This window comes from Nycticebus coucang, chromosome 5, assembly GCF_027406575.1.
Source record: "Nycticebus coucang isolate mNycCou1 chromosome 5, mNycCou1.pri, whole genome shotgun sequence".
Taxonomy (NCBI): domain Eukaryota; kingdom Metazoa; phylum Chordata; class Mammalia; order Primates; family Lorisidae; genus Nycticebus; species Nycticebus coucang.
The window spans coordinates 60,919,321-61,207,678 of record NC_069784.1 but is presented as its reverse complement, the minus strand read 5'-3'; the positions used below and the strand labels follow the sequence as shown (position 1 = coordinate 61,207,678).

General features: G+C 41.3%; 4 protein-coding genes and 1 non-coding gene across 5 annotated transcripts; 3 read left to right on the top strand and 2 right to left on the bottom strand.

Annotated features, from left to right (window-relative positions):
* Window positions 1–2,734: 2,734 nt before the first annotated feature.
* Window positions 2,735–5,357, bottom strand: LOC128585733 (TRAF-type zinc finger domain-containing protein 1-like). Its single transcript, XM_053590934.1, is given in 3 exon segments — window positions 2,735–4,007; window positions 4,010–5,089; window positions 5,092–5,357. Coding segments are annotated over 3 exon segments (1,737 nt in total). The 5' UTR covers window positions 5,267–5,357; the 3' UTR covers window positions 2,735–3,525.
* A 24,086-nt stretch (window positions 5,358–29,443) lies between these two features.
* On the top strand, window positions 29,444–30,374 carry GJB7 (gap junction protein beta 7). Its single transcript, XM_053590593.1, is given in 4 exon segments — window positions 29,444–29,720; window positions 29,723–29,807; window positions 29,809–30,007; window positions 30,009–30,374. Coding segments are annotated over 4 exon segments (927 nt in total).
* A 19,904-nt stretch (window positions 30,375–50,278) lies between these two features.
* ZNF292 (zinc finger protein 292) lies at window positions 50,279–153,153 on the bottom strand. Its single transcript, XM_053590933.1, has 9 exons — window positions 153,123–153,153; window positions 152,488–152,687; window positions 100,641–100,795; window positions 100,369–100,447; window positions 97,750–97,885; window positions 76,785–76,987; window positions 68,837–68,973; window positions 65,751–65,892; window positions 50,279–59,308 (listed from the first exon to the last, which is right to left on the bottom strand). Exons 2-9 carry the CDS (start codon window positions 152,656–152,658, stop codon window positions 52,181–52,183), a joined length of 8,151 nt encoding a protein of 2,716 aa, XP_053446908.1. The 5' UTR covers window positions 152,659–152,687; window positions 153,123–153,153; the 3' UTR covers window positions 50,279–52,180.
* LOC128586898 (U6 spliceosomal RNA) lies at window positions 73,467–73,573 on the top strand. The gene has a single exon (XR_008380355.1). It is a non-coding gene; the product is annotated as a U6 spliceosomal RNA (small nuclear RNA).
* Window positions 153,154–197,451: 44,298 nt separating the features above from the next.
* On the top strand, window positions 197,452–207,098 carry CGA (glycoprotein hormones, alpha polypeptide). The gene is made up of 4 exons (XM_053591612.1): window positions 197,452–197,539; window positions 205,073–205,179; window positions 206,186–206,370; window positions 206,771–207,098. The coding sequence occupies exons 2-4, from the start codon at window positions 205,080–205,082 to the stop codon at window positions 206,846–206,848; spliced, it is 363 nt and encodes a 120-aa protein (XP_053447587.1). The 5' UTR covers window positions 197,452–197,539; window positions 205,073–205,079; the 3' UTR covers window positions 206,849–207,098.
* Window positions 207,099–288,358: the final 81,260 nt, after the last annotated feature.

Here is a 288,358-nt window from a genome sequence, read left to right as displayed (position 1 = left end):
TTGATCCTGCAATCCCATTACTGGGCATCTACCCAGAAGGAAAGAAATCCTTTTATCATAAGGATACTTGTACTAGACTGTTTATTGCAGCTCAATTTACAATCGCCAAAATGTGGAAACAGCCTAAATGCCCACCAACCCAGGAATGGATTAACAAGCTATGGTATATGTATACCATGGAATACTATTCAGCCATTAAAAAAAATGGAGACTTTGCATCCTTCGTATTAACCTGGATGGAAGTGGAAGACATTATTCTTAGTAAAGCATCACAAGAATGGAGAAGCATGAATCCTATGTACTCAATCTTGATATGAGGATAATTAATGACAATTAAGGTTATGGGGGGGGAAGCAGAAAGAGGGACGGAGGGAGGGGGGTGGGGCCTTAGTGTGTGTCACTCTTTATGGGGGCAAGACATGATTGCAAGAGGGACTTTACCTAACAATTGTAATCAGTGTGACTGGCTTATTGTACCCTCAATGAATCCCCAACAATAAAAAAAAAAAAAAAAAAGAAATGTATCTGGGGTAGCACTCGTAGCTCAGTGGGTAGGGCACCGGCCACCGGACACATACATCAAGGCTAATGGGTTTGAACTTGGCCTGGGCCAGCTAAAACAACAATAACAACTGCAACAAACAAAAAAATAGCCAGGCATTGCAGCAGGTGCCTGTGGTCCCAGCTACTGGGAGGCTGAGGCAAGAGAATAGCATTAGCCCAAGAGTTAGAGGTTGCTGTGAGCCATGATGTGATGCCACGGCACTCTACCCAGGTTGACAGCTTGATACTGTCTCAAAAAAAAGAAAAAAGAAAGAAAGAAAGAAAGAAAGAATGAGAAAGGAAAGAAAAGAAAAAAGAAATGTACCTGGCAATTTTTTTTGCAGTTTTTGGCCAGGGCTGGGTTTGAACCCGCTACCTCCAGCCAGTGCCCTACTCCTTTGAGCCATAGGCACCACCCTGCACCTGGTAATTTTTTATTAAATGCCTGAAATTATGCATTTAACACTGTAGAAGTTCTAGATAATGCTGTTCTCCTCTTGAGAAATTTCTTTCTTCCTTCCTTTCTTTTTTCTTTTTCTTTCTTTTTTTTTTTTTTCAGACGGAGTCTCACTTTGTAGCCCTTGGTAGAGTGCCATAGTGTCACAGCTCACAGCAACCTGTATCTCTTGGGCTTAAGAGATTTTTTTTTGCCTCAGCCTCCCAAGTAGCTGGGACTACAGGCTCCTGCCATAATGCCCGGCTACTTTTAGAGATGAGGTCTTACTCTGGCTCAGACTGCTCTCCAACCTGTGGGCTCAGACAATCCACCCACCTTGGCCTCCCAAGTGCTGGGATTACAGGCATGAGACACTGCGCCTGGCCTCTCTTGAGAAATGTCTTAAGCTTCTCAGACAAACTGTAGGAGCATATTTTCTTCATCTTTTAAAGAATTCATCTGATTTAGGGCTGGATTTCAGCCTTTTTAAAGCCTGGTTTATTTTTTCTTTGTCTTCCTGAAATTCACAGCAGGACTTCTATGCCTTGGCAAACTCTGAGGACCAACTTTAACTCCCTAGCACCAAGAGGGGTCAGTGGCTGTCCTGAGACCCTCAGCCCGACAGTATCTGCTCTGCTCTCAGTTCTCCTCCTTTTGGCCTGGGCTGCTGCCAGTCAGTGGACATCTAAAGGAGATGGAGGAATTGATGGAATCACCTCAGTGAGCCTTTTTTCTCTTAGTGACCTTGGATCCACAATCTTGATTATGTCGGTGCCTCTCTGATGCCTTCAAAACTTTTCATTTGGGCGGCGCCTGTGGCTCAGTGAGTAGGGTGCCGGTCCCATATGCCAGAGGTGGCGGGTTCAAACCCAGCTCTGGCCAAAAACCACAAAAAACAAACAAAAAAAAAAAACTTTTCATTTTGTTTTGCTTTTATATTAGATTCACCTTTTCTAGTTCTCAGCTAGAGGACTGGTTTTCTATAAACTCAATCATAGCTGATAGGAGGAGTTCCCCTCCACACCCTTTGATTCTGTCTCTGACTGTAGCCAAAGATCACAATAGTTTCACTTACTTCCTATTGATCACAACCTCTTAAATTCTGGCAACAAAGTTGTGTGAATGTCCTTTATCTCCTTCTCTCTCTAAGACCATCCATTCTCTGGAGGATCTTCATAGGATAACTAAACAAAGAGGAAAAAACAGTCCCTCATTTAGTCAACTGAACTATCTCCATAAAATACTGAAGTCCTTAACGGAACGCAGTCTCCCCACCTCCCCCGCCTTTTCCCAGCCAGGAGCAGCAGGGACCAGTCCCTCTCAGTGCTTGTGCCTTGTCTCACTGCAGTCCCCTGTAGGAGCCTGGAAATGCCGCTGCTTCCTGCTAGACCAGGCTCTCTGTGGAGTCTTTCTCGTTTGCATATTCTTCAATTGCCTCTTTATATGGCAATAACATTGTTAAGTTTTCCCTAAAGAATAAACACAGATAACTTAGTCATTTCACTAGCATAGTTGTTTTTAATTTGCTTTTTATTATTAATAATTTGACATTTTTGTTTGCTTTCTGGTAATCAAATTTTTTCTGATTACTTTCTGCTAATACTATATAAATTGGGAAGTATCATTTAGGGAAAGCTTCCATTAAATTTTTCCATATTTGGAAGAATTTTTGTCAGACTGAAATCTGCCTCAATATGTTTCTCCTCCAAACACACTCCTTTCTTTTTTTTTATTTATTTTTATTTTTTTTTGAACTCCAAGTACAAACTTTATTTCCATTACAAGGAAGTTTAATAATAATTATTATAATAGTAAAATAAAAAGAAGGGGAAGGGGCTCTGATATTTGGTTTTCAGAGCAAGCATGGAACTGGGGCAGAGCCCAGCCCAGCCCTCAGCTTTCCTCGGTACCCAGTAAAGGGCAGCAAGCACAAAGGACCCATGCTCCCCACCAAGAACAGAAGGCAGTGATGCCAAATGCAGAGGAAGCAGGTTAAAACAGCCCCTAATCCACTCCAGCTCAACTCATTTCCAAAAACTTCATTCCTAACACTGTTGGCCTGAGTACTTTCCCAGAGCTCTTCCACACACAACTGAGGCCCAGCCTAGAGTGAGTGGGGCAGTACCCTGGAGAAGGTACCCCAAATCCCCAAATTTAGGCCCCACAGGGCATAGAATCACTTCACTAGGGGTACCAGGTTTCTAGAACCCCCGCTCCCCCCACCAGGACCACATAGCACCAAGAAGCAGTGGTGACAGTATGTCAAAGGATGGAGCCCTGGTGGCCATGAGGCTGTAACTTGTATTTCGCTGCTGTTCAAAGGCAGCTACTAAGGGTGAAACATTTCTCAACAGCCTCCCTGCTAACCCTCCCTCAAACCCTCAAACTCCCACAGCACAATCTCAAAAGACACAAAATGGCCATAACTTAGAAAAAAAGTTAAAATCCAGAAAAATCTCCCCTGCCCAAAGAGCTACAGAGGCAGGGCCTGCACTGTAGCTGTGCATAAAAGGTAGAAACCATGTGAAGGGTCTCTGAAGATAACATCACTCCTCTTCCTCTTCCTCTTCTGCATCCCCAGCTCCCTGCTGCTTGGGGGGCTTTGCCTTTGGAGTTCTGCTGCGGTAGCTGGCAGCTGTGGGGGTGACTCGGGAGTTCCTGCCACTTTCACTCCTACCACTAGCTCCATATCTTCCTGCAGGCCCATGTGGGAAAGAGGGCACAAGGTTTTCTGGGTAGAGGTTTCGAACCGATTGAATCACTGGAACATGCCCAGCAGCCCCATTCTGACTGTTTCGATTCTGCCCCTGGATGTCCTGGCTGTCTGGGTTGTTGAGCTTCAGTACACAAGGAGGACTGGGTGGGCACCCAGGTCTGGGGCCCGATGTTGATTTTGACAGTCGGTTATAGGTAGCTTTCATACTGTTGATGGGTCTGCTGGGGGGCAGAGGGTAGGTGGGCCCATTAGCTGTTTCCTGCTTGATATCATCCATGTAACCAGAAGACAGGTCTCCCTGGTGTCTGACACCCTCCTGGGCAGCTCTGGTGAGGTCTCTCCAGGCTGAGAATCCTGTCTAGGAATCCCCTCTGTCACGTGGTTGTTTGCTGTGGCTGGGCGTTGGTCCCACTGGTCCTGATGATGAAACAGAACTTCCTCTTCAAGCTGTACCCCACAGAATTCACATGGGATAATGATGGTGTCCTCCACAGAGGGAGAATTGTTAAGGCCCATCAAAGAGGCTAACTGGTTACTTGCAGCCTGCTGCAGAAAGTTCTGGAAGATGACATCAGGTTCCTCCACCCTTCTGGGTGAAGAGCTGACAGTATGGAATGAAGGTAAGGCACGTGAAGGGTTACAGCTTGTCTGATGGTCAATCAGCAATTCCTCTGGATAGAGCTCCTCACAAAATTCACAAGGCAACATGGTCTCGTCAGCTGCACCCTTTATGTCACTCAGAGAACTGGGACCACCATGAGATTGGTCTGCCTCACATATAGACCTCCAGAAGTCCTGCTCTGCCATAGTGGAGGCCTGACCTTCCTTTTGCAGACTCAGGGCCAACATGAAGTCCAAATTTGCACTATCTTCACCACTCTCTTTGGGGGGCTGTTGGCTTCTATTCCTTTCCTGCCTTTCTTGTTCTTCAAATAGATTATTCTGAATCGGAAACGGAGCTGTCATATTCCTTTGGCTGGTAGTTCTATTATGGAAAAGATCTGATTCAAAGGCTCTCAGGGGCCTTCCAGGTAGCCTCATGGGTGGGTCCAGTGCCTCAATTTGTCTCAGGAGTTGGGATGCGATCCAGATTCCATCTTGACCCCAAGACTCATCATATTCATTAGGAGGTATGGCAACCTCATTTCTCTTTTCCCCTCCCTCTTGCCCACAAACTTCCGGGTGAGTCTTCAGGTCTTTAACAAGAACATTGCGCCCACAGGTGCCACACAACTCTGTCCGGGCACCACAGTAATCTTCGTGTTCCTTCAACTTGACAATGGAAAGTTCCAAATCACAGTGTTGGCAGACAGCAAGCCGCAGAGGGCACTCAGTCTCCTCATGCTTCTTTAACTGTCTCTTCTCCAACTTCTTGTTACATTTGCAGGTCACCAGTGTTCCGTAGCCATGTGAGTTTCCATGTCAGATTTGGGAAATGGTTCCTTGCAGAGAGGACACATACCAATGTTCCTTTGACAGTGGATCTCGTGGATGGTAAAATTAAACACAGGAATTTCTTTCTTACAGTTGTCACACAATCGAGTATCCTGGTCATCTAGAAATTCAGCCATTTTTAGCTCTTCCTAGAAACTGGAACAAGAAGGACGCCAACCCCAGCAGCCAGCCACAGCCTTAGATCCTCCTCCTGCAACCCCTGTACCGAACAACGCCCCCCCCCCCCAGCTGCCTCACCACTTCCGACCATCGCGGAGGAGCGTGCCCATTGGCCGCCCAAACACACTCCTTTCAATGTTGGGTATCACTGGACACATTCACATCCCAATGAGGCCGTGACCTCTTATGCCTCTACCTATAACAGCTCTGGGTGAGTCATTGCAGTGGGAGGTAGGTCGCTACGCCATCACACCTAGTGATATCTTAACTATAAACATGGGTGAATGTGAACCACACAAAGACATCACACTAAACCAAAACTAATCTCAAATCAGCTTGCCCAACCTTTAGGGGAATGCTGTGTCCACGCCAGCTAAGTGACAGGAGGGTATGCAATGAAGGAGGAACTGTAGTGTAGAGACAGGGATCTTAACTGGTTATGCTTAAAATACATTTTCAGATTTTACAGAAACATGTTACTATGAGAAGATTCAGCTAGAGCTCATTCCAGGGGCCCCTCCCTTTGGACTAATCATAGACCAAGAAGGCTCCGGCTGCGGTGGCTCACGTCTGTGATCCTAGCACCTGAGATGGGAAGTTCCCTTGAGCTCAGGAATTCAAGACCAGCCTGAGTAAAAGTGAGACACCCATCTCTACTAAAAAATATTAGCTAGGTGATAAACCCAAAAGTCTGAAGTTGCTGTGAGCTGGGCTGATGCACAGCACTCTAGCTGAGTGAGACTCTGCTTCAAAAAGAAAGGAGAGCTCAGTCTTTGCCCTTTATGTAAACTTGCACACATGATCATGAAGAGATTCAGTCCTACATCAGGCCCTTTTCCCTGATAGCCTCATTTTAGCAGGACTTCCTGAGAAGAGGCCAAAGTGCAATAGTTATTCCCCAAATTCCTTTCCTCTTTCTCTCCAAGTCTTCAGTATGACAACTGCATTAGTTTACTATACTGCCATAGCAAAATACTGCAGATTGGGTGGCTTAGTACAAATTTCTTTTGTTAAGGTGCTGGTGGCTAGAATTCCAAGATGGAGGTCCCAGCAGCATTGGTTTCTGGTGACCAGCCCCCCTTGCTTGCAGGTGAGGCCCTGCCCCTTGGCTTGCAGATACCTGCCTTCTTAGAGTCCTTCTGTTCACCACAGCCTTGGTATCTCTTTGTGTGCCCAAAATTCTTCTGCCTGTAAGGACAACAGTCAGATACAATTAATATTCTCCCGAAAGGGCCTTGCTTTAATTTAATCATCTCTTTAAAGGCTTTATTTCCAAATACAGTCATGTTCTGAGGTACTGAGGGTTTGGCTTTCAACATATGAAGTTTGGGGAAGGAAGACACTATGCATCCCATAATATAACGCTCCCTGCTGTCTCCTTTCTCACTTTCGCTGTTCTTAGAGAACAAAATGGGGTAAGGTATCCTGAAATGCATTATCCTTATAGGGCTGGAATGAATATGGCCTTGCCTCTCTCCATTTCCCATTCCCCACAAAGCCCACTGGAATAGTCTTTAACCCCTCTTCTTTCTCTCAAATGCCTGACAGAAGGCTATTACGCACTCTGTGTTTACTTCTCAGCTTTCCCAACAGTCTCCATGATCCGGGGTGTGGCCGACTCTAGAGACACAACTTTGTGCATGCTGTGCATACAGTTAACCATGTTCCATATAGTACAGGAGCAAAATGTAAACACACCCGTGCATCAAAACTTAGAAGAATGAATAGCTATTTCATGTCTGTTTACCTTACAGAATACTGCCTGCCGAGTTGTCATGGCAACACTAGGAGTGGCAGAGTCCACAGACCTCAAGCCCTGAACCAGGTTTTAAGTGTGTGCTTTTTATCAGATCCACTAAAAAAGATGTTTTAGGTATTTTTTTAATTTTTTTTTTTTAGTTTAGTTAAGTACTGTAGGAACTAACAATAGTAGCTGATCTAATTATTTCTTTTTCTATGAATTGTGCATTGATATTTTCACTCATCTGTTCCACTAGAATAAAACATTGCCTGAATGAATAACACTCCCACTTTAGAATCTTTGAGATCCCCATTTTATATGATAATCTTAAATTGCTCCATCAATGATTATTCACTACTTTGCCTTTCAACTTTAAATTGAGCTAACATTCATCAAATACCTATTACTTGTCAGACATTGTTACCCAATACTTTCTTCCACGTAACTGCCACATAATCGGAGCTAACAATTTCTGAGGCTACAATGAAGTTATAGCTGCAATGAATCTATTCAGACTTCTCTGGAGTGGGAGATCCTTACGTGCACATGTGTTTATTGTGTTTTTATATTATTAATCTCCAGGTTATGGTTAAAGTATAAGAATTTATGTAGATTTCTATAAGAAATAGGACTTGTTTGGGCTGTGTTTATTTCCCCATAAAATGTAACTATCAAAATAGTACTGGGGCGTGTGTGTAAAAGTGATTACACATTAAGAACTGTTTATGTGGGGAGGCACCTGTGGCTCAGTGAGTAGGGTGCCAGCCCCATATACTGAGGGTGGCAGGTTTGAACCCGGTCCTGGCCAAACTGCAACAAAAAAATAGCCAGGCATTGTGGTGGGTGCCTGTAGTCCCAGCTACTCGGGAGGCTGAGACAAAGGAATCGCCTAAGCCTAAGAGCTGGAGGTTGCTGTGAGCTGTGATGCCACAGCACTGTACTGAGGGCCACAAAGTGAGACTCTGTCTCTAAAAAAAAAAGAACTGTTTATGTGACAACAGTTGGTGAGAAAAGATCAATTTGTTTTGGTACCTACATTAACATCTATGCACACACACAAGGCTGTTCTATTACTTGGAATGAGATAAAAAGCCTAGGCTTATCTGTCACATAAGTATAATAATTGTTCTACTGAATATATGATGGATGTAACAGTGAGCTCTAAATGTTTTCTGATACTATGCACTTGTTTTCTTAAAGAAAGATTCACAAAATGCTGAAGAATAAAATATGGTCCTTCATTTTTTTGACTTAACAACAACAAAACTAATTAGAGACATGCATCCATCAACTTAGCCCTGCCAAACCCTGACAGTTCTGAGACACCGATAGCTAAATTTGTCTTATGTAATACCTGAGTTCTCCTTTCTTAGGAAAAGTAAAACATTTCTTGGACCTTAAAATTGCTTAGAAAATATCTCACACTTTAAGTGCAAATGCTGACAATGTGAGTCCTTTCATTTTTTTTTTTTTTTTTTGGCCGGGGCTGGGTTTGAACCCGCCACCTCCAGCATATGGGACCGGCACCCTACTCCTTGAGCCACAGGTGCCACCCAATGTGAGTCCTTTCAATTCTTGGGAAGAGACACGGTATATAGCTGAGTGCGAGCTGGGCTCTGCGGACAGTCAGCTGTGGTGCAGGGCAGGCCTCCTCCAACCACTGGGAACCAAAAGGGCTCAAATGGTGATTAAAGTCAAGAAGACAGGGCTCACATTTTCATTAGAAAAAAGCTGAAAATTCATTTTAGTTACAGGAATGGTGCTAAATGTGACCTTTTCTATGCCCCTTAGATGTTCTTTACCCAGGGAATATTTTTCCTCAGTCCTTTCCTATGTCAGTCAGAAAGACGAATGACTTCTATGGCACAGATGAGGCAGCAGCTCAAGGCTCAGAGCCCTTCAACCCATTCCTTCCAGAAGAGGAAGAAGAAGCACTTGTCATTTGACAGACTTATCACATGTGTCAGTCATTATTAAGTAATGATTATTCTATTCCTTGAGTTGCTCTAGTTGCTACAAACCTATAAGCTATAAGTTTCTGGTGTACCTGCGAGTTTCTGTTAGAGTTAGAAAGAGACAGGTACATTTGTCTTCTTGTTGGTATCTTACATATCAGAAAGCAGTCGTGCTGAGATGTGAAGGCAAGCCCTCCCCATAAGTATTTTGCTGTCCAGAAAAACAAGTAGTGTTTTGGGTGTTTTTTTGTTGTTTTTTGTTTGTTTTTTAAATGTATTTATTTTTATTGTTAAATCATAGCTGTGTACATTAGTGCAATCAAGGGGTACAATGTACAGGTTTCATATACAATCTGAAATATTCTCATCAAACTGTTCAACGTAGCCTTCATGGCATTTTCTTAGTTACTGTATGTAGGCATTTGTATTCTGCATTTAGTAAGTTTCGCCTGTACCCATTCTAAGATGCACCATAGATGTGGCCCCACCAATTCCCCTTCTTCCACCAAAACCTCCCCCTTCCCTTCCCCTTCCTTGGCCCTTTCCCCATAGTCTTGTGCTATAGTTGGGTTATAGCCTTCATGTGAAAGCTATAATTTAGCTTCATAGTAGAGCTGAGTACATTGGATACTTTTTCTTCCACTCCTGAGATACTTTGCTAAGAAGAATATGTTCCAGCTCCATCCATGTAAACATGAAAGAGATAAAGTCTCCATCTTTCTTTAAGGCTGCATAATATTCCATGGTATACATGTACCACAATTTACTAGTCCATTCGTGGGTCGATGGACACTTGGGCTTCTTCCATGACTTAGTGATTATGAATTGGGCTGCAATAAACATTCTGGTATAGATGTCTTTGTTACATTGTGACTTTTGGTCTTCTGGGTATAAACCTAGTAAAGGAATTATAGGATCCAATGGCAGGTCTATTTTTAGGTCTCTAAGTATTCTCCAAACATCCTTCTAGAAAGAACGTATTAGTGTGCATTCCCACCAGCAGTGTAGAAGTGTGCCCTTTTCTCCACATCTACGCCAACATCTCTGGTTTTGGAATTTTGTTATGTGGTCTACTCTTACTGGGGTTAGGTGATATCTCAAAGTAGTTTTGATTTGCATTTCTCTGATGATTAAAGATGATGAGCTTTTTTTCATGTGTTTGTAGATTGTGTGTCTGTCTTCTTTAGAGATGTTTCTCTTCAAGTCCCTTGCCTACCCTGAGATGGGGTCATGTGTTCTTTTCTTGCTAATACATTTGAGTTCTCTATGGATTCTGGTTATTAGACCTTTATCGGAGGTATAACCTGCAAATATTTTCTCCCATTCTGAGGGCTGTCTGCTTGCTTTACTTACTACGTTCTTGGCTGTGCAGAAGGTTTTTAGTTTGATCAGGTCCCAGTAGTGTATTTTTGACACTGCTTCAATTGCCTGAGGAGTTCTCCTCATAAAATATTCACCCAGGCTGATTCCTTCAAGAGTTTTCCCTGCACTTTCTTCAAGTATTTTTATAGTTTCATGTCTTAAGTTTAAATCTTTTATCCAGTGAGAGTCTATCTTAGTTAATGGTGAAAGGTGTGGGTCCAGTTTCAGTCTTCTATAGGTTACCAGCCAGTTAACCCAGCACCATTTATTAAATAGGGAATCTTTTCCCCACTGAATGTTTTTAATTGGCTTGTCAAAGATCAAATAACGGTAAGTAGCTGGATTCATCTCTTGGTTCTCTATTCTGTTCCAGACATCTACTTCTCTGCTTTTGTGCCAGTACCATGCTGTTTTGGCACTATTGATTTATAATATAGTCTCAGGTCTGGTAGCGTGATTCCTCCTGCTTTGTTTTTATTGCTGAGTAATGTCTTGGCTATTCGAGGTTTTTTCTGATTCTATATAAAACGAAGTATTATATTTTCAAGATCTTTAAAATATAACAACGGAGCTTTAATAGGAATTGCGTTAAAATTATATATTGCTTTGGGTAGTATGGACATTTGAACAATGTTGATTCTTCCCAGCCATGAGCATGGTATGTTTTTCCATCTGTTAACACCTTCAGCTATTTCTTTTCTTAAGGTTTCATAGTTCTCTTTGTATGGATCTTTCACATCCTTTGTTAGGTATACTCCCAAATATTTCATCTTCTTTGGCACTACTGTGAAAGGAATAGAGTCCTTGACTGTTTTTTCAGCTTGGTTATTGTTGGTATATATAAAGGCTACAGATTTATGGGTGTTGATTTTGTAGCCTGAGACATTGCTATATTCCTTGATCACTTCTAAAAGTTTTGTAGTAGAATCCCTAGTGTTTTCCAGATATACGATCATATCATCTGTGAAGAGTGAAAGTTTGATCTCTTCTGACCCTATGTGGATAATACCCTTGATTGCCTTTTCTTCCCTAATTGCAATGGCTAAAACTTCCATTACAATGTTAAAGAGCAATGGAGACAATGGGCAACCTTGCCTGGTTCCTGATCTAAGTGAAAATGATTTCAATTTAACTCCATTCAATACTATATTGGCTGTGGGTTTGCTGTAGATGGCCTCTATTAGTTTAAGAAATGTCCCTTCTATACCAATTTTCTTAAGTGTTCTGATTATGAAGGGAAGCTTTTTCTGCATCAATTGAAAGAATCATATGGTCCTTATGTTTTAGTTTGTTTATGTGTTTAATTACATTGATAGATTTACGTATATTGAACCAGCCTTGAGACCCTGGGATAAATCCTACTTGGTCATGGTGTATAATTCTTTTGATGTGTTGCTGGATTCTGTTTGTTAGGATCTTATTGAGTATTTTAGCATCTATATTCATTAGTGATATTGGTCTATAGTTTTCTTTTCTTGTTGGGTCTTTCCATGGTTTGGGGATCAAAGTGATGTTTGCTTCTTGGAATGTGTTGGGTAATATTCCTTCTTTTTCTATATTTTGGAAGAGGTTTAGTAGTATAGGTACTAGTTCTTTAACGGTTTGGTAGAATTCTGACGTAAAGCCATCTGGTCCTGGGCTTTTCTTTTTAGGGAGATTGTGTATAGTTGATGCTATTTCAGAACTTGATATAGGCTAGGCCTGTTCAACATTTCTACTTCGTTCTGGCTAAGTCTTGGTAGGTGGCGTACTTCCAGGTATTGGTCGATTTCTTTCAGATTTTCATATTTCTGAGAGTAGAGTTTCTTGTAGTATTCATTAAGAATTTTTTGAATTTCTGAGGGGTCTGTTGTTATTTCATCTTTACCATCTCTGATTGATGAAATTAGAGATTTTACTCTTTTTTTCCTGGTTAGGTTGGCCAAAGGTTTATCTATTTTATTGATCTTTTCAAAAAACCAACTTTTGGATTTATTAATCTGTTGTATAATTCTTTTGTTTTCAATTTCATTTAGTTCTGCTCTGATTTTGGTTATTTATTTTCTTCTGCTGGGTTTGGGGTTGGAGTGTTCTTCCTTTTCCAGTTGCTTGAGATGTCCTATTAAGTTATTAACTTCCTCTCTTTCTGTTTTCTTAAGGAAGGCTTGCAGTGCTATAAATTTCCCTCTTAGGACTGCCTTTGCAGTATCCCAGAGGTTCTGGTAATTTGTGCCTTGATTGTCATTTTGTTCCAAAAATTTGGTGATTTCATTCTTAATCTTGTCTATAACCCATCTATCCTTCAGCATAAGGTTGTTTAGCTTCCATGTTTTTGTATGGATATGCAGGTTCCTGTTGTTATTGAGTTCAACTTTTATTCCATGACGGTCTGAGAAGATGCAAGAAGTAATTTCTATTTTTTTAAATTTGCTGAGGTTAGATTTGTGGCTTAGGATGTGGTCGATTTTGGAGTATGTTCCATGGGCTGATGAAAAGAATGTGTATTCAGTTTTGTTGGGATGAAATGTTCTGTAGATGTTTGTTAAGTCCTGATGTTGAATGGTTGAGTTTAAGTCTAAAATTTCTTTGCTTAGCTTCTTTTTGGAGGATCTATCCAGCACTGCTAAAGGGGTGTTAAAATTTCCAACTATTATGGAAGTGGAGGAAATCGAGTTGCTCATGTCTGTTAGAATTTCTCTTATAAATTGAGGTGTGTTGTGGTTGGGTGCATAAATATTAATAATAGAGAGCTCATCATATTGAGTATTACCTTTAACAAATATGAAGTGTCCATCCTTATCCTTAATTATTTTGGTTAGTTTAAAGCCTATTGTATCTGCGAACAGGATCGCAATGCCTGCTTTTTTCTGCTTTCCATTTGCCTGGAATATAGATGACCATCCTTTCACCTTGAGTCTATATTTGTCTTGTAAGATGCGATTCTTGTATGCAGCAGATATCTGGCTTGAGTTTTTGTATTCAGTCAGCCAACCTGTGCCTCTTTAGAGGACAGTTTAAACCATTCACATTAATTGAGAATATTGATAAGCCTTTTGAGAATCCTGTGGACATTGTTAATCCTTTTACGACTGTGGAAGTTGGAATTTGATCAAGATTTTCTGGGTGAGTTTACTTTTGTGGTGGAGGATTACATTTGTCTTTATGGAGGACAGGTCTGAGAATATCCTGGAGAGCTGGTTTATTTATGGCAAATTTCTTCAACATGTGAATGTCATTGAAGTATTTAATTTCTCCATCATAAATGAAACTCACTTTAGCTGGGTACAGGATCCTGGGTTGAAAGTTATTTTGTTTTAGGAGATTAAAGACCATCCTCTTCTGGCTTGAAAGGTTTCAGCAGAGAGATCTGCAGTTATTCTAATATTCTTCCCCTTGTAGGTAATGGTTTTCTTTCGTCTGGCAGCTTTCAGAATTTTCTCCTTCATATTAACTTTAGTGAAATTGATTATGATGTGTCTGGGGGATGTCTTATTTGGGTTGAGTTGTGCTGGAGTTCTGAAACTGTCTGCTATCTGAATTTCAGAATCTCTTGGTATGTCTGGAAAGTTCTCCTTCATAATCTCATGGAGAAGAGACTCTGATCCTTGTGAAGCCACTTCGTCACTTTCGGGGATCCCTATAAGACGAATATTAGTTTTCTTCGAATTATTCCAGAGCTCTCTGAGAGAGTGATCTGTTTTTGCCCTCCATTTCTCATCCTCTTTGAGAGTTTGGGAGCATTCGAAAACTTTGTCTTCAATGTCAGAAATCCTTTCTTCTGCTTGCTCCATTCTGTTACTGAGGGATTCTACTGTGTTTCTCAGATCTTTGAGGGATGCAACTTCTTGTCTCAATGTGTCAAAATCTTTGGTCATTTGGTCTTTGAATTTGTTGAATTCTTGAGATATCGTTTGGGTTACTGCTTGGAGTTCTAATTCAATCTTATTTGCTATCCTGATGCTGAATTTGATTTCTGACATCTCAGCTATTTGTTTTGTGCATGGGATCTTGTGCTGTGTCTGCCCCATTGATCCTTGGCGGAGTTGATCTACTCTGATTATTCATATTGCCAGAGTTTTTCTGTTGATTTCACCTCATGATTGTTTTTCACCATTGCCTCTGGCCGTCCTCAGAGTTGGGGAGGTGTGTCTCCCAGATTAGACCCCAGCGGGATCACTCTATTGTTGCTTGATCTTTGTAGGGTGTGACCCTGTGTAGTTCTTCTGGGGTTGCCCCAGCTAGGGAGTTCTGGTTGTGGAAGCAGCTCCGGTGTGTGACACACCCGGATCCAGCAACAGGGTGGGAGGTGGTGTGCACGGTTCTGGGAGTGCCTGGCACCCAGTGACTTTGGCACAGAGAGCCCAATGCTCCAGCAGTTTCTGGCCAGGAGAAGGGCTCTACGTAGAGGCAGGGAGCACTCCAGAGGGCCCACGGCAACCAGTATCCCTGGCCAGATGAGCGGGCCAGTGTAGAGGGTGGGAGGACACAGGAGGGAGGAGGCAGTGTTGCACAGCTCCTGCAATTCCTGGTCAGGGCATGTGGAGGCCTGGTTAGTGCGGGGTCTCGGCACAGATCTCATGGAGGTCCAGGCATTGCCAACTCCAGGAATTTGAGGTTGCTATGATCTGTGACACCACGGCACTCTACCCAGGGCAACAGCCTGAGCATCCAGTGTGCCAAAACCATTTCTTACTCTGTCCCTAAGGGTTAAGGCTGTAAGGCAGCTCAGTCCCTGCCTTTAGGCTGCTCAGTTGATAGGTTAATAGGTCCCACCCAATCCTTGTTCTGGGACCCTGAGGGTGGAGCTTGCTGGGGCAATTCTCTCACACAATGGCTCCCTGCAGCCCACCTCAGTGGCTCTGTCTGGGGTCCCAGACAATGTCCAAAGTTCTCTGCACTCCTGTTCAAACTCTGCCCAAGGCAGTTCAACTGAGTGCCAAGTCCAAAAAACACTGAAACAGTTTACAGGTAAGGCCTTTCCGGTTTGCAGTCTCACTGCTGCTTGTACTTACGGTTGCTGGTGTGATTAGGTCGATCGACCACACACAACCACTTGCCAGTTTTCCATTGTTTTTGTCCTCCTCTTGGGGTCCAGAAGTCCCTTGCTGACTCCCTGTATCCTCAAAGAGATGATTATAGGCAGATCCCACCAGCCAGAGATGTCTGGAGTCTTATCTCCCCAGACTCATGGTACCCAGTTGCAGGGAAGCTGTTACTCGGCCGCCATCTTTAATCCAATCCCTTTTTTTTTTTTTTTGGTCACATTCACATTTGTGCGTACTTCTCTTGTTTCTCGTGCCAATTTTCTGCCAGTAAATGGCTCAACCCAAGGTCAGTGTTGCTTTAAAAAATAATGATAGCTACCATTTATTGAGCAGCTTCCATTTCATTTAACCATCATAAGTAAAAACTCTGCAAAGCAGGGAATGCCTTTCCCATTTTGCAGACGTGGAAATAGAGATTCAAGAGAAGTCAAGCATTTTGAACAAGGCCAGAAAATTAAGAAATGGGTCCAAGGTTCTAAGTCCAGTTTGCTTGAACTTAAGTCTATGTGATCCCAATTGCACAAACAATTTTGAAGTTGATATACCAGAATATTCTGGTAATTAACTTCCTCTCCAGTTGCTGCAATCTTTATTTTATTATTATTATTTTTTGAGACAAAATCTCATTTTGTCACCCTCGATAGAGTGCCATGCCATCACAGCTCACAGCAACCCCAAACTCTTGGGTTCAAGTGATTCTCTTGCCTCAACCTCCTGAGTACCTGGGACTACAGGTGCCTACCACAACACCCAGCTATTTTTAGAGATGGAGTCTCACTCTGGCTCAGGCTGGTCTTGAACTCATGAGCTCAGGCAATCCAGCTGCCTCAGCCTTCCAGAGTGCTAGGATTATAGGTATGAGCCACTGAGCCTGGCCTCCAATCCTTGTTTTTATGACCTGGTTAGACATGTCCCATAACCCTGGTCACTGTCTTCTATCCCTACTTGAGTTTGTCAAAGGCCCTATTAAGACCAGAAGAAAACATAGTGCCCCAACTGCCTCCATCCAGAGCAGAAAAGACCAGAGCCCTAACCTCTCTATGCTGAGGAATAATATAAGTCAAGTTCTGAGCCCAGCACCATGTGCCTGATGGTCCCCAGTGCACAATGGCACTGGTGTGGCCATCACTGCAGCCAGCAGTGGTGCTGACACTTAGAGCCTTGGCTGTGTTCTTCTCATATGGTGTCTTCTTTCAACACAACTCTGTGGTCTTTCTTAACAGAATCATCACTAAGCCGGGTCTTTCTGCAGCCCACTCTTGTGTAGTTCACACAGGAGGACACACTGGGCCTGTGAAGGCTCTGGCTTATGCTGTCTTGGTCTGCTCCAGGCTGTGCTTTTGCTCACCATCTTGCACGATCACATTCTCACACCGAATATCTGTCAAAACTGAAATCCAAAAGGAGCAGAGGAGAATGAGGTTTAGCCATCTGTCCCATTCTTTCTCCAGAACTCTTATTTTGCTTTACCATTAGCTTTCTGACTTCAAGATAATGATATTTCTATTACAGTATTCCACTCTTTTTTTCATCTTTATTATACATTGGAACCTCTGGATGTTGACCACCTAAGGGACTATAACAAGCTGGTCAGCATACAGAAGTGGTGCTGGACTGATGTGTCCAGTCTATGAAAATTAGGTCAACTTAAGGAGGTTGTCAGTGCAGGGATTGGGTCAACTATGGAGACTGTATTTGTTTTTCCCAACCAAAAATGGAGGTGGAAGAATTAAATTTCTTTGTCAAAAGTGTAGCAGAGGCACTATGTCCAGAACACACCCATGGTCATGCCCCTCATTCTATATGGATCCAACTTCCACCCTGCCTCTTAGAGCCTCCCTGATTGCCTCCTGTGTAACCATCTTGTCTGGGATGCTGCAAGACCCTTGAGGAATCCTTGTCTAAAAAATTATACCTCTGCCATACTGGATCATTGCATCCTACCTTTGTCAGGGTTAGTGCTGACATTATTGGGAGACTGGAATCCCCTGAATCCTGGTGTGGTCACCTTCAAGACTGTTCCAGTGACAAACGATGTCAACCCCACTGTTCAAAGCACCAGGTGTCTGTACAAATAGGTAATGTTTTAAGATCATGGACAAAGTCTAGGGGGTGCTAATCATAAACAAAGCCATGGCAGCAGAAAGGGAGGAGCTGCTCCAGAGACAAGGCTTGGGAATCTCACCGAGATTGCAACCCTCGGGAACTGGGTCCACATCATGGGATTCTGGGATCCTGGTAACAACAAAACAAAGAAAAAACAAGGTATCTAGCAATATGCTGAATAACACAAATTGGATGGTTAGAAATTATACTACAGTATTCTTTGAAGTTTGGATCGAATATACAGATATATGGAATAATTTCAAAGGTCTCAAACATTAAGAGCAGCCCCAGAGAACCACGCTGGACTGACTAGGTCTGCAGATGTGGCACCACAATGTGGAGAACTGAGGTCTGAGGCCAGACTCAGCTTCAGCTGGCCTCTGTGCTCACTGTGCTGGCTCTGAGCCCTGAGGCCGGCCCCTCTCCTTGCAGTTCTGTTTTCTCATTTCTAATATGAAAGTATTTAATTTCATGGCATCTAATATCATTAAAAACTGTAAAATTCTAAGACATTTTTATTCTAAGAAGGAAGTACTTTTGTTTTCATTTCTATATATCTTTAATTTTAGACACTGTCAAGCTTAGAAATAGAAAAAGTTCCATAAAAAGATACAATACTTTAAGCTTCTCTCACTCTCATAGACAATGTTTTCTATACTCCTGAATTGTTTGATTTTTTTCATAATAGTACACACGTATAAAAAATGTTAACACAAAAACTAGACTTTTTTACTTTCTGAATTTCTAAAAATAAAAGTATGAAGTTAAATTCATCTAATCAAAGATAAATGACTTAAATTGTTCTTCTGCCTATCAAATTTTTGTGGATCACTTTGAAAAAACCTTGGAAAAATCATTTTAAGAGACATTGTTCCAGCGACTTTATGTGAGCAACAGCAAGGCTTTATCAAAGGAATACTTGATGAACTGTGTGCACGCGAGTGACTTTGGACTCTTTTTTCCTAACTTTAGTTCTCTTTCAATGTATACTGTAGACAGCGGAGACCTAAGAATATCTCATCTGAGTATGAGATTGTCAGGTTGCATGTGCTTGGTGGACACTACGTTGGAAATGACTAAACTCCATTTTGCCCTAGTTCACTCCCGGAAATTGTATAAGCAACTCATGCTCTTCTAAGTCACGGGAGTGACCAACTGGATCTCTTCTAAACATCCACATCTGTGTCAAGAGGTGAGTTCAGCTTATTTCTCTCATAATAGGATTTGACTATTTAATGGTATTGTAATTGAAATTTCAGTGAGAGAAGTGATCTATAAACGTGGACAGACCCCCGTCTATCAGGGTTGAGTCAGAGATGTCATTTCTGAGGAAGCTCCTTCGAGGTAAAGTTGCACATTTGAAGTATGTGATTGACTGGAGGGCTTTTGAAGGCTGTGGCCAAGCTTGCCGGCTGCTTAGAGCAGACAGCGTGAGGTGAGGGGAGCAGCACCAGACTCTCTCAGGCCCGGTATGGGTTGAGAGCACCGTCAGCACTACTTTAGCCAGGGGAACCTCTAAAAACTGGCAACCTCCTGTTCAGGAATCAAGATGGCTGGCAGGTGGCATGAGCTGTGTCGGGGATGGGTGGGTACAGCACTTTCTACTTAAGGTTCCTCAGGGAATCCTAGTATTAAAATCCTATTTCTTTAGCATATTATTATTTACGTGTATAAAACCTAAAACTAGACATAAAATTCTTAGACTTGTAACTCTTATATTTACAAGAGAAAAATAAAATAAAAAATAAAATAATTAAAATTAAAGTTTAGCAAAGAAAAGATATCATTTTTGTCAAAAGGAAATTACTCTTCATTTAGAGCACTGGCCCTGCAGTCCAGCAGCAGGTGAGGGCGGGCTGTGCTTCCCTCTCGTCCCTGTTCAGCACAAGCTTCACGGACGCTGCTCACAAAGGCACCCAGCCTTCCTCAGCATCTGCTGAGCACAACCCATCAAATGGTGTTTGTCATAGGCCGGGATAGTTCAAGAACAGATTTAAGCACAATGTAAACATTTTAGGTAGAGGGCCAGATAATAAATATCTGGGCTTTCAGAGCCATCCTGTCTCTGCCACAACTGTGTGCCTGTGCAGCCACAATGTGAAGGAGGCCATAGGAAACAGTGAATGTACTGGCAGGGCCTGTCTTGAGATAGGGGCAAGGAAAAGTAAGGAAGGGGTGAGGAATGGGAGCCCCAACTCCCTGTTACTAATAACCTCCTGACCACCCTCCCCTCCCAAAGCAACAAAGATGTGGAAATGGGGAAAAGGAGAAGTCTCACTGGCACCCTGGGGCCTTGTAAAAACTGGACAAGTGACTCCGTTGTTTTAAAAATATTTTTTGCTTAGCTAGTTGACTAGTAACTGCTAGTGCCATAAAACTGCTTCTGTACATACTGGCTGTGAAATCTGGTGGTGGTTTGCTTGCTGCTTCTTTGCCTGCATCATTAACCCTATAAAAACTCTGTTTCCAAACTGATCAGGACTGCACTTCTGACTTAAGAAGGCAGTCAGCTAGCCAATCTTAATAAAGGTGCCCATTGGCATCTTATAACTGATTTGTTTTATGGTCCTTTTTGCTCACTCCATAACAGTCTCAGAGAACAGTGAACATGCTGTAAAGTGGGGTGGACCGGACCTGGCCTGAGAGCTAAATAGTTTGCTGAACCCACACACACAGAAGTGTGGAAATGTCGGAATCCTGTAGCAGACTTTGGTTATGAGCTAGTCACTTGGTATTCTTGTTTTTATGTACTTTTTTTAAGTCATAGAAACAATAATACACACATAAACTTCCTGTAGAACCTTAAGAATATAACAAAAAACTCTTAGGGGGCCACAGATTCTGGGCTTGAGAAACACTGTTTTAGGGATTCTCCAAATGGCTCTCTCTTAATGAAAACGCTGTATTTACATAGGGAGTTAGAGAGTCCAAAGTGCCAGCTGGCACAGTGGGTTGCAGAGTGGGAAAAGGAGCCTGTGAGAGGAAACTCTTCCTTAGGGGTTGAAAGATCTTTGCTGGGCAGGACAGAGTTATGAACTGACTGTGGAACCCAGCACCAGTGGAGGAGGACCAAGTCCTGGTTCTGCTGCTGGATCTCCTATTGACTTATGGGCGTCTTAGCGAGTCTCCCACTGGGGTTCTGGTTTCTCCATCAGAAAATTGGGTTGTACACATGCTGCTTACCGCTGAGGAGAAATGCTTCAGAAACCGTGGGGTGCTGTCCGGGACAGGTGTTGTCATTACGAAGGAGAGGCAAAAGGAGCTGAGTGTGAAGGCTTTTCAGAAACTGCCACTGGCCATCTGCAAGTCAGCTGGAAATCCAGTGTCCCTTAAACACAAGTTTCAAAACAGCATGTTTGCTAATCACAAAGTGAGGGGCTTGTTGGGCAGTGCCTGTGCCCAATCAGAGTGCAGAGAGGGCACTCAGTAGGGCAGCCTCGCCTCTCTTCTCTCCTGCAATAGAAGGTCAGGTGGGTTGTTCAGCAGGGGTCTCAAGAGCATCACCAGTCAGTACCACTCATCAACAAAAGCCCAGAAGGAAGTTCAGGTGTGTAGTTTTCACAGAGTTGAGCCTGCTCTAAGGGATTCTTCCATGTTAGCCAGGTCCAGGGGCCTCTGGTTTCTGAAGTGCATCTTCAGTAAATGGGACTCTGTATCTAATTTCAGGAGAATGTTCTTATACAGTTTAAGGAATCTCAGCAAGAAATGATTTCTTAGATGGTTGCTTGGTAAATTGGAGCAATGAGAAACAAATAATTGTTACAGGAGTTTTGTCCAGCATGTAGAAAAGCCAGATCAATTAGCTATCACTGCCCCAAGTGTGTGGTTGTTGTGATTCATTTCTGAACCTAGAGATGGGCACAAGTCTCCCCAGCTCTGACAATAGCTTAGCATGTTTGCAGTGGAACTCATCCCAGAAAATCAAGGATCCTTGGTTGCACAAGAGAGAGCAATTGAATATTGTTGCCTGTACATCACAGCCTTCCCCTGTGGACAGAACTATGCCAGCAGTGAGGGGCCTGTGTGTGGTCTCTGTTCACCTGTCCCCTAGATTGCCACTCTTTCTAACTCTACCCTTTGCTCTGGTTCATGATGCTGGTCACAGGGACACAGACCTGTCTCTTTGTTTACTGCCCATTTTGCTTAGGGGTCACCTTTCATTGCTATGATTAGATCCAGCACTTGCCAGGTCATCCTAGGAATACATGACAGATGGCTTCTTTTCAATGGCTAATAATCTGATTGTGCCCTCACTCCAGAATGTCATATGTATTCTTAGTTTCCCTTCATCAGTTATAGAACTTTTGAGACTTTTCGGCTGAGTTTTGGCAATCCTTTAGATTTTTCTGGATTGGTAATGATGATGTTGGAGTCATGGCACTGGCTGCAGGTGCTGTCTTAAGCACCTCTGAGGAACTTACTAATGCTGTGGGTTCCTTCTAGAGAACAGAATTTGGCATGCATACGTTTATGTCCCTTAGATTTTCTTTCTTCCTTTTTTAAAATTTCCCTTAGATTTTCATTTGGTTTGACTCCTACTTATTTTAAACTTTTAATTTACATGATTCTTTGACTCCAATTTCCCATTCTAAAGATTAGCTACTGGGAAGAGGAGATTTAGAGCAGTTGCTCAGTGATTACGACTGGGGAGGCTCACCGGCTCGACAGTGCACAGACGTTCACACATCCCAGCCCACATTCCCCAGACATTCCATTTGGGATTTTTAATAAAGTCATGAAATATTTGATTTAGTTTTGATGCCAATAATGGAAACCACACATTGCTGAAAGTTCACAGTTTACATTATTTGAGTAAATAGGAATGAATGGATATTTTCTAACTAACCATAAGTATTATCAGCTATGTAAATGTATCAGTAAAGAAATGTAAAAATTACTTTAATTTCTAACATAAATTTAGCTGAAATTTATTAGTGTGATCAATAGGGAAAGGTAAGACCCTTGAAGAGCATATGAGTGCTTTATTCTTTGGCAAAGAGCAAAGAAAGTAGAGACAACAGTTCACCTGAGGATCAAACTTTCTACTTATTTAGCTAAATTTAGTTAGTAAATATTTACTAAACACCTTCTTTATTCTAAGCACTTTTAAAGATACAAAACAGACAGAAAACATGGTATTCAACCATCATATAAGCTTCCTTGGGAAGTAAATAATACTTGAGACTGGATAAGATGTTATTTAACAAGTGGTAAAATATATGCTAAGGTTCAGGGGGTTACAGAACCTGAACAGAGAAAAATCACAATTGGGAAGACTGGGAGGAGGTGGTAGGGTTTGAGGGCAGGGAGGATTAACCAGCTGACCCAGATGGGCGCTGATGTCTATGGGTAGACAGGTGGAGGATCAGGCCCAACCTTGAATGTCAAGATGGGAATTTGACATGCATTTCATGAACAGAGGAATAGCTGGACAAAAACAGCATTTTAATCTAGCTGTTGAGTGCAGAGTGGCTGCCGAGAGGGCACAGGAGAGCCTTCCACTTGGTTTTCTTGCAGAGATGAGGCAAGATGGTCTGTGCCTTAGATCCAGGAGGGGTGGGATGAAGAGGGGCCCTCAGAACAGGGGTGCTGGTTTTAACCAAGGGCGGAGCAGCACTTTATTCTGGCCAGGAGCGTGGAGACCCAGCAAAGGCGAGGCGGCTGAGGCCGCGGAGGGCTCTGCAGAGTCGCTGCGTCCCTGAGGGTCGGTCCCGCGTGCGCGGCTCAATTTCTGCTCTGCTATTTGGCACCAGCAGGGCAATAGTAAACTGTCAACATACTTGCAGTGGGGTGTCAAGTTAAATATACGGTGCAGTGAATAATTCTTTAGCGTAAGTAATCAGGAAGAGGATGGCTCACTTACATGAGAACATGATTTGCTATTTATCCGAAATACAAATTTTGCTGGGCATCCTACATTTTGCTCAATCTGGCAAATCAAGCACAGTCTCTTCTGTTAAAGAACGTGCAGTCTGCACAGTTGCCAATCATGTAAATAAGTGTGCGATTACAACTTACCAGTGGCATGAAGGGAACAAGAGCAGCAGGGACGACCTAGTGTGGGTGGGGGAAGGAGCTCCAGGAGTGGAGAGAAGGACGCGGACCCAGCTTGGAGCCCAGTGTCCCCGGGACACGTGCACACGAGGCGGACACAGCTGAGGAGCCGCTGCAGACCTTGCTGTCCGCTTAAGTACAGGGGGAGTCCTTTTTTTCTACCCCCAATTCAGTGAAAGCCACGGTAGGGTATTAAGTAGAGAAATGAGACTATGTGTCTCCATTTTAAAGTCAGTCTGGTTATGGGATGGATCGTGGATTGAGGGGCCAAGAATGAGGACAGGAGTGACAGACAGGAGCCATCATGGCATTCTGGGCAGGAGCTGGACAGGAGTGACAGAAGCCATCATGGCATTCTGGGCAGGAGCTGGACAGGAGTTACAGGAGCCATCATGGCATTCTGGGCGGGAGCTGGATGGGCTTGAACCAGGCAGAGCAGCACAGGCGAAAAGATAAAATATTTTGCAAAGTACATAAAAGGTAAAATCTTTGGCCGTGAATGTAGTTTTAGTGTGTGGTTTAGGGCAGAGGATGACAAATGACCTCCTAGTTTTGGCTTTAACAGTTGGGTGGGTGATGGTGCAATTTTCTGAGGCAGAGAGCACTGGAGAAGATCCCAGCTTCAGTAGGGAGCAGAAGGTTCCTAAGTGTCAGCACAGCTTACTTTCAGATATTTCAAGTTTATGAGGCTGGGCGTGTGACAGGCACCTGTGAGTCCTGGATACTCACTTGGGAGGCTAAGGCAGCACAACCACAGCACCTGGGTGAGAGTGAGATGGCATCGTAGTGGCCATGACAAGGAGGCAGCTGGAGGTCAAAGACTGGAGACACACAACGTGGGAGTCAATGGAAGGCAAGTCAGGGCAAGACAGACTGAAGGATTCACTTGAGGGTCTCCCTGAATGGCGACCTTCCAGACAGGTACTGAGGTGTGCTCTGTGAACATTATTCTATGAAGAGCTTTATTCAATTGTTTAAAAAAAAACAAAAAACCCACACATATGAAAAAGCGATGGCTCTCTGATTTCTTAGTATTTCTGTTTTATTAGGTGAATTTTTTTCAGATTTAATTTTGTACATTCTTATAACAAATATGAGTAGTGCAGAAAAGCATTCATATTTTGTTCTTCCTTTTGTCCCTATTTCTACTCCCTAAATGAACAGTTTTCTTTAAATATTCAGGTTATACATGCCATTGTTTTCTCCCATTTTAAGTGGTCTTTCTCCCACATAGTGTTTTGGAAATTTTTTATTGCAATGAACTATATATAACATAAAACTTGCCATTTTAATTTTTTTTGGAGACAGTTGTCCTGTGTCCTGCCACACACAGTTCATAGCAACCTCAAATTCCTGGGCTCAAGCAGTCCTCCTGCCTCAGCCTCCCAAGTAAATCATCCTCCTGCCTCAGCCTTCCAAGTAGCTGGGACTACAGGTGCCCAGCGTAGCATCCAATTATTTTTTAAAGATGGGGTCCTGTTCTTGCTCAAGCTGGTCTTGAACTCCTGAGCTCAGGGCAATCCCCCACCTCGGCCTCCTAGAGTGCTGGGGTTACAGGCGTGAGCTGCCGTGCCTGGCCCTGGTTGTCTGCTTGTTGTTGAGCTTCAGTAGTTTTTATATTATTTCGGATATTAAACCCTTATTAGATATATGATTTACAAATATTTTCTCTCAGTTTATAAATTGTCTTTTCACTTTCTTGATGATGTTCTTTAATGCACAAAAGTCTTTAATTTTGATGGACTCCAATTTTTTTATTTTTTAGTTGCTGCCCATGCTTTTGGTGTCATATCTGAGAATCTATTACTGAACCCTAAGTTATGAAAAGTTACCCCTGCATTTTCTTCTTAAGTTCTTTTTTTTTAGAAACCAAGTCTCACTCAGTTGCCCAATCTGGACTGTGGTGGAATCATCATAGCTCACTGTAACCTCAAATTTCTCAGCTCAAGTGATCCTTCAGCCTTAGCCTCCTGAGTAGCTGGAACTACAGGTGTGTGCCACCACACCCAGCTAGTTTTTATTTTTTGAATTTTTTTATAGAGATGGGGTCTCACTATGTTGCCCAAGCTGTACTTAAACTCCTGGCCTAAAGTGATCCTTCCACCTTGGCCAATCAAAGTGCTAGGATTATAGGCATGAGCTACTACACTCACGTGCTTTAGCTCCTATATTTAGGTCACAGGTTCATTTTCTTTCTTTTTTTTAATTTTTTTATTGTTGGGGATTCATTGAGGGTACAATAAGCCAGGTTACACTGATTGCAATTGTTAGGTAAAGTCCCTCTTGCAATCATGTCTTGCCCCCATAAAGTGTGACACACACCAAGGCCACAGGTTCATTTTCAATAATTTTTGTAAATGGTCTGAGGTTGGTGTTCAATGTTATCCTTTTGTATGTGGCAATTTAGTTGTTCCAGAACCTTCTCCTTACAACTAGGGTTTTTTTTGTTTTGTTTTGTTTTGAAACAGAATCTCACTTTGTCACCCCTGGTAGAGTGCTGTAGGGTCACAGCTCACAGCTACCTAAAACTTTGGGGCTCAAGTGATTCTCTTGCCTCAGCCTGCCAAATAGCTGGGACTACAGGTGCTTACCACAATGTCCAGCTATTTTTAGAGACTAGATCTCACTCTTGCTCAGGCTGGTCTCAAACTTGTGAGCTCAAGTGATCCACCAGCCTCAGCCTCCCAGAGTGCTGGGATTACAGGCATGAGCTACTGTTCCCAACCCCTATACCTACTTTTAATTTAGATCAAATGTTTGGGGAAATTTGGAACTTTTCAAAAGTATTCCTGATGTTAAGAATATTGAATATTTTACTTTATGAAAATGTTTGATTAGTTGACTTTTCCAAATTAAATTCCTGTGAATTAACTGTTACTTCATAAGAGAAGGAGAAAGTCACAGGAGAACTGGCACATTCAAATTGGCAAGTAGAGCTTTTAAAAAACCAGAAATGATCCTTGGAAATTTAAGAGAAGGGAAAAATTAAGAATCATTATTAAAAATAAGGAGAAAATCTAGAATTATTATTAAAAGATTAAAAATCTGGGACTAATGACCTCACTGATTTCAAATGCTTACAGATCTAGTATATGGAGATTCTTAACTATTGACCACCTTTGTAGGAAAAGAACTAGAGAAAAAAATGAATTTAACTTGCATTAAATAATTTAATATGTAATAAATTATGTGAAATAAAATTAAATAATATGTATTAAATTTATAAAGACTTCACTGACACCAAGAAAAAGTTTTCAATAGCAAAATAAGAAATTATACTAATACTAATGTTGCTGAGCACCTACCATTTGTCAGAACCTGTCTTGAGGGCTCTGCGCATACACATGTTAACTCGTAAAAACATCACAAATCCCATGAGGTATTTGGGATGCTTTTTTTTTTTTTTTTTTTAGACAGAGTCGCACTATGTTGCCCTCAGTAGAGTGCTGTGGCATCACAACTCACAGCAACCTCAAACTCTTGGCTTGAGAGATTCTCTTGCCTCAGCCTCCCAGTTAGCTGGCACTACAGGTGCCCACCACAACGGCTGGTTATTTTGTTGTGGTTGTCGTTGTTGTTTAGCATTTCCAGGTTTGAACCCACCAGCCTCAGAGCATGTGGTCAGCGCCCTAACCCCTGAGCTAGGGGCTCCAAGCTGTAGGAGAGGCTTTTACCTTCACAGATGAGCTTGGACTTGAACCCAGAGTCCACCATGGCGCCTTGGCTCTTACCTACTATTGCTGAACCATTTTGATTAAAAGGGAATTAACATTTTATTTATTTTTTTCTTTCTTTTTTTTTTTTATTAAATCATAGCTGTGTACATTGATATATTCATGGGGCATCATTCACTAGCTTCACAGACCGTTTACCAAGTTTCACATATACCCTTGTAAGATGCACCGCTGGTGTAATCCCACCAATCCCCTTCCCTCTACCCACCGGGAATTAACATTTTAATGGGAACTGATATCTCCCAGACCAGAAAATCCATTGTCTTTACATCATCAAAAAAACTGAAAACAGGATGGGCATTTATCAGTGAAATGTAAGTCTCACACTTCCTGATGTGTGATGACATTAGTCATCTGATCCTATTCAAATATCAGTCACTTTCTTACCTTCCTCCTTTCTCTAAGGATACTTCCAAATGTTTTATAAATCACATAAATATCTTGTTGATTAACATGGTCAACATTTGGAGAGCCTGTGGGACACAGGGGTGACAATCGGGGCAGTGAGAGATGGAGGTCTGGGGTCTGAGGTGAGGTTCTGAGAGTCAGGATCCCAAGAGAAGGAAATGAATCTCTGAGGATGAGTAATATTTTACAGGGAGAGCATGGAGAGCAAGAAAAGAGCTCCCTTTGTCTGAGAGCTGGACAAAGACAACTGAAATGAAACAATCACAAGAAGCAGACCAGGAAGGGAAAGTAGGGCCATTTGGGAGTCAAAGCTGAACAAGCTTTGGGAACACAGGGCAGCAAACAGTGTCAAATGTCAAAGGAAAGCTAAATGAGATCCAAAGTGTCCATAATATCTGGTAGTTGGTGGCAGTGCTAACTGTAGCATGGAAAGTTGAGTACAATGATGAACAGAAAAACTAGACTGAGTTGAAGAGTACATAAGAGTGGAAGTAGAAATAAGGATAGGGAGATTGTCAGAAAGATGGGCTATGAAGAATCTCCTCTCTGCAATACTTAACTGTGTTTATATGCTGACAGGAAGGGGACAGTGGAGGCTGACAATACAGACTATAGAACAGGGAAAATGGATAGATCAAGAATAGGATATGGGCGGTGCCTGTGGCTCAAAGGAGTAGGGTGCTGGCCCCATATACCGGAGGTGGTGGGTTCAAACCTGGCCCCAGCAAAAAACTGCAAACAAAACAAAACAAAACAAACAAACAAACAAAAAACCCAGGATATGGGGCTGGAATGATTATTTTGAGGCAAGAAGAAAACTTTCCCTCCAAACTGGATAAAGAAGGTAAATCATTGGGATCATGCCTGTAATCCCAGCACTTTGGGAGGCAGAGGTGGGAGGATTGCTTAAGGCCAAAAGTTTGAGACCAGACTGGGCAAGAGCAAGACCCATCTCTACAAAAAATAGAAAAATTAGTCAGTGTGGTGTGGGGACCTGTTGTCCCAGCTACTCAGGAGGCTAAGGTGGGAGGATCACTTGAGCCCAGGAGTTTAAGGCTGCTGTGAGCTGTGATGCCACAGCACTCTAGCTGGGGCAAAAGAGTGAGACTGTTTGAAAAAGATAATAAGTTGGGTGCAAACATCAGCCACTCTGGAGGGGGAGGCAGTATGAGTTGAAGGAAGTTTGTATATGGAGGGCTTCATTTTTCACTGTCAAATTATAGGCAAGCTCAGCTGCGGACGTGGAAATAAGGGGGTGGTTAGGGCAGTAACTTGTAAGGATTGGGAAGGGGTGTCAATAAACAAGAGAGTGAGTAGCAACAACTTGCTACTGAGTAGCATCTCACGGCCCCAGGATCTCTCAGGCATCCTCCTCTGCTGCTTTCCAGATCAGTCACGCAGCCTGCTCACCTGCAGAAGGGAGCGGTGAACTAGAACTAGAAAGCCCTTGCCAATCACAGAATTGTTTGAAAGTAAGGTAGTGTGTGGGGAACGATCAACCAAGTTTTAAACTGAAGTTGGTGTGGGATCTGTTACCTCCATGGACCAGTCCACCACATAACAAAGTGAGGATGGCCTGCGGGGTTCTCAGAGTGCCTTCAGCATTCAGAGTTGTTACAGTGCAGACATCAGAGTTTATAAACCCGCCAATAAAACAGTAGAAATGATCAATAGAATAGAAACAAATGAATCATGAAAAATTTTTTTTCTTTTGCAGAGTCTTGCGTTTTTTGTTTTTTGAGCCTGAGTCATGAGTTGGAAGTTCCTCAGAGATCTCCTGAGTGGAGTAAACAAATACTCCACTGGGTTTGGGTAGATATGGCTGGCTGTTATGTTCATCTTTCATTTGCTTTTCTACATGGTGGCAGCAGAGCACATATGGAAAGATGAGCAGAAAGAGTTTGAGTGTAGCATCAGATGGCCTGGCTGTGAAAATGTGTGTTTTGACTACTTCTTCCTTGTGTCCAGGGCTTTTCAGCCCATCACGGTCTCCACGCCTTCACTTCTGGTTGTGCTGCACCTCACCTATGTGAGGGGAGAGAGAAAAGGCACAGAAGGGAACTCTGAGTCAGCCCTGGGCAAGACGGGGCCTATAGTGAACTTACCTTACCAGCCTGTCAGAACTGGTTTTAAGATTGGCTTCCTTGTTTTATTTTACAAGCTGTATGATGGCTTTCATGTTCCCTACTTTGTGAAGTGTGATCTGCGGCCTTTTCCCAACTGCTTCATCTCCAAACTCACTGAGAAAACCATCTTCATCCTCTTCTTGGTCAGCATTTCACGCCTGTGCATTGTGCTGAATTTCATTGAACTGTGGTTTTTTGGTTCTCAAGTGCTTTATTAAGTGCTGTCTCCAAAAATATTCTAAAAAACCTAAGTCCTCAGTTTGTGAGTGCTACCACCTCAGATACTTTGAGTGTGGTGACACAGGGGCTCCTCCCAGCTTCAGAATTGCCAGTGGCCATAAGCACATCCCAGCAACCTGGAGCCAGGTTGCTTTGTGGTACAGAAGAAAGAGGGGTAAACAGAGCCCACCCTCATACACAGGCCCCACTGAGCTGGGAGACAAGGGGTGTCAGCCTTGGCATCAGTGGGAGGGATCTCTAAGTTGTGGGCATGCTCTCAGCTGTGAGCACTACATGCTGCTTCCTTGCAGGGCTTTCCATTCTGTGAACACCTGAGTTGTTTCTGAACATTAATGGCAAATTAGTCTGAAGAAATCCAAGTAAGTGTTCTTTTAAGAACTTAGATCTGTCAGAAAGGAAAGAAAAACTATGTCAGTTTTCTAGTTTTTATAACTGTCTCATTACAATTCATGCACATGAGCTGGAAAATATAGAAGTGACAATTGTGTCAAATATGATCACCTCAAAGCTGAACTGGAAGCTCCAGCAGTCTTTCCAAAGTGGCATCCAAGGCTCCATTCTCAGTCCCACTCACCCTCCATAGAGAAGAACTATGTTGCAGGGCAGGGCTGCAGCTGACCAGGCACACAGCCCCACACTCAGCAGGGAGACCCAGCCTAGGGGAGAGGCCACCTCAGCCCAGGCCTGCCAGGTTAGGTACCATTGGCTATAGGGGCTAGGGAGGGAAGAAAGTCAGCAGGTAAGTGGTCTCCACATTGAGTACAAGCACTACCAGGAGGTTCCCACTCAAGTCTGAACAAGCAGACAAGTGAAAGGGTCAACGGCAAGCAGGTCCCACAGAAAATATTTCACAGACAGGGAACAGAGGAGGTCACAGAAAAAGAATGTGCTCACTTTGTAACTACTTAGCATGTCCCTTTAACTATAAGAACACTGTACTATTCTTAAAATTTTTGTATTGTTGAATCTTTTATATTCAGGAATTTACAATGTGCTCTATGTAACAGTTTGCCTACATTTTACCTGTTTCTTTCTAGGACAGATAATGAAATGTGCGCTATGTTGTTACAGTTGTGCAAACAATGGTAAAAAGAATGTCACTACTGATTTGAAGACTAGAACTTTCTTCTTTTTCTATTTTTTTAAATTCACAGATATAGCCTCTTTGAATTAACACTATCATATGTGCCTTTCTCCAGAATAAAAATGAAAGTGTTTTGTATTGCTTTTTAGCTGTCATTGACATCTTTACTTGACTTCACAGGGTATGATTATTCTGTGAAATAAAACTTGTCTGACACTTTTAGAGCAGGATTTGCAACACTGCTTGGTAAAGATAGCTTAGAAATCATTTTTTTCCCCTGGGAATTTCTTAACAAAAAAGTGCACAAAAATATAATTTTAACTAAAACCAATTATTTTACGTCTTCCATGCCCTTCCCTCTTAAGAACAAAATGTCTCATTATAATTAATGCACAATAAATGTTATGTGGGTGATTATGTAGTCCCCAGACCCTGTAACCAAGAGTTGTCACAAACTCTGTCTTAAAACTGGCCCACACAACAGAAAGATGAACTTTGTGGTTTTTTTCTTTGTTTAACTTGTACCACAGATCACTGCTGGACTTACAGGCTTATAACCAAGTGCTTCACCATAACACCTAGATTTCATGAGTGCAAGTAACCATAACTTTATTTTTTTGACAGTGAAAGGCAGTTAAAGCAGCTTAAAGTTTTTGAGTCCTTGATACGGCATGGAATTTAGGAAACAGATTTCAGTGTGCAGAACTGGAATGAAGATAAGGGACTTTTTCAGTCTTAGGATAAGTTTGATACCAAAAGTGTTTAGGGGTGGGGGAGCTCAGCCTCTTGCAGATTACAACAAGCGCTGTCCTACTATAGAGGTTAGGTTGCTTGAGCATGTGCATTCTTTGCATTTGCACTTTCCACAGAGAAGAAACTACAAGGTAATGTGAGAAAAGGCAATGGAAATACAGATGTTTACAATAGGAAGGTAAACAATTTTTATGTCTCTAAGTTTTTTTGGTAGTATCTTAATTTGCAAAATGATTTTCCTGTAAGTCTTCATTCTGAAGGCTTTCTTGATGTCAGTGAAGACTCAAAGCATTTGGAGAGAAATTGGCAGTTAATTTGTCTCATTGTTATTGTTTCTCATATCAATAAGTACTTAGTACTGGGAGCAAGACCCTGTGCCCTGCACCTGCTGGGATGTAATGCATAGTTCCTGCTCGAGAAAGTGCCTACTTCCTGTAAGGACCATGGGGGAAAGGAAGAGTATCTTACGCCTGTGTCCTGCTCTCACTGCATCACCTCACCTTTTCCACACTGAACTACCCAGCAGACAGCAACCTCAGAGGGAGGAGAGGCAGCTACTTTTGTCAGGTCCATGCAGCTAGTAGAGGTCACTGACCTTATATCACTTTCTCAGCACAACAGCCTTTCCAGATCACTGAACAGAGGTCTCCTTAATTCTCCTCTTCTCTCCTGACTGTAGTGATCATTCTGACCACTGGACAGCTGGCCCTACAGTCCTTCTGGTCACAGACCTTACTTCTGGCCACAGGCTTTCTTCTCATTGGAGCTGGCAGATAGTTTTTTGAAGTGCTGTTATGAAAGAATGCCCATAGCTGCAAGAGACCATGGTTCCAGTCTTCTCTGGGGAACAAAGCCCGTGCAGAAACACTATGAAGATGAGAGAGAGGGAAAAGGCAAAGACTTGGATTCTTCAATCCCATTGTCCCCAAGCTCCACCTCTGCCCTTTCTTAGTTATGTGAAAGATAAATTTCTTTTTGTGTAAGCTGGTTCAAGTTGAACTTCTGTCTTGCAACTGAGAATCCTGGTAAAGCCACCTTCTTCATAAACTTCTTTCCTGTAACTCGCAGAGAAAGGCAGGCCATTTTTCTTGTGCCCACTGTAAGTATCGAGGCTCCTAACTGTTGTGCGTGCACCTGTTTGTGTAATTGGGGGATGGGGTGGGGGTGTGGAACAGTGGTTCTCAACCTTCCTAATGCTGTGACCCTTTGATACAGTTCCTCATGTTGTGGTGACCCCAACCATAAAATTATTTTTGTTGCTACTTCATAAGTGTTATCTTGCTACTGTTATGAATCGTAATGTAAATATCTGACATGCAGGATGGTCTTAGGTACCCCTGTGAAAGGGTTGTTCCACCCCCAAAGGGGTTGTGACCCACAGGTTGAGAACCACTGTGGAAGGATCTCAACACTTGTTACCATACAGTGAGAGTGAATGATCTTTTCTCTGTAAGTCTTTCCTTTGGCATTACTTTTGTTAAAATTTTAATAAAATAAAATAATGTGAAAGCCCATAGAGCCCTCTTTGTCCTAGCTCACATTCCCTCACATACATACAATGTTTTCCTTAAATATCCATGCAGTGTAATTTACTTTGTTTGGCTACTTAATATGGAGTACAAAAGAGAGAGGCATGTCACAGCTCTTTAAAAAACTGATTAGAAAAGCAAGTAGCAGCAGAGGAGCCCACAGGGGCAAAAGAAGTGTCAGCATCCAGCTGGACCTGATGAGACCTGATGGGATCTTCTGGGAGAGGCCTACCACAAGTTCTTTCTCTAATATAAAATTGGGCTTTTTTTTTTTTTTTTACAAATCTTCTTTGAGCTTTAAAAAATACTGGTGTTTGTGAGAGTTCTGCAAATTTTCCATACACCATCTTGTTTCTGCTTTTCTATCCTGAGATGATTATCTTGTATAATACTGTAGAGTGCCCAGATACTGTTTCAGAGCAAAGTGAAATGAGTTCTGGACTTTACCCACATGTCAGCATGGGTGAAGGTAAAAAATCAGGCTCTGGCAGTATCAGCCTGACTAGTTTCATAGCGCATGGCTGGACACTTTCTGGACAGCCCTGCTTATGGTTACACAGGAGTAAGAGGCCACCAGCTGGCACTAGAGCTATGTGGTTACAATCTGGAAATGGAACCAGAAAATACCATACCATTATTTTGTATTTATACTTTATAAGTACATGGGCTAATATGTGGTATTCGTTAATATTCTTAATACATTAAAGTACAGCTTTTAAAAATTGGGAATGACTATGACACATTAGTTATGGGTCCCTTTTAGGATAAACAGACCAGCCTTTATAATAGAGACAGACTAATCCACCTGGCATTGACTCTACACTTTTTACCTTATCTGATAAGGTTTAAAAAAAAGCCTAATACAGTTGATCATTACACACATATGCCAGTGTTCCAAGGACTTTTGAAACAATTTTGTACAGGACATTTCTGGAAGACTGAATTTGATGTTTAAAACTGAATTATAGCTGTTATTTCATTTAACATTAGGTAAGTCAGTGTTTTTCAACTTTTTATTTCATGGCACACTTGAACCTATCGTTAAACTGCCTCAGCATGCTTCAATTTTGATTTAAAAAAAAGAGTAGAAAAAAGAATATACTTACTATGCTTTAAACTTCTTTCAAAAATAATTTAGTTAATGATCTTTAAAAATTTTCTTGGCACACCTAAGATCCTCTCTTGGGCATACAAGTTGAAAATCACTATTCTAGGTTGTAGTTGTCTCATTTCTAAGTATTTTAAAAGATTTCTTCCATTTCAGAATATTGTGATTTTTTTAGTTTTTTCAACATACTCATGTTGTAGTGTTCAGGAATATATATTCTGTTAGGAGGTACAATGGGGGGGGGACACAAGCAAAACTGTGTGGGGCAGAGGTACAGGGGTGTGAAGCACTGTGCAGGGGAGGCGTGGAGGGGTGTGAAGCACTGTGCAGGGGAGTGAAGCACTGTGCAGGGGAGGGGTGAAGGGCCGTGAAGCACTGTGCAGAGGAGGGGTGGAGGGGTGTGAAGCACTGTGCAGAGGAGTGGTGCAGTGGTGTGAAGCACTGTGCAGGGGAGGGTGGAGGGCCGTGAAGCACTGTGCAGAGGAGGGGTGGAGGGGTGTGAAGCACTGTGCAGAGGAGTGGTGCAGGGGTGTGAAGCACTGTGCAGGGGAGGGTGGAGGGCCGTGAAGTGAAGCACTGTTCAGAGGAGTAGTGTAGTGGTGTGAAGCACTGTGCAGGGAAGGGTGGAGGGCCATGAAGCACTGTGCAGAGGAGGGGTGGAGGGGTGTGAAGCACTGTGCAGGGGAGTGGTGCAGGGTGTGAAGCACTGTGCAGGGGAGGGGTAGAGGCGATTAAGTGAAGCACTGTGCAGAGGAGTGGTGCAGTGGGGTGAAGCACTGTGCAGGGGAGGAGTGGAAGGGCCGTGAAGCACTGTGCAGAGGAAGGGTGCAGTGGTGTGAAGCACTGTGCAAGGGAGGGGTGGAAGGCCATTAAGTGAAGCACTGTGCAGGGGAGGGTGCAGAGGCATGAAGCATGTGCAGGGGAGGAGTGGAAGGGTGTGAAGCACTGTGCAGAGGAAGGGTGCAGCGGCGTAAAGCACTGTGCAGGGGACGGGTGGAGGGCTATGAAGCACTGTGCAGGGGAGTGGTGCAGTGGTGTGAAGCTCTGTGCAGAGGAGGGGTGGAGGGCTGTGAAGCACTTTGCAGAGGAGGGGTGGAGGGTCGTGAAGCACTGTGCAGGGGAGATGTGGAGGGCTGTGAAGCACTATGCAGGGGAGGCCTGGAGGGCCATGCAGGGGACAAGTCGAAGGGTGTGAAGCACTGTGCAGGGGAGTGGTGCAGTGGTGTGAAGCACTGTGCAGAGGAGGGGTGGAGGGTCGTGAAGCACTGTGCAGGGGAGATGTGGAGGGATATGAAGCACTGTGCAGAGGAGGGGTGGAGGGCCATGCAGGGGATGAGTCAAAGGGTGTGAAGCACTGTGCAGGGGAGGGGTGGAGGGCTATGAAGCACTGTGCGGGAGAAGGGTGCAGCAGCATGAAGCACTGTGCAGGGGAGGGGTGGAGGGCTGTGAAGCACTTTGCAGAGGAGGGGTGGAAGGTCATGAAGCACTGTGCAGGGGAGGTGTGGCACTGGGCAGGGGAGAGGTGGAGGGCCGTGAAGCACTGTGCAGAGGAGGGGTGGAAGGCCGTACAGGGGACGAGTGGATGGGTGTGAAGCACTATGCAGGGGAGTGGTGCGGCGGTGTGAAGCACTGTGCAGGGGAGGGGTGGAGGGCCGTGAAGCACTGTGCAGAGGATGGGTGGAGGGCCGTGAAGCACTGGGCAGGGGAGGGGTGGAGGGCCGTGAAGCACTGTGCAGGGGACAAGTAGAGGGGTGTGAAGCACTGTGCAGGGGAGGGCACGGGTGCAGGGGTGTGAAACACTGTGTAGGGGTGTGATGCTTCTGACCAGCCCTCTAGTCAGTGTGGATGGGGAGGGCTGACTGCAATGTGTAGGTGCCAGCTCAGCAGAGGAACATTCACTATACAAGGTGCTGTTACCAGCACCAGTGCTGCCATCCCCAGGTCTCCTACATCCCTAGACCTCCCTGGGGTGGGTTGGAAAAGAGAAATGAGACACCTCACTGAGAGGACAATGGTAACTGCTCTCATGTGCCAAAGTCCCTTGTAGCAATGAAATGTTCAAGAAATCACTAGGCTTTTGACACAGGGTGGGTTTGGAACTTCAGGAGATCATGCTGGGAAATTACTCATTGGAAACACGTGTCTGTGAGTCATCCTCACAAGAGGAATGTCTCCCTCTTGTCAAGTCAAATTGGTTTCCTTTTATATGGAGGCTTTAAGATCTTTACCAACATCTTGACACAATTTTGGTGAAGGTGTATACAATGTATTGTGTTTATGTTCTTCTTATACACTTTGACAAATCATACAACCCAAATGTTCAAACAATTCATTCTAGGCAATCCCTGAAAGTGGATAAGCTCATTATACTTGTTTGAAAATTTCAAAACCACCCTTGAAAATTAATGTCTTCACTAAACCTACTCATGACTACTTGAATCCATCTCAGCAGCAGCAATGCAGAACCTTCTCTCAGACATTATTTCTCAAAGGGGATTTTCTAATTCTATTGTAGTTGGGTATTTATTTACGCAGTTTACTTTTTTTTTTTTTTTTTAATTTTTAGACAGAATCTTACCATATTGCCCAGGCTAGAGTATCCTAGTCTCAGCCTAGCTCACAGCAACCTTAAACTCTTGGGCTCAAGTGATCCTTCTGCCTCAACCTCTGGAGTAGCTGGGACTACAGGTGCCCACCACAATGCCTGGCTTGTTTTTTGTAGAGACAGGTCTCACTCTTGCTCAGTCTGGTCTCCAACTCACTTCCATTTCTCCTGCTTGGCCTCTTTGGTCTAAGAGCCACACCTGCAGGCTGGTCTCCAGCAGACAGCCTCCTTTGTTCTGCTCTGTTCCCTAGCTTCAACACAACCACCTCCTTCATGGCTCCAGATTGGGTTCCAGAAGTTTATTCTTTTGTTTGGAATCACAATTATTAGCAATTAAAGCATAAGCAAAGAACTACATAAATGTTGGTCTTGAATGTCACTTAGAAATCAGATCCTAACACTATTTCCTAATCACCTATGCAGAATTCTTTTCAGGTATGTAGGACCAGGATAATTTTTATGGCATCTTCCAGCTCAAACATTAAACAGCCTATTTGGCTACTATGTGGGTCATTATCAAAGTTCCGAGATACACAAAAATCAAGAAATGTAAAATCTGTGCAAGCAGAAACAAAATGAAGCCCTCATAGCAACATCATGCAGCTTGCTGAAACTTGCAGTGGGGAATCACAAAGGATGCTGTTAACTGTGTTTCTTGGAAATAAAATGGACCGCAACATAGTCTGTCTCAAAACTTCTGTTGAGACTCACATATAACCTGTTATCTTATTCTCCAAATCAAGGCACAGATATGTGTAAGTGCCAGAATCTGCTTGCCTAGTTTTCACTCTCAGCTCTGCCACATGCTATCTACATAACTAACCCTTAGGAAAAACAGGTCTGAAAGCTTTTCTTATCTTACTCAATTTCCTTATCTTGAAATAGGAATAAGAGCACCTTGCTCTTAGGAGTTGGTATAAAAACAAATAAAATACAAGGAAAGTTCCTAGCACAGTGCCTACAACATATTAGCAGCCAGTAAGGGCTAATTGTCGCTAACTCAGCAGATCTGATACATGGGCTCTAGGCCTGGGAAGGCCAGATTTAGTGGATTCCTACTAGGCTGTGACCTTGGACTTAATTCAGGTATAAAGATTAACCTCTCTTGGCCACTACAAAAAAAAAAAAAAAAAAAAAATCCCATCATATTTCCACTCTTACTATTTGGGACTGACTTCCTCCATTCACCTCATAATGCCACTCACTGTGCCCCGCGGGAAGGGCTCCCTCTGGGCTCCTGCTGCTCCACGGGAAGGGCTCCCTCTGGGCTCCCGCTCCCGGCTGCTCCCCACTGCTCCGCAGGTCTACACACTACAGCTTTATCTCCAAGACCACGCTCTGAAGCAGCTGCTGTGGTGTGGAGGCCTCACACAGCCACAGGTGCTCTCCCTGCTGGCCTCACTCTGCACCAGTCAGCCTTCCACTACAGTAGGGCATCTGTGCAGTCCCTCCAATGAATCAAGCCCAACACCTCTTACATGTCTCAGCTCCAACAATCTTCATCTATTCAGTGGTTCTCAACCTTCCTAAGGCCACGACCCTTAAAACAGTTCATGATATGGTGACCCCCAACCATAAAATTATTTTTGTTGCTACTTTGTAACTGTAATTTTTGCTACTGTTATGAATTGTAAATATCTGATATTAGGCAACCCCTGTGAAAGGGTTGTTCGACCCCCAAAGGAGTCACAACCCATAGGTTGAGAACTGCTGATCTATATTCTAATCTAGCACATAACTTCTATGGTCACTTCCGGACACTGCAAACTGCATCACTTCTAAAACCATCAATTTCAATGTCTCAGTCTGTCACCCCTAACTCTTGGTCTTATTCCCACTATATCTTCTCTGATCCCGTAAGACCTTCAGTTTCTTCACCATTCCCTTTCCATCTATCTTCTTGACAGTTTCGTGCCCTATCCAGGCTCAATTCAATTGTCCTGTCTTGTATCAGGACAATGTAACCACTTCCCTCTTTCTCTTCCATCCAAACTGAGGAACACTCTCAGGAACACCACACAAGCACCCAGATGTATGCTACAGCATGTGTCAGCTCATCAGTAACTAGTTAGCGTACCCTACTCAGCTGCTCCTCCCCTTCATCTCAAGTTCTCACCAGTCAAACCTGCGTTTTCTACATCTTGTTGAGCAGAAATGTTGTTTCTTTCCTTCCTCACAAAGAGTTCAACACTTGTACCTAACAGACTTAGTCTTAAGAGGTACACCTCCTACTCTGTAATGCTAATACTTCCTCCTGTGGTTTGGGGCCCAGGTTCAATCCACACATCGAACTCAACCTCTTTAACAGGCACCTCCCCAGAGCCCACAGACAGGCCAGGCCAATCTGCAGTCTTCAAATATGGTCAGGTACTAATTTCCTTTTATTAAAAGATACCCATTTACCTACTTACATATATAACAACTCACTGCCTCTTTAGTTAGCTCATTCATTATTCAATTGTACTAGAAAATAAACATAACTTGGCACTCACTAAGCCTTCTCTAAAGATCAATGACCACTAACAATTCTTTTTTTTTTTTTTTGTAGAGACAGAGTCTCATTTATGGCCCTCGGTAGAGTGCCGTGGCCTCACACAGCTCACAGCAACCTCCAACTCCTGGGCTTAAGTGATTCTCTTGCCTCAGCCTCCCGAGTAGCTGGGACTACAGGTGCCCGCCACAACGCCTGGCTATTTTTTGGTTGCAGTTTGGCCGGGGCCGGGTTTGAACCCGCCACCCTCGGTATATGGGGCTGGCGCCTTACCGACTGGGCCACAGGCGCCGCCCACCACTAACAATTCTAATAGACTACTTTCTTAACCGATCTCCCTCTGGCTTCGGCAGCTCTCTGTACCTCGATTCCCTTTCTTGGTTCGTAACTGACTCTTCCGCCCCAAATTTCTTGGCTGGTCTCCTTTGCTCACTATATGTTGCTGTTCTTTAGGGTCTGACCTGGGCTGTCTACCTTTTTCTACATGCTTTCTAAGCATGGCTCCCTCTGTCTTCTTCAAACTAGGGTTAAAAATTGCTCGCTCCCAAACTTCTAGCTCACCTCTAAAGGCTGACTTTGTGTCTTCAATTTCAATAGAATGTATAAAGTGTTTACTATACACCAGAGTCTGGGCTAAATAAATGTCTAGGAGATATGTCCAGTATGACAGCTGCAAGACTCCCTTCATCAACTGTCCACTATACTTGTCTGCTTAGATGACCACAAGGAACCTCAAACTCCAATCTTTCCTACAACTCTATTCCTTCTATTTATCCAGGTGGACAGCAACACGAGTCACAAATACCCAACGCAGGAAGTGAATGCTTTCACAATACAAGCTCCTTCTGATACGTTTACCAAGTCTCTCCTGCTGGCACTACCACATGCTGTTTTGTCAGTAATTTTAAGGACTTGGATTACGACTCCATGGCACCTTCCAACCACCATTCTGTCTTCTCTCCTTCAGGAATGTTCCAAAAAACGTGTGTGTGCATGTTGTCAACACTCCTCAACCCACTTCCAACTCCCATTAAACCTGAAGAACTGCGAAGGTCAGCGATTACTTTACCACTAAACCGAAAGGATTTCCTTTTTTGAGACAGAGTCTCCCTTTGTCACCCTGGGTAGAGTGCCATAGCATCACAGCTCACAGTAACCTCAAACTCTTAGGCTTTAGCGATTCTCTTGCCTCAGTCTCCCGAGTAGCTGAGACTACAGGCCCCCGCCACAATGCCCAGGTATTTTTAGAGGCAGGGTCTTGCTCTGGGTCAGGCTGGTCTGGAACCTGTGAGCTCAGGTAATCCACCTGCCTTTGTCTCCCAGAGTGCTGGGATTACAGGCATGAGCCACTGTGCCCATTTTAATCCACTTTTAAACACTGAGTTCCTCAGCATTGAGTCCAGGCCCTTGTCTATATATCCCATAAAACGTTTCTCTTTCAGTCTCACTTGAAACATACTTTACTCATTTAAACCATAACCTTTTTCTCTCGCTCCTTCCCCTAGTGTATAATGATCAAGCTCTGTCAAATGCTGCAGCTCTCTCAAGTCAACCCACTTTTCTCCCTCTCTGCCAGGACCACTCTGGCAGATGGTGCTACCTTTCCTTCTGGGAGATGTGGATGGCCTTTTTATCTGGGCTTGACATCACCACTGGAGTGCTTCTTTACCAGACTGAACTTTTAAAACTCTAAGAATCTCATTCCGCTGCTTAAAACCCAAATGTGAACTGATAAAATCCAAACTAGGTCTAAGACACTAAATAATCTACCCCTTGCTTACTTTTACTCATTCACTTTAAGCCCTCTCAACAATTTTCCAGCTTTTTACATATGCTTTCCCAAGAAGTTTGAGTTTTCTGTCTTCCCTCTCCCAGTTTCTACCTCTTTAGGGACTAAGTCTTAATTGCTTTTCCTCACCGGACTATACAATATCATATTCTCACTCTATTATATATTCTCACAACACTCTGTATTATTCCTTCATAGCACTGATAACTATGTAATTAGCCCCTGAACCCCTTATGAGTTAGAATCCCATGTTTTCTTTATCACGCAATTAGGCATCCTATAAATATTTACTATGCTAACTGCCAACTGCATGCAGGGCACTGCACCATATGTGGGCAGAGTGGCAGATGGCCTAACCGGCAAGGATCATCTTGTGCAGCCTGTAGTTTAGCAGGAAGAGGGAAGAGACAAAAACACAGAAAAAAAGCGATTACAACTTGTGGTGCACAACATCAGTGAAACTGACTGCTTTGGAGGAAAACCATCAGTCAGTCAGTGGGCTAGAGACTGACCCTGAAGAGTAATTAGAACATAGTAAGAATAGCATTCCATCCCAGCACTGTGAGAGGCTAATGGGGCGGGGGGGGGAGGAGAGTAATCAGGACACAGTAAGAACAGCATTCCTGGCTTAGTGCACGTAGCTCAGTGGTTAGGATGCCAGCCACATACACTGGGGCTGGTTGGTTGGAACCCAGTCCAGGCCTGCTAAACAATAACAAAAAAAATAGCCAGGCGTTGTGGTGGGGGCCTGTAGTCTCCGCTACTCAGGAGGCTGAGGGAGGAGAATCACTTAAGCCCAAGAGTTCGGGCTTGCTGTGAGCTGTGAGTACCATACCAAGGGCAACATAGCAAGACTGTCTCACAAAAAAAACAAACAAAAAAACCCCATTCTATCCCACCACTGTAAGAGGCTGAGGTGGGAGAGTAGCTTGAGCTCAGGAGTTCCAGACTTCTCTGAGCAAGAGTGAGACACCCCCCGCCCCCCATTAGAAAAATGAAAAAACCCAGCCAGGCAATGCACCTGTATTCCCAGCGGCTTCCAGAGTGATGCCCACAGCCTGAGTCTGAGGTTGCAGTGAACTATGATGCTACTGCACTCTGCTCAGGGTACAGGGTGGGACTCTCCTGTCTCAGCAACAAAAAATAGCATGCTAAGCAGCAGGCACAGGTTCTGCAAGGTCTTGAGATGTCACAGTTGGCTGATTTGAGGAGCTCAAAGGAAACCAATGCAGCTAGAACACCATGGGCAAAGCAGCACCAGATGCACTCAGAGGCAGACACGAACCACAGTGAAAACAAGCTCGGAACATGGTGAGGAGGCCAGGTGCAGGGCTCCTGCCTAATAACTCCAGCACTCTGGGAGGCTGAGGCAGGAGAATCCCTTAGCTCAGGAGTTGGAAAACAGCTTGAACAAGAGTGAAGACCCTGTCTCTACTAAAAATAGGTGGGCAATGTGGCGAACACCTATAGTTCCAGCTATTGGGGAAGCTGAGGCAGGAGGATTGCTTGAGCCCAGGAGTTTGTTGCTGCTGTGAACTAGGCTGATGGCATGACACTCTACCTTGGGGGACAGAGTGAGACTGTCTCAAAAAAGAAAAAAACAAAAACAGGCTCCCCCCATCAAAAAAAAAAAACTATAGTGTGAAGGTGATTTTTTTCTCCTTCAAATTTCCTTCAGAAAAAAATCTAGCTGCCTTATAGCTATATTCTGGAAGCCAGCAGAGAGAACATTAAGATAGTTTAGGCAAGAGATGGTGGTGATTTGGATCAGTTACAATATGTAAAACTGACCATAATTCTGACTAAACAGATGGAAAGAACATAATGACATCAAAAAGCAGGCCTTCAGAAATCTGGGTAGTAACTTCACTTCTGTGAAGAAAACACATTAAATTTAAAGTGAGGATTTTCCAGGCTTGACCATGAAAACATTTTTTCCTAATGTTGGCATATTCCACTGAATTACCATTCTAAAGAACTGATGCTGGGAAATGCTGTTGGGAAATGACATTTATTCAGCCAGGTGTGACAGTCAACACTAATCAAGATGAAAGGGTAAGAATCGGCAGACCAGGAAGCAAGTGAAAGGATGAGGCAGATGTATTTGTTCAGTGGAGATGTCTTGAGTAGGCGAGCTAGCAGTTTGGGACTGGAGAAAGGGAACTGGAAATCAAGATTTGGAAGTGATACCTGTGTTTTGATTATGGTGAGGTATAAGGCTCCCACTTAGGGAGGAAGGGATCACTCAAGTGAGAGGCACCTCTAATGAATGAGCAAGGTTATTGGAGAAAACAAGTATGTGCTTCACTCAGTAGTGTTGGAAGGCACAATTATAAAAATTAATAGTGTTGTAAAGAATGAGCCTGGGTGCCTCTCAGATAAGGTGACATTTAAGGTGTGAAATGATAGATAAGGAATCAGTCACAGAAATGAGAGGAATAAGCATTCCAGACAGACAATATAGTAAAAGCTTTGAGTTGGGAAAAGAATTATAGTAAGTGTTCGATAAAATAGAAACTGTGGAAAAACGGGAGGAGAATGTTTAGAGAGGTTAGCTTGGAGGAAGTAAGACAATTGGATTTTAATCCAAGTGCACTCACATGGCTTGGTGCCCACAGCCCAGTGGTTACGGCACCAGCTACATACAAGGCTGGTGGGTTTGAACCTGGCCAAGGTCAGGTAAAACAACAATGACAACTGTAACAAAAAGATAGCCAGGTATTGTGTTGGGCACCTGTAGTTCCAGCTATGGGGGAGGCTGAGGCAAGAGAATTGCTTAACCCCAAGAGTTTGAGGTTGCTGTGAGCTGTGACGCCATGGCAATAGACCAAGGGCGACAAAGATTCTGTCTCAAAATAACATTTTTTCATGAAAAAATGCTCATTAGAGAAATGCAAATCAAAACTACTTTGAAATATCATTTAACTCCAGTAAGATTAGCCCACATCATAAAATCCCAAAACCAGAGATGTTGGCGTGGATGTGGAGAAAAGGAACACTTCTACACTGCTGGTGTGAATGCAAACTAATACTAAGGCAAACTAATCTTTTGGAAACATGTCTGGAGAACACTTAGAGATCTAAAAATAGACCTGCCATTCGATTCTACAATTCCTCTACTAGGTATGTATTCAGAAAACCAAAAATCACATTGTAACAAAGATACATGTACCAGAATGTTTATTGCAGCCCAATTCATAATTGATAAGTCATGGAAGAAGCCCAAGTGCCCATCAACCCATAAATGGATCAATAAATTGTGGTATATGTATACCATGGAACATTATGCAGCCTTAAAGATGGAGACTTTATCTCTTACATGTTTACATGGATGGAGCTGGAACAAATTCTTCTTAGCAAAGTATCTCAAGAATGGAAGAAAAAGTATCCAATGTACTCAGTCTTACTATGAAAGCTATAACCCAATTACAGCCCAAGAAGAAAGGGAAAGGGGAGAATGAGGGGAGGGGATAGGATGGGTGGAGGGACAGTAGTTGGTGGGACCACACCTATGGTGCATCTTACAAGGGTACATGTGAAATTTACTAGGTGTAGAATATGTCTTAACACAAAAACTAAGAAAATGCCATGAAAGCTATGTTAACCAGTTTGATGAAAACATTTCAATTGTATAAGACCAGCACATTGTACCCCATGATTGCATTAATGTACACAGCTATGATTTAATAAAAACAAACAAACAACCCCCCAAAAACCAAAGTGAGCTCACTGTTCCACAAATATTATAGGATATATTCAAAACACTAACCACCAATACAATTCCTTTTTCCATCAAGTAGGATGGAGAAATCGACCAATAAGAATAGTCAACCATTTGTAAACAGACTGTACAGTTGGATTGGGGCATGCATGTTGATTATCAGTCTCAGCTGAATAAATGCCCTTTTAGATCACTTACCCAAAGTAAGTTCTTTAAATGCGAACTCAATTAGGGCAGAATTAAATAAAATTGGAAAACCTTTGGCTAACCTAACTAGAAACAGAAAAGTAAAATCTCTAATATTGTCAATCAGAAATGATAAAGGAGAAATAACAGACACCTCAGAAATAAAAAAAAAAATCCTCAATGATTACTACAAAAAACTCTATTCTCAGAAATATGAAAATCTGAAGGAAACGGGTCAATATCTGAAAGCACACCATCTTCCTAGACTCAACCAGGAGGAATTAGAAACGTTGAATAGACCTACATCAATCACTGAAATAACATCAACTATACAAAATCTCCCCCAAAAGAAAAGTCCTGGACCAGATGCCTTCACATATGAATTCTTTTCTTTTTTTCTTTCTTTTTTTGAGATAAGAGTCTATGTTGCCCTGGGTAGAGTGCTATGGCTTCACAGCTCACAGCCACCTCCAATTTTTGGGCTTAAGCGATTCTCTTGCCTCTGCCTCTCAAGTAGCTGGGACTACAGGCAACTGCCATAATGTCTGGCTTTTTTTTTTTTTGGTTGTAGTTGTCATTGTTGTTTGGCAGGCCCAGGCTGGATACAAACGCAACAGCCTTGGTGTATGTGAGCTACAGGCGCTTACCTTTCACATCTGAATTCTATCAAACTTTTAAAGAGGAACTAGTACCTATATTATACAACCTTTTCCAAGGCATAGAAAAAGAAGGAATACTTCCCAACACATTCTATGAAACAAATACCACACTGATCCCCAAACCAGGAAAGGATCCAACAAAGAAGGGAAATTATAGACCAATGTCATTAATATCTATGCAAAAATATTCAGTAAGATCTTAGCAAACAGAATTCAATAACACATCAAAAAAATTATACACCATGATCAATTTGGTTTTATTCCAGGGTTACAAGGTTGGTTCGACATATGCAAATCTATAAATATAATACATCACATCAATAAAAAAGATAGTATGATTTTCTCAATTGATGAAAAAGCTTCTGATGATATCCACACCCTTTTGTGATCAGAACACTAAAGAAAACAGGCATAGATGGGACATTTTTTAAACTGATAGAGGCCATCTACAGCAAACCCACAGCCAATAATATCATGTTGACTGGAGTAGAATTGAAAACATTTCCACTCAGATCTGGAACTAGGCAAGGATGCCCATTGTCTCTGCATTCAACATAGTAATGGAAATCTTAGCCATCGCAATCAAGCAAGAGAAGTGATCAAGGGTATCCAAATAGGGTCAGAGAGCAAATTCTCACTCTTCACAGATATGATCCTATACCTGGAAAATCCTAGGTACTCAACTACAAAACTCTTAGAAGTGATCGAGGAACACGGCAGGGTCTCAGGATACAAAATCAATACTTATAAATCAGTAGTTTTTATATATGCCAACACTAGCCAAGCTGTAAAAATAGCCAAGGACTCTATAGTGCCAAAGATGATGAAATATTTTGGCAAAGGTCGTGAAAGATTTCTATAAGGAGAACTATGAAACTCTGAGAAAAGAAATAGCTGAAGATGTTAACAAATAGGAAAACATGCCATGCTCATGGCTGGGAATAATCAACATTGTTAAAATGTTCATACTACCCAAAGCAATCCATACATTTAATGGATTTAATCCATACATTTATTAAAGCACCACTGTCATACTTTAAAGAGCCTGCAAAAATAGGGCTTCGTTTTATATGGAATCAGAAAAAACCTTGAATAGCCAAGACATTACTCAGAATTAAAAACAAAGCAAAAGGTATCACGTTATCAGACTTCAGGCTATACTATAAATCTATAGTGATCAAAACAGCATGGTACTGGCACAAAAACAGAGAGGTAGATGTATGGAATAGAACCAAGAGATGAACCCAGCCACTTATTGTCATTTGATCTTTGATAAGCATATCAAAAACGTTCAGTGGGGGTAAGACTCCCTATTAAACAAATGGTGCTGAGAGAACTGGCTGGTGACCTGCAGAAGACTGAAACTGGACCTCCACCTTTCACCATTAACAAAAATTGATTCTCACTGGATAAAAGATTTAAACTTAAGACATGAAACTATAAAAATATAAAGTGCAGAGAAAACACTTGAAGAAATTGGCCTGGGAGAATATTTTCTGAGGACAACCACCCGGGCAATTGAAGCAACACCAAAAATGCATTACTGGGATCTGATCAAACTAAAAAGCTTCTGCACAGCCAAGAGCACAGTGAGTAAAGGAAACAGACAACCTTCAGAATGGGAGATTTTTGTAGGTTATGCTTCCAAAAAGGTCTGATAACTAGGATCCACAGAGAATTCAAACTAATCAATAAGAACAAATAACATCATTTCTATGTGGGCAAGAGACTTGAACAGAAACTTCTCTGAAGACAGGCACGTGGCCTACAAACACACTCATCTTTAATCATCAGAGAAATGCAAATCAAAACCACTTTGAGATATCATCTAACTCCAGTAAGATTAGCCCATGTCACAAAATCCCAAAACTATGGATGTTGGTGTGGAGAGAAGGGAACACTTCTGCACTGCTGGTTGGAATGCAAGTTAATACAACCTTTTTGGAAAGTAGTTTGGAGACTACTCAAGGAAGTAAAAGTAGATCTACTGTTTGATCTTGCAATTCCTCTACTAAGTATATACCCAGATGATCAGAAATCATTTTATAAGAAAGACATCTGCACCAGAATGTTTATTGCAGTGCAATTCATAATTGCCAAGACATGGAAACAGTCCAAGTGCCCATCAACCCATAAATGGATTAACAAATTGCGGTATATGTACACCATGGAACACTATGCAGCCACAAAAATATGGAGACTTCACAACTTTTATGTTTACCTGGATGGAGATGGAACATATTGTTCTTAGTATCTCAAGAATGGAAAAAAAAAGTATCCAATGTACTCGATATGACTATGAAATCAACATATATAATCACCTACACATTCAAAGGAATGGTAAAACGTAACTAGAGTCCAAAAAGTAGAAGGGAAGAGGAGAGGTAGGAGATGGGATGTGAGGGGGGAGCCCCGAGGAGGGAGGGTAAATGGAGGGACCTCATCTAATATGCACAATACAATGGTACATTTCAAAACTATTAAGAAAATAGTATAATTGTCTTACCACAACAAGTGAGGTGATGGATGTGTTACTCAGTTCGATGTAAGCATTTCGCATATCAAATCAGTACACTGAACCCCATAAATGCATCAATGTACATAGTTATGATTTAATAAAAAAATAAAATGTGAATTCAGTGGGAGATAATTATGAAAAACATTTAAGTTCTAACATTAAACAAGAAAAATATTTTCATGGTCAAGCTTGGAAAATCCCCACTTTAACAGTTAACATGTTTTCTTTACAGGACTTTTCATCCTTTAGATACTAAGGCTATGCAATGGATTCTTTCAGGGGGAGCTCACATACGCAATTTAGAAAACATGTTTGATCAAAGAACTCACCTTCCATCCCCTTGGTATTTCACTACAATATTCTGATAAAGGCTGCCTTCTGCATTTCTTGTCAGTTCTTCTCATGTCCGTTAGTCTCTTTCTGGACTCCACTAACTTACCCTTATTCTTGCTCCCATCATTTTTTTTGTTTGTACTATTTTCAAGTCTATGAATTGCCAACATACCCAGTCTACCCTCTATACCATGCTAATTATCTTTCTAAAATTGCTACTTGCATTCAGTAACCACTTAGAAAGATAAAGACTAAACCTGGCATACAACCACCTTTGTGATCTGACCCATGTGCTTCTTCAGCTTCTCCAATAATATCCCAACCTTTTCATTCTGCAATGATTGACACTAATGCCTCTTGATACCTCTGCACCTGGGACACCCTTGTCCCTCCTGACCATCCGATATGCAAGCATTTATCTTTTAAAACTCATTGTCTCCACAAAGACTTTCACAACTACCTACCTACTTTTCAGGGCCTCCTCTCTGATGCCTCTAGCTGCAGTAATTGTGTACTTTCATCTTAATACCTATGGCAACTGCTATTGCTTAAACGATGATCAAACTTGCTTTATGAAAAGCTTTGGCCCTCCACAAAGATGTAATCCTACAGACACTCTGATTTTAGCCCTGTAAAACCTGTGTTGCACTTCTGACCTCCAGAACTATCAGGTAATAAATCTGTGTTGATACAAAAAAAAAAAAAAAAAAAAAAAAAAGAAAAGCTTTGGCCCTTTAAAATAATAAACTATGCTAAATCCAACAGTTCTAAAAATTTCTAAAATGTGTTTCATTTAAGACAATGATGTATTATGAATACCATTAACCTGTAATATATAAATTCTTTGGGTCTAAAAAAGGAAAACGATACTCCTTAATGATGAAACTTTGGGCAAATTTAGGTTGGAGGAAGAAAATATCTCAAAGACAGTAGGTGGAGGAAAAGTATACTATGAAAAAAATGATTCTTTTTTTTTTTTTAATATGTAGGCATTACATTCCATATAAAATTTTACCAACATGCTGTTCTACACATTCATATTTATTTTAGATCTTAATTTTTCTGTACCATGCTATAAAGCCCACTTCCCCATAATTACTTTCAGCATATATTACCTGGGATATAAAAAATTTCATTAAATGTTGGCAAACTCTTTCCTTGACATGTTGGAGAACAATTACAGAAATGTTTAGTGGTAAAATTTTAAGCCGATGAGCAAAAGAAAACCCTTAACACATTGGCATTTTTGCTTTCCCTCAACAGTGGTTCATCACTGTGAAGACGAGAGTAAACCACTTCTACTGCACTGTACTGGGCAGTGCTGCCAAAGAGCGAGGTCAGGTTCTAAGAAAGTTGTACAGAAACGTTCAATTGTTAACAAAAATTTAATATTAAAATTATTCAAAGATATTTTAATTATTGTTAATTTAGGAAAAAAACATGTTATTAATCACCCATAAAACAACTTTTATTTTAAATAAATAACAATGGGCTTACCAAAGGGCAGAAATTTTAATATGTCAAGTTTTGTGCATATTGGTAAATAAACCTTAAGGAGGTAAAGCCAACTATTCAATAAAACCCAAAGGCCCTAAAAATAAAACTATAATACTTTAATAAAACTTAAAAAAATATTTTCCAAAAGAAAATAGTTCACTCCTTGACCATGCTCATTTATTCAGAGTACCAGCGATTTCAGTTAAGGATAAGTGCTTCATTTTTCCTGCAAATCTGATGTTGCATGGGGAACAGATACATTTTCATATCATCACAATATCATCAGTGTCTCAGGCCAATAATATTGTGAATGCAACTATTTTATAACAAACACAAAGTAAAAAAATCAATGCTATTATTTATGGGAAACAGAAACAAAAGTAAATATTGAAAGGATGCTTCCTTTTGTTTCCAGCACTGATTTTAGCTGGACTTTAAATGAAGGTCATCAAAACTCTCCTGAAATAACCTCTATCTCTGGCTGTGAATCCACAGTATAAATAGACAAACTCTAAACTATAAGAGCTAACCATATATGAAATAATCAAAATAATCAATTGTAACAACTAATACTGCTCTTAAAGACCAATCTAATGAAAAAAGTATCATTAGATATGGTGAGAAAATACAGACAAATCTGTACAATCTAACATCTATAAACAGTAAAATCAAAATTTCCAACTTCCTTATAGAAAGTGTTTCATCTGTGTAATTATAAATGTTAAGGACTCTTGTATTTTATAAACACAAGATGGGCTCACTTTGATGGTATCAATTTTAAGATTTATAAAAATGTTTAAAAAAATCTTTCCACAAAACTTTATACAGTTTAAAGCTATACACCAATCTATAAATCTCAGAAACTGGAGGAGAGGGGGAACCTTTATAAGATCACATGTATAAAACAAGAAATGAAATGTGATTTTATTTAAGGCAATACTGGGCTACTTCACAAATCACCACCTCAAATATTTATACTGCTCCACACAACTAGTTTCTATCACATTCACAAAGGATTTTTTTAATACCAAATGTTTAAAATCTTCAATGTAGTAAATTCTTTATTCACATTTCCATTATATTTCATGGACTCATAGTAACTATATTCAATGAGAAGCAATGTGGAAAAACCGTAGCTATAGGAAACTGCTAGGGAATCTGCTTTAATTTCTCATGAATACCACCCAAGAACCCTGGATGGCAAATTTACAAAGCAGAAGTGTTTGATATTATGTGCCTACTTTGTGAAAAGTAATCTTGAGATTATCTTGTAAATAAACGTTTCATGTAAAAATCAATGAACTATGGCAGAGCTTCTAGTTTTAGTTCAAAAAATTCTTAATTTAAAATAACAAAAGAAGTTTTAAAAACTTGATCACTTAGTTAAAAATTAAAATTTCAAATATAAATGTGTCATTTAATACTTTAGACTTACAGACTGCTGGTGGCAGCAAAATGATTTACAGTTAATAAATATATACAAAAAAGGTATCTACAAACAAAGAGTACTGTTATACACGAGCAGTGACCTGGTGACACAGACCAATCACACAGATAACTCAGTTAAGTTCATGAGAAGGGCAACTGGGTGATAGAAATTTGAGGTTTACCTCAATATTTACAATAAATGAAGTACTGATTCTGTTCCTCAAGTCCCATAGGGATAAAAAATGTTTTACATGACACATGTCATGGTTTTTCTTTTCTTTTCTTTTTTTTTTTTTGGGCCAGGCTAATTCAGGTCAGCAACAGTAAAAAAAAAAAAAAAGTTCACAATTCTAGCATGCTTGATGGCTTCCTATTTAAAGTAAACCTATAAATGATGTATTTATAGTACATTAATTATCACTACTGTCCTCTGCCTATGGCTTTCCCTACACTGACTTCTTTCATAACAGACATATCTGGATCATTTGAATGTACTTCAAGTTTTTTCAGACTGACGGTAGGTTTCATTTCCTGAAGTTGCTTTAAGACAAGCTCAGTGCAATCTTTAAGATTCTTGTCTAAAACAATTTTTACATTATCACTGAACTGAAGCTGAGATGGGTTGGCAAACTGTACAAACATTTCACTTTCTTTACAAGGACATATATGATTTCCACTAGTCACAGCAGTCTTGTCGATATTTCTCCTTGAATTTGAATGGGATCCTTTTCTGGTTCCACTATTTGGATGGTCTTTGTCAGTATTTTTCTTCTGCTTCACTGCAGACTCTTCAAGAAACTTCAGAAATGATACTTCAAATCCCATTGGTTTAAATGAGCTCCAGTCAAAAGATGCAGGGTGCTCCTCAGTGGTCTGAATCGCCACTGCGGTTTCTTCCTCCTTATGTACAGTGCTTAACTCAACCACTGGTGTGGGCTCAGCCTTTTCCACTTTCCTTTTTTTATTTTGTGGGACATTTTTTTCTTTATTAACTCTCTTCAGATTGTTTGCTTTCTGCCTTTCTGGCTGGCAGGGGTTCTTTTCCTGAAAATCATTACTTACATTTGAAGAGGTATTAGCTTGGGCCTCCACACTTGTGCTATCTTCATTTATTAATTTTGTAATAAATAATTCCGTTAGCTCATCCATTTCATCTTTTTCATTTTTTTCAACTTCCTTCTGTGGAACTGTAGTTGCTCTTGAGTCACCACTGTTCTCTGATACAAATGTGTCAGAATCTTTCACATCAATCTTATCGTCTTCTTGCTCAGTTTCCTTTACTTGAGAGTTGCAACACTGTTTGAAGACAATAAGAAGATTTCGGTGTTGTGATGTAAATGCCTTAGATAATTTATGGCACTTATAATGTCTAATTATATTGCTTTCGCTTGTAACAACTGAAGCACATCCCTTTATCATACATGGATACTGGGTTACAAATCTACTTGTACACTCAGACAAGGCATCATTTCTAGCCTTTATAGAATATACATGCTTTCCACGTTTCAGGGAATAAGGCTTATTTTCTTCAATCTGCACAATCTTTGCATTCTTGTTTTCTAAATTACTTTTTTTCTTTCGTTTGGTCTTAGGCATTTTTATTCCTTCCTTCCCACATCTGCTGTGTTTTGTCCCCCGATGTCTACACTTAGATTTTTCTTGGTTTGCCTTGCTTGATATATTTTCCTGGCCAGGTGTTAACCTTCTTGGCCGAATCAAATGAGCTTTATGTTTATCATTATGCTTATTAAAAATGTGTCGGAGGAGATTAGAGCGAGTTGCATATACCCGGTCACAGCCTTCGCAATCACACTTGTATATGCCGTCGTCTTCTGTCTTACTTGCCCTTATCCCAATTCCATGGTCTGCCTCTAGATGAACAACATAGTTCAAATATGTAGTAAATGAAGATTTGCACTCTAACTGGTCACATGGAAATTTACCAACATCTACTGAAGCCGTCATACTTTCTATTTCCTCAGGAGTCATTTCATGAAGTTTCATGTAGTGTTGTATTAGGCCAGTAATTGCTTGGAAAATTCGAGAACAGTCACTTACCTGACATCGAAATTCTTTCATAGTTTGTTTAGTTTCAGTTTCCTCATTTTCTTTACCTTCATTTTCCTCTTCAACCTCTGCAGAAAATGCAGGTAGATCTGATTTGTGTACAGCCTGGTAATGAAGAATCAAGTTTTGCTGTATCGTGAAAGCAGCAAAGCATCCCTGGTGAACACATCGATACGGTCTGTAAGGGCTGTATCTTGTTGGAAACTCAGGGGATTGGGAAACCGGCTTCTTTCGTTTCTGCTCCTCTTTTTCTTTTTTAAGTCTCCTGATTTTGTGTTCTTTGGTTTGTGTGTTTGTAAGAGAATTTGTATTATGTTGTTCTGAAGTAACTGTAATCACTTGTGGAGAACTTGCTGTTTTTTCAGGACTTTTTTTTTCTATAAGTTGTTTTTCTGGGATCACTGCTGCGTTACGGACAGCATTTTCTGTCTCTGCTCCAAGTTGTAAAGCAGGCTGGGATTCCCTTTTATTTTCCTCTGTCACAACTAGCTGTTTTTTCACTTGTATGATTCGTGGTGCTGACAAATTTTCACTGTGAGATTTTCTTCCATATGGCCTTTTTATTTTTAACTTTACCATTTCTTCAGTTGTAAAATGATGCACTAACTGACAGTGTGCCCGGAGGTTTGAATTTCGTGTGAATGTTTTTGTACATGTAGGTACCACACACTTAAATGGAGCAAATTTCAACTGATTCTTCTTAATTTCAAGAATCATCTCCGGAGTATACTGATGAATTTTACCATAGTGCTTAAATAATGCATCTTTTGTCATAGCACTGTAGTTACAGCCTTGGTCTTGACATACAAAGGGTTTATTAACTTTGTCACTAAACCGAATGTTTATCATTTCAGAAACTGGTTGAACAACTGTGACATTTGGAATTGGCTTAACAGGAGCAGGAGTCAGTGTTACAGATGTATTTATCAGAACACACTGGGATGTGGGAGAAGATAGGTCATTTTCCAGTTTTAGTCTCCGTAAACCTTCTAAAATCTCCTGTACTTGATCCTCCCTAGGCAACGGTCCACACTGAGGAATGTTGCCTTTTGCAGGCGTGATGCTACTAAAGGAGGCCAACTGAGAAGACTCAGACGGTGTGCTGTTTTGTATGGTGCTAACTGAAGGAAGATGGAGGTCACAGCTGGCTTGTGCGTTCTGTGACGCTTCACCAGCAGCATGAGACCCACTTTTTACCTCAAGTATTTGAGAATTCATAGCAGTTTTAATAATTTCAAGAGTCTTTTCAAAGTTTTGTATAACATTGTCTTCAGAAATCTGCAAATCAGAATTTATTGAGGTTGTGCATGAATTTAAAGCCATCATTTGAGAATCACCATTTTCAGTTTTTAATGTTAAAGGAGCTAACACTGTATGGGCCTCAAGGTGGGTTCTAAAGTTTCCTTTTACATCAGTCATAAATAGCTGATTGTCAACACTATTTAATTTCTGTGTTAGATTTTCCACCAAATCCCGAGATTCACAACTTGGAATTACAGCTGAATGAAAGTTAGTAGTTGGGATCTCAATATTCTTTGTCAAGAGTCCCACTGCTGTTAAGTCACCTGTCACCAAGTTTTGGGAAACATTAGGTGCAATCAGCGAAGGTGTCACTTTCTTTCTTCTCTTAGAAGCACTATTTCCCTTTTTATTTAAGTGACTGGATCTTGTGTTCTGAGGACCACTAATAACTGAAACACGTGAACTGTTAGTGGTAAAGTTTTGTGATGATCCTCTAGAATCAGGGAATGAACTAGAGCACAGGCCGTTTTCAACAGTCTTCAGGAGTGAATCACTTGCTGGGAAAACGGGCAAGTTGCTGCATTCCTCAACAGAAGTTTTAGAGTTTGATGTCCTGCTCTGGTTTGTCAATAGGGCATTTGAGTGGCATACAGTCTGCAACAGGGACGGCACAGCTGGGTCTGGCTTCACTGTGGCATTTACTTGAGATGTATCTGAGACACAACTTCTTGGAACATGAGAAAGAATTTCACTGCCCTCAAATGTACTGGGAATGCCAGCAGTTTCCAACGCCTGCTTAATAATTTCACTTCCTTCTTGACTAATGCTGGTATTAAAGTTAGTCACACCAGGTTGAGGAAATGTATTTGGTAAAAATGTTGATGAGCGATTTTCAGCAAGAAGCTGTAGGAATGATGGATCTTTGAAACATGCTTCTGGATTAAAGGCAGATTGGTGTGGCTGCTGCAGGTTTACTGCACTGGTGGAGAGAATCATGCTGGCAAGAAGGGAAGGCTGCCCACTACTCTGCAGGAGCTCCTGAGCGATTTCTGCTCCATCCAGGGGCTTACAGTAAGACCGTTTGGATAAGTGTCCACCCAGCGATCTGGGGTTAGTGAAAGCCCTGTAACACCTGCTACAGATAAACTTCCCATCTCTGATAATTGCAGGCCATTTAGCCCTTTTGTTGTGCTTGGGTTTTCTCTCCTTCCCATTTGGACCCCGCCCACGGTCTTTTTTGATCTTTTCAAGTGCAGACTGTTGGGCATTTGTGCTATTAAAGTCATTTGCAACATTCACTTGGGAAGGAAAAACTGCATTCTCACCATTACCCCCCTTTAGAAAGGAGGAAGTAGTGTTTCCTTCAATCTGTGAGGAATAATGATTGGTATTATTTTCCAATTGGGAAAAAACAGAATTAGTTCCACTATCGGCTGGTGAAGGGAAAAGAGACATTGAACTGCTCTCAGCAGGTAAAGGAAGGAAAGGATCTGAGCCACTGTCAATGTTCAAAGGCAAAACCGTTTTGGTTAGATCTTCCATTTGTGCCGGCAAGGTAGCATTGGACAAATTTTCCATTTGGGAACACAACATACTACTTTGTTCATTTTTATCCTGAGAAGATGTATTTGGATTTATGACACTTTCCATTGAGGACAACAATGGAGCTGCTACACTTGCTAAATGAGGTGAGAAAATGGGAGGTGAGACATGCTGCAAAGCGGCTGCACTGGTGGGGCTCCCACTGGCTTTGGTCTGTGGTGTGAAAAATGCATTAGAACTGGTCATCTGTGGTGGCAAAAAATAAACAAACTTTCCATTATTTGGAGTAGTCAAGTTGTTAGATTTCTGACTTTTACTTTTGCGCTGCATTTTAAATGCAGCATACTGATCAGGGTGTGCTGTTTTCATGTGTTTCCCAATACTCTGTGAAGAATTATAGGTTCGAGTACATCCCGCAATCTGGCAGCTGAATTTCTGAACTGAAGCTTTTGGAGGCACTGATGGAGTTCCTAAAGAACTACTTAGGTTGGGCTGTGCTGGAATAAATGTGATACTTTCCAAAGTCGTAAGAGGTAAATTATAAAGACCAGATGATGCTTTGATATTACTTCCACATTCAAACTTAGATATTGGTAAATTGTTTTGAAATGCTGCCTGACTTTGCACAGAAAAGGTCATCAGGTTGTTTACTTGTCTTTCTAAGTTTTGTGGGGTAAGGTCACCTATTTTGAAGGTTTCTGAATTTACTAAGGAATTCTGAGTAATCTGGGCTTCATTAAAACAATCCTGTTCTTTCCTCTCTTGGAAAGCTGGATGATGCAAACCATTACATGAGTCTTTAACTGGTGCATGTAAGTTCGTGACCAGTGGTTCACCACTGGCTTGTGCAGTTGAACTTTCTTGCTTTCCAAAGTTACCCTTAATCTCCTGATTCAGAGACACCTTAATGGACACAGCTACTTCACTGGCCTGAAGCAGAGGGGTAGCAGGGTTTTCCAAGCCATTTAACAAGGGTCCATTAGCAGGTGTAAGCTCAGAGGCAGAAATCTGGTCTCGTTTGGTCACAGCTGCCTCCACTTTGCTTTCATCCCAAGCATCACTTCTCTCTGCTGGTGAGCTGTTTTCAACGTTATTTTCTGAAGGAAGCACAGTTCTTTCTTTCTCAGTATTCTTGGCTGTGTTCTGACTCACTTTGGAAGGCTGAACAGAATCTACAGATGAATTAAGTTGGTCTTCAGGGGGCAGCACGTTTTCAGGAGTGTTGTGATCATCCAGATGTTTCTCCAGCTCACTCTGAGAACGATAAACTTTACCACAGCCTGTGAATTTACAAGTGTAGGTATTATAATGTTGTGCTTCATGATCATATAGTAAATAAGCTTCTGAAAAAATTCTGCCACATTTAGGAAACATGCATTTTGCTCTGAAGACTTGATGCTCTTTTCGGTGGGTCAAAAGCTCTGCGTAACTATTAAAGCCAGCCTTACATTTCATCTGTATACAGATATACGGTTTACTTCCACAGTGCATTTGCAAGTGATCATTGAGATGAGTAACACTCACAAAGTGCCGTCTACAGTACTGGCAAATGACTTTTTTGCTCTGCATTTCAAGGAAGCGCTTGGCATCTTCATTATCTTTATGCCCCTTTACATGAGCAATTAAATTTTTAAAGTACTTAAAGCCCTTTTTACAAAAACTGACAGGGCAATTAAACTCATTAATAGGTACTGGTTTCTGAACTGGGACCACTTCTGGCTCATAAGATTTATCTTTGTCATCGTTCTCATCATCTGAACCATCATTATCATTAAACACTATGAAGTCTGTTGAATAGAGACTATTCTTTTTTATCGGCCGCTGTTCCTGCTTAGCCACAGTGCTGGTCTTCTGATTCTCACAGGCGGTTGTGATCTTAGGTGGTCTTCCTAATCTTCTTAATGGTTTCATAGCTGCTAGTCTCTCTTTACTAGATTGTTTGACATGCAATGTGACATGGGGGACAAAAGTTTCTTTAGAATTAAAGTTCTTTGCACATATGGGACAGCTGTAAATTCCATCTGTGTAATGTTTTTGAGCGTGTCGTACTATTCTGTGCCCAAGGAATTCTTTGTCACACAGCACACAATACTGCATGTAGGCTTGCCAATTTCTAAACCTGGCAGATATAAATCCTCTTTCTCGCAACTGTTTTATCTCTCTCTTCTTCTGCTTTTCATCACCAATGTCTTTAAGAAGACTAGAGCTAGCACCAACTGCCCCAGAAAGGCCATTCAGAGAAGGCTCTTTGCCCCCTTCCTGGTAATCTGCTACTTTCTCATACACTTCACTGTCATTCAGCTCATCTATAGAAGACACAATGGATGCTTCTTCTCCCATTAATGCAAGGCATTGTCGCTTTAAGGTTTTCCAATCCCAGAATTCTGGATCAAAGGGCCATTGAGTTTTCAATACAAGTAAGAGCTCACAGCGTAAAGAATTTGGTATTGGAAGACTTTCTTCATCATATTTCTGGTCTGGCTGGTTATACAGCATTTCTACAGCATAATATGCATCGACGGTGGGCTCGATAAGAAATTCACTCAGTTGACAAGCACGTTTAACTTCCAGATCATCAGGCAACAGACATGAAATGGTCTTGCAAATAGAAATTTTCACTTCAGTATTTTCTGTAGATTCCAAGCGAAGGGCTTTTACACACAGTTCTATACAGGTAGCAAGTCCAGCTCCTTCAGTCTGTGAAAAAGCAAATAGGAAATGTTAAAGTCATCTACACTAATTGTGAATTTATGGATTTTAAGTCTGAGGTTTTCTAAAATCTTGCAATTACAACACATGAAAAGATTCCCCTTCTAATGTGTGTGGATATGCACACGCAGGTGTGTGTGTGTGTGTGTGTAAGTGACTCTGGGAGGTCAAGCCAGGACAATCACTTGAGCTCAGGAGTTGGAGACCAGTCAGAACAAAAGCAAGACCCTGTCTCTACTAAAAACAGAAAAACTAGCTGGGCCTGTGGCAGGTGCCTGTAGTCCTAGCTACTCAGGAGACTGAGGCAAAAGGATTGCTTGAGCCCAGGAGTTTGAGGTTGCTGTGAACTGTGATGATGCTTAAAACTGAATACAAAATCTCCTGCCTCATCACTGGACAAGTTTAAAATGAGGAGGAAATGGAGCCTAATATTTTCTTTTGAATTAGCATCTTAACTATTATTAGAGAGCAGTAATGAAGGTTAAGAGTCAGTTCAAAGATATAAGAAGAGATAAGAGATAAAAATAGGCTTTAAAGGCTAGAATAAAGAACAATGATATATGAGAAATGTGGCCACGTTCATTTGAATAGAATATAGGATCAAAAGGAAAGAAACAAAATAAGTAAAAGGAACTGACAGGGTTTGCCTTTTTATAGGTATAGAAGTAAAATATTTAACAAAACAGTAGCTTAAATTTATGGAGTACAAGGAGAGTAAGGAAAGGAGGCACAGAAACTGAAGTTGGCTTTGATTTAGGACACAGACTAAGAAGAAGAGGAAGAGGAAGAGGAAAATAGATAAAAAGAAACCCACTTTTAATATGGCAGGGAAGGAGGACAGGACAACTGGGAAAGAGGCAGAGCCACATGGGCAGTTTCCAGTTTTCACATAAACTTGGGTATCTGAAGAGATCAATGTGAACCATAAAACTTTTATAGTGAAACATTTACAACTTTGCTACATGTCTTAGGGGCTGCTGATATTGAACAATTAGGCTACTCCTCTACTACACAGTATTATGCAAGAAAGCAAAAGACACATGGTTGTGAAGCTGCATACTCAATAGAAGAGGACACACATTAAGTTTCCAAGGAATCAAAGGCCAAGTCAACCATAAAGGTATTAAACATAAAACAGTGCCAGAATGTTGTGGAGGGAGAAAATTCTGAACAGGGCTGATCATGTAGAAAATTCAGGAAATAATAGAGAAAAATAAATTTAAAAAGGAATTCAGAGTTGGATACAGGATATGTCTTAGGGAAGATGAGTACTTTATGTCACATGAACATCAAGCCCTTTCACCAGAAATGACAAAAGTCGCTTCAAAAATTCTACTTATTGCTTATAAAACACAACTAAAATTATTTAAAAAGGGGAACTCCACTAACATTCTAATGCAGTCAGTGAATGAATTCGAAGTTTCATTTCAACTCAGTTTTTTTTTTTTTTTTTTTTTTTTAAGACAGAGTCTCACTTGGTTACCTTCGGTAGAGGCCCGTGGCATCACAGCTCATAGCAACGTCAGACTCTTGGGCTTACATGATTCTCTTGCCTCAGCCTCCCAAGTAGCTGGGACTACAGCTACCTACCACAATGCCTGGCTATTTTTGTTGTTGTTGTTGTTGCAGTTATTACTGTTGTTTTAGCTGGGCAGGTCAGGTTCGAACCCACAGCCATGGTTTATATGGCCGGTGCCCTACCCACTCAGCTACAGGTACCACCCATCATTTCAACTCATTAAGGGCAAATACCTTTAATAAATTTGTTTTAAAACATCTTAATGGGCAGTTTGAATGTGGCCCAGTCCAGAAGCAGCTGTGTCTGATAAGAGATGAAGAACTGGACTCACTCATCCAGGCTACGAGTGCTGGTGGTGGTGTCACTCCACACATCCACAGGGAAGAAAGGACAACTAAGACGGTCTACACTCTAGACAACCTCAGATCCTAAATATTCTAACAGCTGTCCAGTGCTGATTCCAGCGGATTGTATCTTTGTGAAAAACACCGTTTTGCCTTTTTGTAATTCTATTTGAGAAGCTGGAAGCTAATTAGCTTTCTAACCAACCATATTTTTACATTCTAGGCTTAGCCATATCTAACCATTACTATTGCTTCAAAGATACTATGGATTCTAAAGTAGCGAGTTTTGATCAAGTTGACTGTTAAAAAAAAAACTGTCTTGATTTTAACTGTGGTACATAAGTTATAGTAACAAACATGTGATTTGTACAGACATTTTTTTTCCACTGTGGTGGGTAAGCTCAACAAAGGTCATATTCCCTTCCCCAAATTAAAAAAAATTAAAGCTGAGACCTTAAAAAATGACAACAAAAGAAACTATGTAGGAATGTTTATTCTTCTGCGTTTTCGTGTGTTTGTGTGTGTCTTGAAAATTAACAGGCAATGCTCAAGTCATAAACTGGCTATGTAACAAGTATGTTTTAAAGCTGAGTTTGAATAGGTACAGGTGAAACCTATTAAATGCAGAATACAAATGTCTACATACAATAACTAAGAAAATGCCATGAAGGCTACAATGAACAGTTTGATGAGAATATTTCAGATTGTATATGAAACCAGCACATTGTACCCCTTGACTGCACAAATGTACAGAGCTTTGATTTAACAATAAAAAAATAAATTAAAGCTGAGTTTGAATTCACAACAGTTTTCCAGAAATACAAATGTGATTAAACAAGTGATTAGCCCATTAAAATCTACTTAATTCATGACACCAGTTAATAATAAGTACTGACAACACGAGCTTGAACTTACGAGTCACCAGAGTAGAAAGCTAAGTGACATGGATTCAGAGCAGGAAGAGGCTCAGCCCCTTTCTGGCACTAGGAGGAAGGCAAAGTGTGCATCTGGTGCCTCTTCTCGTAGCCTTTCCTGCTCATTTCCTCAAGCTGTCCAGTGCCCTTGACCTACAGCTGTCCAAGGCTTTCATGTTGACTTTAGGGCCCGATATGACCTCCCATTCCTCGTTCCTATACCCACACACATCATGCCTTATCCTGCTGTAAAATAATTTAAATAACTACCTACGTATTTCAGAATTAATTGTAAACTTCTTTGTATGGAATCAAATGGCCTTCACAGTCTGCCTCATCTGTTCTAGTCTCTTCATCTTTCTCTGTACCCAAACAGAAAACTGACCTACTTAAAGTCTCCCTAATATTCTATTCTAGTCTCTCATTGTCTTGCTCCTATTTTATACTCTTTTTCTATCCCTTCTTTAGCCATTACTAACTGAGTAACAGAACAGCCAAATAAGTTAGATGGCCCACTTTTTTAACCACTCAGCACGGACTTACGCCAGGCACTGTGCTCTCATAGGAGTGCAACATTCCATTCTAACAGAAAGGCCCATGATAATACTGCAATTGTTTGTGTGTCTGCATTAACAGACAATAAAATCCTTAATGGCTGGGCTATCTTTCTCAACAATTTTGATGCACCAAGCTATTTGCTCCAATTCAATTGCAGTTCTCAAAACAAACTTAAGAAGGAAACAATTACAGTTGCCCCTAGGAATGTGGGGAATTGCTGGTTCCAGGACCCTGCAGACACCAAAATTTGCTCAAATTCCCTTAGATAAAAGGGCAGAATATTTCCATATATCCTATGCACATTCTCTCCATTACTTCTAACACCTAGTACAATGCCTCCATATTACTTCATTTGAGCAGATTCAATGTAATACTCTGCTTGTAACAAATTCAAGTTCTGCTTTTTGGAACTTTGTGGAATTTCCCCCACCCCTGCAATATTTCTGGCAGACAGTTTGGTGAATCCATGGGTTCCATGGATATGAAGAGCCAACTATATTTTAAATTAATGTAAGTGGCTGGCTAGTAGTCTTCAACTGCTAGAATTTTGAAAAAAGAGGGTTACCAGTTAATGCAAAGCACTAACTTTCACCTGGAAAATGAAGAGAGTTACCCTGGAACCTAGTCACTATAGCTTCACGTTAAGGTCTCCTCCTAAAACAATAATGAACTATGATTCTAGATATAAGGCAAAACATTCTCTGCTTGGTCAGATTTCAGAAAGTAAAAAACAAGGGAATAAAATTTCATGCAATGAGAAAAAAAGAATTTGGAGGCACAGAGCAACCACCAGGACACACACTATTCCTGCTGAGAAACCTGCTGACCTGGACGACCTCCCCAAGCTATTCACACTATCAAACTGCTTTTTTATGTGCTGTACTTCTGAGCCCAAAGCCAGAGAATGGTAGCCAAGACAACTATCTGTGCTAATGGGACAGCCACTAGCCATAGGAAGTTGCTGAGCACTTAAGCACCTACTGCAGCCAGGACAGCTTCTGTCCAAGTTTTTCTCTGCCCTTCTCCTATATGGCCTCTTTATGTGTGGGCAGTGAGACTGAAAGAGGATGGTCACTGTCACCTGACTTCCTTAATGCATTTGATTAAGCAGTGAAGCCCAGATGGGTGAGGCCAGCAGTGAGTTAACGTCACACCCAGCGTGTCTGTCTTTTGGTTCTAGGTTCTGCCCACTCCACCATGCTGCTCTTTAAGTTAGAATTCAGCAATGGCACAACCTATATTTTAAAACTGCACAGTAGTTTTCTAAAAAACTTATTGTTGCTTTTCAGTTTATTTTTTAACTGTGACACTACGATATACAAAATGTAAAATCAAATGACTTAACAAAGTTGACAGAGGAAAAATTGGAGAGCTGAAGGATTCACTCCTGTTCCTTACTCCTGAAAATGAAGAGAGATTATTTCAGGAGAGAAAAATGAATACACATCTCAGACTTATTAACCAACTACAGATTTTAAGAGGTGGGGTGGGGAAGTGTCTTTGAATCCTTCCTTTCAAAAAATTATACATTAGTTAAAAAATATTTGTCACTATGCTGCACCCCAATCTTAGATGTTACATAGTGGCAGTACCTTTGGGAGTCTTTTTTCTGTGTGCATTTGAATGAAACCATCTGCACTCCTACATTGGTTACTGTGAGAAAAATCAGTGACTTTGTGAATCTGACTGGGGTGGCAGCGGAAGTGCATGTGCGCCTGTCTCGCCACCTCCTCCTTAGTCCTGTTTAAGGAGCATAATCCACTTCAAAAACTTTCAGAAGTTCTTTTCACTCTTTAAATCTGCTTGATCGTTTTGACAGTATCTTTCTTTCATAAGCTTTAACTTCTAATGTTATGCCTTTAAATATATGTATTTTATAGAATTATCCATAATTACATTATTTAAAGTATTAGGTAAAAAATTTTACAAGTCTTTGCTGAACTTCATTCACTTCAGATTGTTTCATATCTTCATAAATTTGTAAGTCTTGATGGTTAACTCACTTATGCCTTTACATATACTTAACTTGTACTTTCTATGTTGCATATTTAACCCTATGTTCTTCCTACATACTAAGGCCCACCCTGTGGCAGATGGCTTCATGTAGTGAGCACTGAGGTATGTGCACATGAAGCCTCACTTTGAGCTGTGTTGACAGCATGGCCCTCCAAGAGTAGTTCTCTGCTTCTGCAGGTGTCCCAGGATTATCAACCCAGGACTCCACCCTGTCCTTCTCACATGTTACTTACTTTACATGAGGATTCCTGGACTCTACCGTTAGGATAAATGTGGCCCCTAAATCTGTGTGAAGGTGGACCTATAGTCACAACTTCTTAAAAGGAAAGGTTTTCCTCCTTGACCCAGCATTCAGCTGAGCAGCCCTCAGGATCCCTGTTGTCCATCCATATTAGAGTGCTTTGTTTTTCTAATAAAATCACAGCTCTTCACAGTGTACGCATGTATGTGTATGCGCTAAGGGGAGTGTTTTGATCTAACTCCTCAAATGAGACAACCCAAGACCTTATCACCCATTCCCGTATAACTCTCTCTCACATAGTATCATAGGGATACTTTGTGGATATAAAACTTGAACCACTTCTGTTAAGGACAAGTAGCAACGTATCTCAATCTCTACTAAGCTGGTTAAACTTAAACTCCCGACATCAGTTTAAGCTTTCTGCTCCAAATTTTAGGTTCAACTTTTTAGGTCCTGTTATTCTTGAACTCTTAGTCGCTATACGTTTTTTAAAATCAAGTTTTGTGGCTGTTTTGTAGTAGAAGAGTTTTTAGATAATGTCATCTGCCCTATTGCTAGCAAAAGAATCTACCTCTACATTCCCCTCTACCTCTACATCTACCTCTACATTCTCAAAATTAACATAGCAGTATAACCCCCAAGAGCTGGGCCATGGACCAGCACCAGTCCATGGCCCAGAGGGTATGGACTATAATTGTAAAGTACTGGAAGGAAAATGTACAAAGCACTAAATGAAATTTAAAAAAAACACTGAAAGAGGGGGCCAAAATAAGAAAAGTTAAAAATCTCTTTAAAGATAACTATATACTTTAAAATCAAAAAAACCTTTTATTCTTACCTCTGAATTAATAACTTTAATCAAGAAGAAAATATGATATACCGTCTTTGTTAACAAAGACAGTTGACGACACCTCTCAAGGTATACTTGTATAGATGGTTCTATTCTTTGCTGTAATTTACTCCAAAATAGAGTGAGTTCCCTAAAAAAAAGAAAAGGTTTAAAAGATAAGTTGAAGTACTAATAACGTAACTTGTAATTTCATAATCATAAACTATGTAAACCTTGTCATTACATTTGAGGTTAAAAATAATTTTAGACTGCAATTCTACATGTGCAATTAAGTTTTAAATGCAAGAAAACAGACCCGGATTTTCTAAAGATCAAATAAAATCAGGATATTATTTATCATTTTATTAATTTTTTTTCCATCCCAGACAGAAAAACACTACCTTTTACCAGGAAAGCACCTGACATGTAAGCCGATTTGTACGAGTGGTAGCTGCAGGGCACATCCACAGTTCATGTAGTAAGAAAGTCAAGATAGTTAAGATGTGTATGACTAAACACACAGACACATGCACACGTACCTATAGGGACAGGCATCAACGGCACGGCAAATTCCTAAAGGCATTTACCTTTTAGTTTTTAACAAATTTAAAACAGACCAATAAGATTCTAAGATAAATATAAGAATCAATGACAACAGAACCGAGAAGAAACTAAAGTGCCACAGAGTGAAACAATGAAAACAGTTCTGAGAAATAAAATCAACTCAAATATTTCAAATGCAGTTACACTATGTTTTTCATTAAACAATCCTACTGAAATGATGAATCTTCCCCTTTTACTTCCTATTTCTACTGTCCTCCATGAACAATTGCCCCTAAATTTTCTTGTTTCAATTTTTCTGACCACATGTCTTTCTCTCAGCAGAGCCCTTCCCTATTAATACTTGTTCAGCTTCCACCATCTACTTGAACAACTTACTCATTCTCCAGATTTCCATCTATGTATGGAAGACTTCAAAGTCTGTTTTTTCCAGTCTTAACAACTTAATCACCTCTCAAGTTCTTACTGAGATTTCTTCACTTTAATCTCTTTTGAAGCCAAAAACCCAGTATATGAACAAAGATAACCTCCCTTTTCCCCAGTTCACCATTTTCCTAATTTAATGCATTGTCACGGCCCCCATCAGGCTCTACTTTTTCCCATCTTCATGACTGATAAGTCTTTGAGACTTCTTTCGCTTCATCTACACCCATGAGACAGCCTTTGCAGGACATACGCTGAGTTTCTAGTTGATTTTATATCTCGACCTGGTTCCAGCACTTTCCTGTCCAACTCCACCCACCACTGACTCCCCAGTCAATTCTCAACTGCTCATCTGAAACACTGTTTCTTAGACACAAACTTCTATTTTTAGTTTGCCCTCCCTCTTTCAAGAGCTTGCACTACACTGCTTTTACTTATATAAAATTTAGACTTTAGAGCCTTTTTTGTTTTTGTTTTTGAGACACAGACTCACTCTGTTGCCCAGGCTGGAGTGTGGCAGCTTTGGCCAAACTCAGCAACCCCAAACTTCTGGGTTCAACGATCCTCCAGCCTCAGCCTCTCACAAGTAACTGGGATGACAGATGCTCGCCACAATATCTGGCTAGTTTTTCTATTTTTAGTAGAGATGGGGCTGTGGTGTTGCTCAGGCTGGTCTCAAACTCCTGAGCTCAAGCAATCTACTCGCCTCAGCCTCCCAGAGTGCTGGGATCATAGGCGTGAGCCACTGCACATAGCCTTTCAGTGCCTTTTTAAAAAATTAACACATGAATTTTTTTTTTAAAACATGCAATATGTTTATTATTGTTTAAAAAATTAACAAATAATTGTAAAATGTTTCCATTTCAATTTCTAATACAGCAAATATCAATATAGTCCACATGAACAAAAATCTCTGCAGTCTTCAGTACTTTAAAAAGTTTTAATTTGGGGTCATTGTAGAATCACATGCAGTTGTAAGAAATAATGAAGAGAGAATGTGTGTACCCTTTATCCAGCTCCCCCCAACCTTGCATAACTTCAGTACACTGTCACAACAAGGAAATAGGCACTGATACAATCCACTCACCTTCCCCAGATTTCATGTTTTGCATACACTCGTGTGTGTTTGTGCATCTAAACACATGAATTTCTTAGTCATCACTGATTTCCGTGCCATATCATACCAAGAAATTCTACTTCTCCCATCTAGTATCTTTCTAACTACCTTTCGTGCCAATGTTTTCTGTCATGCATATAATTCTTCCTTCATAAGAAAACTCAACTGCTTGGAAAATCTTTATAACTATGAACTTCAGTCTTCTTTTACATAATATTTATCTGACTTGCCTAATCTATATTCATCTGTATGCTATGTGTCACTTGGTAAATATTTGTAAATGTCAGAATGTGATGAACCAAATTTTTGTTTGTGTTCACATAATAGCAACACAACACTGAAGGCTGACAATGCTGCTGGCTAACCACACTGTCAGTCTGAGCTAGTGCTGACTGAAGACAGCAATCTTTAGCTTTTGAGTAACTGAAACCAGGATCTGCTACCTATAGCCTCCCAAAGGGTCATACATTACAAGCTTTGGCCACTTGGAAATGTGTCACACAAAGAAACGTGCACTGAAAAAGAACATCGGAAAAGTAGAGTGAAATGATTTCTCACAGGTGAAAAATGAAGTAAATTGCCATAGATAAATGACTAGTAGATAAAATAGCTGAAAGTGTATAATATGCAGAAGAAAAAAATACACATATTGAATCATAGGTTGTTTATATATCTGAAATTATTTTTATGGTGGCATTAGATAAAATGAAACTTTCTTTTATCTTCTAACATTTAAACAGTTCCTGACTAAATGATCATTACTGGTATGCTTGCTCAGGAATTGTGTGTTAATACAAAAAGTTTTTAAAGTCGTAACAACTACTTAATAATCAGTTTGCGCGGCATGTACTGTAGTATCTGAAAACATGTCTTTTGTCTTGGTAAGACTTTAAGAAATGTTCCCATCTATATGAATTCACACAACCTATTTTTTCCCCCACTATTTTGTATTCTTATTTAATACATTTTTCCTTAAAAAACAAACTCAACTCACCAAGCACAATACATATCTCCTCGCTGGAGCTGGCGAGACAGAAATGCAGCACACAGAACAAGAGCGCTTTTCTCGTCACCCTCAGACTCTAAGTTACAGATCATTTCTAGTGCATCTTTGCAATCCACTTCTGAAATCTGCAGGAAAAGAAAAAACATGCCATAAGATGGTCTTACATCATGACACATACAACTATAGTTTAACGCATGCACTATCAAAGCCATAATCTGTCATTCCTGGGACAAAGACTGGCTACAATTTAAAACAGCGTTTCTTCAGAGCCAGTAGAAATTAACATAATAATTCTGAGAAAACTAAGAAACATGGGAGAATCAATTGTGTATTTTCAAGAATTTACAAGTGCTGACATGTAAATAACTGATAATTATAACCACTGTCTACCCAATAAATTAGCTCTATGATACTGAAAAAAGAAAGCTGTAATATTTTTATTTTTTCTTTTTAGCCACTAATTTAAACACGCAATAGAATCGAGAGAGAGAGAGGTTTATTATATATAAACTTGTAAACTAAACACCTATTCATAAGGGGAAATCTAATGTGAAACATTTTGTGCAACTATACCACCTTAAGCTCATCTCAATTTTCTATAAACCTCCACTATTTTGGCTGCCAACAGTCATGTATGTGCACCTATGACCTAGATGAAGGTGACTTGTTTCATTTAATGATGTACTCACATCTATTACTTACTTTTTAAATTAAAATTTACTCCCTCATTACAATGACAAAATATAGAAAACAAAAAGAATTTACCTAGGATTTCTACAAGCATGTGCTGGACAGGGATGTAACAAACAGCAGAATCATGAATCAGTGTTCCAAAACAGGACAGAGAGGTTACCTACAACATGGCACAGCTGACAGACGGCAAGAGCACCAACACCCAGCACAGAACAGACATTACACCTGCATCACAGAGGTGGCTATGGTGGCCTCTCTTTCAACAATGCTGAGTGTGCAGAGGTGTGAAATGTAAAGTGTTTAGGGTTGAACAAATGTCTAAATGAGGAACAGGGGTCATCTTGAGGTCAGTCTTTGAAAAAGGCTGTGCGGGAATAGATTCACAGCTTCCATTTTATACATTAAATTGGGCTTTCTGGGTGGTACCTGTGTCTCAGTGGGTAGGACACCAGCCCCATATATGAGGGTGGCAGGTTCGAACCTGGCCCTGGACAGACTGCAACAAAAAATAGCCGGGAGTTGTGGCGGGCGACCGTAGTCCCAGCTACTCGGGAGGCTGAGGCAAGAGAATTGCTTAAGCCCAAGAGTTTGAGGTTGCTGTGAGCTGTGATGTCACAGCACTCTACTGAGAGTGACAGAGTGAGACTGTCTCAAAAAAAAAAAAAATAATAGTAAATAAAATAAATTGGGTTTTCTTCAAAAACTCTAAGACAAGAAAAGACCAAAATCTCCGTGTTCAACATCAGTGATTTCTTAAAGGAATTATGAATTAGTGGCAGAATTAAGACTGAAACTTAAGTCTTGGTACTAGGAGTATAATCGTTCTCTGGTTGCCTATTTCTAACAAATCTGTCTATGCAACTTCATTTAAGCAAATAAAAAAAGGGCTGAAAGAGATATTTTTTTTTTTTTTTTGTAGAGACAGAGTCTCACTTTATGGCCCTCGGTAGAGTGCCGTGGCCTCACACAGCTCACAGCAACCTCCAACTCCTGGGCTTAAGCGATTCTCTTGCCTCAGCCTCCAGAGCAGCTGGGACTACAGGCGCCCGCCACAACGCCCGGCTATTTTTTGGTTGCAGTTTGGCAGGGGCCGGGTTTGAACCCGCCACCCTCGGTATATGGGGCCGGCGCCTTACCGACTGAGCCACAGGCGCCGCCCTGAAAGAGATATATTTATAAAATATTTTAAAATATCTACAGTATGTTAACTGTCAGACATTTTATGTATATTACTATTTAAACACAATTCTCCCACTAGCTAGGATTACTAACATTTATATACAGATGCTCTTGACTTTCAGTAGGGTGGTATTCCTATCTGTGTTTCAGGACATACCCCATTTTTTTTTTTTTTTGTAGAGACAGAGTCTCACTTTATGGCCCCCGGTACAGTGCTGTGGCCTCACACAGCTCACAGCAACCTCCAACTCCTGGGCTTAAGCGATTCTCTTGCCTCAGCCTCCCGAGTAGCTGGGACTACAGGCGCCCACCACAACGCCCGGCTATTTTTTGGTTGCAGTTTGGCCGGGGCCGGGTTTGAACCCGCCACCCTCGGTATATGGGACCGGCGCCCCACCGACTGAGCCACAGGCGCCACCCAGACATACCCCATTTTTAAGTGGAGAAGCAGAACACATATCACTTTCACAGCATTGTAATGTTAAAAAAAAGTAAGTTGAACCATCTGAGGTCAGGGAACACGTGTGTAATTGATGTGGGACTTGAAGATGTTACCAAGTTACAACATTTCGTTAAGTGGTGGAGCCACAAATCAAACTATGTCTGGCTTCAAAGATTTAAGCTTTTTCCATTTCTTTACATTATGTTTTATTAAAAGCTGTGTTAACTTAAAAAAAAAAGTTATGTTAACTTTAAAAAATTACATGGCACACTCATGCAGACAAATGTTAATATGTCAAACCATGAGGCTTTAAAAAATTTTTTTTCTAAGCTGTTAACAATGAGATGAACAATAGCTACCATTTATTTATTAGTGCCAGCTTCTTCAGAAATAGCAATGCTAATCCACACAGTATCCTGTCTGGTAAATATCTGTATTTCTTCTTCTTTCCTTTTTTTTTTTTTGCTAGGATTATGTAACACTACACAAAAAAGGCAAAAATCCCCACCCCTATGGATCTTAAATTTTAGTGTGGAAAGGCACAATACTAACAAAGCAAAATACAGTATTACATCATACATGTAACAGAGCAGGGAAGTGGGGAGTGGGATGTGGGGTGGTGAGTGAAGGAGCAATTTTAAATAGGATCCTTAGAAAAACCTTCCTAATAAGAACGTAACAGCTGAGTAAAGATCTGAAGGAAGGGAGAGAAAAAGGATTGTGTAGCTGAATATGGGGATGGGGTCCAGGCAGAGGGAAGAGAAGGTTCAAAAGCTCTGAAGGTGGAGCATCCTGGCAGGTTTGGGGACCAGCCAGGAGGTGTGTGGATGGAGGGAGGGAGTGAGCAGGCAGTGGAGTGAAGGGCAGATTTCTCTTTAAAAAAGAAGACTCAGAGAAGTTAAGTGACTTGCTCGAAGTCACATATTTAGTGGCAGAGTCAAGGTTTTGACCCAGACTTAGCTTTACATTCTTGCTCTCTCCCTCCAGAACCTTATAAGCACAGGCACACAGGATTTTTTACTAACTCAGGTTGAATAAAAATCTTAATATGATTTGTTTTGAATCTCATCATGCTCAGATGGTACCGAATGTGTATATTACGTATAGGAAAGAAATGCATTTGTCCAGTGCTATTACTGTCAATAGCTCCCTCTTTAATTATTTATTTATTTTTGAGACAGAGTCTCATTTTGTCACCCTTGGTAGAGCTGTGGCATCATAGCTCACAGCAACCTCAAACTCTTAGGCTCAAGGGATTCTCTTGCTTCAGTCTCCCAAGTAGCTGGGACTTTAGGTGCCCGCCAAATGCCTGGCTATTTTTAGAGACAGGGTCTCATTCTTGCTCAGGCTGGTCTGGAATCCATGAGCTCAGGCAATCCACCCACCTCAGCCTCCCAGAGTGCTGGGATTACAGGTATGAGCCACCGTGTCTGGCCTTACTCTTAATATTTAAAAATTATTTATTTGTATGTATGATCACCTACATGTATTTATTCAAATAAACACAATATATCAACTGAAACATTTGCTATATTCAAAAATACTGAAAACTTCATTTTTACAGACATACTAATGAAACGATTTTTCCTGTGTACTTGAAATTGAGAGCCTTCATTTCCCTGATTTGCCACTAGATGGTCCTCTTGGAAAAATGTAATATTAAAGACAATGGTAGGAATAATGAAGCCATGTTTGAATAAATGATCGTACTGAAACTGAGAAAAATAAAACACATTCATCAATGAACAAGATTTAAAAAATTCAAAGCAGCATAATTCAGACATTATCAGTATATTACATATATAGAGACTATTCTGTGCTTTGACAGTGAGCAAAAATTTAAATGCTATAAAATATAGAACTCAATAAAATTTTTAAGAACAATTAGAATGTTCTATTTGTTTAAAAATATTGTGCTGAATCCCTTCATAAAGTGGAAAAATCACTTAAACATGTAAATAATTTTTATTTTAATATGGCTCCTTATGCTTACATACATCTATGAATCATACTTTAAAAATGTACTGGCTCTAGTCATATTTTTCAAGAACTGATTTGTTTATCAAAATAATATTGCTTTCCATATAGAAAGGAATTAAATGTTAAACCTGTCATAATTAAAAAGTATAAAATCAAACAATGAACTATTTTTTAACTCTCTGACTAGAAAATACTTAAAAGCTGAATAACCTCTAGTGTTAGGAAAGAAGACATTTCATATACTGTTTTTGGGAGCATAGAAGTTGCCACCACATTTTCAGGATGGTAATTTGGGCATATCAATTTAAGATGTGCGCAGATTCTGTGCTCGCTTTGGCAGCACATATACTAAAATTGAAACGATACAGAGAAGATTAGCATGGCCCCTGCGCAAGGCTGACATGCAAATTCGTGAAACGTTCCATATTAAAAAAAAAAATAATAATGTACGCAGATTCTTTGATCTAAGAATTTTCCTTCCAGAAACTTAGCCTACTAGGATACTTTCAACAAGGATGCAAGGGTGTATGTGTAAGGCAACAACACGTGACAAACCCATATGCAGCCAGAAGAATGAATGAGAGTGACCTACAGGAGAGATTTCCACAGTAAGGGAGGGAAAGTGTCTAGCAGCCAGCGTATGCTTGCATGTGGTTTTAAGTATATAAATATATATGTATAGATAGATAAAAAAATGTCAGAAAGGTTATATGTAAGATTTAATAATGATTACCTAGAGAAGCGTTAAATGGGGATATAAGATAAAGGCAAGACAGCAGATTTTACTTTTTAAGTTTCTGTATTTAACAATAAAGCCAACAGAATTACTGGATCTAAACTAAACACTGCTCACTTTGTTTTTACTGCTATATCAAGAATCCAGGCCTAAGTTCATCCCTTCCAGAGAAGCCAGACAAACACTCATGCCTCGCAGCCCACCCCACCCTCTGCCACCCAGCAGGGCTACACTGAAGAGGTTCTGGGAAGTTGTCATCCCGGGCCTACGGGCTCATGTGCACAGAGATCTCCTCACACAGACCATCAATAAAGGCTACGACTGAGTCCTAACAGACTATTCTTTTCATCCTCCTAAGAAACGTGTTTTTTTTTTTCTTATTAAAAAAACACTTCAAATACTGACAAGATAGAGACAACATAAGTGAATGAGGGGAAGAGCTTGCATACCCCTCCTGAAGGGAACAGTCTCTGGCAACTGTTCCAAAGGGACAGGTGAGGTGATCACCTTCCCTGGGGTCAGAAATAATTAGCCTTGGTGACAGCCAATCTGAACTTACCTCATACCAAACAACAAACAAACTTCTGATGTGTTTGTGACAGAAACACAAAAGAGCGATCAAACCTAATCTCTGAGCAGAAAGGGACTTTGAACAAGAGCTGTGCAGACTGACAGAAACGGACTGTTCCGCATTATGTGAGCTTGTTTTTTCCCTGGGATGCAGTATACAAACATTAAGCCCATCTTAAGAGCATGAAAAGGCTTAATTCTACTTATTTAAGGTAGGGAGGGGGAAGAGAAATCATTTCATTTCAGAGGTACCCAGTGCTCTCATAAAGAGTTTTTCCAATCATCTCCCAGAAAAGGGGACTGCTGCTACTCACCTCTGAATATTTAAACCAAGAGGAAATTTAGGCTCATCATTGCAAGACTGATCATTCAGAGAGCTAGAAATACAGATTTTTACTTGAAACTACAAATTCAGTCTAATCCAACTTCAACTTCAAAACTAATTCAACAACTCTCTGCTCAGACATGCACTTCCTACTAGAAGGTGGGCTTCTCTGAGGAAGGGTCCATACTCACTCACCTTTAACCCCCAAGACTAGCTGCATAGCACACACCATTCACTTAATAAAAATGTGTGAAATGAAGGAAGGACAGATGAACTTAAGGGCAGGGACTGAACTGATAATAAAAAAACTTTACTGAAACTGAAAAATATATCTAACATGTAGCAGCACAGTACTTTATTTAAAGATTTTAAAAATGTTAACACATCAAAAGCTATTTCAATAAATTTTATATACCTGCTAATTAACTTTTCTAGTTAATCTGAACTAATAAGAAAATGTCAATCTTCTATTTTACTTTCATATACATCAATCAAAAAGCCAACTATCTGTCATAAAAGAGAAGTAATAAAAAAATCTATATTTCAGCTAACATCCAAGCTAACAGTGTAATAACCTAGGCCACATACAGACTAGAAAGTGCCTGACATCACTCTTACCAGTACCCTCAATACCTTTTTCGTAATAAGATGACAGATTTAATCCTAATCTTGGTTCAAGCCCACTATCTGCCTTCTCACTTTCTATTTTCAAGAAAAATCACAAAATCTCCATCCTACAGCTTCTAACCTCGTATGTCAGCCAGCTTTCTGTCTCAGGCTACTCCTACTTCTCACTCAGATCATAATACTTCTCTGTCTACTCAGGGACCATGCATGTTCTTCTGATTGTCTCCTCTATCTTGTGATCTCAACCTGTCATGAAGTCTGTCCCACAGCCTTCATGTTCTCCCTCCTCTATTGCTCTGGAGTTGGAGGATACATACACATTTAGTGCCCACAAAACACTCATCAATATACTATAGTTGGGTTTATCGAAATTCTTTAAATACATATTCCCTTTTCTTGATCAAAAACTTTTTTTGTTTTTGAGACAGAATCTCACTTTGTCACCCTCGGTAGAGTGCCGTAGTGTCATAGCTCACAGCAACCTCAAACTCTTGGGCTCAAGTGATTCTCTTGCCTCAGCCTCCCAAATAGCTGGGACTACAGGCGCCCGCCACAGTGCCTGGCTATTTTTAGAGATGGGGTCTCATTCTTACTCAGGCTGGTCTCAAACTCCTGAGCTCAAGCAATCCACCCACTTGGCCTCCCAGAGTGCTGGGATTAAAGGCATGAGCCACTGCACCTGGCCTTCATCAATAACTTTTAATTCTCCTACCCTATATCCCACTTCCTTTTGGAATAATGAGGCCTTTAAAACACAAAATTCCTGTTTGGACCATGATTCTGCTCTCAGAATTTTGTAGTCATAAAACATAAAAATACATGACAATTATGCTTTATGCCAACTAGAGTAAAAATAAAATGTCTCATAAATAAAATGCAAATAAAAACTCAAAAACTTATAACCTATATAAAATAACATATAGTGTGTATCTATACGCACACACACGTATTCTATGGAGAGTATATATCACTTCCCTCTAAGAATAACAAAGAAAGTTTCCTATAAAGTTTCTTAAATTGGCCGGTTAAAAAGATCTGTAACTATCTTGGTATCAGGTAAAACTGTAAGTTAAAGTCTCAATCCTGACAAATTATAAATATCTTACCAAACTATTAAGTTACCACCATCTTCCCCATAATTCAGTCAAAGCATTTAAAAGATCCATAGTATTTAAAATAGAAGCTGGGTGAAATCAGTTCATATATAATTATGGAAGGTGTTTAGAATCAAGTTGCCACTACCTAAGATTATACCAAAAGTGTAAGACTGACAGCAATGGTCCCTTCACTTTCCATGACCAAACAAACAAAAAAAAACATTTTAATCTAATTAAAAATTCCTCCACTTTAAAAAATAACTACTAATGAAAGAAAACATACTCACCTCTTCGATTAACTTTTCATTTGGTGATGATGTACAAAGACAGACAAGGTAAGTTTGCTTAAAGCTGCCCTTTGTACCAATCTCGGGGTGGTCAGAGCACAGCTTTGCTAGGGCAGTTGCTTGGCTTAACTGATTTGTTTTGATTAGATGTTTAATTCTCATATCCAACAAGATGGGACCCTCAAAAGCTAAAAATTCATTCACTTTAAAAAACAAGACATAATAAATTATTAACATTTGGTAATAATTCATTTGCAATACAAATACTTATAAGGAATTTTTTTAAACAAAGAGACTAAAACTTTTTTTTTTTTTTTGGTAATTTTCTATTACTGCCAGTAAGGCTATCATGAAATAATTTGACCTTGTAAGAAAAAAGTTATATTGCTATCTTTTTGCCCCTTAGAATACCATTTAGAATGAATTGAATAAACTTCTTGGTGATTAAAAATAACTGCATTAAATTCTAACAGTGCTACTAAAATTATAAAAAATTCTTTTTCCCACAGCAAGTATTTTTTAATACGCGGGGTTAAAACTTCAAAAACTATTAATGACAAAAACAATGTTTAGACATTCTAGAAGAAAACACTGAACTAACACTTTGTTCAGTACTGATGAATTTTTCATTTTGCAAAAATTAAGTTAATCTTTTGTGAATAGATGTTTTAGAATGAATCAAAGTATCTACAGAAAAATAAATAAGAGGGCAAAAGAGTCTGTCAAAGATAAATCCCATAAAACGTCTGTGGACTTGTAGTATTTTTAAAACATCAATCTATAAGTCTCAAAATATATTTAGGACCCATTTATGTATAATAAATTTTCTATTTTGTTCAAACCTTTGAATTTCCTAATACTTGTTTGGTCATCTACAAATAAGAAAGCATTTTTAACTTCCTGTATTTATGAAGGAGAATTTAAATTTTCACAACTGTAAACAAATTTAAGCTTTTCCCTACGCCTTCTTTACCAGGTTAAAGCCTATGAAAAACTTTTAGTACTAAAATGTCCTGTAAATAAAACACGTTATTTTCTCCACTTGTAAACAGACTGGCAGATATGCCTAGTAAGTGGATTAGAAAATGGAAAAGGAAAGAGGTTCTTTCCTTCTTTAGATATCCTTTGCTTCCCTCTAGAACTTTTCTTGTTTAGATCCAAATGTACTCCACTATAAAAAGATTCTTCTATAACACACTACTATCAAGGCTACTCAATATTAAATCCATAAACATGTAAGCAATATAACATAGGATCCCAAATTTCATTCTTTTCTTAAAGCAGACCTTTGTACCCTCTACCTTTTAATTCTTCATATTAGACTAAACCAAAAAGTATTAGGAGCAAACACACATAAATGAAACTAAATCCATGGTTTCTGGTGACATAGGTCTAATTGAGATAAAGGGCATTACTTTTCTTTTTTTAATATGCTATGATCCTATTATAATAATTATATTGCAAATATATTTCATGGTTAACTGCCAAAGCAAAATCTGCAAAAATTTCGAATAAAAAATTTCAGAGAAACAAAGATAAAATAAAGTGACTGTGGCTACAAACAGCTTTAATTCAACAATTCCTTTAAAAGAAATTTCTAAAAATACAATCTTGGGGAATTACTCCAAATAATCTCCAAAAATTTATGATTAACAGATAGGAAAATACCTGAGCAAAGAAATAATATAAATGTGGCAAGTATCCAGCAAAACCAATGGCGCTCTTAGTAGGTCAGTCTCATACACAGCCCTAGACCTGTGGTTCTCAACCTTCCTAATGCCACGTCCCTTTGATACAGTTCTTAAGAACCGCTGCCCTAGACTCTCCCAGCAGCATGTGAGTTAGCATGGCAAATTATGTGAAATAACTTCTGTGCTAAATCAATGTATGAGAAAATATATATTAATTTTATAAATCTCAAAACCACAGGTTTTTGTTGATTTTTAATGATGAAAAATTACTGCTACACTCAGGGAAAAGTGGACTTCAAAGAAATACAGAAACCTAGAGCAGAAGGAACTTTATAGATCATTTTGTCCAGTACCGTAATTTGGCAGATGAGTAAACTGAGGCTCACAAAAGGTAACAACCTCGTAGGGTCATAAAGCCAGTTAATGACAGAATAATAGAATAATATCTATTATTATTCTATTATTATCTAGAATAATATCTTCTGACTTCAAGCTTTATAAAGAGTGATATAAGAAAAAATGGTTCTCCTGTTTGACTACTGTGTCTATATCTAATTACAATAACACTTTATAGCAGTAAAGAGATGAGGTAGCATTGGACTTTAAAAGAAAATAATTACATACTCTGGAACTCATGTTTCAAATAAACCAAAAGCAGATTACATTCAATTCAGTCCTACTGAAAGCTTACTTTTCTCTCTCCCTCTGCCTCCTTTCTCTTCCTTTCTCCTTCATGCTCCTTTTCCCCTACTCTCCACTATTCTCTACTCTCTCAGATCTAGGACATTTCTGCCTCATAGTTATAATAATGCAACGAAGACTACCTCTTTTACTGCTTGCCAGACTTACCAAAAAAGCTTCGTGATCTTTATCTTTGAGTAGCTAGACATATCAAATTTCACTCCCTACCCTGCTATTCCCCACAAAAGTATAAAATGTTTTTTAATTTTATGTATGTTAGCCTTTTAATCTGTCTTCTCTGTATTTATGGATTTCAATGGAACAACAGGTTTCACATTTGTGCCCATGAAGAGAGGTGAGTGATACAAAATGGCAAGATAAGTGAATACTGCCCCGCCAGCTCCACCAAGAGAGTAAAAAGAGCCTTCTTCCCATAAAATGCCACTTTCATAATATTCGCCAGCTCCACTGAGAGAGTAAAGAGTCTTCTTCCCATAAAATGCCACTTTCACAATATTAAGGAAACTATTAATTCACGCTAAAAATTATTAACTTTAAACATATCACAATATATAAGTTGATGTTTTGTGATAAATAAATCATTACAAGCATTAACTATGTACTCACCACAACTTATACTAGGTCTTAAGTTTCCCCTAAGCGGAACCAATTTCTTTATTGGATGAATTTTCTCATGCCCAGATTTACACATGATTTCCTTTGCAGCTTCTCCAACTAGCTGTTACCCACACATCTCAAATTCAGCATACAAACCCTCTACACTGTAGTTATGTGTTATCTCGCCACCTCCATCCAGTCCTGTGTGCTCAAGCCAAAGCCCTAATGCCTTTAAAAAGCTCTCTCCTGCTTCCTGCTCACTCACACATCCAACCTGTCATCTAATTCTGTCACTTCTGATAACTACTCAGTTTCACTCACTTTCCCCATCTCCATTCCCACCTCTACCGCACTGCAGCTGAAATCACTAACCAGACCACCTTGCTAGTGATCTGCTTACCTAATCTGCCTCTATTCTCCCCCTACTCCCTGCCATCACTTCTCCACTAGGAACTATGGTTGCTTTTTGTTTCATTTTTGAAGCACACACTTAATTGTACTTCCTTGTTTCAAACCTCCCAGTGACTCTCTTTTGCCTTCAAAATGCAAATTCCAAAATTCTCATCATAGCATACATGACACTGTATTGCTTGTTCCTTTTAAAAACATAATTTGTATTTCCTCTTGGAAATAATTCAGCAATTGGGCAAATAAAGTAAGTAAATAAATAAATGCCGGCGGCACCTGTGGCTCAAAGGAGTGGGGCGCCAGCCCCATAAGCTGGAGGTGGCAGGTTCATACCCAGCCCCGGCCAAAAACTGCAAAAAAAAAAAAATAAATAATAAAATAAATAAATAAATAAATGCCATGCAAATTGGAAAGGAAGAAGGAAAATCATCTCTATTAGCAGATATGTGACAGTGGTTCTCAACCTTCCTAATGTGGCAATGTATTTTCATTGTTAAAAAAGGGTCGCGACCCACAGGTTGCGAACCACTGTACTACGATCTTGTATGTACTAAACCATGAAGATTCCATTAAAAAGTAACTGGGACTACTAATAAATTTGTAGGATATAAAAACATGCAATAATCAGTAGCATGTCTACTCATTAACAATGAACAATGCAAAAAGGAAATTAAGAAAACAATTCTATTTACAACAGCATTAAAAAGAATAAAATACTTAGGAGCAAAGCCAACGAAGGGAGTGGAAGACATGTGGCCTAGAGATCACAAAATATTGCTACAGAAAATTAAAGAAGACACAAATAGTTGGAAAGAAATCCTGTGTGTTCATGGATTGGAAGACTGAACATTTTATTAGGACAACCACACTACCCAAAGCAATCTACAGATTCAACACAATCTGTACAGATCAACACAACACAACAAAGAGCTCAGAAATAAGCTCCAGCAGGTGCTGTCAAATGACCTCTGACAAGGCATAAGATGACCCAGCAGGTAGAAGACAGTTTCAATAAATAGTGATGAAAAAAACTAGATAACCACATGCAGAAGAATGAAGGTGAACCCTTATCTTGCATCGTATACAAACATTAACTCAAAATTGCCTAGAGACCTAAAAGAGACCCCAAACTATAAAACTCCTAGAAGAAATCATAGAGAAAAAGCTTCCTTACATTGGAGGGGCAATGATTTCTTGGCTATGACATCAAAGGCACAGGCAAGAAAAGCAAAAACAGACAACTGGGACTGCATCAAACTCAAAAATGCTTGTACATCAAAGACTACAATCAAGAAAACTCAACCTATGGAATGAGAGAAAATATTTGCAAATCATTAACCTGAAAAGGGACTAATAATACAGAATATAGAAAAAACTCTCACAACAAAACAATGAAATATTAAATAACCAATTAAAATATGAATTTTAAGAATTTGAACCCTTTTCAAAAGATGACATACAAATGGCCAAAAAACATATGAAACAAAGCAAATCATGAGAATTAATTGCAAATGAAAACAATATGAATTATCACCTTACATCCCTTATAATGACAACTATGGAAAAAACCCAGAAGATAAGTGTTGGTAAGGACATGGAGACATGGGAACCTCTATGTAGTGATTGCCACTACAAAAATGGTGCAAGCTCTGTGGAAAACAGCATAGTGCTTCCTCAAAAAATTAAAAATAGGGCTGCCATGTGATCCAGTTAGCCCACTGCTGAGTATATACCTAAGAGAATTGAAAGGGGGAATCAAGAGTATTTGTGCTCTCAAGTTTATAGCAGCTCACAATAGCTTAGAGGTAAAAGTCAACAAAGTGTCCACTTAGGAGGGAAAAATAAACAAAATGCAGCATACACATACAATAAAATAAACACAATGCAGTATACACATACAATGGGATATTATTCAGCCTTAAAAAGAAATGAAATTCGGCTCGGCGCCTGTGGCTCAAGTGGCTAAGGCGCCAGCCACATACCCCTGAGCTGGCAGGTTGGAATCCAGCCCGGGCCCGCCAAGCAACAATGACGGCTGCAACCAAAAAAAAAAAAAAAAAAAAAAAAATAGCAGGGCGTTGTGGCAGGCGCTTGTAGTCCCAGTTACTTGGGAGACAGAGGCAGGAGAATCACTTGAGCCAGGAGTTGGAGGTTGCTGTGAGCTATGATGCCCCAGAACTCTACCCACGGCAACAGCTTGAGGCTCTATCTCAAAAAAAAAAAAAAAAAGAAAGAAAGGAAATCCTTTTACACAGATAAACCCTGAGGACTTTGTGCTAAATGAAATAAGTCAATCACAAAAAGACAAGCATGTTATGATCCCATTCATACACATCTAAGGTGCCTAAAGTAGTCAAAGTTATAGAAACAAAAAGTAGAAAACAGGGGCTGGGGGAAGGGGGGAAGTTGCTGCTATTTAGGGTACAAAGTTCCAGACTTTAAAGATGAAAAAAATTGTGAAGATCTGTTTTACAACAATGTAAATGAAAATATATTTAACACAGCTGAGCTGTACACTTTAAAATGGTTAAGATGGTAAATTTTGTCTTGTGTGATTTTTATAATAAAAAAATGCAGTGAAAAAACCAATTCAGTATTGTTAGTTAAAAAAAATCCAAATTAGGGTGATGCCTGTGGCTCAAAGGGCCCATATGCTGGAGATGGCGGGTTCAAACCCAGTCCCGGCCAAAAACTGCAAACAAACAAACAAACGAACAACAACAACAAAAAAAAACCAATAAAAAAATCCGAATTAAGAAATTTAATAAAAACACACCACTTCAAGCTCTAGAACACTAGTTGTTCTAGCTACATAATTGTAGAACTTCTAAAAAGTATTTCATATTCAGAGATATTCATTTAATTGCTCTGAGATAGGATAACTCTAAAAATTCACCAGGTATTTTAAGCACAGCCAGGATTGAGACTACTGCTTTATGTATCTGCATTTCAGCTTCCAAAGTAACTAATTAGGGATAATCTTAACCTTTAACCCCTTTACCCTTTCCTAAGGGAAGAAGATATCACATTTTAAAGAAATAGAATTTTAATGTAAAAGATTTCAGAATTTATTAAAATGCTGGGTTGCTTTTTCATTAAGTATGATGATAAAACTTTATGGTAATTGATTTCTGACATGATTGATATAAAAATAATCTTTAAAGATTAAAAAGTGTTCCATGTCATAGACGAACCTTTTTGTGTGAAATAAGAATTATGAGTGTTAGAATTAAATTTTGACAGATTTATACATGTAACATTATAATACAAAATATATCCATTAAAAATAAATAAAGTACTTTTCTAGGACGTTTCTTTTCTTTCTTTTTTTTTTTTGAGACAGGGTCTCAATATGTTGCCCTCTGTAGAGTGCCATGGCTTTACAGCTCATAGCAACCTCAAATTCTTGGGCTTAAGCGATTCTCTTGCCTCAGCCTCCCCAGTAGATGGGACTACAAGTGCCTGCCACAATACCCAGTTACTTTTAGAAATGGGGTCTCACTCTAGCTCAGAGCTGGTCTCAAACTCATGAGCTCAGGCAATCCACCCACCTCGGCCTCCTAGAGTGCTGGGATTACAGGCAAGAGCCACTGCGCCCAGCCTTTTCTAGGATGTTTCAAGCTGTAATGAGTGTGTTTTAAAATTATTTTTAGGGCAGTGCCTGTGGCTAGAGGAGAAGGGCGCTGGCCCCATATACCAGAGGTGGTGGGTTCAAACCTGGCCCCAGCCAAAAACTGCAAAAAACAAACAAACAAACAAACAAAAAATCATTTTTAGTCAAAATGAAAAATTTGGGGGGGGTGTCACTATATTTGTATTTGATTATAAAATAGTCAGGTATAATTACTGTTAAGCCCAAGATATATAATTAAATATATCATAATTTTGGTATAATTACAACAGAAGACAAAATATATAATAGTTGGGTATAATTACTATTAATGAATATAAAACACATCATGCAATTAATTTATATCAGTTTATTTTTACCTAGGGTCACTGACCCAGAAGGATTTCTAAGGGTTACACAGAAGTAAAACACAATTTAATGGTGATTTTTAAAAATAAAATCTAAGCCAAGGTCAGTTAAGGGCAAAGGAGAAGAAGTGAGACAAGGTAAAGTAAGAAAACTTTTTTAAAATGTTAAAAATAAGAACCCCAAAGAAAATCAGGTTAAGAAAACTATAATCCTATGAGTCTCCAATATAATCTGTGAGGTGCTCTTTTTAGTGACTTCTCATCCTAACACAAAAACATTGTCACTAGATTTAAGTCCAGGCCCCAGAGTCACCCTTCTTGGTATTCTCTAGTTAGGTAAAGATAAACACACAGGAAAAAATATATATACCGAGAGGGCTGGGCGAGGTGGCTTATGCCTATAATCTCAGCACTCTGGGAGGCAAAGGTGTAAGGATTGCCTGAGCTCATGGGTTTCAGACCAGTCTGAGCCAGAGTGAGACCCCATTTCTAAAAATAGCTGGGCATTGTGGCAGGCGGCTGTAGTCCCAGCTACTTGGGAGGCTGAGGCAAGAGAATCGCTTAAGCCCAAGAGTTTGAGGTTGCTGTGAGCTATAACACCACAGCACTCCACCAAAGGTGACCAAGTGAGACTCTGTCTCAAAAAAAAAAAAAAAAAAAAAAAAAGAAAAGAAAAGAAAAGAACTATGTAACAACAGTATCAAAGAGCAAAAGACCTGGATATTTACTGCCTGAAAAGTAAACACAGCTGCATGTTATCAGAGGGGACTGTTCTACTCACCTGGGCAGTGTGAGTTATTACTTGCTCTCTCTGTCCCTTCTCCCTCTAAAATACTGTTATATCTTATCTATACTAATATCCAGCAAACTAAGACAGTAATTTTTTCATGTTCATTTTAAAATTTAAGGTTTATTGCTAAAATAAAGGCTATTTTCCACAAAACTCTGAATAATTTATAAGTACCATGGAAAAACTTAAGCTTTAGAAAATTTTCTTTGAAAACAAAGGGGTTCTGCAAAAAGAAAGAGAACTATAGTGCTCAATATTCAAGAGAGAATTGGCAAGCAGACAAAAACCCAATGTATGCAATTTCAAATTCAACTAATACAGAAGCAGAGGGGAAACTGGCTAAAGAATTCAGCATGGTTATAATAGGGAGTTCTCTGAGTTCAGATTTTAAAAAGATATGTATGAAAGAAGAAAAGCAGGTTCAGGACTAAGGATGCACCTTGATGTCAGACATAGGTCTGCATTTAACCAGTGCAGAATGTGAGCAAAGCTGAAATCCAAGATGACCCCGAATCAACAACATGACTGAGGACAGTGAAATCGGAGGCATGGTAAAGCTGCTTCTTGAGTTTGACCAGGCACTATTTGTAATAGTAGAGAAAGGCAGAATTCTTCTATTCTCACAATGGCCTGGATAAGCTTTAGATTTAAAAGCATAGAACATGCAACAGAATAACCAGAAACAGATAGGAAAATGTAATTTTCAAAATGGGGCTGATAGTAGGTTTTGCAAAACTGAAAAAACAGAATCAGATAAAATCTGGGTTTGGGTTTAAAAATCAATCGTATTAAAAGATGCTTCTGATTGTTCATAAAAAGCGTGACTAGTAAGAGCCAAGACAGATTCACAAAATAAAAGTTAGATTACACTTTTTACAAAAATTATCTCAAAATGGGTAACAGACCCACATGAAAAATGCAAAACTATAAAACCTCTACAAAAAAACAGGAGATAAATCTATCTGATGTTGGATTTGGTAATGAGTTTTTAGATAAAACACCAGAAGCATGATCCATGAAAGAAAAAGTTGGTAAGGTACACATTATTAAAATGTGAAACTTGTGGTTTATCAGTCACCCCTGACAGAAAGGACAAGACACAGAAGCCTCTTTCACATGAGGAAAGAGTAGATTCACACAGAACATTTCTGATAAAGGTCTTGTATCCAAAAATATACAAAGAACTGTTAAAACTAAACAATAAGAAAACAAACAACCCAACTAAAATGTAAGCATAAGATCTGAACAGATGCTTCATAAAAGATACACAGATGGCAAATATGAATGTGAAAACATGGCCAATATCATTTGTCATTACAGAAATGCAAATTAAAACAAGGATGTGATGCCACTGCATGCGTATTAGTATAGCAAAAATTACAAAAACAGACAATTCTTATTGTTAGTGAGGGTCTGGAGCAACAGGAATTATTCACTGCTTAGAAGAATACAAAGTGGTACAGGTATTTCAGATGGCAGTTTGGTGGATTCTTACAAAGCTAAACACAGTCTTACCATATGATAAAGCCATCACATTCCTAGGTATTTTCACTCAACTGATTTGAAAACTTAGGTCCACAAAAAAACTTGCATGCAATATTTATAAGTTTTATGCAAATCAAAAATGGATATCAAACAAGATGTCCTTTAATAGGCTGAAGAATAAACAAACTGCCTCCATTCATACAATGAAATGGTACTAAGTGATTAAAAAGGAGTGACCTATTGAGATACAGAAAAACAAGGGTGAGTGTTCAGTGTGCACTGCTTTAATCAACCACACAGCATTCTGGAAAAGGCAAACCACACAGGTGTTTGGGAGAGAGGTGGACAGATGAGGCACAGGTACCTGCCTGGCAGATTCGTGCATCTGTCAAAAAACCATGAAACGTCACAGCACAGAGATGGATCTCAGGGTCTACAAACTTAAAACATTATTTAGAAGGTTGGGGGAGCCCAGAATGGAATGCAGAATGTGACACAAGAATCTAACTGTATTACAAATGTACCTGGGTAGAACAGCCTCGTGGAAAGGGTGGGGAAGTAAGGCGACAACCTAATTTTGGAAATGGACAGTGTAAGAATAAAGGCACATGGAGGTAAAGCAATGCACTCTAATGAATAAAACTACTTCCAACAAGTCATCAATTCTGAACCTCTATCTATCTATCTACACACACACACCAGGATTAAGTAAACGGATGGCCAGTGGTGGGGGAAGCCATTCTGAAAGACTACATACAGTGTGATTCCAATTATAGGACATTTTGTTGAGGTGAGAGGTTAAAGATGAGCAAACGGAAGAGGCTAGAATGACCCTTGTTAATGAAAACAGAGTATGAACTCTTATTAGGTTTAGCACAGACACAGCTCATTATATATAGAAATATTTATGGAAAAGTATTCCTACACAGTATTTACACATCTGTATTTCCTTGCTCTGTCTACTGAGAAGGTCTAGAAGAAATGATACCTCAGTAGCACAAACATGTCCAGTGACCAGGCCCTGGTTTCTTTTTTTCTCTTTGGGACAGAGTCTCACTATGTCACTCTTGGTAGAGTGCTGTGGTGTCACAGCTCACAGCAACCTCAAACTCTTGGGCTCAAGAGATTCTCTTGCCTCAGCCTTCCACGTAGCTGGCACTACAGGTACCCATCACAATGCCTATTTTTTTCTGTTGTTGCTGCTGTTGTTGTAGTTGTCATTGTTGTTTACCAGGCTTGGGTGGGCTTGAACCTGCCAGCCCCAGTGTATGTGGCTGGCACCCTACCCACTGAGCTATGGGCATCCAGTCAGGTCCTGGTTTCTAACACCGTCTTCCAATAAAATGAACCAGGGCTCCCTGGAGAAATGGTTACATCTAGGACTGGGGCAAGAAATAACACAGGATGAGCCTGGAACATCTTGTTGCATCAGAAAGCAAGGAAGTACTCAAACAAAAGACACACAGGCATGCACACACGCGCACACAACACATGCAGACATACCCAAACACAGTATGACAGGGTCACATCAAAGGGACATAGAAACTGATAGAGCTCCCTCCCAATGGCCAAAGCTGAGCAGTCTGAGCAGCAAAAAGTAGTACCAGATGATGACCAAATTATAAAAGCAGTGTCCATGAGGCCATACTAATGCAATTACATGACAAGGAAATGAGCAGTGAACAGGGAAGAGACAAAACTCCTGTGGAGAATTCCAAATAACTGATACATACACAGGTCCCTCAACAAAGCAGAACATAACTTCCCATGTGTTTATTATTTTTTCTTTATTGTTAAATCATAGCTGTGTACATTAGTGCTATCAAGGGGTACAATGTGCTGGTTTCATATACAATCTGAAATATTCTCATCAAACTGTTCAATGTAGCCTTCATGGCATTTTCTTAGTTATTGTATGTAGACATTTGTATTCTGCATTTAGTAGGCTTTGCTTGTACCCATTCCAAGATGCACTGTAGGTGTGGCCCCACCCATTACCCCCCTCTACCCTAACCTCCCCCTCCCTTGGCTCTTTCCCCCATATTCTTGTGCTATAGTTGGGTTATAGCCTTCATATGAAAGCTATAAATTAGCTTCATAGTAGGGCTGAGTACATTGGATACTTTTTCTTCCATTCTTGAGATACTTTGCTAAGAAGAGTATGTTTCAGCTCCATCCATGTAAACATGAAAGAGGTAAAGTCTCTATCTTTCCTTAAGACTGCATAATATTCTACGGTATACATGTACCACAATTTGCTAGTCCATTCGTGGGTCGATGGGCACTTGGGCTTCTTCCATGACTCAGCAATTATGAATTGGGCTGCAATAAACATTCTGGTACAGATGTCTTTGTTACATTGTGACTTTTGGTCTTCTGGGTATAAACCTAGTAAAGGAATTAATTATAGGATGGAATGGCAGGTCTATTTTTAGGTCTCTAAGTATTCTCCAAACATCCTTCCAAAAGGAACATATTAGTGTGCATTACCACCAGCAGTGTAGAAGTGTGCCCCTTTCTCCACGTCCACGCCAACATCTCTGATTTTGGGATTTTGTTATGTGGGCTAGTCTTACTGGGGTTAGGTGATATCTCAAAGGAGTTTTGATTTGCATTTCTCTGATGATTAAGGATGATGAGCTTTTTTTCATGTGTTTGCAGATCAGGCCTCTGTCTTCTTTAGAGAAGTTTCTCTTCTAGTCCCTTGCCCACCCTGAGATGGGATCACTTGTTCTTTTCTTGCTAATACGTTTGAGTTCTCTATGGATTCTGGTCATTAAACCTTTATCGGAAGTATAACCTGCAAATATTTTCTGTCATTCTGAGGGCTGCTTGCTTTACTCACTATGTTCTTGACTGTCCAGAAGCTTTTTAGTTTGATCAGGTTCCAGTAATATATTTTTGATACTGGTTCAATTGCCTGGGGAGTCCTCCTCATAAAATATTCACCCAGGCCGATTCTTCAAGAGTTTTCCCTGCACTTTCTTCAAATATTTTATAGTTTTATGTCTTATGTTTAAATCTTTTATCCAGTGAGAGTCTATCTGAGTTAATGTGAAAGGTGTGGGTCCAGTTTCAGTCTTCTACAGGTCGCCAGCCAGTTCAGCCAGCACCATTTGTTAAATAGGGAATCTTTTTCCCACTGAATGTTTTTAATTGCCTTGTCAAAGATCAGATAATGGTATAGTAGCTGGATTCATCTCGATTCTCTATTCTGTTCCAGACATCTACTTCTCTGTTTTTGTACCAGTACCATGCTGTTTTGATCACTATCGATTTATAGTACAGTCTCAGGTCTGGTAGTATGATTCCTCCCGCTTTGTTTTTATTTCTGAGTAATGTCTTGGCTATTCGAGGTTTTTTCTGATTCCATGTAAAACGAAGTATTATTTTTTTGAGATCTTGAAAATATGACAATGGAGCTTTAATAGGAATTGCATTAAAATTATATATTGCTTTGGGTAGTACAGACATTTTAACAATGTTGATTCTTCCCAGCCATAAGCATGGTATGTTTTTCCATCTGTTACCATCTTCAGCTCTTTTCTTAAAGTTTCATAGTTCTCTTTTATAGAGGTCTTTCACATCGTTTGTTGGGTATACTCCCAAATATTTCATCTTCTCTGGCACTACTGTGAAAGGGATAGAGTCCTTGACTGTTATCTCGGCTTGGCTATTGTTGGTATATTTAAAGGCTACAGATTTATGGGTGTTGATTTTGTAGCCTGAGACATTGCTGTATTCCTTGATCACTTCTACAAGTTTTGTAGTAGAATCCCTAGTGTTTTCCAGGTATACGATCATGTCATCTGCGAAGAGTGAAAGTTTGATCTCTTCTGACCCTATGTGGATACCCTTGATCACCTTTTCTTCCCTAATTGCAATGGCTAAAACTTCCATTACAATGTTAAAGAGCAATGGAGACAATGGGCAACCTTGCCTGGTTCCTGATCTAAGTGTAAAGGATTTCAATTTAACTCCATTCAATATGACATTGGCTGTGGGTTTGCTGTAGATGGCCTCAATTAGTTTAAGAAATGTCCCTTCTATACCAATTTTCTTAAGTGTTCTAATCATGAAGGGATGCTAGATATTATCAAAAGCTTTTTCTGCATCAATTGAGAGAATCATATGGTCTTTATTCTTTAGTTTGTATATGTGCTGAATTACATTTATAGATTTACATATATTGAACCAGCCTTGAGACCCTGGGATAAATTGCACATGGTCATGGTGTATAATTTTTTTCATGTGTTGTTGGATTCTGTTCGTTAGGATCTTATTATTTCTGCATTAATATTCATTAGTGATATTGGTCTATAATTTTCTTTTCTTGGTGGGTCTTTCCCTGGTTTGGGGATCAAGGTGATGTTTGCTTCGTAGACTGTGTTGGGTAATATTCCTTCTTTTTCTATATTTTGGAAGAGGTTTAGTAATATCGGTACTAGTTGTTCCTTAATGGTTTGGTAGAATTCTGGCGTAAACCCATCTGGTCCTGGGCTTTTCCTTTTAGGGTGATTTTGTAAAGTTGATGCTATTTCAGAACTTGATATAGGGTAGGCCTGTTCAACATTTCCACTTCGTTCTGGCTAAGTCTTGGTAGGTGGTATACTTCCAGGTATTAGTCGATTTCTTTCAGATTTTCGTATTTCTGAGTTTCTTGTAGTATTTGTTAAGGATTTTTTGAATTTCTGAGGAGTCTGTTGTTATTTCATCGTTACCATTTCTGACTGATGAAATTAGAGATTTTACTCTTTTTTTCCTGGTTAGGTTGGCCAAAGGTTGATCTATTTTATTGATCTTTTCAAAAAACCAACTTTTGGATTTATTGATCTGTTGTATAATTCTTTTGTTTTCAATTCCATTTAATTCTGCTCTGATTTTGGTTATTTATTTTCTTCTGCTGGGTTTGGGTTGGAGTGTTTTTCCTTCTCCAGTTGCTTGAGATGTCCTATTAAGTTATTAACTTCCTCTCTTTCCGTTTTCTTGAGGAAGGCTTGCAGTGCTATAAATTTCTCTCTTAGGTCTGCCTTTGCAGTATCCCAGAGGTTCTGATAATTCGTGTCTTGATTGTTTTTTTCCAAACATTTGGTGATTTCATTCTTAATCTCGTCTATAACCCATCTATCCTTCAGCATAAGGTCGTTTAGCTTCCATGTTTTTGTATGGGTGTGCAGGTTCCTGTTGTTATTGAGTTCAACTTTTATTCCATGATGGTCTGAGAAGATGCAAGGAATAATTTCTATTTTTTAAAATTTGGTGATGTTAGATTTGTGGCGTAGCATGTGGTCGATTTTGGAGTATGTTCTGTGGGCTGATGAGAAGAATGTGTATTCAGTTTTGTTGGGATGAAATGTTCTATAGATGTCTGTTAAGTCCAGATGTTGAATGATTAAGTTTAAATCTAAAATTTCTTTGCTTAGATTCTTTTTGGAGGATCTATCCAGCACTGCTAAAGGGGTGTTAAAATCTCCGACTACTGTGGAACCGGAGGAAATCAAGTTGCTCATGTCTGTTAGAGTTTCTCTTATAAATTGAAGCGCATTCTCGTTGGGTGCATAAATATTAATCATTGAAATCTCATCATATTGAGTATTAACCTTTAACAAATATGAAGTGTCCATCCTTATCCTTCCTTATTTTGTTTGGTTTAAAGCCTATTGTATCTGCGAATAGGATTGGAATGCCTGATTTTTTTCTGCTTTCCATTTGCCTGGAATATAGATAACTATCCCTTCACCTTGAGTCTATATTTATCTTTTAAGTTGAGATGAGATTCTTGTATGCAGCAGATATCTGGCCTGAGAGTTTGTATCCAGTCAGCCAACCTGTGCCTCTTTACAGCACAATTTAAACCATTCACATTAATTGAGAATATTGATAAGCCTTTCGAGAGTGCAGTGAACATTTTTAATCCTTTTGTGACTGTGGAAGTTGGAATTTGATCAAAATTTTCTGGGTGGGTTTACTTTTGTGGTGGAGGATTACGCTGGTCTTTATGGAGGATAGGTCTGAGAATATCCTGGAGAGCTGGTTTAGTTATGGAAAATTTCTTCGACATGTGAATGTCATTGAAGTATTAAATTCTCCATCATAAATGAAACTCAGTTTAGCTGGGTACAGGATCCTGGGTTGAAAGTCATTTTGTTTTAAGAGATTAAAAGTCAATGAAAAGTCCTCTTCTAGGTTAGAAGGTTTCAGCAGAGAGATCTGCAGTTACTCTAATATTCTTGCCCTTGTAGGTGATGGTTTTCTTTCATGTGGCTGCTTTCAGAATTTTCTCCTTCATATTAACTTTAGTGAAATTGATTATGATGTGTCTGGGGGATGTCTTATTTGGGTTGAGTCGTGCTGGAGTTCTGAAACCATTTGCTATCTGAATTTCAGAATCTCTTGGCATGTCTGGAAAGTTCTCCTTCATAATCTCATGGAGAAGAGACTCTGTGCCTTGTGAATCCACTTCGTCACTTTTGGGGATCCCTATTAAGATGAGTATTGATTTTCTTCGAATTATCCCAGAGCTCTCTGAGAGAGTGATCTGTTTTTGCCCTTCATTTCTTTATGTGTAGGCCACATATAGTAACTTCATTCCAATGGATACAGCATGGAAATGGGAAAGTTAACTTCACAGTGAAAACTTAACACATACCACCCCAGCTAGGTGGCTAGGGTTCACATCAACAGTGGTGTGTCAAGTTGACAATATGTCCCCTGATGACAATGATACTCACCTCTGTGGTTTTCCTCCCCATACCCATGACCCCAGTCTAATCATAAGAACATTATCAGAAAAATCCCAATTGAGGGGCCTTCTACAAAATACCTGACCAGCACTCCTCAAAACTGTCAAGGTCATCAAAAACAAGGGAAGTCTGAGAAAATGTCACAGACAAGAGGAGCCTAGGGAGACATGGCAACTAAGTGTAATGTGGTGTCCTGGAAGGGATCCTGGAACAGAGAAAGGACATTAGTAAAACTAAGGAGATCTGAATAAAGGATGGACTTCAGTTATAACAAAGTATAAATAAATACTGGTTTTATTAATTGTGATAAATATACCGTACTAAGTAAGATGTCAATAATAGTGAACACTGGTGTGGCTTATATGATAACTCTACATAAATCTAAAACTATTCTGAAGTTAAAAGTTTATTGTGAAAAATAATAAATTAGGTCAGACTAACTTGAACATTTAAAAATATTACAAGAAGTTTAGCCACACTCTTGTTATGATACCTTATCAAATCCTTACAGACAGAAAAGGAGAACCATGGTCCAGACACAGTAAAAAATAAGTATATTTGATAAAATGATAACAATTAAAGGGTATTAATATAAGGCCCAAAGGCAAGCAGAAAGATTCTGGACAGAACATTTTTATGGTTATGATCGAGAATGTAGGGTGGGGCTTGGAGCCCATAGCACAGTGGTTATGGCACCAGCCACATATGGTAAGGGTGGCGGGTTTGAAACCAGCCCAGGCCAGCTGCAACAACAACAAAAAATAGCCGGGCACTGTGGCGGGTACCTGTAGTCCCAGCTACCTGGGAGGCCGAGGCAAGAGAATCACTTAAGCCAAAAGTTGGAGGTTGCTATGAACAGTGATGCCATGGTACTCTACTGAGGGTGACAAAGTGAAAGTCTTGTCTCTACAAAAAAAATGTGGCTTGGCACAGTGGCTCAGACCTGTAATCCCAGCACTCTGGGAGGTGGAGGTAGGACGATCACCTGAGCTCAGGAGGTCCAGAGCACCCTGAGCAAGTTTGAGACCCCAGGCTCTATTAATAGGAAAACTAGGTGGGTATGGTAGTGGGTGCCTATCGTCCCAGTTACATGGGAGGCTGAGAGAGGAGGATTGTTTGAGGTCAGGAGTTTGAGGTTCCTTGTGAAATAGGGCACCACAGCACTCTACCCAAGGCACAGAGTGAGACTGCCTCTCTCTTCACCAAAAAAAAAAAAAAAAATCTGGATGTCAGTAGGATATGTGCAAATGAATTCTGCTACTGAGAAGAAATAGGGAAGGATAAAAAATCTTGAATAACAAAATCATTAAAAGAGATCTTGACAAGTTGGGGAGACAAAAATGGATCTAACACAATGAAATTAAGCAGAAAAAAGTAATAAATTTGCATACAAAAATGTAGATTGGGGAGATATAATGAAAAGTAGCATTTATTTAAAAATTTTTGTTGTGATTTTAGTAACCTCACTGAATTATGACAATAATGTAGCTTTCCAAAAAGGTAATGTCCTCTTAGGGCACACAGTATTAGTTGTTACAATGGAGGGGGTGAGGTTAAATTTAGGGTAGAGATTACTGTTGAGATTTATACATTAAAGAAAACAATAAAAAACATAAATGCACTCAAAGATGAGAAATCATGATTGTAGACTTAAAATCATACCACACTACAAAGGTTTTAGTCTACAAAAGAAAAGAAGACTAGATGCGGGCATGATGGTTATCTTCAACAAATCTTAGTTGTGGCCAGGAGTGGTGGCTCACACCTGTGATCCCAGCTGGGAGGCTGAGATGGAAGGATCCCTGAAGCTCAGATCAGGCTGAGCAAGAGTGCAACATGGTCTCTACTAAAAAATAGGTAAATTAGCTGGGAAAGTGCTTGTAGTCCCAACTTCTCAGGAGGCTGAGGCCAGAGGACCGATTGAGCCTAGGAGTTTGAGGTTGCTGAGAGCTAGGCTGAGATCACAGCACTCTAGCCTGGGAGACAGAGTGAGACTCTGTCTCAAAAAATCCCCCCAAAACCCACACAGTTCTCACTGAGTGAAAGAGCGTTTATACTGTGGTATGGGTTTAGGCGTAGCACTAGATACAAAAGACGGAAACTCTTAAGAATACGGTTTTCACAATGAAGGTTTTCTAACAGCAGGCTATGAATAGACTGAACTACATAGTTCACACTCTAGAAGTATTCAAGCAAAGGCTAATTTTATTTATCAGTATAGAGAGAAACTAAAATTAAGTAGCAAATATTTGAGCATCAAGTACATTTTTGATCTAAAATTACGACTAAAGAAAGGCACAACTATTATGTAAATATGCCTAAAGTTCCTTTGATATTCAAAACCATTACCTGACTCATATTGGTTTAGTCATAAGAGTTACCTCACTCTAAGAAGCTAAAACTTTATAGGGAAACCAGCATCTTTAATTTTGAGTCCTGTTCATCCTCACTTCCCCAAATCAAAGAGCATTTTATTCTTGGTTTAGCTAGGCTTTAGTAGGTCCAACATTAACCAATTAAATAATAAACTAAAGCGATTCAGAATTAAGTAGATTATACATTGTACAAATAACACATCAAAACTTCAAAGGCTTCACAATGAACAAACCAATGGCTACGCCACAGAGGTTATGCTTGTGATAACCTGAGCTTGTGCCCTTCAAACGTGCTGCGGGATACATTTATGGCTGTAAAATCATCCAGTCTTGTAACAGCCTCCCGCTGTTTCCTAAACTGTACTAAAGGCTAGCTACCTACAATCCATTCGCTTTGTAGAAACACCTCAGGGCTATGCAGTCCAAATTATTCAGTGGCTATGACAGGAGAAGACCAAGAAATAAAGCAACACACAGATGGGCAGAGACAACAGATACAAGGTTAAGCATGTTCAAACAAGTAGGGATATTGAGCACAGTATCTTTTAAAATAAAGTGTAAATCTCTGCTAAGGTAAAGATTCCTTTTTCCCGCATTACTGAAATACGTGAGTTTGGCAAAATGCTATTTAGAAACTGACAATGGAAAAAAGGAGTTAATCCTTTCTTTAAACTAACTGCAGTTTTATTTTACTAGGCTAGGTTCCATAGGACAAAATATTAAAAGGGACAGGTTGAGGACTTGACTTTAATTTCCGGGTCTGCTTCTCATCACTGGTAAAGGGATATGGAAAAGATAACTCATCTTTCTGAGCCTCCATTTTCTCACCTGTAAAACAGGGACAATAAAGATCCTACCCTTTTCACAGGATCACTGTGAAGGCTAAATGAAATTGTGAATGTAAAAAGCACTTTCCAAACTGTTAGAAACCACACAAAGTAATTTGATATTATGAATATGTCACATTCAATATTTCCATAAGATCAGAAAGTATAGTTTGATGCTAGAAAGCATATGGTGTTAAACTCTTGGGAACAAAGCTCAGATAGCAAAAACTCTACGATTTACATTTTTAAAATTTATTATTATTATTTTAAATAATCGGGCCTACTTTCCATTTCTCCAAGGCCCCGAGAACACTGCAGCTAATCTCTGGCTATCCAGGAAGGCATGGGACACCAAAAATAAACTTCCTGTGAAAACTAACAAATAGGTAACACTCTTAGAACTACCCGGAAAGCCTGGAGAAATGGAAGAGAGGGAAGTCGGGTAGAAACAATCAGCCTAAAGAGAAAGCTGAAGACTGGCTGGGAAACCTTGTGGCAAATATCAAAAAACCAGAACAGTCCACAGGCAATGGGCTTGACTAACACTCACACTCCCTTCTATGGCCTTCCTAACTTGTTACCACGTAGCAAGTGACCCAGAGTTTGCCATCAATCAAAAAGAAACATAGCAATGAATGATACAAGCTTATAGTGGTAAATGTATGCTCTTTCCATTAGACATATTACAAAATATTTTTTTCTTATTGACTTCTTCAGTAAATACATTGGGAAAGGATTAAGTGAAATATGAACACACACTCCAAAATAATCTCAAGAAAAGAACCTAGAAGATAACTGTACTTTTTCTTCAAGGAATATTCAGTTTTTAAACTCTGAACATTGTTATACGTATTAGTGATTTAGCAATCTACTTCCAATAGGATACCTACCAGTTTCAATGTATTGCCAGAGCTCATATTAAAAAATGCAGGATAAAATAAGACTGAGCAATTAACTGACCAAGAGCACTAATCTAAATGCAGAAGACTTGGGAGTCCTAGCACCGGTTTCTCTTTTGAAGAAAACCCTTTAACTACCCTATTTCTACTTCTCCAACTATCGAGTTAATTGTCAAATATAAGCTTGATGGCCACCTGTCAGGATGTTACAGAGGGAACTCCTCTGTTGAAATGATGTTGAGAAAAAATTCTAGTTTCTCTGTTACTCTAAAATTCTATAATCCTAGAAATACATCTTCCCTGAAAAAAAAAAAAAAAAAAAAAAGATGAAGGGCTTCAAGCACCTCAGAAGAAATCTAATTAAATGGTCCCTTTTTAGGATATCTTGAGATGAATTATATCAAAAACAACTTTAGTATTTATTTTTTTCTAGTCTAATGTTCTTTTCTTCTCTCTCTCTAGAAATTTACCTTTATCCTTATCCAATGGTTCCTGGGAAAGAACAGTGCACAGCACCGGGTTTTTCCACACCCCAGTCTCTTGAGCTAGAGTAGCTAAAAAATGCAATTCACAGCTGCCATTCTCCATCAGCTTTTCATGAGCTACCTATAAATATTAAATAAACATCCAAATAATTACAACAGATTTTTTAAAGCAAGCTTATCAGGCTTTAAATATAACACTAAACTTTCAAAAATTAAGACTTTTATCTTAAAAATTTCACATTATATTTACAAATTCATTTACTTCTGATATTTAAAGATGAATTTCAAGGATAAGAAACAAATCAATTATAAATCTTAAGTAAGTATATTTAGAGAAGTCCATATTTTTTCCCAATGTCTAAACCCAAGTAAAGTTACTTCTCAAAGATGTTATCAGAATACTCATTAGTATAAAAGACCTTCCACATTTTAAATCCTGTGTTAGTAAAAAAAAACAAACCCCAATCTACATTAATAAAAAGATCTACATCACAACGTAAGTGACAACTTACACATATTCCAATAAAAGGGACTCACGAAAAGAAAACAACTAAATGTATGATTTTCATTTATTCATTACATAGCCTTGGAAATTTCATATTAGAGCTGACAATGAACCTTGCTTACTAGTTGTTTCCAAGTGTTCACAAACTTGGCATATTCTTCAGTCCAAAAAAATATTAATAGTTTTTATTCAAGTCACAAAATATTTATTGAGAATTTTGATGAACAAAATTCTGGGGAACAGAGCAATTTAACCCCTTATGGGGCTTATTCTCTAGTGGGATAAAGAAATGTTTAGACAATTAAAACACAGGGAAAATAAAACATACGCTGTTAGGTAGGTACAAACTAGCCTTGAGGAAGCTCTGAAATACATGTAGCAGCAAAGTGTCATGGAAACTCTTAAAACTTCATGCTACATTCAAACAAAAGTCTATTCTTCAAAGCCATAAAGCCAATCTTCCCATTGCAACAAAGTTCAAGTACTTTAAGAAATTTTCTTTGAGAAGTGAATGCAGAGGGATTCAAAGAATTACTTCCTTCAGAATCCACATAAAAAGGTACCAACTAGTGGTTCTGTTTCAAAAAGGAACATTTACAAATTTATCTTATATTGGCAAACAAAGTAAGAAATGAATGTCTGGAAGTTTATCTTACGTTGACGAAATATACTGAACATGAGTTTAGTGTATTTGTACATAAACAACACATTTAATTAATACTGTGGTAGGGTTTAATCTGTTTGCTAAACAATAGAAAGTTCTGAAACAATTATTTACCTAAAAAGAAATACTTGGGGCCAGGCACAGTGGCTAATGCCTGTAATCCTAGCACTCTGGGAGGCCCAGGTGGGTGAGTCACTTAAGCTCACAGGTTCAAGACCAGTCTGAGCAAAACATAAGACCCCTCTACTAAAAATAGAAAAACTGAGGCAAGAGGATCTCTTGAGTCCAAGAGTTAGAGGTTGCTGGGAGCTATGACACAACAGCACTGTATCCAGCACGACAGCTTGAGACTCTGTATCAAAAAAAAAAAAAAAGAAAGAAAGAAAGAAAAGGAATACTTTGTAGAAAAAACCCAAGACACAAGTAACTGCGAAACTGCATGTTCAAAACAAGTTACTGCAATGTGACAGACAAGACGAGACTGTCTCATTTCAACAAAGTCTGTTAGGCCTTGATTGGGTTTTAAGAGCCTATGTGGAACCTTGGAGTATTAAGTAAGATGTAAGGTCTGCCTTTAAGGACTTAGTACTTGATGTAGATTTTCGTGCTGTTATATATTAAAATAGAAACGTTCATTTATCTGCCTATTGTTTGTATTTCATATACTTCTAAAATTTAAGACTAAACTTCTTAATGTACTTCTTATAGAAAACCCTAAAGCCAAAAGATATTTTAAAAAACTCTGATAAGAGAAACAGAGAAAAAGAACTGTATTTTTTGAAACTAGCTAGCAGGAATATTCTTTTTAACAAAACAATTAATCAAAATTTACCTGAAGCTATACTATAACCAGCACAATCTAGTGCTTGAAACAAAATTTAACTTTCTTGAAAACACTCCAAACCAGCTAAGTGATAAACTGTGTAGTACCATGTGTTAAGTAGAATGACAGCACCAAATGAGAGACAAAGCACGTGTTTTTAGATAGAGGCAGAAAAGCATGGGCTTTAGAATAAAGAATCGTGGTTCAAGTATTAGCTGTGTAAGTTTGGCAGATAAATATCTGAAAGCATGAGCCTCAGTTTCCTCACCTTTAAAATGGGGAAAATATCCCTACCCATAGAAAGTTTTCACAAGGATTAAATGATGTATATTACATTCCTACAAAGCATATTGGAGATTTCTAGCAATCAGTTAAACTTTTTAAATCCAAATGAGGACATTTTCTTTTGTGTTCCCTTAGTGCTCTGACAAAGTCCTAATTATCTGATTTTAAGAAATGCGTGGTATTAATATATCCCAGTGCACATACACAGTGGCAACTGATGTGTGTTATCATTTAGATGTTTTAAAGTTTAACCAAATAATTCTTTAAGAATACAGAAAACTTATGCAAGATATACCTATGTTAAATCTAATGGGTTAAGATTCTTACCTGCACCAGTGACTGAAATTGTTGCCACTGTTTATCTGATAACTCAACAGGTAGACACAGTAAAAGTTCCACACAGCTTCTAAAAAACAAAAAAATGGATAGATACACATAATTATTAAAATTCAAAGTAAAATAAAACTGGTAATTCACCAGTACAGTCTCCATAACTAATCCATTTAAAATTAAACTATCATATGACATGAGATAATAAAGAGCATTTTGTTTCTTTACAGACATATCTAGTTTTTTTATTTACTCAAAGGTATACTCACAATGCCAAGCGTTCCAGAACCAAGGCTACATTTTCACATTCAGAGGTAAGATAAGGTCGGGCTTTAACATAACTTTGGATAGCCACTGTGTATACCTCCAATAAAGGCAAGGGATCTTCTGAAGTTTTCCATTTCTCTGCATATTCTAGAAGTGTCTGTTTTGGAAGAAGTAATAAAAAGTATTCAAAATGTAAATCAAAATACATGTTGACCAATCAGTTGTGTTTTTCTTTTCTCCCTGAGAAATTTTAGAAAAATAATATTTTTATTTATAGAAACAAAACATAGCTTATACTAATTAAAATATTAAAAGAAATAAAGCCAGAGCCTTGTTTTTGGCAGCTCTCTGGAAGAAAAAGTAAATTCATTCACCAACAGTATCATTTCATCAAAGCCAGTGTAAAAGAGTACAGGTGTCAGCTCCTCTCCCAGGTCAAAATGCCGCCTTTCACCCAATAATTTCTAGTTATAAACATTATTTTAAAAAGAAGACACCTGGGCAAGTAATCCTTGACCAGATACACAGTAAAGAATTTCAAATGATATTTTTTCTAGCTTTCGTATAAGGAGCAGAAAGTTCAATATCTAACAAAAAATGAATCACATATAGTTAGCAAAAACATATGATTTTTTGATAAGCTTTATCATTTAAAAAGTCATTTAAAGACCTTCAATACATAAAATTAATATTGAAGTTATTAAAGAATGATTATAAGATCAAGTAATTTTGTAATAGAGTATTTTTTAATTAAAAACATTTCTCATCCTTCTATGAAGTAAATACTTTAAATTCATCTCATCAGAATTTTTTTTTTTTTTTTTGCAGTTTTTGACCTGGCCTGGGTTTGAACTTGCCACCTCTGACATATGGGGCTGGCGCCCCCCTCCTTAAGCCACAGGCGCTGCCCAGAATTTTTTTTTTTTTTTGAGACAAGAGTCTCAAGCTGTGCTGTCAGTAGGGTGCTGTGGCATCACAGTTCACAGCAACCTCAAACTCTGGAGCTCAAGCGATTCTCTTGCCTCAACCTCCCAAGTAGCTGTGTCTGCAGGAGACTGCCAATACGCCCCGCTATTTTTTTTTTGTTGTTGTTGCAGCTGTCATTGTTGTTTAGCTGGCCGGGGCCGGGTTCAAATACCTGCCAGCCTTGGTGTATGTGGTCGGGGCCCTACCCACAGAGCTACGGGCACCACCCTCATCAGAATTATTTTTTTAAGAAGTTGTTTATCTTATTTGAATGAAAAAGATGGAAGAAAATGGCAACAGCAGGAATGTAAATAAATAAATCTTAAGACTACAGCTATCAAAATCATGAGTTGCAAAAAACTAAAAGGTTCTACAGTTAAACTAAATTAAGTGCAACTCTAATCCGATGTTTCTGTAATATAGATGCCTGCCACAATTGGTCTTCACTGCACTATGGAAATTCAGATGTCTTTTCCTAGAAAAAATGGTATATTGAAGGCAAAAAAAAATCTCTGCCCCAAGGGTTTGTATCCTCTGTCATACAGAAGCAATTATAAAAACAGAAGGAAAAAGGAGGGAGGGAATTGTATTTTACTACTAAACACTCAAAAGAAAACACTACCTTGTCCTCTCTGCTAACCTCTAACTAGCTGAAGCAGTAAGATCATTCAAACAAAAAAAGAAGGAAAAAGCAACAAAAAGGCAGTGTGATAAATTACAGGGTAACATAACATACTCTTACACACATAACAACAATCTACCTTGAGTAGTCACATTAATAGACCCTGGCCCTCTCTCTCCTCCAGCCTTCCCCTTTCCTTTCCTTCCAAGAAGTAAGTGCAAAATACCAATTGCCAGAAGAGCTACAGAGAGAAAGGCTAGAAAACCTGAAGCCACAGTGTGCTGGGCAGGATGGGTGGCAGGTCTAAAACCAACTCAGATGGCAAAATTTCTAGATAAAGTTGAACTGGAAAAACTTATTTCTCAGGTACCCAGGAGAAAACACCAACCCATGCCTAGCCCACGTGTGCCCTAAAACAAATTTGCTCTTGTATCAATACTTCATCACCTCACCTCACAGTCCTACTATTATTTCAAACTTTCATGGTACAAAATAAATTCTGTATGGGGATAGAAAAAATCAGGGATAAGTCCTCTAGCACCATCCAAATTTGAAAAACTCAGAAATCCAAAGGTAAAGTATTTTCTGAACTTGAAAGAACTTCCTTCAGGGCAGGAACAGAGATGCTGGGGTTAGGGACATCAGTGTTTTTATACAAAGCACCTTCTTGGCAATCTCTACATTGGCCTGGGCTGCAAACACCTAAGAAAGAGTGAGGCTTCCCATTATACCCAAGACAATTCAGGTTTCAGTGTTATTTTACATGTTTCCAACCCTGAGACTCACTTTTGCAAGTGTTAGGGATCAGAAACCAATACCCCCAAATACTGCACTTTGAAAAGCTGAACAAGAAATGTCAAGGACTCCCTTGACACTCCATCCCCTCTGGGCTCTCAATCTTCTGTCTCTCCTGAAGCACAGGATGAAGTTGTTTTTGGAAGTTCCCTTATTTGTGTAGAGTCCAGACTCACCAAACAAAAAAACAATTACCTCTGATCCTTTCCCTGAATTTTCATTAACTGAACTAGATGATGCAGGAAAAGAAAGTGAAATCTACCAACACACATGGACAGACTTTTGTCACAAACCAAGTCTATAGCCTGTTGTCCCAGGCCATTGTATGTTCAAGTCCACCAAATTCCTCAAAAATTACTTACTACTCCCCTGAAATCATCCACTCTCCCCTATTGTCCTTTCCCTTAAGAAGGATAAAGAGCATCTGGAGTCAACTGGGAGGGTGGGGAATCACACCCAATGATGTCTTTTCTCCTATTAGTCAATTTTTTGTATGTCTTGTATGTCTTTTCTCCTATTAGTCAATTTTTTGTCTAATTGATTTTCATCAAAGGATGAAGGGGAAGTTTTCCCTTAGCCCTTACACAGGAGAATTCTCATTTTCTTCTACACATTCTTCAAAATAAAGAGTAATTTACTATGTATTTCTTATGGATCTGAACAATTATACTCTCTAATCTTCTAAAGGTCGACACAGAGCTATGGACTACTGGAAGATGAAAAGATTCTCTGTTCATCAGAACAATTATGAACTGGAATTAGCTCCTGGTTGAATCAACACAAAGTAGAATGAACTATACAAGATAATATGGAATTCAATGATGCAATAGCTCAAAGAGGATGTTAGATTTAACATTCACAGCAATCTTTCAAGCTTGTGCCATTAATAGGCAAACAGGTGTGTTGTAATAAAAAACATCCTGCATTGTAAGAGTATCTTCCTCATATGTTAGTGAGATGAATTTTTTTTTTTTCGAGACAGATTACCCTGGGTAGAGTGCTGTGGCAACATAACTCACAGCAACCTCCAGCTCGGGTTCAAGAAATCCTCTTACCTCAGTTTTTCTATTTTTAGTAGAGACAGGGTCTTGCTTTTGCTCAGGCTGGTCTCAAATTCATGAGCTCAAGCAATCCACCTGCCTCGGCCTCCCAGAGTGCTAGGATTACAGGTATAAACCACTGCGCTGGCCAGTGAGATGATTTTTGACTGAGGGACTGCTAGAGAGTTTCAGCAGAGGAACTGTCACCAGAAAGATCAGGTCTCCCTCCACCTCTCAGGAGGCAAAAGGGTTAAGAGACTGAGTTCAATCTCCAATGGCCTCTGACTTATCTATGTAATGGAAGCTTCACAAAATTCTCCAAACAGGATTCAGAGCAGAGCTGGCAAACACACCCAAGTGCTGGGAAGGTAGCACAGCCAGACGTCACAGGAACAGCAACCCCTGTGCTTGAGACCCTTTCAGTCCTTACCCTGTGTACTCCTCCACCTGTCTGTTCATCTGTATCCTTCATGATATATTACTGTAGTAAGTACAGCACTTTCTTGAGCTCAGTGAGCATCATATTAAACCTGAGCCCTCTATCAAATATTGTTGCCAACTCAGAAGTATAATTTGGGGTGTTGTTATTGGAAATGGTATCTGACCCAAATTCCCGTACTTTTTACCCATTAACACAACAGTTTTTGTTCCCATGCCACTCAAGAATGTGTGTCTATATACATATATACTATAATATATATATACATACGTAGACAAAGATGAAAATTCATCTGCTTTGGAGAGAGGTGTGAAGATACAGAACAAACCTAAACATCTTCCTGCAAGGCACCAGATAGCTTCCATTATTGAGTAATCTGTAAGTTAAGTATGATAGGAAAATTTAAAACTTTGTAACATGGGTTGATGGAACTCAGGATACTTAATCTGGATAATAGTGAATACCTACCATGTGCTAGGCACTGTTCTGAGAGCTTAACATGTATTACCTATTAGGTAAATTATAGCAATAGGTCTAGATTAAAAATGAACAAATCAAGGCATAAAAAGGTTAAGTAATCAGTTGCAAGATCACAGAGCTAGGAAAAGGCAAAGACAGGATTCAAACTCTTGTAGTATGACCCCAGAGTTTGTGTACTTTACTGTTTTGTCCATTTCTGGGGAAATAAAAATTTCATTCATAGCTAAATTCATACATCTAAAGGCTTGTCACATAAGAAGAGTTAATTTTACTTTGTGTGTTCTCACAGGACACATCAGAACCACCAGGTTAACATCTGAAAAGAGACACATTCCTGCTTCCTACAAGGCAGAACCAGCAATTACAATTAACCAAAAACAGAACAGATTGGCCCAAGACAGATGCTGACTTATCAACTGAAGTTATTGGACAGGAACGAGAGGACTCTGACCATAGGATGCCATGAAGGAGTCTCATTCCGTCACCAGGGCTGAACTCGTGTGTGTGTGTGTGTGTGTGTGTTGCCAAACTGGTGGCTCCATGGATATTTCCATTGTTGTGCACTTTGTTCAAAAAATATTTGAATTAGTTCCTAGTATTTAGAAATCTTAAGTTTTACACAAAACCTTAAGATTCCTCACTTTCCTTTTTAAAAAAAATCTGCAACGCTGGGCCCACGTTCCACCGTGCAACTGCTTAGAGCTGAGTGATGATCCCAGCTTCCCACTCACACCAGCACGGGCTCACTGGCTGCTTCCAGGTTCATCTCACTCTTTCAGGGACCTGCCAGGTGCCTACAAGGGATCTCTGGTCAGGCTAGTGCACTGCAGCTGCATGTGTCATGGCACAAGCCTGGGACACAGATAAGTACAAGAAAAGAGAGGTTAAAGGACTGTGTTCTAACAAGGCTTCTCAGCTGCTTTTCCATTATTGTCTTCTCTTAATAATACTTTTGACTTTTCTTCCCCTAATCATTTTTCAAACCCAGTCAAGTTTGTTTTTTGAGACAGAGTCTCAAGTTGTCGCCCTTGGTACAGTGCTGTGGCATCACAGCTCATCGCAACCTCCAACTCTTGGGCTTAAGCGATTCTTTTGCCTCAGCCTTCCAAGTAACTGGAACTACAGGCGCCTGCCACAATGCCCGGCTATTTTGTTGTTGTCGTTGTCATCGTTGTTTAGCAGGCCTGGGCCGTGTTTGAATCCCCCTAGTCCCAGTGCATGTAGCTGGGTACCACTAAGTATGGACCCGAGCCTGCAGTATATTTTTTATATGTTTGGGGGCCCTACTGGCCTAATCCTATAAATGTGAAGAAGCTTACAATTAGGAAAATCTTCTTATGCAATTTACTGTGACAACAGATTTTAATAAGAGAACTATTAATTTTCTCAGTAACTACAAAAAACAAAAAAAAGCAAACCCCAAAATACAAAAAAAGGCATACAGGAGTGCCTCCTTATTTATGGAGAATACATTCTAAGACAACTCCCACAATGGATGCCTGAAACTGTGGAACGTACCAAACCCTAGTAGTATTTTTCCTGTGCATATATAATCATGATAAAGTTTAATTTACAAATTAGGCACTATAAGAAATTAACAACAATAAAACAATTGCAAGGATATAATTCTGAACCAGGGTAAGGGAAACTACAGAAAGAGAAACTGAGAGTTAAGGACTGCCCTAGTGAGACTCTGGGTAGGATCTGTGGTAACAGAAATGTAATTTGAGGTAAAGAAAAGTCAAAATTTTTTGCGTCTTAACTTGGCAGAGGGTAGTCAGGAAAACCCACAGTAAACGTCATTCTTTTTTTTTTTTTTTTTTAATTTGGCCGGGGCTGGGTTTGAACCCGCCACCTCCGGCATATGGGACCGGTGCCCTACCCGCTAAGCCACAGGCGCCGCCCGTAAACTTCATTCTTAAGTGTGAAAGCATTTGCTTTTCAAGTTAGCAACAAAATAAATAGCCTATCAGTCCTTCTATTCAACACTGTAGCCTAATCAACACTATTAGAAAACAGATGAAAGCAATACGGGCTGGAAAGAAAAAAGTGTCATTACTAGAGACACTGTACACAGGAGAAGGTCAAGAGCTCCCAGCATAGGAGTCAATCAAAACACAAAACCTAACAAAACCTAGGAGGTGCCTAATAGTAAATCTAAGAAAATATATTTTTAGGCTCAGCGCCTGTGGCTCAAGCAGCTAAGGCGTCAGCCACATACACCTGAGCTGGCGGGATCAAATCCAGCCCGGGCCGGCCAAGCAACAATGACGGCTAAAACCAAAAAAAAAAAAAAAAAAAAAAAAATAGCTGGGCGACGTGGCAGGTACCTGTAGTCCCAGCTACTTGGGAGGTGGAGGCAGAAGAATTGCTTGAGCCCAGGAGTTGGAGGTTGCTGTGAGCTGTGATGCCACAGTAATCTACCCAGGGCAACAGCTTGAGGCTCTGTCTAGAAAAAATATTTTTAGAAAAAAATTACGAAACTCCATTTAAAGAATCAAAGGAGGCTGTATAAATGGAAATACCACATACAAGGATATTAGAAGACAAAATTTAATTTAAAGATGACAACATGGGCCAACTTTAATTTTAAAAGTCAAAGCAATGGCAATGAAAATCTTCATAGAATTTTTCATAGAACTTGACACATTGACTAGATTTAGTGTTCAGAAGGCCAATTAGTATTAAAGAACCAGGTGAGATTACCTGCCCTAATTAGCCAACAAGACTTATCTTAAAACTATACAGAAATTAAGACAGTGTAATACATGTATCATTATAGCCATAGGTGACAGAGAAGAACAAGGTTTCAGAGCTAGGTGTGGTGGTGTATATGGGAGGTTGGTATATAACAGATATGCCATTAGAAATCAATAAAGAAAGTAGTTACTATTCTGAAATAGTGCTCAAACAACCAGCTGCACAGGAAAGAAAAGTTACAGGTATTCCCACCATAGGACAAAATTATATTCTATGTAGATTACAAATCTAAATACGAAAAGCAATATTTTAAAACTTTAGAAAGAAATAAGCATATATTTATCTTAAGGCATTGAGGTAATGACGGACTGCGGGACATACACACACAATCACAAGGGCAGACAGTGATAAACTGCAGCTACATTTGTTGAACAGCTCTTCTGTTCAACAAAACATCATAGAAAATCAGACAGAAAGCTACAAAACTGGGAAGAAACTGTGCAATTCACAAGTAATACATGGTAAATTCATAACATAAAAATAACTTTCACAAATAAGTAAAAAAAAAAAAACTAATAGAAAAAGAGGCAAAGGATAAAATCTGTGATCAACTAAATTCCCAAATTCACTTTACAGTAAAAAAACAAACGAACAAAACAAAATATGGTTCTCCTGATGAGAACTGGAGAAGGTGGTTGTTCCCAGCTACCAATCTGATTAGAAGTCTGACTTTCTAAAACTGTTGCTCACTTTCACTTCTCAAATCTGCCTCAGCACCTGTGTGAGCTTCTCCATCACCACATGTCCTTCTGAGGAGGCTGCCTCTGTGTCACCTTTTCTTCCAAACCGAGAATTCAGGAAAGTCTCTCCAACATACGACGAAATCCAAGATTATTTAACAGCTTCCTTCTGCACTGTTCTGGTTCAGATACTTGTTTTCCTACATCTTGGTCCTCAAAGAACCAATTACTTATGGGATACTATGTGCTATTTTGATAAATGCACACAATGTGTAATGATCAAATCAGAATAATTAGCATGTCCATCACCTCAAATATTTATCATTTCTTTGTGTTGGGAACATTCAAAATCCACTCTTCTAGCTATTTGAGAACATACAATAAATTGTTAATTACAGTCACCATATAGTGCTGTGGAACACGAGACTTATTTCTCCTACCTACTACTATTTTTATTTTTTTAAGACACAATCGTACTTTGTTGCCTGGACTAGATAGAGTTCAATAGTACAATCACAGCTCACTGCAACCTTGAATTCCTGAACTCAAGCAATTAAAAAAAAAAAAAACTGTCTAGGGGCACTGGCTCATGCCTATAATCCTAGCACTCTGGGAGGCCAAGGCAGGTAGATTGTTTGAGCTCAGGAATTCAAGATCAGCCTGACCCAGAGCAAGACCTCCATCTCTAAAACTAGCCCAGAGTGGTGGCAGGAACCTGTAGTCCTAGCTACTCCGGAGGGAGGCTGAGGCAAGAGGATCACTTGAGCCCAAGAGTTTGAGCTTGCTGTGAACTCTGATACCCTAGCACTCTACCAAGGGTGACAAAATAAGACTCCGTCTCAAAATAAATCAAATAAACAAATAAATAAATATTACTTGGCATTCAGGGTGGACCATCATCCTAGATAAATTACAGTAAGGCACACTTACTGTAAAGAGACAGTGGACAGAGGCAGATTACTTATTTGAATCCATGAGGAAACCAAGACAATTTGTTAGAATCCAAAATAATCTGGCTGGGTGTGGTAGATAATGCCTGTAATCTCAGTACTTTGAGAGATCAAGATGGGAGGATCACTTGAGGCCAGGCATTTGAGATCATGTCATTATGTTGCTGAGGCTTGGGCTCAAATGCCTGGCCTCAAGAGAAAAAAAAAAGGATAAATTAAAATGTTAACATCTCCACCATGGGAGGAAGCATGTCCTTGGCAATGATGAGCAGTTAAGATGAACACTGTCTCTGCACCTCTGCAATCCTCTCTCTGTTCTCCTCCACCCTACCTCAACCCCACCTCTCCCACGCTGGCTGACTGGGACAGAGGTGGTCAAGGGCTCCTGTGCTCCTCTGGCCTTGGTTTCAGTTTGGCCAGTGGGAAGTCCTGGCAGGAGACCAGAAGGAAAAGAGTGAGGACTTCTGGTTCCTGCCCTATGAAATCTAGTCAGGCTGGCCCAATGTCTGGCCACAAGCTTAAGCTCCTCTTAAGGCAGAGGATTTGTCCCTTTAGGCTTAGGGTGGTAATAGCCTGGAGGCACCAGTTCCAGCTTCTTACATGGTCCCTTGTGATTTCCCTGCATCCTGATCACACATCCAAATTTGTCCCTTTGTAAATATAACCTCCTCAAACTGCCTTATTTTCAGTGTGTCATTTGTTTCCTTCATAGATAGATAGGTGCACAGTTTTAAAAAAAATTCTCTCAGGGAGCACAAGAGCTCACTGGTCCAGACTAGAGCTCCCTCACTCACTCACGCCTTCAGTGTGCACTGACTGCGCGGAGCCCAGTGCTCTGTTAAAGCAGAGAGATGGAGTCCCTCTTCTCAAGTAATACAGAGCTGGTGGGCCAGGCAGACACACAAGCAATTAAAAAAATAGCAACATGATCGAGTGCAGTATGTGCTTTAATAAGGATGTCAACAACAATCAGTTAGGAATTTGACATAATTCATATTCCCACACACTCAAATGTGAGGGTGTGAGGTGACCATTCACAGAAACTGAGCTCTGATAACTAAGTCCCTATCAAGGGTGTCCAACCTTTTTTTTCCTGCCACACATTGGAAGATTAAAGGTTGGTCTTTGCTGCATTTTAGTGGCCTGAGCCAGTCGTGACCCCTAATCTCCCTACACCCCACCATGTGGTGGGGCCATTCACCTCCCTAGTTTCTGTAGAGTCTGCCCTCTGCTTATAAGCAAGGCTTACAGAAGCAACCACATCAATTTCTTGGTACAAAGAGTCTCAATTCTGAAATATATAAGCATGTTTGATACTAAACTGTTTACAGAGCCACAAATGACTAATTCCCTGAGAAACATAGTATTTACAGAAGCAGAAAATTCGAAAAAATGATGTCTAGTATATAATTTAGAGAGGATTATTTTTACATTACATCCATTGAATTAATTCTCCCAAAGCTATATAACCGTTAGTCTCGACAATATCTAACTTTGTATTTACTTTCCAAGAAACATAAAGCATATATGTCTGGGTGACCCATACTTCACATTGGGACTTCCATAGTCAAGCAGTTATAATGAAGCTAAACTCACGGCTCTAAATACAGGTGATGATTTTAGCCCCACATATATCAAAATACTGCACATGGGAAGTCCGAAAATCCTAAAGAGTAAACCCCCTACAGAGGATGTGTTCTAATACCTTCAGGAACCACAGCCCAGTATATGTATACAATCATGATCAAAGAAATAGTCTAGATGCCACAATTAATTATGGTGTAAGTTTCAATTTAACTTGCTGGGGCTAAGCCAGAAAGGGTGCCACCATCTACTCAGAGTGCTTCAAATGGGCCAATGACCACGTAACATATACTTACTTCAGAACATGAAATACAATGGTAGGAAGCCTGGCTAAGAAGGTGATCAGTTTCCTTCATCTCTACATTCTGTAGTAACTGCCCTGCAGGGTAATAAAATTCACCAGAAACAGATTTTGTCGTAGTCATTTATATTACACTTACTGGTCTACTTTTTGAATAAAAACAGATGAAAAATATTTTTTCTAGAAAAAATGTTAATTAATATAGGCTGAACTATGAAGAATAGTTTGTTCTCAGTACTGAGACAACTGGATATTGGCACACATAAAAATGAAATAAGACAGTTACCTTACATCCAACGCAAAATTAGCTCAGAATGGGACAAACTTAAATGAACAGCTAAACCTTCTGGAAGGGTTTTTAGATGCAAGACCAAAAACATAATCTATAAGAAAAAGGTTGGGCTAAGCGTGGTGGCTCACGCCTGTAATCCCAGCACTTGGGAGGCCGAGGCAGGTGGATTGCTTGAGCTCAGAGGTTCCAGACCAGCCTGAGCCAGAGCAAGATCCCGCCTCTAAAAAAATAGCTGGGTGTTGGGGTGGGCACCTGTAGTCCCAGCTAGTTGGGAGGCTGAGGCAAAAGAATTGCTGAGTCCAGGAGTTTGAGGTTGCTGTGAGCTAAGACACCATAGTACTCTATGAGGGCAACAAAGTGAGACTCTATCTCAAAAAAAGAAAAAATAAAGTGGGTATTTTGGATTTCATCAAAATTCAAAACTTCTGTACTTCAAAAGATGCCATTATGAAAATGAAAAGCCACTGGCTGAGTGAAAATATTTGCAAATGTTATATCTAGTAATGGGCTTCTATCCAAAATACATAAAAAAAACTATTACAATTCTATAATAGAAAGACAAACAACCCAATAAAAAAAAATGAGCAAAATAGTTAAATGGACAGTTCACCAAAGAAGATAATAAATGGCTAAAAAGGTACACGAAAAGATGCTCAATGTTATTAAGCCATTAGGGAACTCAAACTTAACCATGAGATAAGCTGCCCATTAACATCACTATAATTAATACCAAATGGTAGATAAACAGGAAGTTTCATGCACTGCTAGAGAGAATGTAAAACAGTACAGCCACTTTGGAAAATAGTTGGTTTTGTAAAAAGTTATATATAAATTTACTGTTCAAACTAGCAATTCAACTACTAGCAATACACCTAAAATGAATATAAAAGTGTTGACCACGAAAAGAAAAAAAATTATATGCCAATGTTCATGGCAACAGTATACATAAACTGGGGACAACCCAAATGTCCATCAATGGTGTGAATGAATAGGCAAAATGTAAGCTATGCATATGGCTGAACATTACTCAACAATAAAAAGGAATGAAATATTTCACAGCTTTCATCCTATTTAGTGACAATGTTCACATATGTTGCTGTGTCTGGGGACGCAACCAAAGACCCTCTGAGCATGTCCTAGACTGTCTGCAGTGCGGTGTACACACAACCCTACAGGGTCTGCTGCTCTGAAACTATTGGGGCCAGAATACTGCAAACTGCAAATCACAGCTGCCCATCTAGTAAGAAGTAATACATAGCCTGCTTAAATTCAATAGTTTCTCTAATTTGCATTTATTTATTAATGCATCTGACCTCTTTTCTTGTGTGTTGGACATTTGTATTTATTATTCCAAGAACTGTGTGTTGCTCTGTCTAGCTCTCTACCATATAGTATCTCCCTTCTTGTCACTCTGCAAAAAATACATACACAGTATTACATAAATTCACCTTTGGTTCATCACTTTACCAAATAATTTTTTGAATCTACTGTTTTGCCTGTTGACTTTTGTTATTTTTGCCATACGAAAACTATTTTTAATATATTATGAAATGTATATTTTCTGGGTAAAACGGAGACTAGAATTCTTCACTAAGACGGTACCTTAGATTCCTGGACTAAACATAGTCTCCCAGATTATCCTGCAAGATTCTGATACACACAAATGCCAATTCCCACAGTTTAAATAACAGTCTCAACAACCTAGTTCAACTTTTAGTTCCATTGAGCAACTGCAAAAAGTACAAAGTTTGTTGCCAGCTACTTAGTCCACAAATGACAATGTTGTAGATCATGATCAGTGAGTAATTACATATCTCCTCTCAAAGTCTGCCAGCAGCTGGCTACTGCCATCTCTGTGTTACTCAGAACACGCTCAGACAGCAGGGTGTAAACTGTGTGTTCGTCTTCCTATCTCCCAGCAATAAACTCATTAGACATTTCACAAAAATAAACAAAAGAGAGAACTAACCAAAAAAGATGAAAAATATAATTATTACAAAAGTCATGTAAAAAGTATACAAAGGTAATAATAATTACAAAAAATAATAATGCCATGAAACTGAAACTGATTGTAACCCAAAGAATGGAAGTGTCGAGGAAAAACCCTAACATTAACGGAAATCTCAAAGATACTTCATGACTTTGGAAATGCGAAGTACTGTATAAAATGTTGAAAACTAATACAAGTTTAGAAAAGGATATGACAATTTGGCAAGACACAGAATGCTCCCTATCTTAAGTTTATACAATGATAGGGCAAGCACCACTGAAACCACTCTTGGTAAGTTTTTTACGAAGAAATAGAACACCTTAGTTCTCAAATTTTCTAATGTTTCAAATTAGTATTTTATTTACATTTTTTTTTTTTTTTTTTTTGTAGATCTTAACTGGCTTTTATTTGCAATTCTAGATTCTGGCAGCAGCCCAGAACCAAAAATGGTTCAAAATACTTTTGCCCAACCACATGTATGGGTTATACAGAAAGTGTCAAAAAAAGATATTCATATTTTAAGAAAAGAAAACACAGTATGGGAGGCTGAGGCGGGTGAATTGCTTGAGCTCAGGAGATCTCCATCTCTAAAACTAGCCCTGTGTTGTGGTGGGTGCCTATAGTCCAGCTATTCTGGAGGCTGAGGCAAGACGATCACCTGAGCCCAAGAGTTTGAGGTTGCCGTGAGCTGTGATGCCACAGCTCTCCACTGAGGGCGACAAAGTGAGACTCTATCTAAAAAAACAAAACAAAACAAAACAAAACAAAACAAATATATATATACACACACACATATATAAAAGAAAATACTATAAAATTGTAATATTCAATATGTATCAATAACAAAAGATGAACACAGGTCACACGAACACCTCTTGTAATTGCAGAAGTCAAATACGACTTGAGTATTACAAATTTTTTTTTTATTAAATCATAGCTGTGTACATTAATGCGACATGGGGCACCATACAGTGGTTTTATAGACCATTTGACGTATTTTCATCACACTGGTTAACATAGCCTTCCTGGCATTTTCTTAGTTATTGTGTCAAGACATTTATATTCTACATTTAGTAAGTTTCACATGTACTCTTGTAAGATGCACCATAGGTGTAATCTCACCAATCACCTTCCCTCTGCCCATCCTCCCCCCTCCATCCCCTCCCTCTCCCCTTCCCCATATTCTTAGGTTATAACTGGGTTATAGCTTTCATACGAAAGCCATAAATGAGTTTCATAGTAGGGCTGAGTACACTGGATACTTTTTCTTCCATTCTTGAGATACTTTACTAAGAAGAATATGTTCCAGCTCCATCCATGTAAACATGACAGAGGTAAGGTCTCCATCTTTCTTTAAGGCTGCATAATATTCCATGGTGTACATATACCACAATTTATTAATCCATTAGTGGATTGATGGGCGCTTGGGCTTTTTCTATGACTTAGCAATTATGAATTGGGATGCAATAAACATTCTGGTACAAATATCTTTGTTATGATGTGATTTTTGGTCTTCTGGGTATATACCTAGTAGAGGAATTATAGGATTGAATGGCAGATCTATTTTTGGATCTCTAAGTGTTCTCCAAACATCTTTCCAAAAGGAATGTATTAATTTGCATTCCCACCAGCAGTGTAGAAGTGTTCTCTTTTCTCCACATCCATGCCAACATCTCTGGTCTTGGGATTTTGTGATATGGGCTAATCTTACTGGAGTTAGATGATATCTCAAAGTAGTTTTGATTTGCATTTCTCTGATGATTAAGGATGATGAGCATTTTTTCATATGTCTGTAGGCCATGCACCTGTTGCATATGCAGTCTCTCTAATGTGTAACTGTGCTATAATTTTCTTTTCACATTATTTGTTAGGTTTTGACATTAAAATTATTTCGGCTACAATTTGTAAAATCAATTTGAGAGTGTTCAATTTCATGGTCTACAATAGTTTTGAAATTGAACTAGTATCTATTCAGACTTTTTTTGGTTCAGTTTCAGTAATCTGTATTTTATATGGAACTCCACCATTTCTTCATTTTCAAATTTGCTAAACTGACAAAGGCTTCTGCTACATGTGCATATGTATCTGTGTGTATATAGGATTACAGGAGCTTTTAAAAAAATTATGGAAGGGTACAACCTAAATTAATAAGAATTTCCTAGAGGAATCAGGGTTTATGGAGGAATGTTCATAATAAAACCATGTAAATGGTCCTTTCCGTGCAAAATTATATAATGCAATATGCATATTATTAGAATGCATGAAAGCACAGTAACTAGCTGTTATTAAATAATGATGGAATTCTAAGAAATTTATTCAGAAAAGCTATTTTCAACCTGAGCTAAAAATAACTCCCAAACCCCTAACCCTAAAAAGTGTATCCATATTTATGTTCACTGTTTTAAATTCACAGAACTGTTGCACTGTATCTACAAAGACTATTGAGATAATTCATTCAGCCTCTTCCTGTGATAAATTATATCCTAAAACCATAAAAACAAAGTACTGTCTAGAAAATATTTTCTTTCAGTCTGTAGCTTGCCTAGTTATCAGGCTTTCCACCATAAAAAGGTTATTTGTAGTCAAATCCATCAGTGTATCTTTAATGGTTTCGAAGTTTATGTTTTCCTTAGAAAGGCTTCTCTATTGCAAAGCACATGTCTATGAAAAAAAAATTCCCAAATATCCCCCAGTCATTAAGAATATTTCACCCTACAAAAATGGTAAAAATTATACAATAAAACTTCAAAAGGAAGAGTTATAGAACGTTTTTAGAGACATTCAGAGGTCAATTTGACAATATAAACATTATATATGAGCATATCCTTTGAACTAAGAATTATAGTTCCAGAAAACAATCCTAACCAAATACTGGCACATATATGCAAAGATATTGATCTAAAAATAATCTGATACAAACTGTAATCCAAAATACTGGAGAACGATATGAATGCCACTAACAGAAGATAGCTTAATAAATTATGATATATCTACGTGAAGGAATGTCATAGTTTTTAAAAATGAAGTATAATTAATAGCTATAAATACAGACATGGAATAATGTCCAGGATATATTAGGTTAAAAAGAAGTATGACACAGAATGATATGGATCATATGATCCCACTATTTAAGTATAAACACAGATGAATGTGTTAACATGGATACATAGGAAAATAAAAGATACTCCGTTTTGTAACTAGTTACTTCTGAGGGAAGAAGGGAACAGGATATAGAAGATGATAATATCTTTGATTGCTACAATTTTTAAATAACAAGAATGCTATTTTTAAAACTTAAAAAAATAGTACCAGGGCTGGTGGTGGGTTCAAACCCAGCCTGGACCTGCTAAAACAAAAATAAATAAAAATTAAAAAATAGTTGGGCATTGTGGCAGGTGCCCGTAGTTCCAGCCACTAGGGAGACTGAGGCAAGAGAATTGCTTGAGCCCAAGAGTTTGAGGTTGCTGTGAGCTGTGATGCTACAGCACTCTACTGAGGGCAATGAAATGAGATTCTGTCTCAATTAAAAAAAAAAAAAAACTAGTAAAGAAAAAAATGTAAAGGAACAACGTACTGGTGAGTTAAGAAAAATGAATCACACAGGGGAGTTAAATGTATCTGACTGAAAGGATGCTTGCAGGACCTAGAAAATTTGTTACAACTGACTTTTGAAGAATGCTAATGATTAGATCATATTTCTATGGATATACTGACATGGGTAATCTCAGCCCAACCAAGGACTTCACATCAAAATCCTACAGGCAGATAATGTACTAGAGTCCAATTTCTAGGTATTGTATATCACAAAAAATATTAAATTTGATCAAATGCAAAAACATACAGATGCTTCGAAGATGCTTATCAACTATTTAAATGTTCCTTTGGAGAAATTTTTCTGCAGTTCTTAAAAATACATATCCACTGAACTAAGAACTTTATTTCCAGATAAATTTCACTGTAAGCAAGCACAGGCAATCTTCGTTGTCCTAAGAACTTAGAAATCATTCAGGATCTTCCTCCTTGACAATGTTCACCACGCCTCTGAGAGGCCTTGAATGAAGGATGGTGAGAGCAGAACATGCACATTAACTGAATTCTGTCCCTCAGTACAGAGTATTATGATTGGCACTAGTGTAAAACCGGAAGGACTGGATGTGAAAGTTAACCTCTGCTTTACAAATTTTCTTCACAAAGATTTAGCAGGTCCCTCTAACTAATACACATACACAAAGGGTATGCCAAAGAAACGTGAGCCAACTGAAAGCTCCTAATGGCCACAGCAGAAACAATTTGAGCGGCTCAGTGGTTAGGGCACCAGCCACATGCACCAGGGCTGGCAGGTTTGAACCAGGTCCAGGCCTGCTGAACAACAATGACAACAGTAACAAAAAAGTACCCAGGTGTTGTGGCAGGTGCCTGTAGTTCCAGCTACTAGGGAGGCTGGGCAAGAGAATCGCGTGAACCCAACAGTTTGAGGTTGCTGTGAGCTATGATGTCACGGCATTCTACCAAGGGTGACAAAGTGAGTCTCAAAAAAAAAAAAAAAGAAAAAATAAACAATGTAACAAAATGAAGTAAATAAAGTAGCACCTGATTACAACCCAAAGATAAATGAACACCCATGAATGCATTGTGATGTGGATAGATTATTGAATAGATACACAGAGAAGAGAAAAATCTACCACGAGGAGAAGTTTCAACCGTTTATCTAGCTTCTGCCCACGGGGAGGCAGAGCATGACCCACAACTCTAGCATGAGTGATATAGTGGCTCCCTCCACAGAGTGCAAGTGTACAAGGCGCAGGGTAAAGTATAACTTACTAAATGAGAAATTTGATAAAACAGGTGACTAAGGTGTTACGTCATGTTGATAATACATGCCCTTGATGGTGTGATGACAATGGCATTCTACATACCTCTGTCGTCTTCTTCCCAAGAAACCATAATAATCAGCCTATTCATTAAAAAATGGACAAATTCTAATTGAGGGATCTACATGATATATGACCATTACTCCTCCCATCCAAGTACTAACCAGGACCAACCCTGCTTAGCTTCCTAGATCAGACAAGAGGGGGCACATTCAGGGTGCTATGGCCATAGATTAACACCATTACTCCTAAAGCGTGTTAAGGTCACCAAAAATAAGAAAAGTTTGAGAAATAACCACAGCTCACAAGTCTATATAATGTATATTCTAGATGGGATCCTGGAACAGAAAAAAACACTGAGATAAAAACTAAGGAAATAGGGCGGCGCCTGTGGCTCAGTCGGTAGGGCGCCGGCCCCATATACCGAGGGTGGTGGGTTCAAGCCCAGCCCTGGCCAAACTGCAACAAAAAAATAGCCAGGCGTTGTGGCGGGCGCCTGTAGTCCCAGCTACTCGGGAGGCTGAGGCAGGAGAATCGCCTAAGCCCAGAAGTTGGAGATTGCTGTGAGCTGTGTGACGCCACAGCACTCTACCGAGGGCAATAAAGTGAAACTCCGTCTCTACAAAAAAAAAAAAAAAAAAAAACTAAGGAAATAAAAACCCCAAAATAAAATAAAATAAAATAAAATAAAATAAAATAAACTAAGGACATGTGAATAAAGCATTGACTTTAGTTACTATGTATAATATATGAAGATGGTTCATAATTCTGACAAATATATCAAATGTCAAAGTCAAAATTTGACAAATGAGAAACTGGGTGTGAGATATATGTGAACTAAATGTACTATCACCACCAGGTTTATGTATAATCAAAATCGTTCTTTTTTTGTTTCAGATTAATATGAGAGTAGAAATGAATAGGTTACACTGATTGTAACCTAAGGTAAAGTTTCTAAGGTAAAGTTCAAGTTGTAGTTGAGCCCCTCACCCAGGGAGTGTGCTGTTTCCCTAACATTGTGCCCATTAGGTGAGACGTCACCAGTCTCCTGCCTCTCTCCCTCCCCTCCCACTGGAATATAACTTGTGCATTCTCTCCTGTGGGTGTGTAGTTGTTTTTCTCTTGGTTTTGTATTGAGTAGATTGGATATTCTCTTTTCCATTCTCTATTCCATTCTTGTGCTACTAAGAAGAATGTGCTTCAACTTCATCTAGGTAAATACACAGGATATAAGTCTCCATCTTTTTATGGCTGAATAGTATTCCACGATATAAATATACCACAGTTTATTAATCCATTCCTGGGTCGATGGGCACTTGGGTTGCTTCCAAGTCTTGACAATCGTGAATTGTGCTGCAATAAACATTCTAGTGCAAATGTCCCTGTAATTAAAACGACCTTTCTTTCTTCTGGGTAGACACCTAGCAATGGGATTTCAGGATCAAAGGGAAGGTCTACTTTTAGCACTTGAGGATTCTCGATACTTCTTTCCATAAAGGTTGTATTAGTTCACAATCCTACCAGTAGTATATGAGTGATCCCCTCTCTCTACATGCAGACCAACAACTGCAGATTTAGGATTTTGTGGTATGGGCTATTCTCACTGTGGGTAGGTGATATCTCAGAGTGGTTTTGATGTGCATTTCTCTGATGATTAGGGGTGATGAGAATTTTTTCATGTGTTTGTTTTGGCCATTCACCCATCTTCTTCAGAGACGTTTCTATTGAAGTCTCTTGCCCACTTATAAATGGGTTTGCTTACTCTCTTCTTAATTTCAGTTCTTTGTCGATTCTAGTTATCAGTCCTTTTTCAGATTCATAGCATGCAAATACCTTCTTCCATTCTGACAGCTGTCTGTTTGCTTTAATTGTGATCCTGGCTGTGCCGGAGCTTTTTAGCTTGATCATGTCCCATTTATTTTTAATGTTGCTGCAATTGCCAGAGAGGTCTTCATAAATTCTTTTCCCAGGCCAATAGCTTCACGAGTTTGCCCCACACTTTCTTCTAGGATTTTTTGGATACGAGAGTCAATTTTTGTAAGTGGTGAGAGGTGTAGGTGCAGTTTCAGACTTCTGCATGTGCCTAACCAAGTGGGAGACCAGAACCATTTATTAAGTAGGGATTTTTGGCAGTATACTGTGACTTAGGCCTGTAATCCTAGCACTGTGGGAGGCCAAGGCAGGTGGATAGCCTGAGCTCAGGAGTAGTTCAGTACTTGGGAGGCTGAGGTGAGAGGATCACTTGAGCCTAAGAATTTGAGATTGCTGTGAGCTATGATGCCACAGAACTCAACCCCAGGGTGACAGAACAGGATTCTGTCTAAAATAAGGATTATTTTCCCCACTGTGTATGCTTTTGTTTGGTTTACCGAAGATTATGTGGCAATATATCTCTAGTATGTGGCTGATATATCTCTAACTTCTCTGTTCTATTTCATAGATCTGTATCTCTATTTTTGTGCCAAACCCATGCTGTTCTGATAATTGTAAACTTGCAGTATATAACCTGAAGTCTGGTAGTGTGATGCCTCTAGATTTGTTTTTATTTCTTATAATTACACTGTCTATTCAAGATTTCTTTCTGGTTCCACACAAAATGAAGTACTAATTTTTTCAAATTCTTCAAAGTCACTGGTGCTTTGGTGGGGATTCCATTAAATCTGTAGATTGCTTTGGGCAGTATGAACATTTTAACAATGTTGATTCTTCCCAGCCATGAACATGGTATGTTTTTCTATTTGTTAATGTCTTCTGCTATTTCTTTTCTCAGGGTTTCATTATTTTTACAGAGATCCTTCATGTCCTTTGTTAGGTATATTCCCAGGTAATTTCTTTTTTTGAAGCTACTGTGAAGGGTACCGTGTCTCTGATTTAATTCTCAGCTTGACTATTACTGGCGTATAAAAGACTACTGATTTGTGGACATTGATTTTGTATCCCAAGATATTACTATATTTCTTAATTACTTCCAGGAACCTGTGGTTGAGACATTGGGGTTTTCCAAGTATAAGATCCAATCATCCCCAAAGAGGAAGGGTTTGACCTGTTCTGTCCCCATTTGGATGTCCTTAATATCCTTCTTTTGCCTGATTGCACTTGCTAGGACTTCCAGAACTATATTGAATAGCAGTGGCAATAGTGAACATTCTTGTCTGGTTCCAGTTCTAAGTGGAAATGCTTTTAATTTTACTCCATTCAATATGATACTGGCTGTGGGTTTATTGTAGACAGCCTCTACCAGTGTAAGAAATGTCCCATCTATGCCTATTATTCTTAGGTGTTCTTGTCAGAAAAGAATACTGAATTTTGTCAAATGCTTTTTCTGCATCTATTGAGAGGATCACATGATCTTTGTTTTTGCATCTATTTATGTGGTGGATGACATTTACAGATTTACCTGTGTTGCACCCACCTTGCATCCCTGGGATAAAGCCCACCTACTCATAGTATATAATATTTTTTTTTTTTTTGATTTTGGCCAGGGCTAGGTTTGAACCTGCCACCTCTGGCATATGGGACCGGCGCCCTACTCCTTGAGCCACAGGCGCCGCCGAGTATATAATATTTTTAATGCATAGCTGTACTCTGCTTGCTTGAATCTTATTGAATATGTTTGCATTGATATTCATTAATGATATCAGTCTGTAGTTTTCCTTTTTTGTTGAGTCTTTTCCTGGTTTTGGTATCAGGGTGATTGATATTTGCTTCGTAGAACATGTTGGGGAGGCTTACTGCCTGCTCTATGTTTTGGAATAGGATCTACAATATAAGTACTAGCTCCTCTTTGAAGGTCTGGTAGAATTCTGGTGTAAAACCATGCAGTTCAAGAATTCTGGTGTAAAACCATCCAGTTCCTAATTCTTGTTGCAATTTCAGTGCTTGATACAGGCATATTCAAAATTTCTAACCTTTCTGGCTGAGTTTAGGAAGGTGCTGTGATGCCACAAATTGGTCCATTTATGCTATACTCTCAAATTTCTGGGCATAGAGTTTTTCTATAGTAATCGTTGAGGATCTTTTGTATCTCTTTTTGTTTGTTTGTTTTTGAGACAGAGTTTCATTACATTGCCCTCGGTAGAGTGCTATGGCATCACAGCTCACAACAACCTCAAACTCTTGGGCTTAAGCGATTCTCTTGCTTCAGCCTCCCAAGTAGCTGGGACTATAGGCACCTGCCACAACACCCAGCTATTGGATGTTTTGTATTTCTATGGTATATGTTGATAGTTCTCCTTTTCCATTTCTGACTTGAGCTTAATAGATATCTTAATTTTTCTATATCTAGTTAGTCTGGCCAAGGGTTTATCGATTTTATTAATCTTTTCAAAGCACCAATTTTTTGTTTTGTTTATCTTCTGTATGATTCTTCTGTTCTCAAATTCATTTAATTCTGCTCTAATTTTGGTTATTTCTTTTCTGCTAGGTTTAGGATTGGACTGCTCTTCCTTTCCCAGCTCCATGAGATTAGGTCGTTGACTTATGCTCTTTCTGTTTTCTGAATGTGGGCATCTCATACTTTCGACTTTAAGACTGCCTCTGCAGTATTCCCCTAGGTTTTGATAGCTCATAGTTTTATTTTTGTTTTGTTCAAGAAATTTAATGATTTCCTTCTTTACCTTCTCCTTGACCAGATGTCATCTAGCATATGGTTGTTTAGTTTTCATGATGTTATGTGGTTCTGGAGATTTCTGTTGGTGTTGAATTCTACTTTTATTCTGTGATGGTCCAAGAAGATACAAGGTATAATTTCTAGTATTTTTTTTTTTTTTTGAGACAGAGTCTTACTCTGTCATCCTGGGTCACCCTGGGTAGAGGACTGTGGCATCATAGCTCACAGCAACCTCAAACTCTTGGGCTTAAGCATTCCTTGTGCCTCAGACTACAGCCACCCGCCAGGATGCCCAGCTAAACTTTCTAAAATAATAAAAAGGGCTGGGCCTGGTGGCTCACACCTGTAATCCTACCATTCTGGAAGGCCAAGGCAGGCCTATTGCCTAAGCTCATGAGCTCTGCCTGAGCCAGAGCAGACCCCCTCTCTAAAAATAGCTGGGTGTTGTGGTAGGCGCGTATAGTCCCAGCTACCTGGGAGGCTGAGGCAAGAGAATCACTTGAGCCCCAGAGTCTGAGGCTGCTGTGAGGTGTGACACCATAGCACTCTACCAGGGATGAAACAGTGAGACTCTGTCTCTAATAATGATAATAAAAATAAAAAAAAATAATAAAAAGATTAATATGGCTGGCTACTTATTAATCTAACCTTAAGAATTTTTATATAATACAATTAAGAAAATTGACATTCTAAAAATTAATTTTAACAAAAGTATTTTTAAGACTTTTAAATAATAATCTAAATTTCAAGTTAATATTGTTGCAAACTAGTGTTATCTGATTTGCTCCTCCTTGTCTTTCAAGGAAATACTCATAAAATCACCCTTGGACATATATAATGTTTATACAGTTTGGGGAACTTAGAATACTGGTTAAAAATCTAAGACCTCAGGATAAATTAAACAAAGCGAACAGGCCTACAGCAGAAATACAAAGCCAAGAAACCAGTTAAGAGATTTCTACTTATCTACCAGTTAGCACTTTTACCTTAGAGACTCTGTTTGCTAAAGGTGTCAAAGCAGCAGTTTTTTCCCTTCTCTTACCATTTGCACCCCCCATTTTCCAGATGCATTCAGGAGAGTGCAATTTCCAGGCAAATAAAGGAGGGGAGCAAAGGTCACATAAGAATCATAAACAATCAAAACTCATTCTGAAGGAGTTGCTTTTCATGTGCTGTTTCTAGCAAAGAACAAAATACTCAAAATATCCAGGAATAAATTACCCAGGTATATTTAGTTTGGTTCATTCAGTCTTTAGGGTTTTATTCCCCCGAACATTCTGAATTAGTTGTCAATGTCTCAAGATTGAGACATAATACACCAGAAGACTGAATTTCTATTTTTTCTTGAAAAATCAGAAGATTTAGGAATACCAGTCAGCATTCCCACATGGCAGCAATATGCTGACAGATAACAGTTGGTAAAGCAAGGACGAAACTCTCTGGTCTCCCACTGTCCTTTCCCTACCCAAGTCCGTTAACTTATTTTACATGTCTGTAGGTATTCAATGTTACAAATGCTGGTATTGGCAAATATCAAACTAGTAGAAGCTGTTTTTAATCCAGGAGCATCAAACTACCTTAAGTCATCAGTAAATATCAAACATTTGACCACGGAAAAGGTTCATCCAACAGAGCTTTAGCTAAGGCTTGGCTGTGGATATGTGTATTTTCTCAATGATAAAGTGGTCAGGCCTTACAATCCAGAGATTCAGTCAAGACAGTTATTGGACAAGATGACTAAAAGGACTTTACTGATATTTAATCATGACTGATTTGGACCTGTAATTAACAGTATGTCATACATATTTAAGTCATAAAGGAATGACAACTTATTATGTCTACTACAGTAGTTTTTTTCCCCCTAAAAACTTGGATCATTAGTTGTAGTAAGATTAGAAATTAAAAACATCATGTGAGAAAAAAGTACTTTATCAGCTCATATAATAACTAGAAAAACTAGAATGATAATGTACAAATAGAATCCTGAATTTACAAACCACACGTGCAAAAGGTTCCAGTCTACCTATCATTTACACAATGAACCTTTGCTGCTAACGTAACATGGGAGTAGACAGGAAAGAATTGGAGTTCAAGTTTTTAGAGACACTATTAGCTCAAGAATACAAAACCCAGAAACAACAATAGCAAAAGACTAGATTATACAGCAACAGAGTGGCTTGACTCTTTGGAGATCCTTTTACTCCAAATTATCCTTCCCCAACTTACCCATATGGGCTTTGATAGTAAACTGAGTGTACTGGGTTACTTAATAGTGAAAAATAAAAATTTAAGAGCTAATTTATTATTGGGGCTGCAAAAGCAGAAATTTGCTTAATTACCTGTATTTCCTCATTTCTATTACCTATCTGAAATCTTACCTACTTAAGGTAACATTCACACAGTAACACAAATTAAATCATTTTCTTTAGCATATAATTGAGAGTTTCCTTATAGAAGGTTTGAGTGGGGTTGCAAAGTGTCCTCACAGAATTTGAGAACATTGGCTACTTGAAAAGGAGGGCTTGGGAAGGGGAGGAAAAGAAAATGAAGTGATAAGGCACGCCCAAAACAAAACTTTTGTTTCCAGGCTCGTAGCTCAGTGGTTAGGATGCCAGCCACATACACGGGAGCTGGCGGGTTCAAACCTGGCCCAGGCCAGCTAAACAACAATGAGAACTACAACAAAAAAATAACCGAGTGTTGTGGCAGGTGCTTGTAGTCCCAGCTACTTGGGAAGCTGAGGCAAGAGAATCGCTTAAGCCCAAGAGTTTGAGGTTGCTGTGAGCTGTGATGTCACAGTACTCTACTAAAGGTGACATAGTGAGACTGCCTCAAAACAAAACAAAACAAAACCCCTTTTGTTTCTAAATTTTACAGTGGTCTTTCCTGCAAGGCATCCTGTTCCTTTAATTCAAAGCTATATTAAAGTAAGCAATATGAATAAAAAAAGTTTGAAATTACAGTAGAACCTCCATAGTTGACCACCTCCCTGCAGTGACCACCTCCTTAAGTTGACCTAATTTTCATAGACTGGACGTGCACAACATGTATGTGTCAGCACAGTAGGCTCAGTTCCTTATGCTAAGCCCTCCATACACTGATGAGTCTGCAGTTTGTTATAGGCCCTTGCATGGTCAACTTAGCTTCTATTGTATCTATATACATATTCTGTAGATTCTCTCTCTCTGGAGAATGCTAGTACGTAATACAGATTTGCTACTGGAGAACTCAAGCATCATTCCTTCTTACTGTATTTCTTACAACACAGTGGAAGAGATCTGTGCAATTGTTCCCTCAAAAATTAGACTTTGATAAATTAAGTGTACTGGGCTACTTAATAGTGAAAAGATAAAAAGTTTAAGAGCTAATTATTAGGGTGGCGTCTGTGGCTCAAAGGAGTAGGGCGCCGGCCCCATATGCTGGAGGTGGAGGGTTCAAACCCAGCCCCAGCCAAAAACTGCAATAAATAAATAAATAAAAAGTTAAATATATACATACATATTTTAAAAAAAGAGCTAATTATTACTGGTGATGCAAAAGCAAAGAACGGCTTAATTGTAATGGCTGAGCAACAGGACAGCATATACTTTTTAAAAGTTGCAGACTACAATACTCACCAAATAAAAGCAAAATGAGTGTTTAGAAGATGCAGGCAAAAAATACAAGAAAACTGCCCCACCAAACTGTTCAAACATGTATTACTTCTGCTGTTTCACACAGCACCAATTCAGGAAGCTCTCTTCACCTCACTTCCAATTTGGAAGTATAAATGGTGGAAAGTCTTTTACAGAGTTCCAATCCACTTTATGCAATTTTTTGCAAATTTGACTCGACAAAAGTACAAATTGCAACACTGGCTTTATAAGCACTGTGCATGTATGTAAACACAATGAACCATCCTCAATAAATGAACAGCCATCCTGTTTGTACAGCTGCATGTGTAACAGTGTCTCACAATCTCAGCTCTTTGGGTGACCACATGTGAAGTGCTGACCCATCATGACTTTTGACTGGTGTCGTCAGGCTTAGTTAAACTGGCTATCACAGTATTTCAGATTACTGCAGTTATGAAAGCTGGGTGCACACAGTTACCAACCACACGACAGTCACTTCACTTTTTGACCTATGTCTTTATGAATACAGCTTGTCTGCCCATGGGATTGTCGTCAGTGTACCTACTTATGCTTTCAAAGATGTTACTGTTACCTATATATTTTATTGTATAAAGTGACCTATGAAGTATTCTGTAGTGTTTATGTTTCTCTAATAAATCCCCTTTTAAAAATGTAAATTTTTTATCTTATTTTCATGCTATTTTTTCCAGTTATACTTTTTAGAATTTGATCTTTTAGGCTTGTAATTTTGGGGGACTTTAGACTTAAAATCTTTCTCAAATCTTTCAGGCTTGTCATTTTTTGGGATTTTGATCTTTCAGGATTTCAACATTAGGGATTATGGCATTTGGGATTGTCTTTTAGGATTATGGACCTAATCCAAATGAAAGGTCCTTAAAAAAAAAAAAAAAATCAGTATTTTAGTAACACATAATATGTTAAAACTTCATGTTACATTTTCTTGCAGGGGCCAGCCAGCAAGGAAAAACATATATTTGATAGTAATATATATTATAAATTATTTTGCTCTGTTACTTTAACTGTTGCAAACCGTTCTATTTTTCTTTAAGTTAATAAGATTTAGTTCCTTGTGGTTACAAACTAACTTTCTGTGGTATATCACAATCTTCCCGAATCTCAATTGTCAAAGACTTGAATAAAGTCAATTGTAGGGGTAAAAATTCTCATTTGTAATTTTATGGAAAAGTAACTTTTTTTCTTTTCAGAAACATTCACTGTCTGCTTAGTAATTATAACCTAAGTTTAACAATCAGAAAACATCATCTGTTTTTTAATTTTTATGTAAAATACTACCAAGATGAATGTTCATGGGAAGATTATCCTCTACAGAGCCAGCACCATCAGTTTTATCTTCAATAATACCATGCCCCCAAACTGTCACAAATAGTAAAGTTACAGTAGCAGGACTAGAAGGAAGAAAACCTCTCAAATAGATTCTGCTGTCTTATTGTTTTATTTTTTAAAGATATAGTCTGTTTAATATAATATATAGATTCATTATTTATGTATGAATGTAAAGAATGTTGGATACAGCAAATTTAACAAAATTTACTTTAGAATCAAGAATATGATTGTTAATTTTCTTTTCTCCTTCAATTTCTAGAAATATATTGTGGCCAACCCTTTTAAACAGATATAACAAAGATAAAGCTGTAACTAGAGTGCACAAAAACTGGAAATGAAAGCAAGAATTTCAGTAACCAATGAATCTATAAAAATAATCCTGGAAATGAAGGCAGTATTAATAGAACACTCTAATCAGCTACATAGAAATAATGGCAGATATGCAAATGTTATTAACTTACAAGAAGAACCTTAAAATCAGCAAAGTTGGGTTTTAAATATCCACAAGAAAACTCAAATATGAAAATGATGAATACAGTCAGATTCCGATGTCTACAAATAAACTATTTAGCAAGTCGGCACTAATAAATTAGTCGCAATTCCTCTTCTCCCAGCCTCACCAGCCCCCCCAACCTCTGCAAGTGTAGGTGTGCTTTTCTTTTAACCCAGCCTCCTACTTGGGAAATTTTTCAAAGACAATTTACATGACTGTCATTTGCTAATTCATTTAAAAGGAAATAACCAAATGGAAAATTTTTGAGCTAACAAGTATGCTAATAACAGGATTGAAAAGTTCTCATTAGGCTGGGCGTGGTGGCTCATGCCTGTAATCCCAGCACTATGGGAGGCCGAGGCCGGTGGATTGTCTGAGCTCAGAGGTTCGAGATCAGTATGAGCAGCAGTGAGCCAGAGTAAGACCCCGTCTCTACTAACAACATCAAAAAAACAAACAAACAAACAAAAAAAAACCAGCCAGACGTTGTGGTGGCCATCTGTAATCCCAGCTACTGGGGCGGCAATGGGAAAGAGCATTGCCAGAGGAAGAAGAAAATGAACAACAAAAAAAGAGTACTTCAAACGAAGAAGAAAATGAACAAGCAAGCTGAAATTAAAAATGAAAAAAAATAAATAAATAAAATGAAAAGTTCTCATTAGATGTTTCCTAACTGTTTAAATTAAAATATAACAGTTTTTAACTATGAAAACACACTTATATAATTATTTCATTCTTTTACCTAAACCATTTTTGGGATCAGTGGCTTTTAAGGACTAACTATTCTTGCATAGTTATACTCCACTAGGGTAAATAACAGCATTTACAACAATGGTATTTTATTTTGTTTATTGTAGAAACGGGACCTCAGGATGGTGCTCAGACTGGTCTCAAACTCCTGGCCTCAAATAATCCTCCTGTTTCAGCCTCTAAAAATGCTAGTATATAGGTATACGCCACAGTGCCCAGCCATATTTTATTTTTTTTTAATCTAACTATTATAGTTTCCATCGACTAGCAGTGAACCAGATATGCCATGGTAGGAGGCAGGAGAACCAGTGGAACTGATGAACAGTTTCCAAACACTGTGATAGTTTGTAATTTAACTCATTTAAACCCACTGCTTCTCTTAGAATCCACTCAAAAACGAGGAAGTACACAGTATTTTGAACAGGGAGCATTTCATATGAAGAATTGTAACCAGGAGTAACTATAAACATGTAAAGAGAAATATAAAGAAAAGTCTAGGGCTGAAAGAGAGAGTATCCAAGGAAGAAACAAACTTACTTAGAAGAGGGTCCCCTCTCTCCATAGTCTTGTGCTATAGTTGGGTTGTAGCCTTCATGTGAAAGCTGTAATTTAGCTTCATAGTAGAGCTGAGTACATTGGATACTTTCTCTTCCATTCCTGAGATACTTTGCTAAGAAGAATATGTTCCAGCTCCATCCATGTAAACATGAAAGAGGAGGGAGGGAGGGTAATGGGTGGGGCCACATCTATGGTGCATCTCAGAATGGGTACAGGCGAAATTTACTAAAGGCAGAATACAAATGCCTACATACAGTAACTAAGAAAATGCCATGAAGGCTACGTTGAACAGTTTGATGAGAATATTTCAGATTGCATATGAATCCCGCACATTGTTCCCCTTGATTGCACTAATGTACACCGCTATGTTTTAACAATAAAAATAAATAAATAAATAAATACATAAAAAGAAGAGGGTCCCCTCCCCAAAGTTCAGACCTTGTTGGAGAAGGCATGGAAAGAATTGCCTGAGCCTAAGAAAGAGGTTGGTGGTTGAGCACCCAAACTTGGTGGGGACATTGGGAACCTAATTGTCAGTGAAAGCCACAGGAAACAACCCTCCTGGGTGTAAGCAAATACATTGGGGGAGTTGGGGTGTTGGCAATGACTCTTAAGCAGAGAGGCGTAAGGTCTGGGATGCGCAGTGTCACACTGGGAAAACTGGTGAGGTGGTCACTAAGCTGGGGCAGGGGCTGAGAGCTCAACAAGGGTCTGTCTGCTCTGGGCACACACTTGGGCAGAAAACCACTGGGTGTCCCCATATCCATACTACTAGCAGCCATACAGCAGGAGCAAGAAGAACAGAAACATGTACTGTCCCTCCTGCACCCCTACTGACAAAGTTAACTTCACACAAAGGAGAAATGGTTAAAGGGCCACATTCCAACCCTGGAAATCAAGTAAGAGAGAGCAGATTTAGAGCTCGCAGAGAACATGGCAGCTGGCTCACTCTTCACTTAGGGATCTTCATGAAGAGTAAAGTAAGACAGAAATGATAAACTGGAAATACACAGTACATTAAATTTGACTAAAAGGCAGCATAAAAAAATCTGAATATGCCACTACCAGCACTTCTACAATATCCTGAAAACGGGGCAAATAAATCAGGTAGTTAATGTGACATGAGTGTCAGACTTGAATAACTATACAGGCTGAAATTCTGTGTGTGTGTGTGTGTGTGTGTGTGTATGACTTATAATTAGATAGATTGTGCTTTCATATTCAAATACTTGCTGGTAGAGCACTCAATTAAAAAGTTTAAAGATCACTGCTGTGGACAATAACCCTAATTCTCTCCAGGAATTTTAGGTATCTCTTTGCATCATATGAAGGTCAAACATATCATGAATGCAGACTTGCTTTTTCTTAGTCCAAAAAAGTGAAGAATTTATTTCATATTTGGAGACTGGAAACCAATTTCTTCAACAAATTGCTCTCATTATACTTAACTCAAAGTCAAAACTAATAAAATTCCCACTACTGCTAGAAGAACCCTAACTAACACATTGTTACATAAGGCTATTACTCAAACTCCACTACAATAGTAAAATGTTTACATTCATTTATATTTTCTAAATATATTTGGCATGCTTTTCTCTGCTTTCCTAAAGTTTACTTTCAAAAGATTAAAATTTACTCTTATAAATCCCCTCAGTATCCTAAAGTAAACTTCAATAATCAACACCTACACACTCCCCCTAAAAAAGAAAATAAAAACCTTTTACTTAGTTTAGGTTTTGCTTTTTTTAGGTTTCTTGAAAATTAAATCCTAGCTGGGCATGGTGGCTGGCTCACACCTGTAATCCTAGAACTCTGGGAGGCTAAGTCAGGTGGATTGCTTGAGCTCAGCAAGAGCAAGAATGAGACTCCCATCCTTACTAAAAGTAGAAAAAATAGCTGGGGATAGCAGTGGGCACATGTAGTCCCAGCTACTTGAAAGGCTGAGATAGAAGAACAGATGAATCACCTGAACCCAAAAGTTTGAGTTTGCTGTGAACTATGACTGCACAGCACTCTACCCAGGGTGACACAGTGATATCTATCTCAAAAAAAAAAAAAAAAAAGAAGAAGAAAGAAAGAAAAGAAAATCAAATCCTAGTTCTTCGATTTGGGCAATTTATTTTACTTCTCTGTGCCTCAGAATTCTTATATATAAATAAGGATAGTAACTACCTATCTAGGTAATAGACAGGTAACCCAACTCTAGGTTGAGTTAATATTCTCTGCCCCCCCACCCCCGGCACACAAATATCATGCACAGATTTAATAATTTCTAGCACACAGTCACCATTTAGTAAATATTGGTTAGTAAGAGTACTACTGTATATCATACACTCACATCTGCTCTGTAAGAACCATTTGATCGAACTGAACCCTTGTCCTGAATATAGATACCCAATGTCAGAAATGAGATAAAACAAGAATGATGAGAAGAAATAAAATTTCAGTAAGTAATAGCCTCCTTAAGGCAAAAAAAATTCACCCTTTGCCCAACAAGTAAAACCACCTATTCAGGTAGAAAAGAGACTACAAGAGTTCAATGGGTTTTAATTACTCACAAGTCAGTAAACTAGGCATGACCTGTTTTTAAGGAGTTCCAATTTGAGGAAGGGTTGAAAGAAACGCACAATAACAACATAGAGAAACTATAAAAACATAAACAGTTCAACAAAAGGAATGAGGAACAAGTCATTAAATGCATTTAGTAGTATAAGAAAGCCTCTTGGAAAATATGGTATTTGAATTGCCTAGTAACACAGACCGAGGGAAAGACATAGGGTGAAGTAAGGCTGATGAGAAAAGAAGGAAATACTAGCAGAGAAAGCTAAAGCAAAGCACAGACACGAGGGAGGACCCGCACACTGCACTGTGGGGGAAGAAAAGATTATAATGCCCTAAGACCACACAGAAATGAGACGGCTGCCAATCAGCCAGGCTGGAGCACCAGGACCATGAAAAGTCTTGAATGTAAAGCCAATAAGTTTGAATTTTATTTTTCATGAAACAAAAGCAATTTTATGTGGTGCTTACTGATGTGATGGGCACTGTGCTGATGTCTCTTATAACTCTTTGAGGCAAGTGTTACCATTAGCCTCATTTAACAGAGTGAGAAACCAAGGCACAGCTAGTGAATAATGGAGCTGGGGCTTCAATTCATGATGTCCAACCCAGAATATGAACTCTTCATTTTGTACCGTTCTTAAGGAAAGAATATACGATATCTGTGTTTGGAAAAGGTAAATGATAATCTTGATGTCAACATAAAAGTTTAATTGGAGGAGGAGAAAAGAATGGAGTGCAGAAAGCACCTTCACAGAAAAAAAAAAAATCTTCAGTGAATATTCCTATGACAAGAAACTAAGTATCCCTAATGACATACCAAATCGAAAGCGGGCAGGGGAAGTGCCAATAGGCTTTCTTTTAGATTGGGGGCTTGGGGAACAGATGGGAATAGAAATTAGAGTGAATGAGTTCCATTTCAGATGTGTTTTATTAGACGTACCTACTGAATGTTTATCTACAGATGGCTGAAAATGGAAGGCAAGAGCTAAAAGTCTAAACAGAATGGACACCTGTAAATCCCAATCAGAGTGACAGGAGATGCTGTCACCGTGGGTGACCACTGAAGATTAGTATGTACAACGTGGATTATCAGCCAGGCCATCTGGAATGACTTTCTGATGAGAGTCCTGTCTTAGAGGTGATGATGAGGTGAGGAAAATGCTTGAGGCTTGCTAAAGGAGACAGTAAGAAAGAAAAGAAGATTGAAAGTGATAGGGTTCAAGACACACTACCCCAAACATGGCATATGAGAAAAGAGCAGAAGCAGAAAGGTCTCTCTGCTCTTCTTCACCCATCTCTGAAACCGGCCACAAAAGAATTCTCTGGCCTTCTACTAAAGTGGGTCCGTACACCTTCGTTCCAGAGGTTCCTTCCCCAGCCTGAAGGGAAGGAATGTCCTTATCTCTGAAAACACAGGGACACAGAGAAGAAGGATCTGAACAGGCCTCGCTAAACTCCCTTCAGTTTCTTACCTCTAGATCCTGTGTAGAATGTACTTCCCCACAACTGTTGGCTCTTCATCCAACCTAAGCATAAATGTCAGTAAGTTTGCCTGTTTCTTTGGGTCTTCACTTCTGAAAATTTCCATGTCATGTAAATCTTTTTCTAAATATATTTGCATGCTTTTCTCATTAATCTGTATTCTGTTATAACGTGCCTCGACCATGAACCTAGTGACAGGTAAGGAAGAGACAAGTTTTCTCCTCTATAAGTGAAACACAAAAAAAGCTTATAAAATTTTAGATCTCTAGTCTTCTCAAACATATTAATAAGTGTGTACTTTCAGCAAGTGAGAGGAAGAGTAAGTGAAGACACAAAACATCCACAAAACATCCACAAAAGTAGAACCAGGAGAGGGAAATGAACTACAAGGAGGTCAGTGCAAATGGGGCACAGACATCCGCAATGCCAGGGAGGCTAAGCAGGCAGCCGTGGGAGGCCATGCTAGTTATTAGTACTGTCCTATTTTCTGATTTTCCAAAGGAAGCTCCACACCCTCATTTTAATATGAAAGTTTATGACTTTTAAAAAGCTGACAATTAAATTTTCCTAAAAACAATGTATAGGCAAATAAAATAGTATTTGGGCTGCTACTCACATTTGCAGTTAGTGAGTACTATCAATATGCCAAGCAAGTGACCTTTAAAAGAATCTTCCTTTAGTGTGGTAGCAGAATCCAAACTGCAATGGACGGTAAAGAAATGAAGGCAGTTAGTATGGTGTCTTTCCAAGAAGCCTGGGAACAAAGATTAGAAAACAGGAAGAATTAAAATCTTTTTTTTTAGGACAGAAGTAGTTTCATGTGTGGAGAAAAGGAGTTAGAGACAAGGGTGAAATCTGAAGGTAGATGACAAGTGACACAAAGACAATGAGAAAGACATGCCCAGGCCCACAGGTGAGGACAAGAGCAATGGAGAAAAGTGACGGGGATTCAGGAAAACAGGGGGCTTTCTGAGACAGTGGGGCTCAAATGCACATGGGAAAAAATCCTTTGAAGCAGGAATAACTCGGGTTGCCAAAGAAGAAAATGAAAGATCCAGAGAAAATTTGAGATGAAGAGAGTTGGGGGAAATATATTAAGACTTGGGTGGCATCTGTGGCTCAAGGAGTAGGGCGATGGCCTCGTATACCAAGAGTGGCGGGTTTGAACCTGGCCGGGGCCAAACTGCAACCCAAAAAAAAAAAAAAAAAAATAGCCTGTGTTGTGGCGGGAGCCTGTAGTCCCAGCTATTCAGGAAGCTGAGGGAAGAGAATTGCCTAAGCCCAAGAGCCAGAGGTTGCTGTGAGCTGTGACGCCACAGAACTCTACCAAGGGTGACAAAGTAAGACTCTGTCTCTTTAAAAAGAAAAATATTAAGACTGCATAAGTTTCACTATTGTCCCTCAGATAAAGTGTAACTTCTCTCTTTATACTATATACATGTCAGTGCCATGCTTCCAGAGAAACGTAATTTAATCAAAATTTTAGGTAGCAAAACATAAATTTAATGTGCCTTACCATGTAAGGTGAACAATTAAAGTCTTTAAAAATAAAATGAAATGTGCCAGGCTCACACCTGTAAACCCAGCACTCTGGGAGGCTGAGGCAGGTGGATCGCCTGACCAAGAGCGAGACCCCATATCTAAAAATATCCTGGCATTGTGGCGGGTGCCTATAGTCGAAGCTATTCAGGAGACTGAGGTAAGAGGATCACTTGAGATTGCTGTGAGCTATGATGCCACAGCACTCTACCTGGGTGACAGAGTAAGGCTCTGTCTCAAAAGAAAAATAAAAAAAATTAAATGAAACGTATGACAGCCTTCAGTGGTGGCTTTATTAGGTCTCTAAGACAAGAAGGTTCATTATTGTGGAGATGATACAGAGAAGAAAGCAGGAGAATGAGGAAACACGCACACAATCACCAGTTTAAGAAGAGAATACTGCCAGGAGACAACTATGCTTGCATCCCCTTCACATCCTCTGCCACCCCGTGCTACCAGACACTAGAGGAGTACTTCTCAAATTTTCTGCAGTGGTAATTTTTCTGTTATATACACCAAATTAGCAGGTAAGACTATAACGAGAAAGGGAAGTTCCTTTTTTGGAGGCAGAGGATTTGAAAATCACCATCTAAATGACAACAAACTAAATACTGAGCTAACACGAAGATGAATGTTCCTGGCCAAGCTGCACAGATAGCTGCAGGTTGCTGAAGCGGCATGGCAGGTGGCCTCTGAGAGGCCCATGGTCTGGCCCATACCCAGCATTTCCAGGAGATGTTGACCTACACTGCTGTCTGGGTGCTAGTGACTAGTTGCTACTCCTGCCTGGTAGCTGGGTCACCCTGCCGCCCTAACAGAAAACATGCTGGTATCAGAGAGAAGCTCAACTGGGAACTCATGTGCCACTCTGAGAGCCTCTTAGATGTCTCTGCCACATATGACACCAAATTTGTGGGTAAACTGGGAGACATTTAAGATGATCAAGGACACATTCACATGAAAATGTGACAGAAAATTTTGTCATTTTCTGCAAAAGCTTATGGGTACATTTAATACCCGTGTCTTCTAGACACATTGGCCACTTAGGACAGGGAATTTTAATGCCTTCATCCCAAATTCTGAGCATATGACAGCTAAACATTGGCAACCCCGGAGATAAACACCAGTGATGAACTAGAATTTGAAGTATTAGTTTGGATGCTGCTGGAATAGTCTACATTTGAGGAAAACTAAATCGCTAGTTTACAATACATAGGCTCTAAAGCATTTTAAAAAGTAACAAAACTGGCACTGAAAAAGCTTCTGAAAAAAAAAAAAAGACAGCAATAGATGATGGTATCACAGAGGCAGCAGCTTCTGCACGTTGCCCCACAGGAAGGGACAGAGCTGCAACTACCGTGTTTCCCCGAAAATAAAACATCCTCCGAAAATAAGACCTACTTACAGGTTTCCTTCTGAGTGAAATATAAGGCATTCCCCGAAAGTAAGGCTCCCCAGGCTCTGTCTCGGAATGAAAATTAATTTACTGTAAACTGGTTGCTAGGGCCGCCCCGACTGGCGTCTAGCAACCAGTGACGTTACGTGGAGTCCTGACATCACTGCTGTGTGGAGGTGGGGCAGGAGAGAGGAGGAGACTTTCCCAGATGCGCGTAGAAGAACAGGAGGATCAGAGTGGACAGGACGCAGCAAAGGTGGTGAGTGCTGGTCTGTCTCTGGTGACACTCCCTGATGCTCGCGGCCACCCTTATGATGACTGAAGGTAGGAGTCACAGTTTGTCTGGTTTGTGTTAACTACCATACTACCACACCGTATATAGATAATAAATTTTCTTTATTTTCATTTAACAATAAATGTGTACCATATTCTTCTTCATGGAAAAATAAGACATCCCCCCAAAATAAGACCTAGCACATCTTTGGGAGCAAAAATTAATATACGACACTGTCTTATTTTCAGGGAAACAGGGTATTAGCGAGGTGAATGGCCTCTGGCAGGAAGAGCCAGAGAGGACCAGGGCCCTACTCTGCAAGGCAGGGAGAGACTCCACTGGTTACAAGTGACATAAGGAGAAGTGGGGGGACCACAGTAAAGAGGCTAAATGTGTCCCACTTCTGGATCGCTGACCTTAAAAGAGATTTTCTTTAGTGTATTTTAAACACAATTCAAATTTTAAAAGGTGGATTTACACACAAGATGAATAAATATTTGAATGGTATGAAATGTGTGTATATCAGCAGTATACAACTTAAGAGTTGGAAGTTGTTTGTACTAAAGTTATAAAACTGACAAGTTAATGTGAGGAAGACCAGTGTTACTAAGGTGCCACCGTTCCACTGCACACAGATTGAAAAGGGAAGAGCTGCTCCCACTCCCAACTCCTCATTCTTCTAAGTTTCATGTGCTACACAGAACCATCTCTACAATCTCGAGACTAAAAAAAGGACTTTATAATACAATATTATTCATACTATTAAAGAATGAGGTAAGCATAGGTTTCTAATTTTATTCTATTTTTTGTAATAGACTTAGTCATTATGTGCCATTTTATTTTTGAAAAACTCGGGACATTTACCAGTTTTTGTTTTCCCTTTTCCTTTTCCATGATTAATACAGCCTTTCTGTTGTTTGACTTAGAATGGTTTAACATTTGAAGGAATGTTCCGAAGCATCCAGAGCTCTCATAGGCCATACCTGGGAGAGTAGTGGGAAGAAACGGTCACTACTCTTTCCTCCCAGGTGCATCTAGACTTCCTTGTGTCCAAGCGGTTCATGGGAAGAGCTATTCCCTTGTACTCAGTCACGTGACCTCAACCACTCTGACTCTGCTGTGTGTTGGAAGAGGATTAAGTCAGAATAAATGTGATTCTGACCAGTGGGAAAATTCCTGATGACTTTTTAATGATTGGGCTAGGCTACTGTAAACTGTTCCGAAGGAAGACACAGGTGCTCACTGCTCTCCCTGAGAAGATGTAGAATGTGCATCAACAACTGGAGCAGTATAACCACAGGATGGTTAAGGCCGATGGTGCAATGTTGATGCATTTAACAGGTATCTGACTATCTACTCATGTGACATTCTACTAGAGCCTGGGACACACAGAGAACAAGGGGGATGCAGTTTCCCCCCTTACAGAACCGCACAGGAGAAACACATGTACACGCATACACAGCAGCAAGAATTCAAAGAAGCAGTAATGTGTTAAGTGCCATGAAGGAAGAAAAGACTGTCCACGCGCTGTTACCTTTGTGAATGTCTGTGGGCAGATGAATGGTTGAATGGAACTCTCCACGTCAGTTATTTCTGTTGCCATTTATCTAGTACCAAATATAGGGCTGGTCTTACAGTTTAATATTTGACAATAAATAAATTCTGCTAGAGGTATATCTTGATCTAAATCTAAATGATAGTATCTAGAGCTTAGAAAAAGGCAGACATTCATAATGTTTATCTATAAGTAATGCCAAACAATGGAAGGATGCAGGCCAATGTCTCCGATTATAACACAGACTCATGGAGTATTAAGCTCTTGAAATGCAGCTAGTCCAAACCTAGAGGTACTGTCAGTGTAAAACACGTACAGATTTTGAAGAACTGCAAAAAAAGAATGGGCCAGGAACGGTGGCTCATGCTTATAATCCTAACACTCTGGGAGGCTGAGACCAGCCTGAGCAAGAGTGAGATCCCTTCCCTACTAAAATTAGAAAAACTAGCTGGGTATCTTAGAGGGTGCCTGCAGTCCCAGCTACTCGGAAGGCTGGGCAGGAGGATCACTTGAGTTCAAGAGTTTCTGTGAGCTATCATGTCACAGCACTCTACTGAGAACAAAAGAGACTCTGTCTTTAAAAAAAAAGAAAGAAAAAAACAAAATTAAACTACCTCAAATTTTTATATTGGTGAAATTATAACATTTTTGGTATAGTGGGTTAAATAAAATACTATGATAAAAGAGAAATTAACGTTCTATTATGAATGGAAATTTTGTTTCCCCTCCTTGTGTGCTCTGTACTCCAGCACCATGCTAAGCACAGTGCTCGACAGATATCACACCTTAATCACAGTAGCTGCAAGGCAGATACTATTATTATCTGCAAACTATATGTAAGGACAGAGATAAACAAGAAAGCCAGAAGTTCCACAAGAAGTGTCACAGGTGGAATTCAAATCACAGTTCAAAATTACTATATATATAATCCTATATATATAGTAATTGCAATTACTATATATATAATCCTAGCTTCTCTCTCATCTCCAGCCCTTTCGAATTCTAGGTTTAAAATTTTGGACAAAGGAAAGGTTCTGACCATAACACCAATAATCTTCTCCTGGTACATTCATACACATTAACTAATCGCCCAACCAACCGCCACCACACATGTGCACACAAACATCTTTTACAAATTACTACGAAGTCCAACCATGTAGACTTCAAACAAAATGATAAATCAGTTAATGTTATTTTTCAAAGTGATAATAATAGATGACCTGAAAATAGAATCATTAATGTTTTAAAAGTATGCTAGATCATTATCATACATAAAATAATCCAAGGTGTGTCCAAAGAAGTCTAACTATAAATGAAAATGTTATTTTATATTACAACAATCACTTCAAATAACTATACCTTTGATCAATTTTTTTAACTGCAACAATAAAAGATCTCCCTTTCAAGAAAACAAAGAAAAGATATAAGTGAAGTGCCAAGGGTCACACCAAACAATAAGGTGAAAATAAAATTCCCAGATTTTAATTCATAGTATTTAATGAACTATTAAGCAAAGACAAGACAAAAATCCATGGTGCAGGGCAGGGGTGTCCAACCTCCATGGCCTCATGCTGATTTTGTGAGGACTTTTTTTGTTTATCTGTGGTGTTGGATATCACAAAAAGTATGCAGGGTCCTTTTTCTGTTGTTGTTGTTGGTAATCAACTTTAATTAGCATTTGTGTATTTAACGTGTGGCCCTAAAACAACTCTTATTCTTCCAATAAATGGCGGAGAGAAAAAAAAAAGGTTGAACACTTCTGCTAAGTGGTTTTCATCAAATAAAACAAAAGATAAAAGATTTTTGAGGAAGAAAAACCCACAACTACAAATAAATCCTCAAAGGTCTTTTGCTGATAACAGTAATTCCTCCTTATGTAACGTGTGCACCATCAGGTCATCAATTCAAACACAGTTTACAAATAGATGACAATACTTAACATACTCATTCCAGTTCATTTACTACAGCTAATTCTTAATTACTAAAGAAGCAGTAATTTTATGATACAAGCATTCAGAAATGTTTTCTGTGAAGTATCTTCATGTTGATGAGAAACTTTGTGGTAAATTTATTTGAAGATATAAATTTTATTCACAATGTTATTTTGTGCAATGTCCTACTTTAGGCAGGCAAAATTTTCAAAAATTTTCCCTAATTGAGGTTTAAAATAGTTTACAAACACAGGTTAAGTCATGGCATAAGTCACCACATTCAAACTACTTAAGTAGCAATCTTTTGATATTAAACTTTCTTTTTTGTTTTTTTCAAATAATGTAATTTTGTAAAATTTTTGTTTAGGAAATTAAATACCTGCATTTTTCTCAAATAAATACTTTTAAATGTCTGATTTTTAAAGTTTTTTATATTCACTGAAATATATATTTGCAAAAATAAGGAAAGCTCAAGAATACACACACACTTTTTTTTTTGAGACAGAGTCTTACTATGTCGCCATCAGTAGAGTGCTGTGTCACAGCTCACAGCAACCTCCAACTCCTGGGCTCAAGCAATTCTCCTGGCTCAGCCTCCTGAGTAGCTGGGACTACAGGTTATTGCCACGATGCCCAGCCATTTCTTTTGGTTGCAGTTGTCATTGTTCTCCAGCAGGCCCGGTGTATGTGGCCAGCACCCCACTCACTTTGAGCCCCAGGCCTTGAGCCAATATACACATACTTTTATATTACCAACTAGGCACAGAGGCTCACTCCCATAATTTTAGAGACAGAGGCCAGAGGATCCCTGGAGGCCAGGCATTTAACACCAGACTGAGCAACATTACAAGACCCCAAATTAAAATATATTAGCCAGGAGTGTTGGTGCACACCTGGAGTCTCAACTACTTGGAAGGCTGAGAGAGGAGGATCCCTTGAACTCAGCAGTTTGAGGTTGCTGTGAGCTGTGACACTTCCACTGCACTCTAGCCTGGGCAACAGAGCAAGACCCTATCAAGGAAAGGATAGGAAGCAGAAGGAAAAGGAGAAAAGCAAATTGAAAGGAAAAGAGGGAAGGAAAAAGAAATAGAAAACATAAAATGTAAGCTGTTCATTAAGAGTAAATATTCTAAATCCCAGGTTTTGATGATAGTGGCCCATCTTTAGAGAGTAGCAAAATCATTCCTATTTAGTGGAAATAATTTTCTCAATATCACAAATAACTGTTTCAATTAACTTTGGTAAATTAAAATTACTACTGGACTTAAGTATCTGAGATGATCATTTTCTGATATTCCTATAAAACTGTCTGAGATGAACAATCAAGACAATCATCAATTACAGTGGGCCCTTCACGTCTGTGGATTCTGCATCTGTGGACTCAACACACCGCAGAAAATATTCAAAATTTTAAAGAATTGGTGGGGGCACACCTACGGTGCATCTTAGAATGGGTACAGGCGAAACTTACTAAATGCAGAATTCAAATGTCTTCATACAATAACTAAGAAAATGCCATGAAGGCTATGTTAAACAGTTTGATGAAAATATTTCAGATTGTATATGAAACCAGCACATTGTACCCCCTGATTGCCCTAATGTACACAGCTATGATTTAATAAAAAAATTTAAAGATAATACAATAAAAATATACAAATAAAATAATACAATGCAACAACTACTTACATAGCATTTACAATGTATTAGGTAGTATTACTTACCTAGAGATGACTGAAAGTATAGAGGAGAATGTGCTAAATTATATGCAAACACTGTATCATTTTATATAATACATAAGGGCTTGAGCATCCAAGGATTTTGGTATCCAAGGTGGGTCCTGGAACCTCTCCCCATGAATACTGAAGGACAACTGTACTACTTTTTAGATTACCTCTTTTTAAATATGAAATGTTTTTACATTAACTCTAAATATAAAATATTTTTAGATTAAGTCTAAATATGAAACCTGTTTTTAGGAGTTAGGAAGCTAATACCTACATCATTTCCTATATTAGCCATCAATAAGGAAGCCAAATGCTCCACATGAATATATTTCCCAGGTAGTTGAATACTTATTTTTTAAAGCACTGGGTAGTTTTGGCCATTTAACCATATGCCTCAGTCTTCCTAAACAAATGCTTAATAAAATCTAACCCTTTTTAATGACTTGGGGTCATACTAAACAAATATACCGTTATGAAGAGACCTTGGGAGGCAGTGTGGATAATCTGAGACACATCAACTAAATGGTTCTCAAATCCTGTGAGCTCACGAGTCTTTACATTAAACAATTCATTGTTAGTAAAGCATCTAACAGTGCCTGTTCTGAATATTAATTCCCTTTCTTTTTGATCTGCTTGGTCTTGCCCCTAACTCCAAGCTTTGTCCCACTTGCAGCCTGTGGAAATTAGGTTAACTAAATTTCTTAACTTACGTGTAAAATAACACTGCTTGATTTTAAGCAACAGTTGTGTGAGAGTGAGACAGGCTTCAGCTGAAGTTAATACAGAAGCTCTTGAGGCATTCTGTTCCGCCTTTACTGGCAAAGGAATGACTATACTCTGTATGATTACACGTGCTTTAATTCTGAATGCCAATCAAGTGGCACTGTCGGAATGAACCCAGAATTCCTACACAATCTTGGTTAGAATTACTTTCCCAACTGCATAATAGTAGCAAACTATATTTGACAAACATGGCTCTCCTCAATCTTGTAAGGATTTTTTTTTTTTTTTTTTGAGACAGAGTCTCAAGCTGTCACCCTGAGTAGAGTGCTGTGGCATCACAGCTCACAGCAACCTCAAGGTCTTGGGCTTAAGTAATTCTCTTGCCTCAACTTCCCAATTCTCTTGCCTAAACTACAGGAGCCCACCACAACTCCTGGCTAGTTTTTTTTTTTTTTTTGGTTGCTTAGCAGGCCTGGGAAGGATTCAAACCTGTCAGCTCCGGTGTATGTGGCTGGTGCCCTAGCTGCTGAGCTACAGGCGCTGAGCCACAATCTCGTATTACAGGAAAACTCAATGTACAAACAGCAAGGTTGTCATTAAAGAAGATTTAAGTGTCAGTTTTACTTTAACTGAAAAAATTTGTCCTAGGGGAAAAAATATCAAAGGTTTCAGGATTGCCTTAAGAAGCTTAACTTGTGCAAAATTTTCACTGACTTGCCAGTTGATTTTTTTCTTATGCAAAATAGTGCAGTGTCTTCCACAAATTAAGCTATGAGTAGTAGCTACTGGAATAAAGAAATAATTTTTCCTGTTTCCTCAGTTTACTCCCTAGTTTAAGGGGGGGAAAAATAGTATTTTTACTACCACAATACAGTAGAACCTCTGCAGCTGACCACTTCTCTACCATGACCACCTCAAGTTGACCTACTTTTCAACACACCAGAAATGCACCACATGTACGTATCAGTACAGTAGGCCTAGTTCCTTATGTTGACCCCTTCCATGTATTAACCAATTCATTATAGTCCTCGGGGTGGTCAACTTGCAGAGGTTCTACTGTAGTTTCATTTTTTGTTACTTTTTTACTAACAGAATAAAACAGCTTAACCTATTTCAAGGAAAGAGTCAAGTGACTCTTAACAACAGAACACTGGGAAAAAAGCAGCCAAATATACTGAATTTGAATCCAGATTACTAGTATATCTCCTAACTCTGAGACCTTGGGAAAATAAAAATTCAAAGTGATTAATATTTGAAGACTGGCCAGACATGGCATTCCAGGAGGCCAAGCAGGTGGATTCCTTGAGCTCAGAAGTTTGAGACCAGCCTGAACAAGAGCGAGACCCCATCTTTACTAAAAAGAGCAAAAGTAGCTAGGCATCATGGTGGGTGCCTGTAGTCCCAGCTACTAGGGAGGCGGAGGCAAGAGAATCATCTGAACCCAAGAGATTGAGGTTGCTATAAGCTATGACGACTCCATGGCACTCTACCCAGGGTGACAGAGAGAGAGAGACTGTCTCAAAAAGAAAAAAAAAAAAAGAAAAAATAATAATAAATAAGACAACAAATGGATGTTTTCCTAACTAAAAATTGACAAAGTCTAAAAAATAGTTTTCAAATAAACTAAAATCAAAGTTAGATTAAATCATAAGGGAAAACCCATGATATACAAGCAACATGACATATAGTTAACTGACAGAAATCAGAACTATGGCGGCATGTGCAGACCAGAGAAGGTATACCTGCGAAATACATCCTCATGTTGGATTTTAAGAAACAAGCAGAACTGAAGAAATGACTCAAAACTACCTGTTTATGGCTGGGCACCTACAGCTCAGTGGCTAGGGCACCAGCCACATACACTGGAGCTGGTGGGTTCAAATCCAGCCCGGACCTGCCAAACAATTACGACTACCACCAAAAAACAGCCAGGTGTTGTGGTGGGTGCCTGTAGTCCCAGCTACTTTGGAGGCTAAGGCAAGAGACCCACTTAAGCCCAAGACCTTGAGGTTGCTGTGAGCTGTGACGCCACAGCACCCTACCCAGGGTGATAGCTTGAGACTCTGTCTCAAAACAAAACAAAACAAAACAAAAAACAACTACCTGGCTATAATGTTTCCTTGTGCCAGACACTGTGCTAGCTAGGTACTTTCATCACCATCTCCTCAACTTATGGGCAAGTATTACCCATACTGGAAAGTATTACCATCCTCTTACCTGAGCTAATTATGGATTGCAGAGGAGTTCATATTTGAATTCAGTGACATCTGGCTGCCTTTCTACTATGTAACATATGTAACACTCCAAAGTTATCTAACCAAAGTCACAAAAGCAGCAAAATGAACAGGTATCTTTGTGAGGAATGAATAGACCAACTTAGATGAAGCAGAAAGTTCCCTAGAACAATAATAGAAAGACCAAAAAAAAAAAAAAAAAAAAAAAGCACCTGTGGCTCAAGGAGTAGGGCACCGGCCCCATATACCAGGGGAGGCAGATTCAAGCCCAGCCCGGCCAAAACAAAACAGCAAACAACAGAAGAGGGAAAGCACTGGGTTTATGCTTAAATTTAGATTTGTTTTTTATGCACCAATATTTCTCAAAATACATTCTATGGATATAATATTGAGTTTCTTGCATTCACTGTCAGAAATTTAAAACTGCATTTTAATTTTGATGATTTTCCTAAATAAATTATAAAAATATTGTGGGTCAACTAAACCATAAGGCCAGCTTAAAGGAGACTGCGCATTTGTGTGCTTACTAATGAGTCAAAGACAAATTGTTTTTTAAACTGTTGGTTATGACCTATTAGTGGATTATAAAATCAAGAGCTACATTAAAAATAAGTAAAAATAGAATGCATCCAACATAGTAAGAATAAATATTGTTTTGTGATAATTTTACTTCAGTGTGACAATTAGATGGTAAAGTAAAAAGTTACATCTTATCTCCTTCAACTCAAATGCTTGGGACCATTTCAGATTTGGGATGCTCAATCCATACAACCTGAGGCTGAAATGTGTAACTCTTAGATCTGCAGACTTACTCTTTGGGGTTTCCGCACACTGAAATTTGAGAAACACTGTTACAAGTACTGGACTGCCACTGAGGTAGAAAGACAAGAGGAGGACTTTGGAAATGTCACAAACTGAAGGGAAAGATAAAAGTTCATCAGAATAAGAACTAAAATGCCATTATTAGACTATCCAAGGTATTAACAGAAACAATACAATATACCAAATTCAAACTACATTTGATATTAAAGAACCATGGTCAATAGAAAGGTTATTCCACAAGTCTCCCAAAGTCACAGTGATTTGGGGGGGGGTGTGTGAGGTTACTTTCTTCTGGAACTGAAATTAGAAAGCAGGAATAGGTAGTCCTTTTGCCAACCAGAAAGAAAAGGCCAAAGGTGGTTTGATTACAAAAGACAGATAACAAGAAAGCAAGCAGAGGCACTGCAACAGAAAGGAAAAATTTAAACTGCAGGAAATAAAAGATTAGAAATGGTTCCTAAAGAATCACATCTCCCTGCACCCACACCACTGTACTGTCCACTCCCCACAAAGAGACTGGATTTGACCATTTACTTTGCAGTAGCCAGTGGGAAATTAGCAAACACGGCACAAGGAGATGCTTACAAAGTAAAGCATTTGTGCAATAGAATTTACTCTCTTGTTGCTATATAAAGAAATCCAAGATACCTTCATCAAGAGTAAAGGTAAGAGTGGAAGTATGAGCCAGCCCAAACGAAGCCCCTACATCAACCTTCCTGACAACCACCAGACGCATGAATGGGACCAGCTAGGACCATTCTGCCCCAGACAACCTGACAGCTAACTACAGAACCACCCAGCAGACCCCCAGACTTCTGAGCAATAATGAAATGGTTGTTTAGAGTTACTAAGTTTTTGGATAGTTTGTTACATGGCAATAACTGATACAGAATGTTAAAAAAAAAAAAACAAACCCCGAGGCCTATGACATACTAAACTTAATTTTTATTTTAATGCATCAAACTTGGAAGGGCTGAGAACTAGACAATGTAACTGTAAATCATCTACACTTACAACATGAACAAAAACGCCTTGCTTTGGCATCATAAACACTTAGGCTGGTTGTAATCTACCTTTTCCATCCTGTTTTCGTCCCACCCTGACATTTTCGGAAGTGCAACATGTTCCGTTTCTCTGATCACTTATTCCCCTCCTCCCAACTTCTTAATTATCCAAACCCCTTCAACGCCTTCCTTTCCAACCCAATAGAGGGTTTTCCTTTCTTGCTTAATTTTTGCTCAAGTAATTTCAAAATGCTCTACTTATGTTAACTTGTACTCCACGTATATTAATCACGGGATACTTTACTAACACTGTTATTTAGCTACTAATATATATGCACTAGATTGTGTATGCTCTTTGAAGGTAGAGGTCTACTTTGTAATTCTCCACAGCTCCTTTAGTGCTCCAATATAACAGGAATATAAATATCTGATTAAAATAAATTAAGAAAAGACCTTATGTAATTGAATTTTAACAAGTCTTCTTGGCTAAATACACTACAGTATTTAGAGACCATTAAATTTTTTTTTTTTTTTTTTTTGCAGTTTTTGGCCAGGGCTGGGTTTGAACCCGCCACTAGCATATGGGGCTTGTACCCTACTCCTTTGAGCCACAGGCACCATCCTATCTAAAGACCATTCATTTTTTAAACATAAATTTAAGGGGAAATAACACTTTTCTTCTGAGGTGTACTGTGCAACTCTCAATGCCGAAAATGAAACAATGAATCAAGAGATTCTCCTGAAAAACAATATGTAGTTAAAAGTTACATGTTATATGTGACAAACGTATTAATGAAATTTCCATTTTATAAATATAAGGGGGATGGGGGTATAGGCACAGTGGCTCGTGCCTGTAATCCATTCTGGAAGGCCAAGGTGGGTGGACCGCCTAAGCCCAAAGGTTCAAGACCAGCCTGAGACAGAGTGAGACCTCATCTGTAAAAATAGCCAGGCATTGTGGCAGGCGCCTATAGTCCCAGCTACTTGGGAGGCTAGAGGCAAGAGAATCACTTACGCCCAGGAGTTTCAGTTTGCTGTGAGCTGTGACCCCCATTGCACTCTACCCAGAGTGACAATGTGAGACTCTGTCTCAAAACAAATAAATATACCTGAGTAGGCATGGTGGCTTGCACCTGTAATCCCAGCACTTTGGGAGGGTGAGGCAGGAGGATCTCCTGAGACCAGGTGTTCAAGACCAGTGTGGGCAACAGTTCATGCCACTGAACTTCAACCTGTCTCCTCTCCCCCAAAAAGGATACTCACATTGACTGCTTAATTTGTATTAACTGGATTTGTTTGCAGGAGTTGAGAAAGATAATCTCTCATCTTTGACAGACTCTCAGGGTAAGTACAGCAGCAGTCTCATAGTTTCAAAACTCCTGTTTTGCAGGTTATAAAATGTTATAAAGGTCAGCTGCAGAATACATATCTTCTCTTTCCTCACTATCATCTAGGGCCAAAAAGTCACAAGGAGGCAAGCACAGCTTCATACAATTTTTTTTTTTTTTTTTGCTAAAATTGGTGTAAGGATATTCTGGACGGTAAAATTTAATATCTCCAGCATGTAATCATACTAATTATGAACATTAAAAAAATTATTTCCCAGGAGCATTATCTAAACATTTATAAGTTTAAATGACTTATTGCTCCCTCAATACCTGAAGTAATTATCACTAATTAACAAGCAAGCCATCTTTTCTTCTGATTTGAAGTGTCCTACAAAATAACTTTAGACAGCCTCTAATAGTCAAAAGAAAAAAATCTTCATTTTTAAGGAAAATACTTAAACAGTATCTAAGGTTTTGCTGATATAATTAAAGCTTAAAAATATAAGCAGATAAACAAAAGAATTAACTCATATCAAACCAGTAAGACAAAAAATATACAAAGAAATGTTCTAGATGTATTAATTCAAATACTCACCTCTCTTAAAATTTTAATTTAATTTTTATTTCTTATACCAATAAAGCACTAACAATTGTTAATAAAGGTCTAATCCTGATACCCCAGCCTGAAGTGATTATAACCTACTTTGAACTCTTTGAAGTACTGTACATAAAATTAACTTATATACCAATAATTAATTAGACACAGTTATATACCAGAATTATTATATACCTATAAAGCAGAAAGCCATCAATTCAAACAAGACGTTATGAAATGCTCTTGAAGATAGGTTTTTAGGTGGAAAAAAGCAAAATATAATATAGCTATCTTTAACTTTTAGAAAAGACAGCAAAGTAGTTCTAGAGACTATTTGGAGATTGTCTTTGTGTAATATGCTCATCCTCTATCCTTCCCTCCTCTCACTTAAGCCTTAAGCAAGTTCTTATTTAAATCTGTAAAAGTGAGGTTTATTTCCAGAAGTGGACCAACACAGTAAAACACCATTAACAATAATAAAAATATACATAATGCCTTTCATTTCTATTTTACTTTTCAGAACTCAAAAAATCTCTTACTTTACATTACATTCCAACAAAAAGAAAAATCTATCAACTTGGGCTTGCAGACAACTTCTATTTTTGTAGGCTTCACTACATCTTCCATCTTCCACTAAATCTTTTGCTGAAGTAAAAATTTAGAGTATAACTAATTCCTTTTTTTAAAGTAATACAACACAAGAAGACTACACAAACACTGAACATTAACACTGACAGAATATTAACTCTGATAAACATTTATTCATCTTTGCCTTTTTTGTTGTTGAGACAGGGGCTCACTCTGTCACCGTGGGTAGAGCGCCGTGGAGTCCTGGCTCATAGCAACCTCAAAACGGTTAGGTTCAAGAGATCCTTCTACTTCAACCTTCCAAGTGGCTGCAACTACAGGCACCCACAATGCCTGGCTACTAGTTTTTCTATTTTGTAGTAGGGAGGGGGGGTCTCAGTCATGGCTCAGGCTGGTCTCCAACCCCTGAGCTCAAGGGATTCACCTGCTGCAGCCTGCCAGAGTGCTAGGATTACAGGCTTGAGCCACCACGCCCAGCTCATCTTTGCCTCTTGAAGCATGTGACTATGCCAGAGTTAGGGGAAAAGTTGAAATAGAAAAAGTTATATGACAATGTCAAGGTTAGAAACCAAGACAATTTCTAGCTCTTATTAGTAACAATATATTCAGATTGTTTCAATAAATTCTGTAATTGTTAACCTCTCAACTTCCTGACAGAGTAACAGAGTAACAATGGCTAAGATACAATTTTAAAGAAACAACTGTTTCAAATTACCTTCCATTTCACTGAGATCACTAACATAAATCAGTTACATTAAAAAAAAATCCAAAAAGTGTCTTAGAGGGAATAGAACACCAGATACACCTGTACATATTCAAATACTGGGAGATCATTTTTAAGTGCATTTAAATTATTGTAGAATCATAGTGCATTAAATATTTTATAATTTTTGAAATCTATAAACCCAGAGTTTGTTTCATTATTGATTTTTGTTTGTTGGGGTTTTTTTGTTTGTTCGCTTATTTATTTATTTATTTATTGAGACATAGTCTCACTTTGTTGCCTTTGGTAGAGCACCATGGAGTCACAGCTCACAGCAACCTCAAACTCTTGGGCTCAAGTGGTTCTCTTGCCTCAATCTCCGGAGTGGCTGGGACTACAGGCACCCGCCAGAACACCTGGCTATTTTTTAGAGACGAGGTGCTCTCTGGCTCAGGCTGGTCCTGAACCTGTGAGCTCAGGCAATCCACCTGCCTCAGCACTCCCAGAGTGCTGGGATTACAGGTGCCAGCCACTACGCCCCGCCCATTACTGTTTGATGTTTTTGTCAGTAGCTCAAGTCAAAGAAGACAATTTATGTGTGCCAAGACACTTCAGGATTTTAAAATGCTGTTTCATCTACTTAAAAAAAATTACTTTAAGCGATAACTTTCCAACATCACACATCCTCGAAAAGTGCATGAAATTCCACTTTCCCAGAATTATTAATCCTGCTTAAAAATATTGCTGGCAAAATATATTTACAATAATTGGCCTTAAAACCACCAGTGGACACTAGTGGGGGAAAATATCTTTCAGGAAAGATAGACTTTTATACTTTTAACTGATTAAAAAAGCTGACTTGACTTAAGATGAAAGACTTCTTATGATGGATATCTTACTGAAATAGTATTTCTATATCTAAAAAAATTTATATTTAAAAACCAATTAAGAATGAGCTGGTACAGTATAGAAAAACTGACAAATCTCAACAATTCTTAATACTAGAACTCAAAGGAACTGCAGAGTCTCTAATTGTGCCCAGTTATTTGCCAGACCTGGTAAATACTGACGAGCTTTTCACTTTGCACATCCCCCCTAAACAAGTCTGATCTCACGCTTTTTGTTTTTAATATAATAACCATCAAATAATCTGTGACAATGAAGTGTATGCAGCAATGGAGACTCTTTTATATGTGATCAAATATTCCTCATAAAAGAACGATTACAGAATGGACAGGCTAAAAATGAAGTGAAAATGTCAGCTACTATCAAATGCTAAAATGGTCCACCATTCATTGTTTGACCTTAAGATCAATATTTGATCAACATTTTTCCAGAACAAATTCCTTAAATTATACATTCTAACTAAAATTCTGCTTTTTTCCTTATTAAAAAGGCAATCTAACCAAAATCTTCACTATAGTAAGCAACACCATCTTAACATTTCAGAAATAACCACAAGGCTTGCAATTAAGTCCAAATGTAGACCCAAACTCTCGCATTTCTTCCATTAGCAAATGGTGTTATTAACATTCCAAATTCCGGTCAGAACAGTTACTGGTGAACAGCATCCTCGGACAAGAAACGGCAGGCGAGCTCTGAAAATGACCAGAGCACAGGTCCACCGGAACCGCTCCCACTTCTTCAAGAGGCCAAATAGGGAACATTCCCAAGAAATGGACGGGGGCGGGGGTAGAGAAAAACGTACAAGTCGAAGGGTGAAAGCAAATGAGAAACCAGCCCAGGAAAAGCCTCCCAAAGGGACATTCAGCCGGGAACAGACATTTGCCCGGGGACAGCCCCTCTCCAGCAAGACAACAGGTCTGGGCAACCTGTCCCCAGACGGCGGCGCGCCCGGAGAGCAGTGGCCGGAGGGCGACACCGCCACCGCCCCCTCCTGCAGTCTCGCCCAGCTCCCAGGGGTCGGCGGAGACCGCGGCTCAGAAGCCAACAAAGGCTCCTTCAGTCTGAGGCGAAATCCCAACAACAAAGGCCCCGAGACGGCGAGGGCCGGCGGGCGGCGGCGTCAAGGCTCCCCCGCCGCACAATGGGAGCGGCAGTACCGGCCCCGCTCCCTCGCCCCCAGGCCCGTCCTCCCTGCCCCGCCCGCCGCGGACGAGCCGCACAAAGGCGCCTCCTCGCGCTGCCGCCGCCGCCCAGTCCCGGCCGGCCCCGCCGGCACTGCTCGCCTGGTCCCGCGAACTGGGAAGGGGGAGGGGGCGGCGCTCACCTGGCACAGCTGCCGACAGTACTCGGCGGCTGCCTCCACGGCCGGCCCCGCGCTCTCCCGCAGCTGCCGCTCCAGCTCCTGGAGCCGCTCGCCCAGGCGCTGCAGCTCCGCCGCGCAGCCGCCGCCGCCGCCACGGCTCGGCCTCTCCGGCTCGGCCTCCTCGTCCGCCATCTTCACACCCCGCTCCGTCGCGTACGCACCTGGGTCACGTGATAACACAATGCCACGTTCGGCGGGGTCACGTGCCGGGCGCTCGCACGGCGCCTAGCACGTACAAAGGGCCCGCAGGGGGTGGGGGCGGGGCGAGCGCGGGAGGCGGAGGCGCCGGGACGCGGGCGCGACGTGTGCAGCCTGCCGGGAGGTGGCCGTAGCAGCCGCTGTCACGCGGGCGCCGCCACGGGAGGCGACCAGGAGGGGCTGCAGTCTGCAGCGCGGGTGCCCCGGCCCGGGGCTCCGACGGAGGGCAGCCGCTGTGCCCCGCGAGGGCGGCCGGGGACGGCCCCGGTGGCCCGCTGGCTGCCCTTGCCGTGGGCCTGTAAGCGGCCAGTGGGTAGAGGGAGGCGGAACCCGCCCACGGACGGCCCTGGAGAGCCGAAGCCGGAGCGTCGAGTGTCGGAGCTGTGTCGACTTCTCACCTTGCGGGGCCTGAGGAGTCCAGTGCGGGAGGTGCGGCTCTGTCCCACTTGACTGTCCTCTTCAGTCCTGGGAATTCCTGTCCCCTGGACAGACATTCTGTAGGGGTCCTCAAACTGCGACCGGCGGGCCACCTGAGGCAGTGATTGTATTTGTTCTCGTTTCGTTTTTTTACTTCAAAATAAGATATGTGCAGTGTGCATAGGAATTTGTTCATAGTTTTTTTTTTAACTATAGTCCAGCCCTCCAACGGTCTGAGGGACAGTGAATTGGCCCCCTGTTTAAAAAGTTTGAGGACCCCTGCGAGGGTGGAGGCAACAAAGGAAAATAACAATTGGGTCAGAGCAGAATGAGGCTCAAACTTCTGTGTGGAGAATGGAGCGATTTCATTAGAAGCATAAATTTGAAAGAATTCTGAGTATGAACAGACCGGATGATTCTTAAAGCACAAAAACATTTCTAGAATAACCGTGATTTAGACTCCACTACGCAACTACTGAAATCACCAACATTGAAAATAGGCTGTATATAAAAGCTTAGGAAAAGAAAGTAGGTCACACCAAAAAAAAAAAAAAAACAGCTATAAGGGAAGATAGGAAATTCATGCTGAAATGAAACGAGGTTGTCAAGTGATTTTAAATATTAGCAGCATGTTTTTCCTACTACAAATAGAGGTGGCACTCTGAACCACATTTTTCTTAACAAGCTGGAAGGAATGAATACTTGGCACTTGACCAAAAGAGAAGCGATCCTACAAAAATCAAAGTGCTAAACTCTACAGTTCTTAATGAAACTAACATTTTTATTACTGTTAGAGTATTAGGACAAAAGAAACCTCTCAAACTGAATGAATGCTTAACAAAAATTCTATAAACTGATATTGAGGCACCCAACCATGTCGCTTATTCTGAATGAAGTCTGTTTTCTAGTATAAGCAAAAAAGAATTCCTATTGTGTGCAGTGCCCTTTGCAAGAGATTTCTAGTAATAATGGAAAATGTTCTAGAGCCAGTACATTGTCAGAATGAATGTTTTGTAATGCGTCTGTGGTAGTGATGTGTTTAAAGTGGCATCATGTAAGGTGACCAGGCATAGCTTAAGCCCCTTATGTAAAACAGTATCAGTTAGTATTACGTATTAACAAAGCAGAATCCTCAAATGTCTAATCTTCAAATGTTTACTTATGGAAACGACTGGGGAGTACATTCAAAGGCTAAGGAGAAAGGATATAATAGTATCACAGAGAGAGGAAGAAGTGATAAGGCAACTACTGATTTTTAATATTTGCAGCTCATTTTCCTGAGTTAAGTGTTTTAGATATCCAAACTATTATAGGTTTCGTCAGTTTATTTTATCTTAGGATTCCTGTGAAAAATATAAATGTTGCAGATACCCAAGAACAAATACCACAAATCAGCAAAGTTTATTTTCACTTTTAGTATAATGGCTTATACTCCACCTCATCTATAGACTGAAAGAAAAAAAGAGGGAAGGAAAGAACTATATCCAAAGAGAAATATATCTAAATATTAATTTTTAACCTTACCTGAGAATGTAGGTCATTCTTACCTCTCTCACACGCTAACCCTAAGACTAAAGAGAATTGATTATTAACACATTGATTTTGAGCATCATTACTGTCTGATAAATGTCCATCAGCATGAACAGCCATGTCCTTCACTTTTATTTGGTGAACCCAAAGAATCTCTACAGAAATGAAGGTTTTTATTTTTCAATTGAGAAGGTTGGAGATATTGTCCCTTGATGGGTCAACCTTGTCTTGGAGATCTCAGAAATCTCAATGTTATCCATAGAAAAGATGTACCAACAGGTACACATGATTTCTGCCCAAGTCCATTTGTTCTTTTAACGGTGTCAGACACACCCTTACTTACACACCCTTACTTACTTACACTTACTTACTTACTTACTGAGATGTTCTTGGGGGAATTGGGAGATCTGTTCCATGGAACAAACCGGAATAAGCCTCCGAGAAACTCCGCGTCTCTGGGGAGCTCAGCAAACGCTCCGCGAGCCCCATGCCCAGTTTGCACACGGAGCGACTGCTGTAGGCGTGGTGTAATCATATGAACCTTCAGTCCCGAGACACTCGATTTCGGAGTAAATCTGAGGGAGGGATTTAGAACCCCCCACCCCACCCCCGCCTACAATAAAGCTGGGGAGACCCTTGGGGAAGGGGCGGAGGGGCTTCCCTCCGGGCCGCGCGCGCCGCTTCGCGGGTTCTTGCGGGCTGCACCGGCCGGCGTATTACGGGGCTTGCTTTCTTATAATTCGTGAAACAGCAGAGCTTAAGCACAGGGAGAGCGGTAGGCCGTGTCGGCGACAAGCGGGCGGAGCAGAGCCTGGAGCCAGGCCAGGTATTCAGGGAGCGCTCGCGAGCCGGGGCCTGGCCAGTCCTTTCCAGCCCGGCTCGGGCCGGGCCGGCGGGGAGGAAGCTGGAGGCCGGGAGGCGGCGGAGGGCGCGGTTCCTCCGTCCCCGGCTCTCGCCCCGGGCCCTGGAGACCAGCAGCAGCCGTCTGGTTCCGCCCTGCCAACCCGTCCACCCGCCGCTCGGAGGGCCGGACCCCAGAGCTAGCGTCCTCCGTTGGCCCAGCACCGAGGATCCAGCCTCAGCGAGGCTTTCATCCGGGCCGCGCGCGGCCTCCGGGGCTTCCAGGCCGAGAGACTCTGCAGTCTCTCCAGGGGTCCGCGGAGCACCGGGCCTCGGGAGACCGTCTGAAGGGGGACGCTTGAGTCTGTCTCACTGAGGCCGCGGCGTGGACCCTGCTGCCTGGTTTCCGTGCTCAGCTTGCGCGCTTCCGAGGGCCGGGCCCGGAGGGTCAGTCTCTGGGCGCAGACGTAAGGGACAGAAACTGTCCCAGGTGTGGCCCAGTCGAGAAGCCACCCTCACCCCCGAATTATGTGCACCCAGACGCAGAGGGAGCGCCTAGGGTAACGCGCTACCGGTTAAAAACACACCACATTTTCCCAAGCAAGACATTTTCCTCGAGGGAAAGTAAAGAGGTCAAATAAAATACTGAAAACATTAAGGCAGGTGCTGTGGAACATACTGACAGCCCACGAAACATGGGACTCAAGTTTCAGAGGATTCGCTCTTACTGGAGAAAAGGTAATAGATGTATTAGTATGAGCAGGTTAATTAGAAGAATTATTGTCTGGATATATTTTTCGTTCCCGTATGAGGAAGAGCCAAAAGCAAAGGTGAAAGAGTAGTAATATTCTGAATAAAATGTTTTTAATAGAGCCTCAATTATCCTAACTTTTAATTTAACCAAGATGAAAATAATCATGAAATGAAGCAAAATAAAAACCTTGGAAGCCACATGAGCTATCCACTGTCACCATGCTGAATCCTCGAGTCGGCTCATGGCACTTCTCCAAACAAACAAAGAGAAATACTGGAAATTAAGGCATAAGAAATGCCTTCTTGTGTTTCTAGGTTTTAATCATAGTGTCTTATTAAAATCCGAGAATATGACTTCTGTGCATTTGGATTTTTAAAAATTAGGACTGGGGAGATGTGATGTGCGTAAAAATGCATAGGTCTCTCTTCCCATGTTAGGACATCAACTTCTTGGCAGTTTTGATTTCTGTGATGTTTTTTTTTTGTTGTTGTTGTTGCTTTTTGTTTTTTGGTTGTAGTGTAGTGGTGGGATCACAGCTCATGGTAACCTCAAACTCTTGGGCTGAAGGGATGGTCCCCCTTCAGCCTCTCCAGTATCTTTGACTACAGGCACCAGCCATGAAAGACTGGATATGGGGGGGTTCTTTGCTTGTTCGGGGGGGTGGTTCACGGGGGGATGGGAATTTGGTTATGTTGCCTGGACTGGTCTTGAACTCCTGGCCTCAAGCAATCTTTAAGTGATCCTCCCACCTTGGCCTCCCACAGTGCTGCGATTGCAGGCATGAGCCACTGTACCTGGACTGATTCCTATGATTCTTATAAACATATTCTTCAATATAACAATAATATTTTAATAGTATCAATTTGAGTGTAGTATTCTATTCATATATTGGGCCAGCATCATTCCTACCAAGTGCTTACCTGCTATCACATCTTTATAAATACCTTGTCTCTCACTCACTATTCCTCTTCCCAAATCCTCCATAACCAGGCCCCCCTGTGAAGCCTTCCCTGGTTGGCTCTGGTGGAGTAAAATCTGGGTACAACCTCTGTAAGGAAAGATTTGGTTCATTGGTTCTGCTTTCTCTTAGGTTCCCCCCAACTCTCCAAATAGTCACTCTTGAAGTTCATTGCAGAGTCTCGATTTTAGTACTTACTATATTTTTATTTGGAATCTGTCATTTTACATTGTACTGAAGTCTACAGATGAACCTCATTTATAACCCTCTATTTCCTTCAAGGGTAGAGATTACCTTGAATGCAGCCTACCTTCTCTGATACCCTTTGGCAAGTTGCAGTGTAATAAACAGTTAACAAATATTAAACTAAATCCAATTTCTGCTTATATTTGGTAGTCATACATTGATTTTGACTTATCTTTACCATTATTTAAAATGTCCTAGATTCTACAAAGAGATCATATGCCATCTAAACCTTAGGACCTTATTTACAGTGGTCATTAAAATACAGGGTGGCCATAAAGTTCATGTGCAGTTTAAACAGGAACTTTATAGTCACCCTGTATTTCAGGAGGGCCAGGCATGGTGGCGCAAGCCTGTAATCTTAGCACTTTGGGAGGCCAAGCTGGGAAGATTGCTTGAGGCTGGAAGTTCAAAACTAGCTCTGAAGAAGATCTTATCTCTACAAAAAATAGAAACATGAGCTGGGTGTGGTGGCTCACACCTGTAGTCCTAGCTACCCTGGAGGCTGAGGTGGGAAGGTCATGTGAGCCCAGGAACTGTGATGTTGCAGTGAGCTATAATGATGCCACTGTACTCAGAGTGAGGCCATGTCTCAGAAAAAAAAGATTTTTTAGGAGATCTGTTTTATCAGTAAAATTATTTATAATCAAAAATTTCAGGGCTGGGCCTGGTGGCCTGTAATCCCAGCACTCTCGGAGGCCGAGGCATGTGGATTGCCTGAGCTCATGGGTTCCAGGCCAGCCTGAGCTAGAATGAGACCCTGTCTCTAAAAAATAGGTGGGCGTTGTGGTGGGGGCCTATAGTTCCAGCTACTTGGGAGGCTGAGGCAAGAGAATTGCTTGAGCCCAAGAGTTTGAGGTTGCAGTGAGCTGTGACGCCAGGGCACTCTACCAAGGGCAACAAAGTGAGACTCTGTCTCAAAAAAAAGAAAATTACAATACAAGTAGAATCAAAAGAAGACAAGGTATATGAGCAGTTATTACACTGGAACAGGTGAACTGCAAATAAGTGGTCTCTTTCTCTTTCACAAAGGTCAACTGTATGTTAGATTTAAATTTTTATTATGTTTTTAAGTTTTAGAAAGAGAGTCTTGTTCTTCCACCTAGGCTGGCATGCAGTGGTAAGATCATAGTTCACTGTAACTTCAAACTCCTGAGCTCAAGAAGTCCTCCTGCCTTAGCCTCCCAAGTATCAAGGACTGCAGGCATCAGCCAATGTGACTAGCCATAGGTCTAATTTAATTGTCTTTGCTCTTACATTTTGTCATAATGTGGATTTTTAAAATAATCTCAAGAAACTCTGAATTTCTGATCAAATTGTTTTAACATGATTATTCTTTTCTCAATTTATTCACCGTGAGTTTACCCCTTAACATCAAGTGCACTGCTTAGTATGTGCCCTCACTACCATCAAAGAAACTTTGGTGTGAGAAGTACTTGGACAATTTGACTTGAATGCAGATTCTCAGACATATACCTTAGCATGTCTGATTTAGTAGAACATAGTTAGGCCCTGGAAACCTACATTTCTAACCATCACCCAAGTGTCTTGCAGATCACACTGTTCTAGACTTGTGGTTTTTTAATTCTGCCTCCCCCTTTTTCCTTCCAAAACAAGGTTTTTTCACCAATTTTGTAAAAAAAAAAAAATGTCTGAATATCCTCCTTGTGGCTCTACCCACCAATGTATACAAACCACTTTAAAACAATTATAGCTAACTGGTCAACGTTTCTTCAAATCATATGAATTATGCCAAGTCTTTGTTTTGTAAGCTTCTAATTCAGTGCCTGGAATATAGCGAGTATATTCTCAATGAATGTGCATTTCCAATCCTGTGCATTTCCAGCAAGGTGACTTGTTGAGGACAAGAACTTTATTACTTCCTGACCACCCTTCTGAAGGGGTATGCAGGGATAGGAGGAAGAAATTGCATATATCTGATCATCTGGGCAAGTACGTGGGATAAATTCCTCCAAGAGGACTTGTTGAATCAAAAGCAATGCGATTTAATCATTGTATTGCCAAATTTCCTTTCCAGAATGTTGGAGCAACTTATAGTCTCATCAGCCTTGGAGAAGATAGCTCATTTTCCAAAAATCCTTAATAAAAGCAGAAATTATTGGGCCTAGCATGGTGGTTTGCACTTGTAATCCTAGCACTCTGAAAGGCTGAGGCAGGTGGATTGCTTGAGCTCAGATGTTCAAGATCAGCCTGAGCAAGAGTGAGACCCCATTTTTACTAAAAACAGAATAACTGGTAGGGCATTCTGGCAGGTGCCTGTAGTCCCAGCTACTCAGGAGGCTGAGGTAAGAGGATTGCTTGAGACCAAGAGTTTGAGGTTACTGTGAGCTGTGATGACTGCATGGCACTCTACTAGGGTGACAAAATTAGAATGTGTCAAAAAAAAACCTGTAATCAAACTTTAAAAACAATTTTATGGTTTTGAAATAATTTCTAACTTTGAGGAGAATTTCTTAAATTTTATGTCAAATTGAAAATCTCTTATTCATTGCTATGCTGCTATTAATTTTTGAAAAGTACAATCAATTGAAATCAGATTTTGTCTTAAGCAGTTATTAATTCTGCATAACAACATAAAATTCCATGAATATACTGCACCCTAAATGAATTATTTAACTTTGATTTTAAAATATACCTTCAGGGGGATAACATTTTCTTGAATCAATAAAGGCATATCAAGACAGAGCTAACACCTCTTTTTTTTTTTTTTTTTTTGAGATAGAGTCTCACTTTGTTGCCCTTGTAGAGTGCGGTGGTATCACAGCTCACAGCGACCTCAAACCCTTGGGCTTAAGCGATTCTCTCGCCTCAGCCTCCGGAGTAGCTGGGGCTACAGGCACCCACCACAACACCCAGCTATTTTTTGGTTGCAGTTGTCATTGTTGTTTGGCAGGCCCAGGCTGGGCTCTAACCCGCCAGCTCCAGTGTATGTGGCTGTTGCCCCAGCCTCTGAGCTACTGGCGCCGAGCCCTAATGTCTCTTTTTTAATATTTCTGTCATTAACTTTTGGGTATATCATTCCCTTTATGAATGAGTGATAAAAAGTAGAATAGGTCACTTGTTTTACATGGTGTGTGTGTGCAGTGAAACAAGAAGGCCATTCCCTTCACCTTGGCTTCAGGACAGCCACCTCTTGTGTCATCTTTACTTCTCTGTAGCATTTCCTTCTTTGACGCTCTGCCCTGTTTCAAGTGTAGAAAGTAACAGAAAACTTAAAAGCACTCAGCCCTCTGCAGTGTCGGGTAAGTCAGTCAGAAAGTAAGGAGTGGCTCTCCAGAGCAGGTGTGTAAAGCTGAAAGGAGAAACCTTGAGAAGTTTATTTTCTTTTTCTGTCAAATGAATAAAACCAGAACTTCAAAATGAACCAAATGTTCTTCAGTTATTTAACCTGTAACATTCAAATCAAAACAATATTTTTTAACTTCCAAGGGACCAGTGTGTTTTGCTCCTCACAAAATTGTCAGAAACCACTCTGCACATATTTGTTTAAAATTATAAGGCAAAAATGATGTAAACTCAAGTTTTTTTGGAGTAATTTACATGTTTCATATACTTCAGATATTTGTATGCAAAACAAAAGACCACCACTACTTCCTTGTATACATTTTTTGCACGAAGAACTTTTGCAATTAGTCCAAAAGCTCACTCTTCAAAGCAGAGTGAAAGTAAAGCACCTGATTGGTTCATAGAGGTGCTTTATAATGTACAGTGCAGAACACCAAGGGAATCTGCAATGAGAACCTTTCTGAGATGATCTCATAAGGCCATTTTCTGTGCAATTATTTTGGAAAATAACTTCCTTGTGACACATTTTCGACTATTTTGTATAACTGCTAAGTTTCTGTTTGGGGCCATGTCTTCTGAAATCCTTAAGACCTAAACTTGTGTCGTAGTTGCTCCAAGTATTGAGTGATTAATTTTTTCCTTGTTTTTGTTTTTAGCAATATAATGTGGTTCTACGATATTGAATTTTTTTTTTTTTATCAAACTATTGACACTCCTCTGGGCTGCTAAATGTTTTTTAAGCTTCTACAATCAACCTTCTCATTATATCCTCTACTTTTGCAATCTTACTCATTTTCGTGTCTTTTATTTTTATTTTTGTGACTGTGATTCCCAAATCCCATCTCAGTCCTAGAGCTCCAATGTGAACTTGTTCCTGAGCTATAGTTCGACACACCTTGCCTGCTGGACAGACCCTTGAGACATTTCACCACATTTCAGACACAAAACAACTCAGCAAGGCCTCCTCTCACTCTCACCCTCACCCTCACCAGACTAAGCTTTCTCTTGATTTTTCTGTTTCTGTTCAGAGAATTACTTATCTTTTCAACATTTAGGCTCTAAACCTTGAGTTCAGTTTTGACTTTTTCCTCTCCCTTTTTAAATGTGCTAATATCACGTATCACTTCTCTTCCCCATTCCTAATGTCATCCCCCCATTAGTTCTCATAAATATTGCCTAGGGAAAGGCTTCTTAATGTATATTTTTACCTTCTGGCTCTTCCTATTTTATGATAAGAATTTACAGCTAAAGCTAGAGTCTGAAGTTTGACTCTGATTTTAAGGCAGCACAGTCCAGAGGACTTGAGCCCCCAAATCTGGAGTGCTCTGAGTGTGGGTGATTGGCTGAGCTACTCTCTCATGCCATGATTTTTTTTGTGTATTGTGGAGAACAATAATGCCTACAAAGTATAGTTGTTGTAATTGAATGAAAATATGCACATGAAATGTTTATCCCTTGTGCTAAGTTAGCACTCAATAAATGTCAAGGGCTATTATTATCATGTCACTTTGCTATTCAGAACTGTCACTGATGCTATAATATCTGCCAAATGGTGCCGCTCTAACCTGCTGTCCTGACTGAATCCTGCTTACTCACGTCCATGAACTCACTTTAGTTGTGTGTGCTGACCTGCTCTCTACACACATTTCATGTATCTAAATGTTTTCTATCCTCTGGTTTGTTTTATAGCTATTTATTTAATTTCCTGACTTACACCAAGTTAAATAAAAAGGAGGGAAATCATTAATTCATATGTGAGCATCAGCCAGGGCATAGGAAACTCCCAGGAGCCAGGGAAGACATCCCTGCAGATGCTTACTCTGGCTGCACCTCTTTCTGTGCCCCAGCCTCATTTTCCACGCCACAGTTGACTTTCTCTGCTTTCCCCTGAGCAGTGAGGCAACTCTCAAATTTATACCTCCTTGTTCCATCCACTTAGTTTTGCACACAGATCAAATGACTCTGCATTCTAACCCCAAATTCCTAGGAAATACAGTTAAAGCAGGACTCAGTGGATCCATTCAGGTGTGGCAGCAGGTCTGGTCATTTCACACAGACATGGCTGCAGGCCCCACCCTATACATTCAGGGCAGTTCTAAGAGGAAGTCCATCCAGAGTAAGATGTACCAACGCCTGTGGCTCAGTGAGTAGGGCGCCGGCCCAATATACCGAGGGTAGCGGGTTCAAACCCGGCCTCGGCCAAACTGCAACCAAAAAATAGCTGGGCGTTGTGGCAGGCGCCTGTAGTCCCAGCTGCTCGGGAGGCTGAGGCAAGAGAATCGTGTAAGCCCAAAAGCTGGAGGTTGCTGTGAGCCGTGTGACGTCATGGCACTCTATGGGTGGCAAAGTGAGACTCTGTCTCTACAAAAAAAAAAAAAAAAAAAAAGAAATTTAATTTGCAGAGCGTGAGTAATATTTTATCATCTTTATATTTTCCTCACCATTCTTGCAACTGTGACCACCTAAATATGTATTTATTAAAAGATCTAAAAGTTTTCCCAGCACTCTGGGTGGCGGAGGTGGGTGGATTACCTGAGCTCACGAGTTTGAGACCAGCCTGAGATAGAGTGAGATCTCTTCTCTAAAACAATAGCTGAGCATTGTGGCGGGTGCCTGTAGTCCAGCTACTCTGGAGGCTGAGGCAAGAGGATTGCTTGAGCCCAAGAGTTTGAGGTTGCTGTGAGCTGTGATGCCATAGCACTCTACTAAGGGTCAGACCAAGTGAAACTCTGTCTCAAAAAAAAAAAAAAAAGGAAAGAAAGAAACAAAAAGAAAAGAAAAATCTAGAAGTTTCTATTGTGAGGTTGATAGAAACAATACTAATATTAAAAGTGAAGTTAAAGTTATAATTTGCTTTGTCTATAGTGAGTGATATAGATTTACTTAGAACCTACAAGACCTCATAATGCAACAGAAGACTTTGCTGTAAAGTGAAGGAAATACTTGAATATGTCATAAAAAGTAGCTTTGAAGAAATGCAGGATGCCATCTTAACTCATCTTTTTATTTTTTAATTTTTTAGAGACAGGTCTTGCTTTGTCACCCAGGCTGGAGGTGCAATAGCACAATCATAGCTCATTGCAGCCTCAAACTCCTGGGCTCAAGCAATCCTCCTGCGTTAGCCTACCAAGTAGCCAGGCCTACTGAAACTGGCCCCCATCCCTGGCTATTTTTTTTTTTTTTTTTTAGAGATGGGAGTCTTGCTATATTGCCCACACTGGTTTTGAACTCTTGCCTCAAGCAGTCCTCCCACCTTGGCCTCAAAAGTGCTGGGATTATAGTTGTGAGCCACAGGTTTTGGTCATTAATTCATCTTTAATAAGACTCTGTTTTGTATAAAGCTTTGTGGACCTTGGAGTCCACGATGAAAAAGACACTGATAGACTAGATTGTACCATACAATGATGGTATTAAGAAAATTCAAGGCCGGATGCAGTGGCTCAGTCTGTAATCCCAGATGTTGGGAAGACCTAGGTGGGAGGATCCCTTGAGCTTAGGAGTTCGAGACCAGCCTGTGCAAGAACAAGACCTCATCTCTATTAAAAGTTGAAAAATGAGCCAGGCATTGTGGTGAGTACCTGCAGTTGCAGCTAGTGGTGAGGCTGAAGCAAGAAGATTGCTCAAGCCCAAGAGTTTGAGGTTGCTGCAAGCTATGATAATACAACATTCTACCCAAGGCAACAGAGTGAGAATCTATCTTTAAAAAAGAGAGAGAAAAGAAGAGAAAAAAACAGAAAAAGAAAGCAAGATATATATTAGTTTTCTAAAGCTGCTACAACAAAGTAACACAAATTGTGTGGCTTAAAACAACAGAAATTGGGGGCGGAGACAAGATGGCTGCCTGAAGCCAGCTTTCCACAGAGGCTCCTGTCCAGAAGGAGAGTTAAAGGACAGAAATTTAGCAAGTAACCTGGCAGGTTAGAGCTGCACCAAGAGAGAAGGTTGAAGAATGCACATCAACCATGCTGAGGCGAGCTGCGACCCCAAGGATACAAACAAAAGGTACAAAATCCATCACAAGTGGACGGGAGTCTCCTCCCCCATGAGAATGGCTCGGAGTACCCCATAAACAAATGAGCAGAGTTCAAAAGCCCTCCCATTATACTCCACAGGAGAGAGCCTCTAAAAACTGGACCTACTTCCCCTACTAGGGTGCCATGGTGCTCTCCTGCCAGGCATAAAATTGTGTAAAACTGTATATATTCTCCACCTGCAATTCTGAGCTCCCAGCACTCTCCTCAATTCTCACTCTGAGGTCTGGAGGCCTGTCCCCCAGGAATCCAGATTCTTGGGTGATTTCTGGAGGGGTATGGACAGGGCCTGGACTGCTGCTGATTCTGCAGCACAGGAGTGAGGAGAGGATGGTTGGCTGAGAGGGAACCACGCCAGAGTGGTGGTGCCCTGAGGTGCAGAGCAGCAGCCGTTTTTGGCAACAATAGGGCTCACCCCTGGATATTCTGGAGTCACACCCCCTGTCTCTCTGGGCAACCAGAGGAGGCTGGGCATCTTCTCAGGTGGCAACCACCGGCAGAACATATTTGGGACAGAAACACAGGCTCCATGAGTAAAGGGTTTGCCTGAGGTGGTACCGGCCTGGGTGGAGCGGGGGACTAGAAAATGCATGCACAGTGCCAGCTGACTCCCAGGGACTGCTGACCCAGAGGCTGACCCAGAGGACCAATTTATTGAGCCTAAGACTCACTCAGCCCTCAGGGGATCATCAACCTAGACAAAGGAGGGCAGGAGGCTAGAACTGACAGCTAACTGTGCTGCAAATACAAACCTGCAGGAGCAAAGACAGGGCTGGAGGTGCAGGTTCTGTGAACACAAAACAGCTTTTCTTCTGCAGGGGAATTTAGCTGGGACAGAAACAAATTCTGCAAAGTTGTTCTGTTCTGTCAGTAACATCAATCAGGTGCGGGCTGGAACTGAGAGAACACCCCTCAGCCTCCATCAAGTGCCCAAGATTGTCAGGCCTCACCTCCCCCTGCCAGATAGAGGCAGAGGGCAGCAGCCTGGCTGAGAAGACATAGATTTCCTTGTGATTCAGGCAGGTACAAACTCCTGGAGTAACTGCTCATTGGAGGCAACTGGGTCACAGCCCTGTGGGGTTATCAGTGACTGAGTGTGACAGAGGTGAAAGGTGGGGAAGGAGGCATCAACCTTCCCAGACTAATCTATTTGCTAGGTGGGTCCTCCTGACCTCACAGAACACTGGAGCGAGTCATATTTGAGTTGTCAGCAGACCCCTGTGATCTAGTTGCCAGAGACCTTTTGAACTCTCCCACCTGAGACAGGCACTGACTGAGACAATTGATTTGGACCTTTTGAACTGAGCCAATCACCCAAGGAATATCCAAGTGGTGCCCTGGGTGTGTGGTTGTAGGAAGGTTTGATTTTCCTTTTCCAATTGTTACCTGTGGGGGGCAGGGTGACTTAATTGCTGGTATTTCTCCACAGCTGAGACTTCAATCCAGAGTAACTATTTCACTAGGGTCAGACAGAGACCAGCTGAAAACAGGACAGAACCACTTAGCCCCACCACACCAAACAGGTTCCCAGTTTCTCAGGCCGTAGCACTGTATGGGTCCTCGGCAAAGCTCGATGGGAAAAGTCAAATGGTGTAAAATAATAATAGGGTGAAATGATCAGGAAAAACTCTGGTAACATGAATAACCAGAGTAGATCAACCCCCCTAAGGAAAGATATGGCAGATGTAACTGAAGATCCCGTTCATAAACAACTGGCCAAGATGTCAGGAATTGAATTCAGAATTTGGATTGCAAACAAGATTAATAGAATGGAGGTTGGAGGAGGAATTTGAGGAGGAATTCAAAAGTTGGAATTAGAAATCTGAGGAGAAATTCAAAAGTTCTCTCAAGAATTCAATGAATTTAAAGACAAAACCACCAAAGATTTTGACCTCTTGAAGCAAGAATTTGCAGTCCTCAAAGATCTGAAAAATACAGTAGAATCCCTCAGTAACAGAGTGGAGCAAGCAGAAGAAAGGATTTCTGACATTGAAGACAAAGCTTTTGAATGCTCCCAAACTCTCAAAGAGAAAGAGAAATGGAGAGCAAAAATGGATCATTCTCTCAGAGAGCTCTGGGATAATTCGAAGAAGGCTAATATCTGCCCCTTGGAATCCCTGAAAGCGATGAAGTGGCTTCGCAAGGCACAGAGCCCTTCTCCATGAAATTATGAAAAAGAATTTTCCAGACATGCCAGGAGATGCTGAGATTCAGATAGCAGACAGTTTCAGAACCCCAGCATGATTCAAGCCGAATAAGGTATCCCTCAGGCACATCATAATTAACTTCACTAAACTTAATATGAAGGAGAAAATTCTGAAAGCAGCCAGAAGTAAGAAAACCATTACCTACAAAGGGAAGAATATTAGAATGACTGCAGATCTCTCTGCTGAAACTTTTCAAGCCAGAAGAGGGTGGTCATCGACTTTTAATCTCCTAAAACAAAATAACTTTCAACCCCAGATCCTGTATCCAGCTAAACTGAGTTTCACTTATGATGGAGAAATTAAATACTTTAATGACATTCACATGTTGAAGAAATTTGCCATAACCAACCCAGATCTTCAGTATATTCTCAGACCTACCCTCCATAATGGCCAGCCCAATCCTCTACACAAAAGTAAACTCACTCAGAAACTTTTGATCAAACTCCAACTTCCACAGTGGTGAAAGGATTAAAAATGTCCACTGGACTTTCGAAAAACTCAATACCCCAAATTTTGCCAGACTTGTCAATATTCTCCATTCATGTGAATGGCTTAAACTGTCCTCTAAAGAGACACAGGTTGGCTGACTGGATACAAAAACTGTGGCCAGATATCTGCTGCATACAAGAATCACATCTTACCTTAAAAGATAAATATAGACTCAAGGTCAAAGGATAGTCATCCATATTTCAGGCAATTGGTAATCAGAAAAAAAGCAGGTGTTGCAATTCTATTTGCAGATACATTAGGCTTTAAACCAAGAATGGTCACTTCATATTTGTTAAGGGTAATACTCAATATGTGAGATTTCAATTATTAATATTTATGCACCCAACCAGACTGTGCCTCAATCTATAAGAGAAACTCTAACAGACATGAGCAACTAGATTTCCTCTAGCCCCATAATAGTTGGAGATTTTAATACTCCTTTGGCAGTGTTGAATAGATCCTCCAATAAGAAGCTGAGCAAACAAATTTTAGATTTAAACCTAAGCAGCCAACGTTTGGACTTAGCAGACAGCTACAGAACATTTCATCCAACAAAACTGAATACACATACTTCTCATCAGCCCATGGAACATACTACAAAATTGATCACATCTTAGGTCACAAGTCTAACCTCAGCAAATTTAAAGGAATAGAAATTATTCCTTGCATCTTCTCGGACCACCATGGAATAAAAGTTGAACTCAGTAACAACAGGAATCTGCATACTCATACAAAAACATGGAAGCTAAATAACCTTATGCTGAAAGATAGCTGGGTCATAGATGAGATTAAGAAAGAAATTGCCAGATTTTTGGAACAAAACGAGAATGAAGACATGAATTATCAGAACCTCTGGGATACCGCAAAGGCAGTCCTAAGAGGGAAATTTATAGCACTGCAAGCCTTCCTCAAGAGAACGGAAAGAGAGGAAGTTAACAACATAATGGGATATCTCAAGCAACTGGAAAAGGAAGAATATTTCAACCCCAAACCCAGTAGAAGAAAAGAAATAACAAAAATTAAAGCAGAATTAAATGCAATTGAAAACAATAGAATTATACAACAGATCAACAAATCAAAAAGTTGGATTTTTGGAAAAGGTTAATAAAATAGATAAACCTTTAGCTAACCTAACCTGGAAAAAAAGAGTAAAATCTCTAATTTCATCAATCAGAAATAACAAAGATGAAATAACAACAGACTCCTCAGAAATTCAAAAAATCTTTAATGAATATTACAAGAAACTTTATTCTCAGAAATATGAAAATCTGAAGGAAATTGACCGATACTTGGAAGCACGTCACCTTCCAAGACTTAACCAGAAACAAGTGGAAATGTTGAAGAGGCATATTTCAAGTTCTGAAATAGCATCAACCATACAAAATCTCCCTAAAAAGAAAAGCCCGGGACCAGATGGCTTCATGTCAGAATTTTACCAAACCTTTAAAGAGGAACTAGTACCTACATTACTCAACCTGTTCCAAAATATACAAAAAGAAGGAAGACTACCCAACATGTTCTATGAAGCAAACATCATCCTCGTCCCCAAACCAGGAAAAGACCCAAAAAGAAATGAAAATTATAGACCAATATCACTAATGAATATAGATGCAAAAATATTCAACAAGATCCTAATAAACAGAATCCAGCAACACATCAAACAAATTATACATCATGACCAAGTCAATTTTATCCCAGGGTCTCAAGGCTGGTTCAATATACGTAAATCTATAAATATAATTCAGCACATAAACAAATTAAAAACCATATGATTCTCTCAATTAATGCAGAAAAAGCTTTTGATAATATCCAGCATCCCTTCATGATCAGAACACTTAAGAAAATTGGCATAGAAGTGACATTTCTTAAACTGATACAGTCCATCTACAACAAACCCACAGCCAATATCGTATTGAATGGAGTTAAATTTAAATAATTTCCACTCAGATCAGGAACCAGACAAGATTGCCCATTTTCTCCACTGCTCTTTAACATTGTAATGGAAGTTTTAGCCATCACAATTAGGCAAGAAAATGTGATCAAGGGTCCCTATCCATATAGGGTCAGAAGAGATGAAACTTTTGCTCTTCGCAGATGATATGATTGTATATATGGAAAACACTAGAGATTCTACTACAAAACTCTTAGAAGTGATCAAGGAATATAGCAGCATCTCAGGTTACAAAACCAACATTCATAAATCGGTAGCCTTTATATATACCAACAATAGTCAAGCTGAAAAAACATTTAAATATTCTATTCCATTCACAGTAGTGCCAAAGAAGATGAAACATTTGGGAGTTTACCTACCAAAGGATGTGAAACATGAAACTCTAAGAAAAGAAATAGCTGAAAGGGTAGCACCTGTGGCTCAGTGGGTAAGGTGCCAGACCCATATACTGAGGGTGGCGGGTTCAAACCTGGCCCTGGCTGAACTGCAACAAAAAAATAGCCGGGTGTTGTGGCCGGCACCTGTAGTCCCAGCTACTTGAGAGGCTGAGGCAAGAGAATCGCTTAAGCCCAGGAGTTTGAGGTTGCTGTGAGCTGTGTGATGCCACGGCACTCTACCTAGGGCCATAAAGTGAAACTCTGTCTCTACAAAAAAAAAAAAAAAAAAAGAAAGAAAGAAAAGAAATAGCTGAAAATGTTAACAAATGGAAAAACATACCATTTTTCCATTGGTATGGGAAGAATCAACATTGTTAAAATGTCCATATTACCCAAAATAATATACAATTTTAAAGCAATCCCTATTAAAGCTTCACTGTCATACTTTAAAGATCTTGAAAAAATAATACTTCGTTTTATATGGAATTAGAAAAAACCTGAATAGCCAAGACATTACTCAGAAATAAATACAAAGCAGGAGGAATCACGGTACCGGACTTTAGACGATACTATAAATCCATAGTGATCAAAACTGTTACCAAAACAGAGAGGTAGATTTCTGTAACAGAATAGAGAACCAGGAGGTGAACCCAGCTACTTACCGTTATTTGATCTTTGACAAGCCAATTAAAAACATTCAGTGGGGAAAAGATTCCCTATTTAGCAAATGGTGCTGGGTGAACTGGCTGGCAACCTGTAGAAGACTGAAACTCGACACACACCTTTCACCATTTACTAAGATAGACTCCCACTGGATCAAAGATTTAAACTTAAGACATGAAACTATAAAAATACTAGAAGAGAGTACAGGGAAAACTCTTGAAGAATTCGGTCTGGGAGAGTATTTTATGAGGAGGACCCCCCTGGGCAATTGAAGCAGCTTCAAAAATACACTACTGGGACCTGATCAAACTAAAAAGCTTCTGCACAGCCAAGAACACAGTAAGTTAAGCAAGCAAACAGCCATCAGAATGGGAGAAGATATTTGCAGGTTATGTCTCCGACAAAAGTTTAATAACCAGAATCCACAGAGAACTCAAACGCATTAGCAAGAAAAGAACAAGGGATCCCATTGCAGGCCGGGCAAGGGACTTGAAGAGAAACTTCTCTGAAGAAGACAGGCACATGGCCTACAGACATATGAAAAAATGCTCATCATCCTTAATCATCAGAGAAATGCATATCAAAACTACTTTGAGATATCATCTAACTCCAGTAAGATTTGCCCATATCACAAAATCCCAAGACCAGAGATGTTGGCGTGGATGTGGAGAAAAGGGAACACTTGTACACTGCTGTGGGAATTCAAATTAATACATTCCTTTTGGAAAGATGTTTGGAGAACACTTAGAGATCTAAAAATAGATCTGCCATTCAATCCTATTATTCCTCTACTAGGTATATACCCAGAATACCAAAAATCACATCATAACAAAGATATTTGTACCAGAATGTTTATTGCAGCCCAATTCATAATTGTTAAGTCACGGAAGAAGCCCAAGTGCCCATCGATCCACGAAAGGATTAGTAAATTGTGGTATATGTACACCATGGAATGTTATGCAGCCTTAAAGAAAGATGGAGACTTTACCTCTTTTATGTTTACATGGATGGAGCTGGAACATATTCTTCTTAGTAAAGTATCTCAAGAATGGAAGAAAAAGTATCCAATATACTCAGCCCTACTATGAAACTAATTTATGGCTTTCACATGAAAGCTATAACCCAGTTATAACCTAAGAATAGGGGGAAGGGAGAAAGGGAGGGAGGCAGAGGGAGTGTTGATTGGTTGGATTACACCTGCGGTGCATCTTACAAGCGTATATGTGAAACTTAGTAAATGTAGAATGTAAATATCTTAACACAATAACTAAGAAAATGCCAGGAAGGCTATGTTAACCAGTGTGATGAAAATGTGTCAAACGGTCTGTAAAACCAGTGTATGGTGCCCCATGATCGCATTAATGTACACAGCTATGATTTAATAATAAAAAATAAATAAATTAAAAAAAAAGAATGGAAGAAAAAGTATCCAATGTACTCAGCCCTACTATGAAACTAATTTATGGCTTTCATACGAAAGCTATAACCCAGTTATAACCTAAGAATATTGGGGAAGGGGGAGGAACAGGGGAGGATGGGCAGAGGGAGGGCTATTGGTGGGATTACACCTATGGTGCATCTCACAAGGGTACATGTGAAACTTAGTAAATGTAGAATATAAATGTCTTAACACAATAAGTAAGAAAATGCCAGGAAGGCTATGTTAACCAGTGTGATGAAAATATGTCGAATGGTCTATAAAACCAGTGTATGGTGCCCCATGATTGCATTAATATACACAACAATGATTTAATAATAAAATAAAATTAAAAAAAAACAGAAATTTATTGTCTCACAGTTCTGGAGGCTAAAAATCTGAAATCAAGGTATCAGTAGGGCCAAGTATCCTCTGAAGTCTGTAGGAGAGATTCATTCCTTGCCTGTTCTTGACTTCTGATGATGATGGTCAGTTTTTATGTTGTTTGCTTTGTAGCTGTGGCATTCAAGTTTCTGCCTTTTTTGTCACACTCTTCCTGTGGGTCTATGCAGCATTTTTCCATGGCTGATATGTCATACGGTATTTTCCTCTCTTTATGAGACCCATCAAATGACCTCATCTTAACTTAGTTGTATCTGCAAAGACTTTAGTTTCAAATAAAATCACATTCACAGGTATCAGGGTTTAGAACTATAGCTTGGCTTTCTGTAGGACACAATCCACCTCATAACAAATTGTGATCTACAAAGAGATCGTTTGAAGTTGAAATATATTTTAGTCCAAAAATGAGTGCAGGAGGATATGATAAATGATAATAAATACTGGAGTGCCATGGTAGTCAGAATAAGAGTTCCTCATAGATGTCTACATCCTAATCCTTGGAATCTATAAATATATTAGGTTACATGGCAAGGGAGAATAAGAATCACAGATAAAATTAAGATTGCAGATGGAGCTGGTCTAGGTGGTTCACCCCTGTAATCCCAGCATTCTGGGAGGCTGAGATGGGTGGATTGGGTGAGCTCATGAGTTTAAGACCAGCCTGAGCAAAATGGATATCGTATCTCTACTATAAATAGAAAAATTAGCTGAGCGTTTAGGTGGGCATGTGTAATCCCAGCTACTCAGGAGGCTGAGGCAAGAGGATTGCATGAGCCCAAGAGTTTTGAGGTTGCTGTGAGCTGTGACACCATGGCACTCTACTGAGGGTGACAAAGTGAGACTCTGTCTCAAAAAAAAAAATAACCTGTAAGATAGCAAATTTGTATTGTTTTAAGCCACTACATTGGAGAATTGTTATTCGTGTGTAGAGGGAATCATAGGAAACTAATATGTGTTGTAAAAGGAAAGAAGATATTCTTTAAACTGATTAATTTTAGCATAATTAAGAACAACTTGAAACTTTAAAATGAGGATATTTAGGATAGATTTAGAAAAAATAATTTGAGTCATGTAACAATTTATCAAAATCAGCTGCTAATGTTACTGCTAGAAGTAAAAGCATTAAATGGACAAGAGATTCTTTTTTTTTTTTTTTTTTTTCTGAGACAGAGTCACCCTGGGTAGAATGTCATGGAGTCATAATAGCTCACAGCAACTTCCAACTCTTGGGCTCAAGCAATCCTCTTGCCTCAGTATTTTTTTTTTTTTGTATTATTAGTAGAGACAGGGCCTCATTCTTGCTTAGGCTGGTCTCAAACCCATGAGCTCAAGCAATCCACCTGCCTCAGCCTAAGAGATTCTTGATACAGAGAACATTTCCAAATTTGTCCATGGCATATACTGTAGGGCGCCAACCTCCACATGACCTGTGAGTGTCCCATGAGGGAATGAGGAAAATAAAGACAGACAGTAGAAACAGAGTAGAATTTATAGAGTGGGCCTGGGAGGTCAATGACTTTTGTGCGAGAGACAGTGAAGAGCTCACACTCCAAATGCACTTGCACTTTATTATTTCTATTGATTAGTTAATGGGTGTTTGCAATAAAAACGACATGCATCATCTCTGCAGTTTCCCCTGCCATAATTCTGGATTACCCACTCAATAACCCTTTAGCTATTTTTATTACTTTTACTTCTTATCAATCACAAATAGGATTACAGAAAGCAAAGAAAATGGGTGCATGGACTTTGGAGCTAGATGCTACCCAGCTAATCCTTTGTTTCCTGTGGGGCAGATTAGTTGATGCCTTACTCATCTTCAGGAGGAACAAAGCTGAATCCTCTTCTCTCACATCCATAAGAACTAATCTTTCTTGTTCAATGAGTGACACTAATGAACTGGCTTCCCAAGCCCTTTCAGGCCCCCAACCAGGCCCTTGCGGACCTTTTCCCTGCGGTCCTTTCTGACTCCAGCTAGGCACTTGTAGACCTTTTCCTGAAGTCCTTTGATGTTTGTGCCAAGGTGTCTCATGAAGCCCCCAGGATAGTGAGTTCTTTTTGGAGGTTCATATCTTCTCCCATTCTCCTGAATACCTGACCCTGATCACAAAACTCTTTGTACAATCATTCCATTGTTCTATCAATCTAACTCTAGTCCCGTAATCCTAACTTCCCTAATGTTCACCCACAATATACTTGGAGGCCACATAAGCATTCCTATCATATTATTTGTGCTTTATTTCCCTTACTAACATGAGGTGTATACCCATTAAAGTAGGTAGAATTCAATCAGTATAGCTGGATTTAGAATTTTGATTTCACTAGCAGTATCAGAAAGTTCACCAGTGTAACCAGCCTCCCCTGGGGAAGATTGCCTTTTTGTGTAATTTGATTCCCAGTTACATAGAATGAGAACCTGGGTCCTTGAAAACAAGGTATTGATCTGGTAAGATTCCACCCTATTCTTATTCATAAAAGCTGTCTTCATTTATAAACATGTAAGGTTCTGAAAAACCACCCTATTTTAAAGGAATACTAACTAAGCCTTGGAGTCATGGTTGTTACCCTAATTTGGCTTCTAATTTTCAGAGATTACCATATATTCAAAAAGTATCATATTCTAAAAAAAAAAAAAAAAAAGCCACAGGGAAGTGGCTCAAACCTGTGAGCTCAGGCGATCCACCCACCTCAGCCTCCCAGAGTGCTGGGATTACAGATAAGAGACATCGTGACCAGCCTTGAAGTGAAAATTTTAAATGGGCCTTATTCCTTTTTGTTTTGTTGGTCTTTTTCAGCAAAATACCCTTGACTCTAAATTATATACCAAAGGGCAGGAAAAATGGGGCAGACAACTCTCTGAGACTACCATGGAAGGGTCAGAATGACTGCAGAACAGTTTGGGGGCCCAGAAAGGTATTGTTCTACAGGATTCCAAATTTCTCACAGAGATTTATTTCTAAATTGTTACATTTTTTTCTGCATGGAGCCTTTAGTCCCTTCCTTTCCTTTCCTTTATTCTATTATCAAAACACTCCCTGAGAACTTTCCTTTATAACCTCACATACACATACACAGATAGCATTGGCATTTCAAATAATACTGGGCTCAATTCCATGAGGATAACCAGTGCACCTTTCCTTCAAATCCAGGGAGACCGCTGCCAGCACTGTTGATGTGGCACCTTGCCCCAATGTATGAGCGCAATTCTCTGGTTAGAACTCAACCATGAAACTCCTCCTGTGTGTAGGTTCTAGAACCCAGAAAAGCATTGTGGCTTGGACTGTGACAGGCTGTGACAGAGGAGGAGGAGGTGCCCATATTAAGAGGGTTATACTGCATGCAGGGAGCAGGAATTCTCAGGCATCTGCAAACAAGGGGGCTGATCTGGGAAAAGTCTGAGGCCCCAGCAGGACAACAGCTCCTTTCTGTGCCTGGATACTCCACATCTGCAGCAGCCTGACTTTCATTACTAGGGATTTTAATTACCAGAAGTTCAATAGACATATTTTCACTTTTCTTTAATTTCACTACATGTTTTCTACTCTCAGGATCAATTAGTAGCTTATTGTAATTTGGGTATACAGTTGCTTTTAATAACTTGACTTCTATATCAGTATTATAACCCCAAACAACTCCATATTTCATGCAGCTTTTCCTAAAGAAATTTGTTTGACATTACTTTCTTGAAAATAAATGCCCTACTTCTATCTCCCCCTTTAAGTGAAGGTTTTCTATGTATAAAACACACAAAATTAAAGGAGCCTCAGAATACTGTACTATACTATAACATCAGAGGTGAAACAAATGTGGGATAAAAGGTTTCCAATTTTTCATATTCTAGCAATGCATAGCAAATAATTCTTTTCTGAATTATATTTCCTCAAATACTTTAGTCAATTAATATTGAGGTGCATTATTTTCTCAGTAAAAAGCTTCTCAAAAAAGTTTCACAAGATACAATAGCAAGGATTAATTCAAAGTCAATATTGGTATGTGCTGTGTTAAATGTCTATTGATTTCTAGGGTTAGTTTTAGGGTAAAGAATCAGTGCTTAGTCAAAAAACAATAACTATGAAAAAGCAATTATATATATATATATATATATATACACACTTCCCCCCCCCTTTTTTATTGAATCATAGCTGTGTACATTAGTACAATCAAGGGGTATAAGGTGCTGGTTTCATATACAATCTGAAATATTTTCATCAAACCGTTTAATATACCCTTCATAGTATTTTCTTAGTTATTGTATGTAGACATTTGTATTCTGCATTTAGTAAGTTTCGCCTGTACCCATTCTAAGATGCACCATAGGTGTGGCCCCACCCATTACCCTCCCTCCACCTTAACCTCCCCCCTCCACCCCCCCCTTGGCCCTTTTCCCATATTCTTGTGCTATAGTTGGGTTATAGCCTTCATATGAAAGCTATAAATTAGCTTCATAGTAGAGCTGAGTACATTGGATACTTTTTCTTCCATTCTTGAGATACTTTGCTAAGAAGAATATGTTCCAGCTACATCCATGTAAACATGAAAAAGGTAAAGTCTCCATCTTTCTTTAAGGCTGCATAATATTCCATGGTATACATGTACCATAATGTGTTAATCCATTTGTGGGTCGATGGGCACTTGGGCTTCTTCCATGAATTAGAAATTATGAATTGCGCTGCAATAAAAACTCTGGTACAGATGTCTTTGTTATATTGTGATTTTTGGTCTTCTGGGTATATACCTAGTAAAGGAATTACAGAATCCAATGGCAGGTCTATTTTTAGATCTCTAAGCATTCTCCAAACATCCTTCCAAAAGGAACAAATTAGTGTGCATTCCCACCAGCAGTGTAGAAGTGTGCCCTTTTCTCCACATCCACGCCAACATCTCTGGTTTTGGGATTTTGTTATGTGAGTTACACTTACTGGAGTTAGGTGATATCTCAAAGTAGTTTTGATTTGCATTTCTCTGATGATTAAGGATGATGAGCATTTTTTCATGTGTCTGTAGGCCATGCGCCTGTCTTCTGTAGATAAGTTTCTCTTCAAGTCTTTTGCCCACCCTGAAACAGGAGCGCTTGTTCTTTTCTTGCTAATACATTTGAGTTCTCTGTGGATTCTGGTTATTAAACCTTTGTCACAGGTATAACCTGCAAATATATATCTTCTCCCATTCTGAGGGCTGTCTGCTTGCTATACTACTATGTTCTTGGCTGTGCAGAAGCTTTTTAGTTTGATTACATCCCAGTAGTGTATTTTTGATATTGCTTCAATTGCCTGGGGAGTCCTCCTCATAAAATATTCACCCAGGCCGATTCCTTCAAGAGTTTTCCCTGCACTTTCTTCAAGTATTTTTATAGTTTCATGTCTTAAGTTTAAATCTTTTATCCAGTGAGAGTCTATCTTAGTTAATGGTGAAAGGTATAGATCCAGTTTCAGTCTTCTACAGGTCGCCAGCCAGTTCACCCAGCACCATTTGTTAAATAGGGAATCTTTTCCCCACTGAATGTTTTTAATTGGCTTATCAAAGATCAGATAACAGTAAGTAGCTGGATTCATTTCTTGGTTCTCTATTCTGTTCCAGACATCTACCTCTCTGTTTTTGTACCACTATGATGCTGTTTTGATCACTATCGATTTATAGTACAGTTTCAGGTCTGGTAGCGTGATTCCTCCTGCTTTGTTTTTATTGCTGAGTAATGTCTTGGCTATCTGGGTTTTTTTCTGATTCCATATAAAACGAAGTATTTTTTTTTTAAGATCTTTAAAATATGACAATGGAGCTTTAGTAGGGATTGCATTAAAATTATATATTGCTTTGGGAAGTATAGACATTTTAACAATGTTGATTCTTCCCAGTCATGAGCATGGTATGTTTTTCCATTTGTTAACATCTTCAGCTCTTTCTTTTCTTAAAGTTTCATAGTTCTCTTTATATAGATCTTTCACACCCTTTGTTAGGTAAAATCCCAAATATTTCATCTTCTTTGGCACTACTGTGAAAAGAATAGAGTCTTGACTATTTTTTTTGGCTTGGCTATTGTTGGTATATATAAAGGCTACAGATTTATGGGTGTTGAATTTGTAGCCTGAGATATTGCTGTATTCCTCGATCACTTTTAAAAGTTTTGTAGTAGAATCCCTGGTGTTTTCCAGATATACGATCATATCATCTGTGAAGAATGAAAGTTTGATCTCTTCTGACCCTTTGTGGATACCCATGATCACCTTTCTTCCCTAATTGCAGTGGCTAAAACTTCCATTACAATGTTAAAGAGCAATGGAGACAATGGGCAACCTTGCCTGGATCCTGATCTAAGTGGAAATGATTTCAATTTAACTCCATTCAATATGATCTTGCCTGTGGGTTTGCTGTAGATGGCCTCCATTAGTTTAAGAAATGTCCCTTCTATACCAATTTTCTTAAGTGTTATGATCATGAAAGGATGCTGGATATTATCAAAAGCTTTTTCTGCATCAATTGAGAGAATTATATGGTCTTTATTTTTTAGTTCGTTTATGTGCTGAATTACATTTATAGATTTATGTATATTGAACCAGCCTTGAGACCCTGGGATAAATCCCTCTTGGTCATGGTGTATAATTTTTTTGATGTGTTGTTGGATTCTGTTTTTTAGGATCTTCTTGAATATTTTTGCATCAATGTTCATTAGTGATATTGGTCTATAATTTTCTTTTCTTGTTGGGTCTTTCCCTGGTTTAGGGATCAAGGTGATGTTTGCTTCATAGAATGTGTTGGGTAGTATTCCTTCTTTTTCTATATTTTGAAAGAGGTTTAGTAATATAGGCACTAGTTCTTCTTTAAAAGTTTGGTAGAACTCTGATGTGAAGCCATCTGGTCCTGGGCTTTTCTTTTTAGGGAGATCTTGTATGGTTGATGCTATTTCAGAACTTGATATAGGCCTGTTCAACATTTCCACTTTGTTCTGGCTAAGTCTTGGTAGGTGGTGTGCTTCTAAGTATTGGTCTTGGTAGGTGGCGTGCTTCCAAGTATTGGTCAATTTTCTTCAGATTTTCATATTTCTGAGAGTAAAGTTTCTTGTAATATTTGTTAAGGATTTTTTTAATTTCTGAGGGGTCTGCTGTTATTTCGTCTTTACCATTTCTGATTGATGAAATTAGAGATTTTACTCTTTTTGTCCTGGTTTGGTTAGCCAAAGATTTATCTATTGTATTAATCTTTTTAAAAAACCAACTTTTGGATTTATTGATCTGTTGTATAATTCTTTTGTTTTCAATTTCATTTAATTCTGCTCTAATTTTTTTTATTTCTTTTCTTCTGCTGTGTTTGGGGTTGGAATGTTCTTCCTTCTCCAGTTGCTTGAAATGTCCCATTAAGTTGTTAACTTCCTCTCTTTCTGTGTTCTTGAGGACGGCTTGCAGTGCTATAAATTTCCCTCTTAGGACTGCCTTTGCAGTATCCCAGATATTCTGATAATTCATGTCTTCATTGTCATTTTGTTCCAAAAATTTGGTAATTTCCTTCTTAATCTCATCTATGACCCATCTATCCTTCAGCATAAGGTCATTTAGCTTCCATGTTTTTGTATAGGTGTGCAGGTTCCTGTTGTTACTCAGCTCAAGTTTTATTCCATGGTGGTCCGAGAAGATGCATGAAATAATTTCTATTCCTTTAAATTTGCTGAGGTTAGACTTGTGACCTAGGATGTGATCAATTTTGTAGTATGTTCCGTGGGCTGATGAGAAGAATGTGTATTCAGTTTTGTTGGAATGAAATGTTCTGTAGATGTGTGTTAAATCCAGATGTTGAATGGTTGAGTTTAAATCTAAAATTTCTTTGCTTAGCTTCTTTTTGGAGGATCTATCCAACACTGCTAAAGGGGTGTTAAAATCTCTGACTACTATGGAACTGGAGGAAATCAAGTTGCTCATGTCTGTTAGAGTTTCCCTTATAAATTGAGGCACATTCTCGTTGGGTGCATAAATATTAATAATTGAAATCTCATCATACTGAGTATTACCTTTAACAAATATGAAGTGTCCATCCTTATCCTTCCTTATTTTGTTTGGTTTAAAGCCTATTGTATCTGTGAATAGGATTGGAATGCCTGCTTTTTTCTGCTTTCCGTTTGCCTGGAATATAGATGACCATCCCTTCACCTTGAGTCTATATTTGTCTTTTAAGGTAAGATGAGATCCTTGTATGCAGCAGATATCTGGCCTGAGTTTTTGTATCCAGTCAGCCAATCTGTGCCTCTTTAGAGCACAATTTAAACTATTCACATTAATTGAGAATATTAATAAGCCTTTCAAAAGTCCGGTGGACATTTTTAATCCTTTTGTGACTGTGGAAGTTGGAGTTTGATCAAAAGTTTCTGGGTGAGTTTACTTTTTTGGTGGAGGATTATGCTGGTCTTTATGGAGGATGGGTCTGAAAATATCTTGGAGATCTGGTTTAGTTATGGCAAATTTCTTTAACATGCAAAGGTCATTAAAGTATTTAATTTCTCCATCATAAATGAAACTCAGTTTAGCTGGATACAGTATCCTGGGTTGAAAGTTATTTTGTTTTAGGAGATTAAAAGTTGATGACCATCCTCTTCTAGGTTCAAATGTTTCAGCGGAGAGATGTGCAGTTATTCTAATATTCTTCCCCTTGTAGGTGATGGTTTGCTTACGTCTGGCTGCTTTCAAAATTTTCTCCTTCATATTAACTTTAGTGAACTTGGTTATGATGTGTCTGGGAGATGTCTTATTTGGGTTGAGTCGTGCTGAAGTTCTGAAACCATTTGCTATCTGAATTTCAGAATCTCTTGGCATGTCTGGACAGTTCTCTTTGATAATCTCATGAAGAAGAGACTCTGTACCTTGTGAAGCCACTTCGTTGCTTTCGAGTTTCCCTGTAAGGTGAATATTGGTTTCCTTTGAATTATCCCAGAGATCTCTGAGAGAGTGATCTGGTTTTGCCCTCCATTTCTCTTCCTCTATGAAAGTTTGGGAACATTCGAAAGCTTTGTCTTCAGTGTCAGAAATCCTTTCTTATGCTTGCTCCATTCTGTTACTGAGGGATTCTACTGTATTTCTCAGATCTTTGAGGGCTGCAACTTCTTGTCTCAATGTGTCAAAATCTTTGGTCATTTGGTCTTTGAATTCATTGAATTCTTGAGACATCTTTTGGATTACTGCTTGGAATTCTTGATCTTATTTGCTATCCAGATTCTGAATTCAATTTCTGACATCTTAGCCATTTGTTTATGCATGGAATCTTGTGCTGTGTCTGAGTTGTTGTTCCTTGGGGGAGTTGATCTACTCTGATCATTCATATTACCAGAGTTTTTCTGTTGATTCTGCCCCATTATTGTTTTTCACTGTTGCCTCTGGCTGTTCTCAGAGTTGGGTAGGTGTCTCTCCAAGATTAGACCCCCATGGGATCACTCTATTGTTGCTGTATCTTTGTAGGGAGTGACCCTGTGTAGCTCCTCTGAGGCTGCCCTAGCCAGGGAGTTCTGACTGTGGGAGCAGCTCTGGGGTGTGGCACACCTGAATCCAGCAACAGGGTGGGGGGAGCGGGTGATGCACATGGTTCTGGGAGTGCCTGGTGCCCAGTAACTTTGGCAAAGAGAGCCCAAGTCTCCAGCAGTCTCTGGCCAGGAGGAGGGCTCCTGAGGGAGGGTGCGAGTCCCATGGCTATCTGAGTCCCTGGCCAGACCTGTAGGCTGGTGCGGAGGCAGGAAGGGTATGGGAAGGAGGACGCGGGTTGTGTGGCTCCTGTAGTTCCTGGCTAGGGCTTGTGGGGAAGGCCAGTGGGTGTGGTGTGCAGGGTGCGGGCTGAGCGGTTGCTGGCAGAGTCCTGGGCTGGGCCAGGCGTGGGTCACTGGGCCACATGGTAGGGGGCGAGTCCCTGGCCGGGGCAGGCATGCAGGGCCTGGTGGGACTTTTTTTTTTTTTTTTTTTTTGAGACAGAGTTTCAAGCTGTCACCCTGGATAGAGTACCATGGCATCATAGCTCACAGAAACCTCCAACTCTTGGGCTCAAGTGATCCTCTTATCTCAGTTTTTCTATTTTTAGTAGAGACAGGGTCTTGCCTTTTGTTCAGGCTATTCTCAAACTCTGAGCTCAAACAATCCACCCACCTCAGCCTCCCAGATTGCTGGGATTACAGAGAGCCACCATGCCCGGCCAATCACTTGTTCTTTCTACTGAATAGCCCCATTCTAAGTTACAGGGTCCCAGCCCCAGTCACTTTCTCAGCATAAATCCGGGTTTATCAGAGGTGCTCTTGTGAATGACAAAACATGCTCCTGTCACTCACCTTCCAAAGGTTTTAGGTGTGACAGGAACTGGGAACAAGGACCAAGTAATATTTCTGATGGTACCATGGGGTTCAGGAATCACTTGTAACTGTGCTGATAATTATGATGGTTTCAGCAACCAAGATCTGAGGTTCGACTATTCCACTCACAAATTTATACCTTGGATAACTTGGTTATAGAATTTGTCCTCACTGTGAGATCTGAGTTAAGCCCCTGTTGTCATCCAAAATGGGTTTTTATTTCTGTGTCAGTTTTCTCCTTTCTTTAAAAAAAAGAGAATAAGATAAACAATTAGTATGAAATAAAAAGCCAATCTTTCAATTTTGTTTTAGATATTTTAAATTAAGCTTTTTGGATTCCTGCAATCTTTATCAGAGTACCTACTGGGATAGAGCAGCATTTCCATTGACAGGAGGTGAGAGGAGTAACTTTGCCTTTGCAACAGCAATGCTGAAATTTAGAAGTCATTGTATAGCAAGAAGCCACCCACAAAATCAGGAATATTCTGGATCCCATTCCAGGCCCTTAGTTTTTACCATTCAAACTCAGTGTAAACAGTATCCAGGTAAGATATGTAAAGGAATGAAAAAAGGAGAAAATAATTCCTTTATTCTAGTCTAAATATTCAGTTTCAGAATAAAAAGAAAAGAAATAAATACATCATCTGGATCTGTGTCCAAGATAGAAATATACTCCAAGATTTTTTAGATACATCCACCCTTATCCACCTATCTACATTCCTGGGTTCTGTGCTTAAATATGTTTACTGAGGATATTTTCTTTTAAATACCTATGCGTCCGTCTTGGAGACTGGCTCATGGGAATGCTTAACAGAGGGCTCCAAAGGAAGCCACCAACAATCTTTGACCAACTACTTAGAATAAATAATAGGTAGAAACACTTGAAATAGAAGCTATATTGTGTAAAACCCAGAGGGGGCTGTTATTAGGGAAATGTAAGTGTTGAATCACCCAGAGATGAAGGAACTATCTATTTGATTTATTTTCAAAATCTGCAAAGATTAAAAATTCTTCAAGCTTTATGGCTTGTTTCCCAGGTAATTTTTGTTCCTTGTGAATTTTACCTCTTGTTTTATTTCTTCTTTTCTTTAGAACATTATTGCAATTTGTAATTACACAAATTTAGTTGCGTTTGTATAGTATTTATCTCCTTCACTCAACCATAGCACTGTGAAGGCAGAATCATATTATATTTTGTTCACACATAAGGTTTTGCTCATTCTCCCTCTGTGTAACAGTGTCTGGCATGGGGGAGACATTTAATAAAAGTGACTGCATATAGAGTTATCTGTTATTGTGTTATATTATATATGACATATATGTGATAAGCTTCAGTTATTTTTATAGTATACAGATATATTAAAATTACTTGAAAATTCAATATATTTGAATACTTTAAAAAAAATTTACCAACTGATCATATTTCAATAACAAAACCTTAGATGTTAAGGACTATACTCAAGGGATTTTAATAGCACAAATAAAAACAAAAACTCAACAACTAGTGACCTTTAATATAGTATAGAACACAGACACTATTTATGGATGACACTGATGATATAAAAGCAATCTTGGCAGAATCTGACTCAAACAGGACAAATCTTAGTTGTGCACCCTGGCCATATTTGACTGATATGTTAGTTTTCTATTACTGCTGTAACACATTACCACACACTTACTGGCTGAAGGCAGCACAAACTTACTATCTCACAGATGTGAAGGTGTGAATTCAGAACTGAATTCTGAAATCAATTCCCTGGGATGAAGTTGATGCCAGCAGTGCTGTGTCCTTTCTGGAGTCTTGAGGGAGCATGCTCTCCTGGCTTTTTCTAGCTTCTGGAGAATGCCACTTTTTTTGGTTTATGGCTCTCCTCTCCATTTACCAAACGATGAGTGTAGCATCTTCTGTGTCCCTGACTTACAGCCTTACAACTTCTCTATTTCTCTCTTATCCTCCTGCCTCCCTGTTGTAAGAGCTCTTGTGATTATATTAGGCCCACACAGGAACTCCAGGGCCATCTCTCCACCTCAAAATCTTTAACTTAATTACACTTGCAAAGTCACTTTTACAGTGTAAGATAAAATAGTTAGAGGTTTCGGGAATTGGGATATGAACATTTGTTGGGGGGGGACCATTATTTAGTCTATGATGATTGTTCTAAGCATGAAAACCTGACCTGGGTCAGGCCAGAGTCCTCTAGGATTTTTTTTTTTTTTGCCCTGGAACTTAAAAATAATCCCTGATAGTGATGGAAGCTCTGGCTCATGGGTGATCCATCAGTAGTCAAGTTTCTCTAGGCGCTAAAGAGAGGCCTCTATGTTTTCATTTTATGGATAAGAACGGAGTCACAATCTCTCAAAAAATTTCCCCTTTTTACCTAAAACTAATTTTTTTTTTTTGTAGTTTTTGGCTGGGGCTGGGTTTGAACTGGCCACCTCTAAGCATATGGGGCTGGCGCCCTACCCCTTTGAGCCACAGGTGCTGCCCTACCTGAAACTAATCTGACACGGGCTTCTAACTTTGACAAGGAAAGAAGACTTCACAATACACTTAACGTTCAATTAAGCTCTTACTACCTGTGAGAAAACTCACTCTGATCCTTCCAAGCCAAAGTCATGGAAATCAAATATGCCTGTGTCCTGGCCAAGGCTATTAATGATTCACATAAACAAGGAAGATGCTCCAGACCAAGCCTCAGAGAGGCTGTAGTTGAGAAAGGAATGAGGTGACAGGGACCCAAGTTCTCGGCCAGCAAAGCCTTGCACAGACAGGCTCCCGCCCGGCAGGTGGCAGGGTAGAGCGGCAGAGCTCTGCTCCTCCGTGGCGGGCCGGTGGGAGAAGTTCTGCACGTCCCTCCTAACCTCTCTCAGGGAAACTCTAACCCAGTCCTCAAGGCCCAGCTGGAAGTCGTCTGCCCTGTAGAGCCTCCCGGGACACTTCCCTGCCCGCCTTCCTCTCCGCCCCGGGCGCTAGGCAGGATCCCGTGCGCTCCCACAGGAACTCAAACGCTCTTTCACCAGTGTCTTTACAACACGACGCGTGACATTCGCTTGTTTTCCTCCTGTATCTTTAACTGTCTGCCTTGAAGGCGAGTTTCTTGAGAACGTGCAGGCTTCAGTCTGTGTCAGGCACTGCGCTAGGTAAAGAATATCCGTAAAAGACAGTCTAAGAGAGCCATTCCCGCGTGCGGCCTGCGCAGAGGGCCCCGCGCAGTCCCTGGCCAGCGGTCGGGGGTAGACGGCCGCTGTTGACCGTGGGGCGCCATCGTTCTCGGCAAGGCAGAGTGGTTAAAGAGCTTCCCAGAGGGTGAGATTAGACAGGGATGAGGTTATAGAGACTGACAAGCGCAAAATTGAGAAAGTCCGGCCGTGACTGCAAGGCACGGCGACCTGACCTCACATGGCGGAGGTTTTCAGACAGCAATTCGCAATCCGCGCAGAAATCCAAAGGCCGGTGTTTGCCTTTGGGATTGTTGTTTTGACATCTTTGCTTTGAAAGAGAAAAATCAATGTAGAAGGCCTAACTTTTCTGTGTGTGTGTGTTTAATTTAAAAAATCAATGACATAAATATGACTGGACAGCTGTATATGAAAGAAAAGATGAGCAAAATCGGAAAGCTCGGAGGTAGCACACACTTGCTGCCTCCTCACTTCTCTGCACCCCTGGCACACCGCCTGCTGGCAGCAGGTTCTTCAGGTTTGGGTCTGTTGGGCTTCTGGAGGTCTGGAAACACCCTGAAAATTTAAGTAAAATTTTGAGCATACCTGTTTTTGCTTATGTTCCTAGGGAGAAGGGGTTTTGCATTTGTCTCAGGTTCAAAAAAGCTCTTAGCCCACCCCAAGAGGTCAAGATCCATTGGATTCTAGCACGGGCAACTGGAATACAAAACGAAGGACAGAGAGACAATGCCCTTGACATGCTGTATTGCACACTGCGGTCATCGTGGGGATTTCTTCAGTTATGGGGGAAAGGTAGAGTTAGCAGGTAGTCCAAAACTCAGCGCTCTGGTACACAATCTTCCAAATCCCAGTGGCTTATGATACCCTTTTCCTTCTTTTTGAGACGGAAACTCACTCTGCCACCCTGGGTAGAATACCATGGTATCACTGTAGCTCACAGCAACTTCAAACTGCTGGGCTCAAGTGATTCTCCCTACTCAGCCTCTGGAGTAACTGGGACTACAGATGCCTGCCACCAAGCCCAGCTAATTTTTTTTCCTATCTTTGGTAGAGATGGAGTCTTGTCCTTACTCAGGCTGGTCTCAAACTCCTGACCTCAAGCAGTCCTCCCACCTCACCCTCCCAGAATGCTGGGATTTCAGGTATGAGCCACCTCATGGGGCTCTTTCTCATTTTGAACATTGTAGGCTGGGCACAGTGGCTAACACCTGTAATTCCAGAACTCTGAGAGGCCAAGCTGGGTGGATTGCTTGAGCTCAGGAGTTCAAGACCAGCCTGAGCAAGAACTATCTCTACTAAAAATAGAAAAATTAGCTAGATGTTGTGGTGGGCACCTGTAGTCCCAGATACTCAGGAGGCTGAGGCAGCATGATCATGGAGCCCAGGAGTTTGAGGTTGCTGTGAGCTAGGCTGAAGCCACAACTCTCTAGCCAGTGAAACAGAGTAAGACTCTGTTTCAAAAAAATAAAAAATCCTTGCAGTTAGTGGTGGGGGTGGGAAGATGTGGGGCTATGTGTGTATCATGGTGTGTAGAAGGGGCTACTATGCACGGTCTTAAGGATCAAGGTCCTTCTCTGCTGCGGCTGTGCCATATTCAGCATGTCACTTCAAGGGGACTATCCTTCAGGAAGCACAGGGGGAAGAGAACGAGCAGGTGGCAGAGGCACATTCCTCCCAGTGCACTGATAGGGCAGTGGCACGTCCCTCCTCACATTTCACTCACAGGAACTGATCCTGTGGTCTCACTTCTAGGTGCCAGAAAGCTGGGGGAAAGTATCAAGTTTATCTAAGTAGAGGGGAAGAGAAGATGTATTTAGTGAACATCTGCCTAGTCTCCACCATGGGAAGCTATAAAAACTGGTTGGATTCTTACCTGCTAGTCAGTTTTGGTCTAGTTTTAAATGAAAAAGGAATTGACCTAAATATACTTTGTTAAAGAACTTCTGGTGGTTATGTGGTTATGTGTAAGATATTTAAAAAAAATATGTCCTTTGATTTAAAAAGTCTTAGGAATTCTCTGATTCATCTTCAAAAATAGTCACTTGCACAGTGACTCAGGTGGAGTATAAGATAGGGGGCCAAAACTTTACCATGAAGAAAAGTTACCTTCCTTTATATACTGAAAAGAACCAACAGTCTTTTGAAGCCTCAGTATTTTATTGTCAGATAAGACTTACTTTCTGCTTTTATTCTGATTAGCTTCCTTCTAGAGCATCCATCCAGGAACTTGTTAACTCAAACTGCAGAACAAGTCAATTCCAGAGGAAAACACGAAGATCAAACAATGTAGATCATCTAAAAACTGGAGCATATTAAAATGCTTTACTTTTGAAAGACATTTTCAATTGACTATTTTAATCATATAGAATTTTGCTAATTAAACAGCCAATTTAAATGCCAACTCTGCTAACTGGATTGTGAGTTACAGTTAATTTTAATTATTTCTGTTCTATAAAAGTATACATAAGTGCTTTCTGATTTTCATTCCACAGTCTATGTGGCAGTTAACTCACCCACACAGGCATCTCCACTAGTTGCAAGAGCAGAAAGAAGTACTTGCTATGGGGACAGTTTCCCAGTTTTAAGCTTTTTAAAAAATTTATCTGTTGAACAGTATTGATTAAATTCTGCCCTTAATGTAGCCTATCAGTCTCACAAAAACCAAGCAGACAGTAGTCTTTGTGAGTGAAATCCTGGTCCGAGTCTGACTTTAAGTAATCTCTTTCTGACTTTTGTTTCTTTTCCATTAACAATAGTCTTATCTTTTCCTCTCGATTGCTAAATCAGTTTTTGGGGCTGCCTTCATGTCTTCTTTTAAAAATGTATTGAGGCTCAGCACCCATAGCCTGGTGGTTATGGGGCCAGCCACATACACCAAGGCTGGTGGGTTCAAACCTAGCCAGGGCCAGCTAAACAATAATGACAACTGCAACAAAAAAATAGCTGGTCTTTGTAGCAGGAGTCTGTAGTCTCAGCCACTTGGGACGCTGAGGCAAAAGAATCGCTTAAGCCCAAGAGTGTGAAATTGCTGTGAGCTGTGATGCCACAGCACTCTACCATGGGTGACATAGTGACACTCTGTCTCAAAAAAAAAATATATATATATATGTTGACAACCTACTAATGAGCTGTGTGATCCACACAAAGTCACTGCCTGTTCTAGAGCTCCAGCCTGTTTATCTGTGATGTAGGAATTGTCCCCTAGGCCTGTTGAGTAGACCTCTAACTAGGTTGTGAAGGGGGGGGGAGGGTGTTCTGAAATCTTTCAAGGGCTGTAGAGATGCAAGCTGCAATTGTGAAAACAACTACTAAAAGTCCAAATAGGCAAGAAGATAGGTCCTGTAAAGTTTGGAAAAAGAAACATGACTTAAAACATTCTCTTGGGGGCAATAAAAGAGATTTGGGGAGGTAAGACTTGTGAGACCTGCAGTGGCTGAGGAGGATTTAATAATAAACGTGTTGAAGAGAGGGAGGAGCACCTCAGACAGAGCTGGCCAATGTATGCTGAAGGAAATCCAGCAAGTGGGGAATGGACTGGTGAACGTCCATCTCTGAAGCAGTTTGTTGACCTGAGTATATTGAAGAATAAATGGAAAAAGTAGACTAGGATCAGCGAGGGAAACTTTTCTTTGGCAAGGACTTTGAGTTGATTTTTGATTAGAACCACACTGGGTTGATGTTGGTATTTTCAGAAGACTCCTCTGACAAGAAGGCAGAGTCAGAGGCAGGAGACTTGAAAAGGAATAGAAAAGCACTGGTGCCATCATTGTGACACTGCTGCCACCACCAAACCACAAAACCCACAGCATTGCAAGGGGGCATCATGGATCTGGGGGCACAGACAAGGGAACAGTCAAGAATGACTCCAAGCTTTAGAGGTCAGTGGTTCGGAAAATGGAATCACCAATAGTGATGATGACACTTTGGAGGGTGAGAAGGATGCCCGTTTTAATGTTGAACATAAAGTGAGACCTAGAGAAGCAAGTGAAAAGCTCAGACTCCATGGCGTGTGGTTCCTTGCTTGGCTGTTTTGCCCTCGCGGTGCTGAGCTGTGTGCAGTCCCATGCACAGCCTGCTCTCATTCCACCCTGCCTTTTTTCTTGCTATTACCTTTGATTAGAATGCCATTCACATCTTCATTTTTATCTTTTTAATAGTCAGGTCTACTAATGCATAATCATTAGTGGAGTATGGGCCAAAATGCACCACTGCCCACTGAAAGCTTGCTGTGTGCAGCTCTGTAGTCTATCTCCTCACCCCATTCCTAGACTGCTAATTCATGTGAAATTCATATAAATCATCTGTTTCATATAAATAGAAGTGTAGTATTAACTTTTTGTGCCTAGCTTCTTTTACATAATGATTTTCAGATTCATCCACAGTGATGACTGTGTTAGTAAGTTGTTTTTTATTACTGAACAGCATTCCTTTGTACGGACATGTTACACTATACATACACACTCACTAGTTGAAGGACAACTGGATTGCAGTCAACACTGAACAACATGGGTGTGAACTGTGCAGGCCCACTGACACGAGGATCTTTTTTTGCCTCTGCCAGCCCAAGGCAGCACAGGTAACCCCTGGTCCTTCTCAGCTGACTGGCCATGAGGAGGATGAGGATGAAGCTTGCAATGATGATCCACTTCCACTTAATGAGTAATAAATATATTTTATCCTCCTTATTTTCTTAATTGCATTTTCTTTTCTCTAGCTTCTATTGTAAGAAGACTGTATATAACACATGTAACATAAAAATTATGTTTTAATCAACTGTTTATGTTATCAGCAAGGCTTTCAGTCAATAGTAGGCTTTTTTTTTTTTTTTGAGACAGAGTCTTACTATGTCACCATCAGTAGAGTGCCATGGCATCACAGCTCACAGCAACCTGAAACTCTTGGGTTTAAGTGATTCTCTTGCCTCAGCCTCCCAAGTAGCTGGAACTACAAGTGCCCATCACAATGCCTGGCTATTTTTTGGTTGCAGTTGTCATAGTTGCTTGGCAGGCCTAGGCTGGGCTCGAACCCACCAGCTTCAGTGTATGTGGCTGGTGCCCTACTCACTGAACTATAGGCACCAAGACAACAGTAGGCTATTATTAATAGTAGTTAAGTTTGGGGGGAGTCAAAAGTTGTACACAGATTTTCAACTTGCAGGGGTCAATGCTCCTAAGCCTATGTTGTCCAAGAAACAGCTGTATATTCAGTTTTGGTTATTGTGCATACAGCTGCTATATAATTTCACATGTAGGTCTCTGTATGGACTTATATTTTAATTTCACTTGAATGAACATCTGGATCATAACATAAATTTATGTTTATATGCATATGTATAAAAGTATGTTAGATTTAACTTTATAAGAAATTGCCAAATTGTTTTCTTTTTTTTTTTTTTTTTAATTTGGCCGGGGCTGGGTTTGAACCCACCACCTCCGGCATATGGGACCGGCACCCTACCCGCTGAGCCACAGGCGCCGCCCACCAAATTGTTTTCTAAAGTATTGGCTTGGTGCCCGTAGCTCAGTGGTTAGGGAACAGGCCACATGCACAGTAAATATATTTTCTGTGGGTTGATGGGTTCGAACCTGGCCCGGGTCTGCTAAACAAGAATGACAACAAGAACAACAGAAAAATCCGGGCATTGTGGTGGGTGCCTGTAGTCCCAGCTACTTGAGAGGCTGAGGAAAGAGAATTGCTTAAGCCCAAGAGTTTGAGGCTATTGTGAGCTATGATGCCACAGCTCTCTACCCAGGGTGACAAAGTGAGACTCTGTCTGAAAATAAATAAATAAATAAAGTGACTGTGCTGTTTGCATTCCCAACAGTAATATATGAAAATTTCAATTATTCCAATTATTCTGTATGCTTGCCAGTAGTGGCTGTTCTGGGTTTTCTCTCACTCTCTCACTACTTGCTCTAGGGGAAGCCAGCTGCCATATTGTTAGCCTGCGGAAAGGTCCTCATGCTTAGAGACTAAAATATCTGGCCAGCAGCCATACTAATGAATTTAAGAGCCGACTCTCCAGCTCCGGGAGATTTTTGGCAGGATTGTGGCCTGGCCCTGAGTTTAAGGGTCGACCCTCCATCTCCGGGTGACCTTTGGCAGGACTGAGGCCCTGAATGGCAGATGGGCCTTACCCTTCTCTGCAGCCTTGATTCAGAACCACCCAACTAAGATGCTCCCAAATTTTGGATGCTATGAAACTGTGTGAAATAATAAATTGTTTTAGGATGCTTGATTTGGAGCAATCAGTCACATAGTGATAGACAGTTAATACGCTGAACTAGGATGCTGGCATGAAGCTCAAGGGAAATTTCACATGAAGTTACAAGAGTAGATGAGATTTGCATGCTTTGTGCTTTAAGCCAGAACTTCTGATTCTATTTCTGGGATTGCATCCAGAATGTCTCTAATTATCTAAAGGAATATAAACAATTTTCCATACAAAACTGATTTTAGAAATACAGTATTTGGGGGCAGGGATCTCCATTCTCTGAGGTTTGGGCCAGCTTCACACTCATCCCCCTCTGTCTCTTTATGGACAGCTCTCATTCTATGTGTTATGGCATTTTGTTCCTTTGGCGATTTTCAAATATATATAAATTATTTAACTCCCATTTTTAATTCTCCTTTTGGTTCTTTTTCTTCTGGAACCCATATTTCATGCTTTAAAGAGTGATCCAAGTTAAAACAACTCCCCAGAGGTTTGGAGAACTGAATGTGACACAGGTGGCCTTTGAACCTGGTCAAGCATAGAGAAGGACAGAGCAGGGACACTTGTCTTCCTTGTCCTCATTTGGCTCCCAGCTCTGAGAGGCACATTGATTTTGGAGATGTGAGTGAGAGGAATATATGGGTGTGCAGAAGGGCTGATCCATACTGCCCCCAAAACGCTGCAGAAATATGGGCGCCTGTGTGACAACCAGTCTCCTGCTGTTGAAGAGGGACTGTCACTTGTAGCAGCCCCAGCAAGGACTAGGCAGCATTTACAGGCTGAGGATCAACAAAAATCCCTCTCCCCCGCATGTTAGCCAGAGCCCAGGGCAGGGATGACTGTGTTGTAAGGGGGAGCTGAGTCAAGGCCTCCCTCTTTGTCAGGGCAGTGGGCACTGCAGACTCTTTTTTTTAGTAAGAGCCATGGGATCCCTGTTACCCACATCAAAAGCATCATCTGAAGGGAATCTCCCTTCCTTAATACCAGTGGTTCTGATTGTCCCCACTAAGTTCTGTGTCTTGAAAACTGCACAGGGCCATGTGTACAGACAGAAAGAGGACACAGAGGGTCTGAACATAGTGCCTTTACCTCTCATGGCAAGGTAGGCCAGCCCTTCAGGATGGAGATCTTTGGGTAAACCTGTGTGATATCTCATGTCTCCCAAGACCTCTCCTGCAAAATTAGGGTGGGAGCTGTTTTGGCACTCATCCATCCCCAACCTGCTGCACCAGAAATGCAAGCGAACTATTCCATCAGTGTAACTGCCTCTTTTTCCATTCTTGCACAGAACCCATTTCTACCATGAAGCCTTTCATTGGCAGCCCACCACAGACAGCTCTCTGAAATGGAAGTCGGAGGGGCTGTGTAAAGCACAAAGAAATGGAAAAATGGTAAACAAATTACTTTTCACCAGTGAAATTTTCCTCCCTTTCTTGGCAGCGTTATTTGCTTAGTCTACTGACATTTTGGACTAGAAGAAGATTACACATAATTGTACCAGCAGTTTCTTTATCTCTCTAGAGGTTCAAGTGACAGAGGTGGTTAGCTGGAGAAATAGGATGTTTGTGTTATTGATAAGGCAACATGGGCATGACTGAAGTGGCGAGGGTGTCCTGGCCACTCTGTCCATCTACTCTGAGGACATTTCCCGCCGGAGCCTCTGTCAGACTTCACAGCTCAGGTGCTTCTTTCTGACTGTCAGTGCTGTACCTGCTGCTGCTGATTAAAGATCTTCTCTCAACTGAGAAACTGCTGCCTGGTTTTGTGTCTGCAGCCAGGGGAAGCTGTTTTGGAGCTGAGGTCCATCTTTATCATAAATTTCTGTTGCAGGTGTTTCAGCAAGGGGGCTTGCCGAGTTGAACAAATGCCTTCGCCATTTTCTTTTTTTTTTTTTTTGTTGCAGTTTGGCTGGGGCTGGGTTTGAACCCGCCACCCTCGGCATATGGGGCCGGTGCCCTGCTCACTGAGCCACAGGTGCTGCCCCAGCCTTCGCCATTTTCAATTTAGCTGGCTACAGGGACAGCTGAAGATGAAAGCAAACCAGACTGCTTCTGACCTACATTCCTGGCTTATTAACCAATGCTATGCAGTCATGATTCTCAAGCTTTGGCAGATAAAATGCAAATTTCTGGGCTCAGAAAGGTTTTGATCCAGAAGGGACCTGAGAATCTGTATTTTAAACACCATTTCATTCTGATTTTAGATGAAACATGGGATATCCTTCAAGAATCACAGTTACCCAGCATTAAAGAGTGAAGTGGAAGATTAGGTCTCAGTAGTCTCATGACAAGTCAAAGAACATGTTGAGAGAAAACCCCAGGGCTTCTAATTATAGTAACCAGATTGTTAGCAATTAATGTCTAATTTGTCTTTGTTAATGCACTTTGATACACTTGGTAGATAGGCATTAGATAATTAAACCCAATAATGATCTTAACAAATTTAAAACATCTAATATAATTTCTTGAATATTTTTATTAATGTGAATCACAATAGAGAACTTCCAAATAGACCTCAAAATATTTGGAAATTTAGAAGCATTTTAAGTTAGTGTCAAAAAAGGGTTGATGGCTCAGTGCACAGTGGTTACGGCACCAGCCACATACACCGAGGCTGGCAGGTTTGAACCTGACCTGGCCTGATAAACAAGAATGACAACTGCAACAACAACAACAACAACAAAAGAAAATAGCCAGGCATTGTGGTGGGTGCCTATAGTCCCTGCTACTTGGGAGGCTGAGGCAAGAGACTTGCTTAAGCCTAAGAGTCTGAGGTTGCTGTGAGCTGTGACACAACAGCACTCTACTGAGGGCAACATAGTGAGACTCTGTCTCAAAAAAAAAAAAAAAGGGTTGTTTTTCCATACACACGTATTATAACAACTGGTTCACCATTTATGTTTAAAAAGAAGTTGGATTCCTGTTTCACTCCTCATCACAAAACAAATTATATATGAATTAAGCATCATATTTTATTAAATCTAAAATAAAACTCTATGACTTCTAGATAAGATATGGGCAAAATCCTGAAAATCTAAACTTAAAAAAATGAAAACTTAAATAAGTCAAATCAACTTATTTGACTACATACAAATTATTACAAAAATACAATAAAAATAATCGAAAGTCAAACTTAAAGACAAAATTGAAAACCTGAGAAAGCCTTTTGAACGGGATATCATCCATAAATAACCTACGATTTATGAAATGAAGTTCAGCCCTGCCCAGAATTATATAAATGCAAATACAAACAAGATGCAGTTTTTCACTTATTTATTTCACAACAATTAGCATATTTCATTGTGTCAGCTTTGAGGAGGGTGAGAAGGGGTTGAGCAGAATGACTGGGCAATTTCTTTTCAAGTTTAAAATACTCATCTTTGATCTAGCAATTCTACTTTTAAAAACTTATTCTAGAGCTACAATTGTACATGTAACCAGAACAAGATAATAACCATAGTGTTGTTTATAATAGTAAAAAACTGGAAATGATGGAAATGATTATTAACAGAGGGCTAGTTAAATAATTAATGGTCCATAATAGTTTGTGACCTTAAAAAGTATGGGTTAGATCTGCACATTTAGATCTGGAAGAAATCACTTAGATACATTGTTAGTTTTAAAAAGAAGAAAGAAGGCAAGGTACTAAACAATGTATAACTGGTGTTTCCATTTGTAGATAGCAAAAAGAGAGAGAGAGAGAGAACACAGAAAATTTCTAAAAACATTATTAAAAATAGATGCCTTTAGGAATGTTGTCAAATATTAAAGATTTGAGGGAGGGGAATGACTTATTTTTCATTGTATATACTCTTCTACAGCTTGAAAATCTTAAATTGTGTAATGTATTATTGAAACTACAGAAGAAAAAGCTACTTGAAAAAGCAGAGATTTTAAATAGCTTAGCTGTTCTGATTACTACATAATGTTTAATAAAAAAAATTAAGTAAGCATGTGAAACATATTTTTACTTAATGATTCAGACAAAAAAAGAAAGAAAAGGATGAAATGTAGACACAGTGAAGGGGGAAAGAATGTAAAGAAAGATTTTTTTGAAAGATTTTTTTTGAAAGATTTTCTTCCCCTGAAAGTACAAAGTCTCCAGATTTTCAAAGTAAGTTCTACTACATTGAAAACAAACTGCTTGCTAGGTGTGGTGACTCAGGCCTATAATCCTGGCACTTTGGGAGGCTGAGGTGAGAAGAATGCGTGAGGCCAGGAGGCTCAGGAGACCAGCCTAAGCAAGAGTGAGACCCCATCTATACAGAAAATAGAAAAACTAGCCTGGTGTGGTGCATACCTGTAGTCTCAGCTACTCAGGAGGCTGAGGCAGGAGGATCGCTTGAGCCCAGGAGTTTGAGGTTGCTGTGAGCTATGATGATGCCACTGTACTCTAGCCCGGGCAACAAAGCTAGACCTGGTCTCAAAACACCAATAACAACAAGTAAAAACAAAGAAGAAAGAAAACGTACTGTCAATCCTTTAAGATTTAAATGACAGAAATTCATGGCTAATGGTGACGTCCGTCATCACTAGGACAAAGGTGAAAGGGTAGGATGCATACTGGAAGGAGGCAACAGAAGTCTGAAAAGGTGTGAAGAAATAAATCACATCAATTTATTAGAGAAATTAAATCACAGAACAACTTTCCTTTCTTGGTCAGTTTCTTTATAGTAAAGAAGAGTTTGTTTTTGTATCACATGTATTGTCTAAGCTCTTCCCTGGGGAGGCCTTGGCAGTTTGCATCTAAGCAGGTCTTTCAGAGCTGGTGAAGCAGAGCAGGTGGACACAGGGCCATTCAGGGGCTGTAACCTCCACCTGGAACAGAGCAGGTGACCCTGAACCAGTAACCTTATACATGTATTTTCTGTTGAGGCAGAAACTGAACTTTACAAAAGCGAAATAGGAACAAACAGGCTCATATATTCAGAATTGTTCAGTCTTTCTTTCCCTTGCATCTTTATTAAATCCAGATGCATATTACTTTTAGAAAAGTCTAAGTAAACCTGTGTTTTACTTTTCTGTTTCCTACTGGAATAATATAAGTCTGGAAATGCTCTGTATGTATTATCGGAAATTTAAAGCTCTTCTCATGTTTTGAGTAAACATCAGGTACTTAGCTAATTAAATGAGTCTTGTTTATAGAACTTTCAGGATGTTCTAGGTAAGTCTTGATAGAATTACGTAGCAAATGGCTGTGTACTCTCTTTTCATAGGCTGACCTTGGTCACCGCCACCTGAAAATTGCTCAAAACAAAAATAGGATCTAAGGGTTGAAACAAGATAAGATCAAATTGATGTCACAGTAATTACACCAAGTACCTTTCAATCATTGGTTGGAATTTACTGGTGATCCCTGGGCTTAGATGCAGGTGGGAACATGCAGTTTTTGTTACTTTGCTGGTATAAAAGACAGGTGAAGACTTGATGAACTGTAGTTACTGAGAAGTCACGGGACGAAACTAAAATCCCTCTTCAGATCTAGAATCAGCTACCCTGAACACATATAGCAGGAAGTCCAGCGGAAGGTAATGTGAATTGAATAATGGGGGGGGGGGTGTTAATTGCCAGCTGAAATATTTGAGAACATAGGAAAGCTTCCAGAGTTTATGCATAAACCTTGGTAAGAAGAGAGTTAGACAAGCATGTCCCCATTCCTTTTCAGCACTCATGATTGAATTGGGAGGAAGTCTGCAAAACTGCAGTCTGTGATCACAGGCTCAGATGTCATCTAACCAAAGCCAGAAACCAAATGTCTCCTGCTAAGATTTTGGAGTGCCCATCAATATTTACAAGTTTCCTCAAGAATTACTATATGTCATTTGAAAGGCATTCTTTTGTCCAGGAGCCAGACAGGGCAAATAGATATTATATAAGTGTCTGATATTGTTGTATTATCAATTTTAAATGATGTATAGAGGGTGCCAAAAAATGTATACACATTTTAAGAAAGGAAAAACTCACGGCTGTAATCCTAGCACTCTGGGAGGCTGAGGCAGGTGGATTGCTTGAGCTCACAGATTTGAGACCAGCCTGAGACAGAGGGAGACCTTGTCTGGAAAAATAGCCAGGCGTTGTGGTGGGAGGCTGAGGCAAGAGAATTGCTTGAGTCCAAGTTTGAGGTTGCTGTGAGCTGTGACACCATAGCACTCTACTGGGGCAACAAAGTGAGACTCTGTCTCTAAAAAAAAGGGAAAAACTGTATTAAAATTGCAATACTCAATACATACTACGTAGTGACAACAAAAGATGAATACAAGTCATATTGATCACCTCGTGTAATTGCAGAAGTCAAACGTGACTTGAGTATTACAAATTTAATACAGCTTTTTCCTTTTTTAAAATGTGTATACTTTTTTGGTACCCTTTGTGTAGCTCTGTAGACAAGCTGTCCAGGAGCAAAGTGCTTTGCTTGTCAGCTGAGTGGTCACAGCTTCTGATTATCTTTTGAATAGACGTTTTCATATGGACTTGAATAGTGACATGGAATTTCATGAATGTCATTGTTTCTATTTTCTTCTTCAATAAAATGGTATAAAAATAGGATTTGGTAGTATTTCTCCAGCTAGTACTGGATAAATCACTTGCCCAAGTCCAGTGAGTTTCTGGAAATTTTTCCAATACCCATAGTTATATTTGCTTTAGACTAGTTGAAATGGTGGCTGGTTGGGAAATTGAGGCTAGAGAATAAAAGTACTCTTTTGTCACTCTTTGTTAGTGCCGAGGAACAGAACTCATGTGAAGAGTTATAGCTGATATTGTGTGGGTCGCCCAGAAATGCAGAATCTCCTTTTTATCCCCATAGAAATTTTTTATTTCCTATACTGTACAATGTTTTCTCCACTCAAAAGCAAGATATTTCACATCAGAAGAGAAATCTTTTTAAGTGTCTAAAGATGTCTTTTAAATAATGACATGACAACACCAATTTAATTTTCAAAATATTGGTAACAAAATTGCATGTAATACTTTGCTATAGTCTTAAATTATTTAAAAATATATAATATTAGTCACCACTTATGAAAGGTTTATATGTTTTTAGTTCAATTTCAACTTTGGCTTTCTTAAGTTGATAATTTTTTTGCAGAAATATGGTTGTTGAAATTTTATGTGCATCATATTTCTTACTGTTTTCTGCTGAAACAGGTAGCTCATGAAAAACATTAGGAAATGTACACAGCTATGATTTAATAATAAAAAAAAGTTAGGAAAGTAATTGAGCATGTTCCAGAACACAGTCTCAGTTTCAGTGCACATTTCTTATTAATGTTGGACTAAAATTTACATGAAAACTCAAAGAACTGGGAAACAGCAGGTAGTGTGCATCTTGTTCAAAAGCAGATTAAGGCAATTTGCTGGCAGAAAGAGAAAATTTACAGAAATAAATGAATACTTCTGTTAAGAACAGCAATTACCTATAGCATCAAACCTCCATTTTCACAGATTGTGAATCTTAGAGTGGTTGGATATCAACTTATTTTCCTTGTAAATTCTAATTTTGGGGTGTAACATTATAGCAGTACCACTGTAGTGTTGCATGAGGTAATCCAGTAATTCTTCGGTTCACCAGACCCAGAGATAACATTATAGAAATGCTCCAGCATCTTCAATACTCTGGGGTTAAAGGGGGGAGGGGTGCTCAGGATGGACTAGGGGTAGAATTCAGGGCAATATCAGTAATCAGTTAGAAAAGACAACTGTGACAGCATGGTCCACGTGAGAGCCAAAGCCACTGAGGAGGATGGGCATTGTCTGTACACTTCTAGACCATAGGGTAGTACAGGAGAGGGGCACTATTTAGGATTAGAGCATTTTCTGAGTGACTTCAGCAGATCTTTCTAATTCTCTGATGCATAGTTTTTTAATCATGAAATAGATATAAAGAGAACCAAACAAGTATGTGAAAACAATGTCCCTCCCCTTTGCCCTGTTCCCCACCAATCAGAAAGGAGTTCTGACACCCTGATTTACTTGTCCAATGCCTCAGCTGTCTCTCTTTATCCAAATGAAACTGCTTTCTTCAAATAATTCTGGGAAGGATGAAGCCAAATAAATATGTAAAATAAAAAACACGTCAGCTAGTTATATTAAACTGGCACATAATGATGCTTCTCTAAGAAACATCCAGCATTTTATACAAGGATGTGTCATCTGCAAAAACTGATTTAACATGTTCATTGTAAAATGCAAACATTTGAAGGTAGTAGAGCTAAGTGTGATCCAGAGCTTGGAGTTTGGCTTAGTAAAGAGACATTTTAAAATCTTGGCTCTCCAGTAATTCCATGACTTTGTATAAATCACTTTACCTCCAGAATTTCTTTATTGACAAAAATGAGGCTGATGCTGCGCAAGGCGGTTGTGACAAAGGGTTGCATCTGTGTGTTCAAAGTGCCCCCAATGTCAGGCACACACATGTACTCAATTATGTATAGGTGCTATTTTTTAACATGTGAGGTATTATCATCACCAAATCTAGTATTATAGACATCATGTGGAATGCTAACTCCAATTTTTTCTTGCGTTGTCACATTTCCCCTAATAGATTAACTGCATATGTGTTATACAAGTTACCCATCCTTTTTCCACCTGCCATACACAGAGAAAAGTGTACAGGGAGAAAGCAGAGGCAAGACATGGTCTCAGATCTCAGACTTTGGAGAAATTTTTGTTATAAGAGAAAGTAGCTGTTTGAGTTGCAGTACATTGAACTTTGAAAATGTAATGGGTGAAATGACAAGTGGTTATCAACTCTCAAAGTCCTCATGGTGACCTGGGCTCAGATGGGCAGTTCTTAACTTGGATTTCTCATCCACCTCAGTCAGATGGGGATCATCTGCAGGCTTGAGTCATCTGCAGGCTCCACTAGTCTAGTCATCCAGGAAGGCTTCTTCATCACACTTCTGGGGCTTTTCCCCTCTCTCCACATGACGTCTGACCCTCTAGAGTCTCTCCATGTGGCTTGACCGTCTCATCCTATGGTGGTCTCTAGGTTTTAGGGTTTCTTACATGGCAAACGGGAGCTTCCAGGTCAGTTAAGGGATACACCACAACTTGCTAAGTGTCACTTGGGCTTATTCCTAGTCTAAGTAGTTATGGGGACTACTCAGGTCAGATGGGGTACAAAGATAGGCATACCACTATTTGATGTGGGAGTGGCAAGGTCCCATGGAGGCTAAGAGGCATTTTTGTGCCCATCTTTGGAGAGTACAACCTGCTGTAGCATGAAAACCGAAGCATGGCGGCTTCTCTTTGCAGCCCCACTGCTCTCTTATTATCACAGGAAAAAAAAAATCTTTTTTCAGTAAAGGGCCAATATTGATAAATCAATAATCCAATCCTGCCTGTCCTACTATTGAAAGACTTCAGGCAAATGAAAAATGAAAATTTACTGCCTTTAAATTGAGATATTTGGTGTGTCAAAAGAGTGCATGGCTCAAATAACCATAACAAATATAATGAACAAGTTTAAAAAAGTCACAAGAAACATTCCTATGTTTCTATAATAATGCACCACAAAAAACTTTTCTGGGCTTTGAATGTTTTACTTTTCTGAGTGACACTATCCATTGTTTTATTCCTAATAGTACTTACTATTATAATAATGTTGATCTTAAAAATTGGATATTTTTAAACAACAGTTAAAATTCTCATTTAAGACAATATTTGATGCTTATCCTATCCTATCAATTACAATTTTTCATTGTTTTTTTGGCAATATAGATTTAGTATGCAGAGAACTTAAAAAATGCTGAAATACTAGAAAAACCAGAAGGGTAAGGAAAACAAGACTTTAATCACATAATTATGCTCTTCCTTTTCTTGATAGCTGGGTTAGATCTAAGGTGGTGGACTTAGGTTAACCCTCTCGAAGTCAGTTATACCTCTGATTCTACTCAGTCATCTCAAAAATGTGCGATTAGTCACTTGGCTTCCTGGTGTAGAGAGGGCAGATGAGTCACTCCAGCTGTTATCACCATTAGAAAAACTGCAAAGCTCACTGGGGGAAGGAAGTCACATTTCTTTAATCACTTGTAATTCCTAAACAATTTTTAACAGTATACATGGAGATGTGTGTGCACCTCTGGTGCTTGGTGTGTCAAAATATATGCTGGACTGTAACACATGGCTTGTAGGGCACTTATATTTCCTTATTTCATAAATTACTAAATATATATAATATAACAAAATTGTGCAAATATATGTTAAATAATGATTTATTATGGTAATAATGTTCTTTTGCACTTTCAAGAAGGCTATCTCTTCTCACAGAATCACATTATTTCAAGAATCTACATTTGTACACACTTGTCATTTAATATAAACTAAGAGGCCCCTACTTTAAACCCTGGAGCTGTCATTATACATGTTTTTTATGCATGGTTGCTTTTGAATTCTTAAGACGTTTATATCTTAGTCTAAAATGGCTCCTTCCTGTGACATAAGTAATATAGATTCAGGCATCAGCCAGCCCCAAATTACACTGCTAAGTGAAACAGACTATCATTAATAATTTATCTGAAAATATATTATAACTGAACATTTTTATTCTAAGTGGTCTTTCAAGGGTTATCTAGTTTCTCAGTGTGAATGACAACTGCACGTTACAGCAACTTTTGATTGATATTATTATTATTGTCCTAAAGTCCCAATTCACCACAGTTGTATCGGCTATTTGTTTTGTACAAGGCCTTGTGTAGAGTGGTGGTGGACTAGAGGATGCAGTTTCTGCCTTTCAGGGGCTTTCTCGTGGATGGAGAGGTAAAATCTGCATAACTGGTGAGACTGCGGAACATTGTCTGAGAATGATGAGCCAAGTGATAAGGGAACATAGTGGACAGAGTTATTTATTCTGGCTACAGGGTTGTGTGAAATCTTTATAGCAAAGCTGCTAGTTGGGCAGCTCCTTAAAGGACTTAGGTAGGTGAAGGCCCGCCACAACGCCCAGCTATTTTTTGGTTGCAGTTCAGCCGAGGCAGGGTTTGAACCCGCCACCCTCGGTATATGGGGCCGGCGCCTTACCGACTGAGCCACAGGCACCGCCCGGTTTCACTTTTTAAATCTTCTTTTCATTTTATTATAAAGCTAATTCAAAAATGTGCACTGACTTTGTGCTTTCACACTTTCCAGTCTTATTATAAATGTTTCTCCCTGAATTAGTTCTGGTATAAATGTTCACTGCACAATGGGTGAATTGTCCTAATATATGAGCTGCAATCTTAAAACACAGAAATGACACTCGCTTAAAAAGGAAACCAATTTTAATTCTGAGACTTTCCTTACCGCTTTGTATATCACTTACGGCAGTGGTTCTCAAGACTTTTGGTCTCAGAAACCATTTATAACCCTAGAAATTAATGAAGAGTCCTTAGAGCTTTTACTTCTAAGGTTATATCTATAAATACAATAGTTTAGAAATTATCTTAGGAAAAGTTTTAAAATATTTACTCATTAACAAAACCATCATGTTAACACATATAACATGTATATATTTTAAAAAAATGACAATTTCCAAAACAAACAAACAAAATGTTAGTGAGAAGAGTGGCATTGCTTTGCCTAACTTTTCAAATCTTTTTAATATTTGTCCTAATAGAACACAGATAGATAGATTCTCATGGGCTCCTTTGTTTGATCTGCTGAGATACCACATGCCATGTAGCCTCTAGAATATTTTTCTGAACACTCAAAAGGAATAAGAGGAAATTAAGGCAAAAAATTATTTGTTTATTTATTTATTTATTTATTTAGAGACAGAGTCTCACTTTGTTACCCTGGATAGAGTGATGTGGCATCATAGACCACAGCAACCTCAAACGCCTGGGCTCAAGAGATTCTCTTGCCTCAGCCTCCCAAGTAGCTGGGACTACAGGTGCCGCCACAACACCCAGCTATTTTTAGAGACAGGGTCTTGCTCTAGCACAGGCTGGTCTCGAGCCTGTGAGTTTAGGCAATCCACCTGCCTCAGCCTCCCAGAGTGCTGGGATTACAGGCGTGAACCACCATGCCTGGCCTCCCCCAAACCATTTTAATATTATTGTGACTGTCAATGTGACTTCACAGACCTGCTGAAATTGTTTGGGATCTCTGAATTACACTTTGAGAACCACTGATTTAGAACAATATTTACTCAGTGTTAATTATGCATAAAGATAAATACAACCCATGATTACTTATGCTTGCATGTAATGACAGACATGAGTTTTATCCTCTATACTTGCACAATTTGTATTTCTATAGAGATTGGGTATACTTTATCAGAAATGCTTGGAATTGGCCAAGTGTGGTGGCTCATGCCTGTAATCTCAGCACTCAGGGAGACTCAGGCAGGTGGACTGCTTTGACTCACGAGTTCAAGACCAGCTTGAATAAGAGTGAGGCCCTGTCTCTATGTTTTTTTTTTAAGGCAGTTTGAGTGCTGTGGCATCATAGCTCACAGCAACCTCAAACTCTTTTGGCTCCAGTGATTCTCTTGCCTCAGCCTCCTGAGTGGCTGGAACTATAGGTGTCTACTAAAACACCTGGCTATTTTTAAAGATTGGTGTCTCGCTTTGCTCAGGCTGGTCTTGAACTTGTGAACTCAGGCAATTCACCCTTCTTGGTCTCCCAGAGTGCTGGGATTACAGGTGTGAGCCACTGCACCCAGCTGAGACCCTGTTTCTAAAAAATAGCTGGGTGTTGTGGCGGGCACCTGTAGACCTAGCTACTTGGGAGGCTGAAGCAAGGGAATTGGTTAAGCTCAAGAGTTTGAGGTTGCTGTGAGCTATGATGCCATGGCACTCTACCAACGGTGACATAGTGAGACTCTTGTCTCAAAAAAAAAAAGAAAAAAATTTAAGCCCAATTCTACTGGTTTACGTGAGGAATGGGGATAGTTCAGTTCCCTATATCTTTCCTGAGGAGAACTCAGGAAAGAGTTTTTCTATTTACAATGGTTTTAGAGCATATTGGGAGCTGAAGTAGAGGGGCTGGGACACTGAAGACAATGTTAAAACAGCTAGTTGTTGTTATGACTGGTAAGCCAATCTTAGATTAACATTGTTTTTGCTGTGTCTGTTCTGCAGGAGAACCATGGATCACTACAGGAAACGTGCAGCTGTCACTCTGGCCGCGCTGTCTGTGCTTTTGCACGGCCTCCACTCCTTTCCTGATGGAGAGTTTACAGTGCAGGGTGCGCACCTGGGCTTGCGATTAGAGTATTTAAGGACAACACACATTTGTAGATGCACATCAGTAACGCCATTAATTACATTTCCACCTTCTTTTCAAATGTGATAAATCTTTGCTTTTGGATTCAGATCTAGACACTTGGAGATTGTAAACATAAAACTAAGTTAGATTCAGAAAATGTACAGTGAAAATGATGTCTTACATATCCGTCTACACAGCAGCTTGAATATTTTCATCTGAAGTAGATGCCTTGTTATTCTTTATTCTCCTTACTCAGTTAGCTCCATTTCTTTCATTTCTCCCAGAAGATTTGAGAAGATTTTCACATTGCCTTTACATCAGTTAACAAGTGAGGAAAACAAAACCACTTCACACAGTAAATTCGTTTTGCCGTAGTGTTTGAAATATCTCATGTAGTGGCTGATAAAATTCTATCTGCTTTGAAGTTGTGAGCTCCTACTGGCTATGGTTTTCTCTAGATAAGTGGTAATATTTTAACCCCTGGTCCTGAGTGCAGATACCTGATCTAATGTCATGCTTTTTCCACTCAACAAGCTTTCTTAATTCTGACATATTTTTTGGAGTTTCTGTAGGGAGAAAAGCAACAACAGGGTCTAAGGGGAAAATATTTTGCCTTTGGGCAAAATTTTCTTCTCTGATGAACATGATGTTTTCATCTGTCAAGTCCTGTGTCCCTCTAGGCTCACTGTTAGTGCTGGGGCGCTGGGATAGAGGGTCTATGACTGATGAAAGAGAAAACGCCATGACAGAGATCTCCTATGCATGCTATAAAAATTGTTTTCCATGAAAAACCTATAATCAGTACAAATTTATATTATATACATTAGGATTAATGTATAGCCAAAAAGTCTTTGTTTCCCTTTAATTTTCCTTAGAAAAAATATGTTTAAAAGAAAAGAAAAAAGAAGAATAAAAAAGAAAAATTCTTGCTTTATTTTTGAACCATTTTTGGATTATTTTACTGTTTGTCTTTTTTTTTCTTATAGGTTGCCCAGAATGCAAGTTAAAGGAAAACAAATACTTCTCCAGGCTGGGTGCCCCAGTTTACCAGTGCATGGGCTGCTGCTTCTCCAGAGCATACCCCACACCAGCAAGGTCCAAGAAGACAATGTTGGTTCCAAAAAACATCACCTCTGAGGCTACATGCTGTGTGGCCAAAGCATTTACCAAGGTGGGAACTTGAAGGGCCCCAGAAGCTTTCTGATAGCCCAGCCAGAGAAACATCCACAGAGTACACCCATGGATTTAATGCTGAAGTTGTCGAAAGCCATTCTTTTTTTGGGGGGGCATTTGTACAGTCAGGGGCTATATTTGTACCTTATAGTTAAAAGAGTCAGCTCCCTTATGGGCCAGATAGACTCAGAATGAAGAGAAGCGGGTAGAGGTGACAGGGCAGGTCGGGAGAAAGTACAGCACCCTTACACAGGCTGACCCAGCCTTTTAGAGTAAAAAAGATCCCCTGGGGATGGGAGACTGTGCAGATGTAGCATGCATATGTTTAGTTCAGCATTGGGCAATTTTGTTTAACTAATTTTATTTATCTAATCTGTTTATTTTTTCCTCCCCATTAGGCCACAGTAATGGGCAATGCCAAGGTGGAGAACCACACGGACTGCCACTGCAGCACTTGCTACTACCACAAATCCTGAGCGCTCCACAGAGTGCCTTGATGGCTGTGGAGCTCCTGGAATGGGGAATTGAGTTGTTCCATGTTTATGACCCTGAGAGAGAAAGCCCTTCTTTTCTTTACTATACCATTTGACATGCTTCAGAGACACACTGCAGCTTTATTGCCTTTTTCTTTATCCTACAGTATAATCAGCAGTCTAGCATTTTTTATTTGGAATGAAATATAGCATTTAGCTGGTTCCACTGCAAATAAAGCCTTTTACATCATCATTCAATCATTGAATTATCATTTTTTTTCTCACAAGTAAAGCCAATTGCTTTTGCTACAATTAATGGAAGGGAGTGAGCCAATGGGTGAGTTCGGACCACACGTACTTAGTCACCTGACATTGAGGAACCTTCTCACCAAGACTGCTAGAAGCAAGCTGTGAGTCTGTTTAGTCAGTGGGATAGTTATAAGACAGTCTGTTGGAGTGAGAGAAGAAAATATGAGAATTTCTATTTCTACTCATTTTATTTTATTTGTTTATTTTGAGACAGAGTAAGACTCTGTCATCCTGTGTAGAGTGCTCTGGTATCATAGCTCACAGCAACCACAAACTCTTGGGCTCAAGCAATCCTACTACAGGCACCTGCCACAACGCCTAGCTAGTTTTTCTGTTTTTAGTAGAGATAGAGTCTTGCTCTTGCTCAGGCTGGTCCCAGACTCCCGACCTCAGATGATCCACCCATCTCAGCCTCCCAGAGTGCTGGGATTATAGGCATGAACCACCCTGTGCCCTGTCACTGTTCATTTTATATTACTTCTTTAAATTTCCATTTTGATGAATTTTATAAAAGCACATATACTTTAGTATGGTAATACACTAACATAATTTATAAATAAATAATTAGGGATGCCAATCAGAAAGATTTTACTGGTAGAAGTGGGCAATAAAAAAATGAAAAATGGAGAACACTGCTTTGGCATTTGGGAGAGACAAAATCCTTCCCAGCCTAAAGTTTATCTACTTATTCGTGCCCCCAAAGTGCATCTTATTAGTCCCTGGCAATCAAGCTGTAACTTAATGGTGGTCAAGGAAAGGGCATCATTGACCTCAACTAAAATTGGGCATTGTTTAGAAATTCCAGGAGTATCATATCTTATATTGTACATTAAGCAATGGAGAAGAATGAACAAATGCTGACCAAAAGGGTCTTAGAGTATTCCCTGTGACCTTGGTGGAGCTCCCAGCACCTTCACTTAGCTCTGTCAACATGCTTGACATTAGTGCTTTGCATGCTTCAATGTCACCTTTACAAAGCATTTATACTCAGGAACAGAGGTGCCCTTACTTTGAGGACAATGGCTTGGCCCATTTAATTATAGTAGCCATGGTGGAGATCCAAATTATTCAAAAGGAGCTTGAAATTTTAAAAACAAGCCTAAATTTTTTGTTGTTGGTGTTGAGACAGAGTCGTACTCTATGCCCCTGAGCAGAGTGCAATGGTGTCATGGCTTACTGCAACCTCAGACACTCAGGCTGTGGGCCTCCCGCTGCCTCAGCATCTGGAATCTGCTGGGATCACAAGCACTTGCCCTAGCACCTGGCTGGATTATTACATTTTTTTAGGAGTTGGGATCTCACTCTCACTCAGGCAAGTCTCGAACTCCTAAGCTCAAGCAGTTCTTCCTCCTCAGCCTCCCACAGTACCGGGATTACAGGCGTGAGCTGCTGCACCCAGCTAAAGCTTAAAATTTTAAAGAATTATGCTGGTCACAAATAAGTGACCACACATTTCAGAAAGAAATTTCAATCATCATCTATTCGTCAAGAGTCCGTTTCTAGTGACAAGCTGTTTCCTTAGCTAGTTGCTCAGCAGGTATTGTGGTGGTAAGTTAAAATGGGTACATGTATTTCTTTTAGAAACATGAAAATATACATGAAGAGATTAGTTCATGTCTTTATTTATTATGCATTCATTGAATGCTTAGTAAGTGTTTATATTTTGTTAGATCATGAGGATTCAGATATCAGGACTCTTTGGAAGATAAGACTGAAAAAATATAACACAACTAAGTCAGACAACAATGGTGCCAACTGTTGGTTCATTCAAAAATTTAACATATATTCATGGAGCACGTACGATGTGTCACGTCTTGAGAGCTTGTTTGGAGGGCTCATTCGGGGAGGCCACTGGCACACTGGTGACAAGGGTGTCCTTGTCCTCCTGGGACCATCCCGTTCGACAGAGGGCATGGCAGGGGTTAGGTAGGGAGTATGAGAGAGGGAAGAGACCACTCTTGTTCATTCAGATCTGCCAAGTCAGCTCTGGTGAGCATGAGGGTGAAGTGTCTCAGCCACTCCCATCTCACCATGTGCCAGTCCTGGGGAGGCCAAGACCAATAAGACATTGCCAAAAGTAATCCACAATCCAGCTGGGAAGAGCGGCCAGACAGCAAGTCACATTCCAGTGCAGTGTTGTGGGCTTCAGCGGCCTGAGGGCTTCAGTGGCATAAAGCAGGAGAAGGGAATGGGCCTGTTGGGGCTTGCTGTGGAGAGTGTCAGAGGGCAAGGTGGTCTCTGAGTTGGGTCTAGAAGACAGGTAGATAAATGTGGGAAGGGTGCAATCCAGTTAGAGGAAACACCCTGAGCCAGGGAACAGGATGGTGGTTATAGAATTGCAAAGTGCTCAGTGTGACTGAACTGTAGGAAGCTGGCTGGAGGCTGTGGTTGCAGAGAGGAAGAGGCACACGTTCAGATTGCCCTTGAATGACATGCAAAGAAATGTGAATTTCATCAAGGACCCTCGCTTCTCAGCTTGGGTAGCTGAGGGTTCCTGAAACCACAGATGAACACCATTCTGCAAGATCAATTTTGCTTGAAGATTTAGGGAAATGTGATTTTTATTTCAAAACAAAAATGAATGTATCATAGAATAAGATGCAAAATTGCCAAAAGTAGGATTAGAAATGGTAACTTAAAAAGAAACCTCGTGCTGAGAGTGGAGCCTTGCAGATCCTGCTCTTCTGCCCCAACACTTTACTCTTCTTGTGTTTGGGGTACTAGTGGGGAGCATGGGAGGTTCTGCTGAAGGAAGGGTGGATGCTACACTTTCCAGGATAGATTTTGGATGAGCCTGGATGTAAAGATGGTTGCTACAGCTTTAGGGATGGTCAGTTTGAAAGCCTTGGTATGAGCCATCTAGAGGAAAGATTATAATCTCAGGTTCATAAGTAGGAGAAGTGCAGGCAGGCATGGAGGATGGCAATTTTGTTTCAAGCTCATCTGTGAAAAATACCTAAAAGAAATACTAAAAGCAGAGGAAGCACATGTTTGAGGGATTTTTCTATTAAAAATTTGCCCAACCTGGCTTGTAGTTTCAATTGGCCAACTAGAGGACGATTATGATTTTTTTCATTGGGAGGATCCTTTTTGGTGGAAGTTCTAAGTCTGCAATGAATGTAGGTAATTAAAATGTCTCTAGTGGGAGAGAGAGCAAGATGGTGGCCGAGTAACAGCTTCCTTGCATCTGGGCACCGTGAGTCTGGGGAGATAGGAATCCAGGCATCTCTGGCTGGTTGGATCTGCCTGTAATCATCCCTGTGAGGATACAGGGAGTCAGCGAGAGACTTCTGGACCCCACGAGGAGGACTAAAACAGTGGAAAACCGGCAAGTGGTCGCGTGTGTTAAATCAGTCTAAACCCACCGGCAACATCCACAGGCACAAGAACTTAAAGAGCAAGAGGAAGTGAAAGGAAAATTAGGGCAAGGAAACAGATAAAAGAAATAACTCATGAGGAAGAATCAGCAGAAAACTCCAGGCAACATGAAGAACCAGTCCAGAACAACCCCTCCAAGGGACCATGAGGTACCTACTGCAGAGGATTCCACCTATACAGAAATGTTAGAAATGACAGAAAGGGAATTTAGAATACACATGATGAAAACAATGAAAGAAATGATGGAAACAATGAAGGAAACTGCTAATAAAGTGGAAAATAACCAAAAGGAAATCCAAAAACAGAATCACATCAGAGATGAATGATATGAAGAATATAGAAAGGATATAGTGGAGTGGAAGGAACTGAAACAGTCAATTAGAGAACTTAAAGATGCAATGGAAAGTATCAGCAACAGGTTAGACATGCAGAAGAAAGAAATTCAGGGGTAGAAGACAAAGTTCTTGAGATAACTCAGATAGTAAAAGAGGCGGAAAAGAAGAGAGAGAAAGCAGAAGGTTCACTGTCAGAATTATGGAACTTTACGACGCGTTCCAACATACGAGTTATAGGAATCCCTATAGGAAGAAGAATGCCCCAGAGGAATGGAAGCCATACTAGAGAATATTATCAATGAAAATTTCCCAAATATCACCAAAGATTCTGACACACTGCTTTCAGAGGGATATCGGACCCCAGGTTGCCTCAACTCTAACCGAGCTTCTGCAAGACACATTGTGATGAACCTGTCCAAAGACAAGACAAAAGAAAAGATTCTGCAAGCTGCCAGGAGTAAGTGCCAGTTGACCTACAGCAGCAAATCCATCAGAGTGACTGTAGACTTCTCTAATGAAACTTTCCAAGCAAGAAGACAATGGTCATCTACCTTTAACCTACTTAAACAGAACAATTTCCAGCCCAGAATTCTGTACCCTGCTAAGCTAAGATTTAAAATTGATGGAGAAATCAAATCATTTACGAATATACAAACATTGAGGAAATTCGCCACAACAAGACCAGCTCTACAGGAAACACTTCAACCTGTTCTACACACTGACCACCACAATGGATCAGCAGCAAAGTAAGAACTCAGAAATTAAAGGACAGAACCTAACCTCCACACTGATGCAAAAGATAAAACTAAGCAATGGACTCTCACCAAATAAGATGAATAGAATACTACCACACTTATCAAATATCTCAATAAATGTTAATGGCTTGAATTCCCCACTGAAGAGACAGATTGGCTGACTGGATTAAAAAACACAAGCCATCCATTTGCTGTCTGCAAGAAACACACCTGGCTTCAAAAGACAAATTAAAGCTCCGAGTCAAGGGTTGGAAGACAATTTTTCAGGCAAATGGAATTCAGAAGAAAAGAGGAGTTGCAATCTTATTTTCAGATACATGTGCATTTAAAGCAACTAAAGTCAAAAAGATGGTCACTTTATATTGGTCAAGGCAAAAATACAACAAGAAGACATTTCAATTCTAAATATTTATGCACCCAATTTAAATGCTCCCAGATTCTTGAAACAGACCTTACTCAGTCTGAGCAATATGATATCTGATAATACCAGAATAACAAGGGACTTTAACACTCCTCTTACAGAGCTGGACAGATCCTCTAAACAGAAATTAAGCAAAGATATAAGAGACTTAAATGAGACCCTAGAACAACTGTGCTTGATAGACGCATATAGAACACTCCATCCCAAAGATAAAGAATATACATTCTTCTCATCACCCCATGGAACATTCTCCAAAATTGATCACATCCTGGGACACAAAACAAACATCAACAGAATCAAAAGAATTGAAATTTTACCTTGTGTCTTCTCAGACCATAAGGCACTAAAGGTGGAACTCAACTCTAAAAAAATGCTCGACCCCACACAAAGGCATGGAAATTAAACAATCTTCTGTTGAATAACAGATGGGTACAGGAAGAAATAAAACAGGAAATCATTAACTTCCTTGAGCATAACAACAATAAAGACACAAGCTACCAAAACCTGTGGGATACTGCAAAAGCAGTTTTGAGAGGAAAATTTATTGCTTTAAATGCCTACATTCGAAAAAAAGAAAGAGAGCGCATTGACAATCCCACAAGCCATCTTATGGAATTGGAAAAAGAAGAACAATTTAAGCCTAAACTCAGTAGAAGAAAAGAAATATCCAAAATCAAATCAGAGATCAATGAAATTGAAAACAAAAGAATCATTCAGAAAATTAATGAAACAAGGAGTTGGTTTTTTGAAAAAATTAATAAACTAGATAAACCATTGGCCAGATTAACAAGAAATAGAAAAGAAAATCTCTAGTAACCTCAATCAGAAATGATAAAGGGGAAATAACAACTGATTCCACAGAGATAAAAGAGATCATCTCTGAATACTACCAGAAACTCTATGCCCAGAAATTTGACAATGTGAAGGAAATGGATCAATATTTGGAATCACACCCTCTCCCTAGACTTAGCCAGGAAGCAATAGAGCTCCTGAACAGACCAATTTCAAGCATCGAGATTAAAGAAACAATAAAAAAGCTTCCAACCAAAAAATGCCCTAGTCCAGATGGCTTCACACCAGAATTCTATCAAACCTTCAAGGAAGAGCTTATTCCTGTACTGCAGAAATTATTCCAAAAAATTGAGGAAGAAGGAATCTTCCCCAACACATTCTATGAAGCAAACATCACCCTGATACCAAAACCAGGAAAAGGCCCAAACAAAAGGGAGAATTTCAGACCAATCTCATTCATGAATATAGATGCAAAAATTCTCAACAAAATCCTAGCCAATAGATTATAGCTTATCATCAAAAAAGTTATTCATCATGATCAAGTAGGTTTCATCCCAGGGATGCAAGGCTGGTTTAACATACGCAAGTCCATAAACGTTATCCACCATATTAACAGAGGCAAAAATAAAGATCATATGATCCTCTTAATAGATGCAGAGAAAGCATTTGATAAAATCCAGCATCCTTTTCTAATTAGAACACTGAAGAGTATAGGCATAGGTGGCACCTTTCTGAAACTGACTGAAGCTATCTATGACAAACCCACAGCTAATATTTTATTGAATGGAGTAAAACTGAAAACTTTTCCTCTTAGAACTGGAACCAGACAAGGCTGTCCTCTGTCATCTTTACTATTCAACGTAGTGCTGGAAGTTCTAGCCAATACAATTAGGCAAGACAAGGAAATAAAGGGAATCCAAATGGGAGCAGAGGAGGTCAAACTCTCCCTCTTTGCTGATGACATGATCTTATACTTAGAGAATCCGAAAGACTCAACCACAAGACTCCTAGAAGTCATCAAAAAATACAGTAATATTTCAGGATAGAAAATCAATGTCCACAAGTCAGTAGCCTTTGTATACGCCAATAATAGTCAAGATGAGAAGTTAATTAAGGACACAACTCCCTTCACCATAGTTTCAAAGAAAATGAAATACCTAGGAATATACCTAACGAAGGAGGTGAAGAACCTCTATCAAGAAAATTATGAAATCCTCAGAAAGGAAATAACAGAGGACATTAACAAATGGAAGAACATACCATGCTCATGGATGGGAAGAATCAACATTATTAAAATGTCTATATGGGGAGGGCGGAGCAAGATGGCAGCCCAGTAACAGCTTCATTGCATCTGGGCACCGTGAGTCTGGGGATATGGGAATCCAGGCATCTCTGGCTGGTGGGATCTGCCTATCATCACCCCTGAGAGGATACAGGGAGTCAGCGAGAGACTTCTGGACCCCAAGAGGAGGACTAAAACAGTGGAAAACCGGCAAGTGGTCACGTGTGTTCAATCCGACTAAATCCGCCCACAACTGTAAGTTCAGTAGCAGCGAGAATGCAAACCAGAAAGGCCTTACCTGTGAACCGTTTTGGTGTCTTTGGACTTGGCACTCAGTTGAACTACCTTGGGGAGAGCCTGAGCGGGAGTGCGGAGAACTTTGGCCTTTGTGTAGGGCCCCAGTCTGAGCCGCTGAGCCAGACGGAGCTAATAGTGTTTGGCTCTGGGTCACAGGCAGACATTGTGAGCGATCTGCCCCAGCAAGCTCTGCCCTACGGTCGCAGAGCTGGAATTGGGTGGGAGCTGGTAACCCAGCGACCAAGTAGCCTAAGGGCGGGGTCTGAGCCGCCTTGCAGCCCTAACCCTCGGGGGCAGAGGGAGACCAGTTTTGACACACAGGGTAAGTGGATAGCCACTTCAGCAGTGATTCCAGCGACAAGCACTTCCCTGAGAAAGCTTCTGCTCAGTAAGTGAACAAGTTCAAAGTGCCTTTTAAGTGGGCTGAAGAGAGATTTAGGGTGTCTACCTGCTGGGGTTTGAGCAACTAGCTGCCTCCAGTCGTATCAGAACTGTGATTAACATTTCATACCCCAGAAGACCACATGTTGCCCAGACAATATTCAATAACATATAGATACTGCTTTGTTTTTGGTTGTGTTTTTTTTTTTTTTTTTTGGTTTGGTTGTTTTTTTTGTTTATTTTGATGTTGTGGATTGTTGTTTTGTTTTTTAAGTTCAACCTTTTCCATACAGATCCTTTTTCTTTCTCAATTTTTCTAGTTTAATTATAATTTCCCATTGCTGCCTATTTCAATAATTAGAACTTCATTTTTGTTAGTGTTTCTACCGCTATTATTTGTTTTTTCCAGCCAATTTTATCCCATAAAGTTTTCTGTTTGCTTGTTTTGGTTGGATTTATAGCATTTTTGTCTTTCCTCTCTACTTGGTGGAGGTGGGGTACTGTGTCTGATCAGGTCAGCAAAGAGCTGCTGACCTCAAGGGAACCACCCAACTGGGCACCCCCAGAAGGTGTTTTTTTTTTTTAAGGTTGTATCAAAGTACCCTGCTGTACACCTATATTGCTCTGTCTCCCTCTTTCTGTGCCTCTCTTCTTTTTGTCAATATTCCTTTTACCCACCCCCTCTCCTTTCTCTATTTTTCTTTTTTTTTCCTTATCACTCGGTCCTCCTTTCTTTCATCCCTTTTTTGCTCTTCAACCTTCTCACCCTTCTGGTCCTGTAACCCTTAGTCCACAGGCACGAGAACTTAAAGAGCAAGAGGAAGTGAAAGGAAAATTAGGGCAAGGAAACAGATAAAAGAAATCACCTGTGAGGAAGAATCAGCAGAAAACTCCAGGCAATATGAAGAACCAGTCCACAACAACCTCACCAAGGGACCATGAGGGAGCTACTGCAGAGGATTCCACCTATACAGAAATGTTAGGAATGACAGAAAGGGAATTTAGAATACACATGTTGAAAACAATGAAAGAAATGATGAAAACAATGAAGGAAACTGCTAATACAGTGGAAAATAACCAAAAGGAAATCCAAAAACAGAATCAAATAAGAGATGAACGATATGAAGAATATAAAAAGGATATAGCAGAGCTGAAGGAAATGAAACAGTCCATCAGGGAAGTTAAAGATGTAATGGAAAGTATCAGCAACAGGTTAGACCATACAGAAGAAAGAATTTCAGAGGTAGAAGACAAAGTTTTTGAGATAACTCGGATAGTAAAAGAGGCAGAAAAGAAGAGAGAGAAAGCAGAACGGTCATTGTCAGAATTATGGGACTTTATGAAGCGTTCCAACATACGAGTTATAGGAATTCCAGAAGGGGAAGAAGAATGCCCCAGAGGAATGGAAGCCATACTAGAGAATATTATAAAAGAAAATGTCCCAAATATCACCAAAGATTCTGACACACTGCTTTCAGAGGGCTATCAGACCCCAGGTCGCCTCAACTCTAACCGAGCTTCTTCAAGACACATTGTGATGAACCTGTCCAAAGTCAAGACAAAAGAAAAGATTCTGCAAGCTGCCAGGAGTAAGCGCCAGTTGACCTACAGGGGCAAATCCATCAGAGTGACTGCAGACTTCTCTAATGAAACTTTCCAAGCAAGAAGACAATGGTCATCTACCTTTAATCTACTTAAACAGAACAATTTCCAGCCCAGAATTCTGTACCCTGCTAAGTTAAGCTTCAAAATTGACAGAGAAATCAAATCATTTACGGATATACAAACATTGAGGAAATTCGCCACAACAAGACCAGCTCTACAGGAAATACTTCAACCTGTTCTGCACACTGACCACCACAATGGATCAGCAGCAAAGTAAGAACTCAGAAATTAAAGGACAGAACCTAACCTCCACACTGATGCAAAAGATAAAGCTAAGCAATAGACTCTCACAAAATAAGACGAATAGAATACTACCACACTTATCAATTATCTCAATAAATGTTAATGGCTTGAATTTCCCACTGAAGAGACATAGATTGGTTGACTGGATTAAAAAACACAAGCCATCCATTTGCTGTCTGCAAGAAACACACCTGGCTTCAAAAGACAAATTAAAGCTCCGAGTCAAGGGTTGAAGACAATTTTTCAGGCAAATGGAATTCAGAAGAAAAGAGGAGTTGCAATCTTATTTTCAGATACATGTGCATTTAAAGCAACTAAAGTCAAAAAAGACAAAGATGGTCACTTTATATTGGTCAAGGGAAAAAGACATTTCAATTCTAAATATTTATGCACCCAATTTAAATGCTCCCAGATTCTTGAAACAGACCTTACTCAGTCTGAGCAATATGATATCTGATAATACCATAATAACAGGGGACCTTAACACTCCTCTTACAGAGCTGGACAGATCCTCTAAACAGAAATTAAACAAGGATATAAGAGACTTAAATGAGACCCTAGAACAACTGTGCTTGATAGACGCATATAGAACACTCCATCCCAAAGATAAAGAATATACATTCTTCTCATCACCCCATGGAACATTCTCCAAAATTGATCATATCCTGGGACACAAAACAAATGTCAACATAATGAAAAGAATTGAAATTTTACCTTGTATCTTCTCAGACCATAAGGCACTAAAGGTGGAACTCAACTCTAACAAAAATGCTCGACCCCACCCAAAGGCATGGAAACTAAACCATCTTCTGTTGAATAACAGATGGGTGCAGGAAGAAATAAAACAGGAAATAATTAACTTCCTTGAGCATAACAACAATGAAGACACAAGCTACCAAACCTGTGGGATACTGCAAAAGCATTTTTGAGAGGAAAATTCATCGCTTTAGATGCCTACATTCGAAAAACAGAAAGAGAGCTCATCAGCAATCTCAGAAGAGATCTTATGGAGTTGGAAAAAGAAGAATAATCTATGCCTAAACTCAGTAGAAGAAAAGAAATATCCAAAATCAAATCAGAGATCAATGAAATTGAAAACAAAAGAATCATTCAGAAAATTAATGAAACAAGGAGTTGGTTTTTTGAAAAAATAAATAAAATAGATAAACCATTGGCCAGACTAACGAGGAATAGAAAAGTAAAATCTCTAGTAACCTCAATCAGAAATGATAAAGGGGAAATAACAACTGATTCCACAGAGATACAAGAGATCATCTCTGAATACTACCAGAAACTCTATGCCCAGAAATTTGACAATGTGAAAGAAGTGGATCAATATTTCAAATCACACCCTCTCCCTAGACTCAGCCAGGAAGAAATAGAGCTCCTGAACAGACCAATTTCAAGCACTGAGATCAAAGAAACAATAAAAAATCTTCCAACCAAAAAATGCCCTGGTCCAGATGGCTTCACTCCAGAATTCTATCAAACCTTCAAGGAAGCGCTTATTCCTGTACTGCAGAAATTATTCCAAAAAATTGAGGAAGAAGGAATCTTCCTCAACACATTCTATGAAGCAAACATCACCCTGATACCAAAACCAGGAAAAGACCCAAACAAAAAGGAGAATTTCAGACCAATCTCACTCATGAATATAGATGCAAAAATTCTCAACAAAATCCTAGCCAATAGATTACAGCTTATCATCAAAAAAGTCATTCATCATGATCAAGTAGGCTTCATCCCAGGGATGCAAGGCTGGTTTAACATACGCAAGTCCATAAACGTTATCCACCATATTAACAGAGGCAAAAATAAAGATCACATGATCCTCTCAATAGATGCAAAAAAAGCATTTGGTAAAATCCAGCATCCTTTCCTAATTAGAACACTGAAGAGTATAGGCATAGGTGGCACATTTCTAAAAGTGATTGAAGCTATCTATGACAAACCCACAGCCAATATTTTACTGAATGGAGTAAAACTGAAAACTTTTCCTCTTAGAACTGGAACCAGACAAGGTTGTCCTCTGTCACCTCTACTATTCAACGTAGTGCTGGAAGTTCTAGCCAATACAATTAGGCAAGACAAGGAAATAAAGGGAATCCAAATGGGAGCAGAGGAGGTCAAACTCTCCCTCTTTGCTGACGACATGATCTTGTACTTAGAGAACCTCAAAGACTCAAGCACAAGACTCCTAGAAGTCATCAAATAATACAGTAATGTTTCAGGATATAAAATCAATGTCCTCAAGTCAGTAGCCTTTCTGTACACCAATAACAGTCAAGATGAGAAGCTAATTAAGGACACAACTCCCTTCACCATAGTTTCAAAGAAAATGAAATACCTAGGAATATACCTAACGAAGGAGGTGAAGGACCTCTATAAAGGAAACTATGAAATCCTCAGAAAGGAAATAGCAGAGGATATTAACAAATGGAAGAATATACCATGCTCATGGATGGGAAGAATCAACATTGTTAAAATGTCTATACTTCCCAAAGCAATCTACCTATTCAATGCCATTCCTATCAAAATACCAACATCGTACTTTCAAGATTTGGAAAAAATGATTCTGCGTTCTGTATGGAACCGGAAAAAATCCCGTATAGCTAAGGCAGTTCTCTGTAACAAAAATAAAGCTGGGGGCATCAGCATACCAGATTTTAGTCTGTACTACAAAGCCATAGTGCTCAAGACAGCATAGTACTGGCACAAAAACAGAGACATAGACACTTGGAATTGAATTTAAAACCAAGAAATGAAACTAACATCTTACAACCACCTAATCTTCGATAAACCAAACAAGAACGTACCTTGGGGGAAAGACTCCCTATTGAATAAACTGGATGTCTAAATGTAAAAGACTGAAACTGGACCCACACCTTTCCCCACTCACAAAAATTGATTCAAGATGGATAAAGGACCTAAATTTAAGGCATGAAACAATAAAAATCCTCCAAGAAAGCATAGGAAAAACACTGGAAGATATTGGCCTGGGGAAAGACTTCATGAAGAAGACTGCCATGGCAATTGCAACAACAACAAAAATAAACAAATGGGACTTCATTAAACTGAAAAGCTTCTGTACAGCTAAGGAGACAATAACCAAAGCAAAGAGACAACCTACACAATGGGAAAGGATATTTGCATATTTTCAATCAGACAAAAGCTTGATAACTGGGATCTATGGACAACTCAAATTAATCCACATGAAAAAAGCCAACAATCCCATTATCAATGGGCAAGAGACATGAATAGAACTTTCTCTAAAGACGACAGACGAATGGCTAACAAACACATGAAGAAATGTTCATCATCTCTATATATTAGAGAAATGCAAATCAAAACCACGCTGAGATATCATCTAACCCCAGTGAGAATGGCCCACATCACAAAATCTCAAAACTGCAGATGCTGGCGTGGATGTGGAGAGAAGGGAACACTTTTACACTGCTGGTGGGACTGCAAACTAGTACAACCTTTCCGGAAGGAAGTATGGAGAAACCTCAGAGCACTCAAGCTAGACCTCCCATTTGATCCTGCAATCCCATTACTGGGCATCTACCCAGAAGGAAAAAAATCCTTTTATCATAAGGACACTTGTACTACACTGTTCATTGCAGCTCAATTTACAATCGCCAAAATGTGGAAACAGCCTAAATGCCCACCAACCTAGGAATGGATTAACAAGCTGGGGTATATGTATACCACGGAATACTATTCAGCCATTAAAAAAAAATGGAGACTTTACATCCTTCGTATTAACCTGTATGGACGTGGAAGACATTATTCTTAGTAAAGCATCACAAGAATGGAGAAGTATGAATCCTATGTACTCAATTTTGATATGAGGACAATTAATGACAATTATGGTTATGGGGGGGAACAGAAAGAGGGAAGGAGGGAGGGGGTGGGGCCTTGGTTTGTGTCACACTTTATGGGGGCAAGACGTGATTGCAAGAGGGACTTTACCTAACAATTGCAATCAACGTAACCTGGCTTATTGTACCCTCAATGAATCCCCAACAATAAAAAAAAAAAAAAAGATTTTGGGTGAAAATGAAAATTTTATGACACCTGGGGAGGCTGATCAATGAAATATATTTTAGTGTAAATAGCGTAAACATCAAGAATATTCAGAAGAATGACTTTTCACACACAGAAAAGCCCTGTATGTCAATCATTAGAGTAAGAAACAAAGTCTAACCCCAGAACCTCCCTCATACTTCCTCCTGGTCACTTCCCCCAGAAGTTGGGGGAAGAAAAGAAATCAGCTTCTCAATTCCCATCACCATACATCAGTTTCACCTGTCTCTGAACTTCTCTTTAACCGGATTATAGTGGATGTTCCCCTTTGTGTCTAGCTTCTTTTTATTTATTTTTCACTGTGGCAAAATATACATAAAATTTATCACTGTGACCATTTTAAGTGTGCAATTCAGGGGCATTCAGGACCCTCACATGGTTGTGCCATCGCCACCACTGCCCCCACCCTTCTCCAGAATGTTTTCGGCATCCTAGACCGAAGCTCTGTCCCCATTACATGGTAACTTCCTGCTCCTGCCCTTCTCGCAGCCTCTGGCAACCTCTGTTCTACTTTCTGTCTCTATGAATTTGCCTGTTTTTGGATCTCACATGAGTGGGGTCATGCAATATGTGACCTTTCCTGTCTGGCTTTTTTTCAAGTTAATCCATGTGGTGGCATTATCAAAATTGTATTTCTTTTCTTTTAAACTTTAGTTTTTATTTTTAATTGTGGTAAGAAACACATAACACAAAATTTACTGTCTTAACCACTTTAAGTGCATAGTCTAGTGAAGGATTTAAAAAAAATCTTTCATTTTATTTTATTATTTGTTTGTTTATTTATTTATTTTTTGAGACAGAGTCTCAAGCTGTCACCCTGGGTAGAGTGCTATGGCGTTACAGCTCACAGAGACTTCCAACTCTTAGGCTTAAGCGATTCTCTTGTCTTAGCCTCTCAAGTAGCTATTGTTTGTTTATTTATTTTTGAGACAGATTCTTACTGTATGACCCCTGGGTAGAGTGCCCTGGCATCATTATAGCTCACAGCAGCCTCAAACTCTTGGGCTCAAACAATCCTCCTACCTCAGCCTCCGAGTAGCTGAGACTACAGCTGTCCACTAAGCCCAGCTAGTTTTTCTGTTTTTTGTAGAGACAGGGTTTTGCTCTTGCTCAGGCTTGTCTTGAACTCCTGAGCTCAAGCAATCTACCCACCTAAACCTCCCAGAGTGCTGGGATTATAAGTGTGAGCTACTGTGCCTGGCCTACTATTTAACATTTTGGACATAGGGACACAGTTATAATGGATGGCTTTTAAGCAAAGGATTCGATATCAGGCACAGTGCTGAGGAACATTGTCCAGGACTTTTTCACCACAATGTTTCCTGAACATTGTCCAGGAAACCATCTTAACACCAAGCGGCACTGTATTTCACCACAAGACTTTAAGCCTGGGTGACAGGAGGAGGGGAGGTGATTTGAAGGAAGTAAAGGAATTGGGTTTTAGGTAGGATGAATGATGACGAGTCACTGGAAAAGTGAAATCAAAGGACCATGAAACGCTCCGTATGGTGCTGGAGCAGTGGCTGCAGGTCTCTGTGCATTGTACCCAGCTATAGAATGTGCAGCACCAGGAGGGCACCTGCTGTCCACTGTGGATGTGGGGTGACTGTGCTGTGTCAGGAGAGACCTGTGAGCTATAGCTGGTGCACCACTCTGGAGGTGACACTAGTGGGGAAATTTGTGTGTGTGTTGGAGGGGCAGGGGGCATATGGGAATCTCTATGGCTTTGGCTCAATTTTGTTATGAATCTAAAACTGCAATAAAAATGAAGACTACTAAATAAAAAAGTAAAAATCAGTTGTGTTAGGGAGGCAGGTTTTAGGGATGTTATTTTCCCTTTTTAGAAAGTCCATCTTTTGCACTAAACGCACACACCTGTGGTGACTGGGTCACCAGCTCTTTTATTCATCATGGGCAAAGCCTTCCTTTTTCTCTTTGCTTTACAATTAAACATTTTGTTGGTACTGTGTAGTCATATGAATCCCTCAACCAAGCTTCAGAGTCTTTTGGGGCAGAATGAGAACTTTCCAGACATTTAGGGGGGAGCAGTAGGTACCTGGGTGTTTCCGTTACCCTGGAGACATTTGGCAGCCAGCACCCAGGAACTAGGCCTGCCCGAGGTGGGGGGGGGTCTATCTGCCTTGACCCCAGCATAGGCCCTAGAACTGCTTTGTGGGTGGGGGTGCTGGCATGTTCCTGGGACATCATAGGAGACATCACCAAATTGGTGCTTTCTGCTTTAGCTCCAAGACTTCCAGGTGACACCCATCCCGGGGTCCAAGGTGGAGCACCTGGCAGATTCTGAGAGTTTGAGGTAAGATGCCTGCCTGGCCTCAGGGCCGGGCCCCACTGAGGACAGGGCGCGGGGTAAGCCCTGGGCTCTCTTGTGATGGCCGCCAGGCTCTGGGTGCACCAGCTTAGATTGGGAGACCCCAGTTGGGTGAGAGAGATGCCTCCTTGGACTGACGTTTGAAGAAGACTCCATCTCTGTGTGTTAGCTTGTCAGGCGCCCAGCCTATACCACCAACAGAGGCCATTTGGAGCTGTCATGATATGGGTGGGAGCTGTAGGTGGCTCATGAAAGCCTGAGGTGACCCCCTCTCACCAGGTTGAGGAGCTCACCCCACATTCCCTTGCCTATCACTTCCAGCTTGTCCAGACTTCTGTCTGCCACTTACCCCTTGTATGTCATCCCTGAGCACATTCTGGAGACTCTGACTGACCGGCCTGTGAGGCCCACTGAGGCCAGCCTTCTCCCCTCCCCCATGCTGCTGAGACAGAGGAGACCTGGGTCCTCTCCCATCCCAAGCTAAGCCCCTTTTTGTGACACAGCCAAGCCTGGAATTCTCCCTCTGACTTGTTTCCCACGCCTCTGCCTCTCCAAGGGTGGCCCCGGTGGCCTCAAAGCTCAGAGCAGCTGCCAGCCTGAGGATACCTCCTTCACTGAAGATTCCTCTTCCTTTTTAATTGCAAATGTATTTGTTAAAAATAAAGCCTTTGTCCGGGGGTAACAGAATGGGAGATGCTGCAGAGGGGCAGACGGACCTGCTGAAAGGCATGGGAGGGCTTCTCCAAGGGGACTATTGTCCCCTAGCTCCATCAGAAATGCTAAGTCACCAGGCCAGAGGCTGTCAGGTCCTTGAGGCCAGACTGACATGTGCTGTTCTGGGAGAGGCCACACCATTAGCATTTCTCCCATCAAGGCTTGAGACCGGGGGGGGACCTCCTTAAGAAGACCCCTGGACTTCTGGTGGAGTTGAAGAGGGAAGGTAGTAGTGGGGGCACGTCTGTCCCCTACTGTTCTGTCTTGTTAACTAGTGAGGTTGGGGACTTGGCAGTTTCCCTTCATCTTGGAGCATCTGCCTTTTATGTCCACACCTGTGTGGGAGGATCTCACCTTCCCTCACCTTCCCCCACAGACACTTTCCACAGCACCTTTCCTCCAGGTGCAGGGTGGTGGAGGTGGTGCCAGGCTGAACTCTGCTCCCCAGACTTGCTGTGATCCTCACCAGCAGCTCCCTATCATGGGACGTCATTCTGTGTCTCAACAGTGATATTCTCAGGGTTTCTGAGGCCTGTGTCACTGGGGCCAGTCTGCCTGGGTTCACGTTCCAGCTGTGACCCTCAGCAAGTCACAGAACTGCTCTGAGCCTCAGTTTCCTCATCTGGAGTGTGGGGGGTGGGATCTGTAGGGAGTGAAGAGACTTTCTCTCCACTCCTCTGGTTCAATAGCTGGGACCGTGAAATAAACAGGAAAGGTGTGCAGGCTTACTGCGAGCTCAGGGCAGCACAGGGATGAGAGGGAAGACCCCAAAGCACTGAGATCGGGGGGTTATACTTTGTGTTTATGGGGGCGCAGGAGGAGGGAGGCAAACAAGTTGGAGAACAATGAATGCCTAAGCCCTTGGAAGAACAGGTGAGAGAACTAGTTTGGGACGAAGTTTGGGTGTGGTGTCAAACTCTAGTGTCCTCTTTTATAACTAGAGTTACTCTCCCCAGGTTGATGACACTCCCAGTAAGGGACTGGTGACAATTTTGTTCTTTTTGGGGTAGTTGTCTGTAGACAGATGAGGGCGAAGTCAGAGAAAGCCTCTCCCTGAATTTCCTACTTTTCAAGTGCCTTTGAGTCAAGATAATGAACATGTGGCATGTCCTGGGGTGGCTTGTCTCTGTCTCTGGGCTCAAGTGAGCTTTGGAGTGTAGGAGGTTCTTGGAAGCGCAGCCTTCTAGTCTTTTGTAGACATGTACTTTTTATCCCAGTGGTGACAAGGTTGAGGACAGCTTTGAGCAGAGCTGGCTGCCCCAGACCTTACCTGAGGAAGGGAGCCAGACCTTACCTGAGGAAGTGGGGGTACCCTGGGGGCTGACCTGCAGGACGGCAGGGATGCTGTGGCCTCTGGCAATGAACAGGTGGCCTGGGATGCTGAGGCCCTGCCTCACTGCTGTCTACTGCTCTGTAGGGCCACCCTGGGCCGCAGACCACTCTGCTTTACCCTGCGCTCTGGCTGTGTGGTCCGCCTGTGTCCCCACCATACAGAGCCACGCTGGACGCTGAATATGAAGTGTATAGTGCTGAGCCTCCTGCAGGGTCACCTGGATGTCCGCAGCCCTGAGACCCTCGATGAGGTGAGGCCTGGAGCCAAGAGGGGGCTGAGGGTGAGGGTGGGCAGGGGACTGACCTGTCCCCCATCTGCCTGTTAGGTGTATGTCCTGGGCCAGTGTCCCACCACGTACCACCCATGCTGAGAGTGGCTGCACAAGACCAAGGACCTGGCATGGTGCTCCCTACGTAGTGTGTGCTCTTCACTACGTTCCCAGGCCCTGCCAGGGGTGGTGGTGAGTTCTGAGCTTCCCCAAAACTCCCCCCTCCCTCCAAAGCTTCCCCTTACTCCAAAGGTCCTCCTCCTTACAAAGCTCCCCCTCCCTCCAAAGCTCCCCCTCCCTCCAAAGCTCCTCCTCCCTCCAAAGCTCCCCCTTCCTCCAAACCTCCCCCTTCCTCCAAAGCTCCCCTTCCCTCCAAAGCTTCCCCTCCCTCCAAAGCTCCCCTCTTCCCTCCAAAGCTCTCTTCTTTCCTCCAAAGCTCTCCATCCTCCCTCATCCCTCCAAAGCTCCCTCTTCCTCCAAAGCTTTCCATTCTCCCTCCTCCCTCCAAAGATCTCCCTTTTCCCTCCAAAGCTCCCCCTCTTCCCTCCAAAGCTCTCCATTCTTCCTCATCCCTCCAAAGCTCCCCCTCCTCCCTCCAAAATTCCCCCCCTCTCTCCAAAGTTCCCCTCTTCCCTCCAAAGCTCTTCATCCTCCCTCATCCCTCCAAAGTTCCCCTCCTCACTCCAAAGCTCCCCCTCTTCCCTCCAAAGCTCTCCATTCTTCCTCATCCCTCCAAACCTCCCCCTCCTCCCTCCAAAATTCCCCCCCTCTCTCCAAAGTTCCCCTCTTCCCTCCAAAGCTCTTCATCCTCCCTCATCCCTCCAAAGTTCCCCTCCTCACTCCAAAGTTCCCCTCTTCCCTCCAAAGCTCTTCATCCTCCCTCATCCCTCTAAAGCTCCCTCTCCTCCCTCCAAAGTTCCCCTCTTCTCTCCAAAGTCCCCCTCTTCCCTCCAATGCTCATCCTCCTTCATCTCTCCAAAGATCTCCCTCCTCCTTCCAAAGCTCTCCCTCCCTCCAAAGCTTCCCTCCTTCTCTCCTCCCTCCAAAGCTCCCCCCCATCCCCTACTTTCTCCTTCCCTCCTACCCCCCTGCCTGAAGATGTGAGTGTGCTGTAAACAGTGAACATCTGTAGGAGGGCAGGGAGAGGGTGGTCAGTCTTGACTGTTGTTATCATAAGTCTTAGCCAAGGGCCACCTGCAGATGCCGCTGACTCTGGTGTTTTCAGGCTGGGGATTGCTGCTCCTTCCTTGTGGTTACCTTTTACTGGACTCTATTGCTTCCCCTCATCTTCCTCACCTCTACTGGCCTTGGCCTGGGCTGCCATTGCCCCTGTGCAGGCGACAGCGGGAGCTGGGTGGAGCTGGGATGAGCCCTCACTGGGGCACAGTTGGGGTGGGGTGGGGCGGCTGATGCTCTCATGTGCCCCCTTGGCCCCTCCCCTTAGTTCTAGCTGCTTCAGTGTTCAGGGGCCTCAGCTGTCTCTCCCCTCACCCCCTTGGTCCTGCAGCCTGGCCTGGCCTCCCACCTGACGTGTCTGCAGAGCTTCCAGGCTGGCGTGCTGAAGGAGGCCTCCTGCACTGAGCTGGATGCCATGGGGCCACTCTCTGAGAAGGCCAGTGCTGTGTAGATGTGGACCTACTCCTCGCTCACCCTGCTGGACGACATGCCCCCGGACCCAGCCCGCACAGGTGACATGGCCCTTCCCCAGATGGCCATCACGCTGACCACAGCACGTGTCTGAGTGTGGGGACCCTCAGAGGAACCTTACAGCCTCCTCTGGCTGGAGGGGCTTGACTATGCCTAGACTCCATCCACTGTACCTGCCTGGGCACCCCTAAACCATTTCTTTTTTTTTTTTGTTAGGACAAAGTCTTACTATGTTGCCCTCTGTAGACTGCCGTGGTGTCACAGCTCACAGTAACCTCAAACTCTTGGGCTAAAGAGAGTCTCTTGCCTCAGCCTCCCAAGTAGCTGGGAGTACAGGCGCCAGCCACAATGCCCAGCTATTTTTTTTTTTTTTTTTTTTTTTGCAGTTTTTGGAGGGGGCTGGGTTTGAACCTGCCACCTCTGGCATACAGGGCAGGTAATCTACTCCTTTGAGCAACAGGCGCCGACCCCGGCTATTTTTTTGTTGTAGTTGTCATTGTCGTTTAGCAGGTCTGGGCCGGATTGGAACCCACCAGCCTCAGTGTATGCGGCCGGCACTGTAACCACTGAGCAACAGGCACGGAGCTCCCTAAACCATTTCTAAAAATGTCCATGGTCAGGAGAGTGAACCTCTTCTAGAAGTTTCTCCAGATTCTTTTTGCAGGCTCAGATGGCTCTAGTTTAGTCTTGTCCTTTCTCCCTGGCACATCCTCAGTGGAGATGGAATCTTCTTGTTCCCAGCTTTTGTGGAAGAATTCCCCTTAAATCCAGTGACCCTTCAGTCTGCCTATTTTGGGGGCATGCTGACTCAGACTTCCCGAGAAACCCAAGCAGGGGCCTGCCAACACACAGCATTCCCCAGAGTTTAGCTCTTTCCCACATCTTTGCATGGAAAGAAACAAGCAAGGCCCACATCTGGGGGAAACAGATTTCTCTTTCATGTCTAGAAACCACCTATTTTCCAGAATAATGAAATAAGGATGGTAATTCTTACTGCTGACATTTTGAAAGTATTTACTGTAGTCTGGTAACTGTGCTGGGCACTTTATGTTTATAATTGAATTTAATTCTCATCAGAATCCCATTAGGAAGGTACTGTTACTAGTTACCTTGTTCAGATAAGGAAACCGTGGCTCGAAGAGGCCAAATGACATGTCCAAGGTCGCACAGTGAGAGGTGGAGCTAGTACTTGAAGCCCTGCAGTGTTGTATCTGTGTGCTTTGGTGGACAGGCCCATTGCACTGCCTGAGGGAGAACCCAGTAGACAGAGCCTTGGAGCGTCCCCAAATTCCATGGCTCCTGGAACCCTGTTTAGGATCCCAGCTTGAGATCCCCACACCCACACCCTCACCCTGGCTACCCAAACCAGCAGAGGCTGGAAGCACCAGGGCTTGTCAGGACCTGGGGGCATCCCATTGAGTTGGATGAGATTTTCATCTTTTTTTTTTTTTTTTCTTTTCAATGGCTTTATTGAGAGAGAATTCACATGTCATACAACTCACTGTTTAAAATGTGTAATTTGGGTGGTGCCCATAGCTCAGTGGGTAGGGCGCCGGCCACATACACCGAGGGTGACTGAGGGTGGTGGGTTCGAACCCGGCCCAAGCCAGCTAAAAATCAACAATGACAACTGCAAGAACAACAACAACAAAATAGCCAGGTGTTGTGGCAGGCACCTGTAGTCCCAGCTACTTGGAAAGCTGAGGCAAGAGAATCACTTAAGCCTAAGAGTTCAAGGTTGCTGTGAGCTGTGATGCCATGGCACTCTACCAAGGGCAACAGAGTGAGGCTCTGTCTCTTTCTCTCTCTTTTTTTTTTTTTGCAGTTTTTGTCTGGGGCTGGGTTTGAACCCACCACCTGTGGCACATGGGGCCGGCACCCCATTCCTTTGAGCCATAGGCGCTGCCCTTGAGACACTGTCTCAAAAAATAAAGATAAAAGTAATAAATAAATAAAATGTATAATTTAATAGCTTCTAGTAAATTCACTGAGTTGTGCAACCACCACCACGGTCAACTTTAAAACATTTTCATCACCCTAAACAGAAACCTTGGACCCATTAGCTGTCACCGCTGCCCCCATCCGCTGGCCGTCCCAGCCCCAGGCAGCCTCTCATCTGCTTTTTGCCCCTGTGCATTATTTGCCTGTCCTGATGCTTCATACAAATGAGGCCACAGAGCGTGACCTTTGGCGTCTGACTTCTTTCACTCAGCCCAGTGTTTTCAAGATTCATCCATGTTGTATCAAGAATTAGACTCTTTTTTGGTGAATAATATTCCATTGTATTGGTAAGTTTTTAAATGTTTTCTCTCTCATTCCCAAGAGGCTTTTAGAGATGGAACTGGATTCAAATTCTTTTTTTTTTTTATTAAATCATAGCTGTGTACATTGATATGATAATGGGGCATCATTCACTAGCTTCACAGACCGTTTGACACACTTTCATCACACTAGTTAACATAGACTTCCTGGCATTCTCTGAGTTACTGTGCCAAGACATTTACATTCCACATTTACTAAGTTTCACATATACTCTTGTAAGATGCACCACTGGTGTAATCCCACCAATCCCCTACCCTCTACCCACCTGCCCCCTCCCTCCCTTCCCTTTCTCCCTTCCCCCTATTCTTAGGTTGTAACTGGGTTATAGCTTTCATGTGAAAACCCTAAATTAGATTCATAGTAGGGCTGAGTACATTGGGTACTTTTTCTTCCATTCTTGAGATACTTTACTAAGAAGAATATGTTCCAGCTCCATCCATGTAAACATGAAAGAAGTAAAGTCTCCATCTTTCTTTAAGGCTGCATAATATTCCATGGTGTACATATACCACAATTTATTAATCCATTCGTGGATCGATGGGCACTTGGGTTTTTTCCATGACTTAGCAATTATGAATTGGGCTGCAATAAACATTCTAGTACAAATATCTTTGTTATGATGTGATTTTTGTCTTCTGGGTATATGCCCAGTAGAGGGATTACAGGATTGAATGGCAGATCTATTTTTAGATCTCTAAGTGTTCTCCAAACATCTTTCCAAAAGGAATGTATTAATTTGCATTCCCACCAGCAGTGCAAAAGTGTTCCCTTTTCTCCACATCTGCGCCAACATCTCTGGTCTTGGGATTGTGTGATATAGGCTAGTCTCACTGGAGTTAGATGATATCTCAAAGTAGTTTCGATTTGCATTTCTCTGATGATTAAAGATGATGAGCATTTTTTCATATGTCTGAAGGCCACACGCCTGTCTTCTTCAGAGAAGTTTCTCTTCAAATCCCTTGCCCAGCCTGCGATGGGATCCCTTGTTCTATTCTTGCTAATGCGTTTGAGTTCTCTATGGATTCCAGTTATTAAAACTTTGTCGGAGACATAACCTACAAATATCTTCTCCCACTCTGAGGGCTGTTTGCTTGATTTACTTACTGTGTTCTTGGCTGTGCAGAAGCTTTTTAGTTTGGTCAAGTCCCAGTAGTGTGTTTTTGAAGCTGCTTCAATTGCCTGGGGGGTCCTCCTCATAAAATACTCGCTCAGACCGATTTCTTCAAGGGTTTTCCCTGCACTCTCCTCTAGTATTTTTATAGTTTCATGCCTTAAGTTTAAATCTTTAATCCAGTGAGAGTCTATCTTAGTTAATGGTGAAAGGTGTGGGTCCAGTTTCAGTCTTCTACAGGTTGCCAGCCAGTTCACCCAGCACCATTTGTTAAATAGGGAATCTTTCCCCACTGAATGTTTTTAATTGGCTTGTCAAAGATCAAATAATGGTAAGTAGCTGGATTCATCTCTTGGTTCTCTATTCTGTTCCAGACATCTACTTCTCTGTTTTTGTGCCAATACCATGCTGTTTTGATCACTATCGATTTGTAGTATAGTCTGAGGTCTGGTAGTGTAATTCCTCCTGCTTTGTTTTTATTTCTGACTAATGTCTTGGTTATTTGAGGTTTTTTCTGATTCCATATAAAACGAAGTATTGTTTTTTCAAGATCTTTAAAGTATGACAGTGGAACTTTAATAGGAATTGCATTGAAATTATATATTGCTTTAAGTAGTATGGACATTTTAACAATGTTGATTCTTCCCAGCCATGAGCATGGTATGTTTTTCCATTTGTTAATATTTTCAGCTATTTCTTTTCTTAGAGTTTCATAGTTCTTTTTATTTTGTCAGTACCACGTGTACTAACCAATTGTGCCACTGGAGCAGTAGTTTCATAGTTCTCTTTATAGAGATCTTTCACATCCTTTGTTAGATAAATTCCCAAATATTTCATCTTCTTTGGCACTACTGTGAATGGGATAGAGTCCTTAACTGTTTTTTCAGCTTGACTATTGTTGGTATATATAAAGGCTACTGATTTATGAATGTTGATTTTGTAACCTGAGATGCTGCTGTATTCCTTGATCACTTCTAAGAGTTTTGTAGTAGAGTCCCTAGTGTTTTCCAGATATACTATCATATCATCTGTGAAGAGCGAAAGTTTGATCTCTTCTGACCCTAAATGGATACCCTCGATCACCTTTTCTTCCCTAATTGCGGTGGCTAAAACTTCCATTACAATATTAAAAGGGATGGAGACAATGGACAGCCTTGTCTGGTTCCTGATCTGAGTGGAAATGATTCCAATTTAACTCCATTCAATATGATATTGGCTGCGGGTTTGCTGTAGATGGCCTCTATCAGTTTAAGACATGTCCCTTCTATACTGATTTTCTTAAGTATTCTGATGATGAAGGGATGCTGGATATTATCAAAAGCTTTTTCTGCATCGATTGAGAGAATCGTATGGTCTTTGTTTTTTAATTTGTTTATGTGCTGGATTACATTTATAGATTTACATATATTGAACCAGCCTTGAGACCCTGGGATAAAACCGGCTTGGTCATGATGTATAATTTGTTTGATGTGTTGCTGGATTCTGTTTGTTAGGATCTTGTTGAATATTTTTGCATCTATATTCATTAGTGATATTGGTCTATAATTTTCTTTTCTTGTTGGGTCTTTTCCTGGTTTGGGGATCAGGGTGATGTTTGCTTCATAGAACGTGTTGGGTAGTCTTCCTCTTTTTCTACCTTTTGGAACAGGTTGAGTAATATAGGTACTAATTCCTCTTTAAAAGTTTGGTAGAATTCTGACATGAAACCATCTGGTCCCGGGCTTTTCTTTTAGGGAGATTTTGTATGGTTGATGCGATTTCCGAACTTGATATGGGCCTGTTCAACATTTCCAGTTCATTCTGGCTAAGTCTTGGAAGGTGATGTGCTTCCAAGTATCGGTCAATTTCATTCAGATTTTCATATTTCTGAGAATAGAGTTTCTTGTAATATTCATTAAGAATTTTTTTGATTTCTGAGGAGTCTGTTATTATTTCATCTTTGTTGTTTCTGATTGATGAGATTAGAGATTTTACTCTTTTTTTCCTGATTAGGTTGGCTAAAGGTTTATCTATTTTATTGACCTTTTTGAAAAACCAGCTTTTTGATTTATTGATCTGTTGTATTATTCTTTTGTTTTCAATTTCATTTAATTCTGCTCTAATTTTGGTTCTTTCTTTTCTTCTACTGGGTTTGGGGTTGGAATGTTCTTCCTTTTCCGGTTGCTTGAGATGTCCCATTAAGTTATTAACTTCCTCTCTTTCCGTTCTTTTGAGGAAGGCTTGCAGTGCTATAAATTTCCCTCTTAGAACTCCTTTGTGGTGGCCCAGAGGTTCTGATAGTTTGTGTCTTCATTGTTGTTGTGTTCCAAAAAATTGGCTATTTCTTTCTTAATCTCATCTCTGACCCAGCTATCATTCAGCATAAGGTTATTTAACTTCCATGTTTTTGTATGAGTATGCAGATTCCTGTTGTTACTCAGCTCAAGTTTTATTCCATGGTGGTCCGAGAAGATGCATGGAATAATTTCTATTCCTTTAAATTACTGAGGTTAGACTTGTGACCTAAGATGTGATCGATTTTGCAGTAAGTTCCATGGGCTGATGAGAAGTATGTGTATTCAGTTTTGTTGGGATGAAATGTTCTGTAGATGTCTGCTAAATCCAAATGTTGGATGGTTAGATTTAAATCTAAGATTTCTTTGCTCAGCTTCTTGTTGGAGGATTGATCCAACACTGCCTAAGGAGTGTTGAAATCTCTGACTATCATAGAGCTGTAGGAAATCAAGTTGTTCATGTCTGTTAGAGTTTCTCTTATAAATTGAGGTGCATTCTGGTTGGGTGCATAGATATTAATAATTGAGATCTCATCATATTGAGTGTTACCCTTAACAAATATGAAGTGACCATTCTTGTCCTTCCTTATTTTTGTGGGTTTAAAGCCTATTGTATCTGCAAATAAAATCGCAACACCTGCTTTTTTCTGATTACCATTTGCCTGAAATATGGATGACCATCCTTTCACCCTAAGACTGTGTTTGTCTTTTAAGTTAAGATGTGACTCTTGTATGCAACAAATATCTGGCCTGAGTTTTTGTATCCAGTCAGCCAATCTATGCCTCTTTAGAGGACAGTTTAAGCTGTTCACATTAATGGAGAATATTGATAAGTCTGGTGAATTTTGGGTATCGAGTTTTTCAAAAGTCCAGTGGGCATTTTTAATCCTTTCACCAGTGTGGAAATTGGAGTTTGATCCGAAGTTTCTGAGTGAGTTTACTTTTGTGGTATAGGATTAGGTTGGTCATTATGGAGGATAGGTCTGAGAATATCCTGAGGAGCTGGTTTGGTTATGGCAAATTTCTTCAACATATGAATGTCATTGAAGTATTTAATTTCTCCATCATAAATGAAACTCAGTTTAGCTGGATACAGGATTCAGGGTTGAAAGTTATTTTGCTTTAGGAGATTAAAAGTCGGTGACCACCCTCTTCTGGCTTGAAAAGTTTCAGCAGATTGATCTTCAGTCATTCTAATATTCTTCCCTTTGAAGGTAATGGTTTTCTTTCTCCTGGCAGCTTTGAGGATTTTCTCCTTCATATTAACTTTAGTGAAGTTAATTATGATATGCCTGGGGGATGTCTTATTGGGTTTGAGTCGTGCTGGGGTTCTGAAGCTGTCCGCTATCTGAATTTCAGCATCTCTAGGCATGTCTGGAAAATTCTCTTTCATAATTTCATGCAGAAGGGCCTCTGTGCCCAGCGAGGCCACTTCATCTATTTCTGGAACTCCTGTGATTCAGATATTCGTCTTCTTCAAATTATCCCAGAGCTCTCTGAGAGAATGATCCATTTTTGCTCTCCATTTCTCTTCCTCTTTGAGAGTTTGGGAGCGTTCAAAGGCTTTATCTTCCATGTCAGAAATCCTTTCTTCTGCTTGCTCCATTCTGTTGCTGAGGGATTCTACTGTATTTTTCATATCTTTGAGGGCTGCAAATTCTTGCTTCAGTGTGTCTAAGTCTTTAGTGGTTTTGTCTTTAAATTCGTTAAATTCTTGAGACAACTTTTGAATTTCTCCTTGAATTCCTAATTCCACTTTATTAATCTTGTCTGCAATCCAAATTCTGAATTTGATTTCTGACATCTCAGCCAGTTGTTTATGAATGGGATGTTCAATTACATCTGCCATATCTTTCCTTGGGGAGGTTTGATCTATTCTGGTTATTCATGTTACCAGAGTTTTTCCGCTGATTCCGCCCCATGGTTGTTTTACTCCCTTTTGATTTTACTCCCTTTGTCAAGGGCTTGTACAGTGTTGTGGCCTGAGAAACTGGGGCTCTGTCTGGTGTGGTGGGGCTAAGTGGTTCTGTCTTGTTTTCAGCTGGTTTCTGTTCCACCCTAGTGAAACAGATACTGTGGATTGAAGTCTCAGCTGTGGAGAAATATCAGCAATTCAATCGCCCCGCCCCCCACCGGCAAACAATTGGAAAAGAAAAATCAAACCTTCCTACCACTGTGCACCCAGGGCACCACCTGATTTGTCCTCCGGCGATTGGTTCAGTTCAAAAGGTCCAAATCAATTGTCTCAGTCTGCACCTGTCTCGGGTGAGAGAATTTAAGAGGTCTCTGGGAACTGGATCACAGGGGTCTGGTGACTACTCTGGTGTGGCTTGCTCCAGTGCTGCATGGAGTCAGGAGGAGCCACCCAGCCAATAGATCAGTCTGGGAAGGTTGCTGCCTCCTTCCCCACCTTGCACCACTGTCACACCCAGTCACTGATAGCCCTGCAGTTGGCTGACCCAGTTGCATGTATTGAATTGGTGCTCCAGGAGTTTGCACTTGCCTGAATCACAAGGAAGTCTGCCAGGCCACTACGCTCTGCCCCTCTCTAGTAGGCGGAGGCGAGGCCTGACAACCTCAGGCACTTGATGAAGGTTGGGGGGGTTTCACTCAGGTCCAGTCTTGCCCCTGATCAATGTTACTGACAGAACAGAACAGAACAACTTTGCAGTTCCCCTGCAGAAGAGAAGCTGAATTGAGTTCCAAATCAGCTTGTCTTTGCTCTTGTATTGTCTATAGGCTGACGATCTCCTGAGGGCCAGGTGAGTCTTAGGTTCAGTAAAGCGGACCTCTGGGTCAGCCCCGCCCTAGGAGTTTCCCCAGTTTGCAAGTTTGAGTTGCCTCAGGCAAATCCTATACTCACAGTCTCTGGTTGCCCAGGGAGACAGGGGGTGTGGCTTCAGAATATTCGGTAGTGAGCCATATTGCTAGCAAAAGTGGGCTGCTGCTTTATGCCTCAGGCAACCACTGCTCTGGTGCAGCTCCTTTCCGGCCAACAGTCCTCTTTCCGCTCCTGTGCCCCAGAGTCTGTACCAACTTGCTACAGTCGGGCACTGTCTACACACCTCAAGCAATTGCCCAAGAGTCTGGACTGGCCTCCAGACCTTGGAGTGAGAGTAGAGGGGAGCGCTGGGAGCGCTGGGAGCCTGGGGTTGCTGGCAGAGAACACACACAGTTTTACACAGTTTTATGCCTGGCCATATTGTCACCAAAAGACGGCTGTCGCACTGTGCTTCAGGGAACTGCCGCTCCAGTGCGGTCCCCTCTCCGCCGACCGTCCTCTTCTCACTCCGGTGCCCCGGAGCCGGTGCTGACCAGCTGCAGTTGATGCCCCATCCACACACCTTGAGAAATCACCCAAGACTCTGAACTCCTGAGGGACTGGCCTCCAGACCTCAGTGTGGGTGGAGAGGAGCGCTGGGAGCTCAGAATTCCAGGTAGAGACTATTTACAGTTTATACAGTTTTATGCCTGGCAGGAGGATGCTGTGGCACCGTAGTAGGGAAGGTAGGTCCAGTTTTTAGAGGGTCTCTCCCATGGAGTGTAGTGGGAAGACCTTTGAACTCTGCCCAATTGTTTGTGGGGCACTCTGAGCCATTCTCATGGGGGAGGGGACTCCTGTCCACTTTGTGATGGATTTTGTACCTTTTGTTTGTATCCTTGTTGTCGCAGCTCACCTCAGCGGGGTTGACGCGTTTTCTTCAACTTTCTCTCTTAGTGCAGCTCAAATCCACCATGTTACTTTACGAATTTTTGTCCTTTAACTCTCCTACTGGATGGGAGCCTCTGTGGAAAGCTGGCTTCAGTCAGCCATCTTGTCTCCTCCCCCCGGGGACATGGAATGTTGAAGAACTGGATTCAAATTCTGACTCCGTGTTGTGTGACTTGGCCCCTGTCTTGTCTTTGTGCCTCAGTTTCCTTTATTATACATATTTGGGAGCACAAAATATGTATAATATTATACATATTTGGGGTTACCTTACAGACTATAACCAGGGTTTGAAGATCCTCAGTGGGTCTTCAGACCCTGCCTGAGCTCCAGGGCTTGTACTCATAGCCAGCTTGATCCCTGTCACTCTGAGGCTGATGTTTTCCTGTGAGAGAGAAACCATTGACAGAGCAAAACACAGACAAGGTGGTTTAAGACATTGACATGGTAGAAATGAAATAACATGGGGGCCATGTGATGGCCAGCGACTTGGATGGGTGGGTCGGAGGGTCTCTCTGAGGAAATGGCATTCTTACTGAAGGATGAGAAGGGCTGGGCTGTGGAAGATGTGGGAAAGGGCATCTGAGAGGAGCAAGGAGTGCAAAGGCCCTGGGGCAGGCACCAAGGGGTGGAGGAGAAGTCTCAGGAACAGGTGGGTGTGTATGTGTACCTGTGTGGAGTCAGACACACACACACACACACACACACACAAACACACACACTGTGAGGGTGAGTGTCCAGACCTGGAACAGCCTGACCATGGTGGGCAGCGTGTCTAAAGTGCAGTTCACTGAAGTGAGGAGTGAGGAGTGTACTGGGGATTCAAGGAAGACCTGTAGCCACTGTGGGCATCAGAGCAAGTTTCAGGGAAGAGCCACATCACAACTGTGAGGAGAGTGACACAGGGGCAGTCTCTGTCATTATCCATGTTTAATTAGGAAGTAGCTGCAGGGTTAAATGCATGAGTGAGATTGAGATTTTTTTTGACCAGGTGACACCTGACATGGTGCAAAAGGAGGTAGTGAAAAGTGAACCCCCTCTCTCTCTGTCTCCCAGCCCTCTGATCCCTCCCCAGCGGGTGACACCTTTCCTGGAGTGTAGTACATCCTTCTGGATTCAGCCTATGTACTCACAGACATGTGAGTTCAGGTGTCTGTTCGGGTGGTCTGTTTTTATTTTTATGCCATATTTTTCTGCATCTTCCTTTGGCTACTCTCAGCTTGGAGATTTTTCCATGGCAGGGCATGTCCAGCTGCCCCATTTCTTTTGAAGGGTTCTCAGTATTGCCTGGCATGAGTGGGCCATGTGGATTTGAGCACCCCCGCACACACACTGATGGGTACCCAGGTGTTTGCCACATTTTTTTTTTTTTGCCCTTTTACTTTGTCGCCCTTGGTAGAGTACCATGGCATCATGGCTTACAGCAACCTCAAACTCTTAGGCTCAAGTGATCTCTTTGCCTCAGCCTCCTGAGCAGCTGGGACTACAGGTGCCTGCCATAGTGCTGGCTGTTTTTAGAGACGGGGTCTTGCTCTGGCTCTGGCTGGTCTTGAACTCATGAGCTCAGGTGATCCACCTGCCTTGGCCTCCCAGAGTGCTAGGATTACAGGTGTGAGCCGCTGTGCCCGGCCTGAGTTTCCTGCCTTTGTAGCACTGCCCTGATTTTCCTGGTGCACTGCTGTGATTTTCCTGGTGCACACCACTCACCTGTTGCTAGAAAATGTGGAAGGAAGTGTTGGCAGAGGGTGCAGGTGGCTCCCAGGGGCCCTTCTGACTCACTCTGGCTTTCCCCATGTGCTCATGTCACCCAGGCTTTCCCATCTCAGATCCAGATAATGGAGCTGTAACTCTAAGCATCCTGGTATATGAGTGGAGGAGATGCCATCCCAGGCCACGGTGGCCACAGCGGTCACATTAGTGAGAAGGCTGTGCCTGGCTCAAACCACGAGCTTTGAGGTAAGTGGCTTTTCCAGCCCCAGGCCAGAGTTCTCTCTGGGACTGAGTCCCTGGATGCCCTTCTCTTCCTGCTCATATTCTTTATGGCCCAGCCTCCCAGATGTTTAGCATCAGGGCTGCTATGTACGGATGGGCGGGTTGTCCACTGCACAACTGGGCCTGGTTACAAAAACAAGGATGACGTCTAGATGATGTGTCTCAAGCCAGTGGCCCAGTCCAAGTGGAGAGAAGGCATTTTCTCATCTCAATAGCTAAAGGGCTTGCTTTTTTTACCTGTTTAGGGACAAACTAGTCCTGTTGGACCTGTGGTCTAATTTCCCAGGCCTAGAGATCTGTGGGAAGTCTGTAGTTATAGCTAAGCCTCGGCACTGAAGACTTCTTTCCACAACCAAGTCAGAAACAGGTATCCCAGGCATCGCCCCAGAACTCCTAGTTGCTTAAAGTCAAGGGGTAGATGAGACATGGAGGGGCACAGCCCTGAGGGGCTCAGAAGCCTCGAGATGCCGGGCCAGTTCCTTCCTTGTGATCATCCAGTGTTTCTGAGACGATGATGTGTGTTCTCCTCCATGCCTGTTTTGTTTTGATGTAGGGCCCTGCACCAGCACACAGGGAGAAGTGCTTGAGAAAGTTTAGCACCCTCACTCCCCGGGTAAGAAAATGATGTCATTGTATTCAGGTCCCATCCATATAATCTGGGGTCACTGCGTATCAAGACCCTTAATTACCTCTGCAAGGCCCTTTTCCCAAATCAGGGCCACAGTTCAGGGCTTAGGGCATGGACTTTTCTTTTTGGGGGCCGCCATTTGACCCACTGTGCTCGTATTGGGCACTTACTATATGCTCAGGCAATAAGTGAAGGGCCTCACTTTTGTCATCTAATTTAATCCCATTTGTAAAATTCTTTTTTTTTTTTTATTTGTGAACTATTATATTTAATTAGTATGCATTAACTGTTACAGGTTTTGTTTCTTTTTTTTTTTTTTTTAACGTGATGATTTTTTTTTTTTTTATTGTTGGGGATTCATTGAAGGTACAATAAGCCAGTTACACTGATTGCAATTGTTAGGTAAAGTCCCTCTTGCAATCATGTCTTGCCCCCATAAAGTGTGACACACACTAAGGCCCCACCCTCCTCCCTCCATCCCTCTTTCTGCTTCCCCCCCCATAAACTTAATTGTCATTAATTGTCCTCATATCAAGATTGAGTACATAGGATTCATGCTTCTCCATTTTTGTGATGCTTTACTAAGGATAATGTCTTCCACTTCCATCCAGGTCAATATGAAGGATGTAAAGTCTCCATTTTTTTTAATAGCTGAATAGTATTCCATGGTATACATATACCACAGCTTGTTAATCCATTCCTGGGTTGGTGGGCATTTAGGCTGTTTCCACATTTTGGCAATGGTAAATTGAGCTGCAATAAACAGTCTAGTACAAGTGTCCTTATGATAAAAGGATTTTTTTCCTTCTGGGTAGATGCCCAGTAATGGGATTGCAGGATCGAATGGGAGGTCTAGGTTGAGTGCTTTGAGGTTTCTCCATACTTCCTTCCAGAAAGGTTGTACTAGTTTGCAGTCCCACCAGCAGTGTAAAAGTGTTCCCTTCTCTCCACATCCACGCCAGCATCTGCAGTTTTGAGATTTTGTGATGTGGGCCATTCTCACTGGGGTTAGATGATATCTCAGGGTTGTTTTGATTTGCATTTCTCTAATATATAGAGATGTAAAAGACTGAAACTGGACCCACACCTTTCCCCACTCACAAAAATTGATTCAAGATGGATAAAGGACTTAAATTTAAGGCATGAAACAATAAAAATCCTCAAAGAAAGCATAGGAAAAACACTGGAAGATATTGGCCTGGGGGAAGACTTCATGAAGAAGACTGCCATGGCAATTGCAACAACAACAAAAATAAACAAATGGGACTTCATTAAACTGAAAAGCTTCTGTACAGCTAAGGACACAATAACCAAAGCAAAGAGACAACCTACACAATGGGAAAGGATATTTGCATATTTTCAATCAGACAAAAGCTTGATAACCAGGATCTATAGAGAACTCAAATTAATCCACATGAAAAAAGCCAACAATCCCTTATATCAATGGGCAAGAGAGATGAATAGAACTTTCTCTAAAGATGACAGACGAATGGCTAACAAACACATGAAAAAATGTTCATCATCTCCATTTGTAAAATTCTTATCGTGCCTGTTTCACAGAAGAGGAAACTGAGGCTTGCAGAGTTTAGGAAATGTGCTCAAAGCCACCCGGCTAGTGAGTGACAGAGCAGCCTGGCCCAGAGCAGGGTTTCTCACCGTGGGCACTGCTGACGGCTTGGGCCAGAACTTTCTTTGCTGGGGGAAGGGGGCCATCCTGTTCATTGTAGGATGGTCAGCATCCCTGGCCTCTACCCGCTAGACACCAACATCACCTGCTTCTATAGCTGTGACAGCCAGACTTCCCTTGGGAACACAATGTCCCCAGTTGAGAACTGCTGCTCTCTGACCTGTGTTCTCACCAGTGCATTGCTGAGCTTTGAGAAGTGGTGGGGAAGACAGGCCTGCTTCCTCTTGCCAGGGCCCAGCAGCCCTCCCTGACCCCTGCCCAGACGTTTCCCCTGGCAGTGGCGACTCAAGGCAAGGTGTGCTTTGGGCCTGTGTCTCCCCTCCTGGACACTGACTATGCTGAACCCCTGAGGGCATTGTGTGACGTCCTTTAGTTACAGCGCTTAAAAGAAAATTATTCTCACCAGGGAGGTCCCTGGGCTTGAGGGGTGAATTGCTGAGGACCCTGTTCCTGAAAATGGCTTTCCAGGGACACACCAGTGCACAGCAGGCAGCTCCTGGGCCGTCTGGAGGGCTGGAGGCCTGCCTGGTTGCCAGGGGGGTGGACTTGTGGGCTTCTGCTTGAAATGCCTTTGCCCCTCCCCATTGATGGTGGGCAGGAGGCAATATTTGTTTTTCAGTCCAGAAACAAAACCAGGACTCAATACTCAAAAGAGAGAAAATCCCCCGCCTACCCCCTGCAGAGAGGCCCCACTTTTCCATGTTGGGGGGCAGCGGGTGGGAATGGCTATAGGCGTCCCCAGGGAGCAAGGGAGGAGGAGGCAAGTGAGCCTCCGGCAGGTGGTCAGAGACACAGGGTGAGTTAGGCTGCCAAGGAGGACGCCTGGGAGAGAGCCCAGCTCCTCGCCACTCCTGTGTGTTTTAAGAATAGGGAACCCAAGTCTCAGGCGTTTATTAAGGTCTGACTTAAGGCCATGGCCATGGCAGCTTTCCCCCCTGGGTACCTAGGCAGAAGCCTCATACCATTTGCCTCCATCCTGTACCCTTCCCAGCTCTGCTCTTTTCCTGCTTCAGAATTTTTTCTTTCCCTGATGGAGGAGACCAGGATGAGTTTCCCATGACCCCTTCTACCATGCCTGGTTCTGCAAGGCTGATTCCGAGGCTAACACTTGTAGGAGAAGCTTCCCCAGAGCAGAGCAGAGTTCCAAGTGGACCCCACTGTTTTAGCGACAGTGCAGTGATGTTCAGAGGCTGGCTAATCCTGACTCAGAGAATTTACAGGTAGATTTCCAGGAATCCTGCAGGCTGGTGGATAAAACATTACCATTATCAAACATCAAGATGTATCAAGTTGGTTGATTAATGGGTACAAATGCACACCTAGATATCGGAAATTAGACTTGGTGTTAGATCAGCGGGGTGACTCTAATTAACATTAATCAATTATATGTTTTAAAATAGCTAGGAGAGAATAATTTGAATGTTCGTAGCATAATGAAAAGATCACTATTTAAGTTATCCCACTGGATTATATAAATGTGTCAGATTATCACAGGTACTTAAAAAATATCTACATCCAATATGTATCAATCAACGAATAAGTTTGCAAAAATAGAAAGAATAATATTAGAAACAAGGTGGTAAGTACTCAAACTACTACTACCTGGTTATTTTACTACACTTCACTGTCATCCTGAGGTGAGCTATGTCTGTTCTGACATACTGTGGAAACACATGTAATGCGACACGGCTCATGCCCCCCTTCCCCCATGTGTCTGCAGTGATTGCACATCAGTGGCTTGAAAAGAGCCAGGGTGGGAGTACTTATACCACAGGGAAATTGGCTACACGATTGAAGCGGCTCACACTTCTGATCATATCACTCTTGGAAGGGAAGGCGGGAGGATCGCTCAAGCTAAGAACTTTGAGACCAGCCTGAACAAAACAAGACCCCCGTATCCCCCACATCTACTAAAAACAGAAAAAAGTTGGGCATGGTGGTGAGAACCTGTACTTCCAGTAACTTGGGAGGTGAGGCAGGAAGATTGCATGAGCCCAGGAGTTTGAGGTTGCTGTGAGCTGTCCTGAAAGCCCTGACACTCCAGCCCAGGCAACAGAGTCAGATTCTGTCTCAAAAACAAAAGAAAGCAAATAAATAAATAAGTAAATAAATGAATAAAATTTCTCTACAATGATTGAGTATAGGATGCTGGCTTAGAGTATGGGTTTGGGAGCTGGAACCTGGGTTCAAGTCTCAGCTCTGCCACCAAGTAGCTGTGTGGCTGCTGGCATGTGACTCAAATGCTCTGACTGTCACTTTTCTTCTTTGTCAAGTGGGGATGATGACAGCCCTGCTCATAGGGTGCTGGAGGATTAAATGACAGGGTGCAGATAATTTGACACTGCTGATACATGGTAACGACTCCTTGTTGTGCTCCTGTTATCATTATAGGATGTTGGTGGTGGCCATGGCCATGGCAGCTTTTCCCGCTGGGTATCTAGGCAGGAGCCTCATACCATTTGCCTTCATCCTGTACCCTTCCCAGCTCTGCTCTTTTCCTGCTTCAGAATTTTTTCTTTCCCTGATGGAGGAGACCAGGATGAGTTTCCCATGACCCCATCTACCATGCCTGGTTCTGCAAGGCTGATTCCGAGGCTAACACTTGTAGGAGAAGCTTCCCCAGAGCAGAGGAGAGTTCCAGATAGGCCCTAGCCACCCGCACACAGGCAGATACTCAGCCAGGCATGGTGGTGTGCCATCGCACATGTGTCCCTTCCCAGCCAGGGAACCATGGATGATTTGCAGAAAGGTGGCCTCCAGCCCGGGGGAGTGCAGCTGAGCCTGTTAGAAAGGAGGGAAGAAGTCTAGAGTTGAGGGTCCTCAGGGAAGCTGCCCCAAACTTAAGGAAAAAAAAAAGAGTCTTTGAGGCCACCAGTGGTCAGGGCCAGGTGTGATGTGGCAGTCAGCCTGTACAGGGCAGGCTCGTGTGTCCTGTGGGAGGAAGTCAGCACAGAGCTCAAGGTGGCCCCTGGCTCCGCCGACAGCATGTGCACTTTGGGAAGGCTGCCTGAACCTTGGTGGTGGGTCGTGCTGGTCAGCGAGGGGTCTGTTCTGCAGCTGCATGTTGCTGAGATTAGACCGAGTGCCCAGGGACTTGGTCACAATACCACACAGTAGCAGAGCCCCAGGTGAGGGCAGCAGGTCCCAGCGTCAGTGGATTCTGAGTGGGGAGGGGTTTCAGGCCTGGCTTCCGCTGAGCCCAAGAGAAGCCTGGGGGCCACTGATGCCCCAAACTTGAGACTACAGGGGTGCAGAGAAGGAAGGTGGGAGGTTTCCTAAACCAAACATCTCCCAAAACCCCAGGGGTACTCCCTGAGTAGAGTCCTTTATTTCTTTGTGAGTTTTGGACCCTCAGCAACACTCAAACACCCTCTATTAGCCACGACTATTAATAATTCTGTAAAACAAAAGGAATTAGAAAAGATTGCTACCTCACTAAATATATGAAATACTATAAGGGTCATTACATTAATTAGGTTATAATCCTAGTGACACTGTTGAGCTTCTGTCAGACTGCCCAGCCCACAGACGGACAGCAGAGCTATCTCTTAACTGCCATCTCTATGGTGTGTCCCAGACACGTTGTGGGTGCTCTGTAAAAACCTGTTGAATTAAATAATACAAATGGACCAGGCTGTATGCTGGGAGCTGGGTGTGCAGTGGGGAGAGGCCAGAGCCAGAGCTGTAGCCTCATCTCACTGGGTCTTGTGACTCCTTGAGAGAAGGCAGTAGTGCCATTCCCACTTTCTCCATAGCTGTGCACCCCTGGAGGCAGAGGGTGGTGGGGAGACCTTTTGGGGTTCCGCCAGGCTGCTGGGTATCTTATGTTCATCCTCTGAATCTCAGGCCACAGACCTGTTCCTGACACTGGTGTCTGAGCTCCAGGACCTTTCTGCAGATGAGCTGATGGAACTCTGGCAACATTCTTCCTTTAAATGCCCAGACAACGGGTAAGGGGCTCTGTCCGGGTGTGTGTGTGGGTGTCCAGAGTGGTCTTGGCACTGTCTCGGGTCCCCAGTGAGGGATGGATGATAATATGTCATCCCAGGACACTGACTTGTTCTACAGTCTGGGGATGTGTACCAAGGAGATTAAGTCGGGAGCCTGGAGGTTCCCACGGGGCCCAAGCCCCGTCCTGCCAAAGACTAGAAGCTGAAGAGCCTGGCAGATAAAGACTACCATTGTTCTCCTAGACAGGGACCCTCTTGCTGGAATTAGCATCCCAATGTGCCATTGGGTACATGCCTGCTGGGGTGGAAAGTCAGGGTGGGGGTAAGGGAGCTGGGAGGAGCAGGGAACCCACCACCACTCAGATGCTGCTGCTCTAGGGCCAGCAAGGAGAGTAAGACTTCTAGTCCCAGAGGGAAACCTCTGAGGAGCCAACCCCAGCAGCTCAGGGCTGTGGCCTTCCAGAGTCCAGCCATCTACTAGGCCCCCATGAGCTTTTCAAAGATGTTAAAAAATATTTTGAGTTCTGGCTCGGCGCCCATCGCTCAGTGAGTAGGGCACTGGCCACATACACCAAGGCTGGCAGGTTGTAACCCGGCCTGGGCCTGGTAAACAACAATGACAACTGCAACCAAAAAATAGCCAGGCATTGTGGCAGGTGCCTGTAGTCCCAGCTACAAGAGAGGCTGAGGCAAGAGAATCAATTAAGCCCAAGAGTTTGAAGTTGCTATGAGCTGTGATGCCACAGCACTCTACCGAGGGTGACAGCTTGAGACCTGAAATAATTTTATTGACTCCAAAGCATGAAAGAAACTCTATCCTCTGCAAAATTAACTTTGCCAAACATTTCACTGAATGGCCATAAAATACTGTAATAGCTAATGGATAGACCCATTTTCAAGCCCTTTATCTGTACTCAATCATTTAATCATAACAACAGCCCTGCGGGGTAGTTCATCCTTTCCAGTTTAGAACCAAGGCACAGAGCAGTTAGGAAACTTGCCAAAAATCATATAGCAGAGTGGGGATTTGAATCCAGGTGTTCTGTACTTCTCCATCCAATTCTTGGGTTTTTAAATATAAATGCTATCTGACTCAGGTATGCTGTAATGTTTGATGTGGGGAGGGATGTCTGTGCTGTTGTATGGAGCTGCCTGTTCTCCCCATGACATGCCGTCCTGGTCACTCTGGGTTTTCCCACAAGGCCCTGTGTCTCACCTGTCCACCTAGACACTGGGAGTCAGGGAGGGGGAAAGCCCTTCCCAAATCTATGAGTTTCTGAGAGGGCTGATACTTGTGAGACTGTGGGCAGAACGACGGAGAGATGTTCCCCAGATGAAGTGGCTTAGGTGTCCCTAAGGACTCACTGTCATCTTAATGGGGATGGGGCAGCCTAGTCACCAACATCCCTATTTTACAGATGTGCAAACTGAGGTTCAGAGACTGTTTATGGGCCAGACGGTGCTGGGGATGGTCTGAACCCTCATCAGGGTTCACGGTTGGGAGGCCCAATACTTGCCCCTTACCCCCTGACATCCTGCTACCTTGTATGACCTTGAGCTCTGGGAGCCTCCCCTTTCTGCTGTGACCTGGGACCCACCCTGAGTTCATTCATCAGGTCCCAGTTCAGACCCTCCATTCCATTAAGACTGGACAGCTTGATGGCCTCTTAAGCTTTTCTACCTTTTTGTAATCTAAAAACAAACAAACAAAAACCTCAAACCAAATAAATGCCCCCTTGTTGGGCTGAGAGTATCAGAGGTTTAAATTAAAGGTGCTGCAGGCTGTTTGTTCTTGCTCGATTTAGGGTATTCTCCCTGCTACTACCTGGTGACATTTGCCTGCATGGGTTTCAGCAGAGCAGGGGGTCTGGACTCATGCTTCCTTGCTGGGCAGAGCTGCTGGGTTTGCACTGGGCCACTGTCCCCACGGGTGCTAAGAACGCAGGCCCCAGCTGGGCTGCCCCTTCACCCTCACTGAGGGTGAGTATGGGTGTGTCCCTCCCATCTCTCTCCAAGCCCTGGGATGAGATGAGGCTTGAAGCTGCTCAGAATATGGAGGTCACTTTGGTGACACTCTCAGGCAGCTGATGGACACCCTGCCCTCCTGTGGGACAGAGCCCTGTGTGGGCCTCATGAAGGAGCTCATCTCGTTGGGCGAGGTGGAGGAGGACGAGGCAGAGGCGTGGCTCTGGTCACTGGCCTTCATCTCGCAGTCCACTGATGCCATGGTCCATATGCTTCTGGTGAGCCCCTGATTCCACCTGACTCTTGTGTCCCCTGTCCAGACTGATTAGAGGCAGGGCAGGGGTCGGGGGCAGTGTGTTCTTGTCCTGGTTTTATGCCAGCGTTCTTTGGCCTGTTAGATCAGGTTCAAGGCAGGCTTCAGTATCCTAGATCAGGGTTCAAATCTCAACAATGTGCCTCTACCTGTGTGTTTCCAGGTAAGTGACTTAACCTCTCTGAGCCTGTCTTCTCATCCGTAAAGGGGGTGGAACTAGCACATCCATCCTAGGCTCAGAGTGAGATGCCTTGTGTGATGCTTTTCTCCTGGTGTCTGGCACAAAATCTGAGCATGTTAAGTGAGAGCTGCTGTTGTCATAAACACAAGCACTTGCTGAGGCTTGAGTTTGGGGGATCTGTGTGAAACAAGGGCAGCAACGTGCACCGGTGTGAGGGGTCTTATTTCCCTCTCACTGTCTTTATGGAGAGGATGCTCTTATCATCCCATTCTGCAGATGAGGAACACGGGGCCCAAGGAGAGTGTTGCTTGCCCAAAGGTGTGAAGCTGCTCTGCCCTTCCCTGGACCTTAGGGGTGTCCTCCCTTGCCTGGGGGATGATGGGTGAGGGATTGAGGAATCTAAGGGTGCCAACAGGAAGCAGGAGTGAAAATGCTCCGAGCTGGTGCTTGGTGGCCAGGGTCATGGAGAATATCAGAGACCCCTGAGCTGGCTGAGGTGATAGGATGGGGCTTATCAGTTGTTGACTCTGCTCAGCAGACATGAATCAGGTGCCAGTGAGAGCCCCAAGAGGCACCACCCACAGTTCTTGGCTTAGTAGATGCCACGCTAGCCTCCAAGGATACCAGCACTATCCAAGACCCACCCTGGCTTAGCCAATGCTGGGCAGGGTCAATCTCCCTGAAACCGGCTCACCCTGCCAGCCTTCCTTTCCCTCACTCGTTTTGTTCATGTGTTTGGCCTGAGTGTGGTGGCTAAAAGCACCAGCTGGCTTTGGACTTTGCAGCTTTAAATCCTACCTCTGTCACTTACTAGTGTGACCATAGCCAAGGTGCTTAACTTTCCCAAGCCTCGGTTTCCCTAATTGGTATAATTGGGGACTGTGTGGACTGAGTGGTGTGGCAAGTGCAGAGCATTAGGGAAAGAAAGGGCTAGTGGCGTGGCTGCTGTACTGTTATACCCAAAGTGAGTGGAATAGATAAACGCCAGCACATGAGTCCAAATTAAGCAAGAGTCCTTTATTGATAGGCGGGGCCCAGAGCCGACTTATGCCTCTAAGTCTCCAACCCCAAGAAGAAGAGGGTGGAAACCATTTATAAGGTGCTCTTGGTAGGGGCGGGGGAGTCATTAACACAAGGCCAGTTTGACAAGAGCCAACACCAGCAGTATTAGATCTGTAGGGTAAGGAGAGTGCTTACGTGGGGAAGCTGTCCTTTCACAGGTTTTTGCAGATTTTGCTAAACTCCGCAGCTTTCACCTGAACTTAAGCCCCCACATAAGTACTTAGCAAAATGGAGTAAGTCTGGCTCTATGGACAAAATGCAGTTAGGGCATTAAGCACCAACCAGGAATGCAAGGGTAAGGGAGCCAGGTAGGTGCAGGCCGTTGGCTCACAGGGCTTGGCATTTTCCTCTTCCTTTCCGGGAGGTAGTCTCACACCTCTGGACCCAGAATCATCCCTTCCTGTCCCCTGCGTAGTCTCACACCTCTGCACCCAGCATCTTCCCTTCATGTTCCCTGCCTAGTCTCACACCTCTGGACCCAGCATCATCCTTTCTTGTCCCCTGCGTAGTCTCACACCTCTGCACCCAGCATCTTCCCTTCGTGTTCCCTGCCTAGTCTCACACCTCTGGACCCAGCATCATCCCTTCTTGTCCCCTGCGCAGTCTCACACCTCTGCACCCAGCATCTTCCCTTCGTGTTCCCTGCCCAGTCTCACACCTCTGGATCCAGCATCTTCCCTTCCTGTCCCCTGCTTAGTCTCACACCTCTGCACCCAGCATCTTCCCTGCCTAGTCTCACACCTCTGGACCCAGCATCATCCCTTCTTGTCCCCTCCACAGTCTCACACCTCTGGACCCAGCATCTTCCCTTCCTGTCTCCTGCGCAGTCTCACACCTCTGCACCCAGCATCTTCCCTTCGTGTTCCCTGCCCAGTCTCACACCTATGGACCCAGCATCTTCACTTCCTGTCCCCTGCCCAGTCTCATAACTCTGGACCCAGCATCTTCCCTTCCTGTCCCCTGCCTAGTCTCACACCTTTGGACCCAACATGTTCCCTTCCTGTCCCCTGCCCAGTCTCACACCTCTGGACCCAGCATGTTCCCTTCCTGTCCCCTGCCCAGTCTCACACGTCTGGACCCAGCATCTTCCCATACTGTCCGCTGCGTATGCTCACACCTCTGCCCCAGCATTTTCCCTTCCTGTCCCCTGCCCAGTCTCAGAACTCTGGACCAGGCAGCTTCTCTTCCTTTCCCCAGCCAAGTCTCACACCTCTGGACCCAGCATCTTCCCTTTATGTTCCCTGCCCAGTCTCACACCTCTGGACCCAGCATCTTCCCTTCCTGTCCCCTGCCCAGTCTCACACCTCTGGACCCAGCATCTTCCCTTCCTGTCCCCTGCCCAGTCTCACACCTCTGGACCCAGCATCTTCCCTTCCTGTCCGCTGCCCAGTCTCACACCTCTGGACCCAGCATCTTCCTTTTCTCTTCGGGGTGTAGCTGACACTTATCCCTCTCTACTCCTGTTGTCTTATTCTGTCATCTAGTCAGCAAGGGTTTAGGTCCCAGGCTGCTTTGTAACCCCTGGGGATATAGGAGGGACGTGGGAGGAGGGAGACACTATTTATCTTTTTATTTTAAAATAATTTTATATTTGCAGACAAGCGGCAAGTTTATCGCTGAGAGTTACCATATACCCCTCACGCTAGTGTCCCCGTTAGGAACCCTTACATCACTAGGATGCACTTGACACAACCAGGAAATTGACTTGAGGGTGTTTCTATCAAGTCAACTCCTATTTCAGTCTCTCTGCTTTTCCCACTGATGTGCTCTGTCTGCCCCAGGAACCACCAGGGTACCTGGTTGCAGCTGGTGGATATGTGGCTCAAACTCTGTCCTAGGCTCTGCATTTGGAAAACTGCGCTATTCTCATGTGTCCAGTGGAAAGATGTTTGCCCTGTGTTTGTGCACGTGTGTAACCATCCCTTGGGAAAGGTAGAGGATGTTTCTGGCTCCCAGAAGGCTCCCTCGTGCCCCTCCAAGTTGGTGACCCCAAATGTTATCTGGAATCTGGCCCTCTCAGCATCACTTAGTTGTGCCTGCTCAGGCATTCACCTGCAACCTGGAGTCTGTCCTCTGGGAGCCTCGCCCATGCTGCGGGGCGTCTGGACTTTGTTCTTTTCCAAACTGGGCTACATTCTGTTACCTCCTGCAGTTTCTATTCTTAAAGGTTTCTCTGGATGAACAGAAGCTCTTCACTTTGGTCAAGTCCAGCTAATCTTTCCCAGCGAGTGCTTTCCCTCCTCACAGTCCTGAGGCTTCCTGCCCTGCCTTCTTCCAGCTTTGTCGGCTCACCTTTCTGGAAGGGCTAGTTTGCAGCACCAGGTCTGATCTTGAAAGTCATCTTGGAAAAGTGAAAGCAGTTTTTGCTTGAGGGTAATTTTATTTTTCCATCTTTGAAAATTAAAAGATGGCCGGATACAATGGCTCACGCTTATAATCCTAACACTCGGAGAGGCCAAGATGGGTGGATCCCTTGAGCTCAGGAGTTCCAGACCAACCTGAGCAAGAGAGGGCGAACCTGTCTCTACTTAAAACTGAAAAACTAGCCGGGTGTCATGGCAGGTGCTTTCTGATCTTGTGAAGATTAGGAAGATGGGTTGTCTTGGGCATATCCCCAGGGTGCCATTGACAAGGAACCAGCTACTTACCATTTGGACTGCTCTCTGGGAGCCCAGGCTTGATGCTGCCCCACCAGTCCCGGCAGAGCCACCGAATTGTGTTCATAGGCTTGGGCTCCCAGTGAGCTGAGCGGCAGGAGCTCACCTCACAGTCCCGCAGGGCCCCACTGGGCTGTGGTCCTGGGACAGGTGCACAGTGCCCTGGTGCACAGCAGGACACTCACACATGGAGCTTTACCTCTGCCCCGGCAGCCTTTCTAGTGGTTTCTGGTGGAAAACTCTGGTGGGCAAGCCCTACTCCTGCCTGTCTGAGCATCTGTCTCCACCTAATTTCCTCTGCCCTCCTAGCCATGCCCTGTGTGTCCTGCTCTTTATTAAGAAAATGGGGGCTGAGTGTGGTGGCTCACACCTGTAATCCCAGCACTCTGGGAGGCCGAGGCGGGTGGATTGCCTGAGCTCACGAGTTTGAGACCAGCCTGAGCAAGAGCGAGACCCCTATCTCTAAAAATAGGCAGGTGTTGTGTCAGGTGCCTGTAGTCCCAGCTACTTGGGAGGCTGAGGCAAGAGAATTGCTTAAGCCAGAGAGTTTGAGGTTGCTGTGAGCTATGATGCCATAGCACTCTACTGAGGGTAACAAAGTAAGACTCCGTCTCCAAGAAAAAAACAGAAAATGGGAAGGTCTGCTTGTTTTCTTTTCTTTTTTGCCAAATGTGGGAAAACATTGGATGTGCTTTTTAAAGTTATGCATGCCCTATCTTTTCACAGGAAAGCCCGAAATGCACAGCCAGACTCACATGAACACACCCTGAGGTGCACACGCACACACCTGAGAGACGTCACACAGGGACCCACGTGCACTGATGTAGGCACACACTGAGGCAGATTCCCAGGACACGCATGTGGGGAAATGCAGGCCTTATACTGAGGTGTGCGCCCACAGAGACATACTGAGACACACACGCACACACACGCAGATGTACACATCCCCACACATGCGTGTGCACACACCAGGGCATGCATGTATGCACAGCAGGACACTCACGCAATGGGGCCTTGGGGAACACCCAGCCATCAACGCCCCGACACACATGTATATACCGAGGAACACTAGGATATATGTGGGCATAGGCGGGACTTACACTGGCATTGTCTCACATGCATGTGTACCAGGACACGTAGGGGCACAGGCACACACCCACTGGGGCGTATGCAGACAATAACAGCACAGTCTGGCATGTGGCGAGTGGCGCCTAAATGTTCATTAAACAAAACACACTGGTCTCACTTCTAGAGCCAGTGCTCTGTCCTGAGGCCCCTCCCATTTGCCTTCCTGTGGTGGTGGAGGTGCGCTGCCTGAGCCTGGTGGCTGCCACTTTGGCCCTGGCTGGGCTGGGAAGGTTGGGGCATCTCCTGTTCCTTGGAACCAGGCCCAAGGAGCACATGCTTCAGGGCAGGGCCAGGGGAAGGTCTTGATGATTATGTGTAAGAACTGATTGCTAGATTTATAGGCAGTTTATGAGCTGGGGATTAACTCTGCCATTTCAAAAATTAAATGATCTCAGCTTGCAATTAGATTATATTAAAAACAAAGGTAATAGCTAACTACCCACTTCCTAATTATCTCACTGTATCATGCTGTTCACCTGTGCTCTTGAGGTTACTGATGTGGATAGCGACAGGCAAGGGCCTGGAGCCTCTCTCCAGCCCATTCATTGGCTGTCTAAGGGAAGCTGGCTGGCTTAGGTGGCAGGGCCTGGAGCTTTGGCCCCTGGGTTCCAGCTCCCCTGCTTTCTGTGGAGGGACGGTGGCCTCTCCTTGGGCAGCCCCTGGGTCCTGGGAGAGATGGCTTCTCCCTTGTGTGGCTTTGCAGAAAGGAGGTGAGCAGAAGGGGCACGAGAAGCTGACAGTAGATGACACAGAGAGAACTTTGGTTTTGTTTCTTGTACATCTTAGTAAGCTGTTCCGCTATCTGGGAAGGGGTCTGGTGCTTTGTCCAGGGTTCTCTACCATGTTCTACTCAGAAATGCTCACTTTGTCCTCCCAAACTGGTGACTTAGCCCAGGGCTTCTCTGCTGTGGCTCTATTCACATCTGAGGATGGATAATTCTCAGGGCAGGGCAGGGGGCCTGCGTTGTGTATTAGAGGATGTTTAGCAGCATCCCTGGTCTCTCTGCCTCTTAGATGTCAACAGTACCCTTCCCACCTCCAGCTGTGACAACCATAGTGTCTCCAGACGTTCCCAAACACTGCTGTAACTACATTAGCCCAACAGCGCAGGTCTCCATCCTAGAGGCACATGAAAGGCTAGCAGTGTCCTAAACACAGAATAATTCATTCGGACTCTCAGGCAGGCCCTAGGCCTCTCTCTGTATTTTTTGGAAGTGCCGAGGTGGATCTGTGTGTTCAGGGTGAGGTCCTGTCTGCATGTGGCAAGCCTGTGAGTGACCACTCATCAGCCTTTTGGGGTGGGGGGTGAGGTTTCTGTCCCCAGACACTGCTGCAGACCCCAGTGGCCCATCCCAGCACCTTCCTCAGCATCTCTGCTCTGGTGCACAACCTCTGTGCTGCTCTGGATGGGACTGTGGGCAGCTGTCTGGGGTCAGTTCCCTCGTGAGGATCCTGGGAGAGGCCTTAGGTACCAATTGTACCTTCCAGGAGCCCTTGGATGCTGGACAGGTGAGGAGAACCAAAGTCTCAGGACCCTGGGTCTAGTGGGTGATCCCTAGGTAGAATAGATGGGGCTGGCACCTCTAGTCCCCAGGTCTCATGGCACTGCCACCATCTGGTTTCAGATCCAGCTTGCACTGAAGGCAATTGGCAATGCTGGCCTGGCAACCACGGCTCTCACCCCAGTGCTGAGTGACTGCGCATCCCTGGAGAGTGGCACCCCTGAGATCTGGGTGGGGGCTATCCAGGCCTTCCGGAGGATCCCCTGCTCTGTGGACATGAGCCCCTGTGTGCTATTTCACTGAGTTGGGGGTGGGCAGGAGCAGGTATTGAACCACTGTTAGTTTGCTTCATTCATTCATCCCTTGTTTACTGAGCACCTGTATGGGGCTGGACAGCAGGCTAGGTGCTGGTGTGAATATGTCTAAGCCCGTATCTGGTATGGGAGGCAGATTATTCATCAAATGAAGACAAATACGTATGTGATTACCAACGCCATTTATGTCGCAAGCTCTCTAGTGCAAGATTTGTACACTATGGGCTATGGGCCAAATCTCGGCCCTTTGTCTGTTTTTGTAAATAAAGTTTTGTTGGATGTGGCCAGGCTCATTTGTTGGAAATTGGTGAGGCTCTGGGCTGGGGTGACAGGAGCCCCCGCCACCTCATACAACTGGGCCACAGGTAAAAGTGTATTGGGGAGCCTTCGGGTAGGGGTGCCAGAAGAACTGGGGTAAGCCAGTAAGGGCCACCTACCAGCACAGGGGCAGACACAGGAAGGTATACTCCTGGGTGGAGGTGGGTAGGGGGTCCCCAGTAATGGTCTTCCTTCTGCCCAAACCAGCGATCTGTCCTCTCCCGGCTGTACCAAACCCCTGAGGAGGATGCTGAGATCCGCATCAATGCCTACCTGGCTCTGATGAGGTGCCCTGGTGAAGAGGTGTTTGCCCAGGTGCAGCACACCCAGGCAGGAGAGCGGTCCACCCAGGGTGAGCAGCAGCGGTGTGTGGGGAGGCGGCTGGCTGGGCACCTCTGGGAGGGTGTGGGAGGCTTCAGGAGCATCCTCCCCCTCCACACTCCAGGGTCCTCCTGCCTTCTCGCCCCTCTTCTCTGTCATGCCATCTGGACAAGTGGTTGTGTGTGCCCCCCTTGGCCACATGGCAATTGCAGTCCCCATTCTGCCACTGGATGACTTTGGAGAAGTCACTTCTCTCTGATCCTTAGTTTCCTCATCTGAAAAATGGCCTGGGAGTCACTTAGGTCTCTTCTGGCTCTGGCCAGGTCATGACATAGTATCCTAATGAGAATCTTGAGACAGAGGAAGGACGGTGTTATGAATCTCAGTTCCCTTCTGAGACCTTGTCTTTCTTTAGACAAGAAACTGAACCCAAAAGTATAAATTCAAAAAATAAGTTCAACTGACTTAAAAAAAAAAAAAAAAACTTCCATATTGCACAGTGGGTTAAGAGCCTAGTATTCAACTCCCAGCTCCAACTCCCCCAATTCCTACATGTATGGACAAATTATTAAGCCCCTGTGAACCTCCATTTGTGCACCTGTGAAATGGGAATAATGATAGTACCTCCCTCATAAAGTGTTGTGAGCATAAGATGAATCAATGTATGAGGACATTTAGAATATTGTAAGTTCTGTGTGTGACTTTTGCTTTTATTAGTATCATCATTACAACTATTATTAGTGCAGTATAGCCATGTGGTCAAAATTTCAACATGTATGGCAGGGGATAATGGAAAGTTAAAATATTCCTTCCTCGGTTGTTAGAAGTGGGCGGCTTTGACTGAAGAGCTGGTGGAGCTGGAGCGTGGACAGTAAAAAACTTCCCATATCGAGTCAGCGAGAGACTTCTGCACCCCAAGAGGAGGACTAAAACAGCGGAAAACCGGCAAGTGGTCGCGTGTGTTCAATCCTTCTAAACCCGCCCGCAACTTCCACAGGCACGAGAACTTAAAGAGCAAGAGGAAGTGAAAGGAAAATTAGGGCAAGGAAACAGATAAAAGAAATCACTCATGAGGAAGAATCAGCAGAAAAATCCAGGCAACATGAAGAACCAGTCCAGAACAACCACGCCAAGGGACCATGAGGTAGCTACTGCAGAGGATTCCACCTATACAGAAATGTTAGGAATGACAGAAAGGGAATTTAGAATACACGTGTTGAAAACAATGAAAGAAATGATGGAAACAATGAAGGAAACTGCTAATAAAGTGGAAAATAACCAAAAGGAAATTCAAAAACAGAATCAAATAAGAGATGAACGATATAAAGAATATAAAAAGGATATAGCAGAGCTGAAGGAAATGAAACAGTCAATCAGGGAATTTAAAGATGCAATGGAAAGTATCAGCAACAGGTTAGACCATGCAGAAGAAAGAATTTCAGAGGTAGAAGACAAAGTTTTTGAGATAACTCAGATAGTAAAAGAGGCAGAAAAGAAGAGAGAGAAAGCAGAACGTTCACTGTCAGAATTATGGGACTTTATGAAGCGTTCCAACATACGAGTTATAGGAATTCCAGAAGGGGAAGAAGAATGCCCCAGAGGAATGGAAGCCATACTAGAGAATATTATAAAAGAAAATTTCCCAAACATCACCAAAGATTCTGACACACTGCTTTCAGAGGGCTATCAGACCCCAGGTCACCTCAACTCTAACCGAGCTTCTTCAAGACACATTGTGATGAACCTGTCCAAAGTCAAGACAAAAGAAAAGATTCTGCAAGCTTCCAGGAGTAAGCACCAGTTGACCTACAGGGGAAAATCCATCAGAGTGACCGCAGACTTCTTTAATGAAACTTTCCAAGCAAGAAGACAATGATCATCTACCTTTAATCTAATTAAACAGAAAAATTTCCAGCCCAGAATTCTGTACCCTGCTAAGCTAAGCTTCAAAATTGATGGAGAAATCAAATCATTTACGGATATACAAACATTGAGGAAATTCGCCACAACAAGACCAGCTCTACAGGAAACACTTCAACCTGTTCTGCACACTGACCACCACAATGGATCAGCAGCGAAGTAAGAACTCAGAAATTAAAGGTCAGAACCTAACCTCCACACTGATGCAAAAGATAAAACTAAGCAATGGACTCTCACAAAATAAGACGAATAGAATACTACCACACTTATCAATTATCTCAATAAATGTTAATGGCTTGAATTCCCCACTGAAGAGACATAGATTGGTTGACTGGATTAAAAAACACAAGCCATCCATTTGCTGTCTGCAAGAAACACACCTGGCTTCAAAAGACAAATTAAAGCTCCGAGTCAAGGGTTGGAAGACAATTTTTCAGGCAAATGGAATTCAGAAGAAAAGAGGAGTTGCAATCTTATTTTCAGATACATGTGGATTTAAAGCAACTAAAGTCAAAAAAGACAAAGATGGTCACTTTATATTGGTCAAGGGAAAAATACAAAAAGAAGACATTTCAATTCTAAATATCTATGCACCCAATTTAAATGCTCCCAGATTCTTGAAACAGACCTTACTCAGTCTGAGCAATATGATATCTGATAATACCCTCATAACAGGGGACCTTAACACTCCTCTTACAGAGCTGGACAGATCCTCTAAACAGAAATTAAACAAGGATATAAAAGATTTAAATGAGACCCTAGAACAACTGTGCTTGATAGACGAATATAGAACACTCCATCCCAAAGATAAAGAATATACATTCTTATCATCACCCCATGGAACATTCTCCAAAATTGATCATATCCTGGGACACAAAACAAATATCAACAGAATCAAAGAATTGAAATTTTACCTTGTATCTTCTCAGACCATAAGGCACTAAAGGTGGAACTCAACTCTAACAAAAATGCTTGACCCCACCCAAAGGCATGGAAATTAAACAATCTTCTGTTGAATAACAGATGGGTGCAGGAAGAAATAAACAGGAAATCATTAACTTCCTTGAGCATAACAACAATGAAGACACAAGCTACCAAAACCTGTGGGATACTGCAAAAGCAGTTTTGAGAGGAAAATTCATCACTTTAGATGCCTACATTCGAAAAACAGAAAGAGAGCACATCAACAATCTCACAAGAGATCTTACGGAATTGGAAAAAGAAGAACAATCTAAGCCTAAACTCAGTAGAAGAAAAGAAATATCCAAAATCAAATCAGAGATCAATGGAATTGAAAACAAAAGAATCATTCAGAAAAGAGATACAAGAGATCATCTCTGAATACTACCAGAAACTCTATGCCCAGAAATTTGACAATGTGAAAGAAATGGATCAATATTTGGAATCACCCCCTCTCCCTAGACTCAGCCAGGAACCAATAGAGCTCCTGAACAGACCAATTTCAAGCACTGAGATCAAAGAAACAATAAAAAATCTTCCAACCAAAAAATGCCCTGGTCCAGATGGCTTCACTCCAGAATTCTATCAAACCTTCAAGGAAGAGCTTATTCCTGTACTGTAGAAATTATTCCAAAAAATTGAGGAAGAAGGAATCTTCCCCAACACATTCTATGAAGCAAACATCACCCTGATACCAAAACCAGGAAAAGACCCAACCAAAAAGGAGAATTTCAGACCAATCTCACTCATGAATATAGATGCAAAAATTCTCAAAAAATCCTAGCCAATAGATTACAGCTTATCATCAAAAAAGTCATTCATCATGATCAAGTAGGCTTCATCTCAGGGATGCAAGGCTGGTTTAACATACGCAAGTCTATAAACGTTATCCACCATATTAACAGAGGCAAAAATAAAGATCACATGATCCTCTCAATAGATGCAGAAAAAGCATTTGATGAAATCCAGCATCCTCTTCTAACACTGAAGAGTATAGGCATAGGTGGCACATTTCTAAAACTGATTGAAGCTATCTATGACAAACCCACAGCCAATATTTTACTGAATGGAGTAAAACTCAAAGCTTTTCCTCTTAGAACTGGAACTAGACAAGGTTGTCCTCTGTCATCTTTACTATTCAACGTAGTGCTGGAAGTTCTAGCCAATACAATTAGGCAAGACAAGGAAATAAAGGGAATCCAAATGGGAGCAGAGGAGGTCAAACTCTCCCTCTTTGCTGACGACGTGATCTTATACTTAGAGAACCCCAAAGACTCAACCACAAGACTCCTAGAAGTCATCAAAAAATACAGTAATGTTTCAGGATATAAAATCAATGTCCACAAGTCAGTAGCCTTTGTGTACACCAATGACAGTCAAGATGAGAAGCTAATTAAGGACACAACTCCCTTCACCATAGTTTCAAAGAAAATGAAATACCTAGGTATATACCTAACGAAGGAGGTGAAGGACCTCTATAAAGAAAACTATGAAATCCTCAGAAAGGAAATAGCAGAGGATATTAACAAATGGAAGAACACACCATGCTCATGGATGGGAAGAATCAACATTGTTAAAATGTCTATACTTCCCAAAGCAATCTACCTATTCAATGCCATTCCTATCAAAATACCAACATCGTACTTTCAAGATTTGGAAAAAATGAGTCTGCATTTTGTATGGAACCGGAAAAAATCCCGTATAGCTAAGGCAGTTCGCTGTAACAAAAATAAAGCGGGGGGCATCAGCATACCAGATTTTAGTCTGTACTACAAAGCCATAGTGCTCAAGACAGCATGGTACTGGCACAAAAACAGAGACATAGACACTTGGAATTGAATTGAAAAGCAAGAAATGAAACTAACATCTTACAACCACCTAATCTTTGATAAACCAAACAAGAACATACCTTGGGGGAAAGACTCCCTATTCAATAAATGGTGTTGGGAGAACTGGATGTCTACATGTAAAAGACTGAAACTGGACCCACACCTTTCCCCACTCACAAAAATTGATTCAGGATGGATAAAGGACTTAAATTTAAGGCATGAAACAATAAAAATCCTCCAAGAAAGCATAGGAAAAACACTGGAAGATATTGGCCTGGGGAAAGACTTCATAAAGAAGACTGCCATGGCAATTGCAACAACAACAAAAATAAACAAATGGGACTTCATTAAACTGAAAAGCTTCTGTACAGCTAAGGAGACAATAACCAAAGCAAAGAGACAACCTACACAATGGGAAAGGATATTTGCATATTTTCAATCAGACAAAAGCTTGATAACTGGGATCTATGGACAACTCAAATTAATCCACATGAAAAAAGCCAACAATCCCATTATCAATGGGCAAGAGACATGAATAGAACTTTCTCTAAAGACGACAGACGAATGGCTAACAAACACATGAAAAAATGTTCATCATCTCTATATATTAGAGAAATGCAAATCAAAACAACCCTGAGATATCATCTAACCCCAGTGAGAATGGCCCACATCACAAAATCTCAAAACTGCTGATGCCGGCGTGGATGTGGAGAGAAGGGAACACTTTTACACTGCTGGTGGGACTGCAAACTAGTACAACCTTTCTGGAAGGAAGTATGGAGAAACCTCAAAGCACTCAAGCTAGACCTCCCATTTGATCCTGCAATCCCATTGCTGGGCATCTACTCAGAAGGAAAGAAATCCTTTTATCATAAGGACACTTGTACTAGACTGTTTATTGCAGCTCAATTTACAATCGCCAAAATGTGGAAACAGCCTAAATGCCTACCAACCCAGGAATGGATTAACAAGCTGTGGTATATGTATACCATGGAATACTATTCAGCCATTAAAAAAAATGGAGACTTTACATCCTTCGTATTAACCTGGATGGACGTGGAAGACATTATTCTCAGTAAAGCATCACAAGAATGGAGAAGCATGAATCCTACGTACTCAATTTTGATATGAGGACAATTAATGACAATGATGGTTATGGTGGAGGAACAGAGGGAAGGAGGGAGGTGGGTGGGGCCTTGGTGTGTGTCACACTTTATGGGGGCAAAACTTGATTGCAAGAGGGACTTTACCTAACAATTGCAATCAGTGTAACCTGGCTTATTGTACCCTCAATGAATCCCCAACAATAAAAGAAAAAAAAATATTCCTTCCTCTTCCCCCAGCCCCAAGTCCTTTTTTCTGGAAGACATTCACTGTGAACAGTTCTTTTGTGTATCACATCAGAACTTGTAAGGTAGAGATGGACATAGTATATATGCATGCATCTCCTTAACAACAGCAGCACGATCATATTATACGTGCTGTTGTGCTCCTTGCTTTTTGTCTTTAGCACATGCAGGAGCTCTTCTGTGTCAGGGCATGTGAACTCTCATCTGTGGCTGCGTGGTCTTCTGTTGGGATCTTGTATCATTGTCCATTTGCTAATCTTCAGTCTTCATTTAGCTTTTTTCTGATCCTTTGCCATTAGAAAGAACAACCAAAATAAAACTTCCTGCACATCCACTTTTGGCTGTTGTTTTGATCTAACTTTATGGCTAATTTCCCATAAGAGAAATTGCTGAGGCAAAGGGTATTTAAAAGTCTTATGTGATGTTGCTGAAATACCTTCTGAAGAAATGGAACTATTACAGGTAGAAGATGTAGCCCTTAGCTTTGGCACTTTCAGGCATGGGATGTGATGTGTGGTGGGTAGATGTGGTGCTGCTTTCATCATGAATTACATCAAGTAGGACACTAACGCCCCTCTTGGGGCATCAGCTATGGGGCTCAACCTTGACAGTAGCCATGCAGTACTACCTTGTGTATTACCCAATGAGAATAAGTGGGTGCCTTATCTACCAAAATCCAGTCTTGGCCCCGTTCTATGATAAATTGTTCCAGAAGCTCCCTGTTGGGACTCCTGAGAGCCTGACGGCTGAGAGTTCCCTATTAGACTCTAACATTCCCCACTGGACTAATTCCCATTAACATCTCATTTGATTTTTTTTTTTTTTACTAGGAAAAAGAAAGGAAGGGGTCTTATTTGATCTTCAGCCCACCAGGGAGCCTCATGGATTGTGTGCCACCCTTTCCAACCCTAAAAGATACTTAGTCTTTTAGGTCTTGATTTTCACAAACAGCCCAGTGAGATGGATTGTTAGTTCATTTTATAGATAAGAAAATGGAAGCTCAAAGAGGTAGTGTGACCATCCTGAAGTCACACAGCCTGTAAGTGTTGAAACTAGTATTCAGACTTTCAAGCCCGAGATTACCCCCTTTCCCTTCTGGAAAGCATGTCAGAATTCCATACATGGGCTAGATTTCCAAGTTCCATTAAGGCAATGCTACGGTTTCCACTGTTTCTTTGGAGAGGATGTAGATCTCAGCAGCACAGCTCCTGAGAACCACCCAGTGTATGGGAATAGTAGGGCCCAGGGATGGGTGTCAGAAGGTCTTTTCTCCAGGTCTGATCTTCACCGCCCTGTCCCTGCTGGCTGTGACTTGCTGCAGTGGGCTCCTTTGTGTGGAGTCACCTCCTAGAGCTGATGGAGACAAATGACCCACTGAAACGGGCCCTCCAAGACACCTTCCCTGAGGACATCCTCAGCCAGGAGTTCCATCCAGAGACATGGAAATACTCGTCCTATTCCAATGTCACTTTCCACTCAGGTATGGCTGTTCTGGGCAGCACCTGTCCTCTTCTGGGGCCACAAAGGCTTGGGGACCTGAGTTCCAGCTCCTGAAGGCATCTCGATCAAGGATGTTGTACCTGAGGGTGCACTATTTATATGGCACTTACTTGATATTTTGCTATATCCCTGTGTCACCTGACGCTCTTGTTGGAAGAGATAAAAGAGAGTCCAATAGGTGTTTTATAGCATTCGGCTGAATTCTCCCATCTTTTCTTTTTAGCTTATTTCAAAAAGGAAACATCCTCTCACTACCATTAATAGAAAATCAATTTAATTCTCTATGAAGAGAAGGCAATCCTAAAAGGAAATGCTGTTCAGTCAGAGGCAGGTAATGACTCTGTTGTTATAGTAATTCTGGACTGCGTTGTCAGCTGAGAGCGGGCAGTTTGAAAACTGGTTTTCTGTGTATTTAAAGAGAGATTAGCCCCATCCTGAGACTGCCTCTTTGTTGTGATTAAACAAAGAATCCAAATGGGAATCTCTTTCTAGCTGAGGTCCCTAAATCACCTTGGCCATTCTGGGCCGCCTGGTGATGAGGGGCAGCTCTGGGCACTTCTCTCTGACTGTCAGGGAATGCAGGCAGGAGTGTGACCCTCTGGCCTCCCTCTGTCCTGAGAGGATTAAGGCTGTTTCCCACCCCAGAAAGTGTGTGGCCGTGTCTCCAGTTGTGGCCTCTCATAGCTGGGCCTCTGCTGTGTGAGGGGTGCAGAATGAACTGACCCTCTTTCCTTTCTCCTAGTGACTGGCAGCCTGGGAGCCAACCTGGAGAGGACCCTTCTCTTCTCTCCCGCCTCCTTCCTTCCTCGTTCTGCCACTGCCAACCTGACCATCCATGTCATGGGTTGTGCCTTCAACCTACTGGAGGTAAGAGGAGGGCCTTGCTGTAGTCACCCTAGGATCTGTCCTGGATTTGGCCAGAAATTATTCCATCCGCTCATCTATCCATCTATCCCTTGCCTCCGTTGTTCTACTTCCAGTCCCTATATCCATCTACCCATCCATTTTCCCCACTATCTACCCATATTCCCACCCACCTGTAGGTACATCCACATATCTGTCCATCCACTCATGTTTCTCTCTCCATCCCTCTTACCTCTCCACCCATTTATCTATGCACCTACCCTCCCATATGTCCATCCATCCATCCGTATGCCCTCCCACCCATCTCTCCTTCCACTCTCCGACCATCTTGCCCATCTGTTCTTCTGTGGCTGAGAACTGTGACATCCGCTCATCCCTCACTCCTGTGATGTCCACGCATCCCTCCATCTACATTCATCCACATCCATCCATCAACCCATCCTCTGATTCATTCATCCTCCATCCACCCACCCACCAGCCATCGCAAGAACAGGCGTCCTCTGCCTGACATGTTCTAGGCATGGTGCTGGACACTGGGGACAGTGATGAGTGTGAGAGACCCTGGCCTCTTGGAGTTGCTCACAGCTCAGAGAGGGAGTGAGATAAGAAATGAATAAACACATTGATAAAGCAATGATGACTTTCAATAGTGCATCCAGGGAGGAGGAGTTAGAGCTGAGACCTTAGGGATGGGCATGTGTATAGCACATGCAGAGTGGAGGTAGGAGCCTTCCCGGAAGGACCAGGAAGTGATCCCAAGAAAGGAAGGGCTGGGTGTGTTAGAGGAAAAGAAGCAGAGTAGGGGTGTGGAGAAGACGGTGAGATCAGAGGACAGGGGTGGCAGGGCAGGGTTTAGGGTGGGGAGTGACGTGATGGAATCTGACCATTTGGCTGTTGTGTTGGAACATGGATTGTGGGGGAATCTGTAGGATAGGGAACACTCCTGTGTCCTCTGTCCAGCCAGTAGATTACTGTGGAGCCCTTCATCTCCTTCCTTCAGGCCTGTGGAGCTCATCTGAAGGAGAGTGTTCTGTGTCCTCTCCTGACCGCTTCTAATTTTGGAAAGCAGGGCCTGTCACCCAAACTTTGCCAGTGAAGCAGGGGACTGGCTCAGATCTGCCAAGGATTGACCTCTGGGGATTTCCCTCCAGTGCTGTCAGAGAGATCTGGATGGGAGGAGCGGAGGAAGAATGGTTAGGAGGAAGGAGAGATGTCCATAAGAAAGGAGGAGTAAATGGATGAATGAGGTGGGTGGGGAAGTAAGGATGGGTAGAAGATGGAGAGGCAGGTGGGTGGAGGGATGGGAGGGATGCGAGGTGGAGGGTTGGCAGATGGCAGGAAGAGGGGACAGAAGGAAGGGTGCTGTCCATCCAACTGAGAACCCAGCAGGTCAGGCCTTCAGGGTCCTTGGAGAGCAAAATACAAGTCCCTGCCCTCATCTAGACACACAAATTAAAAATACAAGTCCCTGCCTTCATCTAAACACACAAATTAGCATCTGCTGTGTGTGAGGGGCAGAATAGATGGGAAAAGAGCGCCTTGGGAATTCAGGGAAAGCTTCCCAGGGGTGGTGATATTGAAACAAGCCCCAAAGAATCAGCAGGAATTCTGACCTTGTGGCACCTGCCACGCACATATGGAGTTTGCTGGGTCTCCCACGGCTGTGCTGCTTTACCTGAGCCCAGGTGGGCACCAGGAGCCCCCAGTATGCCTGCCCCGCTGCTCCTGATCACCCGAGTGACTGGGGGGCTGCCCTCTGACCCATGGCTTCCCTTCCCAGCTGGGGCTCCATCTGGAAAATGCCGAGGAAGTTGCCAGCAGGTTGTTTGGTGGGAAGTCATTCTGGGGACAAAAAGAGGAGAGAGAGGCTGGGCCGGAGAAGCCCCCAGGGCCGTCACCACAGTCAGGCAGCCCTGTGTGTCCAGAAGAGAGCATAAGGAAGATGAGGGACCTACAGCAGAAGGTAAGGAATGGGTCACAGCCCCTGCTCCCTGTGCGCGCCCACTCGTCAGACTCGGGTTTTTGCACTGGGGCCTCCAGGTTTTTGCACTTTGGCCTGCCCACTCTTTATGGCAGGGGTCCTCAACTTTTTAAACAGGGGGCCGGTTCACTGTCCCTCAACCATTGGAGGGCTGGACTATAATTTAAAAAGAACAGCTATGAACATATCTTATTTTGAAGTAAGAAAACAAATGGGAACAAATACAATCACACTGCCACATGTGGCCCGTGGGCCATGGTTTGAGGACCCCTGCTTATGGAAACAAGTTAACGAGTTGCTGGGCCAGGTCTCAGTAGTCAGCTGTTACTCTGCTTTATTTTGAAAAACTGGTTATTGAAGTATAACCTACAGATCAGAGGTCCCTAAATTATATGTGAACAGCTTGATGCACGGCCACCAGCTCTGCACACCTGTGTCACCAGCACCCAGGCACTCCCGGCACCCAGGGGCGGCACTCTGTTTTACCTTCCTCTTCTAGTTAACACCCACCCCTAAGTGGAGGTAACCATTGTGCTGTCTTCTGACAGTACCAATTAGTGCTGCTTTCTAAAAACCAGCTTTGTTGAGGTCTAGTTGACACATGATAAATGGCACTTGTTTACTATGGTATTCACTTTTTTTTTTTTTTTTTAAGAGATGGGGTTTTGCTCTGTCTTCCAGGCTGGAGTGCAGTGGTGCAATCACACTTCACTGTAGCTGTGAACTCCTGGTTCAGCCTCCTGAGTAACTGGGACTACAGGCACATGCCACCATGCCTGGGTAATTTTCAAAAAAAATTTTGTAGAGGCTCAGCGCCTGTAGCTCAGTGGCTAGGGCATCAGCCATATACACCTAGGCTGATGGGTTCAAACCTGGCCTAGGCCAGCTAACACACAGTGACAACTGCAACAAAAAAATAGCCAGGCTTTGTGGCAGGTGCCTAGAGTCCCAGCTACTTAGAAGGCTGAGGCAACAGAATTGCTTAAGCCCAAGAACTTGAGGTTGCTGTGGGCTGTGACGTCGCAGCACTCTACTGAGGGCGACATAGCGAGACTCTGTCTTAAAAAAACAAAAACCTCCAACTCCTGGGCTTAGGCGAGTCTCTCATCTCAGCCTCCCTAGTAGTTGGGACTACAGGCGCCTGCCACAACGCCCAGCTATTTTTTTTTTGTTTGTTTGTTTGCAGTTTGGCACCTGTAAACCCGCCACCCTGTGCCACCCGGATTTACTATTTTTAAAGTGAATGAGTCAGTGATATTTAGTACATTCCCAGTGCTATGCCACCATCGCCTCTGACTAGTTCCAGAACATGCCCTGGCCCATGAAACAGCCACTCTCCTGACCCCTCTCCTGGCCCCTGGCCATGCCCATCTGCCTGCTGTCTCTATGGATCATCCTCTTTGGGATGTTCCATAAAAATAGAATCACACAATACGCGATCTTTGTCCAGGCTCCTTTCACTTAGCATTTGTTTCTGAAGTTCACCCCCCAAAAGTACTCCATTTCTTTTTAAGGCTAAATAATATTCCCCTAATTGGACAGACCACATTTGTTTATCCATCATTTGGTGACAGACATTCGGGTTGTTTCTACCTTTTTGCTACTGAGAATAATACTTCTTTTTGTGTGTGTGTCTGACTATATGTGAATCTTAGTAAATGTGGAATGTAAAGGTCTTAGCAAAATAACTAAGAAAATGCCAGGAAGGCTATGTTAACTAGTGTGATGAAAATGTGTCAAACGGTCTATGAACCAAGTGTATGGTGCCCCATGATCATACTAATGTACACAGCTATGATTTAATAAAAAAATAAATAAATAAAATAAAAAAGGACTCTTCCTCAAAAAAAAAAATAAGAATTATTATGACATTCCCATGCTGTTGCGTGTACTTAATAATTTCTTCATTCTCATAGCTGTGGCATTCTATTGCATGAACACACCAACACTTCATCCATTCTACTTTTGATGGAATTTCAGGTAGTTTCCTTACTTTCAGGCTATTATAAATCGTGCTGGGAATGCTCTTTCTGAGGAACATCTGCCTGCCTGTTGAGGTTATAGGAGTAGAATTTCTAGGTTTTAGGGGATGTGTGTCATTTGCCTCCTGCTTTTCCACTTCATGTTGTAACTTGAGTATTCTCTTACTAGAAATTCACTGTAGGCATACATTTTAATGGATGGGACCATAGTTGACATAACTGTCCCCCACCGATGAACATGTACGTCGTTGGCAACATTTTGCTTTTATAAAATGTCACTGCCACCTACATCTGACGGTGATCAAGATCGAATAGCTGGGGTGTTTGTTCACATATTCACGCATTTGCTAATCACTGAGTGTGAACTGGGGCCTGGGAACACAGTAATGAGCAGGATGGTCCCTGCCATGGACTAGGGCTGGGACCAGCAAGTGACTAGAATGAGAGAGATGGGATGGGTATAAACATTTCTTGTTGAAATGCATAATCACTTGGTTTTTTATTTCCTCACTTTTTTTTTTTTTGAGTCTCATGCTATTGCCCTGGGTAGAGTGCCGTGCCATCATAGCTCATAGCAACCTCAAACTCTTGGGCTCAAGTGGTCCTCCTGCCTCAGCCTCCTGAGTAGCTGGGACTACAGTTGCCCACCACTATGCCCAGCTAGTTTTTCTATTTTTAGTAGAGACGGGGTCTCGCTCTTGCTCAGGCTTGTCTTGAACTCCTGACATCAAGTGATCCACCTGCCTCAGCTTCCCAGGGTGCTGGGATTACAGGTGTGAGCCACTGTGCCTGGCCTATTTTCTCACTTCATAGAGCTTCACATCTCAAGCATAGTTCTGGACGGCTGCAGGTACTTGGCCTCAGTGATGGAGAACAATAGGGAGTGGTGGGGACTGTGGCTGTCGTAGAAGCATGTTCCTCAGCTCACAGTGGCAGCCACTGCTCAGCCCTGGCCATCTTTGCTCTTTGTTGTGGAGGGTGGGCAGGCCAGTATTTCTCTTTTTAAAGAAGCCAGAGATTTTGGTTTTGTAAGTCCATATGTCTCCAATTTGTTGGAAACAAATTCAATTTGCAAAAAATGTACATGGCATGAAAAGCATCGAAAGACTAAGAAACTCATAAACCAGAGAAGATAGGGAGACACGGCAACTGGATGCCGTGTGGTTGGCTGGATTGGATCCTGGAACAAAAAGAGTAGAAAGAGTCCATGAATGGAAAAACTGGTGCAACCCAGATGAAGCCTGGAGTTTACTTAATGGTAACATACCCATGTTGGTTTCTTAGTTTGCACCAAAAACCCTGGGGATATAAGAGGGTAATGGTGGGAAGAACTGGTTGAAGGGTATATGGGAACTTTCTGTACCATCTCTGCAACTTTTCTATAAAGCTAAAATTATTCATAAATAAAACACTGAAGTACTGTGCAGCTCAAGGAAAACACACCTGGAGGTGGAAGTTGGTTCACGGGCCAGGAGCTTTGCAAGCCCCACCTGGACCCCACACGCCCCTGCCCTTTTTCTCCAAGTACCCCTTCCCCCTCCCAATGTCCAGACACTTTGCTCCTGCTGACCTGGCCCGACTCCTTGTCTGGGTTCTCTCTCAGGCAGCCTGGAGGCGCAGGCCACAGCGGGCACTGTGGTGTGAGCTGAGCATGAAGGTGTTTGGGCATGAGCTGAGTTTTGTGAACTGTGGGGCACTGGGGAGCCCCATGAAGCGTCAGTCCCTGAACTTGTCCGAGCTCGCCATCAGGCTCCTGAAGGTACCCCCCAACCCCCAACCAGCCCCCTCCCTTGCCTGAGTTGAAATCCTGGCTCCACCATTTACCTTCTTGGGCCTGGTGCTTAACTTATGGCCTTGGTTTCTGCATCTGTGAAATGGGGATAATGCATAAAAACAATAACAATAAAATATCTGTTCATAGGGCTTTTACCCTGAATGAGTAAATGCAGTGAAAACAAGGGGAGTGTGATGGCATGCTAGGCATGTGGGCAGTGCCCCACGTGGGACCCACAGTCCTCCCTACCTGGCTACCTCTGGACCCCCCGGCCCCTGACTTTTCTCATGAACAAACTGCCTAGGTTCAAACCCTGGCTCTACCCCTTTCTAGCTACATGGTGTTGTGTGGTTTTCTGATCTGGAAACTGGAGATAATGCACTCTCTGAGGATGAATCAGGTCTTTTGTGCTCCGTGCTTTGAGGTCGCCTGGCCTATAGTGGGGGTGGCCTCGCGCACCATTATGCTTCTTTGGCTGCAGGGACAGGAGGTGCGGGTGAGTCGGAGGCTGAGCCTGGCCATGGAGGAGCTGGTCTTTCCCACCATGTCTGGCATTCCAGCCCGGCTGACCCTAAACGCCTCAGCTGCCATCAGTGTCTGGGTACGAGGAACGGCTGACTTCCAGCAGCGCTCAGATTTCTTTGTGAATGGTTATGTCAAGCCCAGGTAGCTGGCTTCTTGGAACTGGGGCAAGTTGAGGCGGGGGAGCCTCTCCCTGCAGAGTGCTACAGACAGCTGGGGATGCTGGGGATATCCATGTGGGCCAAGGGGAATCCCTGCTTTGCAGACCACTCATCACACTGTTGCTTTTTATACCAAGAGACTGTGTGAGGAGAGCCCAGGCTGTTAGACCCACTTTACAGGTGAGAAGACTGAGGCTCAGAGAGGTGAAGTCTTGTGCTTGAGGTCACACAGCAATACAAAGTAGCTGGGATTCTGGTCTGATGCCATAGCCCCACACTCTTCCCTCTACCTGACTCAGCTTCTAAGGGGGTGAAAAGGAAAAACAGAGGAGCCAGCCCTGTGCCCAGAGAGCATGAGGCTCCCCAGCGAAGGGGCACTTTCCTCATTCCCATTGACAGAAGAGGAGACTAAACCTAGAGGCAAAGGGCCACATGGCATGAGAGCGCCTGAGCAGGATGTGCGCTGTGCTGTCATGGCTTTGCCGGCCGTCTCTCCCTGGCTACTTAGCCAAGGTCTGTGGGGTCTGATTTGCTGTGAGGAATGAGCATGTCCTGAGCTGGCTGCTCCTTTTCATAAAGAGCCTGGGCCAGGACTCAGTCACCTCTCTAGGCTGCAGCTTCTCCACCTGTTAAATGGGCTGACGATGGTGAGGGATGCAAAGTGCTTGGTGCACGTGGTGTGTGGGGGCAGCGGTGGCCATGGTGGACGAGCTGCTAACTCAGGACTGTGGGCGGCAGGTGGCAGGCAGGTCAGTGGGGGACCCGGGGCTGCCAGTGCCTGTAGGGTACAGCTGGCTCGTGCCTGTCCCTCAGTGCTCTGCTTCAGATCTTGGCTCAGATGGGCACGACGGGTGCCCTGGGACAGGCTGGGCTGAAGTGGGTGACCAGTGTCCATGGCACTGCCGGCTTGGATGGCGGGATCCACATGTGGAAGGGCCGGGACCTCAAGGTGCATTTGAACACCCCCGAGGAGGCCACAGAGCTACTCAGCTTCAGGTGTGTGGTGTGTGTGAGATCACGTGATGGTATGTCTGAGCATGGCGTGTTGGGTGTGTGTAAATTAGCACATGTGTCTGAGCACCTGTCTCAGCATGTGTGTCTGTGAGTCTGCCCATGAACATGCACATGGCTGTGTGATAGTGTGGGCTTGTGTGTGCAGAGCGCATGCTTGTGTGTAAAGGCCTCTGTCTGTGTGTCTGAGTTGAGGCATCTGGGCCTGTGAAAATGAGGATGTGAGTGTGTGCTTGTGATGAGTGGCTATGTCTGTGACAGGGACCTTGGGGCAGTAGGGGGTGGGGAACTGTCATACCTCTCAGCTCCTTCGTGGGATCCCTCTGGGAGGAGTGAGAGTGAGTCCAGGCTGTACCCTCACGCTTCCCTTTCCTGCTCAGCTGCCCCTGGGCCCTTCTCCCATGTGAATTTAATCATATCCTGCTCCTGTTTAAAACCCCTCTTTTGTTTCTAGGATACTCCAGGCCTGTGTGACTGTCCTGTGTTATGGGGGCCCTCCCCACCTCTTTCTTGCCCTCACTACCTCTCATCCTAACACCTGGCACCCACTGCCCTCTGTGCTCCTAAAGTGGCCACCTCCTTCCTACCCCAGGGCCTTTGCACCTGCTGTTGTCTGTCTGGGATGTTGGCTCCTTTCCATCCTTGTGTCTCTGCTCAAATGTCACCTTTGCAGAGAACCCTGACCCCCCGCCCCCCAGTGCCCAGCAAAGGAGGCTTATGTCCATGCCATCGTCCAGTGTTTGTCTCCCACAGCGCTTGTCACCCTGTGTGATCTAAATGTTCATGGAATATCTCCCCATCAGTGTGGGAGCTCCCCAGAGATCTGCCCTGTTCAGGGTGGAATTTTCCCCAGAGCCAAGCCCTGGCAGTTCAAGGTGTTATTTGCCTTATGACTGAATGACAAGTCTTGTGTTGTCCTTTTTCCCTGGCAGCTCTCAACTCTATCTCGTCACTGGCGATGGTGTGAGGAGCCTCAGCCATGTCCGTAGCCCTTCTGAGGCAAGATCCTGTACTGGAGAAGAAAGTAGGAGGGGGCCTCTGTACCATCATCCCAAGATGGGTGTCCCAGGTGCTGGCAGGGAAGGCGTCAGCTTCAGATCCCAGAGTCACGCTTCTGCCCTAAAAGTATTTATACACTTTCACTCAGTGATTCTGCTTCTAGAACTATGAAAACAAACCAAAATCATTTTTAAATGCCCTAGGCACAAAGATGCTTATTGCATTATAATTTCCAAGACCAAAAAAATGGAAGCAATTCAAAAACCTAACAGTTGGCAAATGATTTGTTATAAGGGCGTGTGAGTTAAGAATAGGTTTTTACATTTTTAAATGGCTAAAAAAAAAAATTAAGAGGTGGCACCCATAGCCCAGTGGGTAGGTCACCAGTCACATATACTGAAGCTGGCAGGTTTGAACCCGGCCCAGGCTTGCTAAACAATGACAACTGCAACAACAAAAAAATACCCAGGCATTGAGGTGGGCTCCTGTAGTCCCAGCTACTTGGGAGGCTGAGGGAAGAGAATTGCTTATACCCAAGAGTTTGAGGTTGCTGTGAGCTGTGATGCCACAGCACTCTACCTCGGGTGACAGATTGAGACTCAGTCTCAAAAAAAAAAAAAAAAAAGAATTAAGAAATAATATTTTATAATGTGAAAATTTCATCAAATTCAAATGTTAGTATCCAGAAGTAAAGTTTTACTGGAACACAGGCACACCCATTCATTTGTCATGGCTTTCAGCATATGGCAGGGGAGCAGAGTGGTTACAACAGACACCATATGACTGCAAAGCCTAAATATTTACTATCTTACCCTTTACAGAAGAAGTTTGCCGACTTTTGGGGTTAGTGAAATTACTGAGATATCTGACAGCTTTCAAATCCTGTCATGAGTAAGCTATTTAAATAACAAGAAACTTCTTTGATAATATCAACTGAAAGGCAACAAAATTGAATATGACCTCAACTGGGTACAAAGATGGTAAGGAAATACGCCAGATAGTAGCAGATCTTGCAATTACTTTTTGAGTAAGGTCAGGGAGGGGTCTGTTTAATGACAAATTTTGCTTCTTTTCCTTTTCTTTTTGCATTTAAGTTGCATTAAGAATTATAAATAAACTTTTGAAAGTATAACATATGTAATATAGAAAACTTTAAAAAAATATTCTGAACTTTCTAATTTCCTGCAATGAATATGTTTTTATAATTGGGTAAAAATTACTACTGAGCACTTATTACTGTAGGCCAGGCACTGTTTAAACACTGTTAATCTATTAATCCTCACAGCTGCCCCTTGAGGCAGGAAAAAATATCGTTACCAGTTTGAGATGAGAAACACTGAGGCTGAGGCAGAGAGATGTTAAGTAATTTACCCACCATCACACAGCTGGGAAGTGGCAGAACAGGAATTTGAACTCAGGCGGTCTTGGCCTTGAGCCTGTGCCTTACACGGTACTCTCTGATACTCGTTGAGGAACTTTTTTTTTCTTTAGTCAGAGTCTTGCTCTGTCACCTAAAATAGGATGTAGTGGTGTCATCATAGCTTACCACAACCTCAAACTCCTTGGATCAAGTGATGCTCCTGCCTCAGCCTCCCTAGTGGCTGGAATGACAGCCATGCCTGGCTGATTTTTTCTATCTTTGGAAGAAACAGTGTCTCATTCTTGCTCAGGCTTGTCTTGAATTCCTGACCTCAAGCAATATTCCCACCTTGGCCTCTCAGAGTACTGGGATTATAGACATGAGCCACCCCTGGCCAGCCTGGCACTTTTAAAAAATCTACACCAAGATTTCTCAGTGGGGAGATTTTGCCCCTCAGGGGATATTTGGTAATGTCTGGAGAAATTTTTGGTTGTCACAACTGGTATTGGTACCTAATGGATAGAGGCCAGGAAGGCTGCTAAACACCCCATAATGCACAGGATGACTCCCCAAATAAGAAATCATCAGGTCCAAAATATCAGAAACCCTGGTGTGCACACCATTGCCTTACAGGATTAATGTCTACACAGCGCTATTCCTCAAAGGAAATTAGGAAAGCCCTTTCTTTGTGACATGAGCAGCCCTGGGCCCATGCCCGGAGCCCTGTGGCTCTCCACTGACCAGTGCTGCCTTCTTGCCTTTCTCCATAGCATCCCACACTTGGGGCTGGCAGCTGTACACCCAAGTGACCTGGCCGGCACCTGGCCAGCCCTACCTGCTTATAGTGCCCTTGTTCGCAGCTGTGACACTGCGGAAGCAGGACCAGGGGCTCCAACAGTATCTTCTGGAAGCTGCCTATGCTCTTCATCCACAGGTGGGCCCACAGGAGTGACCCCTCCTTTCCCAGCCAGCTGGTGGGCTCCTGAGGTTGGCATTGGGTTCACGGGGCCTCTTCTCCGAGGCTGGTGGGCTGGACTTGTCTTGGTGTAGGTCCCATCCTGCCCCAGGACCTTTGCACCTGCTGTTTCTCAGTTCTATGACTCATTAATTCTGAATTACTCTACAGATCTCAGTTCAGGGGCACTTTTTTCAGGGAAGCCTGCTATGATGACCCCCTCCCCCCCCAGTACATCATATTACTTTGTTACTTGCTGTAACATTTCTTCCCTTTGGATCACCTCAGTGTTTATTAGTAAAATGAGCTGGTTAATGCCTGTCTGCCCCCCTAGTCTCAGTTACTGGGAGCAGGTGCACGGCCTGTTTCTCTCACCCCTCGGTCCCCAGTGCCCAGCCCAGAGTAGGTGTTCACCAGCCTCCTGTCTGATCTCCCAGCTCCTGCTCTTGTATTCTTACCGTCAGTTTACATCAGCAGCCAGATAGACTTTCTGAAATCCCAAAGGGATCATGCTCAGAACTCTCCAGCCCCTGTGACCCTCAGAGTAGAAGCTGGATGCCCTGACCAAGAGGCCCTCGACTGTCCAGCTCCTGCTGGCCTCTCTTCCCCAACTTCTCACCCGGCTCCTTGACCTTCAGACACACTGGCCTCCCTTTTCTATGCCAAGCACATTCCTGCCCAAGGCCTTTGTGCAGGCTGCTTCCTCTTATAGGACTGTTCTTCCCTCAGACACGCACTCAACTCCCTCCCTTGCTTCCTCTAAGTCTCCTCAACTGGGTGCCCTCAGAGGTGGCCTTCCCAGACTCCAGGTCTAGAACAGCGACCCCACTCAGAGCCCTTAGTTGCTGACTTGTCAGCACGCTTATAGCTGACTGGCGTCTTCCCTGTTTTGGTGTCCAGTGGTTATGCGCCTCCCTCTCTGGGATGTAGGCTCCCCGAGGGTGGGGACCCTGTACCTCCTGCCCAGCCATACTCCCCACGCTAGAAGCTGCTTCACCCACAGTGAGTCTTTACTGGTTGTAAGTGAACATGGATTCAGAGGGGCCTGTGGCCGAGGCTGTGTTTTCTCAGAAACAGACCCAAGCCCTGGGCTGGGGTAGGGTAAAAGTGTTTTATTAAGAAAAGGCTCCTGGGGACCCAGTAAGAGGATGGAGGGATTAGGGGAGGGAAGGGGAAGACGCTGAGCAAGGAATGATTTCAGGTGAAGTTGCAGCCTCAGCCTGATCCCAGGGAAGTCCTGGAACATGAAAAATATGGCAGGCTCGGCGCCTGTAGCTCAAGTGGCTAAAGCGCCAGCCATATACATCAGAGCTTGCAGGTTTGAATCTGACCCGGCCTGCCGAACAATGACAACTACAACCAAAAAATAGCCGGGCGTTATGGTGGGCACCTGTAATCCCAGCTGCTCAGGAGGCTGAGGCAAGAGAATCACTTAAGCCCAGGAGTCTGAGGTTGCTGCGAGCTGTGATGCCACAGTACTCTACCTAGGGCTACAGATTGAGGCTGTGTCTCTAAAAAAATAAAAATAAATAAATTAAATAAATAATATGGCAGTATTTGTTCTCCTGAGGAGCTGGATTGTTGACTCCAGAGCAATATTCTAACAGTTTCAGGTGCCAGCCAGGAAGAGCAAAGCTCGCAGAAGCTGGGAGATGAGCACATGTCTGGTTAAAAGGATGTGAGGGATCTGGCTGGGTGCTGGTGTGGAGCACTGCAGTGCCCTCTCCTGGACCATTTGCTGAACAAATTGAGTTGCTGTAGATGGGTGTGTTCTGGGAGCTCTGTTGTTCCCCTGGATACTATTGTAGAGTCCAGGAAATTCCTGGTTGAGTTCTTCTCTTACGAGGTCAAGGTAGTTCTTTTGTGAGGACAGGAGTGCACGTGTTTGAAGTTTGGGGTGGAGGGTTCTCCCTCTCAAGGAAATTGTGTTTCCAGAAGGACAGCTGGTTCCCTCAAGAAGCCACAGCCCATGTCTTCATGGGGACACCCAATTCGGATGTGCTGAGGGACGTTGGGCTGGACATCAGTTACAGCCTGCCCCAGAGGAAGTTCCGGCTTAAGCTTCTCCATCCCCAGAAAAAAATAGAGCTTGATGGTAATGCCAATGTCCCCACCACCACATTCCCCACACCTCTTGCCAAGTGCCACACTGAGGGCCAGCAACTGTAGCTCCTCTGTGACCTTCCAAGGTTAACGCTAAGTCCAGCCCCATTTTAGGGAGGAACTACAGGCTCACCGACTAGCAGATTAGCAGGAGGACACTCCCCACCCCCACACACAGTGAATGCAGGGCAGATCCCAGGTTGAACTCTGGTCTCTTAAACCGTCCCTTCACACACACCCACCTTTCCCCCAGGAAAGATGGAAGTGCTCCAGAATGCCTGCATGGGTCACTTGGAACTGGTACTGGATGACAGGGAGGTCTACTACATCAAGGTTTGCTCTGCACCCTTGGCCCACCTGTGTCAGCACCTGCCACCTCCCCTGGGTATTTCCCACCCCAGCCCAGAGTCCCAACTTCACAACTGCCATCTCCTGTGGAGTTTTAACAGTTCTTTCTACCTCACCAGATAACATGTGTTGTTCTTGTTACCCAGAAAATATAAAGAAGAAAAAAATGGGCTCAAATTTCACCACCATCAGGGTGAAAGATTGCTAATGTTAATAACACCGAAAAGTTCAGAGCAGAGAGAGGTATAAAGTAGCACATTAAGGCACCTTGCTCCCCATATTTCCTGCAGAAGTGTTGATGCACGCACCAAGAAATCTATACTTGTTTCCCAGGACTTCTACCACAGAAATGTGTTCTAGAGGCCGGAAGTCTGAAATTGAGGTATTAGCTGGGGGTGGTTCCTTTGTCTGTTTCAGGCCTTCCTCTCCGCCTTCCAGGAGCCTGGGGGGTTGCCTGCCATGTTGAAAACTGTCACATTGCCTTCCCTTTCTGGTGTCTGTGTCTAAATTTCCCATTTCTATGAGGACAACAGTCACACTGGATCAGGGCTCACCTCAACCTCACCTTAGCTTGCTAATAAGCAAAGATTGTATTTCCGGGTAAGGTCACAGTCTCAGGTACTGGGTGTTAGGGCTTTGACAGCTTTTGTGGGGACACAGTTCAACCCACAGCACTCTAGATTTGCAAAACTTTTTAGTTCTGGGATTTGGGGTCTTTTTTTTTTTTTCCTTTTTCTTTATACATCATATAGGTCCTGTGCTGAGCCACCATTGTGAAAAGGTTTGCAGGAGGCAGCCACGGCTCACATAGCGGAGTGAAAAACTAATCATCACACTTAGGTTTTTTTTTTTTAATATAAAATGATCACACCCTTTTCTCTATTGGTACCTCCCTCTTTTTACTCCAAAATATATCTTGGGAGTCTTAATATATCAACATATGCTGGTACAATTTAAATTTTTTGTTAAAAAACTAGGTATATATTTAAATGATTTAAAGCTCAAAAGAGATGAAAGGGATAGAACTGGGTCTCTAATATGGTAGATACTGGCACATGTGGTTATTTACATTTAAATTAATTAAAATTAGAGAAAATTAAAAATTCAAATTCTCAGTTGTACTAGGCATTTCAAGTACTCTATCTCACAGGTCCTCTGGAACATTTGCCTCATTGCAGAAATGGAAAATCCTACCTGAAATCTGTTGGTATGGGATAGAATTAAAAACTCTCTCTTCCACTCCTCCCCTAAGCCAACCACATGTTAGTTTTTTGTGATTTCTTTCAGAGATGATCTATGCACATAATCAGCAAATGAAACTGATATATTCCCTTCTTTTCCAAAGTGTGAATGGCTGTATGATAGTTTACGGAATGGAATTTATTCAGGTCCTTCCATCACGAGGAGCTTGTGAGTTTTTCCCAGGTTCCCACTCTGAACATTTATTCCATCGTGAACATTTTTCTCTCTGCAGAGTCAATTAACAGTGGAATTCCTGGGCCTGAGTGTGTGTGTTGTCTTAGGTACTTTGCAAGGGTTCTAACCAAAGTACCTGCATGGTACTGAGTGATTCACATGAGGCCCTTGAGATTGTGCGGAAGTTCTGTGTCTGCCCATGGTCCTGGGGAGAGGGACTAAACCTTCCATCCGGGTCTCAGGCAGGTCTGTGACTTCACAGAATATAAAACTGGCAAGCATAGACTTGTCTCTGGGCACCTTGAGCGATGAAACTTGTGATTCTTCCTGGGTCCCCGTGTCTTCTCAGAGAGGGCTGGAGAATTTTTTGCTGTGTAAACACACTGTTCACTTTTGTTCAGCTGCCAGCCTGGGTGGGGAGGACCAATGTCAGGGAGAGCTGTCTTCCTTCTAAAGCTCCAACTGCCTGAGGAATGAGATTTACACATTATTTCCCCAATTCCCGGGAACCCTTGAACTTGCAGTTGTTTGCTAAATGTACAAGCACTAATTGCCTCCATCTCCCGGTGGACCTTCCTGCTGCTCCCTAGACAGCTGTCTGCAGCCTGGAAGCATTTATTTGCTTTCAGAGAAATTCTAGTTCCACCCACCCCAGATCATCATGGTTACAGTAACAGCTAGAGGCCTAGAACTTTCTGGAGCCAGGAGAGTCAAGTTTCCTTGACTCTTCAGACAGCTCTGCAGATGAGCTCATGAATACAAAGTTGCAGAGCTGGGTTTAACTTGAACCACAGTTCATAAGATTTAGGAATGGAGTTGGGGATGGTCCTTTCTGCGGCCCCTCCCAGGTATGCAGTGATGGGGCATCCCAGGCCCTAGTTAACACCTGCTGGGCTAACATGTCTGTGACCGGTGCTTTCTTTAACTGCTGAGTGTCCTGGTTTGCATGAGAAATTCTATGATGACCCTGGGTACCTGGAGAAAACCAGCCCCCACTGAACGGCCTCTAATACAGACCAGACAAAACCATGGCCACACACACCCTCCAGCTAGAGAAGCGGGAGGCCTACATCTGTTTCTGTAAAGAGGAAGAGGGATTGTGGGCCTGTACATTCATATGTACACACACACACACAAGTTTGTATAGGCCCATGTTGGTTCCTATTTGTTTTTTTGAGACAGTCTTACTGGTAGAGTGCTGTGGCATCACAGCTCACAGCAACCTCAAACCTTGAGCAATTACTTTGCCTCAGCCTCCCAAGTAGCTGGGCCTACAGGTGCCAGCCACTGTGCTGGGCTAGTTTTTTTCTATTTTTAGTAGAGATGCTTGTAAGGCTGGTCTCCAACTCCTGAGCTTAAGCAATCCACTTGCCTCAGCTTCCCAGAGGGGTAGGCAGTTGGTGATTTGTATACCCCAAACTCATCCCTGAAGAGACGATTTGCTCACAGTCGTGTAGCTCACAGATCTAGGGACTCCAGCCTCAGTCTTCTATCTGTACACTTAACTGATCTTCATAAACATCTGTGCACACCCAGCCCTGGGGAGAGAGCTGTGGACATGGCAGTACCTGGTCCCTGCCGTCCTGCTGTGGGGGTGGGACAGAAAGCAAGAAATCTAAATGTGGGAAATGTAATTGCTGTGGGTGGGGAGCAGAGCAGAGGCCCAGAGAGCAGAAGACAGTGGAGTCAGGGCTGGGCAAAGCGGGTGGGGGGAGGCTCCTTTGGGAAAGTGATGCTGAAGCTAGGAATTAAAACAGGAGACAGTTCTGTTCCCATGGAAGCATGCTCTAGACAGAGGGAACAGCAAGTGCAAAGGTCCTGGGGCAAGAGGGAGAAAGCAGTATTGTTAAGGAACTGCCAGAGCAGCCAGGCAGGTGAGCCAGAGCAGCCAGGCAGGTGAGCAGAAGGCAGAAGCAGCTGCTGCTTTGTTAATTTCCTTGTTTAAGGTTTGCCCATTCCAGTGGATCATCACCCCCATGAGGGTAAGGTCTGTGTCTTCTGGCTCATTCAGGCCTGGGTACCTGATGCCCAGCACCATGCCTGGTTCATGCTTAGTACTCAGGAAAATGTGTTCGGTGAATGATGCTGTGTTGCTTTGACCCATGGTTCAGAGGTCAGAGAAGGCAGCAGAATCCCATGAACTTGCCAGTTGAAACCCTGCCCTGTATAGGTTCTGTCCAGGCAGTTGGGGCCAGAGGGTGTGATGTGAGAGTACGGACTGGCCTTGGAAGTTGTATGTATTAGACTAGGGTGCCAGCATGGTTGCTGGCTCTTCCAACTCCCATCAGGGTGAGCCAAGTAAGTGACTCACCTTGGGCGCAAAATTTAAAGGGTGCCAAAACCTTAGTTATCAAAATGAATCATAGCCTAATGCAGTACAGTAGAACCAATGTAAGTTGACCACCCAAGGGCCTGTAACAAATAGTTCAACATTCAGAGGTGTTTGACATGAGGAACTAGTGCTACAAGTCTGGTCTATGAAAATTAAGTCAACTAAAGGAGATGGTCAGTGTAGGGAGGTGGTCAATGTAGGGAGGTTGAAAACAATGAAAGAAATGATGGAAACAATGAAGGAAACTGCTAATAAAGTGGAAAATAACCAAAAGGAAATCCAAAAACAGAATCAAATAAGAGATGAACAATATGAAGAATATAAAAAGGATATAGCAGAGCTGAAGGAACTGAAACAGTCAATTAGGGAACTTAAAGATGCAATGGAAAGTATCAGCAATAGGTTAGACCATGCAGAAGAAAGAATTTCAGAGGTAGAAGACAAAGTTCTTGAGATAACTCAGATAGTAAAAGAGGCAGAAAAGAAGAGAGAGAAAGCAGAATGTTCACTGTCAGAATTATGGGACTTTATGAAGCGTTCCAACATACAAGTTAAAGGAATTCCAGAAGGGGAAGAAGAATGCCCCAGAGGAATGGAAGCCATACTAGAGAATATTATAAAAGAAAATGTCCCAAATATCGCCAAAGATTCTGACACACTGCTTTCAGAGGGCTATCGGACCCTTGGTCGCATCAACTCTAACCGAGCTTCTCCAAGACACATTGTGATGAACCTGTCCAAAGTCAAGACAAAAGAAAAGATTCTGCAAGCTGCCAGGAGTAAGCGCCAGTTGATCTACAGGGGCAAATCCATCAGAGTGACTGCAGACTTCTCTAATGAAACTTTCCAAGCAAGAAGACAATGGTCATCTACCTTTAATCTACTTAAACAGAACAATTTCCAGCCCAGAATTCTGTACCCTGCTAAGCTAAGCTTCAAAATTGACAGAGAAATCAAATCATTTACGGATATACAAACATTGAGGAAATTCACCACAACAAGACCAGCTGTACAGGAAATACTTCAACCTGTTCTGGGCACTGACCACCACAATGGATCAGCAGCAAAGTAAGAACTCAGAAATTAAAGGACAGAACCTAACCTCCACACTGATGCAAAAGATAAAACTAAGCAATGGACTCTCACAAAATAAGACGAATAGAATACTACCACACTTATCAATTATCTTAATAAATTTTAATGGCTTGAATTCCCCACTGAAGAGACATAGATTGGCTGACTAGATTAAAAAACACAAGCCATCCATTTGCTGTCTGCAAGAAACACACCTGGCTTCAAAAGACAAATTAAAGCTCCGAGTCAAGGGTTGGAAGACAATTTTTCAGGCAAATGGAATTCAGAAGAAAAGAGGAGTTGCAATCTTATTTTCAGATACATGTGGATTTAAAGCAACTAAAGTCAAAAAAGACAAAGATGATCACTTTATATTGGTCAAGGGAAAAATACAACAAGAAGATGTTTCAATTCTATATATTTATGCACCCAATTTAAATGCTCCCAGATTCTTGAAACAGACCTTACTCAGTCTGAGCAATATGATATCTGATAATACCATCATAACAGGGGACTTTAACACTCCTCTTACAGAGCTAGACAGATCCTCTGAACAGAAATTAAACAAAGATATAAGAGATTTAAATGAGACCCTAGATCAACTGTGCTTGATAGACACATATAGAACACTCCATCCCAAAGATAAAGAATATACATTATTCTCATCACCCCATGGAACATTCTCCAAAATTGATCATATCCTGGGACACAAAACAAATATCAACAGAATCAAAAGAATTGAAATCTTACCTTGTGTCTTCTCAGACCATAAAGCACTAAAGGTGGAACTCAACTCTAACAAAAATGCTCGACCCCAACCAAAGGCATGGAAACTAAACAATCTTCTGTTGAATAACAGATGGGTGCAGGAAGAAATAAAACAGGAAATCATTAACTTTCTTGAGCATAACAACAATGAAGACACAAGCTACCAAAACCTGTGGGATACTGCAAAAGCAGTTTTGAGAGGAAAATTTATCACTTTAGATGCCTACATTCAAAAAACAGAAAGAGAGTGCATTGACAAACTCACAAGCCATCTTATGGAGCTGGAAAAAGAACAACAATCTAAGCCTAAACTCAGTAGAAGAAAAGAAATATCCAAAATCAAATCAGAGATCAATGAAATTGAAAACAAAAGAATTATTCAGAAAATTAATGAAAGAAGGAGTTGGTTTTTTGAAAAAATAAATAAAATAGATAAACCATTGGCCAGACTAACGAGGAATAGAAAAGTAAAATCTCTAGTAACCTCAATCAGAAATGATAAAGGGGAAATAACAACTGATCCCACAGAGATACAAGAGATCATCTCTGAATACTACCAGAAACTCTATGCCTAGAAATTTGACAATGTAAAGGAAACGGATCAGTATTTGGAATCACACCGTCTCCCTAGACTCAGCCAGGAATAGAGCTCCTGAACAGACCAATATCAAGCACTGAGATTAAAGAAACAATAAAGAAGCTTCCAACCAAAAAAATGCCCTGGTCCAGATGGCTTCACACCAGAATTCTATCAAACCTTCAAGGAAGAGCTTATTCCTATGTTGCAGAAATTATTCCAAAAAATTGAGGAAGAAGGAATCTTCCCCAACACATTCTATGAAGCAAACATCACCCTGATACCAAAACCAGGAAAAGACCCAAACAAAAAGGAGAATTTCAGACCAATCTCACTCATGAATATAGATGCAAAAATTCTCAAGAAAATCCTAGCCGATAGATTACAGCTTATCATCAAAAAAGTCATTCATCATGATCAAGTAGGCTTCATCCCAGGGATGCAAGGCTGGTTTAACATACGCAAGTCCATAAACGTTATCCACCATATTAACAGAGGCAAAAATAAAGATCACATGATCCTCTCAATAGATGCAGAACAAGCATTTGATAAAATCCAGCATCCTTTTCTAATTAGAACACTGAAGAGTATAGGCATAGGTGGCACATTTCTAAAACTGATTGAAGCTATCTATGACAAACCCACAGCTAATATTTTACTAAATGGAGTAAAACTGAAAGCTGTTCCTCTTAAAACTGGAACCAGAGAAGGTTGTCCTCTCTCACCTTTACTTTTCAACATAGTGCTGGAAGTTCTAGCCAATACAATTAGGCAACAAGGAAATAAAGGGAATCCAAATGGGAGCAGAGGAGGTCAAACTCTCCCTCTTTGCTGATGACATGATCTTATACATGTCATCATGTTTTCAACTTGCTCTACCTCAGGATAGTTTTTTTCAACAAATGTTGGGAAAACTGGACATTCACATGAAAAATAATGAAGGTGCATGATTACCTTATACCATGTATATGTGTAAAAATCAACTCAAACACTGAAAAATAGGAGCTAAAACTATCAAAGTCTTAGGGAAGACTCTGAGGAAAAGCTTCATGGCATTGAATTTAGCAATGATTTCTTACATATAGGTTGATAAATTGTGCCACATCAGGAACTAAAAGCTTCTGTGTATCAAAGGATGCTATTAACAATGTGAAAAGGATGGGTGACGCCTGTGGCTCAGTGAGTAGGGCGCTGGCCCCATATACCGAGGGTGGCGGGTTCAAACCCAGCCCCGGCTGAACTGCAACCAAAAAATAGCTGGGCGTTGTGGCAGGCGCCTGTATCCCAGTTGCTTGGGAGGCTGAGGCAGGAGAATCGCGGAAGCCCAAGAGCTAGAAGTTGCTGTGAGTCCTGTGACATCATGACACTCTACTGAAGGTGGTAAAGTGAGACTCTGTCTCTACAAAAAAAAAAAAAATGTGAAAAGGCAAATTATATATCCGATAAGAAGTTAACAAAACATATTAAAGAACTCCTATAACTCACTAACAACAAAACAAGCATCCTGATTCAAAAACAAAGGACTCAACAAGACATTTATTTAAAGAAAATATCCTAATGATCAATAAGCACAGGAAATGAGATGCCCTGACATCACTATCCACCAGGAAAATGCAAATCAAAGCCACAGTGAGAAACCACTTCACACACAGTAGGATGGCTGTTCTAAGGACAATAAGAAACAAAACCAACCAAACAAACAAAACACCCCCCACACACAGATATAAGTATTGGTAATCAGAACATTTGTATGCTGATGGTGGGAATGTAAAGTGGTACAGGTGCTGCAGGAAACAGTATGAAGTTTCCACAAAAAGGTAAAAATGCAATTGCCATATGGTTCAGCAATTATGCATCTGGGTATGCACTCAAAAGAATTGAAATCAATTGCAAGAATTAAAAGCATCAAACAGATATGTGTCCACCCATCTTCATAGCAGCACTATTCACAATAGCCAAAAGGTGGAAACAACCCAGGTATCCGTTGACAGGTGAACAGATAACTAAAATACAGTCTATAGAAAATGGAATATTAGTCAGCCTTAAAAAGGAAAGAGACTTTGACACATGCTATAACATGAATGTTGAGAACATTATGCTGAATAAAATAATCCAATCACAAAAGGACAAATACTTTATGATTCCACTTGCCTGTGGTACCTAGAATAGACAAAATCACAAAACAGAAAGTAGAACAATGGTTGCCAGGGGGTGGGGATCAGGGAATGGGGAATTAGACTTTCACTTCTGCAAGATGAAAAGTTCTGGAGCCTTAACACAATAACTAAGAAAATGCCAGGAAGGCTATGTTAACCAGTGTGATGAAAATGTGTCAAACTGTCTATAAAACCAGTGTATGGTGCCCCATGATCACATTAATGTACACAGCTATGATTTAATAAAAATAAATAAATAAAAAAGAAAAGTTCTGGAGATGATGGTGGCAACATTCGCACAAGAATTTAAATGCACTTAATGCCACCAAACTTAAAAATGCCACTTAAAAATGGTTAAAATAGTAAATTTTATGATATACTACATATATGTTTACCTGCAATAAAAAACAATTAAAAGGAGGAGGGAGGCAAAATGGCCAACTGAAGCCAGCTTTTGGCAGTGGCTCCCATCCAGAGGGAGAAATAATGGCCAGAAATAACCCAATAAAGCAGAATATCAGGAGCTGAGCTGAGAAAGAGGATCGATAGGTTTGCATCACCCCTGCTGTGACAAGTTGGGACTCCAAGGAAACAAATTTCAGCTTCTCTAGCCAAATGGTGAAAAATAATCATGGGGGGAATCAGTGGAAAAACTATGGCACCATGAATAATCGGAGTACATAAACTTTCCCAAGGAATGACAAAGGAGACACAACAGAAGATCCTATTCATAAACAAATGGCTGAGATGTCAGAAATTGGATTCAGAATTAGGATTGCAAATAAGATTAACAGAATGGAGGTAAAGATGGAATTAGAAATTCAAGTAGTAATTTAAAAGTTGTCTCAAGAATTCAATGAATTCAAAGACAAAATGACCAAAGATTTTGACACATTGAGGCAAGAACTTGAAGCCCTCAAAGATCTGAGAAATACAGTACAATCCCTCAGTAACAGAATGGCGCGAGCAGAAGAAAGGATCTCTGACATTGAAGACAGAGCTTTTGAACGGTCCCAAACACTCAAACAGGACAAGACATGGAGAGCAAAAATGGATCATTCCCTGAGAGAATGTGGGACCATTCCAAAAGAGCAAACATTCGCTTCATAGGAATCCCCGAAGGAGAAAAGGATGGTCTGAAAGGCACAAATACTCTACTCCAAGAGATAACTGAGGGGAACTCCCCAAGCATGGCAAGAGATACTGAAATTCAGATAGCAGACAGTTTCAGAACCCCAGCACAACTCAACCCAAATAAAGCATCTTCTAGACACATTGTAATTAACTTCACCAAAGTTAACATGAAGGAGAAAATCCTGCAAGCAACCAGATGTAAGAAAATCATAACCTACAAGGGGAAGAATATTAGAATGACTGCAGATCTCTTTGCTGAAACTTTTTAAGACAGAAGAGGATGGTCATCGTCCTTCAATCTCCTAAAACAAAACAACTTTCAGCCCAAGATCCTATATCCAGCTAAATTGAGCTTCATTTATGACAGAGAAGTTAAACACCTTAATTACATATACACATTAAAGAAATTTCCGCAGTGGTGTAAAGATTCAAAATGTCCACTGGGGGCAGTGGCTGTGGCTCAAAAGAGTAGGGTGCTAGCCCCATATGCTGGAGGGGGGGTTCAAACCCAGACCTGGGCCAAAAACTGAAAAAAAAAAGAAAGAAAGAAAGAAAAAAAAAAGTCCACTGGACTTTCAAAAAACTTGACACCGAAAATACTACCAGGCTTATCAATATTCTCAATTAATGTGAATGGCTTAAACTGTCCTCTTAAGTGGCACAGATTGGCTGACTGGATACAAAAACTCAGGCCAGATATCTGCTGCATACAAGAATCTCATCTTACCTTAAATGATAAATATAGACTTAGGGTGAAGGGATGGGCATCTGTAATACTGGCAAACAGAAATCAGAAAAAAGCAGGAGTGGCAATTTTATTTGCAGATACACTAGGCTTTAAACTAACAAAAGTAAGGAAAGACAAGGGTAGTCACTTCATATTTGTTACAGGAAACACTCAACATGATGAGATGTCAATTATTAACATTTATGTGCCCAACCAGAATGCTCCTCAATTTATAAGGGAGACCCTAACAGACATGACCAATTTAATATGTTCCATCACTATAGTAGTTGGAGATTTTACCACCCCTTTGGCAGTGTTGGATAGATCCTCCAATAAGAAACTAAGCAAGAAATTTTGGACTTAAACTTCACCATACAACAATTGAATTTAACAGACATCTATAGAACATTTCATCCTAACAAAACTAAATACACATTCTTCTCATCAGCTCATGAAACATCCTCCAAATTGATCACACCTTAGGTCACAAGTCTAACCTCAGCAAATTTAAAAGTATAGAAATTATTGCGTGTATTTTCTTGGATCATCATGAAATAAAATTTGAACTCACCAATAACAGGTATCTGCATGCTTATACAAAAACTAAATAACCTTATGCTGAATGACAGCTGGGTCATAGATGAGATCAAGAAGTAAATCACCAAATTTTTGGAATAAAACAATGATGAAACACAAATTATCAGAACCTGTTGGATACTGTAAAGGCAGTGCTAAGAGAGAAACTTATAGCCTTGCAAGCCTTCCTAAGAGAACAGAAAGAGAGGAAGTCAATAACTTAATAGAACATCTTAAGCAACTAAAAAAGGAAGAACATTCCAACCCCAAACCCAGCAGAAGAAAAGAAATAACTAAAATTAGAGAATTAAATGAAATAAAAAACAAAATAATTGTTCCAAAGATCAATGAATCAAAAAGTTGTTTTTTTGAAAAATTCAACAAAATTGATAAACCTTTGGCCAACTTAACCAAAAATAGAAAATTAAAGTCCATAATATCATCAATCAGAAATGACAAAGGTGAAATAACAACAGGCACCTCAGAAATTCAAAAAATCCTTAATGAATACTACAAAAAACTTTATTCTCAGAAATATGAAAATCTGAAAGAAATTGGCCAATACTTGGAAGCACGCCAACTTCCTAGACTTAATTAGAAAGATTTGGAAATGCTGAACAGATCTATATCAAGTACTGAAATAGAATCAACTATAGGAAATCTCCCAAAAAAGAAGAGTCCGGGACCAGATGGATTTCCATCAGAATTCTACCAAACCTTTAAAGAGGAACTAGTACCTATATTACTTAACCATTTCCAAAACATTGAAAAAGAAGGAATACTTCCCAACACATTCTATGAAGCAAATATCACCCTGATCCCCAAACCAGGAAAAGACCCAACAAGAAAAGAAAACTATAAACCAATATCTTTAATGAACATAGATGCAAAAATATTCAATAAGATCCTAGCAAAAAGAATCCAGCAACACATGAAATGAACTATACACCATGACCAAGTGGGTTTTAACCCAAGGTCTCAAGGTTGGTTTAATATACATAAATCTATAAATATAATACATCACATAAACAAACTAAAAAACAAAGACCATATGATTCTCTCAATAGATGCATAAAAAGCTTTTGACAATATCCAGCATCCTTCCATGATCAGAACACTTAAGAAAATAGGTGTAGAGTGGAGAGCAAGATGGCGGCCGAGTAAAAGCTTCCTTGCATCTGGGCACCGTGAGTCTGGAGAGATAAGACTCCAGGCATCTCTGGCTGGCGGGATCTGCCTATAATAATCCCTTTGAGAATACAGGGAGTTAGCGGGAGACTTCTGGACCCCAAGAGGAGGACAAAAACAGTGGAAAACTGGCAAGTAATCCCACCAACACCTGTAAGTGCAGTAGCAGCAAGACTGCAAACTGGAAAGACCTTACCTGTGAACTGTTTTGGTGTTTTTGGACTTGGCACTCAGTTGAACTGCCTTGGGGAGAGCCTGAGCAAGAGTGCAGAGAAC

Excerpts from the sequence above, each read along its gene's own strand:
- CGA (XM_053591612.1), top strand. The coding sequence starts at position 205,080 with ATGGATCACTACAGGAAACGTGCAGCTGTCACTCTGGCCGCGCTGTCT. Across the intron at positions 205,180-206,185 it reads TGGAGAGTTTACAGTGCAGG|GTTGCCCAGAATGCAAGTTA; the intron begins GTGCGCACCTGG and ends TTTTTCTTATAG. Across the intron at positions 206,371-206,770 it reads TGGCCAAAGCATTTACCAAG|GCCACAGTAATGGGCAATGC; the intron begins GTGGGAACTTGA and ends CCTCCCCATTAG.
- ZNF292 (XM_053590933.1), bottom strand. The coding sequence starts at position 152,658 with ATGGCGGACGAGGAGGCCGAGCCGGAGAGGCCGAGCCGTGGCGGCGGC. Across the intron at positions 97,886-100,368 it reads AATTTCAGTCACTGGTGCAG|GTAGCTCATGAAAAGCTGAT; the intron begins GTAAGAATCTTA and ends TAATATTTATAG. Across the intron at positions 65,893-68,836 it reads GGAGATATGTATTGTGCTTG|GGAACTCACTCTATTTTGGA; the intron begins GTGAGTTGAGTT and ends TCTTTTTTTTAG.